Genomic DNA, 288,358 nt, shown 5'->3' on the forward strand with positions numbered 1-288,358 from the left:
TTATTCAACAAAACGCTGGCTTCTGTCGTGGTAGCACAGTGCCCGGCAACCCGAATGTCGCTGTTTCCATCCCGGACGTGGCGGTCGCGTTTTCTATGGAGAAGAAAATGCTGGAGGATAGAGGTGCATGTCAGGGAACCGCAGGTGGTCGAAACCTCGGGAGCTCTCTACTACGCCGTGCCTCATAATGCAATCGTCGTTTTGGCGCATCAGACCCCAGAAATTAATATTATCGCTATTACAAAAGCGTTGGTATAAGGGAATGCGACCGCTCCAGGGACCGAAGCAGTTTTCGTACTGCCTGTCACTTCAAAACGAAGCAAGTGGTGAGAGCCCGTACAAGGGTATGTGCCGCCTACTGATCTCAGTCCAGATAGCGCGAGATACCGCGTCCTTTTGACCAAAGCTCATAGTTGCTGCAGGAGTGGTGCACCATTCCCCTCCCCCCATCGGCGCCCTTTCATGCTCCTTCGCCCGACAGAGCCGGCCGGCGCGTTTCATCTCTACATGAGCCACCCCGTCTGCAGCCTCCACAAGCTTTCGCTCGCACAAAGAACATACGGTGCGACCGGCGATGTTATCGATTTTGACGTTATGGTGAACATGACGGCGACGGCAAAAATGCGCATCTAGTGTCCATATTACAGTTATCGCAACAAAAAGACACCGCAGAAGTGCGGCACGTTGGCCTAGTTCAGGGTTCTCCAACACGAGACCCGCAGACGTTTCGCTAACGGCCCGACCCGAACATGACTGCCTTCGTACCACATTCTTTTGATAAGTATGATCATGAGCCTTCAACTCGGAATGGACACCTCGGGCCAGCTACACAGATGTTACCAGTCTGAAGCATTTTTTTCGCGAGCCACCCAATGTGGTCAGCATGTGCTGAAACATCGCCGTGGAAGAACTCTATGTTTCAGAATGGGCGTCCAGGTTTGAGCCATTCTAGAGATCTGTATCGATATGTTTCTCGAATCCTGACACCAAAATGCACTTTGGAAATTACCCGTATGTGAGCTATGGGAAAGGTATTTTTTCAAATAGCAACGTTAGCTGACAGTTTAGAAGAACTTTTAGTTGGGCGTGTTGGTGCATGGTAACAAAAAAGGAATGCCCTACGGAAAGTTTTCTGCAATGCGTACAACTCAAGCATCAAGACTCTCCTTCTAACAGTTTATGATTCTGACCCCAAGATCCAGTGACTTCATACTCGTGGCCATCACCGTAATTTTAACATGGCACTGCGCGGTAATAGAATGCAAAATAATAATTGACAACCCACCAAATGTACGTCAATGGCACTCAAAAAACATCGTTGATCCCTCCGTCATAGGAATCGGAATAACACGAAATTAAAGCGTGCCCTTACAGAAGTAACTGAATGCTTACTGTACATTGATATAAGAGAGTTTGCACAATGTATACTCATGTCTGGCAGCTATGGCACCGTTTAACGTGTATGCGCCCACATTGATGATTGGTAGTACATCTCCATCCCGACGACTAACGTCCATGTTAAATGATTAAACCAACCCTTGTGGTGGCTGTTATAGTTAACGGTGAAAGCGTAATCAGAAAACGAGGTGTGATAGCCCGAAGAGCATCGCATATTGGACGCGGAACTTGGTCGCCATCCCGCGGCATGTTAAAATGTGATTAAACATCACGGCCGGACTCAAGGGAAACGCAAAGCCCGTCGTGCCGCCCCCCCCCCCCGTAGCCCGGCCGCAGTGAACGCGGTGTTACAGCCAGGTGAGGTAGGCGCGCGTCGCAGAGCTATTTTTGGTTTGGATTAGCGTGATGCTATTGTGACGTGGTCGTGACGTCGACGAAGACAACAGTCAGCACGTCCGAGATGAAACTGTTTATTTGGCCGAACTTGTGGCCGAGAAACTGAAAGTCGAACTACAGCAATACACTGATAGCGGCGAACAGAGCGTCGACCGTCGATCAACTGACAAGCGGTCAAGCGCCCAGCCTCGTCGCTTAGCAGTTAGTTAATTATTCTTGCATAATAAGCAATTAAGCTTAACGCAAAAATTAGTGTGACTTGCTCGGTGCAACAGCTAGCAACATGCATTCGGTCGCGTCGTCATAAAGTGCGTCAGCTTTTTGTAAACACTTCGGCATACGATTCCGTACGTGTCCGCTGACTTTTAACAGAGGAGCGGTTTAAGCCGACCGTTAGTCCGTGCAGAGCGAACGGGCACGCCCTCTCTTCGTCCTCTTCTTCATCTTCAGCAGATGTGCGCCGATTTGTCCGGCGTGAGAGACAATAACTCTGATGGGCGATAGAACGAGTACAGAGATAGAGAGAAAGGAAGAGAAAGAGAAACAAAGGGAAAGAATGGGAAGAAGGATAGAAAACATAGCAAGACAGAGAAAGAAATACACAAAGAGAGAGAGAGAAGGATATAGAAAGAAACAGACGCCAAAATAGATGGAAAAAAAGAGAGAGCAAAACAGAAAGAGAGGGAGAACCAAAGAAATAGAGAGAGAGAAGGGAATAGGAAAGAGAAAGATAGAAAGAGCGAGAAAGAGAGAGAGGGAAAGACAGAAATAGAAATGAATAGAGACAGAGAAGAGATATAAAGAACAGAGAGAAAGAAAAAATGAGAAAGAAAGAGAAGAAGCTTGAGTAATGCGGTCTGTAGGCGGTTTTCGCGCGGAGCCCCTAAGACACGGTACAGCCATCGACTGTTTGAAGCCTGTAGGTATGGATAGCGAAAGAATAATGAGCCGACAAGTAGTGCATCTCTTGGTAGTTCTCGTGTGACACGCAGCAGGACATACATGCTTATCACGAAGTAGATGCTGTTCGTTGCTTTGTTGAAGAATTATGGCAGCGTCGCGCTAGTGGTCTCAAGCCTGAAGGAACAGCGCAGCTGGGCAGCCTTCCTTGTTTTTCTTTATTTTCTTCTTTCTCTTTCTATATGTTTCTTGTATCTCTTTTTTGTACCTCGTTTATTCTATTTCTTTATTTCTATCTCTATCTATTTTTTTCTCTTTCTTGCTCCTTCTGTCTCGGTCTCAGTTTTTTCTCTTTTTTTCGTGTATGTTTCTTTTTCTCTCTTTCTGTCTTTTTATCTCTTTATTCCCTTTATTTCTCTCAATTTTTCTCTTTCTTTCCATCTCTTTCTTTCTCTCTCTCTCTCTCACGTGTTTTACGTGCTGTACTTCGCCGAGCAGCTTTTTCGTTTAACACTAGCACGAGCTGTACTCGGTAACGGGGCTTGCCCAATTCCTGTGGCACATACCCACCTGTGGAGATTTGCTCGACGGAGCACAAGTTACCGATAGCTTAACCAGGCTCGCTGTTAAAATCTCAAGCACTTTTTGACGGAAAGCGCCTTTAAACTACGCGCGCACGTTCGTGCGCCCTCCAGGAGGATCACGGCGTGATGATGAAACAAGAAGAGGCCCCGACTGGTTAGAAAATCGTTGGCACAAAACAAGGACGTGGACGAAGAAATAACACGGACAAGCGCACACTCGCAACTGACCTTTATTAAATCGATGCTCACTTCTGAAACCCTCGCGCATGCGTACAACACACACAACAACAAAAAATGCACACTGACCTATCATGACAACCTCTCAGATAGGAAGGCAAACTCGTTTTTAAAAAGCGACAAGGACGGCACGCTGATGCATTGGTCTCGAAAAGGCTTAATGTACATCGCCTCCGCCAGTTCACGTGCCACCTTGTCTTTGCTTCTTCGTAAGAAACTCGTGCTGTCCAGCGAAGGTTCACACGAGCACTCCTTGCAATGACGCGGTAAATGCGACCCTGTGCCATTCCTCATTGAGAGCGCAAGCTCCCTTAAGGCCCGAACACACGTACGCGTTGACGCGCTGCAACGCGTACGTGTGTTCGGGCCTTTAGGCGATCATTGATACACCGGCCCTACTGGCCGATGTACACCTTACCACAACTGAGCGGAATATTATAGACAGCGCCTACTGAACATTTCAAAAAACATTTTGTGTGCTTCTTCACGCACTCAGCACTTGGTGCGCCACTCGAACGAGCACAAATGCCTGAAAGCCTCCGAGGTGCCGGAAATACGACAGGGGCCTCAAAGCGAGAAGCCACGTTCTTTAGTGAATGAGCTACTCTGTGCACATACCATAGGCGTACCTACCGGGGGGGCAAGGGGGGCGCTAGCCCCCCACCCCCGCTTTCGACAGGGGTCACTCTCGGCTGCGCACTGGGAAACCAGAACTGAGGCGAAATTTCACTTCTGCACAGCAATCACTTAATTATATATCGAAATTTGCCCTGCGCTTCTACTGTGGAGAATGTCTCCCGTGTATCACGACCACGCACTGTAGGTTCTGTATATAGGGTGCGTGGTAGAGAACCTACGCACTGTAGGTTCTCTACACGTGCCTCAAACATTTTCACCTGCATCGAAAGTGCGGCCGCCGCAGCCGGGATTCACTCCCGCGACCTGTGTTTTCTGGATTAAAGGGACTGAAGTGACAGCCGGGCTAGCTGGTCTTGAGTCATCTCGAAGTTACTTCTACAAGGCAGAATACAACTCGGACAGCAAAGAAGCACACACACGTAGCGCTGTTTATTTCTCTCCCTCTCTCTCAGCAAGGATGACTTCACAGAGTTGCACAAGCGCACAAACAGCTCAACATCGTTATGCAATTCAAAATGTTTATTATACTCATATGAATACATCTCACCAGCTGCTATAAGTAGCCGCTGCCAATGTCATCGACGTGTAGCCTTCTTGAATTACATCAGCAGAACAGACTGTTGGGCTAGTTGGTTATCCATGAACTCTGAAAGAATAAGCGCTAAAATTGACGAGCACACAAAGAGGAGAACAGACTAAGGACTGGCGCTAACCTCCTTTGTCAGTCCTTTGTCTAAGCGCCAGTCCTTTGTCTGTTCTCCTCTTTGTGTGCTCGTCAATTTTAGCGCTTATTCTTTCAGAGTTCTTGAATTACATTCAGAATATGACACAGTCCGGCTATTCCAAAAAATGTTTAGGTGTTGTTCAGCATAGTAATGCGCTGTTTAGTGTGCGCACGTAATTTTAACATCGCGAGATTTCAGATTCGTGACGTCGCGTAACAAGCACGCGATTTTAAGGCACAGCGAACATTTTTGACGAACGGCGAGGAACCAATGACCATAAATATGCCGTATTGAAAATAGCCTACTTTGTTGCTTTTTATGTAGTCGTGCATGAGTGGTCATTACGCAATGGAAAATTTTGGGCTCATTTGTTGCATCACGTTACGAGCAGCTGCCGTGTGTATGACCTAGAAAATTTTGACCGATCATAAACAGCTAACGACCAATGCGGAAGGGAAAAAATGCGGGGTATTTTTACGTTGTTCTCACCCATATTTTTTCCAAAGCAAACTTGTGTTTACACGGTTTGCATAGGCATACTTTTAGAGGCCGCAGGGACTTCCAAGCAAAGTAGAAAACTGCGCAATACAATGAAATCAAAGACCAAACAGGACCAGCGCTGTTCAGCGCTGGTTTTTGTTTTGTCCAGTTTGGTCTTCCTTGTCTTTTTTTTTTGGGGGGGGGGGGCACGGGCCCACGCCACTGCATGGTATGTATGATAGCATATATTTTACTTCAATTCATTATGGTGGCTCTATTATCGCGCTATTTTCTACTCGAAGTTCGCACGCTCCAAGCAAAGTTGCAAATAGAAATACGATGAGTGTAAAGAAAGTACTGCGCCCTTATTACCACAAATTCTTACTTGAACTTGTGCTTGACATGTTAACAATAATAGTTATATAATAATAGTAATTACCAATGAGCCGGAAACACTACTTCGACTAGGAGCAAACACGGCAAAATATAAGATACGCAAACCTAAATATCTGCACAAAAGGTGTAGTACTAATTACGGAAAAGAAAATATGCAGTCATTGTTGCCTACATTAAAAAAACGTAATTATTGTTACGTGAGTGACGAGTCGCTTTTACAAGTCGCTATTCACAAGATATATTTGCAAGAGCGGCTGCAGCGCTGACCAGACCGGCTCCGACGAGCTCGAGCAGCTAGCGACCTTCGTCCTCTTCGTCGGGCACACACGCGCGTCGACCATATGAATTCCGGCAGCCTACATGTAGCATAACCCCCGGCGGCAAAGGCGCCGTCTCGGCGCATCTAGACGTCAACGTCATTGGGCGAGTGGTACTGCTTCAGGCGTGCGACGTGTACGATGTCGCTGGCATGCGGGGTGGATGAAGACGACGAGGCAGCAGGAGCGATTTCATAGGTGACGGGAGTCACCGCACGAAGCACTCGGTATGGCCCTGTGTACCGAGAGAGCAGTTTGTCGGACAGGCCAACGTGCCGGGTCGGAGACCACAGCAGAACCAAAGAACCGGGTGAAAAGTGTACGTCGCGGTGTCGTTGATCATACCGACGGCGTTGGTTCTCTTGGGAGGTCAGAAGGCGAGTACGAGCGGCTTCGCGTGCATGAGCGGCCCGGCTGATAGCGTCCAGGGCGTATTCAGTGGTCGGAGCTGCTGGCAACGGAATGACTGTATCGAGGGGCAATGTGGGTTCGCGGCCGAACAGCAGGAAAAATGGGGAGTAACCAGCCGTGTCATGGCGCGAGGAATTGTAGGCAAATGTCACGTACGGTAGAGCAAGGTCCCAGTCGGAGTGGTCTGAGGAGACATACTTTGAAAGCATGTCGGTTAGGGTTCGATTCAGACGCTCCGTGAGGCCATTCGTTTGCGGATGGTACGACGTAGTGAGCTTGTGCCGCGTTTCACATGAACGCAGGATGTCCGCTATGACTCTCGATAGAAATGCGCGGCCACGGTCCGTGAGCAGCTGGCGTGGAGCACCGTGTTGCAAGATCACGTCGCGCAGAAGGAAATCGGCGACATCTGTGGCGCAACTTGTTGGAAGAGCTCGTGTGATGGCGTAGCGTGTGGCGTAGTCTGTGGCCACAGCTATCCACCTGTTGCCAGCAGAAGACAGGGGAAAAGGGCCGAGTAGGTCCAAGCCGACGCGAAAGAAGGGTTCAGACGAAATGTCGAGGGGTTGAAGGCACCCAGCCGGAAGCGTCGATGGTGTTTTGCGGCGTTGACATTTCTCACACGCCGCGACGTATCGTCTGACGGAGTGCGCGAGACCTGGCCAATAGAAGCGACGGCGGATTCGGTCGTATGTGCGAGACACACCAAGGTGACCGGCAGTTGGAACGTCGTGAAGTTCGTGGAGTACAGCGGAGCGGAGGTGTTTGGGTACAACAAGCAGCAGGGATGGTCCGTCTGGATGAAAGTTGTGGCGGTATAGCGTACCATTCTGGAGTACGAACGAGCGATGAGATCGGTCCGAAGGTGAGGATTCGAGGCACTCGATGATAGCCCGTAAGGATGCATCACGGCGTTGCTCGTCGGCTATGTGGGTCAGTTGGGAAACGGTGCACACGCAAGCGTCCGTGTCAGGGACGGTGCGCGACTCGCCAACCGGATAGCGAGATAGGCAGTCGGCGTCCTGATGCAGGCGTCCAGACTTGTACGTCACTGCAAAAGTGTACTCTTGCAGTCGCAGAGCCCAGCGACCAAGTCGACCTGTGGGATCCCTTAATGATGAAAGCCAGCAGAGCGCGTGGTGGTCGGTGACTACGGAGAAGTGAGTGCCATATAAATATGGACGGAACTTGGAGACCGCCCACACAAGAGCAAGGCATTCTCGTTCGGTGATCGAATAGTTGCGCTCTGCAGGTGTAAGGAGGCGACTAGCGTAGGCGATAACGCGGTCGTGTCCCTGCTGACGTTGGGCGAGGACGGCTCCGATCCCGTGACCACTGGCATCAGTTCGGACCTCAGTCGGGGCGGATGGGTCAAAGTGGGCCAATATAGGTGGCGTCGTCAAAATTGTGATGAGGCGAGAGAAGGCGGCAGCTTGAGTGGACCCCCACGAAAATGGGACGTCTTTCTTCAGAAGATCAGTAAGTGGTCGAGCGATCGCTGCAAAGTCTTTCACGAACCGCCGGAAATAGGAACAGAGTCCCACAAAACTCCGAACATCTTTGGCGGATTGGGGTACTGGGAAACTGGTGACGGCACGAATTTTCTCAGGGTCCGGCCGCACACCAGAAGCATCAACGAGGTGGCCCAACACTGTAATCTGTTGGCGGCCGAAGTGACACTTCGACGAGTTCAACTGGAGGCCAGCATTGCGGAAGACGTCGAGAATAGCCGACAGACGCTCAAGGTGGGTCTCAAATGTAGGTGAAAATACGAGGACGTCGTCTAGGTAACAAAGGCATGTTGACCATTTGAACCCTTGTAGCAGAGAGTCCATCATGCGCTCGAACGTGGCTGGGGCGTTGCATAGCCCGAAGGGCATGACCTTGAATTGGTACAGGCCATCGGGAGTGACGAAGGCGGTCTTTTCTTGGTCTTTCTCGTCCACGGCAATCTGCCAATAACCGGAGCGAAGGTCTATGGATGAAAAGTAGCGTGCGCCATGGAGACAATCGAGAGCGTCATCAATGCGGGGCAAAGGATACACGTCCTTTTTCGTAATTCGATTTAGATGCCGGTAATCGATGCAGAAACGCCACGTGTTGTCTTTCTTTTTAACCAGGACGACGGGTGACGCCCAAGGGCTTGATGAGGGCTCAATAATGCCTTTAGCTAACATCTTGTTTACTTCTTCTTGAATAATCTGGCGCTCCGATACGGACACCCGATACGGTCGACGGTGAATGGGAACAGCATCACCTGTGTTGATACGGTGCTGCACAAGAGAAGTTTGGCCGAGTGGTCGATTGTCAAGGTCGAAGATCTCGCGGTAAGAAGCCAAAAGGCGGATGAGGGCGGCTGATTGCGCTGGGGGGAGGTCTGGGGCAATCATGGGGCGCAATGCCATGTCGAGGCTTGTGGCATCGGGTGGGCGACAAGGAAGATTGGAGCATACGTCTGCTGCAAAAGAGGTGACGTGGTCATCGGCTAAGGACCGCAACGTGGCGATTAAGATGCCTTGAGGGAGGACTTGCTTCGTGAAGCCGAAATTTATGACGGGGAGATGTACCCGGTTAGCGGCTATAGTAATGACGCAGTGAGGCACAGTGATGTCACGTGCCAGAAGTACATCAGTAATCGGCGTGACGACGTAGTGCCCATCCAACACGGATGAAGTCGTTGTGAATTCGGCGAATGTTAGGGCTTTAGGCGGTAGGCGGATGAAATCCGTGGTGCAGAGGCTGTGTGGAAGGTCGGGGTGAATATCTGGCTGAAGAGGAAGGTCCAAGCAAAGAGTACCAGCGGAACAGTCTATCAGGGCAGAATGGGTCGATAGGAAGTCCATCCCTAGGATGAGGTCATGAGGACAATTATGGAGCACCGTGAATAGGACAGGAACGTAACGGTCGGCGATGCTTATGCGAGCTGTACACATTCCAGTGACAGGAACAGTTCCGCCATCGGCGACGCGTACAGCTTTTGTAGTAGCAGGCGTGAGGACTTTTTTCAGTCGGCGACAAAGGCGAGCACTGATTATGGACACGTGAGCTCCAGTATCGACTAGAGCCGTCAAAGAAATACCGTCCACATGCACATCGATGAGGTTCTTGTTCGTAGGAAGCGTCAACGGAGGATTTGGTTCAGAAGGAGATGATGCAGCACTACCTCCAGGAGCTGCACGATCTAGTTTTCCGTCGGGTACGATGCAAAGTTGGGCGGCGAGGGGTGGCGGCGTGGTTGGGGCGACGGGGAACGACGGCGTTGAGGGGACGGTGAACGAGCAGGAGGGCGGCTGTTGGGTGTGTCACAAGTAGGGTCTGTACGGCTGGGAGGATACCGGCGAAGATCTTCATATGGGCGGGAAGGCGAGAAAAGTTGGGTCCTATAGGGCGGCGTCCAAGTGGCGCGGCAGTAGCGGGAGACATGACCAACGCGGTGGCACCGGAAGCAGATGGGTCTGTCGTCGGGAGTTCGCCATTCCGCTGGGTTGCGAGATCGTGGAGGAACGAATGGGTCACTTCGAGATGCATTCATGGGCATTGGTCGGGACGAGGGGCGAGAGACCGGGCAGGCGACAGGGAACCCGAGGTTGGCGAATTCTTGTCGTACGACCGCCTGAATAACGGAGACCGCGGGGGTTGGTTGTATAGTGGCATGGTCGAATGGAGAGGGCTGGAACGGCGCTGGACTTGCCGCTTCAAGTTCCCGTCGAACGATACGCGTTACACTCCGCTCAAAGGGCGGTGTAGCGGCGGAATCGGAGCAGGTGGACGTGGCAGCCGTGTTTGGCAACCGAGAAAATTGAGGGTGCACACGACGGCTTTTGGCCGTTTCGAAACGGCGGCATTCTTGAATGATGCGGTCGATAGTCGAGACGTTGGTGTAGACCAGCAAATGAAAAGCGTCGTCCGCGATGCCTTTCAAAACGTGACCCACTTTGTCAGCTTCGGGCATTGCCTCGTCCACTTTCCGGCAAAGAGCAAGCACTTCTTGTATGTAGGAGACATACGACTCAGTAGGCGACTGGACACGGGTAGCGAGCTCTTGTCGTGCAGCTGCGTGGCGACCGGTCGGGTTCCCAAAGATGTCACGTAGCTTCTCCTTGAATGTGTCCCAGCTGGTGAGCTCGGTCTCATGTGTTTCGTACCAGATGCGCGGGGTTCCGTCCAAGTAGAAGAGAACATTAGCGAGCATCATGGTAGGGTCCCACCGATGAGTTTGACTGACCCGTTCATACAGGCGAAGCCAGTAGTCGACGTCGAGGCCAGGTTGCGCGGAGAATGTCCCGGGATCGCGGGGGGTGGGGACCGCGACAAAGGTTGTCGTAGGAGCCGCAGATGGAGATGGGGACGGGTTGTCATTGGAAGCCATGGCGAGAGGCTGAATGACGCGGCCACTGCGGAGCTGCGTGGTGAGGACGGGGAACGTTCCACCTCCACCAAATATGTTACGTGAGTGACGAGTCGCTTTTACAAGTCGCTATTCACAAGATATATTTGCAAGAGCGGCTGCAGCGCTGACCAGACCGGCTCCGACGAGCTCGAGCAGCTAGCGACCTTCGTCCTCTTCGTCGGGCACACACGCGCGTCGACCATATGAATTCCGGCAGCCTACATGTAGCATTATTAGTGAGCAGCTTCTAGACGTTCTCGATGAGACAAGCACTGGCTCTGTGCTTGTCTCATTTATTCTTTTTGGTCCATTCTGGTTTGCACTGAAGTTTTCATCAAGCATAAAATTGTGTAGGTAATGTATAAAACGTGTTACTTCGAATACTATTACACGCAGAGCACGTATATATATGGTCGTCCCAGTGCATGCTACGTAGAACTGACTGTACTTTTTCGGTAATGATATTGAACACTACTAACCAAATTGTATCTCTGTATATGAAGAATCGCATCAAATTGAGTGCGAATGAAGTTCTCTCTCTCTCTATATATATATATATATATATCTATATATATATTTATATATATACAGATATATATATATATATATATATATATATATATATATATATATATATATATATATATATATATATATATATATATATATATATCTCCAGCACCCCCACTCGCGAACAAGTTGGTACGCCACGTATGCGGAATGACCATAGGGCGCTTCCTCTTAGTCGTTTTGCTTGTTTCTGTAGCACTGGTGACCTCACGACGAAATTTCCTCAATAAAGCTTCACACACCGAAGTCAACAAAAAAGAAGGAAAACCCTTGTTTTACGCTAACGATTTTCTAACCAGTTATGCACCAACTAGGCCGACAGAAAACGTTATTGAGAGGCCCTGACGCCGCGTGCCTTCGCCGCACACGATCGCATCGCATATGGAATCATACAGTAGGCATTTATTGCCTACATCCTTATTTGCCCAATTGGAGCAGCATCTATTTTTATAACATCTTTGGACTGACAGTCAATTTCTTTATGTTTTCTGTGATCATTTCTTAATGATGTCGTCTTTCAGACGTGACCACGCCGCCGCTGTAATGTCGTGGTCGTTATTTCATCGTCGCCGTACATTTATTGTAATGCCTGTTAATGGTGACGTTGATAGAGATTCACGTGGACGTACTGCGCGTGCTCATGTTCGAAATTTATCAAGTGCTGGTTGTCAGTACGCTATTCGCTTGAAATAAAATCAGTTGGAAGGTTATATTTTTAGCGCTCGTCCGTGCTTGTTGCCGTTTTTAGGGGCGAAGCTCCTTAAGGCGGCACCCGTTCGTCCCTCGTAGTCGTATTCGTAGTCCGTAACCAGTCTTACGCTTTGACCTCCAAGGTGGTGCCGGTGGGAGATTTTTCCTGTGCGTTGTTGAACAATAAAAAATTCGCAGCGGTAGCTAAAAGCCGACTTCTTCTGTCTCTCATTCCCACTAGCAGCCATTCTTTACCTCCAAGGTAGTGCCTGGTGAGATTTCTCCTGTGCGTGATTAATCAATAACAATTTTGTTCAAAACGCTGTTGATTGATGAAATAAACCAACGAAAGACGCCAGATGTTTTGTAAAAGCAAAACGGAAGAACGCCAGATGTTTCTAAAGCAAGAGGAAAAGACGCCAGCTGCTTAACGAAAGACGCCAGATGTTTTCTAAAGCAATGGTTTTCTAAACAATGAAAATTCACAGCGTACATGTAAAATTAAAGTGAGCTGCAAGTCGTCATAACTCATCGAACCTTTAGTATAAACGCGCCCTATCTCACGTCGGTGATGATGTACTAGGCAGAATTCACGGAAGATTCACGGTTTACCGATGAACCTCCGCAGCTTCGCCCACTCATCATCATTCACTCCGTGGAAATGCTGCGATTTTTTTTTTGTTTAAAAGCTTTTGCGCTTAGTATTATAGGTGTACGGCGCACAAACCCTGACGTTGTTATTAAATATCGCACTGGTTTTTGTTAATAAAGAGTTAGTGTAGGAAAATCTCGGTCTAAGTATGCGCAAATGCAATTAACGTGCTTACAAGTACAAATCAAGCTACAACGCGCAGTGGCGACGACGTCCACATACCGCAATAGTCGATGACTGCAGCTGTCACGGACAAAAACTGCAGCCGTGGCATTTACCGGAAGTCCAGCTACATTGTTGTGACTGATGGCACGATCACATTTTACAGCTAAGCTCCATATAGGTTATGGCGGATCGCGCTCGCGGACGGAAGGCGTGTAGAGCAACAGCAATTTCCGGCTGACCGATTAACTCGAATAATCCAGCGTTTTCGCGTCGAAAACAAGGACATTGCGTGAAAGTAAACATAAAGGTGAACGAAATGAAACAAGGTGCTGCGCAAAGTAAACACGAACAAGGAAGTGAACGAGGACGGGCGCAGTTCACTTCCTTGTCCGTGTTTGCTTTGCGCAGCACCTTGTTTCATGATGTACGACCGACTCGCCCAGCAACATGCATGATAAAGGTGAACGACTTCGCCGACATGGCAGAATTACATGAACAGTTTCGCCTCAAAGACAAGACTACTTGCACAAGAAACGAACGGCATGCCATTTCTGCACTGATTAGTCCAAAAATGCCATTGTGAAGGCAGCGAGCAAATATTGCATTTTTCTTATTTCACCCTGTATAGGGGATGCTCATACCGATTGTTGGCGGGCTAGTTGGTGCATCCTGAGCATAAAAAACAGCGCGTCGACAGGGGCCAGGGAAGGAAGGAAAACGGGAGAGAGGAAAGACAGGGATGTTAACAAGTTTGGCATAACTGGTATGCTACCCCGCACAGGGGGAAGGGATGGGGGAGATTGAAAGAAGAGTAACGAAAGAGAGAAAGAGAGGGCAACACCCACGCATACACATAACTTCACGCTAGAAACACTTCTTCAATGTCATCCTGATAAGTCATCGAGAATTCAAGCAACCAAGGCATCGCTCAAATTCCTAAGGACAACAGACTTACACGTGCGGCTGTAGACCTTTTAATGATGCCGCATACCGCACAACAGGGGCCACAGAGAACGAAAAGAAGCACGCATACAAAGCGCTGACTAACAACTGAGTTTATTATCACTTGAGAAGCAATAAGTATGAAAACATGTGTGGCATCACAGAAACGGCAAAACGAAACGCCCCCACTATCAGGTATGTTTTCTCGAGGGCTGAGTGCAAGTGTGCTGGACACTTCTCGGTTCGTGGCGTTGCAGTCGACCCTGTAAAGCCGAGACACAGACGTCAAGCAGCTGAAAGAGTGGCTGGAAACTGTCGGACAGAACAAGGTCAGCGAAGTACAGCAGCTGCGCTTGAAGACCGAAACACTACTCACAAGGCTTCATGTAGAAACACCACAGTATGCGGTCAGGCTGAGGAACCGCACTGCGATGAGGGAACAGAAGCCGGTCGACAAGAACAGGACAGCTGAGGGGGTTCGCCCACCACAGCCACGGCCACCGCTGCGCCAGAGGAATCTACCAGCCCGTCTCAGACCGGAAAACAAGCTGCTGACGCATCCAGTAGCAACAGAACGCACGAGACTAAAAAGCCACCTAAACATCGCCCAATGTTAGCGGTGTAAGCATGTTTCATGTTGGCTACCTTGTGCTGCCGAGCAAAACTAGCGCCGTCGTGTAGCCAAAAATTCCTTAGTCAAGTTGACGAGAGCAACGAGAGGCCGAGTTGAAACTTGAAGTTAGAAGGCACTTGACGGCGCGTCTTTTTTTAAAGATTTTGTGCAATGCTACAAGTGCTTCAAGATAGGACACGTCAAAGGTGTCTGTGGGAACAATGTTGTGTGCCCGCGGTGCGCTGAATCTCATTGAAAAGACGCCTGCGGTGCAACTGTGTTAAGGTGTCCCAACTGCCATGGCGCTCATGAAGCCTCATCCAAAGATTGCACCGCGCTTGAGGAACGAGCACGCGGTACTCAAGCGTATGGTGCGGGACAATTCAACGCACAGGGAGGCGGCCGCTACACTTCGGCGACGACGGCGTCGACACCGAAGAACATCACGAAAAGACTGCTCTGCCTATAGCGAGATGCCATCCTCCATCGAAGCGGCTGCCTTACGAACACCGAACTCCTCGAAGACGGACACTGCGAAATCAAAGGCAGGGACAGCAGTCGCACCTGCCGCAGAGTGGCCCTCGCTTGCACGAGCTCAACCTGCTACGGCGTCACATCGAATCCCACCGCCCTCAACGACCTCACGAACCACTGATGCGACGACTGGAGATCGACAAGTCGTAACCTTGCTGCAGTCGCTGATGAGCGGCATGCGCGTTCTACTGCGCAGAGAGCACTGCAGGTGCTGGACACCCTGAGTCCGGTGCTTGCAGCTTTAGGGTAAAACCACGGCTCGCGAGGTACCATCGTTTCGAGAGGAAGTCAAGAATGCATCTGTCTTTCAGTGGAACACCAGAGGTCTTAAGTGGCGCATGTCCGACTTTAGGCAGTTTTTACTTACGAACCAATTCCCCGTCATTGTGATTTGCGAGCCAAATCTGTCTGCTTCCGTCACATTGTCAGGCTATGAGTGCTTTATGTCCTCCACCCTCGGAGAGTGCAGCAAGGTTGTTGTGTTCATGCGCCGTGATCTGATTTATATAAATTCATCACCCTGTCCCGCCTGACGAAGAGAATCAATATGTTTGCCTTACTGTGAAGAAGAATTAGGTCACTTTCACAATTCTCGGAGCTTACGTATCTCCATCAAGCCGCCTAGATTGCGAGCACTTACGCGGTATTTTGACACCGACTCCACACCCGTGGGTGATCACTGGTGATTTTAATGCCCACCATTTCCTACGGGGAAGCTCCAGTCAACTCTAGAGGAAGAAAGTTGGCGTCCTTTGCCTCGGAACACGAACTCTGCGTTTCTAATGATGGAAGTCCTATATATCTACGTGAACCAGCCTACAGCAGCTCCCTGGACCTTACTCTCGTTTCACGCTCGTTCACGAGAAAAGTGCACTGGTTTTCAGATTTGGAAACGCGGGGTAGCGACCACATTACAACTTATGTGAGGATAGAAGGTTTGATCAGCTCCAAGTCCTCCAGAGCCCTCCAATGCACCGATTGGCCGAAATTCAAGATGATAATAGAAGACTGTTGTAGTGACGACTCATCCTATAACCTAGAGGCCGCGATAAAGAATGCCCTGCAGAACACCACGCATTCGCTGTTGACGATTTACACGAGTTACACATGCACCTATTTCGACATCGAATTTGAGAAGCTTCGTGCAATGCGCCGTCGCGCGGAACGAAGATATAGACGCACAAAGTGCAAGGATGATTTGAGACTGGCTAGACGCACTCAGAAGAAAATACAGCGTCACATGGATAAACTGGCTTCGCGACAACGGGCATCCTTCTGCGAATCGTTGGATCTGCGAAATCCTTTATCGCTTATCGGGAGAACAAAAGTCCCTAGATTTTTCCCTAAAATCTAGGGACTTTAGGGAGAACCGTCCGTGGCCTTTGCACAACCTTTGGTCAGCGACACCCGTTTAAATCTCTGGCACTTCACTTGCAGTGTAACGAGATTGACGTCGCAGAATCCTTGTGTAGAAGGATTGCCGGCGACTCCAATTTCACAGATACAAGGACGGTGGAGCTCGACCACCCATTTCTCTCACGTGATCACCGCATGGAGTGCCCGTTTTCTATGGATGAGCTAGAAGCTGCACTGGCATTGTGCAGAAGTTCTTCGGCGCCAGGACCTGACGGCATCACATATCGTGCTCTTTGTAACCTTGGAGACGAAGCTCGGAAGGCACTCCTGCACCTATACAACGACTCCTGGCAGACTGGTACAGTTCCCCAAGCATGGAAGTCAAGTCGCCTCATTCCGCTTCTCAAAGCTGGCAAGTCGCCTCTGGACATTTCCTCATACCGTCCTATCGCGCTCGCCAGTTGCGTTGGAAAAACAATGGAAAGAATTATTCTAACACGACTGAAATGGTACTTGGAGCACTACGAAATCTATCCAGATGCCATGGCCGGATCCAGGCACGGCCGATCGGCAACAGACAACGTTGTTGATCTGGTGACATATGTCGAACACCACAAGGCCTGTAAGAGACTGTGTGCTGCTCTGCTTCTAGACGTCAAAGGGGGCTTACGATAATGTCCCCCATGAAGCCATCCTGAGTGCATTAGAAACAGTAGGTCTTGGTGGCAAGATATATATGTGGGTGTGCAGGTACTTACAGAGAAGGTCGTTCTACGTGACCATGGAGTAGCCGAGGAGTCCCTCAAGGAGGAGTTCTAAGCCCTACGCTTTTCAATCTAACCCTCATTGGACTGGTCGAAAACCTACCAAGCACCGTAAAGCTTTCTACCTACGCTGACGACATCTGCATTTTGACTTCAGGTGTGACACGGCTTTAGCTTCGCGCCCGCCTTCAGAAGGCAGTCACAATGACGTCATGCTACCTTCGTAAACAAGGCCTCGAAGTGTCTTGCGGGCAATGTGCAGTAGTAGCACTCACGAGGAAGCCAATGTCTGCCTATGGTATATCAATTAACGGAGACCTTATATCATTCAGCAGAAGCCACAGGTTCTTGGGAGTCATAAATGACAGAAACCTGTCTTGGACTCCACACGTGAACTACGTGAAGAAGCGGCTGACTGCTATATGTCACATGTTCAGATTCCTTGCAGGAAGAAAATGGGGAGTGCCGATATCATCTATGCTACAACTGTACAGGGTTCTGTTTATTGGATTCCTACGGTACAGTTTACCTGCAATATCGAACACCGGCAAGACTAACCTGCGCACGATTCAGAGCATTCAAGCCCAAGCTCTTAAGATATGCCTTGGGTTACCCCGCACCGCGTCAACGGCTGAAACCATTGCCATCGCGCAAGACTACTCAATCACGACACACATTATCACCGAGACAATGCGTACGTACCTCAGGCATTATGCCAGGACCCCTTCCCACCATCTGGCGAGCCTCGCTGCTGAAAGGCCCCGCACGACATATAGTGCCACTGTCGGCAAACATCGCTCATCATTTACTGCGGGGTACGCACCTGCGTCAAAACCAGTGTTCCCTCCGTGGTGCTTGAGCCGCCAACGAGTTTAACTAACGGTTCCGGGAGTGCGGAGGAAGTCAGACCTACCGACACATGCACTGAAACAATTGAGCCTACTGCAGTAACCACGTCCACATCTATACGGATGGCTCGACTACGTCGTCCAGTTCTGGTGGTCTGCGTCTTAAAACTTCACATGCGACGACGTCTACGGCGGCAGAACTCGCGGCCCTGCGCAGCGCACTAGAATTTATTGATACTGAAAGACCAAGTAAATGGGCTGTGTTTTCTGACTCAAAACAGGCGTTACAGTGCCTACGGTCAGTTCTCCGACGAGGATGCCACGAACAGTTGACGTATGAAACCGTGAAACTTCACCACCACGTAATTCAAAAAGGCCACGATATTGACTTCCAGTGGTTACCTGGCCACTGTGGCATCAGTGGAAATGATTCCGCCGATCACGCTGCTCGCGCATCACATCAGGAAGCAAACATCGTCCCAATTCCGCTTTCAAGGACACACGCTGCAAGGCAAATTTGACAACTGGCCCGCAGTCTCACACTGACGGAGTGGAACACACCAAGCATAAGACATACCAGACTACATCAACTGAACCCTTCACTGCAACTCCAACCTCCATCCGGCCTTCGTCGACACGAAGCTTCGCTTCTCTATCGCCTTTGGTTAGGAGTTGCTTTTACGAAGGCATATACAACGTTAATCGGAATGACTGACAGCGCGGCATGCGATGTTTGCGGCACCGGAGAAAACATCGAACACTTGCTGTGCGAGTGCCCTCGTTTTGCCTCGGAGAGACAAGTACTGTCCAACGCAGTGCGGCGACTGGATGATCGGCCAATTTCCGTGCAGGTGCCACTACAGCACCGTCCACATCTCTCGATGGCCCACAAGGCAGTGAAAGCACTCTTGTGTTTTTAGGGGCGAAGCTCCTTATATCATCACCTGGTCGGTCATCACTTCGTCCGGCGTTCCCCCCGCCGTCGCGTCTCCCGTATCATTCAATAGATGGCGCTGTCCCATTGAGATGCATGCAAACTGCAGTTGAGTGACGATATACTAGATGGCGCTGTCCCATAGAGATGTGAGACAGGGATGTCCTTTGTCCCCGCTGTTATTCATGCTGTACATGGTAAGGATGGAAAAAGCGCTAGAAGGTAGCAACATTGGATTTAATTTGTCACACAAACAGGTCGGCACGATGGTTGAGCAGAAGCTTCCAGGTCTATTTTATGCTGATGATATTGTCTTATTTGCGGACAGTCAAGATGATATACAGCGACTGGCAGATATATGCGGAAGGGAATGTGAGGCTCTAGGACTAGGATTTAGTGCAACAAAATGTGGATTGGTGGTATTCAATCATCACGAAGACCATGCGGTCTTCATACAGGGCCAAAAAATACCGAGGGTAAGCGAGTACAAGTACCTCGGAGTATGGGTAAATGAGGGGGATAGATATATGGAGGTACAAGAGAAAGCATCGGTAGCAAAGGGAAAGAGGAATGCTGCAATTATGAAGCACGGAGCTTTATGGGGATACAATAGGTACGAGGTGCTTCGAGGGCTGTGGAAGGGTGTGATGGTCCCGGGGCTTACATTTGGGAACTCAGTGGTGTGCATGAAGTCAGAGGTACAATCAGGAATGGATGTAAATCAATGGACGGTGGGCCGCCTCGTGTTGGGCGCTCACGGGAAGACGAAAAACGAGGCTTAAAGGGTGATATGGGATGGACAGGCTTTGAGGTGAGGGAAGCTCAGAGCAAAATGAGATTCAAAGAGAGGCTCAGGAAAATGAAGAAGAGGAGATGGGCAGAGAAGGTTTTCAGGTATTTGTATAGAAAAAGCGTTGACACGCATTGGAGAAAAAGAACTAGGAGGCTCACCAGTAAATATACGGCTAGCAGTGCGGGCGATATGGCAACAAGGAGCATTAAGCGGAAGGTCAGAGAGGCGGAGAGGACTTATTGGATGACAGCGATGGAAAAGAAGCCGGCTCTGAGTAACTACCGAAAGGGAAAAAACGAAATAAGGAGGGAAAGGTTTTATGATAATTCAAGGGGAAGCGCTTTACTGTTTGAAGCAAGGTCGGGCTGCCTTAGAACGCGTAGTTATAAAGCGAGATTCAGTAACGAAGAAGAACAATGTACATGCTGCGGGGGAACTAAGGAAACGATGGAACATGTACTGATTGAATGTGGCGATATTCCCCCAGGTATACGTGTGGGCACGAGTCTACAAGAAGCCTTGGGTTTTAGGGACAACAATGGAAAGCTGAACACGTCCGCGATAGAAATAAGTAAGAGACGGTTAGAGTATTGGTGGCAGAAAAGTAGAGATAAAGTACAAAAATAAATAATGGGGAAAAAATAAGGTCATTCTGCCTTAAGAGGCAGAGAGATAGACCGTGAATTTATAATTTTTGGTATAATAACATAGATTTAATCAATGTAGATAAGGTATCGGGCCAGCATGAAACAAGGAAGTTTTTTTTTTTCTTCGAGCATGGTGGCAGACATGTCACCGCCCCGTTGTAAAGGGGACGCTCATAACATCCATACATCCATACATTCATCCATCCGTGTGCAATATGTGTGCAACAAAAAAAGAAAAAGGAAAGAAAAGGGGAAAAAGGAAAAGAAGAAAAAGAAAAAAAACATGGATGATCCCTCTGTCATGGGAATCGGTATAACACGAAAGTGAAACGTGTCTTCACAGACGTAGTTGAGCGTTTGTTGCGCATTCTTTCGCCCCATGGGCGATGGAATGAATGATACAGCAACAAATTGTAACGTCACGCGAAGAACGGCAAGCAGCTCGAAACTTGCAACGCGCTGCTCAAGCAGAAAGGACGCACGGAACGAACATACACAGGATGAGAGCGAACTAACTGTCACATTTGTAACTTATTTCTGCGTGAGCACCGCGCTCCTTTCGCAAAAGCAGCCGCTGCAGTGGGCCAACTGACCTTCGTGCTCTCAACGCGAGACGTACAAACCACCGCGATCACGCGATAAGCGCCCGAACAAGCGACCACGCCCTGTAGACGCGGTCGCTCGTCTACAGCGGCGACGACCTTTCGAGAGCGCTCTTCGAGCTCGTCGCGCCATCTCGCCAGTGATAACGAAAACACTGCAACACAGATCTCTGAGTACAGGCGACGACCTTTCAAGCGCGCTTTTCTACGCTCTTCGAGCCCGTCGCGCCATCTCGCTAGTGATAACGAAAACACTGTCACACAGATCTCTGAGTACCACCACTGGCAAATGATGTACATAAATAGCTCGCCGTTAGCACAGCAGGGAACATGCCGTCTGTGGCGGAGTCGTTTCGCGCTGCGCGCTGGCGATCCAGAGGTCGTAAGTTCGATTCCCGGTGACGGGACTTTTTCTTCTGGTTTTTTTCTTTGCCCACTGTTAGTCCTTATATTTTACAACGTCATATCCGTGACGGAAATACGTCAGCGGAGCCGTGGTGGACCCCGGCATAAAACACTTTCGTGTTAAAAATAATAAAAGCAGCGGCACACTGCACGCTAGATTGCGTTATAGGTGGCGCCGCTCTAAGATTGGCTGCTGCGCCCGTTAACTCTCATTCTCCTTGATCGTCGCCGTACGTGCAGCAGTGCGCTTGCCGGATCGTGCTGCTTGGCGGACCATGGACGACGAGGAGCGCCGGGTGCGGAAGGCCGCTGCGTCTCGTGCTCGTCGGCAGGATCCCGAGGTGCGAGCTCGAGAGGCTGCCGCCAAGCGAGCGCAGCAGTTATCAAAGCGGCGAATCGCTTTGAATACTGCTGGGCGAAACCACTGAACATTTCACGGTGTAACCATGATTGCTTCAGGAGCATCGCCCAAGCTCTTCATCATTCACCCGTGGATATGCTATAATCTTTTGAGAACGACGAGCTTGTGCGAATGCCTCTGACTTGTGGTGCAATCCCGCACGCTGTAGTGAATGCACTGCATCTCTTGTCTCTCTCTTTTTTTTTCTCTTCCCTCCTCTCTATTTCTCGTCTTTCTCTCCCCCTTCCCCGTTCCCCCAGTGTAGCCAACCGGAAGTGTTTCTGGTTAACCTCCCTGCCTTCTCCTTTTCTGTTTGCCTTCCTTCCTTGTGTATATGTGTCACGCTTTGTTGTGTTACCTCGCGAGTGTTCGCTTAGAAGTGACTGAGATTGCTAAGACTACCAGCAGCCTCAATTACGACGTCATCGACTCTGCGGTCAGTTTGGATGAATCGTGTGGCGTATCAGTGCTATCTTATCTTAAGGGAGCAGCGCGAAAGACAGGGACAGAAAAATCACAGCATATCCACGGAGTGAATGATGATGAGTGGGCGAAGCTGCGGAGGTTCATCGGTAAACCGTGAATCTTCCGTGAATTCTGCCCAGTACATCATCACCGACGTGAGATCGGGCGCGTTTATACTAAAGGTTCCATGAGTTATGACGACTTGCAGCGCACTTTAATTTTACATGTAAGCTGTGAATTTTCATTGTTTAGAAAACCATTGCTTAGAAAACATCTGGCGTCTTTCGTTAAGCAGCTGGCGTCTTTTCGTTTTGCTTTAGAAACATCTGGCGCTCTTTCGTTTTGCTTTTACAAAACATCTGGCGTCTTTTGTTGGTTTATTTCATCAATCAACGGCGTTTTGAACAAAATTTTTATTGTTTAATCACGCACAGGAGAAATCTCACCAGGCGCTACCTTGGAGGTAAAGAATGGCTGCTAATGGGAATGAGAGACAGAAGAAGTCGGCTTTTAGCTAACGCTGCGAATTTTTAATTGTTCAACAACGCACAGGAAAAATCTCCCACCGGCACCACCTTGCAGGTCAAAGCGTAAGACTGGTTACATACTACGCTACGAGGGACGAACGGGTGCCGCTATAAGGAGCTTCGCCCCTAAAAAGCACACATACAACCACATGTCCTGCGCTAAGTGTGGTTGAATGTGTGCCTTCTCTGTCCCTGTCATTCGCGCTTCTTCCTTAAGTTATGTTGAACCAACTAGCCAACAAGTTCACTCTTCAAAGTATCAATGGTGTTCCGATGTAAGCGCCTGCTATAACTCAGTGCGCTCCAAAATGAGGGATTTGCCTCGTTAAGCTTCACCGCTGCACAGTGGCGTTATGCGAAGAAAACTAAACGTCACGCTGTGAAGCTTCAGCCTTCGTTGCCGCGAAGGGTTTGCTGCCGCAAAGGGGTTGATAAAACTTTGACGGCTTCGAAGCACTTCGAAGGAATCAGTCATCTCATGGGACTGTCCGAGACGTGTGAATATTAAAGCTTACAGGCGTATTTTCCATTTGTAATAATGGATATATCCAACTATTTCGCGATCCCCTCCGAATCCGATGTATCCGACGGTGTGCGAAACTTCTCCTAAAGAAGTGCATATATTTCCTTGGCGTAAACAGACACTGGTCTTCGTATACCACCGACGAAGCTATTCGCAATAGTGTTCCATATCTCCTTGACACTGTACGCATGTGTAATGAGAGCCACGCATGCATACGCGACCATCCGGTTGAGGGCGGCCTAGATCTCTTATGATACATACGTACGGTCACCGCAGAAAAAGGCCGTTGGCCGGAATGGTTGCATGTGCTAATCTTTCTCTGCGGTGACTATACATCACCCAGAGGTGCTTAGTAGAGCTGTGCGCGGGCCGTATTTCCGAGCCCGAGCCCGGCCCGGGCCCGCTGACTTTGTCGAAGGCCCACCCGAGCCCGACGGCAAAGGGCTGCGAGCCCGCCCGGCCCGGCCCGACGTACGAAAACACAATCCCGGGCCCGGCCCGGCCCACCTTTTTGAAGGTTCGCTGCGAAAACAAAACATCGTTTTCCGGTAATTTGGCATTTTATTGAGCATACCAAATATGATCAAACGACACACGACCAACAGTCTCTATTACACAGATTACAAATTACAAGTAGACGGCCTCATGCCAGCAACAATGGAGTTCGCTCGCCAAAGCCGTCAACGTTTATGGGGTTGGCCATGCAAGCGTCAGCTTGCACGAAGGCGATCTACGTCGGGTCGCTCGTCGCTGTCGCGTGCATTTTCACTCATATGGGATTTGGCCTTAAATCTAACGCGAACAGTCGCGTGGCGCCGTCACTAGCTCAGGTGGTGTTACTTCTCTGTTTGTCGGAGTGCACAGAGGCAGTGCTTTACCTGCTCCCCTTTTGAAAAGTAGCGAATGAAAAGGAAAAGCGGTAAAGGGCAGTCACGGAAAAGGCGCTGTATGCGTGCTGGAAAACGATTCCCGCTCATTCTCTATATTTCGGGCTTGAGTCGGGCTTTGTGCAGGGCCCGAGCCCGGCCCGATAAAACTCCAAGTGGCCCGAGCCCGGTCCGGGCCCGAGATGAAAATACATTGGCCCGCCCGAGCCCGGCCCGCGGGCCGGGTCGGGCTCGGGCTTTCGGGCTACCCGGAGCCCGTGCACACCTCTAGTGCTTAGTAGGCAGCATGAGCTCTACTTAGACTGACCTGATGAGGAAATGAGCAATTTGCTTTTGCACCGCCGCGCCTTTTAGTACACGCAGTGCTGTGCAGTATCGAAGGTACATGTATCTTAGATACTATCTTAGATACTTGTTGGGTATCTTGTATCTGTATCGCGATATGTCTCGTAAGAGGTGTATCAGTATCTGTATTTCCGATACATTCAATAATGTATCGTGTATCTTAAGATACAAGATACTCCATCGGAACACCCCGCGCGAAACAATAAACGTTGGCTGAACTCAGCTTCTCAAGCTCATGCTGCCGCCACTGAGCCACATGAATAAAACAGTTACATTCACTGATCTTTCCGCCAGAGTTCTCTAGCGAAGGCAGCCGACGAGGTCTCCGCGTACCTATTGGTGAAGCAGAGTCACATGGTGGCACTCGCGCCGTCTCGACAAAAATCAAGCGCGCGGACGTCCACGTTTAACAAAACACGTTGTGGGGCTAGTTGGTGATGCATATTTTTCTTTTAAAAGAATTCTGCGCCAAACTTTAAACACAAGCACACAGAAAGACATGACGGGGCGGGCGCTGTACTCCAACTGAATTCATTGAAAATAGACATACGCTGCACACGATGCGGAAGATTCTGGGCGCGTACGCATTAAAGGCAGAAGATAAAAAAACGCAATCTGCTTATAATTGCCTATCTAGTAATCTGTATTAGCCTGCGCGCGCGAAAACAGAAGTGGTGCAGACACAGGTATCACCCCTTTGCTTCATAAAAAAAAGCTCCCGAAAGCTCACGAGCTAATCTGTCCTTACTTTTGGCTAGAATTAGCTCACGAGCTAATCTGTCCTTACTTTTGGCTAGAATTTTTATCTCCTGAAGTCATGGCTTACAATTTCCGCCGTGAACTTGGCAGGAGCGACAATGGGCGGGTAGGTTCATGAAGGAAAAGGAAAACGTCTACGTCATGTTGATTTTTGTTTTCATAATTTTTTCCTTTTTAGTAGTGACATTGCCGTGACGCTTGCTGTGCTGTGTACTCCTATGCGTGCTGCGTCTTTCGCACAAATTTTGGTGCCGCGGTAGATGGATGGATGGATGAATAAACTTTATTACGGTCCCTCGGAACACGCCCTAGCACGTTGCGGGCCGCTCCCACGTCGGAACAGAGAGACCAAGTCTCTCTGCTGCGTCGCGGGCCCGTTGGACTGCCCATAGCTGTGCTTCGAGTCCGGAGCTTGTAATAGCATCTTCCCATTTTGACGGCGTGATGACTTCGCCGCCGTGTAACGCGGGGCACTGCCATAGCATATGTTCGAGATTAGGATATCTGCGCATAATGAACATGCATTAGTTGGCTGTATTTCAGCATTGATCTTGTGCAATGGCACGGGGTTAGGGTACGCCCCGACCTGAAGTAGCCTGAGTGTCAGAGCCTGTGGTCTGCTTAATTTTCTATGTGGTGGAGGGTACTGTCTCCGCCCCAGGTTAAAATGTTTGGTGATTTCGTTATACGAGGTGGGAGGGTCCCGATTCTCCAAAACCTCAGCGCGCCCTCCGGTAGCTACGCAGTCTACTGGTCCTCGCGCAGCTATGTGGGCCGACTCATTGAGATTGGGCGGGGCTCCCTTGATCTGTCCCATGTGAGCTGGGAACCATACGAGTGTGTGTGGCTCGATGTTCTTGTCCCGGAGGACCCGCAAGGCCGGTTCCGAGATGGTGCCCTTGGCAAATGCTTTAATCGCTGATCTGGAGTCGCTCTAAATCGTGGACCTCTTGTTGTCCAGCAAGGCCAACGCAATCGCAGCTTGCTCCGCTATTTCGGCGGCTGTCGTCCGGACCGTCGTCGAGCTTGTGAATATCCCCTCGTGGTTGATGCTCACTGCCACATACGCCTTCCCCTCGGGATATCGGGCCGCGTCGACGAAGCAACAGTCCCCGGCCTGATCGTGGACAAAGGCCTTTGTCCTGGCCCGTCTCCTACCCTCGTTATGCTCGGGGTGGACGTTTCGCGGGATGGGGACAACGGTGATTCGTCCTCGCTGTTCACGAGAAATGCTGCAGAAGCGAGACTCGATTTCCGTCGCTGGAGTCCCTAACTCCCGCAGTATCTTCCTACCGGAACGCGTGGTTGACAGCCTGGCGAATTGCGCCCTCTCCTGAGCTTCCGCAATTTCTTGCAGCGTGTTGTGCATTCCGAGACGAAACAGTCTATCCGAGCTTGTGTACATAGGGAGCCCGAGAGCTCTCTTGATGGCCTTCCTGATTAACGTGTTGAGCTTGTCACGCTCCGCTCTCTGCCAGTTGTGCATGGCTGCAACGTAGGTAAAGTGGCACATTACAAAAACGTGCATCAGCCTTACGAGATTGTCTTCCACAAGTCCCTGTTGCCGGTTGGCAACCCTCCTTATAAGTCTGATGGCATTGTCTGTTTTTCTGGCGAGTCTCGTTACGGTCAGGTTATTAGAGCCGTTCGATTCTATAGTCATACCATAGTCCTTCAATACTTTTTCTGGTCACGAAACTTCTCCGTCACGCTATGGGGGAGCTTGATATGGCGCGGAAAACTGCCGCACCGCGACGCCACCGTCGCTTAGAGGCCACCCTTCTCCAGGTTGATCCCGCAGAGACCGCAGATGCGGCCGGCGCGAGCTGAAAGTGTGCACGTGTACTCTGTATTTGTGATTGCTTTTTGGATAAGGGCCAAGTTCAGGTATTGTGCAGTTGAAGCTGAACGTTCGCGTGACGATGCCGTTTAGGTACTGTGTACCGAGGTGCTGTTTCGGCTACACAAGGGCACTACTGAAAAGGTATCGCTATTTTCCCATGGCAAGTGTTCGTGCAGTTCGAGAACTGGAAGTGAGCCATAACGCGGCAAAAAACGAACAACTTCAGCATCGATTCGAAGCATGTGCGTGTGTGCGCGAGGCACTTTGATTCATCGGACGTCATCCATGTGGACTATTTCACGATAAATGGCCACGCCGTGCCGTCGCCGAGAGACAAGGCGCGCCTCAGGCCTCGTGCGTTCCATGGACTGCCAGCCTACTTTGCGAATCAGAAGTCGCGACTGCGGACAGTTTGAGCGCCACTGAAACCGCTGAAACGACCTCGAGAGCCATCGTGTGCAAGGGGGGTTTCTAGCCGTGACAAACGGGCCATTAGCTACTTATTGTAACAACAACAACAGGAAAAACACGATGCAAGATTTCTGTGTCAATACTCCTTTAAGATGTCTTCTGCGCTCTACACTATACCCCAGTTCTGCGTGAAGGCGAAAATTATCCGTTATTTCTCATAAGCATTTGTACGGCTTCATTTCCTTCAAAGAAAGATCGCGATTACGATTCTATTAAGCGTCCAATTGTTCGTCAAGGAAGTACGGCACTGAATGCAAACGTGCGTCAATCCTCGTCACCGTGCTCGCAAGAGGTAGATTAAGAAGCGCAATGCGAAGTGAGGGGCACGAATTAATCTATGCGGTTTTCATTAGAAATATTAACAACAAAATAACGTTAGAAAACTGTGTCGCACAACTGATACGCAGGAAAACTAGCAGAGCTTTCGAGGCCTGCAAACGACAACAGTTCCCGTTAAGCAAGCGCTTCACTGACGGCTATGATCTGCCGCTGTATCTGTTCCAAAAAGATTACCGACAAATGCAATCTCACGTCCTAGGACATTTTCTGTTACGTATGATTGGTCCGTAACCACTGCTGGTACAATACGCGTGCAATCGGAAATTCGGGAAATGACAGTGCACGACCTTGAGCTCAGGTTGTCATGCATTTAAACGCCCCTGTCTCATTCTCTGTACAGCGCATCACAGTAACGCCAAAGTTTTTTTTAGGCGTCTTGGCCATCTATATAGAGACAAATTTCGCAGTAACAAAAGGTCCATTCGCATCGACTGCTGGCACAATGGGCCGCCAGCTGAATTTGAGATTGTTTACTTTTTGTATGCGCCTCAAAAGCTCCAAGTTTAGTTCTTATAATTGCTACGACAAAATACAATGTAAATATTCTCTAAAAAAAGCGTGGCTTTCGGCCGCGACGTACCAGAGAAAAAAAATTCGGCAGATCCCACGTACAGCGGGAGTCGATGTTATGCGAAGCATGCGGCGGGAAGGGGACTGTGGCGTAATTTTTTTTACTGAGCGACACGTCACAAAATGACGCTAAAGATGTGTATAAATTTTATACGCACACATGTATGTTGAAGAGCCGAATATGTGTCATATAACCAGTTGTTTACGGTTGGGTAACGCTGCCAACGGCAACATGGGTATTATCAACACTAGAAGCGGTAAGCTGATATGTAGAGCTTATACCTGTCCTTTATGATGCACAATGCATGCACGTTCCACGAAACCGTGTGCATGTGTGGAAGAAGTTCTTGACAGTTCTTGACAAGGTCATCATCACCGTGATAAGTGAGCACCAGCAGCTGGTCATGACTTGATCGGATCCGGTCGTGATTGCGGTGCCGAGGGGTCCATGTGTAGTGAAGTATGTGGTATAGTAGAGCTGTTGGAATTCGTGGATGCCTCGGTCATTTCGTCGACAAATTGTGAGTCGGTAGAACCGGCGACATGTCGGAACCTGAAGACACCCTTCGCGTTGGTGAGGTATAGGCTGTCGAGGCTGGTAGGCCTAGATAGTGCAACGTAGACCAACATCAGTGGATGGCGCTTGTCGTATACGTAGACTACCTGGGCGTATGTAGCCTACGTTGCCTTGTCTACGAAGCGGCTGTCAATCAATCTGGCATCATCCTCGGTCAGTATGAGGCCATCGCTCAGCCTCGTAAGACATGAAGAGGACACTACGTCATTCTGGCGGACGAAGTGCACATTAAGGTGCGGTGATGTGGATATCATATGTAACTTTCGTTAATGTATTCCTCCGGGGTCGAGCAATGCTTCAACATAGCTTGCTGTATCAGAGGAATACAAAGGTAATGTTTATTAGGCTGCTATAAAAGCGGCGTCAACACTGGAACCACAGACGTTAATCTGATATGACGCCTGTATTGTAGGAATACACATCGTAGGAGTATCATGTAGTGCTCATTGCTTTCTTGTAAAATTAGATAGCAAGCACCACAAACGCAATTGACGTTGCACCGATATTACGCTTGCGTATGCTGTTTTTCCAAACCAGTTTGTAAACCTCGCGTGGCTCAGTGGTAGAATACCTTATTGCCACGCAGAATGCTTGGGTTCGATTCCTGCTGGGATCCTAATTTTCATTCTTTCCATCCGTCAAAAACGCTGCCGATGTTAGTTTTTCTTAACGCTCTCGCATTTAAGGTACCAATGTCTGTTCTCACCGTTCCTGGGTAGATATAAAATGTCAATCACCTGTGGCGCATACCCGTACACCGCGGCCCGTGGCAAACGGGTATGTGCCACACGTGTCTAGTGGAGAGGGCTTGACGACGTACGCGACAGGATTTTCACATTATTCATATCATGACCCGACAATCATATTCGTCAATTCCTCTTACCCTCCCATGCCAATTTTGGTCTACACTAGGTTAAGGAGGCGATCATGAGAGCATCCAGACGTAGGCGGCTAGATAGATAGATAGATAGATAGATAGATAGATAGATACGTAGATAGAAACGCTCAAAGTGCCAAAGGTTCGCTAAGAAATGCTTCGCATTTAAAAATACAAGCGTAGCCTACGGCGGCCGCTCCGCTGGGTGGCCTTTCTTTTACTGCGGCGCCCCTAGCGGCCGCCGCTAGCTCTATATTAAACTGAGGCGGCAGTTTCGTGACCAGAAAAGCTATTGAGGGACTATGGTCATACCCAGAACCCGGAGGGAGTCCACCCTGGAGATGAAGCAGCCCTCAACTGTCCTAAGAGTGATGCTGACGTCCTCTACTAGCTTCCAACCTTTCGGTTTGGGGCCCCTGCACTTGGGCCTGTACAGAAGGAGTTCTGATTTCCGCGACGAGCACCGAAGACCAGCCGGTTTTAGGTAGTTTTCCGTGACTTCAATAGCTTCCTGTAGCACCGCCTCTATTCGTCCATCGCTGCCTCAAATACACCATATGGTAATGTCGTCGGTATAGATCGTGTGGTTAATTCCGTGGACTTCGGGAAGTCTTTTAGACAGACCGATCATGGAGAGATTAAAGAGGGTCGGGGATAAGACTGACCCTTGTGGCGTCCCTCTGAATCCAAGCCTGACCGGGTCCGAAGCGAGGTCGCCCATAGAGTCGTTATAAAATTTTCTCTTGCGTAATGCTTCGTTCGATGTTTGGAGAATCCAAGAATGGGGTTTCTTTGCGTCTCGTGGTTTTCGCACATCAGCGATCTGAAGGATCTCGTGGATACAATTTTGACTTGCTATCTTTATTCAAATACTTTTTCAAATTAGTGATGCCTTCTTAGCTGTCCTTCTTTTGAATGACACTCATTACTTAGGTCTCCCCATTCTTTACCCTCTGTTCAAAGCAATATGTTTTTGAACTCTCGGCTTTATTCTTACTTTTAACTGTGTGCGACATTTCTGCTGCTGTTTGATTATTTCCATTCCACTCGAGTTTATTGCTATGTAAAGACGATGTTGAAGAAAGATATACAGGGGTGGCTGGAGTATAGAGTAACAAACATTCCACTTATACTTCATAAAACAGCGAAATTTAGTTTCAATTATAGTAACGGAAATCATTATGAACTCCTTCAATATGTTAGGAAGAAGATTCGAGAAGCATTGTTATACCAAATGCACCGTTTTTTTCATGAGCGTCACTGAAGCTGTTCTATGACATTTTCCATAGTCAATCAGTTTTGTAATGTCTGGCACGATAATTCGTGCCTAATTGTGATAGCCATTAGGTGTTCCGCCTGTGCCGTGTTTCTGTTATTATTCAATGTGATCGCAAGGTTCGACGCTTGGGCAAGTTGGCGCTCTTTACCTCTGTTGTCTCGTCCCTTCGTAATCGTTCTATGCGCTGTTAACATTTTGAAATCAATGTGATTGTCTGGTAACCGCCTTTCTATTTCACTTGGATATATATTTGTTTTTCTTTTTTAGGTCTCAATTTTTTTCTGCTAATATTCGCCATATGATGGGAGCTGTAAGTGGCAATAGTGTGAATAGCGGCGGTGTCCTGCGACGCTTTGTGCAACTATACAATACGTCTGAGACGTTTCTGGGCGGCGCATGTATGTTATGTCGTAGAAGAATGAATGTTAAAACATTGCACGTTAGTGAGTATGTCGCGAACGAGAATTTTACGCCAGCAGATAATTAGAGTATGAAAAGTCAGCGTAGCTTTACGTACTCTACGTATACACGATACGTCACAAAAATGTCACTACCAGCGTTGTTGCTGCTATACGTACATCTGTCCGGTGATCCGCTGTTGCGGATGTGGTAATGCTTTTACGGACAAAGTACAAAACATGAGGGACCTTAACAAAACACCGGTACTTTCGCCATCGTTCGGAGGCTTCTTATTAAAGTGATTTTAGTTAGATGGCAAACCCTAGCTTGGTCGGCAAGCAGAGCAGCGACTTCTGTCGATTACGAAAGCGACAAGCAGAAAGCACTGACAGCGCAGTGTATTAACAGCTGCCACGTTAAACACCTAAAACAACCCAAAATAAGTTGTTTCGGAATGAAACTATTTAGTTTGAGCAAGAAATGCAAAGCTTATGAGATACTAACAGACATTTCGTTCAAGTGACACAAAGATGATCGCAGTTAAAAAATTTGCAGTGCAAACATTTTTGTGAATAGACATTTGATGCTAAAATATAGATGGTGATCAGAATTAAGCTTTATGGTTTTCTTAGAATTCCCCACGGGGAGGTACGTGAAGACCACCTTTCCAAATGAGTTACTACACAAAGTGGGATAATAATTATCGCTGACACCCACTCACTTAACAATGTAAGATTGCACATTGACCCTTTTATTGCGATAACAATTATATGGACAGCCTCGGCTGGTTTTTGCCGTCACCGCCTTCATGCACCGTACATGTGTGATAAATATAAAAGCCACAAAGAAAAATAAGTGAGAAATACCTTCCGACGCGCGGAATCGAACGGCCGACCTCTCGCTCCGAAACGCGCGGCGCTAGACGGCTAGGCCGCGAAGAGTACCGCCTTTCAGCAAGCTAACGGCGAGCTATTTATATACACCATTTACTTCAGCGTGCTTTCTTACTCACCAGCAAGATCGCACGAAGTGCGCGAGGCGCGCTTTAAAGATCGTCGCTCCGCTCCTGCGAACGCCGATGCTCTTCGCCCTGCAGGGCTTTGTCGCCTTCGTGCGCTTATCTCGAGGAAAAAAAAGGGGATGGGCGGGTGGGTGGAGCGGGGGGTTGTATGTCTTGTGTTTCCCAATGGGCGCTGCTGGGATGAACGTGATCAAATCGCACGGCATAAATTGTGTCCCGCGCATATAGTGATAGCACGTCGTGGGACCAAATGCTCGAAAATGACATATTACATTCCAAGATTCATCGCATTGCAATGGTTGTCTAACAACCGCTTTATAAACTTCTAAAACTCCGTAGTAATCACCAGATCAAAGATCGACTGCTTAAGAGCAACTAACATTGATCGGTAGGTGGTCATATCGAGTTCGTTCGGTGAATTGGTTGTGGGTGTTTCTACGTAATACACCTGGGCCTGACTGCTCGGTGCACTGTGGTGGCTTGGCTAAGTCAAAGACATTTCTTCGATAAAAGGAGGAATGCTTAGGAGCTTGGCCAGACCCGGCTTACGTTGTCGGCTGTCACTATATAGTGTAAAGCTTGACCGGCTGCGGTGGAAGGGGGATAAGAACGTGGGCGCGTTGCCCACAGTGCACTTTTGTTTTCCGAAGCTTTATCATTTTTTCCTCCTGATCGTTTGTTTGGTATATATACAGCAAACAACTTATGTCACTAGGTAAAGTTGTTGCTCTACATCCGAATCAGCAAATTCGGTCGTTCGTTATGTACCACCGCTGATACACACCTCAAAATGTGCAATTTGGGTGTTGCGTGCAAAATCAATATGCCAGGTTGTTCATGTCTGTCTTTTCCAGTATTTAAAAATAATTTCTGAATAAATCTGACAACTTCGTTAGCGATAGAGAGAGCAAATTTATTTTAAAAATGTCCGGCAAGTTCTACAGGGATTTGGGGAGCAAAAATCTTTTGCAGATATTTTTGCAGGCTATCTGTGAATAGCTTAATGTGACCGATTTACACCGTGCTGCTAGCATACTGGTGATGTTTTAGGCTACAGTGTGTGTGGTACAAAGTACAAAACGAAGTGCTCGAACACAAGTAAAATTAAGGCACAACTATTCTGTCACACGAAACTAGAAGTTAATGAAATGCAGTCCTGAAAATGAAGAATCAGGGCATACATGAAAAGGCAACCCTTTCAGGGTAACACTGGAAGACAAAAGGTGTTAGCCACGCAACCTGTTAGTATTTCCTCAAGTTCATTTGAAGCGACTACCAGTACAAGATCCCTCTCCCCTTTTTTTCTTTATTAAATGTGTTTAAGGAGAGGTTGGTGCCTTTACATGGCTCCGGCTACTCATCTGCCCTTAATTATTCATTTGCGTCACAAACTTATAGATAAAAGTAGAGTATTGTAAAACTCACTCACGGCAATGTCCTTTTAAAAGGAATGTTCTCACGTCATGCATAATGTCCACGTGTCGACAGCAATGTTTACACACAAGACGTACAAAAAAATTCCCCCACCTCCCCGAAGGGAATCGTGAGGAAATGCGAATGCATTTCTTGCGCCGAGAGTACACGGCGTAGTAATTTTAATGGCGCAAAGCTGGACACATCGACGCGCTCAAGTGTCTCCCTTTTGGGCGCCTCTTTCAACGAACGCTTCCTACGTGCGTTCGTAATCACCTCAGGGATGTTGCCACCGCATTCAATGCAGCACAAACGCGTTTAGAACACGCTGTTTTCAGGCAGTGCCAAGGCAGCACAAACGCTACAAACGCGTTTCAAACACACTGCATTGAGGCGGTGGCGCAGGGAGGAGAGAAAGCGAACGGCGAGAGAAGGAGCGGCGAAGCACCTCACCTACCCTCTCCTACACTCTCTCCACACACGCGGGAGCTCCGCCGAGCTCTCGCGATGCGAGCGCCCTCACACGCCAGAGCGCGCTCCTCCTCTGCACTCACTCTCCGCTACTCCGCCCGCACCACCTGCTCCGGTTGCTAGGGGCGAGGATAAGCGCGCGCGCCCGCAGCTGTTGCTATGGGAGAGGGAGTGAGAGCGGAGAGGCGCGCGGACAACGCCGGACGCCTGACATAGCCCGACTAAGAAATGCATTCGCATTTAAAAACGTTCGCACTTTGCCGAAGAGTTCATTCCCTTCATAGTGAGCAATTCTACCGAAGTTGCCACCGACTTCAATGACTCGGAAACAGAGATGTACCTAACCGCAGGCGCTAAAGACCTCTTACAACATTCCTCAGGAGAAAGTCCTGTCGGCAGTTGAAGAAAGTATTGACTGTTATGGAAGCGTCAAGCTCTAGAGTGACTGTCACATAAGTGTCAGAGACTTCAACTTTTCAGACTGCTTGAAATTGTTTTCTGTTTGCTTACAAGGATACATTTAGACGCGGAAAGCCCGCATATGCATTGGGTCGAACGTTGCACCCGTTTTACCGAATATCTTTCTGGGAAAATAATGAGGGAAGGGAATTAAGCACCTAAAACAACCCAAATAAGTTGTTTCGGAATGAAACTATTTAGTTTGAGCAAGAAATACAAAGCTTATGAGATACTAACAGACATTTCGTTCAAGTGACACAAAGATGATCGCAGTTAAAAAATTTGCAGTGCAAACATTTTTGTGAATAGACATTTGATGCTAAAATATAGATGGTCATCATAATTAAGCTTTATGGTTTTCTTAGAATTCCCCACGGGGAGGTACGTGAAGACCACCTTTCCAAATGAGTTACGACACAAAGTGGGATAATAATTATCGCTGACACCCACCCACTTAACAATGTAAGATTGCACATTGACCCTTTTATTGCGATAGCAATTATATGGACAGCCTCGGCTGGTTTATTGCCGTCGCCGTCACCGCCTTCATGCGCCGTATATGTATATGTGTATATATAAATATAAAAGCCACAAAGAAAAATAAATCAGAAACACTTTCCGACGCGCGGAATCGAACGGCCGACCTCTCGCTCCGAAACGCGCGTCTTTCAGCATGCTAACGGCGAGCTATTTATATACACCATTTACTTCAGAGTGCTTTCTTACTCACCAGCGAGATGGCGCGAAGTGCGCGAGGCGCGCTTTAAAGGTCGTCGCCACGCTCCTGCGAACGCCGATGCTCTTCGCCCTACAGGGCGTGGTCGCCTTCGTGCGCTTATCAAGAGGAAAGAAGGGGGTGGAGGGGGGTGGAGCGGGGGGTTGCATGTCTTGTGCTTTCCCCGCGATGTCCACGCTGAAGTCAAAGAGCGTACGAAGGTCACTTCGCTCGCTGCAGCGGCCGCGTTTGCGAAAGGAGCGCTCTGTTCAAACAGAAATAAGTAACAACTGCGACATTTAGTTCGCTCTCGTCCTGTGTGTACCTGTTCGTTCGTTTCGTGCGTCCTGCTTTATGTTGCAGCAGTGCGCTTCATCAAGCTGTGACGCATGATAGTTCCCGCTCGTCCTGTGTGCGTTCTTTTCGTGCGTCCTTTGGGCTCGAGCGACGCACTGGCAATTTCGACCTGCTTTCCGTTATTCGCGTTACATTCCAATTAGTTGCTATCGTATTCATTGCTTCGCCGTTGCGGCGAAATTGTGACTTTTTTTACTGCAGCAAGTGGGCATGCATCTCTGCATTGAAAAGTTGAGTCAGTAGTGTTTTTACGCACTTCCACTTGCAAAAATTCTTCTAACATGTCCGTGCACCTAGATGTCCGGCCGCGAAGTTTAATTGCGGTTCACATGATTACGCACTCAAGTCTTTATATAGACTGGCGCAAAAAACGTTCCGAAGTCCTGCAGAAGTTTCTTGTGGCGTTTAGGAAAAGATGACGGTTATCCTTTAATTACCAGCGGGCGATATCAAGGAATGACTACGCGTCACATCACAGAGAAGCATGCATGCTTGATCATTAGAGCCGCAATTAAAGTTTCCAGCTGGATAATTGGGACCACGGAAATGCTAGAATTTTTTTCATGTTGATCTATGTAGAAAAGCGACTGCTTCTAACTTTTCCATACAAACATGCCCGCTTAGTGCAGCAAATAAAAAGTGCATCGTTGCATATTAACTGGGCGGCTTGCAGCGAAAATTACCCTCTCACTTTGAGTCCCCCTGACCACACAACTTATTTGCAAATGGGACATTGTAAGAAAATCATCAAGGGTAAATTTGATCACCCAGTATAGATCTATAATGGCAAATTTGCGAATGTATCGAAGTATCTTAAGATACAAATGCAAAGTATCGTATCGGATACAATTAATGCAGCAGTATCTTGTATCTGTATTTCAAATATTTCTTGCCCAAGTATCTTGTATCGTATCGTAATACAATTTCAAAGTATCTTTGCCCAGCCCTGACACGTATACCGTGTTCCACGTAGGGCGTCAGAGGCCGATTTCGCCGCGACGCTCAACCACAATTTGACAAATTCGCCCGCCTCTTACCGAAGTGCACGTACGCCGTTCAAGAAAGAGTGGCCCCCCTTTCTTCCCAAGGACAGCGGCAAATGTGCATCTTTAATACGTGCGCCCATGAACGCAAGCCACCAACATTTCCGTGGGTCTCGCACGCGCGTAGAGCCAGAGAGCCACGTGACTCGGCTAGGTACATCTCGTTCGAAATTTTCTAGGGACGGCACCAAAAAGTGATCAGGAAACACGGGCACGTTTCGGTGGCTTTTTAGTCGCTTCGGCAACAAAAACCTCGGCCAACGGAGAAAGAAGTATTTGAGGGGGAGAAACTTCTCGGCCGCCGCAGCGCGCCAGGGCTAAAGTCCAGGGCGGTGCAATAGCTTCACGCAGCAAATGCGGTTTTCGCCGCAGAACGAAAGATGACGCTTCTGGCGTGTTGCCATCGTTTACATGCTCTTCTATGGACGCGACGTATAAAAATCGTGATACCGCCTCGCACATTGTAAAATTTCTGAGATTTCTGTCTGTGACATCAATTGATAGGTGCGACAAATATTTTAGCTGCAGTTAATAATAAATACTTCCCGAATTATAGGCCGTACAGCGCTTGAAAAGATCTTCTAGTTGTGGCCCCTGAGTAGACGACGCCTGCCGCATTCATGGGCCCCTCGCTCCTCGCTCGCATGTTGCGTAGGTGGCCTTGGGAGGGAAAGTTCCCAATCCGTACGGGCAAGTTGTCGCGCATTCCTTGGCGATTTGCAGGTTTTCTGTCTCTTTAGCGCGCTCAGTGGCTTCCGTGTTGTGCCGGCGGCGCTGACTTCTCGAACTTTGCGCGCGCTCTTCACGCCGCAGCGAAGGCACGTAGAAAGAAGTATTGCTCCTTTAGGATGGGGCTGAAATGTGTCGTGCCGAGCTGCAACAGTGGGCAGGCATTGTGCAAGGAGTGGGTATATGCAACCTTCAATTTTCCTAGGGAGCCGGTGAGGTTGGAAGCGTGGGCTCGTGCCATACCAAGGAAAGATCGAGAGCTCACGCCTGGTGACTACGTTTGCGAGAAGCACTTCTCGGAGAGTAAGTGTTATGATTCGTATAAAAAACTCACAGGGTCCCTTATGCATTAGACTAAGACGACTCGAAGGCGAAAGGCAATGTTCTTTTTCTTCAGTCGATGTGTCTATCCTGCCCCACCCCCGTGCAAAACCATTCTGCGCCTCGCGAGGTTTTGCACTGCCTCAAGGATCAGAGGCATTGCAAGCTTTCTGCACCTCACCAGTTCTTGCACTGCCTCCGTGACCGGATCACCGATCACGGAGGCAATGCAAAGCGATGATGTCATGTGATGACGTCACAAATTTTGGCGATCTGCGACGTCATGATAACGTAATTTAGTGACGTCATCAGTGTATGATCCATGCCGGGGTCCACCAAGATTTTCATGACGTCAGGAGGGTTTCGACTCCTGACGTCATGCCACCACCTCGCGGTGTGTTAAATGAAATTGCACTTCTATTGGAATCTCGCCGAATGGGACGGTAGCAGCAACGGCGCGTTTTATTTTAGGGGCGTAGCTCCTCTTAGTCTAACCTTGTCACGTCTCCGTTGTCCGGCGTATCTCCCGGCAGCCGGCAGTAAACGGCAGTATCTGTCCGGTGGTGGTGGTGGTGGTGTGCGGCGTGACCACCCTTACTGCGCATGCGCATACCCTCTCCACACACCTCCTCTCCACTTCCTTTCACCATTCCCCTCCCCTTCCCGTCTCCCATACCCCTCTCCACTTCCCCTCTCCCCTCTCCCTTTCCACTCTTCCTCTGAAACGCGGGCTAGACATGCCGAAATTCTCTCCTGCGCAACGCCGCGATGAGCTCGAGCGCATGCGCGTCCCCTCCCCTTCTCTCTCCTCTCCTACGCTGCCCCCCTCTCGGCCGCCTGTCGACCGCGTTCCCCGCTCGCCCTGTGAGAATTAACGACCAGGCTAGATGGAAGATACGACGCGCGTAGCGTGGAACGCGAAGACGGTTAAATCATGATCGTGGGCGTTAGTCGTCGGTACGGAGATGTGCCACTAGGCGTCAACGTGAGTGCGTCCACATCAGGAGGTGCTACATCTGCCAAACAACAATAGACATTATACAAGCTCAAATACACCAATACACTAAAGCAATCAACTAATTCTGTGACGACACGTTTTACTTTCGTGTTATACCAATTCCTATGACAGAGGGATCAACCATCTTTGTTGCATCACTCATGCTGACGCCGCCGACGCGGGACACCGACGCCGACGGTCAATTTTTGCGTTTGATGAGGCATTTCATGCTTTCGCCTTAAAAACTGTACCTAACCTACCGAGTTCACGTTAGCAAAAGTTATATATTTCGCGTTCTACAAGATATCCCACTCAGGTAATTTTCCTGTGTGTGGAGCAGGCGAGAACGCACAAGAAACACACCCACTTGGGCGTAAAGCACGAACGTCGAATCGTCGCCGAATGGCCTTGAAGAGGCGAGCTTCGTCGGAGAGCGCGACGCGCGCGTTTTTCCCTCTCCGCTGGGCGCGTCAGTGCTGTGCCCGATTCCGTGACTTTATTAGGACGCCCGAGCGAGCGCAGTATCGCCTCCTCAGGAATTCTTGCTCCATGCACCGGCCACTGATACAGGCTGACAAGCAGTACTCTAGGTCGGAAACGCCGCTAAATGCGCAAGCGGTGCATTAACTGCCCGGCTGTAAGAAGTCTGCTAATGCATGCACAGACGTCATATCCATGGTGCCGAGCCAAGGAAAAACAACAGCGAAGAGCAGTACGGATACCCTAGAAAAAATTCCCAATAGAAAGCCAATAGCCTATTGGGTTACTGACACCTATTGGTCTATTGGTTCTGTATGGGTCTATTGGAACTGTATATGGCTATTGGTTCTGTATCAGCCTATTGCTCTATTGGTTCTGCATAGGTCTATCGGAATTGTATTTGGCTATTGGTTCTGTATCAGTCTATTGGAATTAAACTGGTGTATTGGTTCCCTATTAGCTAACTGGAACTATATTGGCCTATTGGTCCTGTATTTGCCTACTGGCATTGTACTGGTTCTGTATTTGCCTATTGGTAATGCATTAGTTTTGTATTTGCCTACTTCTCAGCCATTACCCCATTAGAATTAGCCTTGCATAAGTGTTTTACGGGTGTCTTGTCGTCATGCAGAAGGACCACAAAGTGGCAGCGCCCCTGCAATGATAATCACAGTGGATGAATGAGGCATATGTTCATATACATTTTCGTAGGTGGCAGCACCGTCGCCGCATTTGTGTGGATAGGCGGTCGGCGGTGCGTATACAAATGTACGCAGCGGTGCTTCGCCGTAGGAGGTTTGAGTCGATTGTCGGCAAATAAAGCGCGTTGACTGCAGCGTCATGGTGATGTATATGCCCTCCATTGCCACATTAATACACTAAACTGGCCTAACGTTCCTATTTCGTGTGAGAGATGCGCAATCTGCCAATCGATGGGGTACTGACCTTCGGTCACATTCGTGTTTTGCACTGTGCTTGATGTTTTAGCTTGCTTTATTTGCACGTGTTTAAATTGTGTTTTGCCTATACCAGAATATAAATGGTGTTGCGTGACTGAGCCAATTATTTATTTATTCTTGCTCTAGCGGCTACAAAAAAAGAGAGAGAGCCTGTATTTCTGCGTAATTAGATGAAGCAGAACTTTGTGCACTCTGTTCGCGTGAATACGCGTACTGCTACATAAATGCGTGGCTTCAGGTCTTTTTTACCTATAACCGGTCTCTGCAGACGCTAGTTGATGCTTGGCGGTGTCACAAGGATTTCCAAATCGCCAACGCTTCACGAGATGGTGTCGCTAAAATTCTGCATTCACACCTCGACATTTAGTACTTTTTATTGTTTGGGACGACGCCAAATGCACTATGTGATGTGCTTTAACGACAAAGTGGCACCCGCATTGAAATTATTTTGGCGAATGGACGGTACAATGGTTAGACCTAGCGCCATGCACTTACTTATTAGAGTGTATACAAGTCTCGTAAAACGAAATGCTTATGTACATTGTGTATGCATACGTACAAGCATATATGATACTTTGCTAGCACAACGGAATAAGCTGCAATCTGAGGACGTGCATGACGTACGCATGCATGCGAACATGGTGTGGTTAGCGGACGACGCAAGGAGCCATCCACACCACGGAGTTTCGTCCGCTCGCCGCTAGGTGCCGACTCTGCTCGATCTCGGGGCCAATACTTGAAGTTCTGATGTCCCGTTTCAGTACATGAGTACTGTCACTTCATGTGACTCCGCAGAATTACATCTACAGCGCAACCACGTAAAAAATAGGTATAAAAATAACAGCAGTGCGTTATAGATGCAAGTAGTGTGCAATGCAGAGCTCGTTCAGTTAAGGGATAGGCCGTGCGACCTGCATCATGTTTAAGCAATACAACACATCTCGAGATACGTGAAATAATAAATTCCTAAATCGAAACAGCGAGCGGATAGGCTGCATAAAGGCGAGACACGTATTCTCAATGGCGGGTAACTGACTATATTGCATAACTGACATATCTGTGTATTTGTCAAGGGGGGCAAGAAGGCACGCCCGTTCTTCAGCGCACGTCATGACCTTGAGCACTTCTTTTTTTTTCGTTGAACTCGCGGCTTACTTTCAGTGCGATCGCTAGAGGCCTCCCAAGCTCGGCCAGGGGGCGCTGCGTCGCACGCGTTTCGCCGCCTTTCTTGCAAAAACCGGTCGCTTCTCTCCCCGCATCTGCCTTTTGACAGCGCTTTCTCCGCACGTTCACGCACCCTGCATGCGCTGTTTTCTGCTCGCCGTGCACATGCAACTTCACGTGTCGCTTGCTCTGAAGGTTTAGAAAGATCCCAGAGATCGGGAAAACGTTTTCGCGGTGGGAATCTCACCAGAGGAGGGCGGTTGATCGACCAGCTTTTCGGGACCGAGCAGCTCGTCAAGGACGATGCTGTTTGTACGAGCGCTACGTGCGTGCCGATGCTGGACGGGCACATTTCTTTGACATGAATAGGGAGGTGACTGCGCGAGTTCTGTAATTATGTTACTGGTAAAACGCACATTCGTTGCGGCAGTCGTGTCTACTCGAAGCTGTCAGCAAACATCCACCACGCTTTCGCGTGCGTTTTCTATTGATAACTTTTCGATTGCTTGGATGCCAAGTTTGTCGTGAGGCTCTAAATTTATTATGACCTCAGTGTGAAGAGCATAAATTTACATCTGCCCTGTTGAGTCACTGGCTGCATCGCAATCCGCAGTGTTCAGTTTCGTGCAAATTTCGCTTTTGCCAAGGTTTGCATGGAATGATAATAACGTCGGATCGCAAGTTTAATGTCACCTTGGATTTTTAGAGCTCCCTTTGACAGCCCGGCCCGTAACGATTGCTCGTTCCCGGGACGCTCGGTCCTGGCCGCGTTCTTCCAGCCCGGCGACGTTCTCCAGCTCTCGAGCTTCGCGAGCGTCTCGCTCGCGCACACCGTCGTCGTCCTCTTTGGTTCCGTTTTCTACTTCGGTTGTGGGTTACAGTCTCTTACTACACTACAACCACTTGCAGTGCGGCTTCAAAAGGATTTTCAAGCTTGACTGGCACTTCCGAAAAGCGAACTTCATAAAATGAGAAAGGCTCGTCAATCACGTTAACGGTGAAGAGCAGACGATCGACGACAACCACGCCCGACTCAAAGGGAAATGCATTTCCCAAGTCGCGATTACACCGTGAATGACGTATACCTTGAGGTAAGTGTCATTCTGTCATGTTAAAGATGAATAATGGTAATAATGGTCCACATGCACTCCGAAATGAAGCCGTACACGCTATCGATGTTCTGCGGCGTGGACTACGAATCATATGATTGTCGTTTTGATATGGCATGCTTACAGTAGCAGCCGTGTACTTTCGTGAACAAACGTTTGCGGCGTGCGAAAAAAAAAGATTATACGGTCATGGCACTGCTTCCTGAGGTTAGAGTCAAGTCCTCCGTGCCGCTGGAGAATCACCCGCCGATTAAGACGCGAGGCAGCTAGCTGAGCTTCAACCACTGTGAAGCAAGATGAACTGCTCGCCTCGTTCTTTCGGCTCTCGCGTCATGCTTGCAGTCTCTTTTCATGATATCGACTTGACAGGCGTATAAAACCTGTTGCGTGAACGCGGCTAGAAAATCGCACAAAGTCAGAAGGTGGTTACTTCAAGGTTGCAATTGCAAAGCATGTATTAAGTGCCAGTTATATTTAGCGGCTTAAATATATATCACCCCAATAAAGTGACAAAAAAAAAGCAAACCTGCAGAACGATGTCAAAGCTTGCTGAAAATGCACAGACATCCGTTCCGGCGTGATAAAGCAGCCTTCCCGACGCGTGAAATGCAGGCGCCGAACTTCTGAAAATGTGCGGAGTTCAGTTGAATTCAACCAACCGCGCAACGCTAACGGTATAACGCGAAGGTGAACGTTCAACAACGACGGGTAGGTCTCACGAGCACGGGAAATCAAAACACAAAGTTGCTTCACCTACAACCATAACTGGACTTTAGCAATGCGAGAAGACAGCGAGTAATCATTACTGTAGTCGCTGCGTGCATGCGCCCCGTTACTTACCGATTCAGGTAGTCGGCACGAACGAAAGCGATGAACTCAGACAGCCAAAATAGAAGGCGAGACAGCGCTGTCAGCTATCCACGCTTGCCGCCTTTATTTATCGTGCGACACGCCCGGGAACCGATACAGTTTAACACGTGAATCGTGTGCCTTGTCTGCACTGTTGTGGCTGGCCACTAGACCGCAATACTTCGGACCACGCTTGCGCTTCCGCGGAGTCGCTTCTGCCATCGTGGAAATGCGCAGCTTCGCACAGCAAGCCTCTCGGTTCAACGTACCCAGCTGACGGCCTCCCAGTTACCCGCACCGAGAGAAGAACGCGTGCGCACGTGAGCTACCGCCACTACCGCTACCGTGAAAGGGGCTGAGTCGGCCGCGCGAAGGTTCAGAGCTTTCCGACAGAGCCGCAGCGCGGCTGGCGCGGCGCTGTCGTCGTGCCGCAAACTTGAGCTTGGGTTCCCTATACAATACCCACTAGGATCGCGCATGTTTATGATTATGCCGAGATTTGTGCCCGATGATAAGCGCGTCTGACTTCGCGAGTCCATCGAAAATTTAATTGCCGCCTTGGTTCTTTTTTCAGCTCGTTTCCAAAGCGGCAGCTGTATATTGCCCGCGGCTCACGCGCATGCAAGGCTATATATTGCGCGCCGAACGCATGACATTAGGGCGCCTACATGAACGCCTGTTCAGGTAGGCTCCCTACATGACAATATTGCGAGGCACGCCTGGTTGGGGACTTCGAATTTCGGCCACCTGGGGTTCTTCAACGTGTACGTAAATCTAAGTACGTTGGCGTTACTGCATTTCACTCCCACCGAAATGCAGCTGCCGTATGCGTGAATCGAACCCATGACCACGATCTTAGCAGCGCAACACTTCAGCCTGCTAAGCAATCACGGCATGTCGCATGCAAGGCCAATATAAACGCTCAGTGCAAACATGCAGCTTAATTCTGTTTACAGGGAGCCGCGACGGGAAATGTACCGCAATCAGCTGAATTAAACACTTAGTACTCACGGTACGTTAAACTGTGGTGTATTAAGCCCACATGCTCCGCTGCTGGCACATAAAAAATGGTTGACTCGGAGCCGGAGTATCCCATGCGAACCATTGTCACAGAAACAGGTTCCTGGCAGAAATTAGCCGGAAGGTTCCTAGAACGTTCCCTGAAGTCGCTGACCATTGATGATCCTTTTGGCATTGACAGTTCCAGGGAGGTGATTGATGTCTTGAAGTCGGCAAATATGACAACAAACTCGGCGTTCTCGGTGGACATATATAGGAACTTTATTACTCCGTTCTCCATCAAGAACTGTTTATGGCGGTTCAGGAACTTATTGAATGTAATGGGGAGACGGCCTTTCAAAGCAGTTGCGGCCTGTCTACGAACAACTTCATGGAACTTTTAATGTTTTATCTTCGGGCTACTATTGCGGGTTTCGAAGGCAAGTTATTCTTGCAGAAAAAGAGAGTGAGCATTGGTTCCTGCGTGGCGCCTATTCTATGTAACATATACCTTGCAAAATTTGACAACTCTGTGTGTACAATTTTAAATGATGGACGAGTCTCCCATATATTCAGATACGTAGATGATTTCCTTATTCTTTTAAATATTGGACCAAGTGACTGCCTCACTAGTGCCATCCGTGACATCTTGCAGGTGTTTCAGTCCTGTTCTACTAATCTATGTTTCACTCATGAAGAGCCACTTGATAATTCTATTGGGTTTTTAGATTTGTCACTAATTTTTTTGTCCCATCATCATATTTGCTGGATGTACAGTCCTAGGACTAAAAAGATGCTCCTTCCGTATGAGTCTTCCCATTCGAAGCTCGTAAAGCGAGCAATTGCCAACCTTTGCATTTCCAGTGCATTGGAAAAAAGTTGTACGCATCAAATGCTAACCGGTTTTCATCAGCAGGTGGAGAGGCTGGTGAATGCAGGCTACTCTCGGGTTATGATTGAGGCGGTAGCGGAATCTCTGCACATGAGAAAGAAACAGCTTTCTAGACAGCGTAAGGAATGTGAAGAGAAGAAGCAAGTAGTTGTTATGCCATACTTACATGGCGTATCGCACTATCTTAAGAAGGTGGCATTGAGAAACGCCGTCAAGCTCGTGTTTTCTGCGCCCTGCATTTTGGCCAGCATACGTAAGCGCGTTGCGCGGCATGGGGATAGTAAGTCCAAGTGTAATACGGCGCATGTCAACAGATTCAGCAGGTGTGATACATGCATTGTCCACAGTATTCCCTTGACCTGTGGCAAAGAATATATTGGGCAATCGGGCAGGTGTGATAGGATGCGCGAGCACGCAGATTTACTTCCTACGGGCACGGGTGGAAATCTACCGATTCACTGCAAAGTGTGCGGTTGCGCCTCTCTATTCAGCAACGTTTCGGTGACTGGGAGGGCTAAAACACAGAAAGAACGTGAAATTATTGAAGCGTTTCAGATTCACAAACTTGGTCCTGATAAGTGTGTGAGTGCGCCATCTGTGTTTTTGAATGACAAGGAGGTCCGGTTTCTTGACAGTGATCGGTGATAGGGTGCCTTTCAGTGATTCACAGTTGTTGTTGCGCATGCTCATATCGGTTTGCTGTTCGCGTCTTCATCGAATTAAAGTCAGTTGTTAGTCCAGCATCCTACCTGTTCCTGTCTCTTTTTTCTTGGCTCAGTTTCTTCTGCTTTCTTTTGGTGCTGCTGGCATTTCCTCACGAAGAGCAATCTCAAAACGTACAGCGGCTGTCTATTTGTTGGAGCTTCGGTTCACAAACGCACTTCCCTTTCAAATGAGCACGATCATCGCGTTTCTCCCCGTTCCTCGCACTGCTTGCATTGGAAACAGTAGAACTTGACGGGCAGTTTTCGGCTCTTCGTCATTTTTAAACTTTTGTGGGAGTTCACAATGCAGTAGGACTGCGCACCTGCTTTCGAGTACGACGAAGGAACGGCACCCATAGCGTGAAAAAATGCGAGATAAAAGCCCCGGGGAGCACGTTCTCCGCGCGCGCAGTGGGAAACCAAGCAAGAGCGACCCGTCCGAGCTACCGGAGCTTTCCCCTCTCTCCGCTGGGGCGGCGGACGGTACTGAGGGAACCAGCGCTCGAGTTTCCGCGGTGCGGGCAGCACCGCCCTGGTGGTCCAAGCGCGCATATCCCAGCCGCTCCCACAGACGAGAGCGGCGACTGGTAGAGGCGATGCGGGCGCGGATCGCAGAAAGAAAACAAAAGGATGCTGGCGCTACTGTTGCGTATCCAAGTGTCACAATACATAGAAATGAGGGAGGACATATTCTTTGTTCTTCCTTCTAGGCCACATGAATAAGAACGGAGGCGGCGTTGCATCCAGGCAAACAGTGCATGTTCTGCTTTTGCTCTCTTCTCAAGTGGCGTCGGACCGGTTTCTAAACCGAATTGCGCGTGTCTGCAAGATTTATTCAGTAGTGAAGACGGCTACCAGTGGAAACCAGGACCAAAGAGCAGAATTTAACCGGTGTTTTGCCGCAAATGAAACGAGCATATTAGGCAGCATACGGCATGTGTAAGAACTGTCTCATCTGACCACCACCACCAAGCTCATTCTCATGCCACTACGTGAAGTGAATGATACGATAGGCAAGTAGTCTGCATTATTTGCAAACAGGTACTTAGAAGGAAATCTGTCTTATCTACAAGATGCGTGCGGGTTCGCGTTCGCCTAAGCCGTTGAACTGTTAATACGCACACTATGGATACTCGATGCTGAGATGCCTCCGCTTAACTTCATTTGTACTACACACAAGGTATCTAATTGTTGAGGTTTAACGTCCCGAAACTATATGATTACGAGAGAAGCCGTAGAGGAGGGCTCCGGAAATTTCGACCACCTGGGGCTCTTTAACGTGCACCTAAATCTAAGTACACGGGCCTCAAGTATTTTCGCCTCCATCGAAAATGCGGCCGGGATTCGATCGCGCGCGACCTTCGGGTCAGCACTAGAGCACCATAACCATTACACCGTCGTGGCGGGTTGTGCTACAGAGAGGGTTCTTGTTAGGAATAAAGCAGCGGACTACTCGAAGCTTAACTTTCTGCAGTCAGCCGATGCGGTAAAGCTTCTTTCTGCACTGGCTGCCGTGGCGAAGTGACATCGGAATTAATGCCTCGCTAAAGAAGTGTCAGATGTCTTGGATTTCTACTCGCCGTTTATTCGCCTATCGTGCTCGTTTTTTTTTTTTTTTCTCGCTTACCTGTGCCTGCTTAGAATAAAGGTGTTTGATCAACATCGATAATGGCGAGAGTTTTACGTGCCAAATAAGGTATGATTATGAGGCACGCCGTTGGGTGGGAATCAGGATTAATTTTGACCGCTTGGGGTTCTTTAATGTGCACATAAATCTAAGTAAACGGGTGTTATTTGTATTTCGCCCCCATCGAAATGCTGCAGCCGCGGCGCCGGGATTTTGTCCCGCGCCCTCGAGCATAGCAGCCGGACACCATACATGCTGTCCTACCACGGTGCTTTGCTTGATCAACGTCCGCGTGCATACATACCGAGCACTGGGCATACATACCACGGCAGAAAAAAAAATGACGCAGCAACCCGTTGCCTCTCGTTTCTTTTTTTTTCCATTTTTACTGCAGAAGTGGGCAGTGTGGTATCGACTCAGCACGGACTTAACAATGGAACCTTGTCAGCTTGCACAGACTTGACACAAAGCCCAGCACGCAGCGAGAAAATGACGAGGGAGTCGCCATCGCGGCACAGCACTGTCTCTTCGACGCTGTATGCATAGACGTAGTCCGCTTTGTAGAGCGTCTCTCTGTTTTCCAGTGCTTTTGCTGTGAAAGTCGTCTTCAGACAAACATTTTTTTCTAAACCATAGTGCAGCATTACAGACGCAATGGCTATTCGATCTGTTCGCGCCAAAATCGCGGGAACGGCGAACGCGCGTGCGCTCACGGCGACGCACTGCAGCCCGCCGTCGGGGCGCGAGCGGCTTTGTTATATCGCGACTCCCCGCCAGGGGCACTTTTTCGGCGCGCCACCTATCCAGCGCTGGTCTCCCAGAGAGAGCGCGGGTACGTCGCGCCGTCCCGCCTCTGCTGTGAGGGGCGGAGGGGGGAGGATGACAAGGGGGCAAGAAGGTACGTCTGTTGAGCGCGCGTGCGTGATGACCTTGGGCACTTTTCTTTGAACTCGCGGCTTACTTTCGGTGCGATCGCTAGAGAGTGCGCGGGTACGTCGTGCCATCCCGCCGCGGCTGTGGTAACTATGCGGCTCGCGATGCTCAAATCAGCCAATGGCCGTGGACTTTGGGTTTACGGCATCAGTTGTCGAGAGAAGAGCGAGCGATTTCTAGCTAACTTTGAGAATTATTGCTAAATTTCAGGCCGCGTGCAGCGCTATAATCTTTGGCTCACAAGGGAGTGAACAGTTATCTCTCACTTAGACCACCACGCGCGCTGGATTTATAGGTATCGCCTCTTGCCTGGGATTGCGCAGATAAGTATTTGCGTCTACCTTCTTTTCCGCCGCTGTGCGATCTTTCAGTAGTTGGCGGCGTTTGTGGTGTCTTGACTTCTCTCTTGTGTCCGTGTTTACACGCCCTGTTTTTTTAAAGGGCCCCAGAACAGCCTCTGAAAATACAAACGTTATTCTCTGTTCGCGTTTCTTTTTGGCGGACTTCGTGACACCGGAACGGCGATTCAAGTGATGTCATTAGGGTACATAGTACTCTCGATTGGTCCATATACTAGAAATATCAGTTGTGAATTGTCTCCCACCCTGCTTTGCCATGCCGTATCCCACCTGTTCCTTGTCTCGCATGACTATCGTGCGCGATCAGCTCATTTCACTCCATTTTGTGTTTCCAACTGCGCAAGCGTGTATCCGACAAGCGTGAAATCCTGATAGGCTTAGTGCTGACGTACGTGTGCTTTATGAAGAAATAAGTGGCGAGGAGATATCGCCTGTAAGAAGGGTAGTGATGGCGAGAACGAAACCACTCCCTCGTCTTTGTACTCGGAGTGGTTTAGGGGCTCTTTAACAATGAAAAAGGCGCCCGATTACTTGATTCTTCTAAAGGACGAACTCTTTACAGCGGAGACGATGCAGCTATCCAGAAAAAAGGCGAGCCCGCTTCCGCGGTTTTTGCACATTTTTTTATTGCGCTAGCAATTATATGGACACTCAACGGGTTTGCGCCGACATGTTCCGCATAAAGTCCAAATCGATAACATCGCTTCGTGCATCGCATGTTCCACCCGCGAGTAAATGCTCACTAGCACTGGCGAAGAACACGGCTGAAGCATGAAACATGCTGGTCATCTCCGTCGCACGGGGGGCGCATGGGATAGCATCAACCCGCGTGCGAGGCCTGCCGTCGATTGCTCCTCAAGCAGAGAGGAAACGTCCCACCCGTCCTTCACGCGGCGAAGGGACGCCTAGGGGAGTGGGGGCTGCGAGACTCGAGCAGCAACTGTGAACTTTGACTATACGGGAGCGGTCGCGAGTGCTGGCGCGCGGTCTATCTCGGCAGACATCAGCAAACCGCTCGTATACCCTACTACGCGCTGTGACCACTGAGACGGCAGACTGCACGAAAACCGCTTGTCTCTCGTGAGCGGCCGTATTCCCACACACCAGCGTTTTATAGAGTTACGCGAGATTGGATCCAAAAGTTAGCTGCCAGCCTTGCTTCGTATAACATTACTTGTTGCTATCGCATTCACTGCTGCACCTTTTAGGCGAAACTGTTCATGTTTTCAGAATTCAAAGGACAAATTTTTGTCCCCACCGACTCTCCAAACTGCCCCCCCCTCCCCTCGTGCCACGCCGCCGCCGATCCGTTGAACCCCACACCGTTCGCGCGCCGCCGCCGGCGATTTCTGACCGGTGCACATGTCTAGTAGCGAATTGGTGTCGTGTAAGTAACGTACAATGTGATTCCATTGTCAAATAAACCCACGTGTTGAAAGTTAGCGCTCGTGTTGTGTTCTTCCTGTCCTGTTCCTTCAAGCGCTTCACTGTTATCAGTAGACGACTCGTACACCCTTGCAAGTGCTGTGCTCTCATCGCTTACACCGCGTTGAGACGTCAGACAGCACGAAAACTGTTTCGCTCCATTGAGCGGCCATATTTTTTCTTACACCAGCATTTTGTAGAGTTACACGAGATTGGATCCAAAAGAGCTAGCTGCTAACCTTACTTCATATAACACTCCAATTTGTTGCTATCGCACTTCAGTGATTCGTCCTTGCAGCGAAACTGTGATTTTTTAAAAATTATTAACGATAAAATTGGAATAAAGAAGGCATTGTACATTATACCAGCATTTGAACGCACAGTGCACTGATGTCATTCTAAAAAAATATGAAGATTTTTTAAATCTTCAAGAGACACATTCAAAAACTCCTTTCTTTCCTCAGAACAGCACGTCACTGAAATTAGAATGTACAACAGCTGGTTTATTTTTAATGCACTTCGTAGGCTACTTTAAGCTCGTACTAGTTTTTTATTAACGTGTCACTTTTTAACTTACTTTTGTTAAACATATATTTCAAGAGCTCCTGACGCAAAAATGCTTCCAAAACTCCTTGTATGTAAACAATGTAAACAGACCAGAGCAATGAGGCTTTCATTTTGTAAGCATTTAATTATGTCTATCGAGAGATCATTCAGAAGCGTTGCGAGAAGGTAGGTGGGCCAGACGGCTGGGTGGTACCACTGGTTGAGGTGAACGCCAACACTGGTGGCTGGGTGGGTGGCACACCGGAGCTTAGGCTACTCTGCAAAGAGATGAAACACGGTCAAGACTACATCACAAGGCAGCAAAAATCGCATTACCCCCGTAGCGAGCTCTTGTATGCACAGTCGCTTTCTCTGGTTTAATATATCACTTGTCACGGAGACACTTTAGGCAAGAGTTTTGTTCACAAACAGCATTCACTCTTGAAAATTACGCAAGGCACACATAGAATGTTTTGTCCATGTAGTTCCGCTAAATTAGCTAACTCTGCTATTGGCAATGTACCCTGTCGCAAACCACACGGTAACCTGTTCAGAATGAAGGAACGCTAAAAGCGCAAATCGGAGTAGGAAGAACATAAGAGCCCTAAACACTTACAGTTTCAAAGTATGCAAATCTCTGGATAATATTCTTTTGAAACACTCTTAAGAGCTGAACCTTGGCAATCCCAGAAGTATAAACATAGTACCATAGTTGGTTATATTATGCAAAAATAACAATAAGACATGTATAGTATAGTATAGCAAGGGGTAGGAAAGAAATGGAGGCAGCTTCGCACTAGCGGTGCCAAGCCTGAAGGAAGTATGGAGCTGGGCAGCCTTCTTTGTTTCTCTTCTGTTTCCTCTTTCTTTCTTTTTCTCTTTTACAGTTTTTTCTCTATTTATTTCTTCTTCTCTCTTTATCCATTTCTTTCTCTTTCTTGCTCTGTCCAATTTTCTTCCTATTTTTCCCTTTTCTTTCTCTATTTTTCGCTTGCCTCCTCTTTATTTATTTATTTATTTATTTATTTATTTATTTATTTATTTATTTATTTATTTATTTATCCGTCCGTCCGTCCGTCCGTCCGTCCGTCCATCCGTCCATCCATCCATCCATCCATCCATCCATCCATCCATCCATCCATCCATCCATCCATCCATCCATCCATCCATCCATCCATCCATCCATCCATCCATCTATTGAGGGCCGCTTTGTGACACGCGAAGAAGCCGCTGCTAAGTGCCCTCACGACAAACGGCTATATTATAGCAATGCAGAAGTCGACCGCTACAACGCACGTCCCCTCGACGCTGCGGACAACGTGTTATGTCATGCCGCATGCGATAACATAACTGGCTATAAGAACGAGCAGGTACACAGGGATGTCCTGACCAAGGTGGACAAGATGAACGCAAGCGACATGGTTGGCCTGCCGGCCTCAATTTACCTGAGCATTGGCAATCCGTACATGATCACAGCCAACATCGACGCAAGCGACGGCCTCGTTAATGGAAACATGGGCACCTTGCGGTACATCGAGCGTGACGAACTCGGCAACCTCTTGCGCATGTGGCTTGAATTTCCAACGCCCACAGTAGGCATTGTTCCAGCCAGGACGAAGCACATCACTACCGCACACCCTCAACAGAATTGAAATCAGTGCCCGTGGGACTGCGAAGCACCACAGCCACGACATACATCAGAAAAATATCTCGTGTAAGAGAGCAGTTTCATTTTTGTGGAAGCAAACGCCATAACTATATATAAGTCACAAAGCTCCACGGAGACCCAGGTAGTCTTCGGATACGATAAGCGCCATCCACTCAAGTTGGTCTACGTAGCACTTTCCAGGGCTACCAGCCTCGACGGCCTATACCTTATCAACGCAAAAGGTGACTTCAAGTTCCGACACGTCGCCGGCTCAATCGACACAGTCTGTCGACGACGTGACCCGGATAGCAAACAGGCCTCTAGACATTGTCTTGGACCGGACTACTACCTTCATTCGGTGCCGCAACCACAACAATCACCTCACGCTCGCCGCTCTCAACGTACCGTCTGTGCACACGCACGTGCACGACCTCAAAAAAGACGCTCCGCTCACAGAAATTTGACCTCGAGAGAGGCGCTCCGCTATCAGAAACCTGGAGCGATGAGCCCACTGCAATCACGGGATTGCAGTGTCTCATGCACAGCAAGCGTCTTCATTGCAGGTGCGGCGGCGTGGGCACATATAAGAACACAGCGATGCGCAACTTCAACGTAGGCTGCATCCAACTTCGCCGGCAGTCAGACACCGAACACACAGACAAGCAGCGGAATCGGCGAGGTCTGCGTTGCGCACAGCAATTACAATAACAAAGACATTACGTGAGAAGTATCAAGAACCCCTTCCACAGATGCACAGGGGTTCGTGAAACGTACGTGCGCTCTCCATCATAACGGACAAGTATAAGCACTACATATCGGTTTGCCGCGTCTGGTGTTGGTAATACCTATGTTGCTGTTGGCATCATTACGCAACTGTAAACAACTGGCTATATAACACATGTGCGACTCTTTAACATATGTGTGTGCGTATACCATTTGCGCCTATATTTAGCGTCATTTCGTAACGTCTCGATCACTGTGAAAAATTATGCCATAGTCAGGAAGCGGAAGAAGAGAGCGCGTGCCGGCGGAGTTATTGTGTTGCACACGCTAGAAAGGTAGAGGTCATTCATGATGATGATAGTTTTTGCGAACGCGTAACGAAAAGCATAAGAGCTCCGCTGCAAAATTTGGCATCAACTTGCGCGTACCATTCTCAAAGACGTGATAGCTGCCGGTGGATTGTAGTGTGCATGGACTATTTGACTTGTTAACAGGAAAACAGCAGAACTTTCATCTGCTACAGCAGCCTATGTCGATTTCTTTCTGCGCATAATTCCTATTGCGTCACGGTACTCAACAGGTTGTCACCAGTAACCGTAGATAGCAATTCGATTCTGACGTTGTTGAACTTACGTGGCTTTGTCGTTCGTATCGCCATCACACTCCTTACCACACGCAAACCAAAAACCTCAGTAAGCGGACAAATCGCACCCTAATCAACATCTCCTGTACATTAGCGCTAATCCCAAAAACTTGGATGCTTGCTCACCTTTCGTTACGAATGCATATCACACTACCAAGCACGAAGTTACTGAGTATGTGCTATTCTTTTTGCTTTATTCGTGCAACTCGTGTGAATTTTTCCGCACACTAAACTACCTTTCTCGCATCAAGAAGACCCTTCAATCGCACAGATATTGCGTTCTGCCAAAGAAGCGGTAAGACTCGCCCGTCTTAGAACATATCCTCACAAGGATAGAACACAAGGTCAGAACATTATCCTCACCGCAAGAGTTGCTACAATGATCGGTACATTTTCCCCCAGTCAATATACGTTTCAGTGTGGAAGCATATTAGCAAGAAAGGACTGCACCACAAGTTTCTCACCACCTACACTGGGCCGGTCGTTATACTTGCTCATCTAAGTGACGCAAACTATGTCCGTCGTTTGACAAGCTCACTTCCCGAAAACGGATTAAAGTACCGCGCCTCGTGCCGTGCCTTTTCTTTTCTGATGTGGCGCTCACAAAGTGTGGGCCAAGGATGGCGTTAACAGAAAGGTGAATGATGGAAGAACGCGTCAGCATTTTTGACTGCTACGCACAGTTTGTTACTTCTGTCCTTTGCACGAGAAACAGATGACAGCAATTGATAGCAGTAGCTGAATTACCTGGTTTGCCCAAAAAATACATCCTTGTTCAGCATCCTCTACAAAACTTGTGATCCGTTTCGAACGGATATCTTAATTAAATTAGAGCACCTGACGTACCGAAACCACGATATCATTTATAGTGCATGCTGCAGTGCGGAACACCGGATTCATTTTGGCCATCTGGGGTTATCTAACATGCACCTGAATCTAAGTACACTGGTGTTCTTGCATTCCACCCCCATTTAATCGCCACATTTAGATGGGGGTACAGCGCGGTTTCCCGGTGCTATGATTGGGGGTTGAATTTGCGACATCGAGTTTGGCATTGCAGCACCTTATCCTGCTATCTACAACGCTCGGCATGGATGATTTCTTCCCTCCAGTTCCATGAAAATTACTCAGTTCCTATTCAACTCAAAAACAATCGTTAAGTCCATATTGACATGTATACTTGTCTGAGGCAACGCCGTCTACCTAGCAGCAATACTGTGGCAACCACAAAAACCATCCCATTTGTCGTCACTAGGCCGCTACATCTAGTGATCTTGCCACAGTGGCAGCACTACACCATCCCAAAGTGTGACCGATGTGTTAGTTCGTAAATGAAAAACTAACAGCAGCAACTGATGGAGGTGCGGTTGCTGCTCATCGCATTACCAAAAATCCTACTCCTTCAATGATGATGTTTTGACAATTGTTTCAAAAACGTGGCATGAACACGGCCCACACCAGAAAGTGCATCAATGACAAAACTTCTTCAATGAAAAAGGCTCTGACGATGTGATATAACAGCAGTGGGAAAAGACGACGCAGCCGTGATTTGACGCGACCTCATTGCAATGCAAAAGCAAGAATTACCGACCTTGATGTGCTTACCGATGGATACACTGTCACTGCTCTGCCAAGTTGAGGAAAATAAAAGCTGCCTAGGAAGGTCCCGTAATCAGAACAACGGGACGTCAGTCACGTCACCTATTGTGCTGGCTGCAATCTGCACAGTAAGAGTAGCGATCACTAACCAAGGTGACCCGGTGAGCTTCATAATACTTCAGTATTACTCGTGAGATGTCATCCTTGCTATGGACTTCCAAAACCAACGCGACGCAGCCATGAACTTCACACTTGGATTACATCCTTGATTTGGCTCCAAACTTTGACAAACGCCTCCGACGCCTTGGAACAGTACTTCAGACGATCAGGTCATTTGGGCTAGCATCGAAATAAGCGCTGATTTGCATATGAAGAGCTCCTCTCATTAGGACATGTAATCGGCAAGCCCAGAGTCCGCCCCAGCCCAAAGATGTATAACTGCCACCTTCTCGCCACCCGTCGACAAGAAGGCAGTATGTCAATTTCTGTGTGTGCGCCTATCCTGCTGGTGCTTTGTGAGGGATTCTTTCCACACCGCCAAGCCGCTAAATTATCTCACTAACTGAGGCACAGAGTTTAAGAAGAAATGCCGGAAGTCGAAGCCTTTCAGGGACTAAGGTCATGCCTGCAGTCGCCGCCAATATTTGCACACTTTGACGAAGACGACCACGCCGAAATCCGCAGATGCAATCAGTATCAGACATGGCGCTGTGTTTGCACAGTGGGAAGATGTACTGGAAGTATAGCCAGTCACTGTCAAAGGACGAAGCAAAGTATTGCACGAAGGAAAAAGCGTGCCGATTATTTGGGCTACGCCCGAGTTTTGCACCTACCTATACAGCAGAACCTTTACCACTTTCGTGACCGCGCCTATTCACATCGATAGTATGTTAAAGATGACGGCAAATTCAATTTTTTGCGCTCTCTGAGCGCTTCTGGACCGCTAACGCCATTTAAAGGGTAAAAGAGGCAGTACACTCACAGATGTAGAGGGAGTACTGCGAGGGTAGAACGACTGTGTTACTCTCGCCAGAGTTCTTTAACGCCGTGGGGGAGTAGTGGAGAGTTAGCCGCGGAACTTGCTCTTTCCTTGAAGGCAGAGTAAAAGAGACCGCGAACTCTCTGCTACTCAGATAGAGTTCCCAATCCACGGAACTCCCGCCCCGACGTAGCGTGAACAGGGTCGGGAACTCCCTCCTAAGCAGACGGAGTACAAACTAGCGCTAGCTTCTGGCCGACGCCGCACAGCGATATATAACTGTCTCTTAACTATAATCCTCCGAGCGTAGACGCCACAGATGTCACTACAGAGGCATGTTTCGAAGCCTCGAACATCGGCAAATTCTAACGCATCGCCAACTTAGTTTACGACACAAACTAATTTCCACTGGAATAAGGTAGACACTAAAGCATTATTGCAATAAAAGAAGAGTCGTGAGAGAAAAAAAAAAAAAAAAAAAAAAACGTCCGGCAGGAGGAATCGAACCTGCCACCATAAGATTCTCAAGCCGAGGTCTCTACCACTACGCCACGCCCCAACGCAGCACTCTTGCCGTAAAAAGACTAGTCAAGACAGAGTTCACCGCTCGACTTCATCTTTACGGGTCGCATACTGAAGATACACGCGATCTTCCTTTTCAAATAAAATTCGCGTCTTCATAACACACAAAACAGCTGATGACCACGAATGACATTCAATAACCTGTATTTTCTCGCGCTATCGACGATACACCCGCACAGCGCCCGTGTCAATGTACTGATTTGCATCTGAATCGATAGGTGCAACGTTCGCCAAACACCAAATTGAACGTGCAAGAAAGTATGCCATCATGTTAGTTCAACAAGGCGTACTAATTGACAAGTCTGTGTCTGCGAAGTGCCGGCGAGTGCGCCCGGCGGCTTTCGGTGGCTGCCGGGGTGCGTTTGCTGAAAGCGGCGTCGTAACGATGCCCATCGCTTCTTGTACGAACACCGTACGCAAGAAAGAATGGTTCATTCAGGTTAACCGATACTAAAGCTCTACTGTACACTCATTTTTACACGTCGGAATTGCGTATCCTTAAACCCAGAAGCGCCGACAGCATGTACACACGGACTCGGCAGGTGCTCTTAAACACTTCGCAGCGCAGGAAAAACAGACACAAGAAGACGACACCAGACAACATACGAGCGCTAACTACCAACAAAAGTTTATTGAACATCACATGCGTATATATACCATGCTCACGCCCATGTGCGACGGTGTGTGAGCATCGTATATATACGCATGTGATGTTCAATAAACTTTTGTTGGTAGTTAGCGCTCGTATGTTGTCTGGTGTCGTATTCTTTGTGTCTGTTTTTCCTGCGCTGCGAAGTGTTTAAGATGATCAACCAACAGGCCCAATTCGCCACAATTCGGCAGGTGCGCTAGGCCTACCTTCGCTGGGAGTCGTACGGGTCATATTGAGTGCGACCGATCTCGGCGCAAGTGGCTGACGAAGGTTGAAGAATGCGCATTTTATCGTCGAAAGCTTTGAATGCATTAAAATGCAACCGAGGTTGAGCGAAAGTGCGAGAATCGCCAGAGATGCGCTTGCATTGTGGTGATGTTGACCGTCGTTGATTTTCTGGCGTATGTACGTGCCGCGCCTGCCGCGGCACCGCATGTCCGAGCGGACGCCAGATCGTAACGTCGTAAAGTATTCATCAGCCAGCCCTGGTAAAAGATCGCCGCAAGTGTATTTGTAAGCGCGTGACTACAACTCTCAGATTTGGGCATGAGCGGCTGTACGGCATTGAGCCGATATCATAGAGTCCCAGCTGATATTTGGAATTTGCGAATGAAAACAGTGTTGAATATTATACTGTTTTATGTAAAAGACCGATGTGCCAACAGTATCACAATAGATCATTCGATATTTACACGTGTTCCATGTATATTTGCTGTGTAAATACGCACAGCAGAGCTGTTGCCACTGGCACTGGAAGGGGGGCCAGACATCATGGATATATATACCGGTTACCGGGTGTACGGTTGTGTGCAGCGCCAGTAGTGCATATGTTCAGTGTTGCTGTGTTGTGTATGAATGAGTGTGCGGATGTGAGTTCTGTGTATGTGTGAGGTAAGCTTGAGGCATTTCAGCCAGGTTCACTGTTATATTGTAGAAAACGTACGAAGGATTTCTTTTTTTTTTCCTTTTTTTTAAACGTTAGTCCTAGCAGCAAGAGTGATTCTACTCTTGGAGGGAGTTCATGCACTCTAGCCCAACCAGCATTGTAAAACTCTGCGAGGGAGTAGCGCAATTCCAGCCGAGAGTCTATGTACTCCATTTCAAAAGCGTGACTTTACTCTGGCGAGGGAGCTTGTTCACTCTGGTTCAGCCAGAGTACCAGAACTCTGTCGAGAGAGCATGCCTACTCTGTGCAGCAGAGAGTTCCCAACACTCTCTTGCCGCTGTGAGTGTATTTGATCAGTTTTGCTACTGAGTTTTTTTTTTTTCCGCCGCGGGCGGAGGGGGGATTTTTAAAGCGCCTTCGCAGTCGGGCTGGCGAGCGCTCGTGGTTTCGGTTATGGCTTCGGCATCGCGCGAGGGTGCTCCACGAAAACGGCGAATTTCGACGGATTCCGATTAATCTGGGCGTCAATCTCTGGATGATGGTAGCAGCACAGACACGGAAGACGACTCCGATTCGTATGGAAGGACGGCTTCAGTCAGTGGCGTTGCCAGCGGGGGCACACCGGGCCCGTGCCCCCCCCCCCCCCCCCCCCGACATTTTTTTTCCTCATGGGATACAGAGCACAAAATGACAGTCGAACCCATTTATCTGTCCAGACCCAATGCTGGGTAAAGGAGGTGCGCCCCCCGAAAAAAATTTCTACCTACACCACTGGGCTTGAGTACGGACGGCGATAGTGCGTCAACTACCTCACAATATCTATCAGCAGGTATCCGCCGGTAAGTTTCGCTCTCCCCTCGGGCCGTTTTACTGCTGCCGTGCGTTGATGTAAACCTATCCGGTGCGTACTAAAGGTCACAGCTCTTACCTTCAAGGTGTCAACCTCTTTCGGGCGGGAGCGTTTGGAGACGGCTGCAGAAAGAGTGGAGTTCTCTCCGCGAAGACGGCGCGCACTGGGCCTTGACCTAGCGCTCCGGAGTGCCGCGCTGCGGCTTCTTCGTGTTGTCTTTCACCGCAGAAGTCGTCGGATAGATATGCAACCACACAAACAAGTGTCCGTAGATGCATATTTTCGAAAAGTCAACGCACAGTGAGAGGGACGGATTCTGGAGGGAGGTCACTGAGGAGGAGATGCGCATGTTCGTCGGAGTACTGGTGTACACGGGAATCGTCAAAGTCCCGCGCCTGCATTGCTACTGGAGTCGACCACACATATTTCCAGGCCTTCCTCCGTCAATGATGCTACTGAAATGGTTCAAGGCGTTGCTTGCCTTCTTGAGCGTCTCTGATCCGGACAAGACGACCGTCGCATGCCACAGGCAGTTTCGCCTCTAATCTTCTCTATTGCAACACATGAATGATTCGTCCGCGCTATTTTTTCCGCGGATGAGAAAATGGTGAAATCTAAAGGTCAGTCTGTTATTCGGCAGTACATGAGGGCCCAAGTTGTCCAATGGGGATACAAATTATGGGTTTGGGGAGATTCGGAAACGGGGTACACTGTTCATTTCAACGTATACACGGGAAGGCGCATGATGGTCCCCAGCACCAACCACAAAAAACTGAAAAATACGAGAACTGCATACTATGCTATGAAGAAAGGAAAGTTGAGCAGAAAAAAAGATGTTTTCTGCGAAACATATGCAGCCAAACTTTGTTTCACCGCGTCGAGAAACTGCTTCGCGCGGTGGCATGATAGGCAATAGTGCTTATATATCATAAAATTCCGAGCAAGCGCTCCTACCCGAGCAAGCGCCCCCTCCTTTTTTCAAGAGATTTGAAATATGCGCCAATGACAGAGCAAGCGCCCCGAACCTCCACCTCTACCCCTCCCGCCATTTTCACTGTTTTATTCACTGTTTTGGAAAAAATGAATGCATGCGTACTGAATAGAGCAATTCATTAGAAGCACGGGTGTGCACTTTTATTCTTCAGGGGCTCTTCCGCTGCCATGTTGAATTTGGTCCGCGACCAAGCAAGGCCCCCCTCCCAATCACCGTATAGGGAGGGGGGGGGCGCTTGCTCGGGATTTTAGGGTATGTATTGTTAATATAGTTTGTACTTAATAGCATATATTTGCAGCATTATTGTGTAATGGCTTTGTGTTCAAAACATATATTTCGATTCTTTTATGTTTACCCCGTGCAGAGTTGCATTGATGGTTTTATGATTTTTTGTAACATTTTTCTTTGTTTTGATAATTGTTTTTAAATATTCACAATAAGTCTGTTGTCTGAAATTAATACTGTTGGAAAGGCCAATTCTTCCTCTATCATTTAATACCATATACTTTAGCATCAATCAATTTCTGTGGCAGGAAAAAAATATTTCCTGGACTACCCAAAACAACCGATTTTTCCGCGGTCACGAAAGTGTTAATGTCACCAGCAGCCACCACACCTTGTGTTGGCTGGCAAACTTCAAGGGCTCTTCAGGCTGCTTTGCACGATGGAGTCTCTGACTTTTAGGAATTCAACTTCACTGAGATGTGCAAATCCGGACGAAAACACTTTACTGTGGACTGCTTGTCCCGCATCCGTATTGACCCACCGCCACAAGGTGGTCTTAATGGCTACACTTTCCTGGAAACGATAAGCGCAGATGACGTCATGGCACAGCAGTGTGCGAATCCGGAACTAAAACTCACAGGGCACCTTACGTACTCGCCTAAGACGACTGGAATGTAATGATCCTGCCCCGCCGCCTTCCGAAAGCTTTCTGCACCTGACATGATTTTGCACTGACTCCAGGATCTGAGGCACTGCAAGCTTTCTACACGTCACCTGGTTTTGCACTGTCTCCAAGATCGGCCCACTTTTACCAAGCGACGATATCACGTGATCACGTCATCATGCGGCGTGATGTTATGTGCAGTCATGATGGCGCCACGAATTACGGCCATCTGTGACGTCATCGCGTGATGATCTCTTGCATCATTCGTGTTGACGCCGACGGTACGCCGCTGAAGGTCAATTTTCGCGTTTGATGAGGCATCTAAGGCTTTCGCCTAAATGAGCGACCAATATATGGAAGGCAAGATCAACATGGTCCCTAACATATTGTTACGTGAAGAGACGAAGACTAGAGGCTGTAAACAAGTGTATTTACAGGAGAGTGCTCGGGCAAGGCAGCGGCACACAACAGTCTCCGAATCGTCGTCGTCGTCTTCGCCTAATCGTCTTTTGATGGCTGTCCGCAGCATGACCCCCGGCGGTAAAAGCGCCGTCCCGGAGCTTTTAAAGTTATGGGTCAGATGCGCTGGAGTAGGCCTTGAGTCGACTGACGTGCACGATGTCACTTGACACCGCGGCAGAGGGTGAAGGAGGACTGACCAGAGTAATCTCGTAGGTCACGGGTGTTACTTGGCGGATGACGCGGTAGGGTCCTGTGTATCTAGACAGGAGCTTCTCCGAAAGTCCAACATGACGGGAAGGCGACCAGAGCAGCACGAGCGCGCCAGGCGAGAACTGTGCGTCGCGGTGGCGGGCATCGTAGTAATGTCGCTGTGTATCTTGCGAGGCAGTCAGCCGAGTACGGGCAAGTTGGCGCGCATGATCGGCAAGTGCTATGGCATCACGTGCGTACTCGGTAGTTGGGGTGGCAGCCGAAGGAAGAACAGTATCAAGTGGCAGAGTGGGTTCACGACCGTACAATAGATAAAACGGCGAAAAACTTGCAGGATTGCAGATAGGCGCTCTAGATGACTCTCGAAAAAGGGGGAGAACACAATAACGTCGTCCAAGTAGCACAGACATGTGGACCACTTGAATCCTTGAAGGAGGGAGTCCATCATGCGTTCAAATGTGGCCGGTGCGTTACATAGTCCGAATGGCATCACCTTGAATTGATAAAGACCATCAGGTGTGACAAAAGCGGTTTTCTCGCGGTCCATATCATCCACAGCGATCTGCCAATAGCCAGAGCGTAGGTCAATAGACGAAAAGTAGCGAGCACCATGTAGGCAGTCAAGGGCGTCGTCAATACGAGGTAAGGGGTAAACGTCCTTTTTTGTTACTTTGTTGAGATGCCGGTAGTCCACGCAGAATCGCCACGAGCCATCTTTCTTTTTCACTAAGACAACGGGTGATGCCCATGGGCTGCATGATGGCTCGATGATTTTCTTGGTGAGCATCTTCTTGACTTCTGCCTGAATCACTTGACGCTCTGCGTGTGACACTCGATACGGACGCCTATGAACAGGAGCGGCATCGCCAGTATTTATGCGATGTTTCACGGTCGTAGTTTGTGCCAAAGGACGGTCATGAAGATCAAAAATATCGCGGTACGAAAAGAGAACCCGGTAGAGGTCGTCAGCATTCTTTGGGGGTAGATCTGGCGCAATCATTCTTTTCAGGTCGTCGAGAACAGATGCGGCGGACCGCGAGTGGTCGGTGTGCTCGGTAGTACCATCCTCCAACGTAACTGATGCTATCGAGGGATCGTCGAAGGCGCTGATATGTGCCAAGGATATCCCTCGTGGCAGCACTTGCATTGTCAAGCCAAAGTTGACCACTGGCAAACATGTGCGATTGGATGTAATAGATAATACAGAACGAGGCACTGTAATACCCTGGTAGAGAAGAACATCCTTGACAGGAGTCGCAATGTACTCCCCGTCGGGCACGGGTGAGGATGGTACCAAGTCAACGTAGGTCAGAGCTGTGGGTGGTAAGCGAACGAAGTCTGCGGCGGTTAGGCGAATGGGAGGCGGCGCAGGGTGATCTGGAAGAGGAAGGTCAAGGTGGAGAGTACCGGTAGAGCAGTCTATGAGCGCCGAATGAGCAGAAAGGAAGTCCAAGCCTAGAATGACGTCGTGGGGGCAGTGGGCGAGTACGGTGAAAACAACGATGGTAGAGCGATCGGCGATGTCGACTCGAGCTGTACACATGCCAATTGCACAAGCTGTTCCGCCGTCGGCGACACGGACAACTGGCTTCGCGGCTGGTGTGAGAACTTTCTTCAGGCGAGTCCGAAGACTAGCGCTCATCACAGATAAATGGGCTCCCGTGTCGATTAGAGCACGAACAGGAACACCGTCGATGTGGACTTCAATGAGGTTCATATTGGTCGAAAGGGTCAGTAGAGGATTTGGCAGCGTAGGGAGCAATGCAGCGGCACCTCCGGGCGCTGCATCATCTAGTTTTCCGGGTGGGAGCGTGCGTTGAAGCTTGGCGAATTGGAGCGACGAGGCTGAGGTGAGCGGGACTGCCGGCGTAGGGCGAAGGTGAGCGTGAGTACGGGCGGCTAGGAGCAACAGATTCAGTGGCAGCGTGATCGGCACGTGCTGTAGAGGGACGGTAAGAGCCATAGGCACGGTTGTAGCCAGTGTACGTGTGCTGTGCAGGAGAGTTCCAGCGATTGCGACAATGCCGAGAGATGTGTCCAATCCGGTGGCAGATGAAACAGATGGGCCTGTCGTCAGCAGTGCGCCATTCAGCGTTGCGGAAACGTGGTTGGAACTGGGTCGGTGAAGAGGGTGCAGTCGGAGGATACGGCCGAGAGTCCACGTGATTTACGGAGCAGACAGAGTGGAGTCCCATGCTTGCAATCTCCTGACGGACAACTGCCTGGATCATCGAAACCGGAACTGCAGGGGGAGAGCAGGTGCTGGGCTCGCAGGTAGCTGGATAAGCAGCTTCAATTTCTCGTCGCACAATTCGGGTAACGTTGGCATCGTTGCTTGTTGAACGGGGAACATCGGCACAGGACGACGTCGGCGCGGTGTTAGGCAAGCGAGCAAACTGCGGAAGAATGCGCTTGCTTTTAGCGAGTTCCAGGCGCCGGCATTCTTTGATGACCGCATCAACAGTGCACACGTTATTGAACACGAGCAGGTTGAACGCATCATCAGCGATACCCTTGAGAATGTGAGCAACCTTATCCTGTTCCGTCATGTGCGAGTCAACTGCACGGCAGAGAGCCAAGACGTCTTGGATGTACATGACGTACGGCTCTGTTGACGTCTGCGCGCGGGTCGACAACGCCTTCTTCGCAGCGAGCTGGTGACCGTCAGGGTTGCCGAACAACTCTCGTATCTTCTCTTTGAAGAGATCCCAACTTGTCAGCTCAGTATCATGCGTCTCATACCACACTCGCGGGGTGCCGTCGAGGTAGAATAGCACATTGGCAAGCATGAGAGTAGGGTCCCACCGGTTACCTGTGCTGACGCGTTCGTAAAGGCTGAGCCACTTGTCGACGTCTTGCCCATTGGCGCCAGAGAAAACACCAGGGTCACGAGGAGCGGTGACGTTGATGTACGTCGCGTTGGCGGCAGGTGTTGGAGCCGGAGTGGTCGGCGCATTTTCCAGAGCCATGTTCGAAGGCTCAAGGTGGCGTCCACTGCGAAGCTTCGTGACGAAGGGAGGTACCCAGCACGTCCACCAAAATGTTACGTGAAGAGACGAAGACTAGAGGCTGTAAACAAGTGTATTTACAGGAGAGTGCTCGGGCAAGGCAGCGGCACACAACAGTCTCCGAATCGTCGTCGTCGTCTTCGCCTAATCGTCTTTTGATGGCTGTCCGCAGCAATATTTTGCCGGTGACTTTATTTTCCTTGCAAGATGGCGTCCCTGTAAAGAAGTTCTTGAGAGCTCGTACCTGCTACCTTCTCGTGCCGTCAGTGCCACTACCGGAGGTAGTGGAAGCGCTGCACGATGATCCTACCGCTGGACACCTCGGATTTTGACAAACACCCAGTAGGATTGAGTAGTATTACTACGACAAAACATGTAAACGACGCAAGACACGGCCGACGAGGCCAACGGCATTCCTTCCGCGGATCAATCATCCTTGCCGACCATTCCAGCAGATTGGGATGGACATACTGGCGCCAGGGTTACCAATGGTGGCTACTTTTCGCCAAATTGGCGAATTTGAGAGGCCCATGGCGACCTAAAATTATAAATGACGACATGGCGAATTTTTGGCGAATTTCGGCTTAGGTCTCCACTGAGTTATGCATCCTGAGCCCAGTGTCTTTCCAGCGAATGAGCGGCAACATTCTCTGTATTTTTCTTGGTTTTAGACCCCTGAGTAGAATGTGCGCATTAAGCGTCATTCGGTATGTCCGTTCCGTAACTCGTGTGTATCTCCTCAATTCATCTAGATGCAGAAGGTACTGGAACGTCCCCCAGCGACATTCCAGCAAAATTTAGGTCAGCGACTGCCTTGCAAACCGCGAGGGGGCAGTGTATGACTATAAGTTTATGGCTATAGGTGCTTTAAGCTTGTCTAAAGTTCCGCTTCTGAAGGAGCTAGACGACGGGTTGGCCGCGTGCTCCGACCATTTGTTCCGCAAAAGCTCCAACTGTTCTGAATAGCTTGGCGACTTATTCACTGTTGCAGTACCCCCAATTCAGCTCGTAAAGGCTGTTTTGGAATAGCGAAGAGAGGCGGATACGCGGCTATTTGTGCAATAAACAAATACTTATTCAGGCATTTTCCACTGCTCTCGGTGACCGTGTGCAATGAAAACAATTGGTATATAACATTTTACATTGTCTATCTGTTCATTAATAGCGCATTGGATTGACACGTGTAGATATTATAAGTGACTATATGAAAAGGTCGGTGGCGTCCGGTATCATATTAGTTCACACGAAAAGGTGTAAGACTCACTAATGATCGGTTCCTGTAAGAATTCTCTCGAGTTACCTTCAATAAACCTTTTTAATCATTTTAATTCATATGAGGGTACGTAAAGCTGTCTACAAACAACACTTTCACGGATTTCGCTTAAGGTTTAGCACACTTTTACCCTTGAAACGAGCGGACAGGAATGGGATATCATGAGCGTTTCATTCCGTTTCATTCATTTACCCTTGCGCCACCACGCACATCTTGCGGCTAGTCGGGGAAGCAGCACCATGGACTGCCATGGTGAAGCGGGCGATACGAGTGGCATTGAGAAACGTCAATATAATTTAAGGGTCTTGGATGGTACTGTATTCTACGGTGCTATACGTGAGTGGAAATTTTTATTACTAGTTATGCCGCACATATCTAGAATGGCGACTTTTTTGGCGAAATCTGTAAAAAAGAATGGCGACCTTTGGCGACTTTTTGCTCGTCGTTTGGCGACATATACTCTAAAGTCAGTGGCAACCCTGACTGGCGCCCTTTCCAATGCCAACACCCGGCAATGAATGGATGGTCGTAGTCACTGCTTACTTCACCTGCTATGCTGAAACAAACACTACACCCAAAGGCACAGCGCAGCCGAAGTGGAGAAGCCCTGCCTGCGAATCGGCTGTACAAGAAACAACGCAGATGATGCTGTTCAAGCTGGTCTACGGAAGGAACCCCGCAACAACGCTTGGTGCTATAATACCAAATGTAGGCAACGAAGACTACCTCTACGTCACCACGTATCCGATACGCGCCAAAGAAGCAAGATCATTTGTCTATTTGCGCATGAAGAACCAGCAGCGAACCACCACCTGTCCATAGAAAAAATATACTATAGCAAAGAGTGGCCACTCGAGCCTTTTCGCGGCCGAGCAAGCAAGGGTCTGAACAGCAGCCAGATGGCGTACCTATTTCTCGCTTCCACTCGTTAGTCTTCGACATCGTGTCTTGCAGAGCACGTTTGATGCGCTACCACAAAAATCAGTAAAGTCTGCATAGAAAGTGTTGTCCTTCTACATTTGTTTTGCACAAGGGGTACAACGCATCCATATAGTTTATATGTACACGTATTCACTTTTTAATAAAGCATGAGGGCAAGGGTTCAAATCCCAGCACCGGAAAGAAAATTTTCTTGATTTATTTATGCCAATTACCGTCCCAAATCTCAGACGATATTATCGGTCTAACCAGCCACTCGTGGCTCTGAAAGCGGTGCAGTAGATCGGCCGCAGGGCCCTACGAAAGTGTCCGCTCTTTACGTAAGTATATTTATCTGTGACCTGTCCCTGAAACCTTCGACAACCCCAAGTGAATTACCACCCCGGCGACAGCGTTTGGGTTTGGACAATACGCCAATGCGGACCTAGTAAGAAGCTACTGTGACAATACAAAATTTCGATAATACGCACCTGCTGAGAACGCGAAGCAACGTCGATGAAAAACACACGGTGCGGCCTGCCGCGTCGCGGCGAGAGCGGGGAAGCGGAGTTGACAGTCGTCGCCGCATTTCGCTAGGAGGGCGCCAGTAGTAGGGGAGGGCTCTACGCGACGCGCGGGCGGGAAGGAGCGCGCGTTCAGCGGGTAGGTCGAGGTAGTGGTTGTTTTTCTCCACATGAATCGCTCGCACTGAGTGTCACTCAGGACAGTTTGCGCATGTGTGATATTTTATACGTTAGGCAAAATGCCGCGTATCTGTTGTGTGCCGTTGTGTTCCACGAATGCACGAATGCCTTCATACTGAGCTGCTTCCTTTATACAATCCCGTATCTCCGACTTCGACAAGAAGAAATAGCCACCCTGGATGCCATGCTTCGTAAAGCCTACAAGGTGGCCCTACACCTCCCCCCTAACACACAGACCACTAAGCTTCTTCAGCTTGGGCTCCATAACACCACACAGGAACTCATTGAGGCCCACAGACGAGCGCAATACACTCGTCTAGCTCAGTCTTTCACCGGACCCTCAATATTCACATACCAGCAGCCGACCCCACACTTCTACCAATCCCCCGACCCATACACACACAGCTCATAGTAAAACCTCTCCCAAGAAACACCCACGTTACCTACCAATCCAATCGGAACCGAAACCTACCAATCGGCCCACCGCAAGGCACGTGCAAAAGCTCTGCACAAATACTACGGTTCTGAAGAGGACGCCGTATGGGTGGATGCAGCTTGCACGGGCGACGACGCGGCAGTTGCAGTCGTTGATCGCACACTCCGACCCATCGCAACTCTCCACCTTCCTCCTGCGTCCACACCGGAACCCTCGGAAGAAGCGACGATCGCGCTTGCCCTCACACAGACTGACGCCCGGTACGTTCTTTCAGACTCGAAAACCGCGATCCTAAATTTCGCGCGAGGACGAGTCCACGAGACCGCTTTCCGAATTCTCAGCTCACCCACCAAAAACCCGGCCCGCCATGTGGAGCTGATCTGGGTGCCTGCACTCTGGGAATCCCGCCAACGAAGCCGCCAATGACCACGCCCGAGGTCTCATCAACCGGGCGGCGGCGGAATCGGAGTCGGGCTCTTCCAGGGAGCGCATGCATTCGTTCAACGAGATTACCCAGTCATATCGCGCCGAACGCCAGCTATACCCCCCACCCCACCGATCCCTGAAAAATTTTCACCAGATATTATGGCGCCGCCTTCAGACCCGCACCCTTCCCTCCCCCTATTTCTTTTCCCGCATTTACCCGGGAGCGTAGGCCCCGTCCTGTGCTCAATGCACTCACCCCCATGCTACCCTTACCCACATTCTCATGGAGTGCCCGGCGGACCCTGCCCGCGGGGCCCGGAGCCACTGACCACATGGTAGGAATGGGAGACCCTGCTGCGCTCGACGGACCCGGCCAAGCAGAAGATAGCCACTGACCGGGCCGCCCACGTCATGGAACTGCATGAATTCATGAACGCATAGCGCAGTGGGGTCGTGCGGGGACCCTGGGACGTACATGGCCAAATCCCTTAGCCAAATAAAGTTTTACCTCCTCCTCGAAGGACCCGCAAATACGCTACCACGAGTTTCCCAGTAACGCAGAACGCAGGGCAGCATGGCTGCAAAACATTTCCCGTGAAGGACCCGGCGGGAAGGGACCAGTATGGCAGCCTAATGACAGGTCCCTGGCGTGCGCCTTGCATTTTACGGAGCAGGACTACAAGAAGACCGAGAAGTTGAGGATACTTTTGCCAACGGCTGTGCCTACAGTGTTCCCCGGTTTTCCAAGCTACATGAGCACGAGGAGCACGCCTGCTCCGAGGAAGAAGCGGCCACGCTCCGAAATAGAAGACGATAATGCGCAGTCGCGTGCCGAGTGCTCGGGCAATGCTGCTCCAAAATAGCCGTTTTGTCATTAGCCAAAACGGCTCGTCAAGTGACAGCACTGAAGCCACCACGCCCAACAACTTTGAACTAGGGAGTGAAACGTGTGTGGAAATGGCGTCATTTTCAGATGCATCATGTCAAACTGCATTCGACCTTGTTATACTGACAGAAGAAGCTAAAAAAAAAAAACGCGCTGCTTCCAAGCGAAGATCGCTCGTAGGAAAGGAGCACTGCAGGCCCTTCAAGAAAAAGTGGATGAGGCTGAGGAGCGCACGCAGTTTTATGAAAATAACACAAACATTGCCTGTTTTATGAAGGTCCTCAATGGTGCTGCGCAAGGTGACAAGACTGCCGAGTTCGTTAGAAACCAAGTCCGCAGTTTCTCGACAAAGAAGCCCCACTACAGCGACGTCATTCTAAGGGAATGTGTAATCTGGAAGGCATGATTCAACAAGTTATGAGCATGCAAGGTCCAGAAATATCTTTCAGCTCCCTTGTCGCTCAACGCTCCAGAAATATGTAGGCCATTTAACAGGTGGAATCGGCATCACTTCGTTGATAAAGAAGCGGCTGTGCATCGAATTCAAGGGTCTCACTGTAGAGCAAGAAGCATTCTGCTCCCTGATCGTTGACGAGATGGCCATACAGCAGAGGGTCATATACGACCGACAAGTCGACAAACTTTTTGGTTTCGTTGACAGTGGTGAAGAAGAGCACTCAACAACGGTACCCCAAGTGGCAAACCGATTACTATGTTTTGTAATAAGAGGCTTGTCAACATCATATATTATTCCTGTCGGATATTTTTTCACGAGATGTCTGAAAGGCGACCAGCTGTTCTCTATGACCATGGAAGTGCTGAAAGTGGACTTGCGGGGCGGACGACCACGCCATGGAAGTTTGCAAAGTTTTCATCAGAAAGCTCTTACGAACGCTTCCTGCCAACTGGGCAGGAAATGTCAATATGTCTGTTGAGCGTCTCGTACGCTTGGCGCAAAAACCTCTGGCCATGAAGGTGCTGCGCCTGTGATTCCAATAACACAGTGATCCTTTTTTCACGCACGTGCAATAAGGCAATTACGACTCCCCTGATGTTCACAATGGTTTTGTTTCTAAGGTGTGAGCAACAGTCATTCCGGAAATACAACCGCACCTGTCAATCAGCGACTCTACTGTTGATAAAATAACTGTAGCACAAACATACATTATCGAGGGTGAACAGCGCAACAGCAACAAAAGAGAGAAAACATGAAGCAAGAAATCGCAACTCGCACGAGCAACCACTTCAGATAAAACTAACACTTGCTATATTTAGGTTGAAGCATCGCCGGCGCACATTCGGTAGGACGATTACCAATATAGTTAACGCTATAGCAAGTTTATTGTAACCCTTTAAAAACTAACAAGCGCATAGCAGCTGCGCTGTCAAGCCGCGATCCGCCGCAATAATTCCGGCGCTCTCACTTTCGGTCTCCCCAGAGGATCCCCCACTGGTGGCGCCGCGGCGGCAGACAGGAGCACTAGGCGCGCGACGCAGTATCCGCTCCACGAGGCAGGCCGCACCGTGTGTTTTTCATCGAGCGGCCATGCAACTACACACTAAATGGTAGTGCGCAGTTCCACCAAGTACAAATTTGCATCTCCTGACGTGCGCCGCCGCCGCTGCCAAACAATGAAATTGATGGAATTCCAGAGTAAACCTCGCCTACGGTACCCGCTGCAAGGCCTATTATTTTATTTTGCCAAAGGGCTGAAAAATTCTGGCCCACAACCCAGGGTTGTTCTCCCGCCGACCACGCTAGGAGAGGCGGATCTGAAGGACGTTGCCGCCGTGAAGAAAGCGTTCACCGACCACTTCGTTCACCCGCCGAATGAGCTGTACGAGTCAGCGCGCTTCCACTGCCGTAGTGCAGCAACCAGGTGAAACGGCCGACGCATTTTTTACTGCGCTCCGGACGATGGTCAAGTCCTGGTCACCTACTCGTCCGACGTCGCAGCGCGGCTTGTCCAAGACCGTTTTCTCGTGGGCTTGCATGACCGCAAGCTCTCGGACCAGCTATGTCGGAACCCGAGAATGGCGTCGCACGAAGCGCTCACGTACGTTCGCCAGTTTCTGTTGTACCCAAGTTTCTGCTGTACCCAGCACGTTTCCCGGCGTCCCCTCGATGCTTCAAGACCCCAAGAGCGAGTTGAAATGCCCTGGCAACAACATCCTGCCGGTCAGGCACTTACATCGCTACCCTTTCATGACATGGCAAGTCCACCAAGCAGCTGCTCTACACCCTGGCAACCAAGACGGTCCCGCTGCTGGGCTTCCCGGCAATTCAAGCCTTGGGCGTCTGCAATGTCTCGAGGATTCCACAGCCCTTGGGCGACTAGTCTCTATCCCAGCCTCTGGAGACTGTGGACGCTTCCGAGGACTGGGCATGCTCCCCGAAGCCTGCACTACCAGGCTGCAACACAACGCTACACCTTTCTCCTTGAGCGTACCCCGGCGCCTTCCACAGCCTCTCCGCGACGTCGTCAAGACTGAGCTAAACAAGCTAGAAGCAGAGGGCGTGATCCGTCGACTGGACACACCCACTGGCTGGTGCGCTGGACTGGTTGTCGTCCCCAAGGTCTCGGGCGGCTATCGGCTCTGCGTGGACTTGACTCGCCTCAATAAGGTGATTCTTCGAGAGCGTCACGTGCTCCCTACTGTGGAACAATGCCTCGGATTGCTGGGAGAGGCCACAGTTTTCTCCAAGTTAGACCGCCACGTCGAGCTTCCATCCAGGTCAAGCTGTCCCCCGAGTCCGAAGAGTTTACCACGTTTATAACCCCGCTCGGACGCTACTGTTTCCTCCGACTGTCGTTAGGGATCATGTCTGCACCGGAGTACTTCCAGCGACAGATATCCCGGATCCCAGAAGGTCAAGCGGGTGCTGTGAACATGATTGGGAAGACACGCTTCGAGCACGACCGCCGTCTCCGACAAGTCACGGACCGGCTAGCAAAGGCAGGAGTCACGCTTAACCAGGAGAAGTGCTCGTTCGCCACTTCCAGTGTCAAGTTCCTTGGCGTCGTGGTCAGCGCTGAAGGCATTTCTCCACACCCAGACAAGGTTGCTGCGAGCCAGGTATGCACCCGAAGATGTCGCAGGGGTCCGTCACCTGCTGGGCCTCTTGAGTCACTTCGGGCGTTTCGGAGGTGAGTGCGCCGATCGGAGCCTTGCAGCCCAAGAGCTCTGCCTGTACTTGGGGCCCTGTGCAGCAGTCTGCCTTTTCCGAGGTGAACAAGCTGCTGTGCTCAAAACTCTGCGCTCGCTACAACACCGCATACAGGAACACGGTCTCGGCCGCCGCCCGCTCCTACGGTCTCGGGGCAGTACTTCTACAGGAGCAGCCATCCCGTGAGCGTCGGGCCATTGCTTTCGCATCGCGTTCCCTCACACCCACGGAACGCCGTTACAGTCAAACGGAGAAAGAAGCTTTGGCGGCCAGCTGGGCGGTGCAAAGGTTCGAGGAATACGCCCGTGGACTTCAGTTCTTCCTCGAGACGGATTACCAACCTCTGGTGGCGCTCTTGAGTTCCATGGATGTTGACCTACTGCCACCACGGGTCCAGCGGTTCGCTTGAAGTTGATGCGTTTCCAGTACCAAGTACTCTACGTACCGGGGAAGTTGTTGGATACTGCCGATACTCTTTCACGCGCACCGCTGGAATTCCTCTCGATCCAACCGGGTGAAACAAGTAGAGCTATTTGCCCAAGAAGTCGTCCTCTCCTTCCCAGGCATCTTCTCGTCGCAGCTCGAGCACCTGCGCCGGGACCAAGCCAACGACGGCGAGTGCAGTCTGCTACTTCAGAACTGCGCCAGAGGCTGGCCCTGGCAGTGCCACTTGCATCTCCACGTGAAGAGGTACTGGCAGTACCAAGGGGACCTCAACGTCTGTGAGGGACAACTTCTGAAGGCGTCCTGCATTGTTCCTTCCGCGCTTCAGCGCCGCACGCTCGAGCTCCTCCATGACGGGCGTCAAGGCATCAACCGGTGCAAAGCATTAGCTCGGGAGTCAGTCTGGTGGCCGGGCATCTACAACCAGATAGATACACTGGTGTCTAATTGCCCCACGTGCGCCGAAACCAGGCTGCCGCGCTCGGAGCCCATGCTGCCGACCACTCCAACTCGGCCCTGGGAGGAAGTGGCCATCGATATTTTTCATCTGAACGGCCACGACTACGTCCTTCTGGTGGATTACCGGTCACGCTTTCCGAAAGTTATCAGCCTGCGCTCGAACACTGCACCTGCTGTCATCAACGGCATCCAGAGCGTTTTTGGACACCACGGGATCCCGAGATTGGTGCGCAGCGATAACGGTCCTCAGTTTGCTGCAAGAGAGTTCTCCGCCTTCGCCGAGTCCTACGGCTTCCGCCATGTCAGCAGTAGCCCCAATTTTTCACAGGCGAACGGGGTGATGGAACGGATGGTCAAAGATCTACTGCACAAGGCGGATGGTCCCTACTTGGGGCTTTTAGCATACCGAGACACCCTTGGGGTAAATGGAGGGAGTCCTGCTCAGCTGCTTGTGGGTAGGCGCCTACAGACCCTGGTGCTGAAGAACCCGCACCTGCAGTAGCCAGCCTGGCCCGCTTCGGTCCCATTCACTCAGCGTGACCAATGACATCCGGAGGCGCCAAACATCCGACTTAACCGAAGCCATGCGGTTCGCACACTGCGGCCTCTTAAGGCCGGCGAGCGGGTCTGGGTACGGGACGTCGACTCCCTGCGACAGTCTTGAAGCCAGCTGAATGCCCGCGCTACTACGTCGTGGAGACTCCGACGGGTGTACTCCAGCGCAACCGGATGCACCTGGAACCAACGACGGGACGTCTTGCGGAATGCACTACCAGCCCACCTAGAACTCCTGTGGCGGCTCAGACCGCCATGTCTACAACAACGCCTGGAGCTGATCAAGCAGCCCAAGGCTTCCGGAAAGCACCTCCACTGCAGAGGCACCTCGTGGTTCTACTTCTACGCCACGCGTGTCAAAGTTCGGCAGAAAGATCTGAAGGCTGCAAAGGCTCGACCTATGACTGTTGTTTCCTTTCGAACTAAGAGTTCCTGTGCTGGTTTTACCGACGGGAGGACGTAGTCTACAATACCACTGGATGGGAGCACAGCATCGATGTAGTGTACAGAAGTGCCACTGGATGCAGCATACAGCATGCACGAATATACAAGGTCTGTGAATAAACATGAAGGAGCTTGTCCACCCGGAGTATAGTGAACTAGCTCGAATCTCTCCCGCTCGACACACTCCACAAAAGCGTAGTCGGCAATACGTTGCACTGGTGCATTAGTCGGCAGCCGCTAATATTAATTGTTGGGCTTAAACGTCGCAAAACCAAGATATGATTATGAGAGACGCCGTAGTGGAAGGCTCCGGAAATTGCGACCACCTGGGGTTTTTAACGTGCACCTGAATCTAAGCTCACGGGCCTCGAGTATATTCACCTCCATCGAAAATTCGGCCGCCGCGGCTGGAATTCGATCCGGCGACCTTCAGGTCAGCACTCCAGCACCTTAACTACTAGACCTCCATGACGGGTTAGTTGGTAGCCGCTATCTCGCCTCCATCCTTCTCAGATGCTTGTCCGTAAAGGCATCGCTGCGATTGCACCGAAGTCGGCACTACGGATCGACCGGTCTCTGCACTTATCAAAACGGCAGAAGACCTTTTATGGCACATCGTGGCATCGGCCACACAGCCAGATTAATGGCGCAGTTAACCGTTACGCAAAATTAGGTTCCGACACTCGGACAGGTATTCGTTGCAGCTACGTTTTAACCATTATAACATTTAAAGCAGGTGAGCATTAACGAAGCTTTACATAACATAGTTTTGCAACTAGCGTTTCACTAACATCATTTTATTATTTTATCTCACATTTCAGTACTTACCATGGACTATTGCTGTTTTTAAGTGCAAGTGCACCTATGCAGGCTGCTACTGTCTATTACTTATGCATGTCGCACTTCAAAGAAAAAACCAAACATTGGAAGTTAGCGCTGTATCGTGTCGTAAAAAACTCCGTCCTGTGCGCTAAAAAAGTTATTACAACATCAAGACCAAAAGCCACTACGATCGGTAGAAAGCGATTGCTGACAAGGCAAGCGTTATTTGCTGGTACACACTCGCTCACCATGAGGATTATAATCGCATTTTACCACTAGCCTTATGAGGCTAAAGCGATCGGACCAGGCCGAATACAATTCTAAATGCCACGAGGGCCAAAACTGTCCAGAGTGCATGAAAGAATTTATTTTCAGATATGGGGTGTGCCTGTTACCTATCTGAGGATGAACAAAACGACCAAGCACATTCAAAACATTTTGTTTTGGTGCCCTAAACATAAAACAAAACGTTACAACGAAATGGGAAACACCAAACTAATGGATAAAAACAAACTTAATGTAAATTACTTTAAATTTCCACAAGCTTGCCTACTTAAAATCTAATTTTAACAAACACCCAAAATGAACGTTAGCAAATTGAAACTTAGTTCGTTACAATTTACTAAATTTAGGCTAAATTTTCGAGACGCACAAGTCTGCTGGCAACTTGCCAAACTGGTTGTGCGGCCATGTTGACGGCCATGCACGCTCACATCACACTGAACCAATACAGACATATTGCTCACACTTTTCTGTCTGCGATGTGCTTTAGTCAAAAGTCTAGCTGCATTGAAGCAGCTAGACCTTTGAAGATCTAGCTGCTTCAATCGGCGCGCGACTGCAGCGCTCATTGCATCGCGATGCTATGCGCTTCAAGTTTTTCCCGAAGTGTGAAACAGCCTGCTCACACTTGCCTTGGGCTCATGTTCTTACACATCAAAACGAACCTGTTCACATTCAGTCACTCGGATTCACGTTCACATTCCCGAGCATTTAAACATATCTACTCACCCAGACATTCACATTAATAATCACCTCCACTCCCTGGCCAGCATTTACTCACACATACTCAGAAACGCATGCTTGTTATCACGACTGTAGATGAAAAAACCAGCAAGGAACAAACGACACAGAAAAAAAAGGCGACCGGATGACGCTGGCACTAACAACTAAAATTTATTGCAGAAAACAAACCATTTAAAACTTCCGGCTATCCTCCGGTACATATGCACGGGAATCATCATGAAAGCGCAACCGAACAGGATGCAAAGGCAAAATCACACGCTAATCACCAGAAAATTAGCACTTTAGGAAGTGCGCTTCCTTGTCACTAAGGATTACTACAGAGATGGCACTTACGTCTGTAGGGCTCGGTGACAAGGAAGTACGCTTCCTAAAGAGCTCAATTTCTGGTGATTAAGTGTGCGATTTTGCTTTTGCGTCGTCCTTGGTTGAGCGTTGTCGGGGTGCTGGTTGTAGTATTGTTGTATTTTGTTATATTAATCCTAGGTGGCGTCACTTACCCTAACACATTGCTCACACAAACCAGGGAAAGGTTTTATGATAATTCAAGGGGAAGCGCTTTACTGTTTGAAGCTAGGTCGGGCTGCCTTAGAACGCGTAGTTATAAAGCGAGATTCAGTAACGAAGAAGAACATTGTACATGCTGCGGGGGAACTAAGGAAACGATGGAACATGTACTGATTGAATGTGGCGATATTCACCCAGGTATACATGGGTTGCACGTGACGTCACTTCCGACTTGCAAAGTGAGCGACCGCCATATTTAAGAACATCGAGTCGGGCTGCGCGTGTGGCTTACCGCCGCGTCGGAGCTTGTCGTCGTCGTTTGATTTATTTTGAGCGATATGGCGAAAGAAAACGTGCACGCGCTTTGCCCGTCGTGCTTTGAAGAACTCGTGGGACCAACTCGGGTACGTTACCGAGCTAAAATTGAAATGTGCGATGGCATCGATCCTTACGAACTGCGCATCGGTAAGGACGCTGCATCGGACGTCGATCTGCTGCCTGCCGTGACGCACGGCGACATTGTGAATTATTTGGTGCTTTCAACAAGTCACGTCACGCTGCAACAAATGAAGGCCTACAAGTCGCTGGATGGCCACAACTACTTCACCAGCGGATGGGTGAAGAGCATAGCAGCAAAGCAGCTTCCATCTCAGCGTGTCGTCGTTCTAAGCGAGGTTAATTAACGACGCTCTTTCACGTTACGGTCGAAGTAAAGCTTCGTGTTTGTCCAGACGCATGGGCGTCGACAGGATTTTGTCTTGAAGGGTGCAAACCAGTGTCCGGTCATAACGGCCGTGGCCCAGCAGTAGGCTCGGTGTCCAGTAGGGGTTCGTGTCATCCATTAAATTCACAGGTTTCCCGTGAAGAAGGTCACGTTCACATGTGTTGCACCATTGGGCCACATTTAACAATTCAGACGCGTTTATTCAAGGGGAAAAGCTCGTCTCTACGTCGCTGTGAATCTAGGCAGCATTCTGGAGAAGCGACGTAATCACGTCAGTAAACGTGTTAAACCTGTACACAACTCGAAAATACCCTTACCTATGACGAAGTGAAGACTGCAGACACGGATGTATTTCTCTTCAAGTCTCTTCGCTTTAATGCGCGCCCGCCAAGCGTTACGGCGCTTTGCGGACAACAGCCTCGTTCGCGCGCATTGATTCGTTATAATCGCGGGCAAACTAAACATTCTAACGCGTGGCTGTGCCTTGTCTTTAGAAGCAGAAGTTCCACTTCTTGTTCTGCATCCGAAAACAGCGCAAATAGTCATGGTCAAGCCGGTGGCGCGTACAGATCTCGCCGCTGCAAAGCTTCTGCCTACGCTTCCAGACAGCTGCAAGTGTTCTTAAACATGGCGGCTTTCGGTCCTGTCGTTCCCGGATGTGACGTCCGTGCAACCCATGTATACGTGTGGGCACGAGTCTACATGAAGCCTTGGGTTTTAGGGACAACAATGGAAAGCTAAACACGTCCGCGATAGAAATAAGTAAGAGACGGTTAGAGTATTGGTGGCAGAAAAATAGAGATAAAGTACAAAAATAAATAATGGGGGAAAATAAGGTCATTCTGCCTTAAGAGGCAGATAGATGGACCGTGAATTTATATTTTTTGGTATAATAACATAGATTTAATCAATGTAGATAAGGCATTAGGACAACATGAAACAAGGAAGCTTTTTTTCTTCTTTCTCTTTTTTTTTTCGCCTTCGAGCCTGGTGGCAGACATGTCACCGCCCCGTTATAAAGGGGACGCTCATAGCATCCATCCATCCATTAACAGACGGCGCCACTAAGGGGTTACAGGTGTATATATATAGTATCAATAAACATGGCCGGGCAGTTAGTCGCCGGCCCAGCCGAACGTCGCGTCGTCATATCTTTACTCTCGACGTGGTGTCAGAAGTGAGATCTGCATCATAGTAAAAATGCCTCTGGGCAAGAAGAACAAGGACAGCGAGCTACCTGCGGCGACCGGCGGGAAAGCCATGGTGGCCATGGTCGCTGGGCCCAACTTGCAACCGCCATCCCATTTCGACTTCGAGAACCCAGCGGCTTGGCAGAGGTGGCGTCAGCAGTTCGACGACTAGTTTTGCAACGGGTCTTCATGCGGCGGACGATGAAGCTAGCGTCAGAACGCTGCTATGCTGCATGGGCACCAGGTCACGGGACATTTTGTGTTCATTGCAAGTACGGGACGAAGACTATTCAAAGTACAGCGTCATCGTTGGTAAGCTGGACGGATACTTCTTACACCCCGCCAACGAGCTGTACGAGAGCGCACGGTTCCACCGACGTGTTCAACAGGCAGGCGAGACAGCTGACGCGTTCTTCACGGCACTGGGAAATATGGTGAAACGATGCAATTACTTTGCACGGGACAAAGAGGAGCGACCGGTCCGCGACCATTTTATCGTTGGCGTTCGTGACACGCAGTTATCAGATAAGCTCTGCCGCAATCCAAAGCTTACGTTAGATGAAGCGCGCATTTGTGTCCGTCAAGCAGAAGACGCAGAGAAGGAAAGGGCAAATCTTTCAGCATGTTCGCCAGCGGTGATAACGCATCACGAATCGATAAACGTGGACGCGGCGAAAGTCATGCAGAACCGCCCACAGCAGCGAGAGACGCGCAACGCAGCTGCCCCATGGATGCATGTTTCTTCGCCTTGTGGATTTTGTGGCCGGTCCTTACATTTGCGCTCAGAATGTCCCGCACGCCGAGCAACCTGCAACAAATGTGGAAAGAAGGGCCATTTCGCAGTGGTTTGCCGGGCTAGCAAGCAACTTTCCGTCGTGGAATTGGGTGCTGTCGGTTCGAACAGCGAAGAGCGGGCCAAGTTCGTGGATGTAAAAGTGGACGGAACGCCTCTACGCTTCAAAGTTGACAGCGGCGCCGAGGTCACAGTCGTCCCCAGTACATTTTCTGGAATTCTGCCATATCTTGAGCCGCCGGAAGGGGAACTTTCAGGACCGGCGGGACAACCGCTGGACGTGCTGGGCACGTTTACCGCCACTCTGCAATGGAAGAACAAGTCGGCAACGCAACGACTTTACGTGCTTCAGTCACAGGTCATGCCACCTCTGGTATTTCCTGCTATCCAAGAGCTGGGTGTGGTCAAGTTCGTGGATCCGGTGGTCGAGACGCAAGGCAACCAGGCGGCATCAGACACGCTGTTCTGTGGTTTGGGCGAGCTGCAAGAAGCGTACACTATACGCCTAAAACCAGATGCTGTCCCCTATTCGCTGCTGGTCCCAAGACGTGTGCCCACCCCTTTACACGGTGTCGTGAAGGCGGAGCTTGACAGGCTTGAAGCGGAGGGCGTGATCAGACGCGTGACAAAGCCTACTCCGTGGTGCGCCGGTATGGTCGTCGTACCGAAGCCATCCGGTTCATATCGCATCTGCGTCGACCTCACCAAGTTGAACCAGGTAGTGTTGCGTGAACGCCATATCTTGCCCACCGTAGACCAAGTTTTGGGACTACTGGGTAATGCTCAGGTGTTCTCGAAGCTTGACGCTACATCAAGTTTTCATCAAGTAAAACTGGCAGAAGAGTCTGAAGAATTAACAACATTCATAACGCCGTTTGGACGTTATTGCTACCGTCGACTGCCATTCGGGATAACGTCCGTCCCCGAATACTTTCAGCGCCAAATGAGTTACATTCTCGAAGGTCAAGAAGGCGGCGTAAACATGATCGACGACATTTTGGTTTTTGGCCGCGACCGTGCAGAACATGACAGCCGGCTCCAATCAGTGCTGGCTCGACTGAGAAACGCCGGGCTGACCCTGAGCAAGTCGAAATGTCAATTCGGCGTCACAAGCGTCAAGTTCCTCGGCGTAGTTATCTGCGGCAGCGGTATTTCGCCGGACCCAGACAAGCTTGCTGCTGTCAGGAGCATGGAACCTCCTGTCGACGTTGGTGGCGTCCGCAGACTAATGGGCATGGTAAACCACGTGGGACGGTTCTTACCCCATCTGTCAGAGGTGACGGCACCCATTCGAGGACTGCTCAACAAAAGAAGTGACTGGGCGTGGGGACTGGCCCAGCAGGTCGCCTTCCAAAAGTTGAAAGACATGATGTCGTCCAACATCTGCATGGCTAACTACCACCCACTGTACCCGACCATCGTATCCGCAGATTCCAGTTCGTTTGGCTTAGGTGCGGTTTTGCTACAAGACCAACCGAGAGGAGAGCACAGAGCCGTGGCCTACGCATCACGCTCCCTCACACCAACAGAGCAAAGGTACAGCCAAACGGAAAAGGAGGGCTTGGAAGCTGCATGGGCTGTCAAGCGGTTTGACGAGTATGTCCGGGGCTTACACTTCACCATCGAGACCGATCACTTACCGCTCACGTCCTTGCTTGATTCCATGGATGTCGATGCTTTACCACCAAGGATCCAAAGGATTCGACTGAAACTCATGAGGTACCAGTACACGGTATTGTACGTTCCAGGGGAGCTGCTGGCAACGGCTGATACCCTCTCAAGAGCACCCGTCACATCAGCTTCTCCAGCAGAAGGAAACCAAGTGGAGTTGTACGTCAGTGAGGTCGTCGGCAGCATCGCGGAAGGCGCACCAGTTAGCCTTAAAGTGGTTCGTCAGCACCAGTTGATGGATGGCGAGTGCGTTATCCTCGTGAAGTACTGAAGGCAAGGTTGGCCTCAGAGAAACAAAGTGCCATCAAACTTCTCGAAGTATTGGAGGTACCAAGCGGAGCTGACAGCGTGCAATGGACTGCTCCTTAAAGGAGGACGTCTGTTGATTCCGGAGGCTCTGCAGAAGGACGTCTTGGATTCACTTCACGAGGGAACCGATGCAAGGCACGTGCGCGTGATGCTGTTTGGTAGCCTCATATAGGCAAACATATCGTGTCTATGGTGGAATGATGTGAACGTTGTGCAACTACCAGGGTCCGGCGTGCCGAGCCTCTCCTGCCAACACCTTCAATGGAGTACCCATGGCCACAAGTGGGTGCAGATTTGTTCCACTTGGAGGGACAAAATTTTCTGGTGCTCGTGGACTACTATTCACGGTATCCAGAGGTTATCACGCTACGCAACACTTCCAGCCAAGCGGTGATATCGGCTATCAAGAGTGTCATGGCTCGATTCGGCATACCGGAAGTGCTTCGAAGTGATAATGACCCCCAGTTCTCGTCACACGAGTTCTCAAGTTTTGCCCAGAGCTATGGGTTTAGACACATCACTAGCAGTCCTGGTTATCCTCAATCGAATGGTGCGGTGGAACGGGCTGTTAAGACTGAAGGATCTTTTCCGCAAGAGCAACGTCCGGTTCCTGGTACTGCTGGCGTATCGTGACACGCCAGGGGTCACAGGGTACAGCCCGTCCCAACTTCTCATGGGGCGACGGTTACGGACACGCATTCCCAGGGACCCGGCCAAGCTGTCACCGGACCTACCACGACCAGACGTAGTCTTCCAAAAGGACGCCGCGGCTAAGGAAAGGCAAACTCGGGACTTCAACCGTCGGCATGGGGCGAGAGAGCTCCGGGACCTCTCTTCAGGAGACGAAGTGTGGGTAACTGACGCGGAGTGCCGGGCCAAAGTTCTTAGCCGGGGCCTGCGTCCCCGATCCTACATCGTGGAAACTCCCAGCGGAGTTATACAACAAAACTGACGGCATCTCGTGCCTTATTCCCCAGATCTCAGTGCGTCATCCCCAGTCTCCCGTCTGAGCTCGAGCCCAAACCAGGAGCTCAGACTCAGCCAGGAGGAACCATCACATGGCCAGCACGATACGAGTACCGGCGCAGACCCTGACAGCATACCCCACCAGGTTACCAGGTCCGGGAGGCATGTGGTCCCACCTAAAAGACTGAATTTGTAGATCTTGGAGAGATGTAGTGTTGTTGTATTTTGTTATATTAATCCTAGGTGGCGTCACTTACCCTAACACACTAACAGACGGCGCCACTAAGGGATTACAGGTGTATATATATAGTATCAATAAACATGGCCGGGCAGTTAGTCGCCGGCCCAGCCGAACGTCGCGTCGTCATATCGTTACTCTCGACACTGGTGGCAGCAAGGGAAAGAGAATGATGAGAATGAAGTCTGGGGTGTGCTCGGGCTTGGTGCGCTCGCGCTTGGCAGAACATTGGGCAGTCAGGGCCCGGGCCTTGGCCATTAAAGGTGGTTTCTCCTCTGGCTCTGCCTGGCTCCTTGTGCCCCTCCCACAATGGTGCCCAATGCGATCCTCCTGAGGTCGATGGATCCCGAGTGGACCCGACTGCTCGACGTCCTCAAACGGCTCGACACAGCCACTGACACTTTCCTCGAGGTCGGGGGAGTCCCAACCGGCCGGTCATGGCCGACAGAGCAACCATGCACAGGGCCGACGGGGCCGGCGCCTGGCGACGACCAGAAGGCGGAGGACGAGAACCACACAACGCTGCTGAGAGAGATTCCATGCCTGCCGAGACTGAGACTGCCGCGGAGGACGTCGAAAACGGGGATGGCGCAACTGACGCGGAGAAAAAGTGCGAAGGGGCAGCACCAGGGGACGACAGTGAGTGCGGTGACGAGGGTGCCGAGAACGTGAGTGGCGAGGAATACGCGGAAGTGATCGAGGAGAACCTCGAGGACAAGGCTAGAGACTGCCAAGACGGCGATGAAGGGGCCGATGGGTCTCACACTGCAAAGAACAGGTCGGGAAGTTGCAGAATGGTGATGAAGAGGCCAGGGAGTACCGGGATGATGAAGAGGAACTCGCTGAGGACGATGGAGATGAGAAGAACGAAGAAGGTGAAGACATCGTTGAAAACTGGGAAGGAGCAGCTGACGGTGACGCCGAGGACGAAGACGAGACCACGCAGGATGAAGGCGTCAGCGGCGAGAAAGCCGCAGATACGGAGCGTGACCCGAAGCAGGACAACATGAGGAATAGAGGTCGGGAAGAGAACATGGTGGACAATGAGAAGGACGTAGGCGTTGACGGAAGTGAGCGGGCCAAAGAAGATGATGAAGACAACAATTCCATTAATGAAGGTTTCGTCATGGAGTGAGAGGAGAACGGCGAGTGGCACATGTCAGCAATGAGGCAAGCGAGAAGGAAGCACAGGAGAAGGACACTGAAAGCGATGAAACTGGAAAAATGAAGACACTGAGGACCATCACTTCGGCTGCATCCTCCAGGCGACCCAGGGCTTGTCCAGGGCTGCTGGAAAGCGCCGGACGTGGCGCGAACCCCGGGAAACGGCCGTCAAGCGCAACGGCGATGACAATGGCGACGAGGAACAGCGGAAACAGCCGGCAGAGGACGACACGAACAACCAGAGAGAGGCAGAGGTGCCCAGGCTGCTCGGCAAAGATGGGCAAGACGAGGGAAGCCCTCGGAAGTCTCTGGGACACGCCGACAAATGACAAGGATCACATGGATAACAAGGATGATGCCAAGGATGCTGCTGCCATGGTAGAGTCAGAGTGCTCGACGTGTGCAAGCCAGCGGTATGACCATTGTCGGGGCCAAAGCTAGTGGGACACGGAATCCGACGCTTCCGGGTGTAAACAGCCGAACTCACCCGTGCGCTCACCTATCTTCGGAGGGAAAGGGGATAGTGTGGGGGCGCTGTGGGCGGCCAGGGCAACAGAGAAACGAAGAGAACGAAGCCTGGGGTGCGCTTGCGCTCGGCAGAACATTGAGCAGTCAGGACCCGGGGCTTGGCCATTAAAAAGGTGGATTCTGCTCTCACTCCGCCTGACTCCTTGCGCCCTTCCCACACCTTTTATGATGACCCCCACACAAGCGCCGGGTGATCGCCGTAAGCTTTAAATGGTTTGTGTCCTGCAATAAATTTTAGTTGTTAGTTCCAGCTTCGTCCGGTCCCCTTCTTTTTCTGTGTCCGTTGTTCCTTGCTGGCTTTTAACAGTGGAGCTGTTTAAGTTCGAGGTTGGTCCGCGAGGCGTTGGCAGAAAACGCCTAAGCGGGTATGCACCACAGAAAGCGGGTATGTGCCAAGCAGCTCCTAGCACAGCATAGCCACGCATCGTAACAGTATAGCAAAGGTGTGGGAAAGAGAAGTGAGGGTGAGGATTGATGTGAGAATGAGGAAGGAAAGGAGGATTGGAGAGGGTAAACCATGGCATAGCCTAGAGATAGGGGATGGCAAAGGGAAGTGAGGCTGAGGACTGATGTTAGGGTGCGAAGGATGGAAAAAGGAGATGAGAGGGTAAACCATAGCATAACCATGTACAGTATAGCCTAGCAAGATGTGGGAAAGAGAAGTGAGGGTGAGCACTGATGTTAGGGTTAGGAGGTGGCGGGAGGGCTATATAGAAAGAGACAAAGAAAAAAAAGATGAAAGAAAGAATAAAGAAATAGGAAGGAGGAAAAGTAGAAAAGATAAAGAAAGAAACACGAAAGAAAGAGGAACGAAGTAGAAGATAAAGAAAGATGAAGAACTCAATCTGCGTTCATCAGGTGGTGGCACTTGCTTGCCAGCTCAACTGCTTACTCATATTGCTCAGGCGTAGGACTGGCTTTTATTTTTCATCTACAATCAAGTACCAAGTCGCCAAACCATCGACACTGTTGGATGTAATCACATCCATTAAAACTTACTTACTTACGCCGTAGGGGGGGGGGCGCTTTCTCGGGATTTTACGGTAGTGGCTTAATGACATCCTGCAAGCCTGCTTTAATGCCTACAAACTACACTGCATTAACCAACTAAACTAAAGCCTTGGGATACATGCACACTTGCGAAGCCACGATAAAGCGAATAGGTCAAAGCGAGCAGGGATTCTTTTCCATTCTTGTCTATCTTCCATTCTCATCCCCACTTTGCTTTCTTTACCTACTGTTCGGCCATCAGAGGCAGTCAGTGCATGCCAGTGAGCATATCTCATGCAGTAATTATTCTGTAACTAATTTTAGCAATGAATACAGAAGTAGAGCCTGAAAGAGTTTTGACCTTTTCACCCTGTTGTGTTGTGGAGATGCACCAAAAGAAACTAAATAAGCGGACACCCTGTTGACGGTAATAGTGTTGTCCAACGCTGCAAAAGCCACAAACTTTCTGCTATCACTGTGAGGAAAAGGTCAGTCTGAGACCTATCAAGCTCACTGCCTGGTTTTCCACATGCTTGGGCAAACTGAGCACACCTTTGGATTTCTTTGCAGCTTTAGCCCCCCTTCGAGGCCAACTGTTAAGAGGCCTTTACTATAACGAAGCTTCATTATAATTACACACCGGGTAGGGGAGAAGAAGTGAGGAACCAGTAAGCTGATGCCACAGCACACCAGCAGATGACTGTGGAAGATTGTCCTCATGACAAGATGACAGCTTTCTCTCGTGCAGCTGTAAATGCTATTACAACTTTGCATGCGACCCCAAATAGTCATTTAACAGCATTTTGTGGTCCAAGTGGCACAATTTCTGTCAGCCAGTCATCATGAACAAGTACCAACTCGCCCAACTTTTTACCTTACTTAGCATACAAAACACCAACAGGGGCGCTTTAGTTGTGAAAAAGTGCTTCTGTATGTGCCATTTACGCAAGCAGGCTCATAAAATGCTGCTAAAGACTATTTGTGTTCATAAGCAAAGTTTGAATAGCATTTACAGCTGCACCAGAGAGAGCTGTCATCTAAGCCACGAAGACAATATTGCATAGTCATTTTGGCGGTGGCCTGTGGCATCAGCTCGGTGGTTCCTCACTGCCCCTTCCCTACCTCGTGGGCCATAACGAAGCTGTTTCATAGTAAGGCTTTACTGCTGTTGGTTAGTGTGAATGTCAAGAAACATACATTATAAACAGTCTACACTAGCACCCTGGCTACTAGGGTTTCCACTTTACCACTAGGAAAAAAAGGCTATATGGGAGGGGGGGGGCGTGAGGTTACTTATACAGGTAGTTTAAATAATGCCGAAAAAATTTGCCATGTTCAGTTTTTGACACGCACTGTCATGTATTGTAACATTATTTGCCTAGTCAGAAGTATCCATAATGTACATCTACAAAAAAGGGAAACAGCTTCCCAGCTATTCTGTGGGCATAAAAATAAATGCAAAGTATAGATATATGCCGTCCATTTGGGACATAAAGCCCCAGCAATTATTATTAATACATGTCCTTCACGGCCATGAGCCAGCTCTCGTCTCAGCTTGAGGTCTCCAGTCTTTCGTAACATACATAGATGTAATTTTCGCTGCTTCGAAGGCGCAGAACTTACGCTCATGATGCAAGCCCATAACCACTGATGTTCATTTTTTGCCTTAGTTAAATGATTGGCAGTTAAATGATCGGTATAACAGGAGAAATCAATTGCTTTGCATTTTTATGGGCACAAGATAGAAAGTGGTTCAAAATTGTGTGAGAGTTTTCGTGAATGGCGAAAAATATGTAGCATCTTCAAAGTTCCTGAATATACTCTTATAAAATGCCAAAAAAGAAATAATCACAATACAATGACCAATAAACCGGCCAATGGTGGCTGGTCTTAGGTGCAGACTGGCAACTGGACCACTGTCTAAAACACCTGCTGGGGCGGTCTAAAAATGGGCAGGTGGCAACCCTATTGGCTACAGACAATGGATGGCGTTGGCAAAGTTATGGAAATCAAAATAAAGAAAGCTCCTTTGCTGCATAAATTCTGTAAGGACATTATTGCGCTCATGGTAGTGCATGTGCTGTCATCAAAATTCACATAAGAAAACACAAACACTTTTTTTTTTTCATAAATAAAAAAAGCCCTTGTTAGAGTTTCCTGTGCTGACATAAATTGTGCCACTTGGTATGCTGTTCACACATCTCAATTTCACATGATGCTTAGCTCCTACCTGACCATGCACAGCTCAATAGGATATGATTACTAGTGTAAAGGGGACATGGACGAAAAGAAAGAACACAGGACATGCAGAGCACTGCTAGGACAGTGCACTTTTGCTACAGTTAAACTCTTATAACGGATGTCATAAGCCCAGCAAGGATATTAAGGGCTCCACCTAAAAAAATTAGATAACTTGCGACTGTCAGTTGCTCTTACATCTCGACATACTCAGCTGCTCTATGTATTCAGCACTGATCAGTTACATAGCATACGATTCAGTCTATATTGCACAGTTGTTTGATACTGCCTATGCATTTATATCATCTACAAACCTAACACAGAGTGCACTGCCATTATGCACATACCAAGATTACTTGTCACCGCACTAAATACTTTATTAAGAGTGCCAGGAAGAGTAGGTAAGAAGCTCAGCCTTCTTGGCAGTGGTTCGTCTGTTGCATCCCCCTCTGAGCAACACTATGCATTTGCTCGGTACATTCATTCAATTTATCATGGTTGCGGGATATCTCTCATGTGCAAAGTGAAAATGCTGGCCACTAAATTAGGATTCGCTTAGCATGCTTGAATGTGTCGGCTTCAAGTACCAATAATTTCTGCTTTACTATTTGATTCTGGTGAGTTGGTCCAAGTTCGTGGTGTGAATGCAGAACAAAGCTCCAAAGTGTAGGACAACAGGTGTATCAGTGGAAAGAGGCCTAAACAAGAACCAGCATATGTACCTCCTTATACTCGATTGCTTTATGCTGCATTCACACTAGCACAACATCTCGCTTGAAACACATTGAGCCTGAAGAAAGCAGCATGCAGTGATACCCCTGCCAACAGAGCAGGGGTACAACACTAGTGTTCAGAAACTGGTGCACAGCATGTAAGCACCACGAGACTTCCCACCATCTCAGCACTGTCAACGAGCATCTACTGCCTGTGTGCTCAAGCAATGGTTTGAAAACAAGACGATGTCAAAACACTATCACCACAGCTGCTAAGGCGGAGGCAGAACACTGTCACATAAGGACTGCACCTGAGTGGTTTCAAGAAGCGGGAGAGCAAGGCATTGGGGACTGGCTGGGAGGTGGAGGACTCTTACCTCAGGCTTCTTGAAACCATGATAATTTTTATTGTAACCTTGCATCTGAAGGGGAGGAGAAGAAGAAAAAACAATAAAAGTGGAGCTAACGAAAGGGCACAGGCTGCTGCACCAGAGCAACGTAAGACAAAGTTACTGCAGGCAGTGAGGGCCAACAGAAATAAAAAAAAGGGGTTGAGAAGAGCGTTGCCACCGTAAACTGTGTTTGCCGGTTGACGCAAACATCAAGCCGTTGAGAATGCCACTTACAACAAAACTTAGCACAGCAAAGGCTTGACAACTCTCTTCTCCACTGGCTCCTTTTTTTGAGTACTAACATGCTGCTGAAACCACACTTTTCAAATTGAATTCTACAACTGACCAGATGACCTTCCGGTACAAGGATCCAAGCCACAGGCACTACAACTGACGAAAGCTTTCATTTTAAGCCACTCTGATGCGACACAGTATAGTCGCGCTCACTACAAGAAGTTCACTGGAATGAGCACACAAATATAGCTTGGGAACCTGTGACTGCCTATTTCCAGAACACCTAACAAATTATTAAACACAACACACTGTATTTGTAGAGAGTACACTATGCTAGTCTGAGGGAGGACTTATGGTATATATGCAGAAAATTTTATGGTGCGGCAGGAGGTGCTACTTCATATACACATAAGTACAGACTCATAAGTTCAGAAACTGGGCGCAACAAAAGCTGTCATACACACTCAGTCCATCCCATTCCTTCCAGTATGGTGCTATGTGTGTTGATACTCTGTTCTTAGATGGCCAGCCTTGCTCACAATACCTCAAAACTAAACAACACCCTCCATCCTGATCTTGAAGACGATGGATATCATCATGTCAACTTGCAACTAGTGAAGGCAGATCCTCGAAGACTTCATCTACATAAATTTCCAAGCTGTTTACAACTTTCGAGGTTGGTAAATCACATGGTGCTCATAATAGTGTGCTGGTCATAGCCAAGAGCTTCCCAGCACTCTAAAGCATTCTAAACTTGTAAACATACAGAATAGTCATGTTGTGCTTGAAGCCCTTTCTATCCAAATTGTGTGTGTACAAAATGATTTTATGCATTTATTAAAAGTAGGTTAGCCTGGCATCACGGTAGGCATTGTTGCTGATTGCTTAAAGAAGTTCTTCATTTAATCAAGTCCGAATATGGTAGCAGGATGCAATAATAACAACAAAACAGTTGTAGGTAATCATCAGCAGACACTCATTAAACAGCACCTGAAGGCACCAGGAAAATATATTCCGTTTAACAGGAGTTCTGTTTACTGAGAGATGAACAGGGTTGCAGCATTCAAGTACAAAACCAATCGTATTAGAGGCAGTTGTTCATTTTAAGCAGCAATTCCATTTAAGAGATTTCCATTTGCTGAGAGTCTACTGTATACATCCATGCCTTATAACACAGGCGAAGGAAAGTAGAAAGCAGTTACAATATTAACTTCATTTTTTTTATGACTGCCAAAAAAGTTAGCGAAGATATGTGCCACTGTGCAGAAAAACAATGAGCAGGTAAAAGACAAAAGGTAGACATTCATTTCGTAATACATGCCCACAAATTTATAGACTGCCGTAATGGTGAGATATAAAAGATTTCTTTCAGCTGTGGGTGCTGCTACCTAAGGCAAATGAGCCATTGTGTTCATCAGAGAATAATGAAGCATAAAAGGTTGTTAACTGGAGGATTGTAAATGCACACCCAAATACAAAGACTGGGCCATTTTAAACAGACATGGGAACAGAGGAACGTGTCTAATGGTCATGGCTTGGCATATGAATTGTAGTGGAAGCACATACCAAAGCCAGCCTTCGATTAATTTGCACAGGGAAGAAATAAAATGCTTGAAACCTTATCTCCCATGTGGGCCTTGCACATTTGCTTGACAAGTGGTGCTACCATACCTGAGCATGTGCATAAAAACTTTGTGTCCATTTTCTTTTCAGTCGGAGTTTGTTCTGTCTAGAAGTTTCAATTTCTTGTCTCACTCTTCCTTTCAGCTAGCAGCGAAATTTCATTATATTAAAATAGCAGATAATCATGCTTCTCTATATTGGCGTAAAAACATATGGGGTCCTAAGAGATCAAGCTACAAAAAGCTGTACAGTTTATTATATTGAGAATTTGATTATACTGAAGCTCACTACATTAAAGTTTAGCTGTAACAGGTCTCTCATCTTGGAGGGCTGCATAATGAGCCCTATGTGTATGCATGGAGTTACAGTAGAATCTTGGTGATACGAATTTCAAGGGGAAGCGAAAATATTTGTAACACCCAAAATTTCATATCAACCAAAAAAACTAGCAAAATCTGTTTTCAAACCATGATATACACACAAAACCTTTATTTACGTAGAAAAAACTCGTGTATGTTTTTCTCAGACACACGCAAGCAGAAGAACAGCGTCTGTGGTTTCGTGCACAGCAGTTACGATGAACAATAGATATGTTTTAAATTTGTATGTGCTGGCTGCGCACATGCCTTCAAAAGTGTATGTCGTTGCTATCTATGATCGCGTCTACTGCAGTTTTGTCCACAGCGGTCGCAGCAAGTAGCATTGCTGTGACTCGGAGAGCATTGGATCCACGTGCATTATCGGAGTTTCGCCATGCCAGAAGTTTCGGAGTTTTGGCACTTTTGCCATACATGATCGTGTCAATTACGAATGCGGCTTTGTCCACAGCGGTTGTGGCAAACAACAAGCAGAGTTTTGACTCTGTGTGCACTGGCCACAACTGTACTTCCAAAGCTTCCGGAGCATGCTGCTGTCAACTGTCACTTGACGGCCTCGGTACCCAAGTTCATATCACCTTTTTGAGCCCAAATTTTGGCCCATTAGACGCAACGAAATTCGGCGTGGAAATTTTACGCATTCTTATCAGCTGAGTTTGTATCACTGAGATTCTACTGCATATAGGACAAAAAAAAGGACCTCGTTATAGTTGGCCCTGCACTATAAGCAGTTACATTATAAGTGGTGTAAGTTCTATCTGCATGTGCCCTCAAACAGAGACTGAGTTGGCTTATGACCATTGGCCACATATTGGGGGAGTGCAAATATTGAAATTTTTTTAGTACGAATTGAATACAAATAAGTGCACATTAAACCATTTGCTTCCACTTGCTGAGCACAATTTTCCTCCCTGTATTCTGCAATTATAAAATCCATAATAACTTGCACTACACACAACGTGCCCCGAAAACTTTACTGTCATTTTCATCTCAACACTGTTCTACATTACATGCAGTCAAAGGACTTATGAATGTGCAAAACATTTTTAAGCACGAGGGGACGTGAAAGGAAACTCACTGTTTGATAGTTAGCAGTATTAGCTTTATTGTCGCTGTCACTGTCGGCACTTTCACAAACCTTAAATGCCCAGTAAAAAATTGCCGTTCTCATCATGAGCACTTTCAGCACAACTGCCAAGAACAATTTCATCAATTTCCTCCTTCGGGAGACCTCAACTATGCTACGTCTCCAGTTTACAATTAAGGAAATGTGTCCGGGCTATAAGAACTTTTTTTTGCAGCGAGTTGCTTGACTTGTATAACTGTGAACATGTATTGGGTTTCAACAAAAAGAAAACCGCTTGCAGTGTGTTGCCACCTATAAAAATGTACAAAAACAGGCACTTTCTAGGTAGCTGGCGCAGCACCAGCAGTGGAAATAAATGGTTTAAAGAGCTTCAAAACAGGAGGTAACAATAGAATTTATAACACTAAAGGGAGACTCTGCTCTAAACTATTTTTTTAATTCTCGATCAATTTTGATTAAGGTTATGGAGTTTATGTATGTTTATGTCCTGATTTCAAATATGCAGTTATTTTTCTAGTATAATGTGTAGTTCTTAAAATATTTCACCTGCCTTTTGTAGAGCAAGATTTTTCCTAAACTGAGTTACAAAGTAAATCAGTAAATTACAATAATCTGGAGTCAGAAGTGTATGCAGTACAATAAAAATAGATGTTCTAAGGCCATTTGCACAAAAGTTATGGTATGTTGAACATTCATGAAGTCAATGTCAAGCTGTGGTTGCACTCACAACTGTTCAACATACCATAGCTCTTGTTCAAATGGGTCTAGAAGATCCATTTTTGTTTTACTGCATGCAGTTCTGATTCCAAATTATTGTGATATGTTGATTTACTTAGTAATTAACCTGTTCTTAAGAAAAATCTTGCTCCCCAAAAAGCACATGAAATATTTTATAATTTAAAAAACTACATGATACAGCACTACAAAAATAATTGCACATTTGAAATCAGCACACAAACATACAAAACTTCCGTAAGTTTCATAAAAATCGATAAAAAAGTAAACAAAACCTTTGAAGTGCCATGTCATCCCCTAATATACTTAAATGAAACTGTATTTCACCAGGCTGCAGCAGCTTCAAGAGACTTCTCATTATGCACTTATTCCAAATTATTGTGCGGAAAAATTGACAACTCAATGCAAATGGTCTTTACACGCCTTGGCAACACTTTCACGAGAGGATGAGGTCCTTAAATTTGGAACATTGAAGCATATACAGTTAAACCCATTTCTAATTAACTCAAAAGTTCCTCAAAAAGTTGTTGTTATACCAGTACTGTTAAGAAAACAGTGCGAAGGAGAGAGACGAAAAGACTGGAACCACACAAACACAAGTGCCGCTGTGTTCAGCGCTGCTTTCTTAATAATGCATCCATGCCAACTCGCCCAACTGTCAGTTATATCAGTAGCTCATTGCATATGGACTAGCCCTTCAAAATATGCACAAATTAGCGACAAAGATGTTTCTATTTTATTCGCGCAGTTTTTTTATAAAGCATCAACAACCCCTCTGGTGACAAGTTAGGGCTTTTTCTTTGTGAAGTGCTGCTCTCTGTGTGCTTACAAGAGAATTAAACTGCCTTTGTAATGAGTTGAATCTGCCACTACCAGTAGAGTGCCCAATTCCCAGTGCAAAATTCTCTCAGATGTCTTCAAAATCTCCATTCGTCATAATGAATTTTATAACTAGCATCAGCCATGCCAGGCTGAGCACACCAGGCACTGTGTCACTTCAGCTGGAGAAGTACGATGTTTCAGAGGGAGAATGTCATCATGATTTGTTATCAGCAACTGTGCAAACCAAGTGTTGAAGGACTGTGATCTTGTTGAAGGACTGTGAGCAGCTTAGCAGCTTTGACAACATGCAGTGTCACGTTCATGCCAACAAGGACTCAATGAAGATCAACAATAACACCTGAGCGCCAGTTAGTGCGAAGAACCCATTTACTGGGTCAGGAACATACAATGGCTGATAGAACACACGGACACACGTTATTGGCTTGTCATGTGCATGTATGCATGTGTGTGCATCTGTGCACACATGCACACGGCAAGCTGAGCAAAAACAGACACCATTTCATTGTAACACAGCACTGCTGTGTGAGGCTGATCATCCCTAGGAAGCTGTGTGCAGCGCATCACCTACTCGGCTCACGCAAGCACTGCCAAGCCGCTTGTTGTACCATACATGCACGTTTGCCGTGGGCGTGTTCTTCACACTTGCTCCTGTCCAGACCATGCACGGGTGTGGCGAGTAGCCTGTTGGGTCAAAGCAATGATGACGAGCTTCATGCAAGCAAAGCGCACTTTACATTTCCACAATGCTCTCGCAGTCCTGCATGACGAGGCGCAGCGCCTTTGGGTCGTTGCCCAATAAAAGCGTGCAGTATGCTTGCTGTCGGTGCAGCAAAGTTTCTCAGTGCCTGCACCGCTCAACTCGGCAACAACGAGCTGCTCTTGTTTCTACAGAGTGATGCGCACTTGAAAGTCGTCTCGCACAATGTGCCGATGGCAAAGTTGCAAATGGAAGCATGGTGAACTTAGGTTGTCATTTAAGGGGGCCCTGCAACACTTTTTCAGCATGGTCAGAAAACGCTGCTGATCGGCAGTCAAGGCTTCCCAAAGTCAGCTAGAAATCATTCCCTCTTCTCTCGACAAATGATGCAAGCGTAACGGATCTCTGGGTCGGTGCCCTCTTTTGGGAGAAATAAAGTTTTGATCATCATCATCAACCTAAATGACTGCGCCCTAAACGTAAAGTCCATGGCCACTGGCTCATCTGAGTACCTTGAGCTGCACAATTATCGCAGCCACCGTGGGCTGCCACCACGTGCCAGCACGCACACTCGCAGTCACATTGAAAGTAAGCCTACCATTAGAAGAAAAAAAAAAGAAGTGAAAGTACTCAAGCTCATGACGCCCGCTGACGAACGAATGCATCTTCTTGCCCCCTTAACATCCACCCCCAACCCAGTGCTTAGCTCTTAGTGTGCTCGCTGGTATGAAAGGAGAAAGAAAGTGCCTGAAGTGTGCGACAAATGCTTGCAACTCCGCTCGTACTTGAGGGATAATAAAAATTTTTGCAGCAGTGGATTCGTCAGGCAATAAGCTCTTTCGCTGAAGTCATACGATGATTTCTTGGAAAAGTGTTGCAGGGCCTCCTTAAAGGGGCCCTGCAACACATAGTGACGAGCGCGCTAAACGCTAAGCAGAGAGGGATGGCACGGGGGAAAGAAGTTACATCACCCACGTGTCATGACATTGAGCACTTTTTCTTTTTTTGTATTTTCCTTTGCATGCACGGCTTACTTTCAATGTGATGTGAGCGCACGTGCTGTCATGTGGCGGCCTCTCGCGGCGTTCGCAGTAAATGCAGCTCACGATGCTCAAATCAACCAATGGCCGTAAATATGGGTATAGGGCGCAGTCATTTGGGTGTATGGCATCATTTGTAGAAAGAAGAGGGAATATTTTCTAGCTGACTTTGAGAATTAATAGTAAATTCCAGGACGCGTGCTGTGCTATAATGTTTGGGTTGCGTGTTCTCAGGAGCCTTGACTACCAATCAGCAGCATTTTCTAACCATGCTAAAAAGTGTTGCAGGGCCCCTTTAAGTGTGCAGTGCTCTAGGAATAGTGCTACACCACACACGCAGCCATGCAGATAGCCGAAGATGCTTTTACGATAGGGTTGTCGCCGATAAGTCATACTGGCACAATTGTTGTTGGCCACCATGAGGCCTTCGTATTTTTCTGATGCTTATCTGTAGAGGCATTGCCGCAACAGTACGGAAGTCAGAATCATTGATTCACTAGTCTCTGCCCTTACTGAAAATAAAGAACTTTTGTGGCAGATTGTGGAATTGACGAATTGAGAGGCACAGATAAATATTATGTGACTATCGTGGTACACGTAATTAGTAGGCAGAGGTTTCTTTAAGATATCTCTGTTCCGATTTAAGTGGAGCGGGGCACGCACGCAGATGAGCCTCTCTCATGCTTTAGACAGGCCGGCCTGTCTTTAATCTTTTTTTGCACTTCATTTTAACAATATCTTTGTCATGACTGTGTCTGAAGTGTCTGTTGTATATGTAGAAGGCTTTGAAAAATGTTCGCTATATCTGGAGGAAGGAAAATCGCAAGCACGCCGAAATATGGTCGTAATAACCAATAGATTGTTACACCGAGGATCGATACAAGTGGGTTCAACTGTACGTACTATATTAATGAAGTTTTACTGCAAATATAAGAATGCATAACACAAGTAATACATTATATGCTCAAATATTCTAAATTCATAAGAATATTCAGCACTTTTACTGATGTTTGACCATAGCAGAATATTTGAAAATTTCCAGATATCCATTTCTGAAATGCATATCTCGTTTAAGGAAAATATTTTATTAGTGTACATAATTTTGAATATTCATGCATGCTACAACACATTTAGAAGCCCCATGAAATGGAACAAAATTCAAAGGTCGAACAGTGTTTCTGTTGTTCTATTGTCTCGCAGTGCTAGTGACAATGATTGTGATAGTGATTAGAGTTCTACGGCACGAGGGCCACGTATGGTCAAAAGGGCGCCAAACAGTGGCAAGGGCCCTATATGCAATAGTCTGGTAAGTTAAAGTTAGTTAAGAATGCCAAAGACTAGTAGTTAGTAGTGTTTCAAGTATTAAAGTAGCATTTACAGACAAAGAGCACGAATTACAACAGGTAAGACTGATGTGCAAAATACATAGTAAGTGTGAAGCAGCTTACTTGGAAATTAATTTTAGTGCTTCCATAGATGTACTTGTGATGAGGTTTCCAAAATGAGCACCTGCAGTACTACGAGGGCCTTTAGGGCTTGGCTCTCTAAGCTCATTGCAGCAGGATGCCTATTTTTCGAGGCAGTGTCAGTCTATTCGACTCTGTATACTAATTAAAGCCGGCCAGAGTTACCAGATGCTGCCAAGCTAACAAGCAAATATTCATACAAAAATAAGCCCCAAAAAGAAAAAGCAGTGCGACTTTTGCAAAGAAGCCCACAAGAAGTGAAAGTGCAATAAAATTTTCTATTGCTGAAAATATTTTTTAATTGTACTAAAAAGGTTGCTCAGATATGAATGGAAGGTAAAAAAATAACTTTAATTATCCTGTTTGGTGGAAATATGCATAACTATTAACAAAAGCATATATTTACTTTTTAACATAATCTCCAGGGTAGCGTCCACTCTGTTCAATGTACGTTTGCCAGTGCATAAGTAACTTTATTTGTCGACTCCCCTAACGTATGTTTGATTTCAACGCTCAACTACACAAAGTCATTGACAAACGCACTCAGGTAAACGACACACTTGCTATTAGTGAACATGGCAAGCACTAAGATATTTGCAGGAAAAGTGCACAGAAGCCCTAAAAGCGTGACAAGTGACTGGGAAATTCTACAAGTGACTCGATGAAGAAAGAAGCCCAAATCCGTTTATTATAAGTGGAACTGGCAACTCTGAAGCCAACATTCTTTAGGTAAAGCATGGCTGCTGTATCTGGAAACATTGCTTCATCACTAAGGAAGAATGCAAGACATATTGGGAATGCTTGTTTATACAGTGATGAGAAGTGCATGTTCGTATATAATAATATGTATTGCACAACTTGCATTCCATAGTATATGAGTTACTGTTAATATATCTCCACATACAGTAAAACCCTGCTGATACGTTTTTGAAGGGACCGTAGGAAATGAACGTAGGAGACGGGAAACGCAAGAGCCGAAAAACAGGAAAAACGTCAAAATATTTAGTGGTACAGAATTTTATTTCAATGCTTAACGTGAAAAAACCGTGTAATGTTGCCTGGTGCTTTTACTCATGTCCGAGTAGCACGAAAAGTTTTTCGAGCACCTGCAGTCTCACATCCTTTTCATAAATCTAGTGCCACCACGGCCGACACCTGACAAGCAATCGCTTATGGCGATACCTTCGCGAGATTGTCGCCGGTTGCGCCGGTGTCGCCGAGCGATACTGTAGGACCATTGGCATAGTGTCGGACCACCGTGGCTTCTAGTAAACGGTCGAACGCCTCGCGAAAGTAGAATGGCTCCACCAACTCCTAAATTTCGTCACTGGTGCACAAATTGGCGCACTCAGCCATGGTCTAGTCGACGGATAGAAACGCGGAGCTGGGGACGGCGTCATCCGTGATTTTTTTAGCACCAACAGCTGTAGGCGTGAAAGAACTAAGCACACGCAAGCACGACCAGTGCGGCGAGTCCAACAGCGAACCGCGGGCACAACCACGTGAACTCCAACCAGCTCGAACAACTCCAACCATGACTCCGACAAATAAACGGCAATGCGATGAACGCGATGGCAGAAGTAAATGCCTATCTCGGAGGCCTTGCTTTCGCAAGTAATTACGTCATAGACGCCATGTTTGCAATACAAATCTCAGAGGCTATGCTTTTGTTATAAGTGAATGCCAATCTCAAAGGCCTTGCTTTCACGAGCACTTACGTCACAGACGCCATATTTGCAATATGGATCTCGAAGGCTATGCTTTTGTTTGTGTCAACCGAAAGTATCTGTCGCTTGCAACTCTCATGCGGCTAATGTTACGGTCAAACCAGGCCAAGCTGCGTGAAAAGTCACCATGGCCGCTCTCTTAGGTACTCACTCGGTTGGCTCGGAGTGCACTTCACGACGTATCATACGGGAACGGTCTCACAGTTACGACGTAACAGCGGGGTTCCCAATACATTGCACCCTATGGGAGCTGTGCTGGGACCGGCGGAAAAGGACGTAACAGCCGGGAAAATGCATCAGAAAGGAACGTAACAGCGGGGTTCTACTGTAGATGGCATTTGGGAGGGTCACCCTTTGACGGAAGACACGAGTGTATACCATAGGTGTGGCCAATGCATATTCTGCGTAAAGAGACCTCTTGTCTTGTGAAAAAGTGTGATCTTAGAAGACGTTCAACTGTATGTAATTTGTTTGCTGCTTGCTTGTCCCAGCTTTGTTGCCATAACGCCCATAATTTCTGCCTAATGTAGGGCTTAACCCTTTGACACGATATGTACACAATTGTGTACACCACTAGTTTTTGTTTGTTTTTGCTATTTGTATCAACTAGGGGCTAAGAAAGAGCAAGCTATATTGAGCTTTGGGTGAACTGAATCTCCTGCATAATAAGTTTGTCTTCATTTAACTTCATTTTGCAGTGTACTATTGCACATCATCACTTTGCTCAAGGCACTACCACATTCGACGAGTCATTCGATGTGCAGCTTCCTGCGAGTCATGTGAGAAGTATAATTCTTTTTGCTCAAAATAGACACAACCAAAAATGAACTCGCACTATATTTCTAGCCTGAGGTTTCATTCTATTTATGCCAAAACATTGCATCAATGACCTCAGAATAAATAGATATTTATTCACAAGTTAATCAGGTTTAAAACAGAAAACTGAGCTAGTTCGTATGGATTCATGCTTAGGACTGTGCAGCGCTCACAAAAAGGACAAAGGACGGAAGAAGTGCACACAACATGCGCTGACTCACAACTGCATTTTTATTAAGAAAAACACAAAAAAAAGTAAACTAGAAAAGTCATCGAGTCACGTGACATGTGCTCCAAACAAAAATAGCTTTCCTGGCATGTTGCTCCTTAGCTAAACATGCACTGCACAGTCAGTCCTAAGCATGAACTTATAGGATTAGTTACTATAACACATATAAATTAACTAGGCTTGTGCGAATATTCGAGCACTTCGAATAGTCGAACGAATATTACAGTATTCGAATTCGCATCGATTCTAATTTAAATCATTGGAAATTTCGAAGTATTCGAAATGTACGAATAGGTGTATTTAGTCCGCATGTAACATCACTGTAAAGGTGGTTTCACTGCAGTGGAGGGGTGCTATGCCGTGAATACACCTTTCCAGGCAAACTATGCACTGCCGCGAAGCCCCACTTCAAGGTTAAATGAACATATTACCCTCACATCGATTCATCAATTTTTAAGTTTGAAAACTTGTTATACTGGCTCATCTGCTCTAAGTGTAGTAAATTTTAAAACGTAATATATTTTACAGGTTATCACTTGCATTCTACCGAAAGTCAAATCCTGCTACTATTCAAAGTTGATTCCCCTTCCTTTGAACCAAAAAGAATGACATTCGCGCATGTCTTGTGTCAATTTAAAAAAAAAATATTGTGCAGGTTAGTTCAGTCGTGACAAATATGCTCAATTTTTCTTTATAATAAGCTATATATACCACTCAAGTTCGATTCAAAATTATTCTAACAAATCACTATTCGCTTCGAACCTATAATTTACTATTCGCACAAGCCTAAAATAACGTATCATGACATTATTCTTGTTGCAATAGACTATTGAGTGCCTTGAAATAACGTTGTATCGATTTGACACATTTACAGACAGTTCCTCATAGGTGGCATCTGAAAGGGTTCAGATCTGAGTGGGAGACCAATGATTGACATCACTCCACGCGTACTGCACCGACATCACCATTTTACCAGCCTCTTCATTCCCTATTATGCCACAGTGTCTGGGAACCCCAACACACCATTACTTTCATGCCTGCTTCACACAGAGACGAAATCAGCTAACTGGGGGTAGGATTCCTACTTTTCATACCAGATGAGAGTCCTTGAACTACATTAAGAGGGTCTGTATAAATTACAGCTTTTAGTTCAATTTATGTGCCCGACAGCACTGAGAAGGGTATGTGCCTCAGCACTAGATGTGCTATCCTCTTTACTTATCATTCGTGAAGCTGATGATTCAGGGTCTATATTGCTGTCAGACACAGCGTCCAGAGTTGTACAAATGTCAGTATAAAACAATGAGCACTGATGCTTTGAACGGAGGAAGAACAATTGTATCGTAACTTCTTGCACTGTGGCCCTTTCCGACACATCTGTGAGTGAAATATTAAGAGTGAGCACTGTGGAGCTGCCACCAAGAGGGCTTAATGGTCGGACATCATTAAGCGGCAGTGAGATATTCACACTTTCGTAGAGGTTTTTGACATGAAGAACAAATGGCTTCCAAATCATTTTCAAGTTTGTCAAGAGCAGCACACGAGATGCGTCGTTTAATGTGGCATGAAATGGATTATCTTTGGTTTAAGTGTACTTTAAGTAGGACTGAGGAAACAGCTTTGCAGATGCAGACTCCATTGGTTAGATTCCACATGCAGGCTGTACACGCAGGGCTAGTCCAGAACGCACTGGTTGCAAGTTGGAGCTCTAAATGATGCACTAGGTCCAAAATTGTTAGTGTTGTCTGTAATGCAGATTAGTACACGACAAGACCGTAATCCATGTGGGGTAATACTAACTTTGGTTTATTCGTGAGGCAATACTTCCTATCCGTCCCCCACAATTTATGAGAAAAAAATCTTTAGCACTGTCACGATTTTTAAACATTAGCAGTTTAAATATGTCATGTAAAGTGAATGCTAGTTTGGAATCTAACATGAAGGCTAGAAAGTTGCACTGTCTTTTTTACCTGGCAGTTTTGCCCGCAAAGCGTGATTGCGGGCTCAAAGCCTCTTTTCCAGAAAACAAAATGTTTGTGAGTCTTGTTTGGGCTAAGCTTAAAAATCATTCCCACTAGCTATACTGGACACCTTATCTGCTGTGAGCTGTTTTTCACAAAATTCAAGATTGCAGGACTTAAGATCTATTTAGATTTTGTCTACATATATAGACCAAAACATGTTCGGTGTTATTGCAGTTCGTAGGAAATTCTTTCTGACAATAAATGGGATGCAGCATAAGACAACCCCCTGAGGCATTGGCGCAGCTATGGGGGGAGGGAGACTGGGGGGTTCAAACACCTCCTGCACCCCCCCCCCCCCACAATTTTTTTTTTTTTCGATTTTGCATGTGTATATATACACGCACAGATACAAACACATGCACAAACTTACATAAAGAGTAATTAAACCGCCACCCCGCCCCACCCCTACACAGACAGGCGGTCAGGGAACCATCTCATGTTCGACATGTCATTGTCATCTTTGTTCTTTTCAGTTCGCTTTGGTGCGTAGTAGCACACTACATACCAATATAATAACCTACCGAGTACAAAGATAAACAGCATCTGTTGCTTGCTTTACTGAAAGCATACTATCAACATTGCTTGTCTGACCGATTTTTGTTGGCTACCCCACTTTGCTCTTTTGCACCAACCTTTGCAAACCCAGAGAGTTGACCATGGTAGCTTGCTTAGTGCATTTCAATGATGCCCATCTCCCAACAACAGAGCAGGTGCCATGCAGAAGGAGCAGCCTTACCTGATTGGCTGCTGTCGTTGTAGGCGGTGCCATCCGTACTCGCTTCGCACTAGGACCATGGTTGTTGTTGTCTTGGGTGCCCCCTTGGTTGTTTGCAGCTGCCGTCTGAAAAAGTGAGGCCACTTCCTGTAACTTTGTTATAGATGATGGCATTAGTTATTAATGTCGGCTAACGTTGCAAGGTGGGGGGCCTGGCAATGTGCCTGACCCCATAGAGATGTACTATGAATAGGAATGTAGTTCATGCCTTACAGCTATAAATTATGTCTGATGTCACTTTAAAAATTACCATGTAGCTGGTTTCCATTATTCTTTAACTTTTTTACTCTTTCTGTGTTTGTGATCGCTTGCTCAGCATCCACATAACCTACACTTAAAGTTTCATACAACTAAGTCAACAAAATAGACATAGCAAGACAAAATCAGGAGACATAATAAAATGCAGCTTGTTCATTTCTGTTTGATTCATGGAAAAAAGAATCTCTTTGGCGTTGCCATGGGGAACAGCACACATGGTTCAAAGGTTCCGTTTTTGCCGAACTGCGCTTCGTCTGGCGCCCGCCCTGCTTCGCTAACACGGTCGCATCTCAGTGGTACTTTCGGTATCGCGTACTGCCGTGTGTGTTTTTCGCGCTCGTGAAAGTTCGACAAAATGCCGCATGCATGTGATGTTGCTGGATGACCGAATGGTGCATGCTGCCGGTGCACACCGCCGCACAGTAAAGGAGGGCAACGTTGGGCACGGCAACAGTGATGTGAGAAAGACCGCTTTCAGGCGGGTGATTTGAAGTGCGCTAACACGATGCGGACCACTAAAACGTGATTTTATTTAAAAATAAGCACTTCCAGTGGTGGGAATGCCTTCCAGCATTTTGTAGCAGCCATTGGAGCAGGAGAAATCTGCTTTTGGAGCAGCCCCCCCTGTGTTTGGAGCAGGCACAGGCTTTAATTTAGTTTAAAGTTACCACAATTTACGTAATCATTTCTACATGAAACCCACAAAACAAGCACAAAAAATAAACAAAAGTAGGATTATGTACAAAAGTGGTGACACAAAATAGTGAAGGATATTGCACCAACATGCTGGCTGCAGCATGAAAATTGTTCATAGCAATGCAGTGAACGCACAAATATATCGGGTGTCCCAGCTAACTTGCGCCAAGGGGCTAAAAAATGCAATATTAGAGGCAGGCGAGTGAAATCAGTTGCGTACTGTTGACCGCCACCTTGTGCACTACAGACAATTTTTGTTTTTGTAATTAGTTTGTTAATTAGGATAATTAAACTATAATGCTAAATATTGACTTTAGGCAAGAAATGGGATTGCAAAGTTCGAGAGCGTCTTCAGAAACTCCCACTGCATTATTTGCGATAAAGAAAGTTTCACGTGTACCATTTTTTCCAAGCTGCAAGAAAGCCCGCGAAATACAAAAAAATGCCCCCACCTCCCCGAAGGGAATCGTGAGGAAATGCGAATGCATTTCTTGCGCCGAGAGTACACGGCGTAGTAATTTTAATGGCGTAAAGCTGGACACATCGACGCGCTCAAGTGTCTCCCTTTTGGGCGCCTCTTTCAACGAACGCTTCCTACGTGCGTTCGTAATCACCTCAGGGATGTTGCCACCGCCTTCAATGCAGCACAAACGCGTTTAGAACGCGCTGTTTTCAGGCTGTGCCAAGGCAGTACAAGCGCTACAAACGCGTTTCAAACGCACTGCATTGAGGCGGTGGCGCAGGGAGGAGAGAGAGCGAACGGCGAGAGAAGGAGCGGCGAAGCACTGCACCTACCCTGTCCTACACTCTCTCCACACACGCGGGAGCTCCGCCGAGCTCCCGCGATGCAAGCGCCCTCACACGCCAGAGCACGCTCCTCCTCTCCACTCACTCTCCGCTACTCTGCCCGCACCACCTGCCCCGGTTGCTAGGGGCGAGGATAAGCGCGCGCGCTCGCAGCTGTTGCTATGGGAGAGGGAGTGAGAGTGGAGAGGCGCGCGGACACCGACCGACGCCTGACATAGCCCAACTAAGAAATGCATTCGCATTTAAAACACGTGGCTAATGCATTGACGCGGCGCGATCATGCTGCTCTCAGCAGTGGTTTGAGCGAACGAAATCAGTTGAGGCTGCGACTACTTATCGGCCTACCGCATCGACGGAGCTGAAAAGTCCCGTGCTATGCCTTTGCAGGTACGCATAGAGAAAGAACAAATGCGACGTGATGGCCACCGACGAACACGCCGGTATGACTTATCGATGACAACCTTATCGCAATAAGCATCTTCAGCCGCGTTCTCGGGCACGCGTGTCACGTAGCGCTACTTCAAGCCTACTGCACGCTTTAAGCCGCCGATCGCTGTTGCCGCGTGCGGGACCGCGTTCAAGCGCACACCGCTTTGTAGAAACGAAAGCAGCTCGCTGTTGCGGAGCTGAGCGTTGCGGGTCGTGCACCTAGAAACCTTTTAAATGTGAACATATTCGACAGAGATCTGTCTGGCTGGGTGAAAACTGATACAAAAAAAAATGCAAACTCTCCAGCCACTTATAGTGCAAAGTTGCTAAAGTTAAAACTTAAAAACTATAACCTTGCTGGATTGACGCTATTACGATAAACACACGCACACGGCCCAGCAAGCGTAGCGCTGTTGTAACCATAATGTACGTTTTTATGAGGCGACAACCCAAACTCACCTTCGTCCACGGCCAGGACATGCTATGCATCGCTTGCAGAAAGCTAACGTTGCGGCGTGGTTGCGGCGTTGCAACTGATATTGAATTGGACCGATTGGACTGCGTCGGCTGTCACAACGGCTGGGGCTCTAGTGGCACCATTAACAAATGCAGCAGTGCAAATGTACAAGATGGCGACCATGACGTGCTTCTGCTCACGAAGCGCGCTGCCCGCGAAACATTATTTTTGGCTACAAAACCACATTGTGGCGCAGCAATGGCGCAAATAAGGCAAAAAAGACCCTTTTGGAGCATTGTGGAGCAGCAATGGCCACTTGGCGCAGATTGGCGCAATTGGCGCAGGTTTCCCACCACTGCACTTCCTTGGCACAAAAGTAGCACTATGAGGTTTCTGGACCGTTATTTCAACAATCAACGTGGACTTAATATTTGCCTTTAGTGTCCCTTTAACTTGGGGTAGACCAAAATTGCCATGGGAGGGTAAGAGGATTTGACAAATATGACTACCGGGTTATGACATGAATAACATGAAAATCCCGTCGCGTATGTCGTCAAACCCTTTCCTCCAGACATGTGCACATACCCGTTTACCACAGGCTGCAGTGTACGGGTATGCGCCACAGGTGATTGACAGTTTTATCTATCCAGGAACAGAGAGAATAGACATTGATAATTTGAATGCGAGAGCATTAAGAGAAACCGACATCGGCAGCGTTGAGCCAACGAAGGGACAGAATAAAAATTAGGATCTCAGCAGGAATGAAACTGAAGCATTTTGCATGGTGGCAATCAGGTATTCTACCACAGAGCCACGCCAGGTCTATAAACTGGTTTGGAAAAACAGCCTATGCAGGCGTAATGTCGGTGCAACGTCAATGGTGGTTGTGGTGCTGGCTATCTAAATTTTACAAGAAAGCAATAAACGCTACATATGTACTCCTACGATGCAGGCGTCATATTGGATTAACATCTGTGGTTCCAGTGTTGGGTTTGCTTTTATAGCAGTCTAATAAATACTATATTTGTATTCCTATGAATCAGCAAGCTATATTGATGCATTGCTCGACCCCGGAGGAATACATTAACAAAAGTTACATATGATATTCACATAATTGCACCATAAAGTGCACTTAGTTTCGACAATACTGACGTATGTACTCTAACGTGAAAGCTGATGTTAGATCGCGCCATAAGTTACCCTTTAAATGCCAGTGTAGTCGACGTGCCTGGTAAGCCCACAATGTGCACACAGCTACTACACATACAAAAACACGTCGATCCACCTCGTAACGCATGGCTCAAAGCCATGAAATACAGCATGGAAGTACTCGCTAACTACTTTGCATGAAACCGATTCCCACAATGCCTGGGATCTGCCAATGTTTTTCCTTGCAGTCATGGTCTTTTGACACGTTCTGCACTTTTGCATGGTCCCACTTTCACTCTCTGTATTTGCATTGCTGATCTTGAGGACTTGGCCTTTCTACCTTTTTTTCTCTGGTGTGCTCGATGTCATACTACTGCAGCGCCACAACGCAATGCCAAAGCAGGCGCTGCCGCGTGAGCACACTCCACCAGCCAGTGTCTCCATTTTTTGCCGATATATTTTTTGTCTACATATCAACGTGAGCCACCCAGAATACCCCCCCTTAGGAATGCATGGGCTAGAGGTAAACGGCTTCACTTTAAAAATCATTCTTATAAAGCAACAGTTTCTTATAAATGAACAAACAAACCTTTAAAAATGATTATCATTTTGTGCCACTTAGGTCAGAATCTAGGGCTGCTGTAAGCTTACCACATGCAGCAGTCCATGCAGGCTACCTGACAATGCGTTAAACTGCCTAGTTGGCTGCCGTACCACTTTGACCAATCATGCCTCAGGTTGTGTACCTGCTATGCTGCACAGCGGACCACACGATTTACAGCAAGAACAATGCTTCACTATACATGACGCCGTATCTGATCACGTTCCCAGATTAAATGTTTACTCTCTTTGAGATTTATTTATTCTTGCATTAGATTTACTATGCAAAACAACATCCTGCCATTAGAGCCAGGGCGGGCCCCTCAAGCTCAGATTGTGATACTCTCTGTGATCCCTTATCGCGATGCTGTTTTGCAGCACCCTCTCCTCAAAGAAGACTGATGTTCACACTGGTACTACAGTGGCAAAGACGATAAAATTGCATTGACAGTTGCATCAGCACAAGCGGTCATATGCTTGGCCATGAAAACTGCTCTGTGCATTCACATGGGTCATGTTGACTACATGGGTGGGCCAATGGTTATAACAAATTACTGTCAGATTAAACTTTGACATAGCCAGCATTGCAGGCACTCCAGTGCCACATGGCATGCGAAGCAGAATTGACTAAGAGCACGAAGAAATGTGCTCACCTTGCTGGCATCAGATTTGTCTTCCTGCTCCTCATCCGTAAGGAAGTCCCGCTTTGGATAAGGTATGGGCACACCAGCAAACACGCTGCAATGCCAACAGAGTCCACTCAACCACTTCACCCGCACAACTATTGCGATGCAACAATTTCACGATCAAACTTTCCTTGCTGAGGGTCATTTCTTGCTGCTGCACATTATGTACTCAATGGGCAACACCAGACAAACAGCAATATGCAATGAAGTATGGACACAGAAAGGCACAATCTTTCTATGCTCTGACCAGAAATATAAGCAGCTTTGCTGTGACCAGAAATAACAACACCAAACAGTGAGGAGTCAAGAAGTACACCAATCAAGCTGATATCATTTGCCTGAAGTAAGTTGCCCACACAGAGTTTCTGCTTCTTACAAACACAGTTAAGATAGGGCACATGCAAATGCAGCCTGGACCAGGAAACACCATAACCCATACGATTGGCTGCCAAAATTTTGTTCAAACAAGACATGTAAGGTCAACACCATTCAGTCCACAGGCCTGTCACAAAGAGCCCTTACGCTGCCTCTACAGGCTTTTCTATGCCATCTGTACTGAATTGTGTTCCTTGTAAGTACTGCTGCGCCCATCCTCAGAAACCATACCTTGTTTCAAGGCTTGGCTTATTTGGCTTACTTCATGCTCACAAAACTACAACAAAGCACCTTTCACATTACGGCAAAATTGCGCTGCTCGGCTTGCCACAAACACTCGGTCAATCAAGAAATTCCTGCATATGGGTGCTTGTTATGACTTGAAAGACCCGTCCTTGGCTTCCTAAAAGCAAAGTAGAAAATGAATTTGAATATAGATAAGTCTAGCATTGCCAATGAGTGCTGCGGAATCCCGCAAGGTGGCGGTAGGGTTAAGAAAGGAAAATAGACAACCACCCGTTCGTAGCATGAAGCCACAAGAAAATCTATAAGGATTTCTCAGAAAGAAAGCTTCTTAGTTGCCGAAAAATTCGTCCTGGTCCGGGGTTCAAAGCCCGGACCAGGCGTTGTCTCGGGTTTGAACCCCGGACCAGGACGAATTTTTCGGCAACTAAGAAGCTTTCTTTCTGAGAAATCCTTATAGATTTTCTTGTGGCTTCATGCTACGAACGGGTGGTTGTCTATTTTCCTTTCTTAACCCTACCGCCACCTTGTGGGATTCTGCAGCACTCACTTGCAATACTATGTGTCCATGTGCTTCGAGTTGTCGATGAATTCGCCCTCGCGCTGCCAATTGCTGGCTTCCTGGTTAGCTCAATTGGTAGAGCGACCGCCCCGGAAAGGTGTTGGTCCCGGGTTCGAACCCCAGACCAGACGAATTTTTCTGCAACTAAGAAGCTTTCTTTCTGAGAAATCCGTATAGATTTCCTTGTGGCTTCGTGTGCTACGATCAGGTGGTTGTCTATTTTCCTTTCTTAACAGATAAGTCTATCTATGTGTACTTTACTCTCTAATGCGTAATATTCCAAGTAAAAAATTCATTAATATTATGGCGTGCTACTGTTGGGCAATTTCTATTGGAATGCCCATGTGGACCACATAGTTGCCAAAGCCACTGTTCACTTGAATTATATTCAAAGAAATTTAAAATGCCACTTCCAACCTAAGAAGAATGGCGTACTTAACATGTATGTACTATAACCCCTAAATTGGGATATGCTCGTACACTTTGGGACCCACCTCAAGTATGCCTGATGAATAAGCTAGAAAAAATTTAAAACAGAGCACTCAGCTTCTCTTGGGTAGGTATGGAAGGAAGTAGTATTAAAATGAAAAATAAAGTAGGCTTGTGTGAATATTCAAGCACCTGCAATATTTGAATTCACTTCGACATGAATTGAATTTGAAAGAACAATGAATGCCAGCCTTGAAGGACACGTACACAAGAGGAGCAAATCGCACACACGCACACGTTGGAATTGGCCAAGCGTGCGAGTGTTCATGCAATTTCCTTCTCCCGTGTCCGCATCCGTCAAGGCTGGGTGTCGTCGTTCTTTCAAACTATGCACCAACAGGCCCAGCTTCTATGGTATGAACTGAAACTTATCTTTGCACAGCGCACAAAATTGACAAGGCACACAAGAGAAGAGGACAGGACAAGCAAAGATGGATAAGTTCCAACTCGCCCACCTATCAGTCCTACTACATGAACTGAAACTTTTCGCACTTTGAAAGTATTATAAATGAACAAATAAACATATTTTACTGCATGCACCACGCATGAAAAGGCGGTTTCCCTGCAGCGTGGGACCACCATACCATCAACAGACTTTTGAGGAGAAATCCGCAGTGCCACAAAGCCATACTTCAAGGTTAAGTGTGGATTTACATGTACCCAAATTACTCTTTCCTTATTTAGAAGCGCATTGTAAGGTTGTATATGCATTAAGTATGCCAAATTTTAAAACGTAACGTATCTGACCACTTATAGCTTGCACCCTTCAAATCCTGCCACTACTCAAATTCACTTCAAAAATTATTCAATACTAATTATTAGAGGCTGGATTTTTAGGCACTAAAAAAGTGCGTTTTAGGCGCCAAAAATAGGCAGGCAATACACCATATTAGGCCTCCAAAATCGTAAATATAGGCACAATAACTTTTTACATAAATTCATATAATTTCAATCAAAGATGTGCCCGACCTGTATGTACGACAGGAAAGCCAGAAATAATGTTGTTTATGATGGCACAAAGGCGCCAACGGTTCAGCATAGCCATGCAATTGTCCCTTTACCCGCACGGCTCGCAGAACATGGTCTCTCCTTTTATTGTCTAGCATGGTGAGTCAAGTGCCCACCACTGAATCAACACTCTCCTGGGTCTCCTTCTTTTCGGCGTGGCTGAGAAAGGCAGCACAGGTGCAGATACCCAGACCGCTAAAAGACCAGAAGGGAGAGATGCCTCGTAATGGCCGGGGCTAATCGCGTAGGGTCAATTTCTCCTCTGCTGGTGAACACCCCAAAGGGCCCCTCACCATGTTTGAGCATTTCGAGCTGACAAGTGTAATTTATGCACTGGGCGCTCACGATCACATCTGCCAAGGTTTACAACGCTACGCGCCGCGGAAAGATGTGAAATTTGAAACCGAACGCCGTTGCCCTTCTTCTCGTAGGCGCGTGCCCCAAGATCGAAGGGCTGATGTACAACGAGTGGTCCTGCGTCGTGCAGGGAGTTGCTCGGTGGATTTCGTGGAGGACGGACGTGTCGCCCACGATGCCTTACGGACTAGTCCTCGTGCCTCTCGCCGTCGACGCCCTGTGACGGTTGCCTCGACCGCTATGCCGTGCGCCTCTCATCGGCGGGGCCTTCGCCACCTCGTCGCCGACGCGTACCGTGCCTCTAGCTGCATCGTGGTCCCATCTCTCAACCTCCTGTGACCATCTCCATCTCTCCTGTCTTCTCTTCTCTTCAACGACCCTGTCGACGTCCCATCACTTCTCTATTTTCTTCCACTTTTCTTTTATTCCCTCCTTAGCCCCCCCCCCCCCAAAGGCGCTGAGCCGTGCTCCCGCGAGGATTGCAGAAAATAGTGCCTTATTCCTTTCCTTCAACCACACAGTCAGTTGTGCAGGAAGGGCTGACGTTCAACAATGAGTGGTCCTGTGCTCTTGCGTCGCTGACCTACGTAGACATTGATGCTCCGAGTCTCTGACGTCATCAGCAATAGCATATGACGCTGCGAGAAGTATTCGAGACATGTGTAATTTGTTTAATCTGTTGCTTGAATGAATGACCGAAAGCTGAGAGAAATAATAAAACAGAAACGGAGTTTGTGCGAATTCTAACAGCGAAGCTGTTAAGGCTAGTCGTAATGTGTGCGGCCTACCAGAAAACGGATATGTGCCACGGCCTATCAGAAATCTCTCACCGTCATAAACGGGTATGTGCCACAGAAATTGGGTGAATCCCACTACGCACCACTGGTCTACCAAAAGCTAAGAAGCAAACTGTCGTCATCAAACGGGTATGTTCCACTGTGTGACCTCTCAGAAAGCAATCATCATCATAAACGGGTATGTGTCACAGAGATTGGGTAAATCTCACTACGCACCACTGGTCAACTAAAGATGAAGGCAACATTTAGCCCAACAAATGGCTGAGGCAGCGAGCCAAAGAGCCCGAGTACGTACAACCAGAGAATACTAGCCCTTTGAGGCGCTTTGTACACAATTGTGTACACAACTTGCTTTGGCTAGTTGCGTCTACTAGGGGCTAAGAAAGAACAAGATACATTCCGGTTTGGATGAATTGAACCCCCCACAAAATAAATGTGTCTTCATTTAACCTCGTTTTGCACTGTACTGTTGCAAATGATCACTTTCCTGAATGCCAGGGGTGAGACGGCTGAAATCGATTTGGGAGCAGTTTTGGGAGCAGCAAAATTTCAATTTGGGAGCAGGAGAACCTTGTTTGGGAGCAGTTAGCGGCATTTATTATGTCGTTTTTGGAGCTTGAAAAAACAAATTTGTAGTAACTTGGAGGAACAAGCACATATTTTAATCGGCTTAGAATACACATAACATTCAAAGAGCCTTTGGAGAAAGCTTTTTTTAACAGATTATTGCCAGGTATGAACTACACTACCTTTTTACAAACCACGCAATTTATATAACCTTGGTAACAACATATGGAATAGATAAAGAAAAGCTTTTCCAAGTAGGTTCACTTTACATTTGAAAATAAGAAAAGAAAAAACATCACACTTCTCAAATAATAAAAAAAGTCACAGTTTCACCGCAAGGGCGAAACAATGAATGCGATAGCAACAAATTGTAGTGTTACACGAAGTAAGGCTGGCAGCTAACTGTTTTGTATCCGATCTCGCGTAACTATAAAACGATGGTGTAAGAAAATACGGCCGCTCCAGGGAGCCATGTTCTCCGCATAGTCACTTTGCTTTGAGAGCGCAGCACGTACCCGCCCCGCTGTGATGGCTTTAGAGATAGCGCGCGCGCCAGTGATCGCGACCGCGCAAAGTTCAAAGTTGCTCCTCGCGCGACACTCCCCCCCACCCCTCGCGTCTTCGTGTCTTTTAAGGCTTGTTAAAAACGGGCGGGGCGTTTCCTGTCTGCTTCGACGGCAAGCCTTCCGAGCGGGGTGATGTTATCGCATGCAGCCTCCGAGCGACGGCAATGGGACGGCTCGTTTGCTTCGGCCGCGTACGTCGCCTCTGCTCGCGTGCTTTTACCTGCTGTAGAACATACAATTCGCGGGGGGATCTTATCAATTTGGACTTCATACCGAAGGACATGACGGCGACGGCAAGAACGGCAAGAACCCCTCGAGACTGTCCATATAATTGCTATCGCAATAAAAACTGATTGCACAAGAATTGTATAGTCACATAGCAGTACGTCTTTTAACGGTCAATGAATGATTCCGACTAGCACGCGAACGCGCCAGTATGACCACCCCCATAGGCGTGCGCACGAAGGGGGGGGGGGTCAAAGTCGATACCGCCCATACTTTGACTTAATCGGAAGGAGGGGCGCTGCGATTAATATTTGCCCTCCCTGAAGGGCGAACCCTCGGGAAGCTTTCGAATAGCGTACGCAAAGCTTTGCGTTGGCTTTTCGCACAACTGCGCATGCGTCGTACGCTAACCGCTTGCGGGCTCCCGTTAAGTGACGGAAATAGCGGGCCGCAAACGCTAACGCTAACTTAACGTACGCTATTCGAAAACTGCCTAAAATAAAGCGCCTTCAGCTATCTGCTCGGCTGCGCGGGTGGCGTAGCGCCAAGTGTACCGCACGCTTTTAATAGGTGATAACAAAAGCGCGCTGCGCCACCGTTCGCTGCCACCTCGTGAGGGACAGCCTTCAAAAATGCGTCGCGAGCGCCGAGAAACCTTACCCCTCGGACACTACGTCGTTACCGCTCGGACACTACACATATTTACAACCGCTCAGAGGAGATTACCACAGCACTATGGAAGCCTCTATTACAAAGGCGCGTAGAAGGACACGCTTGGGCGCGTTAACGTGTTCTGCGAACGTATACCTGGCGCTGCTTCTAAAGTTATGTTTTTCCACGCTGAAAGTGACGCGGGCTTGAAAACTCTTGATTGTGGGGCCGTTTCGGCGCAGTTCGGCGCAATTTTTGCAATTTTTATGCTTTTGGAGCAGCTTGGCGCAGGAAAACGGAATCGTATCAAAAATGCGCAATATGCGCAGCTGTCTCACCCCTGTGAATGCACTACCGTGTTCGACAAGTCTTTCAACGTGCCGCTTTCCGCGAGCCAAAACAAAAGTACACTTTTTCTTTGTTCGAAACGATTATATACGAAAACCAAATTGCACAGTATTACTAGCATAAAATTTGATTTTATTTATGCATAAACAGAAGCTGAAGGTCTTCAGTATAAATAGATATTTAATTACAACTTAATTATGATTATTTACTATAAAATACCTAAATCAATGTATTATGAGATTATTTTTGTTGCAATAAAATACTGAGTGCCTTGAAAAAACATTGTGTGAGTTTGAAGCATTTACAGACAGTTCTTCATAGGTGGCGCCTGAAAGGGCTAGGGAATAGAGTCACTGGAAAAATTTCAGAGTATCGCATCTGTTTTCCGCGCGCCGCCGCCGATGCGATTGGCTTACTCGCATCACGTGACCTTTCGCCGCCATATCCCTTCCAAGCGCTTTGGGTGGAGGCGCGTTCAATGCAGAGCGTGCCGGACATTCAGCAGTACCACGGTCCCCAGAAGTACTTCGTCGCTTTTTTAAACGCGTCATACAGACAGGCGCGTAAGCAGACATTTTTTTCGGGGGGGGGGGGGCACTTCCTTCATCTGAAGTGGGGGCCTGGCAGGCAGATGTAATCGAGTGTCATTTCGTGCTATGTATGCCACGGGAAAATTTCAGGGGGGGGGGAGGGGCCATGGGCCCGGTGTGCCACCCCCTGGCTACGCCACTGCATGCAGATGCCAGAAGAGAGTAGCTCACCATCAATCGAACGTTACTGGTGAGCTACTCTGGGAATCTCGTTTGCCGTGTGGGAAAAATTAATGTCAAAGAGCGCCGTTCTACGTGGTTGCATAGTTGGACTGAACGAATTCGCCCCCCTCGAATAACACTCCTCCCTGCAGTGAACTACACTAACTTTGCTGGAAAAGATCTTATGCGACAGGATACTTCACCTTTTCGGTTCGCTATGGTCAGCGATATTGAAAACTACATACCTTTCTATTTGCTCGGCTGTTTATATGTCGATCTGTTGAACAGATTACGCATGCTATCCGAGTTATAAGCGTGTCACGCATGAGAGCGAAATCGAAGATTTATTAAAATAATAACTGTTTACTGGTATACCTTGAAGGCAATTGTGGCATGATCTTTGGCACTGCACAAAACAGAAGCGTGGAACTCTGTTGATAAACTTGGTATAAGGCAATGTTATCAAGCGTATTTTTAAATTTGTTGCAAAAAATGCTGCTAAGGCTGCATTGCACCGAACGTACCCTTAAAATGCTGTATAGTTGGTGAGAAATGGTCACAGCAAAAAAAAAAAAAAAAGAAAAAGCAGATCCCACGCAGTGAGGGAGTCGATTTTATGCGAGCCCTAGGTCTATATACATACTGTGTTGCAGTAGCATGCGCTTTAAAAATTCCGGGATGTGCTATTTCTGATCAAAAGAACATAAAGCACCGTGCCGAGGAAGTTTCGATAAGAGTGCATTATGCAAAAAGAAAAGTGCTGCAGTGCAGAAACTGAACGCCAGCTGTTTACGCGCTGGCAACGCCAAAAAAAAACAAAAAACGAACTGTTTGTCGGAACACAGCAAAATATTTGCAAATGCATTGCAACGTTGGGAATGTTAAGGAGACAAGAAATAGCAAATGTAACAATTAAGCAGTGATGTCAATCATTTTTGATGGCCTATTTTCTACGTATCGCAAGATAAGATGCACCTTATCTACCGCACGCCGATTCGCCCGCGCGTTCGGCTGCTGGCGTTCCGAATCAAGATGTCGCGCACAACTTCCAATTACCGCACACGCACAACTTCTATTACACATATCAACCAGTTGAACAGTAAGCACGGTGCGCAAGCAAGCTATGCGTCAGCGATCAGTCTAAGGACGCAATGTTGAATGTTCTCGGTGTTGGTCGATAACGTTCTCGAGTGCAGTGAACCTGAACACCGACTGCAAAGCTAGCGCAAAGTCAAGATTCACCAAATGTCGAAGTAAATGGCATCTCGCGCGATGTCACTGCGCTAATGCAACTATGTTTACAGCTCTGGACTTAGCGAATACGCCCGGGCGTGACACGAAAAGAGACCGATGAAGCCATGAAGAGAGTTCGCGAGCACATGGCAACATTCGCCGTACGTTTCATTAGTTACACCGCTAACCACGCAGTCGATCCATACCTGTCGATGACTCGAAATCACTTCTAATATCCTCTTGAAGAAACACACACACGTAATGCCGTTCTGCCGATCGTAACGCGGCACTGAGGCTAAAAGATCGGTCACTACTCAACACACGCTAGCAACGCGCCGGACGGTCTGGAAGGGACATGGCCGCCGCCACCCAATGTTGCCCGCGTGCAGCCTACCTTTGAGGTACTCTGATTTTCCAGTGACTCTACTAGGGAACGGAAAAGGCAACGGCGGCTTCGAGAAGACCCCGAAGCTATGGAAGGCCTACGTCAACGACGACGTGCCCGTAGATCCATGAGGTGCGAACGCTTCGTTTCAGCGCGAGGTTCTGTCTCGGGAGTTTGGACATCCGTGTCGTGTCTGTGACTGTCTGGTTTAACTCGAACCTCTCTACGCTGAGTATCAACGTATAAATAACCTGCATCACCTAGCTAAGGCCTAGAAACAACCGAAGCGACCAGATGAGTCTTCAGAATCGTCCAGTTTCGCTGTTTCGAGCTTTGCACGGCTTAGTGTAACCTTCGCCAATTGTTTTTCTTTTTCTTTTTGACTTCTAATCACAGCGAGATTCCAGACTAATCTGCCTGCGTTCGTGCGACGCATGCGTTCGTGTTCTCGCCATTCCCGCATGGGACTGACTACGGTGACGGGGCCCGTCAGCGCAGTACCGTCGTAAAAGTGACGGGGCCCGTCACCGTAGTGCGAATTGTAATAGTGACGGGGCCCGTCATAATAGTGAAGTACTTATAGTGACGGGCCCCGTCGTCGTAAAGCGGTGACTACGGTGACAGGGCCCGTCAGCGCAGTACCGCCGTAAAAGTGACGGGGCCCCTTTACCGTAGATTTTTGGTCGTTTTAGACGCCCACGTCGTGTGATGTTCATGGCGTAGTTGGTTGGCACGCTCTCCATAGTGTTATGGCTGCAGGTCGTCAGTTCGATTGCTCCCGCTTTTCCTTCCTTTTTTTTTTCAGGTTATGCATCAACATCAACGTTACTGCTCTGACGGAGTCGTAACTTTTTCCTTCATGTCTGCGGCGGTTAGACAGCCCTAGCGTTCGGATGATGCGTTGTTCCTAGGCTTGTGCGAATATTCGAGCAGTTCGAATATTCGAACGAACATTACAGTATTCGAATTCGCTTCGAAACGAATTTAAATTCTAGGAAATTTCGAAGTATTCGAAATGAACGAATAGACATATATATAAAACCGCATGTAACTCTCTGTAAAGGTGGTTTCACTGCAGTAGAGGTGTGCTTTACCGTGAACACACCTTTTCAGTAGAAATCCGCACTGCCGCGAAGCCCCACTTCAATGTTAAATGAACATGCAGTAAAACCTTGTTAATTCAGAGTCACTGGGACTGTGACAAATTTAATTAAGCGGGTTTTCGAATTAACCAAACATACAAAAGGCGAGATGCAAGGAACATTGTATTACTGGAAAGTAATCAGAGGTGGTCGTTTGTTGTGCCTGCTAGTTTGCGGCTACAAGGGTTTTTTCCAGCAATACTTGGTCCGAATTTTGCCGCTAAACCGGGGAAACGGCGGGCTTCGCTGAGGCCAATGCAAGAAAAAAAAGAAAGAGGAAAAAAAAACGGTCTCGTGGTCAACTGAAATGCGCGCCTGTGAAAAAGACGTGCTTCGCTGCAACACAGTGGTGACACACGGGCAGCATGCCACCTGCTCCTCGCAGCGTCAGTGCGTCATGATGCGGCCACTCGCCCATTCTTTCTGGTAAAATAAAGAATGTAATAATGACCAGTGTGACGGAATTCGCGATGTGTTCTGGGTGGAAAAAGAGGATCATTGAAGCTTTCAAACTGAGTTTTCGAAGTAGGCGTTGCGGGCAAGTACTCCGCCAGCAGTGCAAGTGCGCAAATTGCCGGAGCAACCGCCAATCGGAGGTTCACACACGTCGCGAATTCCGTCAGACCGCCCTTTATTAATTTCTCTATTTTGCCTGAAAGAATGGTTAAATCATGACGCACTGACGTTGAGAGAAGCATTCGTCATGCTGCCCGCGTGTCACCGCTGTGTTGCAGTGAAGCACGTTTTCTTTTCCGCAGGCGTACATTACAGTTGGCACGAGACCGCCTTTCGTTTTGTTTTTTTCTTGCGCTGGCAGCAGCGAGGCTGGGATGCTTCACTTGTCACTCATTAGTATCGCTACATTGCATTGCCTTGTAGCTCCTAAGGGCCATCGTTTCTGCGGATTTGCGGCTAAATCGGGATCGGGAATTGGCACATGGCACCCAAAGTTTTTGAATTAACCGGGGTGGTACTCACTGCCGCTTCAAATTATCCACTCAGATTTACATTGAAAAATACAGGGCCATAGAAATCCTTCTAATTATGCGGGATTTCGAAATAAAATTTCGAATTGATGAGGTTTTACTGTATTACCCTCACATCGATTCATCATTCTTTAAGTTTAAAAGCTTATTGTTATACCGGTTTATATGCTCTAATTATAGTAAATTTTAATTAACATATTTTACAGGTTATCACTTGCATTTCACCGAAAGTCAAATCCTGCTACTACTCAAAGTTGCTTCGAATTCGCTTCGGACCTAAAATTTACTATTCGCACAAGTTGTTCCTATGCGACCTCGGTTCTAATCGCGCTGAATAAGAAAATGTTTCCTTTTTTTTTTCTTTTTTCAGTATTGTTTCACAATACCGTCCCGAGCTTCCGGCTAGTCAACAATAGTTACTCATTCGTGGTGACACGGCTCAGCGTGGGAGAGCGGAGCCCGTTAATCAGCATGTCGCTGCACCGCTGACGGTCATGCGATGCCATGATGGGCACAGCGAGGACAGCCAGTCAAATCAGCAATGTTCCCTCCGAGATCTCTTTCGACCATGGAAAGCAATTCTAGAAAAAATCCAAGAAGACTTCAGGCGCAGGTGGCTGTTTTGGTCGGCGGTGCACGTCAGTACGAAAACATTTCGGGGGGGGGGGGGGGGGGGGGAGCAGCGACGCAGTGACATTGGCGGCATGCTGATATGCAGCGTCAGCGGCACAGCGACATGCTGATTAACGGGCTCTGCTCTCCCACGCTAAGTCCGTGCTACCACGAAGGAGTAACTAGTGTTGACTAGCTGGAAGCTCAGGACGGAATTGTGAAACAATGTTGAAAAAAGAAAAAAAAAAAGACACAAAAAAATTTCTTATTCAGCGCGATTAGAACCGAGGTCGCATAGGAACAACGCATCATCCGAACGCTAGGGCTGTCTAACCGACGCAGACATGAAGGAAAAAGTTACGACTCCGTCAGAGCAGTAACGTTGATGTTGACGCATAACCTGAAAAAAAAAAAGGAAGGAAAAGCGGGAGCAATCGAACTGACGACCTGCAGCCATAACACTATGGAGAGCGCGCCAACCAACTATACGGTCCCTACCAACTACGCCATGAACATCACACGACGTGGACGTCTAAAACGACCAAAAATCTACGGTAAAGGGGCCCCGTCACTTTTACGGCGGTACTGCGCTGACGGGCCCTGTCACCGTAGTCACCGCTTTACGACGACGGGGCCCGTCACTATAAGTACTTCGCTATTATAACGGGCCCCGTCACTATTACAATTCGCACTACGGTGACGGGCCCCGTCACTTTTACGACGGTACTGCGCTGACGGGCCCCGTCACCGTAGCACCGTAGTCAGTGCCTTCCCGCATCGTCCCGATGCCAGCCCCGACAACACTTGGCGCCTTTTTGGTGCATTGTCCCTTACAACAGTTCTAGCTGTGCAACGCGGTGTATCGCGGTAACGGTGCATGATCCGAGCCAGCCTCTCCAAACGTGCGTGCACCGAGGGGTCCATCCCACAGAAAGGAACGCCGAAACGACACAACAGCGATCGTGTTCACGAGCTGGCCCTGGCACGTCATGTGCACGTTACCTTGCGTGCGCATGACATGTTGATGCGTCTACGTCATGTGATCCTACGGCTCTGATACTGAAGAGGGCAGGAAAGGGACTTGGCTTGCGAAGGCTAAACGGGTCTAGTGGCAAGGGTTTCAAGATCGCCTTCTTGCATCACGGTTTCTCGGCTTATAATGAACCAATTTGAAACATTCTTGTGGTGAAACGCTTTTCATTGGGCATGCAACAACTCCCAGTGTCTAACTACAATTGCTTATGTCACCTCGTGAGCTGTTTTTTCAGAAGTAAATTACAAAGAAAACAAGAGGCACGTGCGCACCACATTTTTTAATTTATTTTGATCTAAACCCTCCTTTCCCCTGACGGCACTCCACGGTTTCGCATTCGTTCTCCACCTTCCCGTGGCTGCACAGAAGGACCTTTGAGGCAATTTGAGGTTAAATAGTGCTCGTATAGGTGGCGTTTTTAAAAATAGGCATTTATAGGCACTTTAGTGATTTAGGCACGAACCCCAAAAATAGGCATTTATAGGCACTATAAAAACACCATAAAATCCCTTCTTAACCTCTAATTCATGCTCATATATCAAAGTGGCACGATAGGAATGCAAGGAACAAAATAGGCATTTGCCTAAAATCCGGTCTCTACTAATTATCATTTCCTCTGGTTTTGATTCAGACTTAAAAAGTGATAGTATTCGCACAAGCCTAAAAAAAGAGTTGAACTGAGAGTCGCTCTGGTCTCTCGAGCAGGGACCGACAAGTAGCCAGAACGTGTGATTAGATCCTAATGGAAATCAAAAGACCGTGAATCATAGTGCCAGATTCAAGCAACGCTTTCTCGATCTCAATAGAATTTATATTTTCAAATCGCGTTTAAAAGTCACAAAAACCTGTCACATCGCGTAGCCTAGCGGAACAGCCTTGAAGCTGGATTACAGAGTTGTTCACTTTGCTGTACGCAGTCTGACGCTTTTATGTGCACCATAATTAGTGCTCGAAATTAGAGTACGTATATTATTTCCGCCCCCGCTGTATTCTGTGCTGCTCACGAGGTAAAAAAAGTTGCACACTGAGAAGCAGTGCTGCCTTTGCGGCAACTAGTGGACATGTCGAGCAGTGGCGCATGCTTGCACTCTGCACGCATGCGCAGCAAACCTCCGCGCACAAACACGAACCACTCTCGCACTCACCTCTCACTGTTTGCAGCACGTGCTGCATGTATACGACTTCATATTTCGCAGATAAAAAAGAAATTGAGTATAAATGTTTTACGGCGTTTTATTCACCATTCCGGGAATAAACACTCTGACCGGCAAGCTTTCCATTAGGCTAAAGAATACAGGCACCAATAAGATTGGTTGCACATCCCTTTAAAGCTTTTGCATCAAATATTTAATAAAAACTGGAATTGGTAGCGAAAGTTAACTGCCAAATTATATATCGGGACGGAATGACCAAAAGGGCAAAATTATGGAATACCAAGCCATGATGAGTCTGTACTCAAATTTTTGTTTTGTAAAACTATCACTCAGTGGAGCTGACTGTCATAAGCAAGTGTCCAGTGTCAATGAAGATGTATTTACTTCAAGCTTGTAACCCTCCTGCTGTTTGTAACCTTCCGCTCTTGCTGACTTCAATATCAAAGTCAGCAATACCACTGCACTCTTGCCAATTGAGTGTTACACTGAAGTGAAACACTCAATCAATTTAGACTGGTAAGGTATTATTTGAGAACTTTAACATCCTTAATTTCACGATCATGGGTACATTATTAAAAGAGAAAAATGTCAAAGCCTCATTTTTTAATTTCATGCCAGATATCCCCTACCTGAATGCCAGCATTATGTCACTGATCCCAAAGTCTCTTTTTGTATTTTGGCATCATCAGTTTAACAAAATACTAAGCTGAAACTTGCCATGTTTTGTCTGGCTCCATTGGAACACAATTTAATCCTTGTTTACTGATAAAAAATTACATACGCCCCATCAGACGCCACCAAAATTCATGATGAAACAGTGAGCAAGTGCGGGAACTGAAAGGCACAGTAACTAGTACCTGAATTTTCTATTTGCACATTTTCTGGTTCACCAGGCACCTTCTTGCAAAACTCGTGCGTCTTGATAACGTGGAAGAGAAATTCACGAGTGAAATAATTTTGACTTTTAGTGTTGCTGAAGTAATTGTGGCCTGCTTTACGATCAATTAATGTATGTGCCCAGAAGAAAATGAGGCTGCAGATAACTGTATGATATACTTGTTCTGATTAGGTTGCTGATAAACAGCTAGTAATGAGATTGAAAATGCAGAGTTGTGAAGCTTCATTGATAACAATTAAGCGTGTCAGAACTATGACGTGATGTTATCCACACATTTCTTAAGGAATAGACAGCGACGCTGCCACCTGTTTTTGCCCATAAAGAAATGACCATGAAATCCATCTATTATGATTTCAGTTAAGGCATTAGCCATATTACTGACCAAGATCACGATCAAAAGAACCCAATTCAAAAGCTTGCAAGTACTCCCAATATTCACATGCACTGATGTTGCAGGAAGCATTGCACAGAGTGTTGCGCAGACTCAGAAAGTCTCTGAAGTGAAAACTCTGAAGCCACAACAGAAAAAAAAAAGGGCCAGGATTATGACACACTCAAATCTGATGTGAATAAAGTACAGTTAGCGCAGTCAACTTCCTGCTGTCAAGGTAAATGTGACTGTGCTGTGGAGCTCACGCTACAGCTGCTTGAGGTTGACCATTAAGACATCCTCCCAGCAAACCACCATTCTGGGATGTCGAAAAACTGAAACTGCAAAATATGTTGTAAAGACTGCAAAGTCGAGCGAGAACATTTCACACCTGTGCTTCCTAAAAATCAGGAAATGCAGGACCGCACGGCACAAGTGACTGCAGTGTAATGCCTTTATAGCAATATATCCTTGGTAATGATGAAATTATTGAGCTTTCTGAATATTCCCATTGCCCATACATAAATATAAACCACATTTAACGATACAATTAGCAGCAACATATTGGATAGGATAGAATTTTGGCCACCCAGAAAGTGCTTACCCTAAAAAGTTGTCTGAAAGTATGAAAAAAAAATAAAATACCGTATTTACCCGCATTTGCACCCTCACATAATTTGCACACCCCAAATATTTAGCCAGCTTTACTAAAAAATATTTACTCGCATATTTTCCGCTTCCCGTCCTGTCCACGCACGGAGAGACTGCATGGCCGCGCCCCTCGCCGAGCAGGCAAGTGCAGTCATACACAAGGCGGGCTGTGAGTGCGAAGTGCCCCCCTTCTTCTGATTACTTCGTTCTATTCTCCGGAAACACCCCAACTACGGTCTAGAATATTATATTCTAGGGACCATACCCGAACACCGAAACCTATTCACGGGTTGTCGGAACTGCTCAAGCGCTCTCCCATCGTGAGAATGCATGCACGCGACACGGCACAGACTATTTTCTGCATCGGAGGCGTGTGAGGCGTGCCAACTTCTTCCCTCGCTGCCCCTCGTTCTCTGCATCTGCGCGATGTCCGTGCTGCAGCCTTGGCTGATTTTGGAACTTCAGGCTTTGCCACTAGCCAGTCGCACTTTCACTGTTCTCTTGTTCTGGGCTAGAATAACTATACGACAAAATTCAAGCTCACTGTTATATTTGCCGAAGAAAACAGGAACCGTGCCACCGCCAAGCACTTCAGTGTGAATGAGAGTCGCTCTCGGTACTGGATAAAGCAGAAGAGTTCACAACACCGGGAGGGAGAGCGTTCCGACGACCAAAGCAAGGAAAGTTTCCTGCCGTTGAAGAATACCTTTTCAAATGAGTGCGAGAGCTTAGGTCCACCGGTATTGTCGTGTCATGGGACCTCGCTTCTCCCAGCATTGTCGAGAAGAGCTTCAAGAAGACGAGGCTGTCGAACACGCTCGATGGAACCGAGGGCAAAGCGCTTTGGGAGGGCAGTGACAGTGGCCGCGACGATGATTCCCAGTCGGACTTCTCAACCAGTGATTCTGACTAGACCGTGCATGACCGGATCTGGCTGGTTAAAGTACATGCTAATTCTGTTAAATAAACAAGTACACTTCTCTTGTGCTATAATTTATTTTCTTTTTTAATGTATGCACCGGGCGCATTAGGACTGTATATTGCGCGTTATTTCAGATGTATATTCGCAAAATCTCCACATAATTTGTGCACCCCCTCTTCGGAGCTCCAAATTCACGAAAGAAAGTGCACAAATTATGCGAGTAAATATGTTGTAGTGGGTCGATGCGACGATGGACCGATTTGGTGGGAACAGGGGGGAGACAAAGAAGAAGAATAAAGAGATCGTGTTTTGGATCTGTGCACGGCAGTCGTGGAATGTTACATTGGCGCAGCCGACAGGATACAAGCCACTATTATGTGGATAACGCTGAGCGTATCGAGAGACCGAAACGGTCAGTCATATTTTTCAACCTGTGAAGTGGATGAAGATATCCAATATGATTTACCTGAAAGCATCACGACTCCCAAGCTTCGCGAGTTCATCGCCGAGAAGGCTGGAAAGACGCTGCAGGAGATTGATGGCCAAGCATCAGTGAAGATACCATTGAAGCATTCCGAATTTCATGAATATATCATGGCGCCGCTGGTGCAGCTGAAGACAAGGACTTCACCTAGCAAAGCCGACTCTTCCATGGACTCGTGCCTGCTAGAAATGCTTCACTTGCAGCAGCAGCACGCCGAGCGACAGCAGCAATTCATGGAAAATCTTCTGACAGTTATTCAAGCCCAACAGCGACAACACAAGCAGGTGGTAAAGCCCGACATCTTCGACGGAGAAGATTCAAACCCAGAGACTTGGATACAGTTCTACGAACTAGCGTGTGAGGAGAACTCCTGGAATGAACCCTACGAGCGCATCAAGAACATGCGTCAGTTTCTCAGCGGACTTGCCAAGAAGTGGTACGACATCCACGACGCTGGACATATAACGGACACGTGGGACGAGTGGAGAGCGAGCTTTTTGGCAGCCTTTGACGAAAACCCGGTTGAAAGGTGGGACCGAGCTATTTTTTATAGATATCGTTCAGGGAAGCCACTAGAATACTTTTACGAGAAAAGGCGGCTTCTTCACATGGCAAATGCAAAATTACCCGAGTCCGCAGTAGTGCCACTGATTGTTCACGGCTTACCTAAGGAACTGCAGAGGCAGGTGCAAGTAAAGTCGCCTAAAACCATCGAAGAGCTATTGGGAAGTTTCCAAAACATTTGCACCGATTTTGCACCACAGAATGTGCGTCGTACTGATCAGACTTTTGAAAGGGCACCATGGAGGTCTCGCGAGCTCGAAAGTCATCATAGCAAGAATCGAGTCGTCAACCTGATGTCTGATACCCGCAATGACACAGAACAAGCCGCCTCGAATTCAGAGGAAGCGGAACCAAAAAACTAATTAAAGAGGGTGTCCAGTCCCACCTGCTGACAAAAATTGAGACTGTTTTTCTAACGGCCCTTAACCTTGTTTATATTAAACTCAATGTCAATGGTGACGACGTTGATGCATTGGTTGACAGTGGTGCATCAGTCTCTGTAATAAATCAGGCCCTTGTCAAATGTGACGAAATAATCAGAGGGAGACCGGTCCAGGTACAGAGTTTTGATGGGACAAGACAAATATATGATGAATGGGTGAAAGCAAATGTTTCTTATCAGGGCCGGCGGGTTAATATCGACGCCCTTGTCGTGAAGGGATGCGATTATAAATTCCTGCTTTCGAGACCCGATATGAAAACACTGAAGTTAAATCTTTATTGGAACGATGAAGTAACCGTGGCGCAAGAGACGTGCGCGTCCTTGAACATTGCAGACCATCTTGTTAAGTGTGAAAAGGAAGTTCGTGAAAAATTTCCTGAACTTGTCTGCCTAGGAAACTATCCACCGGCTACAACAAAATTTACTGTTCCCTTTAAGCTGAGAGATGTTACGCCGGTCAGAAAAAAGCCTTACAGCATGTCCCGTGAAAAAAAACTGTGGTTGAAAACTGAAATCCAAAATATGTTAGATGCTGGAATAATACGGCCATCGGTGTCTACATTCGCCTCGCCTATTACTTTGGCGCCGAAAGAAGACGGATCTTGCGACTGTGCACTGATTACCGGATTTTAAATAACCAAACAGACCTATTTCCTTTTCCAATGCCAAGGATTGACGAAATAATTGAAGAAACCGGAGGTTGCAAGATATTTTCTCGTATAGACCTCTGCAAAGGATTTTGGCAGATTCCACTGGAAGAGAAATATAAGATGTACACAGCCTTCGTCACACCATTTGACGTTTACGAATACAATCGTTTACCTTTCGGATGGAAAAATAGTGCGGCTTGGTTCCAGAAGATGATGAATAGCGTTCTCAAGCCATTCCTCGGATTATTCTGCAATGTGTATGTGGACGACATCATAGTCTACTCCAAGGATGAAACATCACACGCTGAGCACTTGACATCTGTTTTGATGGCATTACGTGACGCCAAACTGAAAGTGAACTTTAAGAAAAGTGAATTTTTTAAGCACAAGATTACATTTCTCGGACGCATTTTGGACGGATTCACAAAGAGCACGAAAGAAGAGTCCGTAGAACGTGTACGACGGATGAAGAAGCCAGACAATGTGCACGCAATCAGAGTTTTTCTTGGCCTCGCAGGACATTTTAGAAGTTACATAAAGGATTTTGCAGCACGAGCGAAGCCGTTGAACAACTTGCTCCGTAAAGACACAGATTTCATATGGACTGAAGAATGTGAGAAGGCGTATAAAGATTTGGTATTAGCCATATCCTCGGACCCAATACTCACGCTACCGGACTTCACTGTTCCATTTGAACTTACAACGGATGCATCGAACTACGGCGCAGGTGCTGTCCTGTACCAACGAAGAGGCACAAGAGGAAGCGAAAGAGAAAGACACGTAGTTGGATATTACTCCTATACTTTCACGAAGGCAGAACAAAACTACAGCACGACTGAAAAGGAGGCATTGGCTGTTGTGCTAGCAATTAGGTATTTTCGATCGTACCTAGAAGGCGCGAAATTCAAGCTGTTCACTGACCATCTGGCACTTACTCATTTGCTCAATGGTTCTCAACCTAAAGGCCGAGTTGCTCGATGGATAAGTGAAATTCAACAGTTTGATTTTGAGGTGGCACACAGAAGCGGACAAGATTTGTCAGACGCTGATGCTCTTTCTCGACTTCCCATTGCCAGTAACTGTGAAAACGACGAGACAGTGAACTCACTTACAATGTGGGAAGGCACAGAAGAGCTGATGTATGCAGACGGAAGGTTTTACGTACCAGATACTCTGAGAACAAGACTTCTCGGACTTTATCACGACAGTCCCGAGTCAGGAGGGCATGACGGCTTCTGGCGAACATACAACAAAATGAGGAGAAGATTTACGTGGCCTGGCATGAAGAAATATATTAACGACTACATTAGTTCTTGTCCACAATGTCAAATGAACAAAGCGAAATACAAGCAGAAGACAGACAGCATGATTTTTCCACCTTACTCAGAGATCCCATTCGAAACTGTTCATGTTGATTTCGCCGAACTGAAGAAAAAAAGCGAAGGAGTGAAGAAAACGCAATCCTTTTTGGTGTGCATTGATGAATGCTCACGGATGCTAGCAGCCAAGCCAGGAAAAGAAAATGCTGCTGCTGTCATATCGCTCTTGAGCAGAGACATGTTTAAAGCAGTGAAATGTGTTGTATCCGATAATGGACCCGCATTCAAGAGCCAGGCATTCGCAAAGTGGGCAAAAGAAAGAACATTACCCTGAAGTTTACAGCCCCTTACCATCCATCAGCTAACGGACTAGCAGAGCGTGTCATCCGAGACGTAAAACAATACATAAGCATGTACCCAAGATTCCCAGGAGGGTGGAAGTGTTGCCTTCAAGCAGCTGTGTCCCACCACAACAGATCGCATACAAGCACTCTTGGATGCAGCCCTCAATACGCCGCCTTCGGGGAGCCTGCCTATTTACCTGCGGACGACATACTTGGCATATCAGAGAAGCTTCACCTCAAGGAAACGAAGAAAGGTGTAGAACAGCAAAAGAAGCACAGGGAAGCGATGAAGAGAGCTTTTGACAAACGTCATAACACAAATATTCCCGCAATAGCGCTAGGTGATATGGTCCTGGTGCGGAAAGGTTACGGCGGTCCGAACACAAAACTTATGGGGCCGTTTAAAGTGGTAAAATTGGCCACAAAAGAAGGAGTGCTGAAGACCATCGGCTACACGACGGAAAACGGTGCGATGGAGATAGCAGCCATTGCCAACGTCATCCCTTATTTGGAGCGGAGGGGTGAAACAAAGCCCGGGAGAGTGTAGTGGGTCGATGCGACGATGGACCGATTTGGTGGGAACAGGGGGGAGACGAAGAAGAATAAAGAGATCGTGTTTTGGATCTGTGCACGGCAGTCGTGGAATGTTACATATGTTAATTTGAAGAGAACAACACGAAACTCTTCACAAGTGCCACAAACAAAATGGCATGGAGAAGTCTGCGAGGGGCACTGCACGTGGCCCAAAGAACTGAGTGCTAACATCATCGATATTGCAAAGGGAGGAGAGGACAAGCTTGCTTGGTTGCAGCCGCACCACACCTGGCAAGACTTCCTTACACTGGCTTCCGCTCATTTGCGTCTTCGTGAAAGATGGCGCTAGGTGATACCTCTTGATGAGAAGCAGGAAATTCATTGAGGTTTCTGGCAGGGTTTCAAGGAGGATGCACTGGTCCGGGCTGTCGCTCGAGTGCATCAAGGTCTGAACATTTGCCAGTTACTCTTCGCCCAAACCAGAGCCCACTGCCCGTGAGCTCTGAGTAATGTGCACACATTTGTACCAAGAACGCCACACTTTAATCGAAATGATAATTCTGAGTAAAGGAAGTTTGCTGTAACAACGACCTATTCTAGCCCCCACATCTTTATTGCACTGTAACACTACAGTGATGGAAGAGACATTTTGATTTTTGGAGCACATTCTGGAGCAGAAAAACAGCTGCTTTGGAGCAGCCGTAAGTGTTTTTGGAGCATAACAAATGCCAGTTTGGAGCAGCTATTGGCGTTTTGGAGGAGTTGGAAAAATATTACAAACGACTCCTGGAGTTTAAAGCATCACTTAAACCCCCCAATAAATGTTAATATTTATTGTTAAACATATTGCGATACAATAACCACTGCAAATTACAAGAAACAAATAGTTAAGCCGATGGATGGTCAATGAACACCAAGTAAGACGAGCTATATATATTTAAAATACCACTACTTGTGGCAGAAATGATATAAAAGCAATAAAGCTGAGCACCAAATTATACAAGCAATATGTGTCACTAAAGCAGCAGTTTATAATCGGTATGAGATGAAAGTAATCTGTTATTTTCATATTTCACCAAGATAGCCTGCATTGAAAATTAAAAAAAAAGCAGCTAAATGAGCTACACACTTAAATGTCAGTTCTTGTAGCATAAATGAGGTCAAAGATGATAAGCGAATAAATGTAATCAGTGACCGATCACAGTTGTCAAATGCAGCAGTTAGTAGTCAGTGTGATATCAAACCAATCTCACACACATTTCACCAAAATACTCTGCTTGTCAGGTACAAGTATACAGCTAAATCAGATATATGTCGGACAATACCAGTACATCTAGCATTGTCAATAGCTAGTGTGCAGCTAGTATACAAGCTGCATACTAGATGATAGTATACAGCTTGGTTTTTGCTTTTGTTTAGGCTTGCTGGATGGTCAGATGGTTAAAGTCCACATGTTTTGAGTTTCCCAGAGCCATTTCGGAGCAGGTTCATAGCAGTACTAACAAATATTACACTTTGGAGCAGCATGGAGCAGCAGTTCTCTTTTGGAGCGGTTGGAAACAGCACTTTCCATCACATATACGAAAAACACCTTGGAAATCATCAAACAAATTCTAAGTGCCAATGGCCTAACTTGGAGCAGCTTGTGTTCAAAGACTTGCATCCAGTTGTGGCATCTACCCACACAGCAAGGTGTGAAGACAACGTGAAAGAAGACGGGAGAAGCACACATGTCCACACAGCATTCACTGCCACATGTCTGTTTTGTACGATGAAGCCTGCTCCTTCTTTGGAAAGGGCCCTCATAACAAGCAAATAAGAGCAAGCATGCTTACTCTTGGGTGGGTACGGGGTCCTCCAAGAAGTAAGGGTCCTGCATGGCCTGCTCCGAGGTAATTCGCTTGGTTGGGTCCATAAGCAACAGCTTCTGTAGCTGCACGGGGCAAGGAAGAGGGGACCATCACTCTCAGTGTGCCAAAAGAAGACCCAAGTTATGCAATAACGGGTGCATAAACATACTCCACTGGAATCTGAAAGACATGCAAAGTTGAACCATGTGCCACTGTGCGTGTCACATCACTATCACCTCTCACTAGTTGCTCTGTCAAGCAGGCTGCCAGTACGTTTTGAGTCCCGCCAATCTGATACTATTGAAGAAATGAAAGTGAAAGGGGGCATACACTCTGACACACTAGTCTTGCTTTATATCAAAGTAAGTAGGGGGCGAGCAGGCACTTCATGTAGACCAGCCCTTTGCTAGCTCCCCTGCAGCTGAGAGCATAGGCAGCCCCCATACTTGCCATTTATCTGTGGCGGGCGCAAAGGCTGGGCTAGGGTGCCTTGATGCCCGCACGCTCCGCTGAGGGTGAGGACAGGCGCGTCGTCTGCTACGACGGCCGCCATTGCGAATCCTGCCGCAGCTCGGCAGCATGCGAAATGCGCTACACAAAGCGCTTGCGGTGCGCGGATACGTCCGGAAATAAGTGCACGTTAGTGAGCTTTCTCTTTTTCTTTTCTTTTTTGAAGCTCGGGCAGCTTTTATTGCTGTGTTGCCTAAATGTTTATTAAGGAAGCATGTAATTCGTGTAAGCTGACGGCCTGTGCATGTGTTATACACTAGAGGTAGACGTACCCTCTGTTATGTTGAAAACGAATCCTCTTCCTTATGCTGGAAACGACAAAGTCTAAAGCCTTACTTAATTTTCTCGTAAGCTCTGCATTCCATATACACAAATAATCGTTTAAAGTATTTGTATACATGTCAGCACACAATTTAGTGTTGCGAAGCTACCTAAGCGCAATTAAGCTGGCTCATTTTGCTAAGTTTGCAGACAATTTATCTTATTATAAATGGCATCATACATATTGTACACAGAATAAAGGGCCGAGGGGCAGTACGGTGCGAATATCCTGCTAAAATGAAACAAAGGTTCTTTATATTTATTTATTGCTGACATTTCTTGCTCACAATCTGTAATCTGTAGCCGCTACTGTATCGGCACTCGAGTGCACCTTGAGTCCTTATCAAAACGATGAATACGTTGTTGAGTAGTATGCCGTAAAACTTTGCATGCGCATAGTATCAGTGCGTTTTTTCCCTCTTTTTGTATCTGCAGTTTCTTTTTCTGTATCTGCAGGTTTTCTCGCATGCCAATTGCATGCACATTTTATTGAGTCTTTCCAATACTGTTTTACACTTTGTGCGGCAGATGCAGGGCGTCGTTTATTTGTCTCTTTTATTAATATAATATCTGGGGTTTTACTTGCCAGAACCATGATATGATTATGAGGCACGCTGCAGTGGAGGGCTCCATGAATTTTGACCATCTGGTGTTCTTTACCTGCACTGACCGCACGTACACGGGCTTCTAGCATTTCGCCTCCACCTACCGTATTTACGCGCGTAATGATCGCACTCGCGTAATGATCGCCCTCGCGTAATGATCGCACCCCTAAATTTTGTCGTCTAAATTCGATTTTTCTTTTTCCCCGCGTAATGATCGCACCCGAACTTGCCGCATCGATATGTCGTGTGCCAAGTCTAGCCGATGATCATCGCGTTTATCATCTGTCGAATGTTGCGTTAATAACTCTCCAAACTCGCCAAGTGAACTGCACGCACCAAACTATTTCGTAATGTGCCCACCGTTGGCGGAAACATGCCATTTAGGATTGCAGTAAAGGCAATGCCGCAGTTTTCACTGAATGCCCGCCATGTGTTTTATGTCTGGGCAGCTGAACGTGCCCATCTTTGTTTCTGTGATTTGAAAGCAGGCATCACTAGGCTAATGCCGTAAATTTACTGATTTAATGAAAGCATTCCTTATTTAGACAGAAGAGACTGTTTTGACGCGCGTGACGTACTCACAACCACCGTGACTGACGAAAAGAAGAAAAAAATGCGGTCTCTTCGCTCTGTGGGCCGCCATGTTTGTTTTGCTATCCCGCCTGTTACAGCGGCGGCCGCCTGTTGGTCGACCTGTTTCATCCCGCAGCAACAAGCTGCCGACGCATTCCCATAATTCCTGAAAAGCCGTGTCGCCGCCATCCCAGCCCCCGTCACGGCGTCACCTGACACCACGTTTTTTGGCTGTGCTTTGTGATCGTCTGTTAAAGCGCCGTTTCACCATGGGGCGGTATGCGAGCTTTACTGCCGCGTTCAAGCTGAAGGCGCTTGATTACGCGCTAGAGCACGGAAACCGCGTTGCCGGCAGACATTTCGGCGTCGACGAAATCCGGATCCGATATTGGAAAAACAGCGCGAGAAGCTCATGGCTACGAACAGCACGCGCCGGGCTTTCCGCGGACCCAAAACGGGCAAGTTCCCTGACATCGAAAAGGCAGTCCTCGAATACGTGAGGGACATGCGCAAAGACGTTGTGCCGTGTCGTTAGACATGGTATGGACGCAGGCGCGCACAGTTTCCCGGAGGCTGGGAATAGCCACAAAGGACTTCCGCGCCAGTTCCGGCTGGACGACACGCTTCATGCGGCGGAATGGACTGTCGCTGAGGCGGCAGACGTCGTTGTGCCAGCGACTTCCATCCGCGTACGAAGACAAAGTGATCGATTTTCACAGGTTCGTCACGAGGATACGCCAGAAGAACAGTTTCCTGCTGTCACAGATAGGCAACGCCGACCAAATGCCGTTGACGTTTGACATGCCTCGAAGCACTACTGTGAACGAGAAAGGTGCTCGAAGTGTGCTCGTGAAAACGTGTGGCGCGGAGAAGCAGCGGTGCACCGTGATGCTCGCAGTGACGGCAGACGGGCGGAAGCTGCCGCCGTATGTGATTCTGAAGCGGAAAACAATTCCGAAGGGAAACTTTCCCCGTGGCATCCACATCCGCGCTCAAGCAAAAGGGTGGATGACGGCAGACCTCATGGTCGATTGGATCAAGACGGTTGGGGGCGAAGAGCAGGAGCGCTTCTGCTTCCTTCACTTCTTGTGCTGGACAGCTTTCGGGGCCATCTCGTTGACAGTGTCCGTACCGAGCTGAAGGAGCGGCGCACGGAAATCGCAGTGATCCCTGGGGGTCTAACTGCGCTACAGCCTCTGGACGTGTCACTGAACACAACCGTTCAAGGACAACATCCGGAGGCTGTACGCAGAGTGGATGGCGGCGGGCGACCACGATTTCACGCCAAGTGGCAAAATCAGGAGACCATCCGTGGAAGTCCTCTGCTCATGGATTCTCGAAGCGTGGAGTACCATTTCCGACGAGGTGGTCGTCAAGAGCTTTAAAACTGGCATTTCCAACGCGCTCGACGGGACAGAAGATGACCGTCTGTGGGACAGTGAAGACACTGCCGATTCCGACAGGGAATCGTGCGGCGACGACACTGACGCCAGTGACGCTTCGGACTCGGAATGAACGTTAGGGGGTCAGAGAGTTCAAAAATAAAAGGGCAGTGTTCCATGCATGTAGCTCCTGCGTAATGCAGCATTTTATTACAAAGGTAAGCCTTACTCTACTTTTATTTTTGGTTATGTTCATGATAGCTATCGTAAGAATCAGATTAGCGACTTCTTTGCGTTTTCGGTGCTCAGAATATTGTTTCACGGAAAATTTACCCCGCGTAATGATCGCACCCCGAAGTTGGCGTCAATTTTTTGAGAAAAAAAAAGTGCGATCATTATGCGAGTATATACGGTAAGTGCGACCGCCGCGGCCGGGTTCGAACCAGTGACTTTCGGGTCAGCAGCCGAGCTCCGTCACCACTATACCATCGTGGCGGACGTATTTTTTAAGACGAAAGCCTTAAATGCCTCATCAAACGCGAAATTTGACCGTCAGCGTCCCGCATCTACGGTGCCAGCGTACCACGACGTCGGGGACGAGGGATGCAAAAAGTCATTGTCACGTGATGACGTCACCATATGACGTCATCATGGCTTCACAAATTTTGGCGCGACGTCATATGATGCCGTTAACACATGACATCGTAGCTTGGTCAAAAGTGGGCAGATCACGAAGGCAGTGCAAAACCAGGTGAGGTGCCTCCAATCTTGGAGGCATGCAAAACCGCGCTAGGTGCGCGAAAAACTAAGAAGATGGCTTTCGCTTTCGAGCCGTCTCAAGCGAACACATAAGGGACCCTGTGAGTTTTATTTCATTAACCGGTTTTCATGACGTACTCATTGTACAACTTGACTTTGTTTCTTGTATTTTTTTACTGACATAGCGTGTCTACTGTACACAATGCTTCCCCGTCTTATTGTTTTCATGTGTCTTCTTTGTATAGACGCTTCGCGAGAACTGTTTGTATGCGCATTCCTGTATGAGCCTTCAGGGCTTACATTATTAATAAATAAATAAATTACGCTTGCCCAAAGAAATAACAATAAATATGTGTGTGTGTGTGTGTGTGGTGTGTGTGTGTGCGCGCGCGTGTGTGTGTGTGCGTGCGTGCGTGCACGCGCGCGCTTTAATATCCGGTGTACAGGCCATTTATTTGTACGCATTAATGCTGCGCTGACAGAAGCAATTACACAAATAAAACGCAAATTACACAATAAAACACAACTGCACTAGTCGATTCACAGTGATCGTAAATGATTAAATATACAGGAACTGCGTAATTATTTAAGAGAGGACGAAAATGTAACCTTGAGACACACAAACAGGGAAAAGGCATTTAACTTCACACGTACATACATGGGCATCAGACCAGCACAGAAGGCGGACTTGAAACACGGAAAGGAATATAAAAAAACAAGAACCCGCCGTGGTTTTAGTTATGGTGCTTGACTGGTGACCCGAAGGTTGCGGGATCGATCCCGGCCGCAGCGGCCCATTTCAATGAAGGTGAAATGAAAGAGGCCCGCGTACTTAGATATAGGTGCACGTTAAAGAACAACACATGGTCAAAATTTCGGGAGCCTTTCACTATATAAGGCTCCTCATAATCATATCAGGGTTCTTGGGACACAAATTCTCACAAATAATTATTATTAGGAAAAAAGAAGGATTTGATCTGCAGACAAACACGCATAGTATATTCCATGATACATTTCAAATCACAAAAATAGCGAAAGCAAAAATCAAAGGCACATACAAGGACCAACCAAATGCAGTAAAGAATGTTTGCGAAGAAAAATGCAGGATTCATGCACACGTGAACCAAAGCATTTTAAGCATGTAGCTGATATCACTGTGTCCATTTATTACGCAAGGTTAACACCGGCAGAAGTTATCCTTGCATGTGCATTCGAAATACCGTTCAGAAACTTACGCTGCAAGTGCATAATGTATTCTTCGGATGCCGCTTGTCCCGTTTGATTTTTACTGTCCAAAGAAACCTCGTATCTTCTAAAACGATACAGCTCCCAGCGTTTCTGGAATGATTGGTGCACTGTGGCACGCAACACCCGGCCATGGTGACGGTAGCGAGCGCCTAAAACTGGAGAGAAACGAGCGCCGACCTAAAAAAAGCACACGCGCCACGCACAAGAGACCAGGCGCTGCCGCCAAGGCCGAGGAGGCGGCACCTGCCCTTTCAAAAGCTGACACCACTCTAAGCGGGGGCGCGTGCATCGAGGCACTCTAGGCTGGGCAAGATAGCCGGTTGCTTTACATGCAACTTTATTCTTGCACACACCTGCTCTTGGAGGTTGCGTAATCGAGAGTTTCAGGAGCACATCAGGTATGAACAGCTGGGCTGCTTGTGTTGCCTCGTGTCAAGTGCCGCAGAATCAGTCAGCAAACAGTTGGCAATTCTTTCGACCACAGGTAAGTTCGCTTTTTTATGATTTCACATGTTTTGATGATATACTAGAATTTCAGGTGACACGAACACTTTATGATACTCCATGAGATACGTGTCACCAAGGCTTTACTGTAGTACTTACGTGAGAGTGCCTGTGTGTTTTGTGCACTGTATAAGGATATCCAATGTTTTTTCAAGTAAGTTTGGGTCAAATTTTGTAGCACATACTGTTGAAGAAAGATAAGGCTCCTACAAAAGCTTTGCCCCCAGTGGCAAAACATTAAGGTATGCATATGCACATTGTGGGAATGCATTGTGGGTATAAGGACACCAACAAAAAGAAGCGAACAATGAAGTGGACATGTGTGATGCGTGGTGCATCGTGTGGGTGGCAACTCAGCCTTGAGGCTGGTGGACGCTGCTGGGTGTGGCAGGCATAACTGTCCTGGACTGACAGCTGAGGCCGACACTGTGGAGTGCAGCCGTATCCCATACCAGTGCCTACAACGTGGGGCCCTACTGCATTCTAGGAAAGACAGCGTTCACAGGGGAGCATAGACCCTCATCCTACACCATGTGAGCTGAGTGAAGCAGACCTAAAGTTGTATGTTGATGTCCGCCACCAGCTATGTGAGCTGGTGAGTTCTACCACTAACACACAAGCAGAGACAAGTGGCTGCATCGGCTCTCTAACAGTTTGCACAGAAAAAGCCTTGTGTTCTACTGACAGGCAGCTGACGTCGTGACACAGCAGACCAACAAGGTCACATCTCGGCCCAAGAGAAGGGTGCCAGTGAAACCAAGACAAGAAATTCTCTGCAGAAGCAGGGTTCTACCACGGTGTCTGAAGATGGCGACGGAAAATGGCTTGGAAGGCAGAGAACTACGATATGGGTGACAAGTATGAGAATGAAGCTTGCGACAATGACAGGGTGATGGAGACAATGACAATGCCGTTACCAGCTAGAAAATCAAGAACATCGGTGTGTTTTTGCAGTTGCTGTTTCCGATGTCCCAATGTGGCTTCCGGCACTGCCATGGGGAGTATTCTTAAGTGCCTCCACAACCCTCCATATCCTGTGCACTTGAAGTGGTTAGCAGACATTACAACAATCATGTGCCCGTGAGAAAGCAGCTGCACCCATTGGCTACCAGTGAGGTGCACTCTTCCGAGTGAGGTCAGGGAGGGTGGCCAGGTGGATGTCTCAACTCGGGGATGGTTCGGGACCTGCAGGATCCTGGAAGACTTAAAATGTGGATTCATAGCAGGGAACAGCGCAGATGCACGAGGACAAGAGAGACTGACAGTTGCACCCTTTTAAAATGTGGAGCTGCAGTACCTAATCTGCTGCATCTTCCCCAGGTACGCACGAGAAACCTGCCGCTCCTGCAAGACCTCGACGTCTCAGGCAGTGAAGTGATGCTTTGCTTGATGACGGGATGTCCAAGAATATCAATTTCTAAAACTCCAAACTGACATTTGCCAGGATGATGATGAGAACGTAATTATGCGGACAAGCAAGCAGTTGACGGAGATGTGCTTTGCACATTTTGGTATCCTTACTAGCAATGAGGCAAAGCAAAAACGATGAAGCCCTGGCAAATTCATCCATAAAATGGTGGTATGTTTGGGCCATGTTACGTACAATGAAAGGCACCGTATTTTCAAAGGGGTTCAAGGTTTGCATAAGGTGCATTGTTCTTCGTTTTACCAAGATGGTAGACGGAAACCTGGATGCTCTTCAGGCCAGAGTCGTTCCATGTCAGCAGAATAACTTGGCTTATTTGCGCTACAGCAAGCCAGTAAAAAAGCAGAGAAACAGTTTTCTGTGATAGAGCAAGATTTGAAGTTGAGGGAGTGAGAGAATAAGCAGACTGTCTCTTAAATGGTGTTTGATTTAGTCCCTAGCTTCTACCAGAAAAAAGTGCAAAGTCATCTTCCTTTGATCAGGCATTCTGTTGTAGAGGATCCCAGCTCCATTCGAGTGGCCGCACATACATGTACACCTTTGCCGGTGTGCTCAAACAGAAAAGGGACACAGACACAGCACACAAACGCTGGTGGCCCCAATATCTGAATGGACAGTTCCTTGGCTCCAATGCTTGTCAAAAGTTCCTTCTCCAAGATGGTTGTTATGAGCCACTTGTAGCTGAAATATTTTTTCTACATGACGACTTCTTTCAGAGCTGCCCATATCTTGCTGTGGTTTCCAATGAAGGTCGCCACGGACTACCGCTTGAAGATCACGCACGCTGACGGTTTATGCTTTCTGCAGGGGTGGCAGTGGGCTTCAGTCTATGTAGCAGCTGAGAGAGCAGCAATAACGCTGCTTTGAAGCGGTAAAAGGGGAGTTTTAGAGCAGCTTCGGAGCACCAACATTTGTGTTTTGGAGCAGTGCAAGTTAGTTTTGGAGCAGATTTCTAGGGTCAAACATCATCGTTAACTGAACTATTTTATTTCTGGTAAACAAAAAATTCCAAGGTTTCTTAATAAACGTTCCATACTGACGAACCTACCAGACTTATTGCAAATTATATATAAATATAAGGCTTAAATGCGGAAGAGTAACTTCGGTTGCCGCAAGGTTATAAGTATATAAGTATATGCGCGTTCATAGAAACAACTGTTTATTTTGTCTATGTTTCGACGGGAGCCCCGTCTTCTTCAGGACATAACAATATTTACAGCGTGTGTGTGTCCTCTTATAACATGTTGGGAGTGGAGGGGAAAGGACAGAAAGGAAGGGAAAGAGAAACGTAAAAGGAACGGAGCAAAAAAGGGGGGGGGACCACGACAACAACAACAACAAAAAAAATGAAAAGTCAGGAAGGCCAGTAAGAAGGGTTTTGCTTGACGCAGACATTGTGTTAGTTTAGGAAGCGACAACAATAGAGCCTCCGCGCACCCACCTTCCCCTAAACGGACAATGTAATGACCCCGCGCTTCTGACGTCCTTCTTCGTCGTTTACCGTGTTAAAGTAATGGTGGGGTAGAGACTGAGGGCTTTCAGCGTATGCTTTTACGTGTCGGCCTGGGTGTAAGATCAGAAGTGGCCGGTAGTGTTGCCGCGTCGTCAATATTTATTAAGCGCATCGCTCTTTTTGGGAGAGGAAAAGATGTAGAAAAAGGGAAGGGTTGTAAAGGAAAAAAGACAAACTAAAAGCTTGTTAGTGTAATGACAGTTTAATAATGGCAGTGCTGTATGACGTACACTACACTGTACGACGTCCGGGACCACTTATCTGTGCATGCCGGCTGTGACTGAAGTGGCAGATAAATCCTGGTTAGTGAGATACGTAAGCTCACAGCTGCACGAGAAGCGCTATCATTCAAAACATTACTATGCTCGCAATGGGCGGCAAGGGGCCGGGGACTGGTTAGAGAATGGCGTATTCTCTTACACCAACGTTTTGTAGAGTTACGCGAGATCGGATACAAAAGAGTTTGCTGCCAGCCTCACTTCGCATAGCATTACAATTTGTTGCTATTGCATTCATTGCTTCGTCCTTCCGGTGTGAAACTGACTTTTTTCTTTTCTTTCGCGGGGGGTTAGGGTTAGGGTCTGCGTGTCTGTATTGGATGACAATGCCCACACTGCAGATGACCAACGCGGCCTCCATTTCTCGCTCAAATTTGCACAACTGAGAAAATTTTAAGCTGGGGCATTTTGGCGCAGCGTGGTGCAATTTTAAAAATTTCATGGTTCTGGCTCAGCTTGGCGCAAAAATAAGGAATTGTATCAAATTGGTGCAATTGGCGCAGCTGTTGCATCCCTGCCATTGGCAGCGAACCCCCACCCCCCCCCCCCCCCAGGCCAAGCTCGTCACACAGCAATCGCTTGGAGCACCGGCGGAAGCCGCTTGCAGTTTTGCACGTTCGCACCCCAAAATGCAAGACCAAGCACGCTGCATGCCGATTTATCGTTGTTATAGTTATTTTTCACCTTATAAACAGTTATATTTGTTTTCCGGAAGTTCAAAAACTTCAAATAGTAAAATTCCGGTGCGAATCGAATCGAATAGCAAACACTATTTGAAAAATATTAAGTTTGAATATTCGCACACCCCTACTTAAAGTGGTCTGGACTGCACAGGGTATGAGTTACGACTCCATGTGAAGGGTCCTCGTGCAAACTCTGTCTGTTAACTTCTTTTTCAACTCATAGCAGCTCTTACCAAGAGGAAAGCCTTGCTATCAGGCTTGACCTTGTGCTTCTCCATGTACTTCACCAGGGAACAGCTGGCATAACTGCAACACAACAGTAATTGTAAAAGCAGGAAGCCATTTGGCAATGCCATAAAGTGAAAGTTTGGCTGTCAGGTTAGTTGGCAGATAACTAGATGTAGTTTTAGGTGCAAAACAAGACAAGGACTAAGAAACACACAAACAAGCAAACGAAGGCTTATTAAGGTCTCTCTAATAGGCATGAGCAAATGTTCAAGCACTTGAATATTCGCACTAATGTTACAGTATTCAAATTCGCTTTGATACGACTTTAGATTATTCGAAATGAACAAATAGACGCATATTTGACTTCAAGCAACCCCCTATAAATGTGGCTTCACTGCAGTGTGGGGGTGCTATGCCATGAAACCATGTAGCCAGGGAAATCCGCACTGACGCGAAGTCCCACTTCAAGCTTGTTAAATGTACATGTTACCTATACCTCGACAATAGACCATTTTCATAATCCGCAAGTGCGCTTCTCTGCGCTGCATATTTGAACAACTAATGGCGGCACCTCTCTTGCAGTGGAGACGAGGTCCTAGTTGCACGTGCTGAGGCTTGTCTATATGCATATTTATGTCAAGAGAGCCGAGTCTACATTTTCCACGTCATAGCGTAAGCAAAATGCGCTAGAACACGCCGTTTGCAGTAAGTGACTAGCCGCCATTACTTGGGCAAACTGCATGGCAGGAAAGCTAGCTTTACAATTATGAAAAGGGTCTGTTATTTGAAGTTTCAAAGCTTGACACATGGGTGTGATGATGGGGATTGTGGCAGCGACGAAGCAAAGAGAAAACAACAGTTCTGCTCTTCGCTATGTGCTTCCGAATGGAGGAAGACGAAAAAGAAGAGCGAGTACGGTGTGCGGCTCGAGCAGATGGAGCGTGACACGATCGAACAGCAGCTTGCTAATCGGCGGTTTGGGTCGCGGCGTTCTTCAACCAGGCGTCCTGCAGCCATGCGGACCTGGTGAGCCTGATGTCTCACTGTGAGCTGCTTCCCTCAACTGGGCGACCTGCAGCTATGCAGACCTGAGTGCTGAACCGGATGTGAGGACCTGTGGTCTGGGTGTTCGTGGTCTGGCACAAGAGTTTGTGCCTGCGACCGGCGATTGAGCTGTACTGCAGTGGCCTGGTGTCCTGCCGTCCTGCAGTTCGACCACTACTCCGTCACAGCCTGGTCAAGCCATCTTGGAGCGCTGGACGTCCGACTGCCTCGTGGAGGGTCCACGATGACGAACCCCACCACAACGACGACTACATACCGGCGAGTAGGATGGTTGATTTGTGTCTAGGCACGTAGGACTTTCAGACATTGCAACGTATGGTTGTTAATGTTGTCATGTTTGTCGAGCGTTAAACTTAGCATCTACTGTAATATACAGTAAAACCTCGGTAATTTGTACTCGGTTAATTGGGAATCCCGGATAATTTGTATTATTTGCGCGGTCCCAAATTTTTACATGTAAATTTAACCGGATAATTGGTGCGGCCAGTCTGCGACTTCCCGGTTAATTGGCACACTTGGCCGCGACTTCCAAGATATGCAAAGGGTGTTGCGAATCTCGGAGGCTGTAACTAAAACATGCATTTTTTTTTTGATGTACGGATCTCGAAGGCCATTTTTTTTTACCGGAAATACGTCGTAGACGCCATGTTTTAGCAATTGCCAGGCGGCGATGCGTGCGGTTGCGATCATGATCATCATCATCTCAACAGCGATGTAGCCACTCTAGCGAAGTGAATGTTTTGTGGAGTCTTTGTGCCATTTGGATGTCGGCTGGCGAGCATTGTGCGATTCGGTGCGACTGCTCCATTTGTCTCCTGTCTCCGCTTGAGTGTTTCCCTGTGAATTAGTTGATTGAGGTGTGCTTGGAAGGAAGATGCCGAAGTACAAGAGCTTGTCCCTGCACGAAAAGGTGTGCTTAATTGAAGAGGCCAGCAAGTCGACGGCATCGAAAACGGCTCTCGCCGAAAAGCACCACGTGCCTCTGTCAACGCTGTGCAACATCATCAAGAATAAGGAGAAAATTCTCGATGCTTACAGCAAGACGCACTCGTCAAAGCGTACACGAGTACGCCCGCCTACGTACGCCGACGTTGAAGCAGCTCTGATCGACTGGCTGCAGAAAGCCAACGCAGCACACCTTCCTGTGAATGGGACCATATTGCGTGAGAAGGCCAACCAGCTGGCGCTGCAACTTGGACATTCTGAGTTTAAATGCAGCAATGGATGGTTTTGCCGATTTAAGGAGCGCAACAACCTGACATTCGTGACTGTTTGTGGCGAGAGTGGCAGCGCGGATCAGTCTGTTGTCGACGGCTGGAAGCAGCACACCTTGGCTCCACTACTCGCCAAGTACGAAGCAGCAGATGTTTACAACCTTGATGAAGCTGCTCTGTTCTACAAAATGTTGCCTACGAAGACGTTCGCTTTGAAGGAGGCAGACATTAAGGGGCGGAAACAGAACAAAGATAGAATCACTGTTTTGTTTGGTGCAAGCATGTGCGGTGAGCACAAGCTGCCACTGCTTGTTATTGGGAAGACAGAAAAGCCTCGTTGTTTCAAAAATGCACGACTGCCATCCAAGGATGACCTGATCTATAAAAACAACAAGAAAGCTTGGATGACGGCTGCACTCTTTGAAGAATACGTGCGGCACCTTGACCGCAAGTTTGCGGCCGCAGGGCGCAGCGTTTTGTTCGTCGTCGATATTTGCCCAGCTCACAGCGACATTCAGAACCTGCAGGCAATCAGGCTGGTCTTTCTACCCCCGAACACGACGTCGCTATCGCAGCCGATGGACCAGGGCGTCATACACCATACCAGGAAAATATATCGCTACAATCTGTTGAAGCGAATGTTCCTTTGCTATGACAACGGAAAGGAGTATAACACTGACCTCCTCGGTGGTATTTGCCTCATTGTTTACGCATGGAGGCAGGTGGAGGCCACCGTTATTCGACGGTGTTTTGAGCACGCCGGTTTTGTGAAAGAAGAGGCAACCTCCGCTGAGTTTGCTGTCACTGCTGTCACTTGCCCGTTTGATGAAGAAGGGGAGACTCTCTGCGCTCGATATGAGGCTTTGCACGCGGACGAGGAGTGCACTCCAATCGGATTCTCCGAGTACGCAAATGTCGAGTGCACAGTGCAGACGTGTTACGCCGACATCGACAGCGAGATAGCTGCGAGATCGACCGATTCGGCCTCTAATGTTGACAGCGATGACGAGCCCTCCCGAGCACCCCCTTTGGCGGATGTCATCGATGCCTTGAGTGTTGTGCGCAGCTTCGTCGAGTGCAACGGCGGCGAGGCTGAGATGCTGCGCCTCATTGACAGGCTGGAAAATATGACTTTCAGTGCTGGGAACTACCGAACGCGTCAGTCACGCATGGAGGAATTTTTCTCCAAGTAGGCTGACTTGCCACAATAAACGTGTGACTTCCGTACATCACGTTTTCTGGCTGATTTCTTTGATTTCGCGTTGTTTCGGATAATTGGGAATCCCGCTTAATTGGGATATTTTCTCGGTCCCGAGGCCTTCGAATTAACGAGGTTTTACTGTAGTCTGTGTGTGTGCAAAAACACCTGACTGACATGTCATTTCTTACAGATCCTCAGCCCACATTCATTCACTTATCACAATGGGCTTATATGCGCTAAGTTTAGTAAATTTTAAAACAATATATTTTACCACTTATAATTTGCACCCTACTGCCATTCAATCTCGCTACCATTCAAAGTTGCTTCCACTTCACTTCGAACCAAAGTAGTGACATTTGCACATGCCTAGTTTCAATTCTTCAAATAGTGTGCAAATTAGTTGGGTCATGACAAAAATGCTCATTTTGATTTATAATATGCTATATATATTATTGAAACTATTTGATTCAAAATTATTTGGCCAAATCACTGTTTGCTTCGAATTAGCTACAAACCTCAAATTTACTATTCACCCATCCCGTCTTTCTGATGCCCGTCTTATTTTAAGAAGTTGAAATACCTCCAGCCACAAATTCTTGGAGGAAACCCGACGTTTCGAGACCGGCTTGGTCTCTTCTTCAGGGGTGACTGTGCTGATCAGGGGGGCTTCGTCGCAGCTTGTTTTTGGCTCTGCCTTCTCTTTTCCCTCACATGCCGAGGCCGTGCACGGGATCGGAGGATTGTCCGAGGGACCGGTTCAATTCGCAGGGTGTTCTATGGGCCACACGCGAGTAAGCCTCCTTCCCAGATTCCTTTCCGTTTCTATGATGGAAGCGCCCTCGAAGTCAATTTTTGTGGTCGTGCTTCTCAATGCTCTGCAGGGCACTGCTTGCATTTCCATCTTTCTGACGTCGTTTTTGTGTTGGCGCATTCTTTCCAGGAAGCACTTACTCTCGCCTATGTAGCTCGCTGGACAGTCAGCACATGACACTTTGTAGACCACGCCCTGGTGTGCTCCCGGGATGGTCGATCTTTCGGCCGCGGTAGTAAGCGAGCGAGCTTTGAGGCCGGCTTGTGAACCACCGTGACCCAACTTTTCCGAGAACCCTGGCGAGCTGTTCGCTAGTTCCCGGAACATACGGGATGACGACTCGTTGGGCTGGTTTCTTCGATACCATTGTATCCGGTGGGGTGGCCAGCGTGGGGGGGGGTCGCGTTTGTCGTTCGCAGGTGCGTCTCCGCGGTGGGGAAGCTGATCTCTCGGCATGCGGCGTGCCACACGGCGGATGAAAGCTGTCGTGTATCCGTTCTTTCTTAACTCGGCCACGATCCTCTCTTCTTCTCCAGTAGAAACACTTCGCCGCGGTTCCATACAAATATGGTAAAGACCCTTAAGAAGGCCAAGGGACAAAGATAGCAGGCACATAGCAATGACAGAGTGACCAGAATAATGCCACTTGCAGATGATGAAGACGAGGAAAACATCTACATGATGGTGCCTGCATGTTGTCGTACAAGACACCAGTTTGACGAGTACCATGAGACTGTTAGAAGTGCTGCCTGATGACCTCTTATGGGAGCTGCTCATCCAGCTAGGACATATCGTTGCCCATTACACAGTGCTTCAGTCCTCAATTTCTGCTCCGAAGCTCATCTCTCGTGAATGAAGCCTATTCCAGGCACTGCCCACATCTACCAGTGGCTAACGCCATAACAGTAGGTAGACTTGAAACACACAGCTTTCAATGCAGCCAATGTGGCAATGACTGGAATGCTAAATGTGATGCTTTAGCATTTTTTATTCCCCAGGAGGTCTTACAAATGTTCAATACAGACCCTATACAGTAGAACCTCATTGATCCGTTCCCGCTTAGTACGATTTCCGGGATCCTACGCTCGAAATCACGAAAATTAAAATAACCCAATACAGCTGTGTATAATGTCCCGTTAATACGTTCCCGGAAAATATGATTATTCGGCAGCAACGTTTAGCAACGCGGAAAACTGCGGTCGTGTGATACGTTTTGTACTCAGAAACTCCCATTCAGGCGCGCAAAAAGGGCCCTCTCGTGTACTTGTGAAGCGTGAAGTGGCAGACAGCTGCCGCGCGGCGGCGGCGGCGGCGGCTTTTCCGCAGTGCCTTTCCCCCCTCCGCGTTTTCTCTGCTTTGCTCAATTGTCCCTTCCGTCTCTTCTGAATTGCTCGATCGTCCCCTCTGTGTCTTCTCTGAATTGCTCGATCGCCGCCCTCTGTCAACCACACTCCGACCCCAAGGCAGGCGGCGACGCTGGCCATCAAAATCTTCAAACGGCTTTCAAAAAAAAAAAAAAGGTTTATTCTGTAGCACGTGGCACGATTTTGCTGAGCACTGCAAATCCTTCATCCACACAACACATAGATGCACACTCGTTCCGCACACTTTTCTTTGGACCCCAAGGCTACAACAACAGCCGGGGAACTAACAATGCGGCCCAAAGAATGGAGGCTGTCGCTCGTCCAGTCCGCCACGGTCCGGTACAAGGCCTACGGAAACGCACATGCCATTGCCACATCGCCGCCTCTGCACAACACGCCACGACACGTAACCATAGCAACGCCGCCACTGTGCCCAGTGAATATGGCTGACAATTTCCCCCGCACTTTTCTCCCGGAGCGTGTTCGTTTTCGGGTCACTCCGCCCATCGCACGGCGCAATTCCAGTCGGCGTTCGTTTTTCTCTGGCTGGACAATTCTGCCCACCAGCGGGTCGTCAGAAGCTGCCAGAAAAAATTTGTTCTGGAAGATATCTGGGAGGTTTCTGGTGATCAGGAGAGACGATGCGTGCTCGCCGCCATCTTTGTGAGGACTCGAAGGATTGCAATGCAGGTGCTTGGGGACTTCACCTTCGGTTGCCATTATGGCAGGCATTATCTTTTAAAGCCTGTTCCGCCGTGCGAGATGGTGCGATTACGAGTGGCGGCGAACATACCAGCGCATGTCTCAAGTTAAGACAGAATGCAAACTGATCAGCGCGAGTGCGACGTAGTCAATGTAGTATGCGATAGCCGCGAGCAGCTGTCGCTTTCGGGACGCTTATCACTTTCACGAGATTTCGTATATCGTGTTGTACCGCGACTGTTACGTGCACTGCGCAAAGTTGAGCTTGTTAAGCCTTTAGCGGGGTGGCAATTTTCTTCACGGACGGGGCGAGTCGTGCGTGATCTTGCAAACGTACGTGATCGTATGCCAAATGCGCATGCTTGAGATTATAACTCCCGCTCTTCGGCAAACCTAGCCTCATATTTCCAAGCGGCAATGCAGAAAGAACCGACGCTCATGCGGCGCAAAGTTTCGTCTGCTGACACGGCGGTAGTGTTTCTATACGTTTACGCTGCTTGTCCCAGAGTTCGATTTTGCAATATTCGGGTTGTCTTGTGATTTCAACACACGTGACCACGACGTTATTTCCAGTGAGGACCGGAACTAGCTGGCTGACCTCTGGCTGCCAGCGAGATGCCAGGTGTTCGAAAATCGAAGAGTCCCTCCATATTTTCTGAGAAATAAATGTTTTTTGCCCATGCACTTCTATATGGGCTTGTCAGCCTCAATTTTACTGGATTCGGATCGTATGTTTTCCCGGATCATACGTTTATTTTCCGCCTTTTTTTGGAAACGTATCAACGAGGTTTACTGTATATCTGGAGTTTGATGTTAACAAGATGGTCGAATAAAACAAGCCATATGCATCACTTGGTCTGCCTGTCTATTTGACTTCATCTGTACACGTTTATAACGTTTGTTTTTTCTGCACATCCACGGACTATTGGGGGCAAGGAGCAAAGCAGAGCTGCCACAGCTCACCTTGAGCGTTTGAAGTCTTTCATCAGGGTATGGTGCTCGGGCATTTTCTTGATGTCCTCCCAGTCCTTTTCTGTTGGCAAGAAAAAAAAAAGGCAGCACGTTAGCAGAGCAACCAAAACCAGTTATGTGGTAAGCACAAATATATCTGACTTCTCGGCAGTCCGGCGGTCCAGTCTCAGCAGTCCTGCAGTCTCTGCAGTCCAGCAGCAGTCGAAGCTTCCAGCTTTTGGTCACCACTTACCTCTTTCAAGCGTGTGTTTAAGTGTGATTTGATCATTGTTTGTCTGTTCATACTGAGCACACATTGCCGTTGATACTATGCCAATGCGCTTCAATGTGCTTACAACATTGTGTACAAGTTATTCAGAGGTCGAGGACAAAAACCCAGCAATGCTGCTGGCCGAAGCAGCCTAGCTTTTGACAGTGCGTCGGAGGATAAGGCCTTTGACAGCATTAAAAGGACATTAAAGGCAAATATTAGGTCGACGTTGATTGTTGAAATAGTGTTCCAGAAACTTCGTAGTGCTTTTTTCATGCCAAGGAAATGCTTATTTTGAAAGAAAATCACATTTTAGAGGTCCGCACGAAGTTAGCACACTTCAAGTCACCCGCCTGAGCGGGCCTTCTGACGTAGCATTTGCCGTGCCCAACGTTGCCCACCTTTACTGCCTGGCCGCCAGCGCTATGGTTTCTTGCGCAAGAGAGGCCATCAACATTGCCAAGACAAAGCCACGGGCCACAGTTCACTGTAACGGAGCTTAGCTTGGCCAGCAGTAGCAGTAGAGTATCATCAGTGCGAAAATAGCGAGAGGGGAGGGTATATGTTTCGCTGAATGATTGTTAGTGGAAGCAAGCACATGGCACTTTAACAATAGTAGGTTCGAAATTCCCAGAAGGGCTTAACTCTCATTGGTTTTCATTGTGTATATACCATACCGAATAAATTCAAGGGGCCCCTTAGAAACGTTAATACCTGCTGGCTGGAGTGAATTGAACTTGTGAATAAGGTATGACCTTTGTATATTTTCTGCCCTTGGGGACTGGAAGTTTGACTGAAGTATGTAAAGTTTGAGATCGTCGAAGTTGTGACCTGCTACATTAAAATGCTGTGCCACTGCTTTGGGTAACTTCTTCGCCGTGTACGCGTGATGTCTAACATTAACAGGCTGCCCTGTTTCGCCAATGTACTGTTTTTGACAATACGAACATTCAATCATGTAGATAATGTTTGAACTAGTGCAGGTAAAACTAGATTTTATATGATGGACGTAATCACTTCCGGTGCTTTTAACTATAACGTCCCCGTGAAGGTGTTTACAAGTCTTACATCTTGGATGAGAACAAGGTGTTATGTGGGCAGTAGTATGAGGGTTTACTTATGCATGCACTAACATGTCCTTAAAATTCCTATTGCGGCGATACACGACCTTTGGTACTCCGGGAAACGCTTTTCTAAGGTGGTCGTTGCCTGCCAGTATTGTGTAACACTTACGGAGGATATTATTTATGTTTGGGAGCACATTTGAGTATTTGGTTATAAATAGCTGTGCAAACAGCAAAATTTTGGGTGCGAAGCGAATTTGAATATTGAAGTGTGAGTGCGAATCAAATCGAATATTTTCGAATATTTCTCCGAATATTTCTAGAATATTTCTTGAATACTTCGCAGCGAAATTGCAGAAAAGTTGGACAGGATTTCTAAGCATATTCTTATGAGATAGCAACGTGAAAGTGTTTCCTCTTGCTTGGTTGATGAAGCGCTGGTGGGGTGGTGTTTCATAGTTTTCTTATCAAAAATGAGGCAATGTAGAAGAGGCCGTATTGTACTTATGTACATGATTTGATGCAACCAAAGTGTTGCCGGCAACACTTTACACGTGATAGGCAAAGATGCCATTTCATCAGCCTCTCCTTCTCTTTCAACTTCTGTAGAAGCCCAAATGATGTGGTCGACAAGAGTGTGCTCCCTTCAAGTCCGGAGTTGCAAATCTGCCTCGTGGACATCGATATTGTTGCGACTATATTTATAACTTATTTACAGTGTAGGATGGTCCAGCAGTCAAGATGGCGGTTGTTACTTCGAGCACACCGACACGTCGTCTGCCTCTTCCTCGCACACCTCACCCTAGTGACAGCTGCAACCCCGCTACATCGACCTCCGGCGGCGAAAAGCGCCGACTCGGCGCCTGTTAGCAGGTGGTGGGCGAAAGGTACAGCTTCAGGCGAGCGACATGGACGACTTTTGAAGACGTAGAGGGCGCCGTAGGGTCCAGAGGGGCGATGTCATAGGTAACCAGTCACTGTCGCAGCACACGGTAGGGGCCGGAGTATTTGGCAGAAGTTAGTTTTCGGCCAGGCCAACATGCCGAGACGGAGACCACAGGAGAACGAGGTCACCCGGATTGAAGCGCACGTTCCGGTGGCAAACTGTCGTATCTATGTTTCTGGCTGAGTTGCGAGTCCGAAAGGCATTGATGGGCGATCTGACGGGCCTTTTCGGCTGTGCTGATAGCATGGCGAGCATATTCGGTGGAGATGTTGGTCAGGGATGGGTACGAGCGGTCGAACAGCAAGGTCGGTTCTCTTCCATAGAAAGGTAAAATGGAGAATATCCAGCAGTGTCGTGGCGCGAGCTGTTGTAAGCGAAATTGCCAAAGGGTAGAGTCAATGTCCCCAGTCGCGATGATCAGTCGAGACATACATGGCGAGCATGTCAGTGATCGTGCGATTCAAACGTTCTGTGAGTCCGTTCGTTTGGGGATGATAGGCCGTTGTAAGCTTGTGCTTGGTTGCACAAGAGCGAAGTAGGTCCTCGATTACCTTGGATAAAAAGTAGCGGCCTCGGTCTGTGATGAGTTGACGAGGAGCGCCGTGATGTAAGATGACGTCTTGTATCAAAAAGTCGGCGACGTCTGTAGCGCAGCTGCTCGGGAGAGGTCTCGTAATGGCAAAACGGGTAGAATAATCCGTAGCGACGGCGACCCATCTGTTACCGTTGTGAGAAAGTGGGAAAGGTCCCAGAAGGTCGAGGCCGACACGAAAAAAAGGCTCAGCAGGTATGTCTATGGGTTGAAGGAGCCCGGCGGGGTGTACAGCTGGCCTTTTCCGGCGTTGGCACGACTCGCAAGAAGCGACATAACGATGTACGGAACGGTAGAGGCCGGGCCAGAAAAAGCGTCGGCGGACACGGTCGTACGTTCTGGCAACACAAGGTGGCCGGCCGTTAGTACATCATGTAGTTGCCTGAAGTACGGTCGAGCGGAGATGAGTGGGTACTACAACTAGTAGTTCCTGTCCCACTGGGCGCATGTTCGGCGGTATAAGATACCGTCTATGATGACGAACATTCGAGGCGAACTGTACGTCGAGTCAGTATTCAGGCGGGTGATTAAATCTCGTAGGGACCGCGTCACGCTGTTGCTCGTCACCGATGTTGCCGAAAGCAGAGAGCGAGGAGATACAGATGGACGTGTCATCCGTTTACGTGGTCTGGATCCTCACGGGTGTACCGAGAAAGGCAGTCGGCGTCTTGATGTAGACGGCCGACTTGTAGACCACTGTGTACGTGAATTCCTGGAGGCGCAGAGCCCAACGAGCTAGGCGCCCTGTTGGATCTTTGAGTGCTGAAAGCCAGCATAGAGCGTGGTGGTCTGTGGTAACGGTTTGAAAGGTCGACCATATAAATAGGGGCGGAATTTGCCAACTGCCCATACAAGCGCCAGGCGCTCGCGCTCAGTAATAGAGTAATTGCGTTCGGCAGGGGAGAGGAGCCGGCTGGCATACGCAAGAACTCTATCATGACCGGATTGACGCTGGGCTAACACTGCGCCAATGCCGTAACCACTAGCGTCTGTGCGGACCTCGGTTTGCGCAGACGGGTCGAGTGGGCGAGGATCGGCGGTGTGGTGCGCAGCGTAAGGAGGCGGGAAAAAGCACTGGCTTGGTCAGGACCCCACCAAAATGGCACATCTTTCTTGAGAAGATCAGTGAGGGGGCGGGCAATATCTGCGAAGTTTCTGACGAATCGTCGGAAATATGAGCATAGGCCCACAAACTTCGAACGTCTTTGCACAAGTTGGTACGGGAAAATCGAGGACAGCGCGAACTTTGTCGGGATCGGGTCGGATGCCAGATGGTCAACGAGATGCCGAGAATAGCAACTTGGCGATGGCCAAAGTGGCATTTCAATGAATTAGTTGTAGCCCAGCCGCACGAAACACTGAAAGAATGGACGAAAGTCGGTCGAGATGAGACTCAAAGGTGGGGGCAAATACAATGACGTCGTCCAGGTAACCCAGGCAGATAGACCATTTAAAGCTGCGCAAAAGCGTGTCCATCATCCGCTCGAACGTGGCCGGCGCATTGCACAAGCCGAACGGCATGACTCTGTATTGGTAGAGACCGTCAGGCGTTACAAATGCAGTGTTCTCACGGTCGAGGTCGTCTACGGCGATTTGCCAGTAACCAGAGCGTAGGTCTATCGAAGAAAAATAGGTAGCACCATGAAGGCAGTCCAGGGCATCATCAATACGAGGAAGCGGGTAGACATCCTTTTTGGTGATCTTGTTTAAATGCCGATAATCCACGCAGAAACGCCAGGTGTTGTCTTTCTTTTTAACTAAGACTACAGGGGAAGCCCACGGACTCGAAGAAGGCTCAATAATGCCTTTTGTGAGCATCTTGTCGACCTCCTGTTGAATAACTTGGCGCTCTGATGGTGAAACTCGGTAAGGACGCCTGTGAATTGGAGCTGCATCACAGGTATCTATGCGGTGCTTGACTTGCGAGGTTTGACCTATGGGCCTACCGTCGAAGTCAAATATGTCAGAGTAGATCATAAGGAGATCACTGAGGTCTTTAACTTGAGACGGCAAAAGTTCTGAGGCAATCATCTGGTGATGTTGTGCAGTGTAGAAGAGGTGACTGCGTCGACTCTATGCGGGTTCGGAGAGACGACAACGGACAGTCAGGTGACACCGATGAGATCTGGCACTCGTGCGACGGTGACAGAGTAGCAAGAGCAATGCCTTGTGGTAGGACTTGAGGGCTGAATCCGAAGTTCAGAAGAGGAAGGCACGTCTTGTTCGCTGTAAAGTTACAACTGTGTACGGAGAGGAGACGCTGCGGGCCAGTAGAACACTGGGAGAAGGAGAAACCACGTAATCACCATCCAGTACACTGGGATATGGTTCAACAGCGACGCAAGTTAGGGCTTGTGGTGGCAGACGAACAGCCTCAGCACACGAAAGTTTCGTCTGAACCACCTCCGACACGTCGGCGGACGCAGGCAAGTCAAGTTGTACAACACCGGCCGAGCAGTCAATGACAGCAGAGTGGTCAGACAAGAAATCGAGTCCGAGGATGACATCATGAGGACAATGAGCGAGAACATGAAACAGAACGGACGTCTGGCGGTCAGAGAACCTCACACGTGCCGTGCACATTCCGAGTACAGCCGGAGTTCCCCCACTAGCGACACGTACAAATAGGGACTCGGGCGGCGTAAGGACGTTATTTAATCGTGCACGGAGATCAGAGCTCATAATAGAAATATGTGCGCCGGTATCAATGAGGGCAGTAACAGGTAGGCCATCCACTTCCACAGCAAGCAGGTTCTGGACCGTAGTGAGGGTCAGCAGAGGGTTTTCAGGTCGGGGGTCGAATGCAGCGTCACCTCCGGGAGCTGCATTGCTCAGTTTTCCGAGTATGGGCGTCCAGTAGGGCGGGGCGACGAATGGCGACGGGGCTGAGGTGACCGGGAGCGACGATCGCTTGGGGACGGCGAACGGCTGGAGCGCGGACCGATGTCGCAGGAGCCTCAGCGTATGGTCCACCGTCACGAGCGGGAAACTGCAGGGGCCGGTGGTTGTCGTCACGTCGATAGCCAGAAAACGAGCGAGATGGAAAGGTGCGAGAACGACAGTAGCGAGAAATATGTCCTACACCGTGGCAACGAAAGCAGATCGGCTTGTCGTCCTGCGTTCTCCACTGGGCAGGGTCACGATAGCGGCGAAACATTTCCGGTGCACGAGGAGGCGTTATGGAACTGACACGAGGTTCCGTCAACGAACACACCGGCTGCAGTCCGACATTTGCAAGCTCTTCCCTCACAACCTGCTGGATCAACGAGATCGTTGGTCGAGGATCATCAGATGGCCGCATCAGGAAAGATGGTGGCGACGCCGCCTCGATTTCTCGGCGCACGATGCGAACTACGCTCTCGTTGGTAGGCGGTTGACCGCATGGCGGCTGAAGGTCCTCGCAAGATGATGTAGCGGCCGTGTTCGGAAGTCGCACGAAATGCTGGGCAATGCGGCGACTCTTCAGTTCTTCGAACCGGCGGCACTCTTTGATGATGTCGTCCACGGTGGAGCAGTCTTTAGACACTAGTAAATTGAAAGCATCATCCGCAATTCCCTTGAGCAAGTGGCTTACTTTGTCACCCTCTGACATGTTGGTGTCGACACGTCGGCAAAGGGCCAGGACGTCAAGGATGTAGGAGACATACGATTCGGTCGAAGATTGTGCCCGACAGGAGAGTTCTTTAGAAGCGGCCCGCTGGCGTCCGATGGCTCTACCAAATAGGTCACGAAGCTTCTGTTTACAGGCATCCCAACTGGTTATGTCAGCTTCATGAGCCTGAAACCACGTACCTGCTGTTCCGCAGAGATAGAAGTCAACGTTGGCAAGCATCATTGTAGGGTCCCACCGGTAGACCGCTGCAAACCGCTCATACTTCGCGATCCAGTCATCGACGTCAACGTGGTCGGTGCCACAGAAGTTACCGGGATCGCGGGGTTGAGTCAATACAACCGGCTGTACCGGCTGTACCGGAGGCGCGGTCGAAGCGGCAGCAGCAGAGTTGCTTTCTGTTGACATATTGCGGCTGTCCAGGATACGTGCGCTGCGGAGTTCCGTCTTGCGTAGTACCCAGCACCACCACCAAAATGTTGCGAATATATTTATAACTTATTTACAGTGTAGGATGGTCCAGCAGTCAAGATGGCGGTTGTTACTTCGAGCACACCGACACGTCGTCTGCCTCTTCTTCGCACACCTCACCATAGTCATAGCTGCAACCCCGCTACAATATATAAGAACATCTGAAATTTTGGATGTTAAAAAGCTTCGGCGTCCGATTTTTCGGATTTCCTGCCCAAATTTCAGGTCCAAAACAGCATTAATAAAGCCCCCCAACTCTGCCACATCTTTTATCTCCGTGTTGGAACCAGCATTTTTTTTTAGTTAATACATTTGCGACCGTAGCGGAGCTTGAAAGGCAGCTTTGCCACATTACGTGGGTGTGATGAGGTGCAGCATATTGGAAATATAGGAACCACTTTCAATGGGACGTTGACTGTCTCTTGGCTAAGTTCGACCGTTACGGAGCTTGAAAGGCAGCTTTGCCACAATATGGGGTTGTAATGAGGTGAAGCATATCGAAAATCTAGGGACCACTTTCAATCGGACGTTGACTGCGTCTTGGCCAAGTTCGACCGTAACGGAGTTCGAAAGGCAGCTTTGCCGCAGTACGAGAGTGCAATGAGGTGAAGCATATTGAAAATCTGAAGAGGTGACTTTCAATCGGACGTTGACTGTATTTGTCTTTGGGAAGTTCGAATAGTAAAATTCCAGTGCGAATCAAATCGAACAGCAAGCACTATCCGAAAAATATTCGAAATTTCGAATATTCGCGCACCCCTAGTTATAAATGCTGGCGGCTGCCTGGGCTGTGCTACGGGGCCCTTTGAGCTAGCAATGATTTCCTATGTAGTTGATATGCTTCGTTGTAGACCTTGTTTACAGCATCTTGCGGGTAGTTTCTTTTAACTAATGTTTCCTTAAAGGAAACATTAGTTGAAAGAAACTACCCGCAAGATGCTCTAATTTTGGTGCTCCTGGATAATTTGCTCCAATGATATTTGACCTTTCTTGGATTTCACGAAGCAATATCAGTTTTCTTTATCCTCTTCAGAGATGTCACTATACTTGGGCATCAGTGTGACTTGCTTCCTCCTCTTACCAAAGAGTGCACAACCGCATGCGAACCACACCTGCATATCATTGAGGCACCAGTGCCTGACATGGGAGCAAATTATTTATTTGATGCTCTCACGCAGCAAATCAAGCCTGTTCCTTTCCTAGTCTGTAGTTGAGCTAACTGGCATTGAAGTATATTTCATGTTTGTGCTACCGTGCATCAGAACTGCTTTGTTCCCAAGAACCCCTGAATCTGGCAAGCAAGCCCCTGACAACACTGCGGCTGCATTAGTCCGACACCACTCTAAGTGACATTCCGGACTAAACACGCAACTAAAGCACCCAAATGCGACGCTAAACTGAAAGCACTACAGCTTCTCTCTGCAAACTCTGAACAAGCTGGATCCTCATATTTTGCTCCACAAGGCCACTGACCATGGGGGAATCCCATGACGTTGAAGATGCGGTCCAGCTGGTCATGGTGGTATGGATTGCTGGTCTTAATGTCCTCCTGCCGGCAGTGAAAGATGGGTTCCGAGGTCAGCAGCTCAGCAAAGATGCACCCAATGGCCCAGATGTCTGCGTGCAAAGGTCAAGCATCGCCAGCTTCATGCACATAGTACTTAGAAGGAATCAAACAGAAATTAATACACAGATGGATTATGTATGAGCAATTTTATTAGTTGAACACAACATGATAATTATGTTGCTACAGTCAAATCCCGCAACAATGAAAGCTAAAGGCAACAAAATTCTCACCCAAACGAAATACATTCAGATCCTTGGAAAACACCCATGGGATTCAACACATTTTTGATAGAATATGGCGCACACACAAACACAGACACTAGAAAAAAGACAGAAAAAACACAGGCTCTGTCTAGTGTCCGTGTTTGTGTGTGCGCCATATTCTGTCAAAAATGAACAAGGACCAACTAGCCCAATTATCCGTGCTACTGCGATTCAATACATTTTATGTACGTGAACAACGAAAAGTCGCCAAACTACATTCTCGCATGAACGAAATTTGCTGGAATGTTGCTCCCCGACAATCTACCTGCGTGATCCTAACAGAGGCGAAAAAGCGCTCAAATACATTTTCTTCTTTTTTTATTTAAAGTGTGCAAAAAAACCACCACAGCATTCTTGCATGGGCATCACCATTTTATACACATCATGGTTACCATTTCGCTTGCTGACAGCTCATGTTAAATGGCATGGCTGCACCGCCATTAACCTGAACTTGGGGAATGCGTAACACGACAATTTTGAGCCCATCATAAAAATATAGGTGAGAAAGTGCATGTGACAGGCAAGCACTAGTCTCCATAGTTGCTTTGCTTAAAGGGATACTGAACAAAAATAGGAATAAAACGATGAAAACACTGAAATTCTACTTGGAAGAAGCGACTATTCCAATGAACAGAGTTTATTTCACATATTCTTGAACAGTTGGCTGTATTTTTGGAGGATTGTTAGCGCGCTAGGAGCTGCGCATCGACAGCCATGAAGTCAAGGAAGCAGGGTGCACGCTTTCCTGCCCTGCTACTTCCCTTTCTCCAGCTCTCCTTTATGTCCCACTCTCCCCTTCTGCAAAGGTGTCCAGATGAGCCTCACCCGAGAGCACTGTTCCCTGCCAGTGCCGTTCGTACAGGTTCTAGGAACCGTAGTGGGAGCAGGGCGAGTTGAAAGATGCAGGTGACGGCTGGCATGGTTGGCACGCCCACTTCTGGAGACAATAAACGACACCTCCTCTTGTTAACGGTGCGGCCGCTAGACGTGGAAGTTTGTGAAAAACATGTTAAATTCATTATTTTCCGCTAGTTTCTGCCTAAAATGAAGGCTGTGTGGCTGAAAAATCTCGGCGGCAAAAATTTTGTACAGTATCCCGTTAAAGCCATTGAAGACATCAGGGTGGTGTGGTGCCACATTTTGAAACTTGCCACAGTCCTCCTTTCCTGTGTACTCCATCCGTGTTCATCCCTCCTGTTAGCCTAACGTCGTCGTGTGGTTTTGCAAGTTTTCTTCCTGTAAGTCTTTTGCTTCCGCCACTATCGCAGTGCCTAACATCTCACGTAGCGCACGCAGGCACCCCATTCCAAACTTCCTTTGTGCTTGTCCAGTACCGTGCCCCGCCACGGTGGTCTAGTGGTTATGGCGCTTGACTGCTGTGGGTCACGGGATTAAATCGCGGCCGCGGCACCACATTCGCGGTACATTGTGTGTGTTATGTTTCCTGTGTATTGTATTGGCATTGTATGAGGTTACTTAGCATGTTACTAGTCATGTATTAGATTCAGTTGGCGAGCTCATCATTTGTAAAAGCAGGTTAATAAGGGTACATGTGTTTCTTTTGCACGACAGCGACTACTGTGTTCGTGTGTTCCATGAGCACGGCTCATCTACGGACCTCACAAGTCATAAGTGGTAAGATACGCTATGTCTTAAAATTTGCCATACTTAGCCCATATACAACCATATAACATGATTTTGAGCTATAAAAGAAATAATCAGGGCAAGGGTGATATGCTCAACTTTCCTTTGCGGCAGGGCGGACTTCCCCAGAATAAACTGGTTCACGGCACAGTGCACCCACACTGCTGTGAAACCACTTTTTCAGATGGACTATGTGCAATGAAATACCACCACATGTTCATTTAGAATTATTCATAAGTACGAATACTAAGAATTCGAAAGTCGAATCCAATTATTTGATTATGTATAATATAAGTTCAATCAAAAACTCAAATTTTCGCACACCCCTACTCATGACCAGTGGCTATGCTACAGCAGTTCATGCTGAGGGAATCAATGCCTGCAACCGTGTATTGCATCTAATTTAAAACCACATTGGGCAAGAAGGTTTGCATGAAAGGAAATGCACCAGGAAGAGAGAGTTGGTCATCACAAAAAAAAAATGTCCGGACATTTACTCTCGGAAGTAAAGCACAATCAGATATGATACACTTCTTTTACATTTGGGAAGGTACCACAGCGAATGTTCAATTCACAGAGCAGCACAGAAAAAAAACTGCAATATCTTAGCAAGGTGCGTGTTTGGGCTAGTTGGTACTGCATTTGAACAGTTAAGTAGCGCAAACTTCAGAGGACGAAAGACAGGAGAATGCGACACACACAAGCGCTAACTTCCAACTGAATTTATTAAAGAAAACACGTGAATATAAAGGGTAACGCCGCGCCTGTGCAGCTTCACATCCACGTAACCACATTCACCCCTAAGTGATATGATTCATCTCTCTAAAGGACCAACACCAGTTACATTGAACAAATAAAAGTTAATAAATCACATGTCACTATCTTGCAATACGCCCAAAAAACATAGTTCCTTTGCTGACAGAGCAATGGAAGGCACGCTGATGCAATGCCTAACATCCTTGGCCATCTCTGCTGCTTCTACTAGCTCTCGCGTTTTTTGGTCGTCATGAGTGAACAGCACTACACATTTTTCAAATTCCGGCATACAACCACAGCTTCGGCAATGCGTCGCCACGTGACCTTGCAGACCTCCCCAGACATTGTACGCATGCTCCCCGAGACGGTCGTTTAAAGGCCAACTCCGGCGATTTTTTGGCCACGTCAAAGTAGTGGTGCTTTTATGTTCCTGAGACGCTCCTGTTACGGGCCCGATAGCAGAAATACTCGGCGAATTGGAGAATAATTTTAAGTAAGCAAAAAAGCGCAACACCGAAACCGAAACCCAACCGAGTGTACTGTCTACGTATGACGTAGACGTTGTTACTAACGAACCGGAAGCAGGCGTGCCGCCGCGGAGCTGGGACGAGCAGGCGCACAGTGGAGAGGTGAGCACGCCGCGCATCAGCTGTAATGTCTGCAAGTGACAGTGTCGCGTCTGATAATGACAGTGCCTCGGCCAGCACAGCAGACGCTCGCTGTAGCGGCCGAAGTTAGCGGTGCCCTCGGCTGCGTCACTTCCGCCGCCTTACCAATACTGACGTCACAGACGCAATGTTGCCAATAATTGTGGGAAGCCAAGAGGGTGCTTGCAGACAATCTTTAAAATTCATTTGCAAACAATCTGTGTATGTCTCAAGCCTGTAATTTGGCATAAATGACGGAAACGTGCAAAGGAACGTACCCAGCGAATTTCATTGAGATCCATTGACCTCGAAAAATCGCCGGAGTTGGCCTTTAAGAAGCGCCCAGTTTGTCCCACATATCTGCTGCCACATGTTAAAGGAAAGGAGTAAACCACTGCTTCTTTACATTCTGCAAAGCGTACACGATGCTTCGTAGAACACATGCGCTTTTCTTTGGCCGTTGGGCATGTCATTTTGCAAAGGCTTGACAATTTTTTTGGTGTTGACATGACAACCTTGACATCTGCGTGTTGCCCCACCTTCTTTATATTATGGGAGACACGGTGGATGTACGGAATTACGGCAAACCTTTTCTTTTGACTTTGCATAGTTTCTGCGGTGGTTTGTCTTTGCTCTGGCCTGGCGCCACCTCTTACATTCTTTATCTTGCGATGCAAGACTTCTGACACCGCTGTAATTACTTGTTGTGGGTATCCAGCAGCATCAAGCCTCTTAATTTGCAATCGGAAACTTTCTTCGATCAGACGCGGGCATGATTTCTTCAAGCGCTTCCAAGACATGATTCAACGATAGCCCTTTTGACTAATTTAGTGTGTGCGGATTGGTAGGACAGGAGCGGCTTCAAACCTCTAGGTTCGTACAACCAACAAACCTCATCCTCAAATCTAGAAACTTGATTTCGTTGTTCTGCGGCAACTCGTGGGTTATGACAGGGGGCTGTAAACCTTTGGAAAAAATAGATAAGATGCAGGAAACACTTGCATCACTTGCAAGTGTTCGAACTGCAATAACAACAAAATTCAATGCAGGATATCCTCGAGGAGTTTTCTAAGTGATGTGTTTTATTGAGTTTTATTGTAGTTCTATTGAGTTGATAGAGTTTTATTGTAGGTTGCAGCTTTCCCTAGATTACTGTTTTCAGGCAGCACTAGCATGACTTCTGTCTAGCATTTGTCAACATCTTGAGTGGCCCCTTGGACGGAACCTCCCGCAACCACCAAAATGCAGGTTTGGCATCCAACTTTTGCAAACTCGTAATTTTCCTGTTGTGTATTCTCCCCATTTGTTTCACATCTTGTCCTGCAGAGGGCTTTTATTCCACTACACAGAATTCAACAAAGCCTTCGCAGAAAGTGTTCTCTTTCTACATTTGTTTTGGATCACTGGTACAATGTATTCATATGCTTCAGCTGTATCCACGCTCTGCAAGCGTTGGTACAAGCCCAGTGGTTAAGAGAGAGAGAGAAAGAACTTTTATTTGTGGAGGCTTCAAGGATTATCCTCATTGGGTGGAGCCCTTAGTTCATGGCCCCATTGGCTCGCGCCACACAACGTGCCCGCTGGATCAGCCGACGCTGCTCCTGCGGCTCTGAGCTGGTCAGCGCAGTCTCCCAAGAGGATTGTGAGGGTGAAGGAATAGGGCGGCAGCCCGGTGGTTGTGGACATTCCCAGGTGCAGTGATACACCGTGGGCTTCGCTCCGCAATAGGGACAGTATGAGGGATATTGTGTGGGGTGGAAGAGATGAAGGATGTAAAGGCAGGGGAATGAATTAGTCTGAAGCTACCACCAGGCAACAGTGTCTTCTCGGCTGAGTGATTTGTGTGGTGGTGGGAAGTACATGTGGCTTTGTCGGTAGTGTTTTAGCGTTTCAGTGTAGTTGAGTGGAGCTGTTGGTGCATCGTCTGGGTTGGACAGCTCTTCCGATGGCGCCCGGTTTGTGAGCTCTCGAGCTACCGCATTAGCCACTCGCCTAAGGAGGACAGGGAGCCCAAACCCAGCCTCATCAAGAGAATTTATTTTGCTTTGTTTGTTTGCTTGTTTATGGCCTGTCCCTCGGTCTGGCCCCTGTCTTACGTGACAGAGAGACAGACAGTTTTCTCGCCGAGTCAGCAGCTTGTGCATTTAAAAAAAAATCTATTTTGTTGAACCTGAGAACTGGTGACCACATTTATGGTTTGATGTTGCACCAACAAAGCCCACATCACAGCAGCAGCACAGTGCATGGAAAGCCAAAAAAACTCAGACAATAGCAATCAGTGCAATTGAAAGTACTATCACTCACACTCCACCATTGCGCTTCACCATCAAAACCACAGGTATTACTCAAACTACGATGACACCATAGGTCAGCAAAAATGTGGAGCTGACTCAGACTCGCTGATAAAATATATTTTGCCCTTAGGGCTCACATGGACTCAAACTCACCAAAATATTACTCACCCAGACTCATTCAGACTCAGACTCACGGCTTGATCTGGGTCTGCGTGAGTCGACTCATGAGTGAGTTTGCCAACTTGTGAATGAGACTACTGTCTACTCAATCTAACAAATGCACAAATGCTGAAAGTCATTGCACAACCAGAACAAAAGCCTGCGTTTCTGTTTAAAATTGCATGAAAGCAATGAAACGACCTCAATTAAACACTTGTTCATGGTGAACGCATTTTACATTTTGCTACCTTGCACGCGTGCACTATGTCCAAATAGTTCAGCAAGATCTGGTATGGCATTTGAAATTTTGGTCATAGTCACATGTTGATCCAAAAGAAGCCTTGCAAGTCACTTTTATCACAGAACATCCAGATATTTTTACAGAGTGCAGCTAAAAAATGTCCCTCGCCTATTTAAAATGTGTTGCTACAGAGCACTCATAGAAATAACATTTATTTCGGGCCAAAGCGCCTGCTCTAATCAATGCCAGCAGCTGACTGCATGCTGTTTTTCTCGTCTGATCCAGAGGCAAGGAGGAGAGCATTAAAGTGTACCCTTAACCCTCAGCTGGTGCTGCAACACATGCTGATCCACTTGGCAGCCTCTTTGCGTCACATGTATGTGACGCAAAGAGTCCTGCGCGGTAAACATTCAAACTCTGAACGCTCCAACTGATCATGCAAGAACATGCGAGAGCTATTGGACGAGAGGATCGAGAAGTGACAGCAAGCAGCTACGTCTACAAAAAGCACATGCACAGTGGAATGCTCAATAGAGATAATACAATGCTAAGCTCACACATCCTCAACCAGCCGAAGTTCTGGAGGCTCCTTGGAGCGGTACCTTGCGTTTTTTAGGAAATTTAACCTGACTTGTGCCCAGCAAAGAAACCAAGAACCTGTTGGGAGATCCCTGAAATTACCTATAAAAGTAGCGCCAAACAAGCAAAGGTGGAGAGTACTGCGAGAGCACTCTTACGAGCCGGAAGTCCACGGCAAACATAGTGACAAACTCCAAACTGCTCCAAACTTCTAAGTAAGCTGCATCCAGAATGAGGTGTGCCTCTCAGCTTTTCGTATCCGTTTGTTGTGGCTCAACACTGAAGAATCATTATCACAAAGCTCCCGAACAAAACACTTGCCAGAAGAGCTTGGACACGTGAGAATTAGTTTTTTTTGTATTAATATATATACTCAAACCTCATTATAACAAAGTCACATATGCCACGAAAATAACTTCGTTATATCCGAAAATTCGTTATAAACTTTTATTCATAACACTATATTTCTGACAAGACTATTCCTCATTTACTTCGTTATACAGTTGAAACCCGCAATAACGAAATCGGCGGGGAAAGCACAAAACTTCGCTCTTGCGAGAATTTCGTTGGCGCGAGAATGTGGCAGAAAAGACATGGAATTTACAAAAAACACATTTTATTTCCAAAAGTCAGTAAGTTTGCTTTGGCGGGCCTTACCATGCAGCAATTTCATGCCTTTCGATCGGGAATATCATTTGCCACGGCACAAAGTTCGCCCCATGCACTGGTCAGTGACGGCGGCACTGCACTGTCACCAGTACCGTCATTAAGTGCGCCTACAGGCGAACCTTCTTCCGGCTCCACTGGATCAGCGCAGATCAGCGCAGAATCGAGGACAGCGAGCTACACGCAACGCCGAATTCTTCGGCGATGTCAATTTTTTCCCTGCCCTTTTCCACCTCACTGATGATTGCAGCCTTATCTTCCAGCGTGATGAACTTTCGCTTTTTCGTTGGAGGCGGCATTTTCGGAGGCAGTGAAATCGGACGAAGCAGTCGCAACACACAGTTCACGTTGCACCAAGCGACCAAGCAAACGCTCCACAAATAGCTCCACACACGCGACCACGTGCGCGCAATGCCGACAAAGCCAAGCACAGAGCCAAGCCAACGAACGAAACTCCGTGAGGAATGTGGATTTGGCTACATAGTCCACGATAACGAGCAGGTGTTTCGGCAAGCTATCATCATCATCATCATCATTGTCGCCAGCTTATGTTTTTTTGTAAACAATGATAACGGCTGCTTCTCAAACGCGCTGTAGCGATAGTTTTGCACAATTTAAGTGTAGCATGAATGCATGTCAGCCGTTTTCGAATGTAGGTATTGTTGCGAGAGTAGATTATTTGCGCACTCGTGGTTCAAAAATTTCGTTAATGAGGGACTGCGGTATGAATATCTTTCGTAGTCGCGAGTTACAAAATGCATTGACTCCTATGGGCGTTCGCCAGTGCTCCGAAAATATTTCGTTGCGGTGAGAATTTCGTTCCCTCGGGATTTCGTTATCGCGGGTTTCGATTGTAACCGATAATTCGTTATATCAGTGTTCGTTATATCGAGGTTTGAGTGTATATATATGTAATAAACTCTTTTGTTCGCGTTTCTGCAGGCAGGCTCCGCTGCATTTTTTTTGTCATTAGCGCATATTGTACGACATTTTCACTAACATCATGTGTTTCCTGAAGCATGCAAAGGTGAAAGAATTAAAGCGAACCGCTCCAGCGATTGTGGGCAGCTTCGTGAAATCATCGCAGTCAGTTGATCTCTCTCCCACAGCCCTCCGGTTAGCTTAGCCAAAGCACGTCACAATGTTTGCCATCTCGTTTAGCGACGGGCTTCGTGTTTAGCCAGTTATACTCTGATATCGTCACCTAATTCAAAGGCAGTGCTCAAGCACCAAGCAGCAGTGCGCAAGCAGACGACAAGAGCGGGCTCCACGTTTCCCGCGTCTGCCACTGCGGCGTGGCAGTTCGGCCGCAGTTCTGTAGGTGGCACTGTCACGACGTCCGCCGCCACTCTCCGGCGTGACACTATGACGGCGCGGAAAGCAACCGAGTTTCCCCTCCTGTCTGGATAGGCTCATACTATGAACACACACTGCTTTCACATCCAGCATGAAGGAAAATTTTTTAAGTAAATTTTCTTTTTAAAAAGGTGTGCATAAAAAATTAGTAAATATGTATTCATTCACTGTAATCGTAACCTTGCGTTCACTTCTATGTCTGAAAAAGGGAGGACGTTTTTTGAGAGACACAACGAATCTTGAAAGCATTAACTGCTCACCCCCAAGACAGACATTTAATTTTTGTTCTAATTTTTGGTTCAAAATACCGATAGCTTTGGCCAATAAAAATGTATGGCCACAATAAGCCATAAATCCCAATATAGTCTATTCAGTGGAAGTAGACACAGCATAGCCAGAGCTAAAACAGCTTAAAAGAAACACAGCTCACCAATGGCCTTAGTGTAGTGTCGGGCCCCAAGAAGAAGCTCTGGTGCCCTGTACCAGAATGTCACCACCACCGGATCCAGGTCAGCCAGTGGTTTCAGGGGCGAGTTGAAAAGTCGCGCAAAGCCCATGTCCGCTGAAATAGTCATCATCATCATTAGTGCTCTTCACATAAAAACCAATTCAAGATGAAATTATTTTTCAAAATATATCTCTAACATCAATTAGTTACCTGCATTGTATAGGCAGCTGCTAAACTTTATGTGAAAGAAATTACTTGAACAACAGTGTTTTTCTTCTATCCCCAAAGAAGCAATACCACTCACCAATCTTCACTCTGCCTCGCTCTGGACCTTCACCCATTACAAGTATGTTGGCTGGTTTCTGCAGAAGAATGCCAGGTAAGCAGGTTTACACACACTGCCCAGGGTTTTGTACAGTGCACACGTTAGATACGAGAACTTTAGAGGGCGCATCATTTGGAATGTTCCCACAGGTAATCAGACGTACCAAATCCCTGTGCAGGACCCAGTTGGAGTGCAGGTAGTGGATTCCATCCAAAATTTGGTAGAGCAAAGACTTGACCATTCCACGTGGCACCAGAACCTGCTTCTTGTTGGCCTTGGCCGTCCGGTGGAACTTGATTATGTGCTGCACAAGCAACCACACTCGCTCCATTAGCATTCCCTCGTTTTCGGCTGGCACAGATATCAGAAGAAGGCATGAAAAACTGGCGCTAACAAGAAAGAGTGCCCACTTACAGCTAGTGTTCTCAAATGCTTGACATTTTAAATACAAATTGAATAGTTATTGCATAAAAGCTTATGGACGATCGCGTCTCGCACCATAAGCTTTTGTTAAAATTGAAACCCATATTACAAAATAATTCACTGCTGTCATGGACAGAGGCCTACTTATCTTCAAGGAATCAATGCATATCAATTGGTAGCTCGTGTTCAAGCCCAGCACCCGTCAGATCCGGCATTCCCCAAGGGTCGGTTCTCGACCCATTCTTCTTTTTAATATGTATAAATGACATTGTAAAAGAAATACCTGTAAAAATCAAATTGTTCGCAGACGATTGCATCCTTTGCCAGAAGGTAAACACTCCTGCTGACCAGGCATTAATAAGTACTGCTCTGGACAAACTACATATTTGGTGTGAAAGATGGCAGATGAGCATCAATACTCAAAAAACCTGTTTCAATGATGATTTCAAGAAAAAAGGCACCATTGACTCTCCAGTATTCAATTAATGGTCACTGTCTTACTGCTGTAAATCGTTATAAATACTTAGGCATAATAATCACTTCAGATCTCCGGTGGAATGAACACATCTCTTTTATAGAAAAGAAAGCCATGAAGAAGCTTGGATACATTAGGAGATCATTACGACAGTCAACGCAAGAAATAAAACTATTAGCTTATAAAACTTACATTTGTCCACTTTTGGAATATGCCTGTGTCGTTTGGGACCCACACACTAAGAAAAATATTGATAAACTAGACAACGTACAACGAAAATCTGCTCGATTTATCTTTCACTCGTACGATCGCCTTATGTCAGTTAGTGCTCTGCTTCAAACAGTGACTTGGAACCCCTACATCTGCGGCGATACCACGAAAGATTAAAATATATGTACTTGTTCTATCACGAAAGCTTGGCATTGAATCAAGTGCGTTCATTGAAAAATCGAGCGACGGCCCACACGGGCATATCATTAAAGAAAACTAAAGGAATTTTCTTGTAGGACTAACTATACATGGGCTCTTTTCCTCCACGAACTGTACGCGAGTGGAATCGCCTCCCTGGTGATGTTATGGATGCAGCAACAGTGCCCTCATTTTTAGCGGAGCCAAAGAACCTGTAGCATGTCTTCCCACCATATGTATTCTCTGTGTTTATGACATTGGCGCGGTTTTTCTTTTTGTTTGTTTTCATGTGATGTTATTTTGCATTTATATAAGTGTTAAGCTTTGTGCAATTACAAGCCATGCATTGTATTTTTTTAGGGGTGTGCGAGTATTCAAAATTTCGAATATTTTTCGAATAGTGTTTGCTATTCGATTCGATTCGCACTGAAATTTTACTATTCGAACTATTCGAACTTCCCAAAAACAAATACAGTCAATGTCCGATTGAAAGTGACCCCTTCAGATTTTCAATATGCCTCACCTCATTACACTCTCGTATTGCGGCAAAGCTGGCTTTCAAGCTCCATTACGGTCGAACTTTGCCAAGACAGTCAACGTCCGATTGGAAGTGGTCCCTAGATTTTCAATATGCTTCACCTCCTCACACCTCGGTATTGCGGCAAAGCTGCCTTTCAAGCTCCGTTACGGTCGAACTTTGCCAAGAGACAGTCAACGTCCGATTGGAAGTGGTCCCTAGATTTTCAATATGCTTCACCTCATAACACCCACTTATTGTGGCAAAGCTGCCTTTCAAGCTCTGCTACGGTCGCAAATGTACTAACTCAAGAAACGCTGGTTCCAACATGGAGATGAAAGATGTGGCAGTGGTCGGGGCTCAATTAATGCTGTTTTGGACCTGAAATTTGGGCAGTAAATCTGCAACATCGGAAGCCGAAGCTTTTTAGCATCCAGAATTTCAGATGTTCTTATATATCGACGTCTATGAGGCAGCTTTGGAACTCCGAACTTGAAGGGAGCACGCCGTTGTCCACCACATCAGTTGGTCTTTCACAGAAGTTGAAAGAGGTGGAGAGGCTGAGGAAATGGCATCTTTGCCTATGATGTGTAAAGTGTTGTCGGCAACACTTCGGTTGCACCAAATCATGTACATAAATAGAATTTGGCATCTACATTGCCTCATTCTAGATAAGACAACTATGAAACACCACCCCGCCAGTGCTTCATCAACCTAGCGAAAAGAAACTTTCATGTTGCTTTCTCAAAAGAATATGCTTAGGAATGCTCTCTAACTGCAATTTCGCTTCGAAATATTCGAAAAATATTCTAGAAATATTCGAGAAATATTCGAAAAATATTCGATTCGATTTGCACTCACACTTAAATATTCGAATTCGCTTCGCACCCAAAATTTTGCTATTGGCACAGCTCTAATTTTTTTAAAATGTTTAGACATTCCAAATTGTGTGTTCATAGTATTTTTTACATTCGTAATTTATTGTGCAAATTTTGAGTGTACTATATTTATTCATATGTTACCCACTCCTGCTTATAGCTTCATTTGAAGCCAGCAGAAACCCTGTAAATAAAATTTTTTTTAAATTTTGTTTCGGTTCAAGAACTAACTATTCAAAGTTTCTAAATATAGACTGCACCAATTGCCGAGCAGGGGAACTAACAGGTTTGTTTTCTCATTGCACAAGACATTAACCCTTCGTGGTCCAAAATCCTTTCCCTTCTGGTACGAAACTAATAGACTGAAACCTCAAGTAAAAGAAGTTTACTTATACTTACTCTTTTACAGATGGTGCATAATGTAGCGAGAAAACGCGCGCGAATCAACCGCGAAAGAACTTGTCCAGCAGTGCCCGACCACGGACCACTGCGGTCGTGTTGCGATGTCAGCCAGGGGCCGACAACAGACCGCAAAGGGTTAACGGTGCGAAAACATTAAACAAAGGACAAAATGAGGGGACACAGGCAGTGATGTCTTGTGCAATGGAGTACAGTAGAACCCCGCTGTTACGTTCCTCACTGCTGCGTTTTCCCGGCTGTTACGTCGTTTTCCGCCGGTCCCGGCATAGCTCCCATAGGATACAATGTATTGGGAACCCCGCTGTTACGTCGTAACTGTCGGACCGTTCCCGTATGATACGCCGCGAAGTGCGCCCGGAGCCGACCGAGTGACTACCAAAGAGAGCGGCCATGGTGCATTTTCACGCAGCTTGGCCTCGTTTGACCGTAATATTAGCCGCGTGAGAGGCGCAAGCAACAGAATCTTTCAATTGATGCAAACAAAAGCATGGCCTTCGAGATTCAAATTGCAAAGATGGCGTCTATGACGTAACTGCTCGCAAAAGCAAGGCCTTCGAGATTGGCATTTACTATTGACAAAAGCATAGCCTCTGAGATTTGCATTGCACAAACATGGCGTGTATGACGTAATTGCTTGCGAAAGCAAGGCCTTCGAGATTGGCATTCACTTCTGCCATCGCGTTGGCGTAGACTCATCATCATCGTTATTCATCTTTGTGGAACAGCGCTCACGAGACGACGACGAAGAAAGAAGGCACAGGACAGGCGCTGACTCGCAACTAAAGTTTATTAGGAAAGACATGCATATATATAGGTGATGTGCAACAACAAAACAACAACTAAAAAACACCAAAAACGAAAAAGACCCAAACAAGTCTCAGGCAAGTAAAAGCAAACAAAGCAGGTATCATACTCTGCAGGTGCTGCAAAGGTATGAAAATTCTGAGTCACTCAGCGAAATCGATGGCACGCTAACACACATATCTCCTTTTCTTCTAATGTGGAACGCCTCGATCACTTCCCTTGCTACCTGTTCTTTATGATGCGATAAAATCATTGTGTCACAGAAGAAGGGTGCGCAGCCGCATTCGTGGCAATGAGCGGCGAGAGAAAATGGCTTTGTTTCTGTCAATGATCGTTCGTGTTCACGAAGACGAACGTTAACGCATCTTCCGCTTTGGCCAATGTAAGTTTTTCCGCATGATAACGGTATTTGGTACACTATGGCCTCCTTGCAATCTGTATAGTGGTAGGTGTGGTTAATTGCACAGTTGCCAGGAACACTTTCCCTGTCGTTCCTCTGCCTGTCAATGCTTTGCTGTACCTTTGCGCAAATGGACACCAGCTTATGAGGAGATGAGAAAACTACGTCAACGCCATATCTTTTGGCCACGTTTTTTAAACCGTGTGCCACTCGGTGAGTGTACGGTTGCCTGAGACTTGTTTGGGTCTTTTTCGCTTTTGGTGTTTTTTAGTTGTTGTTTTGTTGTTGCACATCACCTATATATATGCGTGTCTTTCCTAATAAACTTTAGTTGCGAGTCAGCGCCTGTCCTGTGCCTTCTTTCTTCGTCGTCGTCTCGTGAGCGCTGTTCCACAAAGATGAACGCATACCAACTCGCTCAAGTTTCCATTCTTATGCAGTTTATCATCGTTATTTGTCGGAGAACGGGAGGAGTTCGAGCTGGTTGGAGCTCGCATGGTCGTGCGTGTGGTTCGCGGTCGGACTCGCCGCGCCGGTCGTGATTGCGTGTGCTTAGTTCTTTCATGCCTACAGCTGTTGGTGTTAAAAAAATCACATACGTTGATTACATTTCTGTGGATAAGGCCGTCCTAAGCTCCGCGTTTCTATCCATCGACTAGATCACGGCTGAGCGCGCCAATTTTCGTGCTGCTCGTAAGAATTGAAATAAAATTCTGTACCACTAAATATTTTGCCGTTTTTCCTGTTTTTTGGCTCTTACGTTTCCCGTCTCTTACGTTTATTTCCTACGGTCCCTTCAAAAACGTATCAGCGGGGTTCTACTGTACCAACTTGCCCAAACCTTCACGTTAATTGTCTTCCCAATTTAGATATTTGGACAAGCTGACGACGCTTACATCCTCATTAGATAGCATACAATCCTCTTTCACACTGCAAGTACCTGGTGCGGTGTCATAGCAATGTGCATCTGATATGGCCTCTCAATTGTCTCTCATTTATAGACACGTCACATAAATGTACATCCAGTTCTCAACAACACCACATATGTCGAATGACGCAAATGTGCCCTCTTACAAAAATTTTACCAATAATTTTTAACGTGTTACTGAAGACATCCACTGCAGAAAAATCTTGTAAATTGCCAATGCACCACATAGTACAGTGAGCTTTTCAATGTCAAAAAATACAGATAGAAAGAAATGTCTATGACGATGATTCATAGGTATTTATGGCGCAAGAGCCAGTGATGGCCAAAGAACGCCAAGAAATTATATGAGGTATCTGACAGTGTGTTCAGCAACTGGATGATATAGTGTGGCTGCATAGTGGCCTAAATAGAGTCCTAATATATTGTCAGGTGATTGTGACCGTGAAGAATGCAGCAACTAAACCTGTAAAGACTGAACTCTTTAATGGGTGAACCTGTGCCCGGTAAAGCAAATGACACTCACAGAACAATAGCAACAAGCAAGGTCACCAGTCATCAATAATCTGATCTTCGATGAAATGCGTCAACTTTTATACGTGTGTCATTGTGCATTCCTGCATTTTAGCTGGTGCTTGCGTAAATTTCAGAGTATACTTGACTATGCATGCAACACAGGCAATTTGTGTAGGATATTCAGAAACATTCGAGACACTACCCATACATTCAGGCATGGCCTGCAATGTGTGATAACACACGAGTTTAGACTGTGAAATCTGGTAAACAAGTAGGCGTGTCAATATATAACAATCGTACTGATGAGAATAACAAGTGCGACGTGTTATAACAATAAACTGTGTGTTGCTATAATGTGATATAAAACTCGCTGGTGCTAGTAGCACTGCCACCTAGCACCTGAATGTAAGGCCCAGGAGGCGTGGCTTCCACAAAAGCAGAACCGCAGCCTCCTGAAAGAATGTGCTATGGATTGCATGGATGTAGTAATTCAACCTCATATTCAAAACTTAAGATTGATTCATTGTAATAAAGTGTGTCATTTCCGAGGAACATTGCTGGCTGAAGTTGGATGCACTGATAGTATGGTAAAAAAAAATGATGTTGCCAATGAACTTCTAAATGTCATTTGCATAAATCCAACATATAAAAAGTCCAAGGATGGTGTAGGGGGAATTATTTGTAGTTTTAACTGAAGCACGCTAATTCAGATAAAGGGAATGAAGGCGAACAAAAAAAAAAAAACAACCTTCAACCAGTAGGCTTGCAACCTTCGCATTACATGTGCAATGTAATATCAGTGGTGCTATGCCAGCAGCCATTATTTCATCAACTTTCTTGAGTATTTACGTATGTGAACTCCTGAGAGTGTTAGCCAGCACCACTCAAATGTGAAGGTTGAGAGATTGGTCCCCAGTAGTGTCAAGTTGTTTTTCATCCACTTGTGTTCCCCTTTATCCCATAACTGCTACGCTTACGACTAAAAACTACAAATAACCACCACTGTGCTATCCTCGGCTTCCTGTGGTTGTGTCTAACAAAAAGAAAAAGGCCTCTCGATCAATTCCCTTTTCCAGTTTCCATTTGAGCAACATGTGCAGTGTGGCTCCCATCAGATTTACTACTACTACCGTATTTACTCGCATAATGATCGCACTTTTTTTTTTTAAAATTGACGCAAATTTCGGGGTGCGATCATTACGCGGGGTAAATTTTCCGCGAAATATTTTGAGCACCGAAAACGCGAACAAGTCGCATATCGGAATTCTTACGATAGCTATCATGAACATAACCAAAAATAAAAGTAGAGTCTTTGTAATAAATGCACACATTACGCAGGAACTACATGCATTGCATATTGCCCTTTATTTTTTTTATTCACTGACCCCCTAACTTTCATTCAGAGTTTGAAGCGTCACTGGCGTCAGTGCCGTCGCCGCTCGATTCCCTGTCGGAACCGGCAGTGTCATCACAGTCGCACAGAAGGTTATCTTCCGTTCTGTCGAGCGCGTTAGATACGCCTGTCTTCTTGAAGCTGTTGGCAACAGTTTTGCTCTTGCCAGTTTTGGTTTCGCGGAAAGCCCGGCGCGTGCTGGTGGTAGCCATGAGCTTCTCACGCTGATTTTTCCAATACCTAATTCTGATTTCGTCGACACCGAAATGCCTGCCGGCAGCGCGGTTGCCGTGCTCAAGCGCGCAATCAACCGCCTTCAACTTAAACACGGCAGTGAAACTCGCGTATCGCCCCATCGTGAACCGGCACTCAAACAAGCCCACGAGGCACATCTCGACAACGTTTCCTCTTGCTGTCATGAAACGTTTAAGAAAAGCCGCAGCGCCTCACATCGCTGCTTCACAAGGAGAAGGGCTACCTCACACGACGACGATGTTGACATTGCAGCAAGCTACCACAAATGCATCAAGCTACCACCGAAACATCAAAACGAACCGTCGATCAAAATTAACGACAAAATACGGCCGCTGCCTCGCTCTCCGCGTGAGATGGGGCCGTAAAGAAGGTAGTCTATAACTTGCATTCCTTGTTGAAATACGCGCCAATTGGAAGCATCAAGAGCAAATTGCAACCGAAGCGAGGATCGGTGATGCTGCCATGTTGCCGAAAATCGTCACACTCACTTCCGGGCGACAAGCGATTTTTTTGGTTTCCCAAAAACCTGCGACGCGACAAGCGACGGCGATGGATGGCCCTCCACGACAGCAAATCCCTGTCACTCGTCTCCGTCGCTCGAAAATCGCGTGCATGCGGTTGGGCCTTAACACTGCGGGATATCAAAACCACGTGATCAAAGCAAACATGGCGGCTGGCGGAGCTAAGCGAACGCCTTTTTTCTCGTAAGTCATGGAGGTCGTGAGTGCGTCATGCGGGCCAAAACAGTTTCTTCTGTCGAAATAATGAATTATTTCGTTTAAATTGGTAAATTTGCGGCAACAGCATAGCCATGTTTAAAGGACAGAAACAGAGATGGGCGTGTTCAGCTGCCACAGACGTAGAAACACATGGCGGGCATGTGGTGAAAACTACGGCATTTGTCTTTACTGCTATCCTAATACCGCATGCTTCCGCCAAGGGTGGGCAAAAATTAGGAATCTGTTTGGTGCATGCAGTTCACTTGGTGAGTCTTGAAGAGCCACTTACGTAACGTTCGACAGATGGTAAACATGATGATCATCAGCTAGACTTGGCACACGACATATCGCTGCAGCAAGTTCGGGGTGCGATCATTACGCGGGGAAAAAAAATCGAATTTTGACGACAAAATTTAGGGGTGCGATCATTACGCGAGTGCGATCATTATGTGAGTAAATACGGTACTCACCACCAGCCGGCGGCAAAGAAAGTGTGCTACTTTATATAGAAGGCCTACTCTGTCAGTATGTCGTCCCTTTGTCGCTGATTTCCTCATTTCCATTTAACAACATGGAACACAATAAGGGTTACCTGTCCCATATAAATTGCCAACAGCTCCCGATTCCTGTGAGGGAATACCTTCAAATCTTAGTCAAGCACAGCTACAGGAGAACTCCTAGGTGTAGCAGCCCTGGTCGACAAGCACCCATAGTATCACCATGTGTTGGGATGTATAAATATGGAATCGAATTGACTAAAACTGAGTGACTCCAGGGCTTCTCCTCTTTTGTAGACAAAGTGATGATTTGACTACGCTTGACAAGTCTGTAAACATGGCTTTTTCAAGATTTGATCGTTTAATACCCTACATCACTGCCATTAGTGCATAGGCCTCTGTTGTAAATAATACTTTTAATACATAGTAATATGTCCCAATGCTTTTGTCAATGGAGAATGTCAGATTAGAAGAAGATGGCCTAAATGCTTTATAGGGAAAGTCAGCATGTGATTTGGATGCATCTATTACGTAAAATTTGGGACAAGAACATTCAAAGTGCAGTTTGTTTGCAAGCGGCTTTCATTTCCAGGCTCAAAATTGCTTCTCAATGTGAAATTTAGGAGTTAGCAACAAAATTGCAGGTCACTTGTGCCAAAACACAGTCAAGGTATAATTGGCTGAGTTGAAAACTGTGCAGTACATCAATGTTGCATTTTGAAATGCACTGGACTCTATTTCGTCTCCACTGTGAACAGTGTGCAAGAACCAAAATGTAAGTACAAAGTACACAGATCCATGACAGGGCTTAAAGCAAGCCTTCATGGGTGCTCCTCCCGAGGATTAGTTGGGATCACATCGGACTTGCCTGAATACTGTCAAGTGGTAAACACACACAACGGCTATCAACATAGCTCACCCATAGATCATGCTCCGCAAAGTCAAAAAGGAGGTAGACTTTTCGGTCGTTGTGCGAGAGGAACACTCGCTGTAGACTAATGACATTAGTGTGCTTCAGCTCCCGCAGCAACTGCAACAAATACAAGAAGCAGTGTCAACCAAGAGTACACAAACATTTTGACAAACTGCATTGCAAGACAGCACACAAATAAAGAAGAGTTTCAAAATGTGTAGCTCAGTAGTAAAACACGTGCCAATATCCACATGTATTTCGTATTGTATATATTTTCATATTAGCCTTACCTTTTTCATTTAAAAGCTAGATGTCACTGGTTTAACGCTATTTAAAAGCACTTCCATGTTTACAATGACCTGTCCCTCTTCTTTCCTTGGGCCCAGTCTAACCATGCAGTTCATGAAAACATGCATTCATACCACCTCCCCCAGCCATCGAATGCTCAACTAGTACAGTAGGCTCTCGAGTATTCAAACTCAAAATGTGAATAATCAGAAGTTTCCATAAATATGACTTGGGGCAGCATATCGACTTGTGCTGTATAGAAACATTCACATGTACAGTGGGGATGGAAACAAACGCGAACAGTGTCGCATCTACATTCTCTGCTGTTTCACATTTCTTTTCAAGTGGTTTCAGCCTGAATGGTAATAAAAAGCCACCAGAGTCATCCATGATACAATCAAGGACCATTCTAGCATGTTTTTATTGCCACCAAGGTCCGAGTGTGATGAAAACAGTGCGCCGCACTGTTCACATTTCTTTCCATCCCCCCTTCGTTAGCTTTTTTTTTTTTTATCCACTCGTTTGCAGTTCAGGTGAGCTTGCTTACTTCTTCCCTCGACGCTTTACCTGCAACTTCTATTGCTGCTTAAAAATCTGTCTAGTTATGGCTCCGATCACTCCTGATATGTTGTCATTTTTTGTTCTAGTTACACACAAAAACAACATTGCATATGAAGCATACAAAGCAACACAGCATATCAAAACAATAAGCAGCATTCGGAAGAACAGAGGCAAAACTTACCGCAATCTCTCTGCAGGCTGACATGGAAATTCCCGTGCCTTCAATTTGCTTCAGTGCATAATCCCTACTGTCACTCCTGTAATAACAGAGTGACCATGACCAGAAGATTAAAAAAACGTTTTTTTTTTAGTGAAACTTTTTTCTCTTTCACTTTCACCCATCTGTAGATAATGGGCTCTCACAGGCTCCGTAGCACTGATGACTATCCTAGAGTACGGTCCCTTTTGACTACGGTTAGTGACCTGTGCTTTCCTCTCATTGAACAAGATCCGGAAACTTGCGAATGAGAGCTACCCTCGAAAGCTAAGACCTATGGAATGAAAACTCAGTAACAAAGAAAGATGAGAGGCTAAGTCGTGGATGACCAGGGTATGCAGCAAGGAAAACAATCATCCAACCTATAGCACAGCCTACCATCAGGCTTGGTTTATGCTTGCACGTAATAAGACTTTGATATGCCATTTCTTCTCACCTCGCAGGTCTGCTGGAAAGCCTCAACTCAAAAGACCAAAATATTAACATTGTAAACGACTACCAAATATTGTTTTCAAGTGAAAGTAGTGGCAATCATAACTCACTTGTATTACAAAAAACACAAAGTAGACTGGTAAAGCTGAACAGGCCTGAAGTGCCTATACCGATTAACTTGTTCTTCATTTTCAGCGTGACCGGCTACACCCGTCACAGTACCTACAAGCGTCACGTGTTCTCACTCGGCACAAGCCACACCTGAGTGTATCAGAGGCTTCTAGAATGTTTTCAATTGTTCTAATCGCATCGTGTGCACAACATGAATAGTAGAGCATGTCCTGGAACGCATGTCAGCCTCAGCAATCGTGTCGGAATGTGCTATGACTCGCATATAAAGGGCCAACACATAAGATTTCAATGAGAGACAACAATACTCGCCACTATCATTTTTTATGTTACTTTCCCTTGCTCAGTTACTTATTGTAACTAACACTTCAAACAGTCACGTTATCCACAATCACAAGAACATGACAATATCATGCAGCCACACGCCTGCACTAGCACAACAACTACCTCGGTACAGGCACTACCACAAGACAAAGTCGGCTAGGGATAAATTTTCTTCACCGAAGTACCAAGAGAAATGCACAATTCCAAAATTTTTCTCCCCAACCTTCCCAAGTACGAGAACAAAGACAATTGCCAGAACTGCGAGAAGCAAATGAGCGGAAAGTCTCGGTAAGACATGCCGTGCAACTATGCGGTTGCGGCGACAACTGTGGAACATCCAAGCAGCAGAACAATGATAGTGGGGCACAGATCTTGTCTGGTTGGATGCAAGCACACAACTCCAGGGCAGCGCATAACCTCAGAGTTTGGGCAACTGCACGATTTGGCAATCTCAAATGCTACACACCAAACACTATATTTCATGAAGCCGTCAAGGCCGCAGTGCCGTCAGAATGCCATTTATTGGTGTTGTGTCTGAAAAAAATTATTGGAAAAGGCTTCAACTGGCACACCACCATCTCCATCATTGTTGAGGCAGAGAGGCACCGGTCAATGCCACAGCTCATCGTGCCTGAAAATACCTCCCATTTGGTGGTTTGCTCTTCATAAAAAGTCAGTTTCACCACAAGGGCGAAGCAAAGAATGCAATAGCAAGAAATTGGAACGTCACACAAAGAACAACAAGCAGCTCAAAACTTGCAGCGTGCCGCTGAAGCACAAAGAAGTACGCTCGAAAAGAATGCACAGGTATACATAGGACAAGCGTAAACTAACAACTGTCACAGTTGTTACGTCTTTGCGTTTGAGCAGCACACTGCAATTGTCGACTATGCAGAACCCGACGCTCTTACATATTTCTTTGTCTTTTAAACTGCGGTGCGTGCAGTGCACTCTCTTCGTCTCTGGTCATGCGGTGGCATCTGACGTAAGGTGTGCCCGGCGGGTGTTTTTTTTTTTCCACATCGCAAGTGGACACAGAAAGGGGCCACTTTTTCGTGCGCATCTCAAGGGCAGTTTTCAAATTGAAAGAAAATGTAGAAGTGTTGCGTGATAGAGAACACGCTCAAGCTCCTCCGAGATCTGAGTACCACCAGCGGTAAATGGTGCATATAAATAGCTCACCGTTACTGTGCCGGCACATGCATGGCACGTGGTAGAGTTGTTTAACATGGCGTGCTGCGGAATGAGGGGTTGCTAGTTTGAGACCCCGGTCGGGTGCTTCAGATTTTTTTCTCCCGATTTATTTTTCTTCGTGCCTTTGTTATGTATATACATGCATATACATATACAGGACATGACGGCGACGGCCAAAATCTGCCGAAAATGTCCATATAATTGCTATTGTAATAGTAAGCGGAGCCCACTGCCCGCATAATTCAAGTAATCTATTTAAAAATGCACAAATTTGCGCTGCGACCAAATCATGCTTCAATAAAAGTGATAATTCGAATAAAGTAATTTCACTGCAGCAGTACACACATCGTAAGCGTACTTGCACTTCGAGCTTCCATCTTAACAATAACATTCAGCGCCAGCAATGCTGACTGTCGTCATACAGCAAAAAGCTTTTCGATGAAAACGCCGCAAAAATGCACCCATACGATATGCATGGCAAATGTTGGCAAGCCCAAAGTGACAATTTTGATTATGCTCTCTTTAGTCTTTCAGACCAACAATTACAGAGTGTTTGGCTGGCAGAAGGCCTTCAAGAAAGCTTTGTGATTTATTATCACAACTGAGAAAAGACTGTGATAGAGCTTAATTGAAACACTGATGGAGTTCCGAAACAAGTCACCTCTATGTTATGCTTCCTGCAAGAGAGAAATGTACGGAAGGTCCTGAATTGAAGAAATGCAAACATTGTGAGACGAGGTGAATAATATATGCCAGTCATTCTTAACCTTTTGACACGCATTTGTGTAGACGTGTTTTCACTAGTTGTCTCGACTAGTGGCTATGGCTAAGTGCAAGATGCATCGATGTTTGGGTGAAAACCTCCTGTATAGTAAATGCGTCTTCATTTAACTTTATCTTGCAGTGTACTGCTGCATATGATAACTTTGCTGAAGGCACTAACATGTTCGACAAGCCCCTTTCCATCAGCCACGTCAAAAGCATAATTTTTCTTTGCTACAAATGAACATAACCAAAAACAAAATTGCACTACATTTCTAGCCTGAGATTTTATTCTATATGTGCAAAAACAGAACATGAATGACTTTGGGATAAATAGATAATTAACTACAGTTTAATTAAGATCAATGACTATAAAAAACATAAATCAATGCATTATGTAGGTTTGTACGCATAGTAAATTTTAGGCTCAAAGTGAATTCGAAGCGAATAGTGATTCGGTTTAATAATTTCAAATCAAATTCGAATAGTATATATCACATATTAGAAAGAAAAATGAGCATATTTGTCATGACCCCACTAACCAGCACAATATTTTTTTTTTAAATTGAAACAAGGCATGTGCAAATGTCACCTTTCTTTGAACCTTTTTGGTTCAAAGAAAATGGAAGCAACTTTGAATAGTAGCAGGAACTTACTTTCGGTAGAATGCTCGTGATAACCTCTAAATATGTTACGTTTTAAAATTTACTTCACTTAGAGCATATAAGTTAGTATAAAAAGCTTTTAAACTTAAAAAATTATGAATCGATGTTTAAGTCCATTTAACCTTAAAGGAGGGCTTCGCGGCTGTGCGGATTTCCCGTGGAAAGGTGTATTCATGGTAGAGCACCCCTCCACTGCAGCGAAACCACCTTTACAGAGGTGTTACATGCGGACTAATATACACCTCTTTGTTCCATTTCGAATACTTCGAAATTTCCAATAATTTAAATTTGAATCGAAGTGAATTCGAATACTGTAACATTCGTTCGAATATTCGAAGTGCTCGAATATGCACACACCTAGTACTATGACATTATTTTTGTTGCATTAGAACATAGCGTACCCTGAAATAATGTTGCGTAAATTTGATGCCTTTACAGACAGTTCTGCATAGGTCACATCTGAAAGGGTGAATGAATGACTTTCAATTATTAAGCAGAAGCCAGTTGCCTTATGTGCGACAGGAAGTGCTGTTTTTACACAACAGAGTGTAATGGAATCATTCAGAACTCAAAGGGACGTTTCCCTCGAGACTCCAGTAAGTGCTTCTACACCTTGAACCTTGAATAGCAAAATGTCAAATCAAATAGGAGCAATCATTCAATTTGAATCAGAAATTTCAACTATTTGCACACCACTGTATAAACTGAACCTGACAAAATGGCCACATAACTGGCACCAAGTCACTCTACTCAATGCCTTATCACTGTGCAAGCCTGCTTTTAGCACCTAATCCAAAGCCACCGTGAACAAACTGCACGAAATGATCTGGTAAGCAAACGTACCCGTCCTTGCGACGAGCCTTGTAAACGTGTCCATATGTGCCTCGGCCCACTTTGCAGCCCTCGAACTCAAAAATGTCCTCCACCTTTGCACGCACACTAGCGGTCTTGACTTTGAAGTCATAATCCATGTCTTGGCAGGGTCACCTGGAAATGAAAACAAGTGAAACACCTTTGCCCACAATATGGCAGCCATTGCTACTTGCTTTAGTTGTCATCATCAGTGCTGAGAGAGAGCAAAGTTGTCAGAAAAATGAAAAACACTAAATCCACACGAGGAATTCATTCACTGAACATGCTGCTGAGTGAAAGCAGTCGAGCAATAAAATGAAAGCGAACACATCAGCTCTCATTAAACAGAATCTGAAGAGACCAGGAAAATATGTTCCATTTAACAGGAGTTCCGTTTACTGAGATATGAACAGAGGTGCAGTATTCAGGTACGAAACCAATCATATCAAATGCAGTTGTTCTATTTAAGCAGCAGTTCTGTTTAAGAGATTTCCATTTACTGGGAGTCTCTGTATGTGGCACAGCCAACATTATTGTGTAGGCCTCTGTCACGAAGACATGCAAGGCCTTGGTTTCTTAAAGCAATGGATCGAGCTGTGCAAGAGACACCGGCATGTGACCGTGATGCATACGTATAAAAGAAATCTTTCCCGAATGTCAGTGCATGAGCAAAAAACATCTCACTTGAAGGCTGCAAAAGACTGTCACAAGACGAGGGAAAGCAAGGCAGTCAGCGACGGTGTGCAAGGAGGCATTACGGCATTGCTCGTTGGCAATGTGCAGCAGTTCAAAAATGAAGAAGATGCGAACGTTAGTGTCAATGTCGGGGTAGCAATTCACCTACGTGATAAAGTGACAGTCTGTACCTTAAAGCACATATGGAAGAAAGCAGACGCTGCTGTGAATAGCTCAGCCAAATCTTGCAGTCGTGCACAGCAAGGAAACACAAGCAGAGCAAAGTACACAAGCAGAGTGCAAAGTTGCCACTTTCTCAAGTGCCCTCTCTTCATAGAGAGGCTCACATTCATTCACTCGTGAGGGCCATCATACAGCAGGAAAATCTGCCATCTGATAGGTGACATAAACCAGAATCAGATCAGACGTGCACCAGAATTACGTTGGAGGAGAGCGATCAAGTTCCATGACGCGCTCAAGGTCATGACACGCACCGATGTAGCTTCTTTCCCCCTTATTAGCCCCATCTGTGTAGCTTCCAGCACACTCGTCACGAGAGAAGAGATAAAGCACACGACAAATCCCTGTAACTCTGCTCCTTCTTGACAGGTTCGAAAAATTTCACAGTAATCAATTCGTGGGGCCATAAATTCAGATACTGAGATCATTCCATGATTACTTAGAAAAGTCGTTCAGGTGAACCAACTTGTACATCGCTGCACAGGTAGATTCTTGTAGCTGCAGAAACAGGGCTAGCCGGTAGTGTCCTTGAGGGTTGAAAGCCTGCAGAGTGCACGATGGTCTGTGACTTCAGAGAAGTGCGTTCCATATACATACGGGCAGAATTCAGAAAGTGGCCAGATGAGAGCAAGGCATTCGCACTCTGTAATCGAGTAGTTAAGCTCCATGGCTATGAGGAGGCACCTGACATAGGAAATACAGCAGACTCTCAGTAAACGGAAATCTCTTAACCGAAATTGCTGTTTAAATGGAACAACTGCCTCTAATATTATTGGTCTCGTACCTGAATTCTGCGACCCTGTTGACCTCCCAGTAAATGGAACTCCTGTTAAACAGAGCATATTTTCCTCGTCTCTTCAGGTTCCGTTTCACAAGAGTCTACTATAATGTAGTCCCATTCATGTTGAAGTAAAACAGCTCCGATCTTGTGACCACTGGCATCTAGTACAAGCGGGTCAAAGAGGGCCAGTGTAGGTGGCAGGGTTGGAATAGTGATGAGGTGGCAAAAAAGCAACAGTTTCGGTGGGCCCCTGCAGGACGCGTGTCTTTCTCCAAAGGGTTGGACAGCAATTTGTGAAGAGGTCATGAACTGTCCGATGTAACCATAAAGTTCCCACAAAACTCCGGATGTTTCTGGCTGGCTGGGGTACGGGAAAAGACAAGAGAGCAGAAATTTTCTCTGGGTCCAGCTGCATACCATAAGCATCGACAAGATTTCCCAGCAGGACAAAAGTTCAGTCGTCTGTGTTCCTCCTTTCGTCCCGTCTCTTAGTGCTGTTTTCTGCTCATAATGTAAGAACACCCGTGTACTGTGATTTAGGCTAAAGAACCCCAGGTGGTCAAAATTTGTCCAGAGTCCTCCCCCCTATAGCGTGTCTCATAATTACAGCATAGTTTTGGCACATGAAACCGCAGAATTTTTTTAAGTGCAGCTGTAACACTCCCGTTCGTGGGTTTCACGTCGTATGTTGTAACCTAGCATACATTCAGCACAGGGGAGAATTAAATAAGGTGAATGCAGTGAGCAGCTCAAATGCACAGTGCAGGCACAGTTCTAGTACACTCCAGTGTGGGACACTTGCATTGCTATGGCCTCCCAGTAAGGTATTTTCAACCCTTTCCACTCTTGCAAGTGCCACCTCCTTGCACCTTCACCCATTCAACCTTTGCAAGGTGCAGTTGGCAGAACTTAGTGCATTGGCGCAGTTTGGATGCGACCAGTGGAAGTACTATGTCTGCCACTGCGATCTAACTTCACATTATGGAGTATTGTAAACCTCAGCGATTCCTTTTTTTTTTTTCTCTGGTGCCTGAAAAAGGAATGAAACTAACGACACCATGGCAGAAAGCGATGTGCGAGTCAGGGAGTGACCATGGTCCTCTTCAATTATCATTCTCCTGGGCTGCCCAAAGTGGTGCATTCAGTCAATGAGTGTCTCGTACGTAATGTCGCTGACAGCCAGGCTGGGATATGAAAGATGTGCCATGTGGCCTTTGTGCAGCTGCAAAGTATCTTTGCCTAACGACGATGATGTTTATTTCAACTGCATTGTTCTTGCGCATTTTCAACGGACTATGTAACAAAATAACCACATTAAAGTGCCTAGGGCTGTTGAATGTCGTGCTGCTTAGACAACCCTGGGATAGTGGGGATAAACATAATACCCCCATGCTAGTATGTGCGCCAGTTGAAAAGCATAAAGCCAGGTAAGAAATGCGATCTCATACAGTCTAAAAATAATTCGGCAATCGCTAAATGTGTCCAAAACTTAACTCCTGCATGCCAACACAACAGAAATGTCACCGGTAACCATGCTGACAAACGCGGGATTTGCAGTTCTCCCTTTCACAAAGTTCTGACAAATCGGATGAATGTCCTCCGCTTTTGTTTTCCTCAGACACGATAATATCACATTTGACAGCATGCTGCTCCGCGTAAGTGATGTAGTTTCTCCGAAAAAGAATGCTTACTAATTGACCTCAAAGGGCCTCTTATGAAAGAGCAGTCGTATCTCGCAAATGCCGTCATAAAGTGAGTACCGTTCATTAGGAAACACGTTTTCGCTTTTCCAGTAATCGGGCGGTGCAACAACCGCTGCTCGACGATTAACATCGCGGGAACCTGCCGAGCTGAGGCCGAACTACCGGCACATGTCACGCACCGCTTCTGAAGCTCTCCTCGCACGCTCACCTCGTCAGCAGTGCGCGATAACCAGCCTGCCAGTGGTCGTCTTCGCGCAATCGAAGGGAACCGCATTTGATTGCACTCAGGACAACGAGCGGGTTTTGCGCGGTGCAGCGCTTGCCTCCGGCCCAGCAGACGCGGCGTGAAAACCGTCGCGATGCTGCATTGGCTGCATCGGAGCACACGCAACACAACAAAACTTTCACAGAAAACGAAAACAAGAGTAGCGGTGGCGTTGTAAACTAATGCATACGATCGAGAGATGGCACTGTTAAAACAAAAAGAAAACAACCATCATCATCAGTAACAAATATTTAATGAGCACCTAATTAAATATATTAAAAAAGATAAAAACTGCTTTTAATAAAAGCATCAGAAAATAATTAGAAAAATTTTGACACAGATCTACCACAATTTTGTTAACTAATGCCCGAGGGGCCGCTGTTATCGGTAGCGATAATCCTGCGGCGTTTATCTACCATATACAGTGCTGAAAAAATTCACAATATTTCTTGTTAACATCATACATAGAGTTAATATACTGACTGAGTCAGTACATTAACTCTATGACATCATATGCCCATGTGTTGTAACATGCGCACCACCTCTCATTGCAAATTGACTCCAACAACGCGAGGTGTGTGGCTTTATCGACGGCGTCGATAAGATAATTACCTGCTAGGATAATTACTTACTGGGGCACAAGAAAAGGTGTGCCTAAATACGGAACTAAGAATATATGCTGGCTTTTTTTCAGAGGCGAGGGAGCCGGGCGGCCAGGTGAAAGTTGATACTTGATCGCGTGCGGCTCGCGCACGTGAAACCTGAAGAGACACTTCCGACCTACTCACCGGTGCCAACACATCGCATGCACCTTGAAACTGATGCACAGAGACCGAAGGAGCCGCATATGCTCGCCTTATTAGTTCCAGTCGGCCCGGGGCGCATTTCCCCGATTGGTTCACGATATATCGATATAAATTCTCGTTTGCCGTTGCATGGCTGTTCCGGTCAACGAGTGATTGGAGGAAAAAATGCTGTTTTTAGAATTGGGCTTCTTAGCTTTATTGGTGCTTTTTAGCTTTGAATATAGTTCGATCATGCATTCGTTAGGTTGCCTTTCTTTTTGACCGAAATCTCTGTTCTAAAATGAAGCTTACAAGTAAGGAAAATTATGCGCACCTTGCAACAAGGAAATCGCTAAATAAGACGCGGTCACCTAGCTGAAGTGTAGCAGAACACAAACGCCCCCAAGCACATCGCTACCGACGCCAGCGGCCCTGAAATGCTGCCCTATCAGCTATATCTGAAACTCGGAGGCAAAATACGAGCTCCTGTTAGCTATAATTCACATTCTTTACCATTTGGGACTCCTAATTTTACCTTTAGATTTGTAAATCTTTAAATTATTTAAAGCAAATGCTTTAAAAAAAATGCGCGGGTGTTTTTCCGCAGGACGTGACGCAAAACCAACTGACTTCCGGCGTCGTCTGCTCTGTTGCTGGTACAGTGTTCTAGAAGTTTATAGTGCGCTCACTGAGCGGCGGAGCGTGACGCACTTCATGTCGCCGCCGACAGGCGGCGCGGCTCACAGCGTCACCTGAAACTTTCCGGCGGGTTGCAGGGCGCGGATAGCGCGCGTTGTTGTTTTGCGCGCAAGAAAAGTCAATCTTACGGTGCGCAACTCACGGAAGTTCTTTTGATGCAAGTTTTCTGTGTGTTGTGAAATAAATTACTGTCGTTGTGACTGATTTACGGAGGGCGAGCGATGTTTTAAGCGGCTATTGCATAAATGAATGCCCTCCACGCAGCCGCTGCAATAACAGGGTGTGTAATTGGGGGCGTTCGGTTTTTTTTTTTTGTCCGGCTGATCGATACGATTTTCAATGCACTTTCGCCACTGTAGCTGTCATAGCGACTTCACTCCCGCCTTTCGAGCCCCACTATGCCGAATATAAACAACGCCTCATTTAAAAAAATTTTTCGCGTATATATGATCTAGCTGGTCTGTGTAACTAACCCACTTAATATTCTTTTTTTTTTCGCGAATCAATAATGGGCGGAATCACTCGGCTTCGTAATAAATGTATCCGCACCGTACGCTTAAAAATTTTTTTATTTACAGACGTAGATCGTACAAGGTTACCAAAACTGCAGTTGGACTCGTATACCCAATAAAAAAATATTTATACATAGTTAATATGAGTACATAACAAGTAACATGTATCACGTGCGTACACATTTTTATTGCACCTTGGAATTGCACCAGCGCGGATAAAACAGGACACGAAGAAACACTCGACAGTGTCACGCACTGACATACTGATTTTATATACACAAAACCCTGCCTATATATATATGCGCAAATGTTTGCCATATCACAATATGAATTATCAATGCCGAAAATGTCACTCGTGGTCGAACAATAAACAGATGCAACAAACGTGTATGAACATCTGCTAGTCGACTACGAAAATGAAAAATAAAGGACAGCAAGAAACGCCGGCGATGTTTGCAGTCGACAGCCGACGACAACGTCGACCTACCTGCAACTGGGGCATCCCAAAGAGAGCCCAATCCCTTTGGACCTCCCCCGCTTCCTAATGAGAGCTACTTCAGCCCCCATCTACATCTCCTTTTTCTGTACGTCACTATCCAGCCCGTTTCATCCGTCAGTATAGTTCTGTGCTTAGGACTTCGATAGCGAAACAAGCAACGACGTACCAGCATTCTTTATTATTTTTTTAGAAGTACCCTTAACCCCCCCCCCCCCTCTTTCTTTAATAAAGCACGAGTATGGTTTTGTTGTCACCACCCTCGCGCGTTTTCTTGCTTTTATTGCTTTCACACTTGACTCTGCGGTCACTCCTAGCTTCGTTGGGTCCAGCTGTTTTTTGTTGTCAAACGCAGCCCCAGAAATTTCTCTGCACGTACGCTGCATGCTCTATGTGCACGACCGCCTGAGGCTGTAAAAAAGCGCGTCCCTCCCGTCCAGATGCAGCGGCGGGCCGTCTTTGAGACAGTTGCGATTTGCGGATAGACACAGATGCCGATCCTTCAGAAAAACAAGCATATATAAGTGCAGTAAAGCGGCACGCGGGGTGCCCACAAAGGTCCTTCAAGCGAATGAACGGAGTGAACATGCGCTGCAGGGCACACATAAATGGAAACAGTAGCTTCAACTACTTGGATCAGTTTAAAAAAAAAAGAATAAAATGCTCGACTCCCTCCCCTCCTCATTTTTTTTGTGATCTCTTTTTGTGTCATTGTGGTGGCCCTCTCCCCGCCACCAACCCCGCGTTTGTTGATACCCCCGCAACTACAGCGTAACCAGCCTAACCCCCACCGACCAAGGGGACGCGCTCCACACCCCGCAAGAGTTTTCAGGAGAAACTGGCGGCAGCGCCCCTGGCGGGCGCTCAAGCTGTCGACGCGGAGAGGGCCGCGGCGGCGCGGCGCAGGGATACGGCAGTGAGCCCACTGCCCCATTCTAGTACACTGTAGTTGCTGGCCATTGGAGCTTGCGCACTTGCAGCCGTGCCGTCCGTACGCTCGTCCTTGCATCTCGCCCATCATTCGCGCCTCAGCTGCCTCAGCGGCAACGTGTTCTCTCGTCGTGAGACCGTCGCACGCCTCAAGCTGTCGAAATGGATGTGCAGAGCAATTACTCCGACTTTTTTGAAGGAACTGAGAAATTACTAGAGGTGTGGTTCAGCCGCAGCGACGGAAAAGATGACAACTGCGACCTCCGCAGGATTTCCAGGTAAGCCGATTTTGTGGACTTTCTCTCGTTGCGGTATTGAGCGCGTCTATAATCTCGGTTAACTCGAGATTCTTCGAGTACCTGCGTGCATGCATAGGCCTACGCCCCGTGGCCATGCAGCGAAGTCTACAGGCGCGCGCATTCATATTGGCCTTTTACAAACACCTGCAGACTAGGTGGTGCGTGTGCTTTTCTAATTGAAGCATAACACGTGGTTAATTGCCGCCTACGGCAGCGCCCACTTCCGTCCACATGCGAGGTATTTCGGGAACCTTATCTCGAAGCACGAACGTTATCAACTGCACACGCACCTTGCCGGTTGAATCGATCGCCGCGGCTCGTGATAGGCGTGCTACTTTCACCAGTGCGCCTCCTTCACATTGCTTCGGCACGTTAATCGCCGACCGAACTGCCGATGACGTCATGCGTAGAAATATCGCTCAGCAAATTTTTTTCTGAAGAATTCATAGCGACATCTCGGAGCGTGACCGACTTTTCGAGGCCTGCATCCCCCTCCCCAATTTTTTTTTCTTTAATCTGCTGTTTCGCATGGAATAGAGACAGCAAGGTTCCATTGGAGAAACTCAACTACTATGATAAGAAATCATCGAACAGTCACCGAAGCCTACATTTTGACAAAGGGATCTTGTCTTATCTGGGGCAACAGCTGCTTTTCTTTGCAGTTTTTCTTTACGCCTCGATAAGTGATATATCCTTACAAGTGGTTTCACGCATGCCCTGCTCTCTCTCTCCACAATGAGCAAGCCGTACATAAAAATCTTGCTAAGGACAGCAGTTGGTGCCCTGATGAAGACAAGTCCCCTTGGCTTCACGTTGGCTCCTGCGACTCTTCGATCATTTATCACCACTTACAGCCTCTATCTTCCCCAGAATTTGTCTTGCTTGGCTATCAACAATGAGTGGCCTACTGATTGCGAGAGCAGCTATCAGTACTCCAAGTTGATAAGGGACCATTATCCCACACTGCACTGAACGAAAGTGCTGCATTTTCTTCCCATTGATGCACATGGTGCAGATCCAAATTATTATTAGTGGAGGTAAAATATTCCGACACACTCCAACCCCGTTCCAGTGAGATGTGCGCAAACCTTTCCTGAAGTTCGCAAACGTCTTCCTGCCCCGTGCTAGAAGCCTCTACGATTGATTCAGTGTTGTCCTAACAGAGTGCCTCGGAAGGTTGGCTGAGGCCATCGTAAATGTGCTCGGTCTGACATTGGTTGGGTTTACGTGAGCGAATGTTACACTGTACGCACAAGCTACACACATGTGTACACAAGTGTATGCAAAAAAGCAACAAAATTCCAATAAAGAAGGGTGTAAGGCAGGGAGACACGATCTTCCCAATGCTATTCACCGCGTGCTTACAGGAGGTTTTCAGGGCCCTAGATTGGGAAGAATTAGGGATAGGAGTTAATGGAGAGTATATCAGTAACCTACAGTTCGATGATGACATTGCCTTGGTAACTCGAGGTACAAATTGCATGTCATGATGACTGAGCTGGACAGGGAAAGCAGCACTGTAGTTTGGAAAATTGATATGCAGAAAACTGAAGTTCAACTGTCTAGGAAGTGGTAAAGGAATACGTGTCCTTAGGACAGGTAGTGAACACAGAGCCAAACTATGAAACTGAAGTAACTAGAAGAATAAGAATGGGGTGGAGTACATTTGGCAGGCATTCTCAAATCATGAATGGTAGTTTACCACTATCCCTCAAGAGGAAGGTATATAACAGCTGCATCTTGCCTGTACTTACCTACCCGGAGGCTTGCGAAAAGGGTTCAGCTTAAATTGAGGGTGATGGAGCGAGCCATGGAAAGGAAAAGAGTAGGGGTAACCTATCCTACATAATGTATATTATATATGATATACATGATAGGTGTAAGGGACATGAAGAATGTGGGTCAGGGAACAAACGGGTCTTCAGGACATCTTAATAGAAATCAAAAAGAAATGGGCAGGGCATCTAGTGCATACGCAGGATAACCGCTGGTCATTAAGAGTAACCGACTGGATTCCAAGAGAAGGCAAGTGCACGAGGGGTAGGCAGAAGGTTAAGTGGGCCGCCAATAGATGACGCCAAAAATGCGCATGCTTCCTCTTGTTGGTGCTCTAAGCAGCCACCACAGAGGCCATGCACTTGTGTGTTCCCTTGTAAACGGCTACCCTGCACAGTGTACACATGAATGTGACAGCGTGCACCTACTAATACACCCAATGCTGTCCGTGGCCGTGCACTGTGTACACTTTTTTTTAGCTGGACTACTGCCTGCTGTTGCCAATGAGCTGGTCTTATTGAAGCCTCTACTGATCTAGAATGTGGTATTCTAGTTCACTGGAGATGAATTTGCAAGCTTGGAACCACTGGAATGGAAGAGAAAGTAATATGGATAAGCGTGTAGCTCTGTAGCTTCAATTGTTTCTTTAAACAGAACGATGCGGAATCTGAACGCTAGGAAGCTTTTTAAAGAGTACCATAAGGCTCTGTCTCAGTTGCAAACTTATTTTTAATATGTGGCAATGACAGGCATCATGTTAAACCGTACGTACCAGCATGAGTATTTGCATATGACTTGCACACATGTCAGTTCAAATAGAGGTGGATGAGCTTTACCCATGTTCACTCAGCACTGGCAAATGCTGCAAGGAATGGGGCATGGAAATAAGCGTGACTAAGACACTGGGCATGTCACTAGTGCGGCAGAGAAAACACCATCACTTACAAACCCGTGGGATCGTTTATTGCATACGAATATTGCTTACGAACACTTAAGTGTAACATTAACAAGCACGTTAAAATGGCACACACGCATCAATCGTACATGCCAAGAGGCATTCAGACAACTAGGGTTTTCACAAGGAAAGCTTGCAACAGCACCTCCAAATGTCAGCTATCATCGTGTGAATATCTCATCTCTTCAGTCCACGTGTGTTGTCTGTAACCCGTACCAAGTGTTTTGTATTAGCAAGTTAGAAGCAGTCCTAAGCAATGCTCCTCGCTTCATTCTATGTATTCTCAGAATGGCGAAGTAACTCTACTGCAAAATCATGCTGCCATGTAGATACCTGGAAACAGGTGGTGCCTTGCCGTCTGGAAATTTGTATATCCATAGTATCATGGTAGCACTCCTACAAGAAAGAAAGGCTATCTAAACCACCCTATCAGCACTCACCAAATCAAGTCGTATCTCCTGATCAGCAATGAGAAAGAGATGACAAAAACTGCATCTTTTTCCTGCTGATATGTTAAACTTATCATATCAACAAGGAAATGTCTCCACTGACACTGCTGTGATGATTCACACGAGCTTTGCTGCACCAATGTTTGTAAGCAGTGTTGTTTGTGGTTTTGTTCAAGCTGTTCTGATTTGAAGAGTTAGTTTTTTTTTTAATCAGTATCACACTGCCCATTCATCTTTTGCCCACGATGGCTGTTCACTCTTTCATGGTCGAATATATAATTTTTCAGCGGTGCAATTAGATTTCAAGGGATCATCGGTACATTTAAAAAACCGGGCCATTTTTAAATGCTTGGTTGCTCTCCATGGAGATGTACGGATGTATTCTTTATTGTAGCCAACACTTCGACAGGCTTGCATTCAATGTGCATGCACTTGAGAACTTCCTGCTGGGCAAGTTGGTGCATGTCTGTGTTAGGAAAAACTGCGCATACAACTGGGTGATCACAGCAAAGTAAAGTAGATGAAAAGAGCACTATCACCTGGTATTATTAGTCTAGAGGCTGCATATATATTCACTGTGCACATGTCCCATAAAAAAAGGAAGGCGGAGGAGGGGTGTAGGCAGATCAGGCCCTCCTCAAGTCAACAAGAGCTGCGCCGAAAATTGTTTCCCACCTAATGCAAAGTAGCACAAGTGTCACCTATGCAGTCATCGTTCATTTCCTCAATGTGAAAAACCTTCTGACAGAAAAAGAGCAAATTTGCTTGCTCATTGCAATACATGAGTAGGATGTGAGCCTTTGTTCAGAAGCATCAAAATTCCAGTCAAGAGCAAGAACACAGTAGTAGGGCATAGTACAAGGCAGTGTGGGGCAGTCAAACGTCGGCACTACCCTGAACAGTGGCATTGCGGCACCCTAAGGACGGAAGACACAAATGTCCACGTCAAAGACCTGGATGGATTCATTGATTTCACTTTAATTATTTGGGCATTTCACAAATGCCCACGAAGGGGGCAAAAGGACCTGGCCAACATTTCTGAGGCACTTCAGGCAGATACAGAGAAATGAGCACTATATACAAACAAATAAACAAGAAACACTACAGCAATAGATGCATATAAAGAGGTGCAAGCAAACTGTTCCCCACAAAATACAGTGAAATTGTCAAAACTTAACAGATACTCAAATACAAGCAAGTAAACTTGTAATATGGAAAGCATTAGTTTAATACACCCAACACCTGTGAGGCAGAATTGCATTAATTTATTGCGTTGACTGTTTGTTTCCTAAAGTTTCTAAAGTTTGTGGTCTCCCTAGCTCATTCAATTATTTAAGTGTCTTGCTACACAATGAAATGATTTATGAATCAACTCTATGCCATATCAAAACGGCAAGTTGGGCGAGTTGGTAGTTAAACATCGTTTGCTGAGGGCAGCGCGACCCGGACTGAGGACTGAGAGACACGTACACAAACTTCGCGCACCGAAGTCAGCCAGACTTCGATTGCTCTGCATGATAAAGAAGTGCAGTTTTTGAAACATGTAATCAAATGAATCCCTATCACGACAGACACGTGCCACGTGATCATTTTTTTGTGTGTACTTATTTACTGCATGTGTGATGAAATAAATCAGTTGTCAGACAGCGCTTGTTTGTGTACGTGTCTCTCGGTCCTCAGTCCGGGTCGCGCTGCCCTCAGCAAACGATGTCTATGCCATAATTAGTCCGAGACATCGGGCTGACCAGTGCAACAGTAAGCAAGTTATATAAGACATCTCTGCTTAAATATGTGTCTGCAAATATTTGAAAGATTTCTCTAAATATTAACATGGCTAGTTGGAGGCTATAGCACTCTGGGAATAAGTGGTAACCTGCTCCTTCAGCTAATCAATCTGGAGATGTGAATAGGCAAACTGGATGCGGTAGCAAGATCCCATGGGAGCATGCAGTCTGCAGTAGATATGTGCTGGTGCATGACGAAACCCATGATAAATTAGTTAGAATGGTAATAGATTAAGTGTTGTTCGAGTTGATCTAGAATAGTTACTACTGAATTTAGCATGGAAAAAATTGAGGCGGTCACGAGAATAAAACGGACAAGGATGAGTGCTAACCATATTCCATTTATTTCACTCGACACCCTCTGATATACGAATATGAAGTGATTCATGCACATCTGTCGGCCCTCTTTCTCAAACGTGCTGCAATACTGTTAAGGATTTTTTTTTCGTTTTACATTTCGTTTTCGCCTTCACGTGAAAAAGGGAGTGTGACAGGTGTGGGTGAATCACTTTATGAGGGGGATGGCGATTGAAAGAAACGGTTGGTACTCGTCCCCATCTGTCATATATTCTCTTTATGCCCACTTCAATTTTCTTGATGCTGAATCTGACATAACTGAGGAATTCCAAGCTAGAGGAGCGATCACGAGGACATCACCTTGCCTGTTCATAGAAATGAGGAAAAACCTGCATCGAGAGGGAACACAGCGTAGTGAAATTAAGCAACAAACGGAGAGCTGTGACAGCAGCAAGCTTTGCAAAGAATATTTAAAGAAAACACAAGGACTGGGAAAGAACATGATGTTGACACGAATTACGTTACAGAGGGGAGTGTTCGTTGGAAAGAAATAAGGAAACCATGTTAATGGTGCTATAGTACAATCAAGGAGGCAATTGAGGAAAGACGCAGAGCATTCAGAGAGGGTGAAAAAAAAAAAGCAAAACTTTCCACAAGAGGAAACAAACGGAAAATGGAAAGTGTACCGAAGCAAGAAAGGAGTGGTACAGGTTCTAGTTCAGGAAGAAGTCGCTCGAGCAGTCGCTGGAACGCATGAAGAAAAAAGTGAGGTGCCTTGAAGCTATTTTGGTGACACGTGTAGTGTATTCGGAGAAAGAATGAAGCAGCCTACGACATTGATGACTTAGATGGAAAGCCTCTACAGGGGCAAGACTCGCTATTCTGCGAAATAATAGAGGAAACCGAGGCCTTCAATAGCCCTAACAAAATGAGCAGCTGTGGAAGGGTGAATGGAAAAAAAAATGTTCGATACAAAAGAGGAAGTACAGCTGGAGCTGCTAAACTAGAAAAAGACGTTAGAAAAGAAGCCCGTCAGCACTGTTGACGTGACTGGATGGAATACTTTTGAGACTCGGGGTGCTGGAATCAAATACCAAAGAAGCACTGTTTGGATCGTTAGAAAAAGTCATGAGAGACAAATTCTTAGCAGTTATTGAAGTAGAATGAATCTACAGGAAACAGCGATAGAACCGACATTAACATCTGCAGACTGCATGCATTGTCGTCGTTTACGTACGGAATAGCAGCGGAACTATTAGAATGAATCCTCAAATATGGATAGAAGAAAACCTAGTTTTAGGGGGATTGCGCAACTGGTTTAGAGCTATCCACCAAGTATGGCCCGTTGATGGTAGTCAGGAGAACAGACCATTATTTGTAGATTTTCTAGATATGCATATAACTGTGCATATAACTGTGCATATAACGTGTGCATATAACGTACTGTGCTAACTGTGCATATAACGACATAAATAAGGAAATCTTGTTGGCCTTTTCTTAGAGGTCTCCGAGAAGCAAGCTTCAGTTACTGTTGATGTTTAAAAGGAAGGGATTGTCCAGTCACCATATGGGGAAATGATACCAAGAGTAGATTGTCTAGGAATATACATCTAAGAAGAAAATATATACTTTGAAACAACATGAAAGAGAAATCAAAGTGAAAGGTTAAAGTAAACGTGGTCTTTATGAAGCATAGCACTGTGGGGATAAAATAAGCGTGAAACAGTACTAGTGGTATGAAAAGGCGTTCCCAGGCCAACACTTGCCAACTCAGTGCTGTGCTTGAGGTCAGAGATAAAGTGCAATCGAGGCTAGAGATAAATCTAAGGGCAGTTGGGGGGCTCTCACTGGGTGCTCATGGAAAAATCGCAAATGCAGCAGTACAGGATGGCAGTACAGGATGACATCTTTTGAAGTGCTGGAGGCTCAGTATAAAATCCACTTCAAAATACGACTGAGGTGTATGAATGAAAATAGGTGGGAAGCGAGAGGTATCTGTAGAGGAAAAATGGGGGACACATGGTAAAGAAAAAGAACCAGCTAGATCACCCGCAAATATTTCAAGGCGGTGGTTGACAATGGCATAAGGTGCTAAGTGTCATGAACTCGGATCCAGAAATGGCATACTGGATGGCAGCGATGGAAAAAAAACTAGCAGTGCAGCCGTAGGGGACAGCAAAGAGTGATACAAAGAGAGAAAAGATTTGTGATACTTCAAATGGGAATTTCATGCTGCTTGAAACTAGATGAAGGTGTCTGAGAATCCATGCACAGCTTTGAAAAGAAATCCTAAATGAACATTATTTGTGCTTGGTGTGTGGGAAGGGCTCTGAAACTATCCAGCATATTGTAGTCAAATGTCAAATGCCAAAGGAATGTCAACGAAAACACTCAAGTCTGTTTGAAAAGTCAAGTTTTTGAAGGATAAAAAGACTGCTCCTTTACGCTGTAGTTCTGCTTCATACATTGCCGCCTTCTTTCGTGCACCTTGTGTCATGCTGAGTGATCACTTTTCTGTGCACAGTGCTCGAATAAGTAACTGAGAACTTGTGGCACATTTCATAAGACATCATACCACACTCAATCGGATGACTCAACAGCAATTGCATTGCACACTAACGGGTGTGGTATTTTAAATATCACATCTATCAAAAGCCTCCTCCCGAAATATCCCTATTAAGTTGCGCCTCTGCAAGTATGTCCGAAGAGCTTTGTCTCGAGGCTTGACAAATGTCAGCGACATGCTCAGTTTAATATAGAAGTCTGTTGGCAAGATTGCAAGCATTGTTACAATAGCTCTCGTCATGACATTTTCTATTAAAAAATGTACAAGAAAAAACACAAGAAACACCCGGTATCTATCGACAATAACGTCTTTCATCAACAATAAACTATTGCAACGACTCTGTCTATAGCTAGGATCACGGAAAATTTTTGTGTCTGTTGACAGAAAACACACAGACACAATAAGTTCACCATCACTGGCGAATCACGAGCGGACGCACGACGTCCTTCTCCATGGCAATGTGTGGTGTTGCCGCGCTTCCCTGCTACGTGGCCACTTGCGCACCTGTAGCTTTAGAAAAGGCACTCCTTTCGCTCACTCTATCAAGAGTGTTCCATGTCTAGGCCATGCGCGGTTACGTTAACTTATATCCCCTTCAGGTGTGAATGTGATCGACTGTCTGTAAATGTGTCAAATTTACAGTACTTTACTTCAAGGCACTTATTGTTATATTGCAAGAAAGAGAAGGTGGTAATATGTTGATTTGGGCATTTTTCAGTAATTTTTTAGTTAGTGTGTAATCAAATACCTATTTATTCTGGTTTCAGCCACATTCTACTTTTGTATAAAAGTAATCGACTCTCAATCTCGAAATACATGGGCAACCTGTTATCACTTTTATCCATTACGAGCAAACAAAAATTATAATTTTCATGTGGCTCCCGGAATAGGGTGCGTCAAACACCTCATAAAACACGGGAGTATCTTTGGCAAAGTGATTCTATGCAACGATATGCAGCACAACGAAGTTAAACTAATGCTGCACAGGAAGTGTGTACAAATCTGTGCACTGCATTTCAAGGCAGTTGAAGTAACACGCTGTATGTGGCAAGCCTCTAGCTTTTATGTGAACAATGTTACACAGTGCCGCTGAAGGTTTATATAAGTATCTCCAGCTTTACTGACCAATCACCTTCACAGGATGGATTGGCAATACATTAGTGAAAACAGCATTGCGTGTGTAGTGCTTGACATCTTCATTTCATCGCTAAGTAAAGACAAACACACGAGACAACAGGACAAGTGCTACTAACAACTTGTTTATTGCAATGGGTTGCAATGAAATGTATAGCATAGTGATGCACAGACAAACCGAGCGCATATCTACACAAGACCACTTATCAGGATGACCATGTTGCATTAAAAAAAGAAACCTTATCTCGCTCTTGTAATGGGAGATGCACGTGTTGCTGACACAATCAGTTCCTTTTTCCTTTACATGGTACGCCTCCCAGATTTCATGGGTGGATTTGTTCCAGCTTCCACCTAGAATCTTGGCTTCATGAAATATCTGCTCACATGCGCATTTTCTGCAGTGGAAGGAAAGATGGTCACTGTCAACTTTCTTTAAATTTTGCACATGCTCCCTTAACCAGTCAGGCAGCAGCCTGTTTGTCCTTTGTACGACGTTCCGCAAGCCAGCGGTATGTTGTATACTACTTCTTTCATACACCATAGAAAGGGCAAGGCATGCTTCTTTGTACCTTATGCCTTCTTGTCCCCCCCCCCCCTTAATCTTTTTCTTTTACTGGAAGTGATGTGCGATTTGTTTAGGCTAACTTGTCCCACAGCTGCACTTTATGTCGTGGGTTCGATTGCCAGCAACAATGGCTGGCCGCATTTCAGAGGGAGCGGTATCAATTAACACCTGTGTGCTTTGCTTTAGGTGGCCCGTTAAGAACCTCAGGTTGTGAAAATTAGTTCAGAGTTCCCCGATGTAGCATGCCTCATAATCAGATTGTGGTTTTGGCACATAATACTGTGGAAATTGTGTGCGACATTTCTTTCTTAGCAATGTACTCGGCATATGTCGAAGCCTTGACCTTTTTCGCTTTCATTGTTCCTTTAAAGCATTAGCTTATTTAACACAATGCGCTTCCTATTCATACCTATGTACTAATTTACGGTTGACAGTGCATATATTTGGTGCTTTCCATCGTATTTTTTTGAATGGTGCGAAGGACTGATATGTAAATATAATTCTTATTTTTCTGTGCCTTGTGAGTCATTGTTGCAGTTTTTTTCTGCGAGACCCAGTGAGAGGCTACTTTCTCCTTTAGTCTTGGCTTACAGGCCATGTAGTGCCAGAAGAAGTCAACAAATTTTCGTTCTTCTGAAAAAAAAAATTCTCTTGCGAATATCAGCAGCCTTGCAGGAGTTAATAACAATATGCAGAGTGTCTTTGCTGCTTTACATGCACTGATCATTCTTCCCATTCCTCATGCCAGGGAACACTGGGAGTCACTGCTGCAAGTGGTCAAGTGTGTGATCATCAGCTTTAAGAGGAATGAACACCTCGACTCCTATGTGCTCAGGTATGTCCCACTATGTTGAAGGCCATTAAGTGTTTTTTATGGCCAGTACTGTGAGCGCGTTCATCACGTAGCAAACGGGTTCTTGAAAACCCCTGAAATTTAAAAGTATGTTTTCAAGGTCCTTGGAAGTCCTGGAGAATTTTTCTTTCCTTCGAAACCCTCGAATTTCTTGAGAATTTCAGTCTAAGACCGACTATGCTTTTTGGTTTCTGTGGTAGATAAGTGTTGACCATGGCAAACTGTCCATTTTAGAAATGATGTGCCAGCACAAGTTTACTTACATTGTTCGTTTCACTTCCTCGGCTTTCTCTCTCTCCTAACTTACCTCCCGACAACTTGACTCCTCCTGCTGCAATTATGCTGCTTTCTTTCTTCTCTTTCTTTCTCGGTGCACAATGCAAAGCAGACAAACTTCTGATGCTCGCTTCATATCTGGCAGCTTAATGAGTATCTGCTGTCCCCATACTTCCAGAGTTGAAATAAATAAAAATATACTTTGTGGGAGCCAGATATCAGTAGTCAGTTCTATCATTATCTAAAAGCGCAAAAAGGACGAGAAACTTTTCAAGGCACACATGAGAGGACCAAGCACTGGCTATCAACACCACTACGTCTTGTGTGCCTTAGTAAGTTTTTCTCGTCCTTTCCGCACTTTTACATAGTGAATACCAACTAGCCCGGTTTACTGTACTCCTAAAGTCAGTTCTAATTAAAATGCGTGACGTCACTGCTGTAGCTATGTGATTGGCTCCCTTGCAATATCTTCTCTTTTGCATACAGAGACACTGAATGAGCTGACAGTCGATATCCGCTGAGCTGCTGTCTATATATTGGTGCGAGTTCAATCCGTATTGAAGCAGAAAAACAGGAGAATCCTGAGGTCTCGTCTTTTTTTTTATTTAGATGCGAAGACTTGGGTGGGTAAAAAAGTGTTTAAGGCTGAAATTGTCAGTGAGAGTAACAATAGAAACTCAAAGCAGCCGTTGCCATTTTGACTGCTTCATCAGATCACTGTGAAAAAAGCGGAAGCATCATGCAACATCACCTTCATAGTGAGGTTTAAGAGCTTGCGAAAAATAAGATGGCAGATCTTTCTAGTTTGAACTTTGTGCTGCAAGAATATTTCACTATAAGATTGGTACTCAGTAGTTGGCACTAATTTCAAATTACTTGTATTGTATTGGGAGCAGGGTAGGGTCACTTACTTGTAATTCTACGGCACACACACCACAAACCTTGCCTGCCAAATATTTTTTCCTCTGCATTGTGCCATTGGTTGAAATTGATTGAAATTGGCATGCCATCAAACGAAGCTCAGTGTCTCCTCCATTACATCTGAACGCTGTTCGCCAGCAATTCAGTACGCACAGGACAGTTGCATAGGTTGGCAAAAGTGCCAACTTTTGCTGTGAGGTATTTTTAAATTTCGGGTCACCCTAGGTTTTTAATGTTTACACGGCGTGAATGTTGGATGCAAAAGGAATATACGCCCTCTGCTGGTGTAGCTATGGCTTGTCACGTAGTATTATGATGTAATGCTGTTTTCCATACATCACTGCTACATTGTCAGTGCATAGGTGACTGAATGTTGCATCATATTCCAGTGAAAGCAGCATGTTTGTGTCCAAGAGGTGCTTCATTCTCAAGACCTGTGGCTCGACCACCTTGCTGAATGCAGTCCAGCCTTTGCTCTACATCGTCCAAGAGCTGACTGGCTTCAATGAAGTACTGGTCAGTATGCTGTCTGTTTTCTGTAGCTTCGCCACTTTTTAAATTTGCATCCAATTCGGGGCAGTTTTTTGGTATTTTTAGTTCTCCCCAAAATTTCGTGCTTTCTGGCTTCGGTATTATTTGAGGGCTCGGCAGGCTTGCTAAGCCTTTCACAGAGCACCCCCATTGGCTCGTGAGAATATGCTCTTCACTGAGAATATGCTCATTCGCTTGCACTGCTCTTTGCAATAACAAAATCATAATAAATGCCTTGAATGGACCATAAGAAAGTGTTTGCATAGGCTAACAGATACACGATTCATACGTATTTGTCTACATGGATTGTCTGCAGCGTTAGTTTCAGTGAGCTGCTACTTAGTCAAGTTTGTTGTCGTCAAACTCTTGCAGGATATCTTCTACTCACGCAAGAACTTCATGAGACCAGAACTGCAAAACAAGCCACACACCAGCTTTGAGGATGAGGTGAGACTCGTGGAGAAAAATCTGTTGCCTAGACACCTGTGTATTAAGGTTTTTAACACTGTTCTCTTTTTCATGACAGGTTGAGGTTTTGGACAGCCTTTTCCAAGGTGAGCTTATTTTGCTCTGTCTCTTGAATCTGCTGTGAATCTTGTAGCTGTGACTAACGGGATGACTTCCTTGATGCAGATGGTGCAGCCTACTGTATGGGCAGGATAAACCACGACTGCTGGTAAGTGACACGAGTATTTTGCTCGGCAACACACTTTGTCACACCCCTGAGCAGCTTGTCATCTCATCCCTATAATTGAGCCAATGATTTCTAAACTGCTCTTCTGTTTTTCACACTTTTTGAAAACTGTTTTTCAACAGTTTTCTGAAAACTCAAAACATTGTGCTATAGAGCTTATTCATTTGACGTCATCCACGAGAAGCAATAGCGTCGTCCAACATACACCATCTTGACAGTCGTGACTTCAGGCGCTCGCGGTGTTTTAAGCTGCTGTCAGAATGTATGTGCCATACGCCCTTTGCACTTGAGGCATAGTCTCCTTCTGCTCTCAGTAGATGGCTACGCACTTAAGGCGGGACTTGGCTTGTGAAGTTATTTTGCTGTATTTTATGTCCAAACCTGATGAATCTAAAGAGACTAGTTTTCCATGCTCAAATATACAATAATTTTTCTTGTTCGTCAATTAGTTTGAGATATACAAGTTTCTGGAGACAATATGAAAAACACTGTTCAGGAGAAAGTGAATATTAGCAGATAGCTAGATACTATAATATCCAATAAGTGCAATGCTGCAAACAATTTTCAAATAAAATGATAACTAGTCATTATGCAAATGATCAAAGTTCAGTGTTTGTACCATGACTACCATAAATAAAAAACAATCAAATTTTAAAAATATATGTGCGGAAGATGAGAATTCTGCTCTCAGCACTTTGTGATACTAATACAGTTTGTGGTCTATGTTAAAAAAAGAATTACAGTTCTAGCTGTTCCATATGAGATATCATTCTGACGAGCTAAATAAAGGACCTAAAAATATTTGATTCAGCTTGTGCTCGTCACTTAGATTTAAACTACCGATGAAGTACTGATCTTATGAGACTTAATTTAGGCTTTACATGTGGAAGAATAGCTGTAGGTTTTGGTAATGTAATAAAAAAGAGTTTTTTTTCTTTGATGATTTATTGGCCTCTACAAGCCATGTCCCCCTGGTATGGTTGTGTGAACCTGACAGATCAATGTTATGAAAAAAAGAACATGGCATTGGCTCCCTCTAACATAAAGATGGCTAGCTTCAGGATGATGTTGCGAGGCTTCATTGCATGTATCTCGCCAACACCAAAATTGACTGAGCACAAGAGGCTTCTTGTCACGTGACCAATCTGAACTTTATAAATAGTACATGAAGGGTAATCTGATGAGTGACTGGGTGCTGTGTGTCATAGTTCACCTAGACATCGCTATTGTTGGAAATGTGTGTTATTCATTTATAAACTTTGTGCGGGCCACATATATGCACAGTAATCAGTGTAGGGACGGTGGGGGGTCACAAGATTGTTTTGCAACAGCTTTTCTGCACATGGGAACAACATACAACTTGATGTTGTGCATATGTTTAGCAGAACTAGCACTGCAGTCTTTCATGCTGCTGGCTAGAGATGCACTGAACATCTATGAACTATTTTTACTGTAAAAACTGGAACATGTTTCAACCCCCCCACTTAGAAGTGCTGTAAATCGAAAAGGAAGAACACAAAGGATCAGAAGGTACCCTTATCTTGAAATAAATGCTGGACTGTGACAATCCCGTTTATTTTTTTCACGCTGGTCTCACATGCCAGGAGGTCAAAACAAGGGCTCAGGTTTTATCATAACTCATCTCTGCCATATCCAAATTGTGCCCTCGTGTATCCAAAGGCAAGCAATATCTCAACAGCTTTAATTCTAGTGCACTTGGAGGTCGCTAGTAGAGACCTTGAATACAGCTGTTGGGTAAACCCCACAACCTCTGTCTCCAGCTCTGGATACATTGCGATCCAGACTGGAAAAGAAGCTTTCTTCTGATGGCTACATTCCATGATGCGTCCATTCTGGGTGTGCCAGTTGCGATGCTTTTCTCACACTCCGAACTCGCATGATGCTGCCAAATTTGCGCGAGCCTTCGGAAACTCACTTGATTGCTTTTTTTCTGAATGCTTTGCTGTGTCTTGTTTCTGCCCATTTTCATAAAAAAGTAGAAAAAGAAGCGGTGCGGAGCTCATGTAGATTCACAAGGAAACAACAAAAATACAAAATGGGGCCACCCCATGGCACAAGGCTAGTTACAAGGTGACGCTGATGACAGTGATGATGATGCCTTTAGCTACATCCTTTTAAAGCACGAAATTGGTGGTCAGTGCCATATCAGGCCAAAAACAAAGGGATAAACTTGCAAAAGTATTCGCAATATCTATGTAATTGACTTCCGCTGCCTGTAGTTGCCTGCACCCCCACACTAAAAAAGAAATTGTCCTATTTTTCGGTTTGTTACTTGCCACTGCTGTTATACAGTTTCTATTATACGTACTTTCTTGTGCATAACCTGCACCTCCAACACTGATTTGCATAAATTTTTCTAAAAATGATCCCCGCGTATTGACACGAAGCTACCTTCCTTGCAAAGCTCTGAAGCACTGCTGTGAAGGCACCTTTGCAGACCGGAATTCACGTTTTTCATCTTGACTTTAGCTCCAAACTTAAAACCTTTTGTGCCGGTCTATGTGCTGCCGGCACAGTTTCCTGTCTTTGATGTTGGAGCATGTTGGGTATCACAAAGAACCCAGTCTGAGTGACATTCTAAGGCTTCTTTCTTGTGTGGGTGCTACAGTGAAAAACAGTGCAGTTCATCGTAACATTGTAACTTTCCTGACGTATGGCCACTGCATGCAGATACAGTAAAACCCCGGTAATACGAATCTCGCGGGGTTACCAAAAATATTCGTATCATCCAAAATTCGTATCACCGGAAAACATGGAAAATTAGTATGCAACAAAAGAAAGTAGGCATACGTTTTGATTCAGTATTTCTCAGGGCCGCGGCGACGTAATGAACATCTCTGAATGATTGCCAGTAAAGTTTTTAGACGTCAACGATCATTCTTGTAATCGTAAATATACGGTGCATGCGCGCGTCTGTAATTAATGAACCAGATGTGTTGTGCCCCGTAACCTCTAGTAGCCCCTTCCTAATCTTACTACGCTTTTCTGCATGACACCAAAGTACTGCAGTGAAAGTGACTTAAGAAGCGTTTTGCACACGATAGAGGCCAAGCTCCTTCGCCAAGACCATTAGACCATTCGCTTCGTCTCTTGGGGTCTTCGGCCACCTTTAATAGGACTTCATGACGGACCCGTAGCCCAAGTTTCAGCCTTGTTTCATGGAACGTCTGATTGCGGGGACATGGCTTGCATCGGCGTGGCAGGCACGTGTTAACACAGTACAAAGACGCTGCTGCCTCGAGCACAGGAGCACGCTTCAACGCGTCGGAAGAAAAAAAAAAACGCGACGTCAGCGTCATCTGTAATCTAAACGCGAAGGCGCCTAAAGGCCTCGAATATGCGCGTGCACTATCTCGGTCGCGCAGTGCGCATGCCCGCGAGCCCAGTGGTGCAGCGCGCATGTCCGCGACAGCGCGGGCAGCACCTGTTCGTACCTGTGCGCTAGCGTACGTTCGTATCAAACGTCGCGGGGTGCAAATCGGTTCGCAACAACCCTGCTCCAATACATTGCAGGCTAATGGGCCTTGGCCGGGACCACATAAAAATTCGTATCACCCCGAAATTTGTACGAGCCGTGATCGTATCACCGATGTTTAACTGTACACTGTTCTGCTAAATTACTCGCTGCACTGCGCGTGAGGTGCTGCTGTGTGTGTGTTAAAATTTGAGCTTGTTCGTATGTTGAGACTTTGACTAGTGCTAAACAACGGGATACGAAGGACAACACATCAGCATAGCAGTACTTCAGCTCTGGGCACAGGCTTGAAGGACTAGCATGGGCTGTTCACATGAGTTTGCAGTATCTATGCCAACTCTGTCTGAATGGCACACCAACAAAATGGTGGCCTCGCAACGCTGTCGCCACCTCGTGGATCAGGATTGAGGGTATACAGTCCTCAAATCACCTAGTCATTATTTCATTTCGGTACTTGAATCAAATAGTCACTTTGTGACAGCTCAACGAACCCAGCCACAGCACCATTGTGCATTGCAGTGTTGAGTAGTGTCGCATCCTTCCACTGATGGCACTCGTTAGGGTAAGCCTCATGCAAACGTGTCTTCACAACATTGAGCCATTGAAACTTAATTTGTTCCAAAGGTGCATTGCCCACTTAGTTCATCATCAGGTCACTTAAATTCAACAATCTCTCTCCACCGGTGCACTGCCAGCCTTTGTTCTTGCCACAAATTTGCTGCTAATCGACATTTTATATTGCATTTTTTTTTTGCAAATTGTACGAGACCTGAAGCAAGGTTTGCTACTACAGATTGTTCCTTCATGCCATTCTGGCTTTGCTGCAGTTATGTTGCATGACCAACTTATTAGTAGCAACATTTTTGTGTATCTTCACACCTTTTGACAGGACTTCTTTAAGGAAAATTAGCTTGCATGACTGGACCTTGCAGCAGAGGCAGAAACGCTGCTGTGCTAAAGTGTGATAACTCATTATCAGACTCAAGATATTTACTCAATTTGAAGGAGAAAAGAATCAAATACTATGTCTCTCAATGTATTGAAGAAAAAAAGGCCACATGAAGTTTTGCTACCTGAAAACCAATCAATGGTAGAAGCTTCATTCCACATACTTTTTTTTCCTTAACATCGATGTACTGGTATCTTTCGTTTTCCATCTCGTGACGAGATAGGCTGCATTGTGCAGATGAAATGTGTCGCGAGTGTTGTTGTTGCTGTGCAGGTACTTGTACACATTGAACACTCCTCTGGGCTACCGTGGATTTCAAGTGGCCGACCAGACCCTGGAGGTGATCATGCAGGACTTGGATCAGAAGGTGATGCGGATCTTCACCCAGGAGGGCTCCTCCAGTGCCAGGGATGCGACGCAGAAGTCGGGCATTGACCAGCTCTACCCAACAGCCACCCTGGACGAGTATCTGTTCACTCCATGTGGATACTCGGTCAATGGTATCCTCAAGGGGGTAAGCTGAAACCTTGTTTCTAGGAAGACTGGTCACCCCAGTCCTGATGTATAAGTCATTTAAAACTTGGAACGATCTGTTGAACTTAGTGCATGTGTCATGTGCTGTCAGTATAGTTAGCTGATAGGACGAGTCCGCTTCAGAGATGCTAAGCATGGCTACAGTTTGAATGCATAGTCTTAAATCTGAAAGACTTCGATGTACGATGAACTGGGCTTAAAGGGACACTAAAGAGCAAAACAATTTTTCTCATATTAGTAAAGTATTCTTTCACGATACCAAAAACACCACGCTTGCTGCGAGAAGACGCTTAGTGAGAAAACGCGCAAAAACAAAATGTGTGTGGCAACGTCGCCTTGAAGTTTCCACACTATTCGCCGTGACGTCACATGTTTTGACGGCTCCTACTGTAGACTACGTAGTTCCTAATCGGTAAAAATGAAGTAGTACATTGTCCTCTGAGGGGGCCATAGACTTAACATGGCAAGTTTGGGGTAATTTTGTTGAGCCAATGGCGCCAAAATACGATAAATACACCTTGAAATTCGTGACGTCACGTGGGGAGATTTCGGCGCAAAATTTAGAAATGCAACTTTGAACTTGATTTTCTCCTCCACCAATAAACCTATGATGGCGAAATTAACAACATCAGAGTTCTCAGAGCACAATTTATCGATCTGAACCGATTTACTGTTTCTCTTTAGTGTCCCTTTAAAGTACAATGGACAATATGCTTGCAGAGCCTAGAGCAGGGTCTCCGTATGCTGCTCTTTATTCCAGCAAGAAGACAAAACTCTCGTGCCATGTGCCCACCATTGCTGCACTTCGTTTTTCTTCATTTTGCTTCCTCTTTTGTGCGAGCTGTATCTCTGACCTTACAAACACATGCCATGGCGGTGCGTCCCATTTACACTTGTGACACTTTCTGGTCGAAAGTAAGTCTGCTGCTGTTCTGTGTCGTACTGTATGCTCTCACAGTTGAATATTGAAACTAGACCATGCACAGTGAAACATCAATATAACGAAGTCCGTAAAATCGGTGATTTAGTTTGTTATATTGAATTTTTTATATTCAAGTTCAACAATTTATCTTTCACTTATTTATATTTATGTATTCATTCACTTACTACCCTCAAGGCCAAAAGTACTACAGAGGGAAGTGAGTAAAAACTAAAAACGAAATACAGTGAATAAAAGTAACGATGAACAAAGTTCCAACAGGCTAGTATTTATAGAATGTAGGTTAGTGCCTTGTGAAAATGTTGATTATCACCGATTAGTGCTATGTCAGCAAGAAAGTGGTTGCACTCAGTTGCTATATGATAGAAAAGATTGGGAAAATGTTTTGGTTTGACAAATTGGAACACCTACCTTATGGCAGTGATCAATGCAAGGAGACATGTATCGCAGTGATGAAATAAATCACCACAATAGTATGCAGTTGCTCACTAATTTTAACGCGATAGCGGTAAAGAGCTAGTTTTGCTGAAATTCTGGTGTTGCCTTCATTGGTTGTGAGCGAAAAATCGTCTTGTCCGTGAGCGAAAAATCGAGAAAGATGCAAATAAAATAAATAATAAAAAAAATGTTCGGTTCGAGTGAGAATGGAACCCAGGCCGTTTGCGCAGCAAGTAGGTGTTCTACCACAGAGTGATGCTATTGCTTGAAACTGCTTTGGGAAAAAAAACGCTATATGAATGTCATGTAGTGGAAGGAGTCTCCTTAATGCATGTAATATTGCGTGGCAGAAGCGTAAAATCGCGCCAGGTGTCAAAACAAGTGAATTGCACGAGTGGGTGTTTTAAAGGCCCACCCCTTTACAAAGCGCTAAGACATACTCGGGGGTGCAACAGCCGAAATAGACTTTTGAGCAATTTTTGGAACAGCGAAATGTTGCTATTGGAGCACGAAAATCCAAATTTTGAGCAGATTATGGGAAAAAGAACATCAATTTTCTAGCCCGAAATGTCAAATTTAGAGCAGTATAACAAAAAAGGCTTACTTTTAGAAAAGAAAGCAAAGATATGTACAAGCCATTCAACATCGACTAACTTGTGCACAGTGCACGTGAGCACTGCTATTTCAATAAAAGCAGTGTGTTGAACCACGCCACAGTGCAAACAATGAAGAAGTCCACATTAGCATTTGCAGCGCCTGTGAAATCATTTGACAGGTGCTGCAAATGCTAATGTGGACCTGCCAACCTGGCGACCTCGAAATTCGGGACATTCATAAAACAGGAGAAAGTGGGGGTAGTGAAAAAAAAAACGGTTCATTTCCGTTCAGAGGTCGCATGCAATACCATCACCCCGCTCAGGAGGCCTGCCATCGAAAAAGAGAGGAAACTTCCCACCCATCTTGAACGAGCATGAAAAGATGTGAGGGGGCGGGGGTGTTTGCTCGAGCAGCTACTTTGAACCTTGATTCCAAGGGCGTGGTCGCTATCGCTGGCGCGCGCGCTATCAGCATGCTGCTTGTATACCCCCGTCTACGTGCTGCACTCACAACGCAAAGAGGCTGTGCGGAAAGAGCATCTCTCCCTGGAGCGGCCGTGTTCTTTTACACCAGCGTTTTGTAGAGTTACGCGAGATTGCATCCAAAAGAGTTAGCTGCCAGCCAACATTACAATTTGTTGCTATCGCATTGATTGCTTCGCCATTGTGGTGAAACCTTTTTGCTTCCGCGGTGGGGTAAGGGTTAGAATATGGATTGGATTGAATTGGATGATGATGCCCAAACTGCAGGGGACCAACGCGACTTCCATTTCCCGCTAAAGTTAGTGCAGTTGAGAAAATTTTGAAGCTGGTCCGGCATTTTGGCGCAGCGTGGCGAAATTTCAACAAATTTCACGGTTTTGGCTCAGCTTGGCACAGAAATACGGAATTGTATCAAACTGGCGCAATTGGTGCAGCTGTTGCACCCTTGCATACTTGATCATAATCAGCTGCAAAAGCATCAACAAAGTGAGCAGCTGCGTAGGTTCGCGTGTTGCCTTACGGACGCGTAGTGGGCCCTTCGCTGATTCGCAAAAGGAATATTAATTATGGTGTAGTGGGCACTTAACAACTGTACTTGTAGAAGGCATTCTAGGATACTTTGAAACGGTCAATGTTACATGCACAGTCGTTCGTTTCCTTACGGCACTGTTCAGGCATGCACCAAGAACCGAAGCGAGGTTTGCAATTGAGAAGCCGATGCGCACAGGGCCTGATTACGCTATCATGTTCTATTTTTGAGGGCGAAGCTCAAGCGTCAAGTTTTTTTTTTTTTTGACACAGAACATACCACGAAAATGTTTCAGTACAAAGCATAATACAAAAATATAAACTGATATCAATAACATTGAAAAATGAATTTTGGTGACCACTACTCGATGCAATGCTGGCGAAGTTCACTTCACATTGGCTGTATTTCGAACATCACTGTGGTAATCTGTGCAAGTGAAGCTGTTGGCGCTCTTCTGTCTCTTCTGTCTCTTTCCTCCGGCCCTTTTTCATGTTCCTAGCTTCGCGCCACTTACGATATGTTCAGCAAACCTGTTGCACAGATTTTGTCGTCACAGCTTGCCATTAAACTTTGGACTGTTTCCCAGAGTAGTAAGACACCGATGCCATATATACATGTCCACCAAACTAACCCTTTACTTTCTGCTCAGTCTAATGGTCGCACAATATCAAAAACAGCCCCATGCCACATAAACAGGAACTGCTATTTAAAGTCGCGTAAAAGCAAACCAACATTCAGAATTATGGCAACTTTATGGCGGCCACATTGCCTGTTTTGCTACATTGTGGGCATCCAATGTGTCCAAAGAATCAAGAAACTCGGTATGGCAGTGCGAATTTTGGTAATCTCTATGTATTGGCTCGCAGCAGAAGTTTTATCGGTTAGTGTTGTCACACCTAGAACACTAATATAATTTTATAGAGCTCGTAGCAGTGGTGAATAACTGCCAGTGGCTCCAAAAGCTTGGCCGGCTACTCAAAACTTCTTGCAGCAGTACGCTCACTGAGGAAGAAAACTTTAATTTCTGGTAAAAGTGCTGGTTGGTTGCAGTTGCTAGTGCCGGAAATTCTCTGTTCTTCAGGTAGTCTACCATAACTTCTTTCAACTTATCATCATAGCGAATGAGTTCTTAGATATCTCAAAATGAGAGGCAACCTCCTTTTTCTTGCCAATCAAGATTGGTCAAGAGGTTTTAAAGGTAAATAAATAGTTAAAAGCTAAATTTTTAAAAGTTACCTCAAGATGTACCTGATTTGAAGGAAACCAGACTGTCATGTGATGCGTATAAGTGAAGACGACAACGAAGTCGCCAGAACGCTCTTGAGACACCGTAAATACAAACGGGGAAAAAAAAGAAGAGTGACACGAGAAACCCTCGTGGCGCAAGCATCTGGGAAGAAAAAGAAGCGCAGGAGCAGCGCAAGGAAGCCGGAGCGGCACGCAAGAAGAAAAGGAACTGCGGAAGAAGCAGCCATGAAGACGAGAAATCCTGGTTCCTGCCGATGCCTGATGTCCTTGAGCCTATGGCTATAAACAGTTGGCGCATGTCTTGGGCAGTCAAGCACTACACTTACTCCAGTCTTCCTGCGGTGCAGCGATGGCTGCCATTCGTGACACGCAGCCTCTCCACCGGACTCTCAAAGGTCGAGCACAGCATCCACGACTCTGGAATTCATTTCGGAACGTTCCTCATGACCAGCCGCGGATCAGGGTGATGTGTGCCTATCAACTTTTCCTCCTTTTATGTGGACCATGAAGTGCATAGATAGCACCTTTTTATTGCATTGTGTATAACACGAGTGCTTTGAGAATTTATAAATGTGTGTGTGTTCAGCAGAAAACGCTTGCTTCGTCTTGATTTCTTGCATGTAATTCACGTCTGGTAACGTGCCATTGTGGGTATACTGTACACCCTGACACAGACACAACGGAAATGCACCTTTGTCCCTCATACTACAGTCGGCTTGTTACATTTATTGCTTTTTTTTTTTCAGGGTTATTACTTCACGATCCACATCACACCTGAGCCAGATTACTCCTATGTGAGCTTTGAGACCAATGCTCCGCAGGTGAGTTTTTTGGAAACTACCAAGCATAAAACTTTGGCTTATGAATTTTTCTAATGACATCCGTCCTACTACCCAAATGAAGAATAATTCTGTTCACATAGGTTGGTAGCGCCTTGGAAAGTCTTGTTACTGGTCGTAACCATCTGGCGGTCTTTGCTTCACAATCAGCTCAGATCTTCCTCCAGCCCAATCAAATGCATTGCTTGCTGTTCTGATGAAACACAAAGCTGCTTTTGATGTTTGTTCATGAGCTTTGTGACCATCTTCATTAATCACTCACCGAATTAAGAGAGATTAATGAAGTTATACGTAGTCTCCCTTACTACGTATCATCGGACTTGAAACAAGTTACTGCACACAATTTCATGTGATCTTCTGTAAGCCCTTGGATCATAAAGCATTGTCCTCCTGAAGAGAAAGGATGGATCTATACCCAGAGTGACATCTCAAAAGCGTGCGTGGCGAGACGATGCTGACTGGATCAAAAGTGGCTTTTATTCCTCAGTGTTTCCACTTAACGCCACTTCGAGCACTTATTTTTGTTCATCTGTGAACTACACAGACGTTTATTTGCACGCATAATTTTTCAAGTCTTATAGGTTTTTTTTTTAGAGCGTAGCTCTTAGGTGCTCATTCCTGTGTTCAGCGGCATCGCTGTCAGTGGTGTAACTGATAGACGTGAAAAGGTAACCGATAGATATAAAAAAATAAAATGGCAAAGAAATGCCCAGGATCGAGTGGGATTTGAACCCCTGGGCCCTCTGCGTGGCAGTAGAGTTTTGTACCACTGAGTCACGCTGGTGCTTGAAACCAATTTCCAAGAAGACCCTATACAGGCATCATGTCGGGCAAGGAATCTCATTAACCTATGTAATATAGTATGGAAGAAGAGTAAAATAACAACCGTTCATCACACAATGCTAATTGCACATCGAGTGTGTGGTTTAATGCTTCCCACCCACTGAAAAGTGCTCAGCCATAGTTCGTCATCAGTCACATGCAGCATCAACAAAGTGCACCTAATACCTTACAGATGTATAGCGGGAACGTCGCTTATCAGCAATTAGACAAAAAATGGCGTAGTGGGTCCTACTTCACAAAAATTATGATTTAAGGCAATACCTTGCGGAAAGCCAAAATTTCAAACGCAGTTGGCCTTGCCCTAACACAATGCTGCGCTCAGAATTCGCATAGGCAGTATCATAATCGTCGATGAATTTTTTAAGAATTTATCTTGCTGCTACTCACGACCTAAGCCATGTGTATGTAACAACCCAAATGACTTTTTGTCACTTTACGGTCACCCAAAAAAAATTTGGATAATTTTTTTCTTAAAATAGATTCGTCTGAAGAACTTAATTCAGCAATTTAAAAAATACACATTTTTTGGGATGTGAAAAACATCAACCCTCCAAGGGTTAAATAAAACCCCAGGTAGCCAAAATTTTATGGAGCCCTCCACTATGGCATCTGTTACAGCCTGGGTCGGTATGGGATGTTAAACCCAATCATTCAGCTAACAAGCGAGCAAGGCTGACGATGACAGACGCTTTGTTCTTGTCAGCCTTGTATCAATGTAATTAGTGCTGAATGAACATGTGATAATGTAAGCCCAACTAGCTGAACAGTCAGTCCTGCAGATTGCAAAATATGTGTAAGCCATTGATAGTCGTTGTTGCAAAGTGGTACTGATAAAGCATTGTAATTTCTTTCAGGACAACTACCATGACTTGGTTACTACTCTGCTGAAGATGTTTCTCCCAGGCAAGTTTGTGATGACACTGTTCGCGAACAAGGTAAGCTGACGCAGAAGCAATACCGTAAACGTCAGTAACCTGGTTGCCTCTGTGGGAGTAATTTGTAAAAAAAAAAGATTTGAAAACCAGTCTTGTTGCCCATAGGCAATGGCATGCCCTGTGAAAGGATGGTGTTAAAAAAGAGCTGAAGCTGGGATACAAGTTTTTTGTTTTAAAATGGGCAACGTATGAGCTGCGCCTTTAAAGCAATGTAACTTCAGATAGTGTGAAAAATCCGCAGGGCATCCTTTACTTATTCTTTTTAACCTCTTATGCCATCCATACGAACCAGCAATTATGAGCACATTACCAGCAAAGAGTAACCATTAGTACAGTTACATGGAGTAGAAAAGTGACTGTTGCAGTAATAACAAGTTACAACAAAGTAAGTTGCTGCAGTTACTGCTGAGAAATAATTGTTTTTCTATTACTGCAAGAGCAGTAATCAGTGGTTCTTTCTTCATTGGTTTATTTAGGACAATATTGAAATTTTCCTAGGGGACACGGCTAAAGGCAAGCATTGCCCGACTGCACCGTGCCATCCATACAGCAGCATCTGCAGAATGACTACATTCACAAAACATAAAAGCGCACATGAAAATCAGTCAGTGCACTTGTTTTAGACAGATGACAAGCAAAACTCATGAAAATTTAAGGCAACAGAAAAACAAAACATCAATGTTACACAGTTTGCCAAGCACTTGCTAAGCACTTCAAAAGTTGAAGCCCAGACATACAAAATATTACACGTAGTTCATGAAGAAAAAAATAATTGCACCATCTCCCACTAAAAGGAGCCATGTCTGGATGCAAAGCAGCAGGGAGATGGTTCGCTTGAGCGGGAGATGGTGTAATTTTTTTTTTTAGGAGCTGGCTCACCAGGTTCTTAAGCTGGGGCGAAGTCCCGTGCCGTAAGCTGCATCCATCCATTCAAAGTGTCATGGAACGCGAAGAGGAACGCTAAGCGCGGCGTTTCTTCCCTCTAGCCTGGCCGTTAATTCTCACAGGGCGAATGGGGAACGCGGTCGACAGGCGCATGAGAGGGGGCGAGGGGACACGCATGCGCTGGCGCTCATTGCGGCATTGCGCAGGAGAGAATGAGGCGTGCTAGAGTGGGGGGAGCGTAGTAGAGGAGGAGGAGGGGGAGGAGGATGCACATGTGCAGAAGGATGGTCACGCCGCGCACCACCACCATTGGATTGAACTCCGCCATAAGCTGCTTCGCATCTAAAAAACTAATGAAAGGCAATCAAAAAGAATCCTATAAAGCTTGCACATCATTTGCAGCCAAAAGAACACAGGTGCAAAATAATATCTCTGGTAGTTTAACTTTTAGTCTTCCGATAGTAATAATTCCCGTACGGTTTTCTAATGTTTGCTTAGAAATTTTAGAATTTAGGTCTGTAGCTAAGGGATACCGTAAAATGCCGAGCAAGCACCCCCACCCTAGCAAGCGCCCCCCTCCCTTTTTCGGAAGAATCTAAATAGGCGCCAGTGACTGAGCAAGCGCACCCCTCCCCCTCCTCCCCTGCAGCCACTTTTTTTCAACACGAGCATCGCTTGTGTAAAAAGAACCACAAGAACAAGTACATTGAATGCGTATGTAATGTTTATGAAATTCCGTTGTCATGTGGCCGGTCGTATAATGGTCAAACCAGTCGCTGCTTCAATGGTTGAAAGTGACGAGGGGGGCATAAAAACAGTAAATAAAGCATTTCATTAGAAACATACATTGGCAATTTTATTTTTAGTGGCTCTCCCGTCGCTATCTTGAATTTCAGTCCGGGACCGAGCAAGCGCGCCCCCCCCTTCAAATCTGGTCGGATTATCCTTCACCGTAGGGGAGGCGCTTGCTTGGCATTTTCCGGTAGTCTATAAGATCAGGAACTTGCACAGTTTTTGTTCATACATATTTTGTTCTGCTATGTGGTATATATATCAAACTATTACCGAAGTTCTAGCCTGTTGTTTATGCATAGTATTTGGAAAGAATGTTTGTGTATCCGAAATTGCTGCAATATTTCGAGGAATAGTTTATACGTGTGAAGTTTGGGCACTGTTAATATTTTACAGTTGCAATAGTGTTGACCACATGCCCTAAGTTTCCTATTGCACGTAGTGCGTAGTTTTGAAGTGATGTTAAATCAGATTGAGTAGCGGTCAGCCAAATTAGGAGACATTTTGTTAGTCGGGAATGTATTAACGCATTATAAATATAGTTTCATGCTTGTTGGCAACAAATACCACAACCTGTTTAGCGCACCTACAGCGTGGGCAATACTTATCAGCATAACTTGCATAGATTCAGATAAGGCTTATCTTGTGACACTCTCCTGCTCCAGTTTACAACAGAATTGCGCGTGAATAACAAAGTTCAAACTGATCGTATTTTCATTTTTCGAAAGCACTGATCATGTCACTCATTGTCACCTCATCTCAACATTATTCGCACTTTGACTGGATTCGGCAACTTTAGCATGACTCTGGAACTTTCTATTCTTGTGACATCCCATGGCTCTTTATTATTATAAGATGACCCTGAGTTCAGACTAATGTGAGGTTATGTCTTTCCCTCAAACATTCAAACCCTAACTTTTGTTATGTCGTAAGTGATTCCATTGTCCCTCTCATGTCGTCCTTTAAGCACTTGGCAGGTAATCTTTCCTGGAGTACACGCATCACAGCTATCTTCACAAATACTTCAAAAACTCTGGTTTGTCTCAGACTGAACTTGCACAAAAGCCTTTTTACAGTTCATAAATTGGCATGTCGGATACACATCTGGAATTTTTTAGTCACCCCAAGTTATAAATTGCATCTTAAGCTTGTTCTCCATGTCCGAGTTATTTAGTATGTATGCTTACGCTAGAAGCAATTATTTAATATAAGATCAATTATTCAATATCAATATTCAATATAGAGCAGCGTGCTTCACCACGAGCTTGCTACAATGGGACACTTGGTGAGCGAGAAAAAGTGCAAAAAGAAAATATGGGTGGCGACACCACCATGAAGTTCCCACACCAGTCGCTGTGACATCATAGATTTTGACAGCGTCTACTAGGGATTACGTAAGTGCCTATTGGGTAAAAATGAAGTACCTTGTTTTCTGAGGGAGCCAGGGGCTGAACATACCAAGTTTCAGAAAATTTTCATTGAGCTGTTGTGGCCAAAATATGAAAAAAACACTTTGAAATTCGTGATGTCGCCATTGGAGATTTTGGCAGGAAAGTTTAAAAGTGAAAGTCTTGACATTGATTTTCTCATCTAGCAATAAATCTGTCAGTGAAGTTAACAGCATTAGTTTTTGTGGTATAATTTATCAGTCTAAACTAACTTATTGTTTCACGTTAGTGTGCCTTTAATGATAGCCCTAGCTTCATGCACATCTTTGGCAGTACATTGTCATTCAACGCACCAGCACTGCTTTGTGTCACAACAGTACGGAATACTCTTCCTGATAACATTGCATGCTTAGCAAGTTTTGTTGCCTTTTGTGAAGAATTGCAAATCTTATAATTATATTGCACCTACTGTATATAGACGTTCTTGATTTGCTTTCTTGCTTTGTTCTTCTTGTATTATTGTATCATTGGTGCCATACCAATAGTGTATTATTGTGCTTATGTGGTCTAAAGTTTACGCTGGGACAACACTTCTTTATTTCATTGTTGTACTTTTTTTACACTGGCTGTGTTGAGATTTTTATTGATTATTCCTGCTGAAATAAATTGTATTCCCCTTGCTGAATGTCCACAGATGGGCCTGCGAGGTACTTTAGGTAAACAAAGAAAAAATCAGATTGGTCAACAATGCTTAGGTACAGGAAGTCAGGATGTCGCATAAGCCATATGTCAATTTGGATTCCTGTCAGAGAAATATATATAGCCTTTTTGGGACGAATATCTGCCACCATTTGTTAAGATTTTTTTTTCATCACTGAAACGTCATTTTTAGATGCAACCATATGAGTTCCAGTAGTAGTAACAAAATAGCATTGCCATTGCCATGTAAAAAGTAAGTGCTACAGCTACAAGTTACTTGAGAGAAAACAAAAACTAGTTAGTTTGAAGTAACCATTAGTGGTAACTTGTTCCTGGTTACTAGTTATTGCGAATTAGCGCAGTCTTGTTGGCAAAAAGCAAGATGGGGAGAGAAATTTAGCAAGGAAAGAACTCTCTAGAAATCCTGTTGCAGAGTGTAATTTTTCTGTCCAGAGATTGTTGTTGGCAGAACGATGTACAGGGTATACTCTGTGCTCTTTTCAGCTCTCTGTGGCTGCCAAAGGGATGAAAGAGAGCTGCAACACAGAGTTCCACAACTACAACCGCAAGGAGCTGCAGGTGTGCCGCTTCAATGCCTATGACCTGACGTACGCGCTTTTTGCCAAGGCCCCTAGTTGAGGCCCATTGAGCCGCCTTGTCTGGACATGCCTCTGAACTGCCTAATATTGGCAGCCTGTCACCACAGCACATGGGTGGTGACACCCTCTCCCAGCTGTGGTTGACCACGGGCGTTCCTCACCCAGATTTTGGACGCCACAATTCAAGGACAGGGCGGGCCTTGGACAGGCTCCTGCCTTTTTTTTTTCTCAGATTTACTTTTTCAGTCATTCCATCTACGTGGCATGGATGTTCTTGCCCAGTCATTCGTAGTTTTACCTGTGATGCAGCGCAGAGCCACTTGTCACAAGTCCCCGTTGCGGGAGTTTTAAAAGAAGCTTTAGTGGCTTCCGTTTTTTTTTCTTTTCTTTACATTTTATTTACCTCTTTTTTTGGCGGGGTTTTTTCCCCATTCACCAAAGATAGCAGGCAGCGAAGGCGACAATTGTGCGGCTGCAGTCAGCATCAACGTCACAACATGACGCACGTTTTGTGAACACCCGTGCAAGTATTCTAGGGATGCCACTGGTGCTCATTGGACAGATTAACTGTGGAAAACATCAGACAAGTGCTTTTTGTGCCGTCACTTTAAATGTTCTAGAATTGGTCGGTGTGTTTCGTTGAGGTTTCTTAACGGATTTTAAATTGGCTACATTGACGGGTCCGTCCACGCAGTGACAGCATTCAGCAAGCTACTAACGATGCAAACCAGTAGAGGATGTTGACCACTGCGGAACTGTCTAAGCACCTCTTTTTTGTGATAAAATTGTCACAGCTGTTCCTTGGTGTCGCATCTCGATGCTGGCTGTGCCCACATTCCTGCAGAGACTTCTCAAAAAATCTTTGTTCCTAGCTTGTGTGTTTGTCTTCTCGATGTGAGTGTTCTGAATGCGAGGCATGTCCAGACGAGGTGATAAGGCATTTTTGGGTAGCTTTGGGTTCTACTCGTTCTTAACGTGGTGTCTTCTAGTGATAGTGCGTTGTGACCTGTACATTCATAACGCGTGGATACCACTGTAACCTAAGTGTTCTCCATGGTGCTTGTGTTTCAATAAATGACAAAAGCAACTGTGTGCAAGTTTTCAGTCTACAGTCCTACATTAAGGGCTTCAATCGCATTGTAATACTATCACAGTACAATGCAATTTTCTATTTAGTAATAGTATAGTATTAGAAAATTGCAGGTTGGTTTCACTAAGGATCTCTTGGTAGCGTCATGGAGCTATTAAATGTGACACTGCATGTTGTCTCACTGGTTCCATGGGTACAGATGGTGCCACATACCGTTCTGCGAAAGGTAGTGTGCTGAGAAGTTTCGGGCAGCAATGGTGTGGAGGTCTCTTTTGTTTGTTTGTGCAATTCCAATGAGTTGGATAAGTATAAAAACACTGCTGGACCTACTAGGACTTGTGGTATACATCGCTAATGATCTTGGGCGCCATTTCTGGACTCTCATAATGGAGACCTTTCATGTGTCCAGCAATCCTCGAGCAGCGATGCTTGCACAGCATGCTCTTGCGGCCTTTCAGACATCTCGAATAAAGATATGTTAAGTTCTTGCCACAAAAACTTGGTACATGTACTCGACTGAGGTTGTGCCTTGCAAACATTTTATAGTGCCTATAGTCCAGAATTATTTAGCCTTGTCAGCTGGGTGGTTGGGGTTTCTTTTCTGCGGTTTCGCATCCAACATTTGTATGCCGAATATTGTGCTTCAGACGCATACAAAGCACTAAAGACTGTATGAAAGTAATTAATCCGTACTGCTGCGGAGGTTAGATAGGCTCTACAAGGCATGTCCCATGGAAAAGTGGCTGGAGAAGATCCCATTGGACCAAAGACAGATTTTATTTGTCAAAAAATTTTCATATTTCTGCTACACTCTACACATCCTCTTAAAAGGGGGGGTGTAGACAGAATACTTTGGGGGAGGGAGGGTGCAACGACCCTTTATGTTTGCGAGTGTGCTTGTATGTGTGTATATACATGCACATACGAAATTGCGATACTTCGGGAGTGGGGTTTTAACCCCCCACGGCTGCCTCAATGCTTCAAATGTACTATAGAGATGAACAAATGCCAATGTTTTTAAAGCGGAGCTGTTTAAGCTTTTCTGTCTGCTGGTTGGCGTGATTAGCAGAAAGCGGGTATGTGCCACGCAGCTTCTAGCATATAGCATAGCCGTGCAGGGGTGTAGGCAGAAATTTTTTTTTTTTGGGGGGGGGGGGGGGGCAGGGGCACGAGCCCACGCACAGGCATGGATAGTATTGGGCGCGAGGACATACCGTGGCACCGCCATGCGGAGGCGTCCGTGTGACTTGCAAGGTTGGATTACTTCGCCTGCCCTCTCTCTCAGCATGCAGCCACTTTCGAGTCTTCTTTATTATTATTGTTGTACTTCACTTTCACAAAATTAGTAAAATACTGTTGTGGCTTCGTCACTGACTGCGAAATGCGGCAAAACTGCTCCGAAATAAATATTACGTTCCTCAAAATGACTGACACCACCTTGACTGCCGGCGTCGTCTGCTACGGCCACCGATGTGGAAGCCACGAGGGCCGAGCGCGCTGCTTTTGTAAAAGGTAAACAACCATTTTGTGTCGAAACTAAGCCTCTAATGGGCTTTAGCGTTTGCTTGAGACAAATAAACATATTTTCGCTGCATGAAATGCGTGAAACGTGGCCACCGTGTAACTTCATTCCATGTGGGTTTGCATCTAAAGACGGGTCGCGGTTGGTACGAGAAAGAAAATGGCATGAACAAATTCCTGTTTGCGAGCGGTTTGTCCGCTTTGTGGGAAGCAAGCCAACATGCTTGCTTCTGCATGCAACCGCAACCTTTCTAAAGAAACGCCCCAAGAAACTGTGGACATTCTTTAAGACAAACAGCAGATATCGATTCCGGCCCTTGATAGCAACGGCACCACCATCCATAATTATGTTGAAAAAGCTGAATGCTTTATCTCGTTTTTCAGTTCAGAGTACACCCCTCGGGTTAACATGACTGACACTTATTTGTACGGCCCACTGAAGGGGTGGCGGAACAAATGAGCGATATTGTGATTGACCAGCATGGAATACAGACTATTATCAAATCCATGAATGCCTCTAAAGCCACTGGGCCCGATGGTTTGTCACCTGCATTGCTCTCTTTGTGGCCGCGCCAACAATCTAAATACTTGTGCGTTATTTTCACTAAGTCTTTAGAAGAATCTTCATTACCCGATGAGTGCAGACTTGCTAACGTAGTGCCTGCTCACAAGAGTGGACCACGAAGTAGTCTTTTCACTTCACTTACAAGTGTTGCATGCAAAATACTTGAACATGTTCTATTTACCAATGTTATGACTCATATAAACACGCATTCCTTACTTAATCCTCAGCAGCACGCCTTTCTTAGTCGTCTTTCCTGTACAACACAATTACTTGAATTGACACACGACTTATCCTGTGCTTTAGATAAGGACTTCTCTGTTGGCTGCTTGTTCCTAGATTTTAAGAAAGCCTTTGACGTTGTACCCCACTCTTCATTAATTGAAAAACTAAAAATGTGTAATGTGAACGATACGGTTGTGAACTGGATGAACGAGTATTTAAATTTGAGAAGGCAAAAGGTCGTCATCAATGCATGGTAAGACATCCCGGGAAGTTGTCCTCTGGCGGTCTTGGGTCGATCCGCTATTGTTCATCTACATAAATGACATTTGTTCCGGTATTTCATCACATATCAAACTATTTGCCGATGACTGTGTTTTGTACAGAATTATACATAGCTCCCATGATTGCACTACTCTTCAAAATGACCTCGACAGGGTATCAGAATGGTGTGATCAGTGGCGTATGTTTATTAATGAAGAAAAAAACAGTGCAAAAACAGTACATCATCACCGACGTGAGATAGGGCGCGTTTATACTAAAGGTTCGATAAGTTATGACGACTTGCAGCTCACTTTAATTTTACATGTACGCTGTGAATTTTCATTGTTTAGAAAACCATTGCTTTAGAAAACATCTGGCGTCTTTCGTTAAGCAGCTGGCGTCTTTTCCTCTTGCTTTAGAAACATCTGGCGTTCTTCCGTTTTGCTTTTACAAAACATCTGGCGTCTTTCGTTGGTTTATTTCATCAATCAACAGCGTTTTGAACAAAATTGTTATTGATTAATCACGCACAGGAGAAATCTCACCAGGCACTACCTTGGAGGTAAAGAATGGCTGCTAATGGGAATGAGAGACAGAAGAAGTCGGCTTTTAGCTACCGCTGCGAATTTTTTATTGTTCAACAACGCACAGGAAAAATCTCCCACCGGCACCACCTTGGAGGTCAAAGAGTAAGACTGGTTACGGACTACGACTACGACTACGAGGGACGAACGGGTGCCGCCTTAAGGAGCTTCGCCCCTAAAACAGGTAGGCTTATGCCACAGGAGCTAAAGAAAGACACGCCTGAACCATAATCGATGCCAGCAAGGAACGTGAGCCGTGGCTTCACGTGCCACAGCCTAGCGCCTTATTTTCTTCTCTCGCCATCGCGCGCTCTCCTGTTTGCGCGCCGCTTGACCGAGGGCGCTACAGGTGGTCTGACCGCGTCGTGGCGCACGAAAACATGTGTTGCAGTGGCCAGATCAGGGTGGACGAATATGGTCTTGTGTTCGGAAGGTCTGGGTGGAGTGGGCCGGAGGCGTTGTAGGAATTGTTGTGGCTGGTCTGGTAGCTTCGTTGACGTGAAGAAGTCTCCCGGAAGCCGTAGAGAAGTGCTATGCACCTAGCTCTGCTGTTGTGCACTGCAGGTCTGCCCGGATGACAGCTCGTAAACCTAAGAGCACCAGTGGCAAGGCATCAAACCCAGGTTGCTTTATTGAGGCAGGGAGTCAAGGCGGTTTTCAGTTGTCGATGAAGGCGTTCCACCATGCCGTTGGCGCAGTGATGATAAGCCGTGGTACGGCAATGTCTGGCTCCGAGAATGCCATTAAGGCAAGTAAACAGCGAGGACTCAAATTGACGTGCACGGTCTGTTGTCACGGTGTCAGGACAGCCAAAACGGGATACCCACGTAGAAATGAAAGCGCGGGCAACTGTCTTGGCAGTCATATCTTGAATTGGAACAGCCTCTGGCCAGCGTGTAAAACGATCGACCATGGTCAGTATATAACGGTACCCCTGAGACACTGGTAGAGGGCCCACAATGTCTAGATGAACATGGTCGAAACGACGGCCGGGTGGAAGGAAAGGTCGGGAAGGCGTCTTTGTATGACGGCAGACCTTTGTCATCTGGCCAGGGGCGTAGCCAAGGGGGGGGGGGGTTCAACCCCCCCCCCCGAAATTTTTCAGTTTTGCTTGCGTATATATGCACGCACACATACAAACGCACGCACGAACATACATAAAGAATGGTTGAACCCCCCCCCCCCCCCCGAAAAAATTTCTGGCTACGTCCCTGCATCTGGCAGGGCAGGCACAGGCGCTTCCAAGCGCGCACATCACCGTTGATTCCGGGCCAGACATAGCGCTGGGTGAGAAGACGCTGAGTAGCCCGAATGCCGGGGTGACAGATGTCGTGTAAGGAGTGGAAAACGGTGCGTCGTAATGAAGCGGGAACGAAAGGGCGGGAAGGTCAGCTGAGACATCGCACCACAAGGGCTCAGTTGATAATAGATGAGGCACCAGGCACCAGTCGGAGAGAACGAGGGTTCTCCCGAAAAGCGGCAAGCTCTCGGAAGCGCGAAAAACACAGGACGAAGCAGAGATACACACAGGACAAGTGTTTGTCCTGTGTGTCTCTGCTTCGTCCCTGTGTTTTTTTTTTTTTCGCGCTTCATTAAGCATCAACTGATTCCAGCTAAATCAGATAGCTGTGTTCGCACTTTTATGTGTCAGTGAAAATACCTGTGTACAGCATTTACAACTTAATTCATAAGCAGTATGACACTTCGTGGCTGCTGTTAGAAGGTGAATCAATGCATGAGGCCCGTGTACTTGAATTTAGGTTACACGCACGGGCCTCAAGCTCAATTTCGACTCCATAGAGGTGTTCAATATTTCCGGAGCTTTCCACTACGGCGTTCATCACAATCATATCGCAGTTTTGGCACGTCAAACCCCAACAATTGTAGAAGGTGAATCAGTGTTTGAAGCTAGCCATGTTGTCGCCTGTAGCGCAACAACAAAAAAATCACAGCATATCCACGGAGTGAATGATGATGAGTGGGCGAAGCTGCGGAGGTTCATCGGTAAACCGTGAATCTTCCGTGAATTCTGTCCAGTACATCATCACCGACGTGAGATCGGGCGCGTTTATACTAAAGGTTCGATGAGTTATGACGACTTGCAGCTCACTTTAATTTTACATGTACGCTGTGAATTTTCATTGTTTAGAAAACCATTGCTTTAGAAAACACCTTGCGTCTTTCGTTAAGCAGCTGGCGTCTTTTTCGTTTTGCTTTAGAAACATCTGGCGTTCTTTCGTTTTGTTTTTACAAAACATCTGGCGTCTTTCGTTGGTTTATTTCATCAATCAACGGCGTTTTGAACAAAATTTTTATTGTTTAATCACGCACAGGAGAAATCTCACCAGGCACTACCTTGGGGCTGCTAATGGGAATGAGAGACAGAAGAAGTCGGCTTTTAGCTAACACTTACACTTCTACAGAGACAGAAAAATTCGGCTTTTAGTTAACGCGCACGCTGCGAATTTTTTATTGTTCAACAACGCACAGGAGAAATCTCCCACCGGCACCACCTTGGAGGTCAAAGGGTAAGACTTGTTACTCACTACTACGAGCACGACGAGGGACGAACGGGTGCCGCCTTAAGGAGCTTCGCCCCTAAAAAAAAATCACAGCATATCCACGTGGTGAATGATGATGAGTGGGGCGAAGCGAACTCGCGCTGCAGCACGGCGATGGCATTGGCGCGAGCGTGGTCCTTATGGGAGATATTGTAGCGCGCGTTCTGGTATGCAGTAGAAGAAGAAGAAGACGACGTTGACGATCGATGTGAGACTCTCGTGCGTGTTCGCCTGTGTGGCATTCTTTCTTCTTTACTGCGCGCGTTCTGGTATGCAGTGGAAGAAAAAGACGACGTTCACGAGTGACAGCACGCACGAGAGTCTCACTCATCAACGTCGTCTTCTTCTCTACTGCATACCAGAACGCGCGCTTCTCACGAGCTAGAGGTGGCCCCAACTAGGTGGTTACAAACCGGTCACACAGGAAGGACAGACCCACGGCTTTAGGAGCTTCGCCCCTAAAACAAGTCACACTGGATGGGCTCATTCTACAGACATCCTCTATAAGCAAGTAACCCCATGAGCTGGAAATAATAATGAAGGAATGTCAGGTGAAAGCGGAATCACGCTCTTGCAAAGGAAGGTAACGGTGAAAGTGAAAGCTCGCACTGTGACACGGAGCAGTTAAAGTACCATGCCGCCGATAACTCTGACTGCACTTTCCTACATTGTGTAGGTGTCCGCACACATGAAGTGAGAGCAAAACAACGCTGTTCAAAGCGGAAAACACCAGAAATCGCGGTTAAAAGCAACGCGTTCAACCGCCCGCTTCCCTTCGCCGGAGCAACGTGAGATCACGTGAGCCAACCCTGCACGTGACAACGATCGCAGCGCCCGCATCTCCAGTGGTGGGCTTCGCGCCCAATAATATACTAGGCTGTGCTACCCTCTGCTGGCGTGCCTGGATAGCCGAGCGGATACGACGTTCGCCTTCGAATCGTGGGAACGCGGGTTCGAATGTGACCTCGCCAAGAAATTTTTTCTCCAAGAATTTCTCTATCTCTTTCTTTCTTTCTTTCTTTCTTTCTTTCTTTCTTTCTTTGTCACTGCACTCGTTCTCTTGCCCATCAGAGTTATTGCATCACACGGCGGACAAATCAGCGCACGTGTTCTGGAAGCGAAGCAGAAAAGGAAGAGGACGAAGACAGTGCGTGCTGGTTCATGATGATGATATTTTTTTATCTACGACTCACGGCAAACCTCTATAGCATGACAGCTCTGCTGTAAAAAATTCACAGCATATCCACGGGTGAATGATGAAGAGCTTGGGCGAAGCTCCTGAAGCAATCATGGTTACACCGTGAAATGTTCAGTGATTTCGCCCAGCAGTAATCAAAGCGATAGCCCAGTTCATCATCAAAGACGTGACAAACACTGTATATATTTATACAAGAAATTTTATTAATCGTAAGTGGTAGCTAGACGTTGCTTCCGTTCCCCCTTCATTATAACGACTCTATGGTCGGTGAAGTAATGGATCGGTGATGGGTCGTAGTGGGATGTTTGCAAAGACGAAGTAGTGGGCAGTTTGCAAAGGTGGCTTCCGTTCCCCCTTCATTATAACGGCTTTATGGTTGGTGAAGTAATGGATCGGTGATGGATCATAGGGGGATATGTTTGCAAAGACGAAGTAGTGGGCAGTTTGCAAAGGATCGGTGATGGGAGATACTGTTCGGGAGATACTGCCGGTTACGCCTGAAACGTTAGACCAAGAGGAGCTTCGCCCCTAAAAAAATTCTCTTTATCCGGAAACTCCACCATCCACGCGATCAAATATTGTGGGAAATTATGGCTGTGTAGGTTATTCAGTAAAATTCAATCCTCAACGTTGTCGTATGCTTTAGCTATGTGTCGTTTCAGTAGAGCATTATTATGCCTTTTTTTTTTAGCAAACGGCTCTCTAAATCGGCATGGGCACTCCATATTCAGCAATTGAATCTGAAGCCTATTTGGTTTGGACTTTAATGAGTATCGGCACGAATTCTAGAAGTTTTCGTGTTGCGGTGTCGACAACCCTAAAAAAAAGTATCGTGGTGCCTCTGAAAGCATTGAATAAATTTATATATAAAAAACACTTTCGGTACCGTTATCGAGGGCTCGGTTTCTCAGCGACGTGTCAACACAGTCACGGGGAGACAGCAACTCGCGACGTATAAGCACAGCAGCTCCGTCACCTGCTGTCGATTGTCGTCCGGTTATTTCGACAGTGTTTTCGCCCGCGTGCAGGACTCAGAATTCGCACACACAGCGAACTTTGTTGTTTCTTCATAACAATGTCCATTGCGGCCTAGGACTGGCTTGTGGATGCTAGGCGCGACAACCTGACATCAAACTAAAATATTTTGCGCGTGTTTCCTGGCTCCTCCATGTGAAAAGCGTTAACACTGCGTGCCAACACAGCGAAAAATGTCCCTTTTGCGATGCCTCAAAATCCTGTCAGTACTCCTTTAATTTGTAATGGCAGAACTTTGCGATATCTCAAATACATCCCAGAATCAGAATCAGTTTATTTGAAGTCAAACAAAGCGATAAATACATGATAAGTATATACAGAAGGAGGCCCCGTAGTTACAAACTGAAATGGGACCTCCTGTGCATGATAAGAGTGAATAGTACAAGCAAAATGGCAATACGTAGACTTAATAATGACAAAAGCTAATCGGATTCAATGAAGGAACTAATCTAAAAACAGAATTATCAAAAGAGTAAGAAAGGGAGGGGGAGGAGACATTTTCAAAAAGAACGAACAGTAATGCAGTATACACAAAATAAGAAAGCACAAACAAAGAAACAAAATGCAATAAGCAAATAAGGTAAATCATATAGAAGAAGGATACAAAAATGCGCGAAGAAAATAGACGAAAAGCTGACGAAAAAAAAATCCACGCATATCCACAAAGTGAATGATGATGAGTGGGCGAAGCACTGGGGATCGTTCGGTAACCGTTGTGGGAACCACGCCCACCGGCTATCGCGAGATAGCGCCACGTGCTGCGCAGAGGCGGGGTGCGTGGCCCAGCTGCGCGGATTAAAAGGGGCAGCCTGCGCGTGGCCCAGGGAGAGGTGCCTTGGCTGCCAGGAAGGACGGATGCTGCCACCCGCGCTGGCCGATTGCTGCTGCCGCCGATCATGGTCGCCGCCTCATCGTCTCGTGTCCCTGGACCGGCCCTGCCGTATGCAGCGTAGTTAAATAAATTATTGTTGTTTGTTGTGAGTTGAAGACTCCGTCGTTTCTTTAACTACGGACTGGACGCAGCAAGCCCAGTACCCACAGTTGGCGCCCAACGTGGTTTTTGCTCCCGCCCGTAGGAATGACACGGTGGACGTAGGTCCGGTCCCTTGTCTGGTTCGTCGATTCTCCGTGTAGCGCACTCTCGTGCGTGTTGCTTCGTGACGCGGTTTTTTTCCCCTCTTCATGGCGCAGGCAGACGGAAAGCACCTCCTGTCCGGGACGATCTTGCCTACCGGCGGCGAGCAGGACTCTTCGTACGAGCATGGTGACCAGCTGCTGGCACAGCAGCTGAACACATTTCAGCGTGTCGCTGAATTGTGCAACGCGGTCATGGACCGCGTGGACACTCGGGCCAGCGAACCACAGCTCCTACCTCCGGCCACGCTACCCACGTACACGGGTTACGACGACCCGAAATCAGTGGCTGACTTCCTAGAGGAAATAGACAGGTATGTCAGGGCGACCGGTGCCTCGGAAGCGCATGTGATGGCTCTAATCCTGCCGTTGGCTTTACGGGATGCCGCAGGACGGTGGTGGAGGCTACAAACGCCTTTCACCACATGGGCAGAATTTGAACAGCGCTTCCGAGAAGAATTTCTGCCCCCTGGGTACGAGCTGCGAGTCCAGCGTGAGCTCGAACTGAGAACCCAGCATCCGGACGAAAGTTTGCTCGAGTGCGTCCGGACGATGCAGGAACTGCATCGCCGAGCAGCACCGACTGCCTCGGAAAGGGACCAAGTACTAGCTCGGGTGATTCGACAGAGTCATCCCAGATTCAGGCCATTTCTTTATGGGCGCACATTCGAAACCCTTGAGCACCTCGCACGGGAGGCCCGCGGTGTGCAAGACGCCCTGTTAGCTGAGAGCACTTACGTGCCACCGCCAGCGCCGCAATCTGCTCTTGAGCCGTCACTGGCTTGGCGCGCCCCCGTAGCCAGTCCCTCATGCGACCTGACGAGCCCAGGCGCATTCACGGCTATCTCCTCCCGCGCCCTGGACCCCTTCGCACATGAGCAAGGGAGCCGCGGGGCCCCATTGAATACCGTATCAGGGGTAAGCTGTCCCTGCTACGGCATTCAATTCAAGCTGTCCAGGCTCTCGTACATGCTGACAGATTGCTTAATTAATCAAGCGTGTGGCCCTATTCATGTCTCAGATCTGAAACCATTTTATGCACGGCAAGACGCAGCAGCTGGTGATCCAGATATACCTCACCAGGGCTTGGCCACCCAGTCATCCACACCACCAAGCAAGTGTTACAACCTGCGTCCCCGGTGACGGACAAGAGGGGTTTGCGAAAATGGCTGATACCCTGTACATGTACTTGTATTTTTTCCCGTTCCGTTTTTCCACGAATTTTGGAGGGAGGAGGAAGCATGCGTAGGCCTTCCCAAAGTACTCTATAGAGTTGCGTTGTTATGCGTTGAATGGCACATACTTTTGTTGGTGGCGAGAAGAAAATGTTTACTGGTTTTCATTGTCCTCGCTATACTAGGGTTCCCGCAGCCAGACCTTCCGGACCATCCTCCGGTCCCCACCACGTCATTCTGGGGGGGGGGGGGGGGGACGTGTGGGAACCACGCCCACCGGCTATCGCGAGATAGCGCCACGTGCTGCGCAGAGGCGGTGCGCGTGGCCCAACTGCGCGGCTTAAAAGGGGCAGCCTGCGCGCGGCCCAGGGAGAGGTGCCTGGGCTGCCAGGAAGGACGGATGCTGCCACCCGCGCTGGCCGATTGCTGCTGCCGCAGATCATGGTCGCCGCCTCGTCGTCTCGTGTCCCTGGACCGACCCTGCCGTATGCAGCGTAGAGTTAAATAAATTATTGTTGTTTGTTGTGAGTTGAAGCCTCCGTCGTCCTTGCTTTAACTACGGACGGGACGCAGCAAGCCCAGTACCCACACCGTGAATCTCCCGTTTGGCGCTTTTGCCGTTTTGCCGCCGCTTCCCGACCCCTCGCCTCCGTAGTAGTAGCTTGTCGTCGGCGTTCCCGTCGAGCGGCCGCATGCCGCGCCTTACATTCGCTTTCATTAGGGGTGTGCGAATATTCGAAAGTTTCGAATATTCGCCGAATATTACATTGGAAATATTCGTATTCGATTCGGAAATCGTGTATTCGAAAAGTTTCGAATAATCGATAACTTCGAATATTCAAAAAATTCGAATATGCGATTCGATTATCATGCATAAAATAACTCGTCTTCCACATTCCTGCTGCGTTTGTATAGCTAAAAACGTTGCCGAGAGGAGCGATAAACATCTTAAGTACACGGAGGCACGATATCTGCCTGCGACGAGCGCCCCAATACGTATGATGTATTGCTGGCGCATCTCCTACGTGCAGCGCTGTTGGCGATCATGTAACCGTACATTTTCAATATTATGCGGCCGTAACGTGCCGCACTACCACTCGTTCACTATGCGGGACCACTTTTGAAGAAAGACAGTGACCCATGTGACTGGTGGCGGACTGTAGGAACCTTCAGATACCCCTGTCTGGCAAAGCTTTGCCCCATGTAACTCCCTATAGGGGGTATGCACCTGACGTCATCCGCAAGGAGCGCTAGCGTCGTTCCAGGATGTCGCCATTTTGGCGGTCTCGGTGGTTCGATGCGCTCACGGTGGCACTGTGGAACTATCTGTTTTTTCGCTTTTCTTGGTGCACCCATGGCCTGCAATGGATTTAAGCGCATACGCACGTGGGTTAGATAAACCTGCGCGATTTCGCTACCTGGAGAAAGGTCGTCTGTGCGGCGGCGTAGACCCACTCGAACTCGAAGACGCTGAACTTCAACCCGATGTTGCCCTGCTGCCGCGGGTCGACTTCACAGACATAAAGGACTACCTTGTTTATGAGACAAGTTTTGTGTCGCGTGAGCAACTGAAAGCTTATAAATCCATGCACGGTCACAACTACTCCATCAGCGGATGGGTTCAACAGCCGGGTGTCAAGGTTCTCAAAGACAGCACGATAGTTGTAGTTGGAAAGGTAAACAGGCTTCCCTCGTCCACTTGTAATCGCGTTTATTGTGCCGTGCGAGCGCTCTGCCGATACTGTAAACCCAGTAACGGGATGTAATGGCAGGGAAGAGATCACAGCAATTACTGCAGTGCTGTTTTCAAATGGTTTTTGCTTCTCAACAACCGCTGCGTGCGGTGCTAATGTGTAGTCGATTTATCGCAGCTTTTTAGTGCAGGCGTCGAAGTTCTGCCGTACAGCACAATCGCTGTTGTCAGAAAAGGAAGCCGGCTTCCCCGTTTATTTCTAATCGCGTTTGTTCTATCGTGCTAGCGCCGTGTGAAACCCGTAAACACGGTAACGGGACGTCAGGGCAGGAAGGGATTACAGCACTTGCCAGTGGCTGTTTCTAAATGGTTTTCGCATTTCAACAACCGCTGATTGCCTTGCTCGTGTGTAGCTGAGTTATCGCAAGCGTTAAGCGACAGTTCTAGCTAGGGCGACGCGCAGCTTCCTCCAATCCGCGATCTAACTCCATTCCGCGTTAAACACTATCGCCAGAATTTAAGAATCCGCGTTGCGTCGATCACTTACGTCGTGCAAATCAGCGTTGACGTTGCTTTATTCAGACATTTCTTAGTATTCCAACGTTGCAGCTACGATAGCTTTCTAATTTATGTTTAGGTCACATCACTGAGGTTGTCTGTTTGTACTCCCAGGTTTGTCATTCAGTCATTTAATGAAAAGCTCCTTACGCCGTGGCTTCTCATCAAAGAAGACGGTGAGGCACAAGCTGCTCACTGCACCTGCAAAGCTGGCCTTTGGTATGAAAAAGAAACCTACAGAGCCAGCATTCCGATCCACGGGCTTCTTTTTCGCGTGGTTGTTACAACCAAACACGGCGCAGTTCACCATTGTCGCAGCCGGCTGACGTGCAACCACGGCACGTACCGTCTGTCCGCACACGCAAATAAATTCGTTCAAAGATTTTCACGTAATAAATACGCACGCGCACGAGACACTGCTGTGTGTGGGCTAAGCAGAACGCATACAGAACGTAGCCCGATACTGCCGGTACTGCTACCTGCTTCTGCGCTCACGAACGGCCGTACCGCCAAAATGGCGTCGCTGCCCGGCGATGCTATCGCCACCTCGCGGATCAAGGTACAGTGCATACCCCCTATACCAGCCACTTCTGTACCAAGCGAGCGTGCCTTTTCAGTGGCAAGGGAGGGAGGGGTTATCTCTGTTAGAAGGGAGTGCTTGCTGCCTGATCATGTGGAGCAACTCATATTTCTTCATGATAACATCTAGTCATTACTTTCATTGTGCCGTGATATTTGCTTGTGTTGTGATGTGCATTGTGCTAGCCTGGACATTGTGTTCTGGAGATAGCAGTGTATGTTATGTTGCCGGTCAGGCTGTTAATGTTTTTTTTTTCAAATAGCTACATGTTAAATAAAATATTGTTGCTGTGGAGGCATTTTTCCTTTGATATTCGATATTCGATTCGATATTCGAAGGTGGATCCCAGACAACGCAATGGCGTCCTTTGGATACACCTAGGATGCGCTGCTTAGGATGTGTGGGAAGTTCTAAGGATGTCCCAAATAATTCCCGGAAACCTCCTGGAAGCCTCCAAAATGAGACAAAAAACTGGATCCATAGGACTTCCTCCCCATAGGACATCTCGGGATTATATTGGGATTAGATTTGGATGTTGCACATTCCATTATCAGTACATGCAGCATTTAAAGGGCACATGCTAGTTAATAGAAAGAACTGCTTTTTTGAAAGTCTTACATTTCTTTCAATGTTTTTAAAACCCCTGCACGTACTCTTGCAGCAATGCAATTCACTCCTGCTTTTTCATGTGACTGTAGGCCTATAATATGTTGAGTGGTTCTGTTGCTTTCTTCTTTGCTTATTTTCCAAATCTTGAAAACACTGCAAACACTGCTGCAAGGGCAGAACCCCACACATCTGCCTACAGAGCACTTTTGCATGTAGAAGTTCCCAATGTAAAATAGAAGAACAACGGATCTTGCCCTATGTGTTTCAATTTCAAGCCAGAGAAAGAACAGCTTGAAGATGCTTTCAAGCACAGGTAAAGGAGCCAATGATAAAAGCTCTGAATTCCATGATCCTGTAACAGTTCTAGAACAGAGATGAGTACAAAAAAACCGTGGGACAAGTACAACACATCTCGTACTTTTCTGAAGATGGCTAAAGTTAGGCGTGTTCAGTGGGAAAAATGAATTTTTAAAATACTCGTAGTATTTCTGGATCTTGTAAATGTATTACACTAGTTTAATGTCACACTATAACTTAGACAATATATAGTTCATGCAAATAGAAGTTTGAATTCTTTATTTTACTGCACATTTGCCATGCATAAAGGGCATGCATATGTATAAGGAAACATTCTCCTCACTGGAACTGTTAATACAAAGCTTAAAGTAATCATTTTCTTTCTCTGTTGTTCCCTTAGCCTAACTGAAATTTTGATTTCCTGAAACACAATATCTTTACTAGCACACTCAACTCGCCTAATTCTCATCTACTAGTGCAGAATTCAGGGTTGTATTTGCTTGCTCGGATGCTTTTGCGATTACTGCAGGGGCACCTTTTGAACAATGCACTATGTAGTGGACCTGATTTTAGCATTATACTATTGGTGCTGTTAATTACTCTTTGCTCTTAAATCTACAGGCAGCGTGCAAGTAAGAAAATTAGGTTTTAGGAAACAAAAAGTTCAGTTCAGCACAGGAAACAATGCACCAGAAAAATGATGGCACTCAATATGGCGTACATAAACAAGAAACAACAAAGAAGGAATGAAACAGTGGTGAAAAAAAAACAAATTTTAATACACGCAATGCAGAGAACTTGCAACAAATAACTGACCTTCAGGATTATCTTATTAGTTCAAAAAAAAGAAAAACTATTTTTGTTGCGCGGCAAGCCGCTCAGCAGTATGACGGAACCAGGTCATCGCGGCCTTCTCCACATCCTTCAGGGTCGCATTCGGGTTTCGGATGCCATTAGTCAACACGCCTGCATGCATAGAAGCAAAGTTATCGTTCCTATAAGTTTTGCACACCACACAAAACTTGGGCCGGTATGGCACTCTTCTAGAAATTAAGGCAGCTTCGCATGTATGGTGACAAGCCTGAAGGAAGTGCGGAGCTGGGCAGCCTTCTTTGTTTCTCTTCAGTTTTCTCTTTCTTTCCGCCTCTCTTTTTTTACTACTTTTCCGTCTTGCTGTCTTTTCTTCTCGTTTTGTTTTTATTTATTCCTTCCTCTCTCTTTATTTCTTTCTCTTTCTAATTTTCTTTCTACCTCTTCCTGTTCTTTCTCTGTCTATTTCTCGCCTGGTTCCTCTTTTTTCTATTTTTTTACATGGCTCTGCCTGCGTAATGCCAAGCAACGGCAGGCTATGACAGCCCGGGCCCCTAATGTGCTCCACACTTAATATCATCATCAAGGCGCTCGAAGAACAAGAAGAAGACCTCCTTGGTGCGAGCACGCGCTCATTACGCTACAGATGGCTATGCTGTACGTGGTTTTGCCTGCATTATGCCAAGCGATGACAGCATACGGCAGCCCGGGCCCCAAAAGTACTACACCCTTAAAAACTGAAAGTAAATACCAGGACTAATTGCAGCAAAGTATAAATAGACAACCTAGCTATATTGAGTATACTGCTTGACAGAAGATTTCACAAAAAAACCAAGTTATATCAAGCTTGCTACACCTGACTCACCGCACATCAGCTTGCAGAGGTGCAGTTCGCAGAATTTCTTTCTCCTGGTGCCAAACCAACTGAAGCCCACTGCAGCATTCCAGCTGAGGAGGGACTGCAGTACACATGTTCTTTTCTGTTTCGTCGAATCTCCCCCTTCTACCATGTGCTTTTTCTGTTAAAAGGAAACAAGAAGATATACAGCCAGAAAGATACATTGTGATCCAGTTTACTTTGAATGTTGTGCAACCTAAATAATCTTGTGGTAATAAAGAAATACAAGCTGGCTTCTAGCTTTACTTAAATTCTTTAGAACTATCATATGCAGCTAGCTATGTAAAAATTCAACAGTACGTCATTCATCAGACTGTCATAAGTAATATTCACGTGAATTTATAAATGCCTTGTCACTCCAGCATGCTGTAGTTACAAGACAGGCAACATTATACTGAGCTTAGGCCATGAAGCAGAGAAATTACCATTTGATCATGAGCTTGGCTGTCTGTCTCGAACTTCTCCTCATATGCAAGAACATCCGCCACATTCGAGAAAGGCAGGTGTGGGAGGCCATGAGGGTGCGGAGCTGCACTGTCAACATTACTTAGCAGCTCGTTGAAATATTGCGAATGGGCTTGCTGGGCGTGCTTCATGCTATTTAACACTTGTAGTATTCTTTCCATGAAGGCTGAAAAAGAAGTGATGGCATCAGTGTTATGAAAGTTTTCAGTTCAGCACTATGTCTAAGATGAAAAACTACCGCAATGATTCGAACATAGCCAGGCTAGCTATAGATCAGCCTACAGCTTTAAAACTTTTCAGTGAATTATATGGCAACACATGTAAAAAGAACGGTCATGAACATTGCTGAGAGTTACTCGTAGGAGCGCTAACAGCAAAGCATGAGTCTTCTTTGCAATAACAATTGTTAGGGTTTTACGTTACAAACCACATGATTATGGTAGCCAAAATTTTTGACCACGTGGAGTTCTTTAACATGCACTGAAATCTACGTACAGCCTTCTTTGCAGTTTTTGCGACACTGGCTTGGTGATAACAGTGTAAGTGAGGATCTACGATTTGATTGATGCTGCAGCAGCACCACGAGCACATATGTTTTATAAGTCACCGCTTGCACACTAGCAACCATCGTTGCTCAAATGATGAAGCATGCTCCCCCCCCCCCCTAAAGAAGAACGAAGGGATAAACTGCGCCACTGACTTATGGTTAGAATGACAGAAAGCTGAGCTAGTTTGTAGGTACTCATATTAAAGAGACAGGGCGTGCGAACACGGACACAAGAGAGAAGCCAAGATGTCAAGGCGTTTGTGGTGTCTTCAGTTCCCTCTTGTGTTCATGTTTGCACGCCTGTCTCTTCAACATGACTCATGGTAGTGTGTCACTGTGCCACAACGACAATGGGAAAGTATGTTATGCCAGCAGCAACATACAATTTTTTTTCGTTTGTGCTACGTGGCTGCGACATAGGGGAGGGTAATGAATGCCCACACTAACACTATTATCATGAAACCAGAGCAAGGTGAGGCACACTGTGCAGAAGCTATGCAGTTTGTGTTTCTATTTATGCTGATACATAGCATATATGAAGAAAATAGGACACTGCCCAGATACACGAGCTCAAGAGATGGAGGTGGAGCAATACAGCAGGCTGTTACATTGCTTGAACACAAGTCGTATTACTGGTGACAGTCATTGTAAGATGGGTTGTGCCATAATTTTTTCCATCATGAAGCCAGCAACCCAACTAAACTCTAAGCTGATTTAGTGCTAAGAATATCACCTTCCGTTTCCAACACGTTACAATAAAGAACAATACTCGTGGAATTAATTTCACTCTTCTGGGCATGCATTATTACATATGTGAATAGTACATCTACAGTACAAAGGAAACATTTGCCTCAAGTAAACATGAAGCAAGAAAACACATAAACAAGACTGGAATTTTTCCCTTAGTATTAATAAGACCCAAGGACACTGAACAGTATGGACTGTAACCATTAAAGAAGGTGAATGACATACCGAGCACTTGTGGGTCTGTTTGTGACCTTGTAGCCCCGGTCAGATATGCGGGTCCTGGACTGCACGGTGAATCTGAACATAACTGACACCACAAGTTAACATCTAGAGTTACACAGACAGGCAGACAGAAATAAAATAGATACAGAGACAGACGGGCAGGCTCAAAACACCTGAGGTGGGCAAAGAATTCTCAATTTAACGAGTAAATGTAAATAAACTACAGCAACATGCAATAAGACATCAGAATGACATACCAAGCATGCTCGGTTCCATGTGTGGCCATGCAGCCGCAGCAAAAGTTGAAGATACTGGTATGTGCGATGAGCCTGAACATAAAACAGACTACAGGCATTTGGCCATAGCACAATGATTGCACAACAAAACAAGGTAAAAACTGGAAACATTGCATAACAGCAACATAATGATGTATACCGCATAAATGACATACCATGGGATTGCAGTTCCGTAAAAGAGTTGACAGCTTCCAACATGTGCAAAGCACCTAAAACATAGAAACCATAGTTTGCACTCCACCTTACCGCACAATGCAAAAAAGCAAACACCCAACCTCAGCAAGATAAAACATTGCTATGTGAAACTGCAGAATGACATACCAAGCATGCGTGGTTCCGTGTATGGCCTTGAAGCCGCAGCAAGAGTTGAGGATACTGGTACGTGCGATGAGCCTGAACATAAAACAGACCACAGGCATTGGGCACATGGTAAACATGTCTGAGAGCAGATTGAAGCCCTTCACGTAAACCAAAATGACAATAATGTCCAAAATCCAGCAGTAGTGTGACATTCGCCACTCTTGGGGTGGACATAAGCGCCCTGGCGCTACTTGGTAGCTCACGCATGCAAGAATACGAGCGAAGAACCTTTAACAGATTTGTGACGGCATCGTGAGGCACACTTCACTCTAAGCTCCATTGTCACAGGTCTTCTCTCAACGATGCGATATACTGTTCTTTCAATATGCTTGAGTTAGGATCCGTTGCAGTGTCCTGCTGTGTAGGGCATCTGTGGCAGCCGTCGGACACGTTATCGGGTTCCACGGGAACGCTGTGCATGTTGACACCAGTATGGTGCTCCTAGTCGCAAGATTCCAGCATGCCGCCATAAATGCCGGCACTCGCAACTTGGCCGCGCGAACGGTTCAAAGGTGGTTCGGGAACTTCTGGCTGATTGGAGGTAAAAGCGACACGTGAAAGATCCTCCTCCGCGTTAAAACATTCGCCAGCAGCTACCAATATTGCGCGCACATAGCATCGCACTGCACATAAAAGGCAGATGAACACAGCCAACATGGAATAATGATAAGTGCAACGATAGCTTACTCTCGTATTCGCTTTCCATGGCGCGCTCTTCCCGCCAAGCGTATGCAAGCTTTAAAGATAAAAAACAAGGCCAACACACGAGTATCTTCACGTTTGACAGGTCAAAAAACAGTAGGAAAACAACACTTACCTTCGATTACAACGAGCTCCGCGAACCCAAATTTCAGAGTGCGCGCGAATTGTACTGTTATAACCGCACGCACCGCACGCAGAGAACACGCTTCAAATGCGGAACTATAGAAACAGACTGCAGCCACAGCCGCGTTGTCGTAATGCCGTAATGCTGTCGTACATATAATGAGCATAAAATAAAAGAAAAAGTTAAGAAACTACAGCGCACTTCAAATACGAATTACAAATCTTTTGTTTTCGTAATTTTTCGGCTGCCCACTTAAGAGCAGTGTACATGTAAAACGATACATTCAAAGAACTGAAACCGAAACTGATCACCGCTTCTCGGACGGAGCACACAGGAGGGTTAGTTTTACATGAGACGGTTTTCAATCCCGATTAACGTTTAACTATATTGGACTTCTTCGTGTATTATCGGAGCTAAGTACTTTGGAACAGTTTAGTGAGCAAAGTTGATCGCATGCATGAATGTGGTTCCGAATAAACGAGCAACGCGCAGCACATATCAGCACATCACGCAATATATGTCGTTGCTCAAGGCGGACATGCTTTAATTCATTAAGGCCTGCATGAAAGAATAATTAGTATGCAAAGCTCCAGCAAACCAGAGCCCTTATGTGTTCTCGCCTGTTTAATTAATACATGTTAATTATTTGTGAAGGGTTGCGCAAGTTCCATATATGTATTGGTGCGATTTTAAACAATGATTGCTGGAAATGTACATAATTAATTCATGAAGACAACATGCATATATGTGTGCTAATATGAGTAAGTAGATTAAAAACGCGTGTGTTGATATGAGGCATGCAAGCATCCACCCATTCATGTCCTCTTCTGGGATGTTTAATGGGCATCCGTTCGCTGAAGTCTACGGGACACCCATATGACTTCCTTTATTGGATGTGGGACTTAGATACTTGTTTGGGGCATCCTTAGGACTTTTCGTGTTGTCTGGGGATATTCGTATTCGATTCGTATTCGAAAAATTTGATATTCGCACACCCCTAGTTTTCATCCAAGGCAGAAAGAGAATGTGTCGTCTGGAACGCGCTTACATACGCATTTGCACCGCAGCGTCCTCTCGTGTATTTTCACTCCAGCGTGCATTGTGTTGTCATATGATTGATTGATGGGCGCTTAATGTCGGTATTTTTACGGCGTTTTGACCTTTTTATTTTGTGGCAGAAAGAGAATGTGTGATATGGAACGCACCTCCACGAAGTGAATGATGACGAGTGGGCGAAGCTAGGTCCTAAGGTCCGTAATGTCTGCGTTGTAGTCGCCGACTAGTATAAAAGGGTTTGTGCTTGTAGGAGTTTTATATTGTTCTGTCACGATTTTGATCGATATTAGTGTACTGTTCAACCTTTGTTTTTGCTCTGTTACCCGAACGTCGCCCCATATAATCAGTTTCTCTCTCTTATTTCTACGCTCTCCTCCCTCTCCTTTTATCCTTTTTCGCGCTAACGATAGCAGGCTTTGTTAGCGCGCGCATGGGAACTGGGCGACACAGAAAGAGCACTTGAATCACGCAAGCATTTCTTTAACAAAGATCATAAAGACGCTCCCAAAGGCAAAATCAACAGGGTGAAAAGGTGACGTACGAAAAATGAACAAGGGTGTAACAAAATCACGCCATCTCCCGCTAAAGGGGACCATGAGGCGATCCGAAGCAGCGTTTTGGCATGTCGAGCCCGCGTATCAGAGGGGGAGAGGTAATGGAGAGGGGTAGTGGAGAGAGGGAACGGGAGTGTAGAGGGGGAGGAGAGAGGAGGTGTGTGGAGAGGGTTTGCGCATGGGCAGTAAGAGTGGTCACGCAGCCCATCACCGGTTTGAACTCCGCCATAAGATGCTTCGCATCTAAAAAGCTGGCCAGCATAAATGAATAGGAATGAAAAACAAATGCGGCTAAGCAATGGAGGTCGTCAAAAGTTAAAACGGTATAAAAACAGAAGTCGTAAGAAGGTAAAACAGTATAAAAAGTAAAAGTCCTCTTTTTTATATTTTTTATACTGTTTTACCTTCTTAATTTTTATACCGTTTAAAACGGTATAAAAACAGAAGTCGTAAAAAGGTAAAACAGTATGAATGGTAAAAGTCCTCTTTTTATACTTTTTATACCGTTTTACTTTTTTAGTTTTTATACTGTTTTACCTTTTGACGGCCTCCATTGTTTAGCCGCATTTGTTTTTCATTCCTGTTCATTTATGCTGGCCAGCTTTTGTTACACCCTTGTTCATTTTTCGTACGTCACTTTTTCACCCTGTTGATTTTGCCTTGGGGAGCGTCTTTATGATCTTTGTTAAAGAAATGCTTGCGTGATTCAAGTGCTCTTTTAAGTGCGAATGCACTTTATAAGCGACCCTGAATCCGCCGTCCCATAGCAACGGCGCGAGGAGCGGAGAGGAGCGTCTGTAGCAACGGCGCAGCGACGTCACGCCCCACGTGACTGCACGCGCTCCGCCCTCCGCTCCGTGGCTGCGCGCGCCCCGCGCATTGCCTGCGGTGATGAAGGCCGGCGGCGAGACGCCGAACGAAAGCGTGCGAAGCGAGCCGAGCACCCTGAAGCCTATCTGGCCCGGGCCCTCGAATTCGATCGGCCGGACGCGCGCTTCAAGCGAGACTTCCTGGACTGCAGCTTTGGATATAGCTGCGCGGTGTGCGATCGACTGTGGTTCAACAACAACCTGAGCCCCATCTCGGGCGTGCGCAACGCCGCCAACAAGTTGAACGCGTTGCGGGTTCTTTGGAACGAGTTCGGAAGACAGATCATCATCATCAGTAAAAGTGCTTTGCACTTAAAAACGGCCAGACCTCCGTGGGTCGGCTGGCGCGTGCTCTCTCGCTGCCGTCTCCTTCGCTCGGCTCTGCAGTTTAGTCGCGCGCGCCCCCTCATAGCATCACCCCGTGCTTCGCACTTCCTCATACTCCCCTTCGGGGAAATGCGGGTTTTTTTGTGTCGCCCAGTTCCCATGCGCGCGCTAACAAAGCCTGCTATCGTTAGCGCGAAAAAGGATAAAAGGAGAGGGAGGAGAGCGTAGAAATAAGAGAAACATGCGCAGTTACCATTTCAAGAGTAAAGGGACTACATATATGGCGTTTTTCTGTCGCAATAAATATCAGGTGGAAGTAGCGCTCTGCGTGTCGTCCTCTTGTTCCCGTCTCCGTGCGCTTAACGTTCGGTATCATAATGTCAATGTACCAACTAGCTCGGACCCAGCCTCTGATTCTGTATGTGTTACCCCATCATTCAATGTTGCAGTTAATCATGAGAATGAACGAAAGCACAATAAAGCAATATTAAAGTAGAAAAGCATAAATGAAATCGAGCTTCAATAAGAACGCGTATACCGTAAGTCATTTTCTTTTTTACGTTGGATATGTGAAGATGAAATTTAACATGGCGATCAAGTTCCACGCCTAAAAATGTACAATGATCAATTGGAGAGATTATGTTATTGCCGACAGAAATTGCACGAGAAAGGTAAGATGAATTCGCTTATGCGAGGTAAATATGAAGAAATTGGTCTTGTTATGGTTAATTAACTGCTTGTTATGTTCACACCATTGCAGGTTTTCAAAAAATCTTCATTTAGCTTACTTGTTAACGTAAATAGGCAGTGGTTAGAATTAAATATCGTGGTGTCGTCAGCATATAGAATACATTTATATGAGAAGAGGATAGACGGCAAGTCATTAAAGGGACTGTCTACCGTCCTTCATCGCTTTTCTGTTTTGTACCGTAATAGAAAGCGTACTGTCTGAAGTGTCCGACCTCGCAGCGGTTTCTCTGGAAAGTGAGTAGAAGTTTTTAAACAGAATTTTTCGATCTGCGTTCGGTCTTCTTCCATTGGCGTGAAACATGCTCACAACGTTGGTTGGTGGACGCGATGAGGCTTGTAAAGTTGGTAAAATTTAAAACCGAAAGCACAAGTGATTTCCGTAGGATTACTTTATTTTCGCTGAACACTAATGTAATGAATATAACAGTCGTTTTCAGCGCGCTAGCTGTTAAATGAAGCCTTAATATACAATTACAGAACACTTGTTCTGCAGTAATCGCAGTCTATGAGTTTACTTGAGCACTGCTGCCGCAATCAAAGCCAAGTTGATTCATCAAAAAGAGACGATGAGTGTATGCATTCACAGCGCAGCACATGTGAGACATCCTAATAACAATACAACGGCACAGTACGACCAGCGCCGAGGGCCGCATGACATAGCGCATGAATTTAAGCAGACGAAATCGAAGACGGCAGCGCCACCGGGCGCCTTTTTGGATGCATGAGAAAAAAAAAAGAGCAACAAATTTACTCTCTGACGCAACTTAAATCTGCCTCAAATGCATAAAATACAATTTCAAGTTATACATGTTTGTTTTTAAGCAAAATGAGTCTGCCTGCGAGGACTTCATGTCCTAGCAGTCGATTGACCACATTAGAGTGCCTCGATGTCCTCCTCCCCCACCGCTCCGTAGGGAGTGGAGACAACCGCGTCGTCTGCTACGGCGTCCGCCATTTTCACGCCGGCTCCGATCTAGGGGCGCATTGGCGGCGCGCGTGTGAGCTGTTTGCAGGCTGTACGGAGGCTTTGCGTAGACTATAATACTCCGGAAATGCATTAATGTGTTATCATGGTTTATTAAATCTTATTTTTGATAGTTTACTGTCTAACAGCACTATGAAATTCGCCGCTTCACGCGATAATATGCTGCTGCCTGAAACCACCTTTAAACGCCCTGTGACCGCTTGTTGGCGTGATAGTTTATTTATTTTAAAACAAAAACGGCGTCGTTTAACACCGGTTGATCTTGCTCTGCGGGTGTAAAATAACGCGTCGCTTAGGCTTTAGTGTAAAGCAATGGGTAATTGCGGTTCGAATCACCATATTACTTGGCATTTCCGCTCTTCAGGAAGATTTGCTCGGCGAAGCTGTGCTGGTTCAAAACAGTCATTATGCAGCAATGATAAAGTTACTTGAGGAAATGTCTACAGTAAAGGTAACCAATTATTAAATGACCAATGAATACGTGATTGCTGTCAGTATTTTGATTCAATTTCATATCTCTGTTATCTATTATCATTTAATTGTCACACGTATTTGGTAGAACTCCTCAGGCTAAAGATAACAAGCTAGCGAAATGACAATAATAAATTTCAACAGGTAAAATAGCCATATTCCTCTCCGGCTCTACTTGACAAGTGAAAAAAAAAAAAAACAGAATATACATCACAAAGAGAAACGAAAATGTCTCATTTGTGCCTAATACACCAACACACGATTTCAATGTTCACTGCAGGCTCACTCCTACACATGTCTTGCTTGCATGCCTATTAGCTCCCTTCGCCGCGACTTGACGCAGGTGCACGCGCAGCCTCAGCCTCGCGGAGTTTGAAATTAGCAGCTTTTCCACAGCTTCTTCGTGTCGCTGACAGCATCCTGCCAACTTCGGCTGCGGAACCTTGTTTAGGTATGCAGTCACAACCTTCAGGGGTGATTTCATCGAAAATACGCTCTCGGTCCAACCGGTAACACATTACTATAACTAGAGAAGACAGCGCGCAGCATGCCGTCCCAGCCTCTTGGCGTACGAAAAGAAACAGCTTCGGTAGTCTTCCACGTCACGTGCAAGGTTGCGTGCGCTGAGTGCGAATTAGGATTCCAAACTCTACTTCTAAAACAGGTACAGACAAGCGCAGAACTTTACAATGGGATTTGTTTTCTGAATGCTTTACACTCACAGCTAAGAGTTAGCGTAACTTGTAAATTACTTCGTACGCTGTCTCTCATCAAGAAACATCCTCCCGAACGCGATGTATAAGGGAAGATCTTTCAGTCACCACCCTCGTGGCTACAAAAATACTCCAGAACAAACAAATATTTTGAGAGAATTGCGTAATACTCACAATTCACAGGGACGAGGTGTTTGTAGGCTGCCGATTGTCGCGCTTGATTTTAGCCACCGAGACAGTTCTCCTTTTTGGTACCTCGGAAAGTAGTGGTTTGAGCACAGTGGCACCCAGCCAGTGACGTAGGCAGAAATGTTTTTCGGGGGGGGGGGGGGGGCACTTTTTTGATGCGATATTGGGTCTGTGCAGATAAGTGGGGTAGAGTTTCATATTGTGTTCTGTATCGCAAGGGAAAAATATTCTTGGGGGGGGGGGACGAGCCCGGTGAGCCCCCTCCCCTCTGGCTACGCCACTGCACAAGGGAGCCAGGCAATTCGCGTGAAAGCGCTCAAAGAACGCCGTAGTTAAATCCGCATCACATTCCTGCCGACTGCCGCCACGTTGTAGCCGCGTCTCGACACGCACGCTCGGCGTGAAAATGGCGGGCAGCACTACGAAAACTGGTTTTGACGACAGGAGCTCAGTCAAAGGATGTCTCCACTCTCTACGGAGGGGCGGGCGAGGAGGACATCGAGGCACTCTAGACCACATCGCTGTTGGGTGACCCTAGCGGGCATTCTTTCGCGATTTTGAACATCAAATTAAAAATATAATTCCCTTTTTTATGGGGCAAAAGCATGCTCGATGCCGCCGATGTGACGAATGATCTTCTCATTTTCACCACAATCATAAAAAGTTTTCTGAGCAGTAGACAGTCCCTTTAATACAGGGTGATTCATTTAGAACGGACCTATTTCATTGGGCTGTAGTTTTTTGCAAAGCATTCGAGTTTAATGCAGTTTGCGTCGAAACATTCAGAGAGGACGAAAATTCAATGTCCCGCCCCATTCTTTTTATATGAAGTGAGGAAAAAAACAATAAATAAGAAATAACGAAAACCGCGATATTCCGCGATATTCCATACAATGAGGGACTGCATACTGTTAAAGTCAGAACAGTTTGGCGTTTCGGGTGGTCATTTCAACATCTGCAGTAGGGTCAGTGATTATAAACCACTATAACTTTTAGAAACCTCTACTAGTCACGTTTGGCATGCCACAAGGCAGTCAGACTTTTTAACATTTGATAGGCGCGTCATCCCTCCTTGTATAAAATTCCGCGGTTATCGTTATTTCTTATTTAACCTTGTTTCCATGCGTTGCACACAAAAAAAGGATAGGTCATTGAATTTCCATTCGTCCTAAAGATTTTGCCTCAAAGCGCATTAAAATCGGATACTTTGTAACAAAACTACAGCCCAATAAAGTAGGTCAGTTCTAAAAGAATCACCCTGGACCCCTGCGATACACCTATGTTAGTGGTTGCTTCTTTAGAGTAAGATCCAGATTAGGGATGGTAAAATCGATGAACGATTAATCGATTAATCGATTAAAGGTCCACAATTAATCGATTAATCGTCATCAATTTCAGCCTTTCGATTAATCGAATTAATCGATTAAAGCTATTCGATTAATCGATTACGGCACCCCCCACTCCTGCTGCCAACCTCCCCCCTTGGCCGGAGCGCATGACTTCGAGGCGCGCTATTCTGAGACGCAGATGCCGTGCACATCGCCTCTCTTTCACTGCTTTCACTACAGCGCACATTTCTGCGCTAGCAGAACGAGCCCGGAGCTGGCGGCGGCCATACCCATAGAGAAAGATATGAACTCGCCCTGAACTCCAAGCACTCCCCAATGCTTCAAGCCCGGACAGGAGGTGGCTCCACCCCATCGAGGCAGAAATCGGCTCACAGTCTACTGCGGCTACTGCCTTCACTGCCTTCACCTCCTCTCCCTTAAGCTGGTTGAGCGTCGCCTGAGTATACGTGGGTCTTGCGTTGCTTTGGTGTTATATTGTGTAATTATTACACATTGGTGGTTATACCGTTACCTTTGGGATGTCATAATGCCGGGCAATTGGAAGAGGAGCGCAGTGTGGTCGTTGTTCGCTGAAGATGAGGAAACAAAGACTTCAAGGTGTAATAAATGTGGCATGCACCAAAGAGCCACCTCCCAAAGAAAGGGGGTAACGACGAAGCTGACAGTGTTGAAGAACCCTATCCTGACGACACCAATCCGCCTCTTCAGGTAAGTTATCAGTATCTCGCTATTTAGCCAACAGCCATCTCCCGACGACGGGCCCCTTGTGTACAGTGTGCGAAAGTGGGAATTTTCGCACACTGGACACAAGAGGCCCGTCGTTGACACTTTCGAAAGCGGGAATTTTCGATCGTCAGCACCACTGATAAAATGATTCGGGTCCATATAAAGCACGAACGATGCCTCTCAAACAAAGAGATATCGGTTTTAAAGCACCCACAAAAAATGTCGATTAATCGATTAATCGATTAAAACTTTCCACCGAAAGCAAATAATCGATTAAGGGCTAAATCGGTTAACGATTAACGATTAATCGATTAAAAATTTTAATCGACCATCCCTAATCCAGATATATAGACGATTTGTTTCCTATCCTGTAAATAACTGCTGAGGAGGAGCAAATGTGGGCCGGTTATTCCAAATGCTCCGAGTTTGGCGAGAAGAATGAGGTGATTAATAGTGTCGAAGGCCTTAGATCGGTCTATGAATATGGATGCTGCAAATTCACCTTGATCAATCGCCTTTTTAAGGTATTCGGTAAGTGTTATAAGAGCTAGATATGTTGAAAAGCCGGAGCGAAAGCCAAAGTGAAGAAAGAAAAGAATACTGAATTTATTTAAATATTTTGTAACCCGCTTTTCGATAGTTTTTTCGACAATTTAATTAGGAAATGGGAGAACGCGGATCGGTATATAATTCTGTAATAGTCATGACGCGACCACGTTTGAGTTCACGAGGAAAAACACCAGATTTAAAAACGAGGCTGATGATAGATGACAGAACGTGAGCAATATCTGCTTCAATGATTTTATTATGGTGAGCTTTTCTGTAATCATTTTAATATGGTGAGCTTTAACATTGTGAAGGCTTGCACTCGCGGCTTTAAGGACCTTAATTGCCGGAATGACTTCATCAGGAGTAGTTGGAAAAAGGAAAAATGATTGAGGTAGACATTTTAGAGCATGAAGCTGAGCTGGAGGCATTATTAAAGCAGGCATCACAAAAGGCATTAGCAATATCTAGCGGATTACTGTATATCATGTTGTTCTGAAATATTCTCGATATAGCGTACCGGTTGCTGCGGTTAAGACACGTGTTCGATTTCCCATTTGTTCTTACAATTATTACCGCAATCAGAAATCTTCACTTCGTTATAATTCCTCTTCTCACTCCTCAGCTGAGCGGAAAGCGAGTTGGAAAATTTCTTATAACGGTTAGGTAATTTAGTATTTAAAGTTTTTTGTTGTTTTATGCATGTTTTCCGTAGACCGCATAGCTTTCAGAAGGCTATCTGTAAGCCAAGGGTATTGCGGCGATGCTATCTTTTTTCCGCATTTTTGTTTGTGAGTGTGCGAGCTGAAATACGATGAGAGCGTAGCTAAAAATTCTGAGAAAACTTGTTGGGGGTAATTGCATGATAGAACTTCCGACCAGTCAGTTTTGGATAGGCTATCAAATATAAATCTGTAATAAGCAGCATTCCTTAAAGGTGACTTATTTGGGAAGCGTAGAAGGACAGGGTAATGATCGGCAATATAAATATTGTTACGCCCACAGTAAGGGTTTGGGGTTTATTTACAGAAGGCTTGGATGGCAAGACCGCACAGGACGAAGCTGCCGAGATATCTTCTTCTTCCAACCTCCACACACTTCTTCCTCTTCTCAGTCCGGCACATACACGGCGTAATATTTCCCCCTTTGCAGACGAAGCGCACCGCGCGTTTTAGGCATCGTCCCGCTGACTAAAAGGTTTCAGGCGAGCCAGATGGGTGACCTCAGTCTTTGTAGATTGTCTCCCACTAGCTGTCAGGCGTGCTATTCTATAGTCCACTGCACTGAGGCGCTCGAGGACAACGAATGGGCCGGCGTAGTTGGCGAGAAGTTTCTGGCACAAGCCACGCTTGCGCAAAGGTTTCCATACGAGCACAAGGTCTCCCGGTTCATAAGTGACATGCCGGTGCTTGCTGTCGTAGCGGAGCTTCGATCGGTCTTGTGATGCTATGGTACGCAGACGGGCAAGACGGCGGGCTTCTTCAGCGAGACAGAGAGTTTCGGCTAAAGAAGGATCGTCATTATCAGAGAACGAAAAGATAGTATCGAGGGTATAACGAGGGGGTCGAACATAAAGAAGAAAGAAAGGGCTGTGGCCGGTGGTCTCGTGTTGGGAAGTATTGAAGGCATACGTGATGAACGGTAAAACATCGTCCCAGTTCTTATGGTTGGACGCCACGTACATTGACAACATATTCACCAGTGTCCGGTTTGTTCGTTCGGTAAGGCCGTAATAATATTAACAATTCCGGCATCCGGTTCGTCAGTCAAGTTTGATAATGCATGATAAATCAAGGTCCCAACATTATTGGCAGGACAGGGCGTAGGAAGAGTAATCGAACATTCGTGCCCATAGCTTTGAAAGGTACTAGAGTAATTAGCAGAATTAGATGAAGTAGTATCCAAAAGGTTAATGTTGATATCTCCCAATATTATTACGTTGCACTTAGCATGCGATATTTTTTCCATGGCTTGATCAAGAGCATGACAGAACTCAGAAACCGATGAAGAGGGCGAGCGGTAAACAGCCGACCAATAAATTCTTGCTGTCAATGTTGAGAACAGGTGAATCAAACTCGATATATACCGATGTTTAGCTCAAGGTCATGGCGACGTTTGTACGGAAAATTAGGTGAAACAGAAATAGCCACACAACCGTGGGTATACTCATCTCTCTGTAGGAGTATTCAGAAAAGTACGAGTTAAAGGAGTATAGGCCCTTGTCATCATAACTAAGCCACGCTTCGGAGACACATATTATTGAAAAAGCGCTGTTAAGTGTAGAAGAAAGGTTCGGAATGTGATCGCAATGCTTGCGAAGACTTCGAGCATTAATGCGAATGACTGAATGATAGTCACGTGACATGAACTTATTCAGCGCAGATGGTGTCAGATAAAAAGCCATGGTGGACGTAAATGGAATTTATATGTCGTAATAGAAGCTGTGCAAAACAGAAATGTCAGACTCATCAGCAATGCGACAAACACGGCTCTCACTTGTTTTTCTGGCCTTAATCAGGCAATAATCAGTCTACAGATGCTTCCAGCTGTTAGCTTTGTTTTAGTGTCAGTGCCCTGGAAAGTAGTGCCTTATTCTGAGATGTCAAGTGGTCATTAACAAAAATAGTGAAGTTAGCGCCAGATATGCCGATGTCATTCAGGCAGAGCCTTGCTCTTCGTGCCTTGCTGATGAAATCGTTCTTCTTTGCCCGAGAACGACATCTCGCTAAGTTCTTCTTCCCCTTATCTTTAGTAGAAACTCGATGAACAACGTCGAGATCAGAGAGAGTGACTGGACATCCAATTTTCTTGGCCACTATTTCCAATTAAGCCACGCATTCTTCACCCTGCTGGGGATACCCCTTATTTCGACGTTGTTCATGCGTGAGTACTGCTCGAGCTCTGAGACCTTGCCAGGCAACGAACAATTTTCATTTTTAAGGGCTCTGTTTTCCGCTACAAGTGAGGCCTTTTCACTGTGCAGCTTGTCAACCAGATCATCCAGGAATTTGAAACTGGACTCGAGGCTGTCCACGTGCTTCTTTAGCTTTTGCACGTCAACCCCAGAGGTTTTCATTTTCACAACGTTTCGATGGAGACGAAAATGCTTGAGGAACGTGCACTTAGATTTTGGTGCACGTTAAAGAACCCCACGTGCACGTTGAAACTTGAGCACGTTGAGCACTCCACTACGGCATACCTCATAATCATATCGTGATTTTGGGACGTTAAACCCCAACAATTATTATTATTCAGTTTTACAACAATCTTGTCAACGATGCGCTTGGTCATACGATCAGATTCGTTGAGAAGCCTCGACTCCAGTTCATCAATTCTTTTAACAAATTCAGCACAGGTGGGCACTTTAGCAGCACAAAATTACACAAGGCACTATAGATACAAAGCATGGACACATGTAGCTAAAAACAAGCAAGAAAAACACGCAAGCCAGTGCGGAAGCACTACTGCCGCTGCTGCCAAGACTTCCTTCTTTTTGAGTTTCGAAAGGAAATCGTATTGTTTTCTGTGGCAGTCTTCTTTAGCTTGAGTGACGGTGCGCTTAAATGCACAGGCAATAATTCCTAGCTGCCTTTTGTCGTTGGTGATATCCTGTTGATTCTGCATTACACCATCGACTACAAGGAGTTTCCGTGACTGATGAAATAGTAAATTAAGTTTTTTGTATGTTGTTATGATGGAACGCAACTCCTTCTTTTTTTCTGTGTTCTAAATGTTTTTTTTTTAATATAAGTAATTTGTTCCATTCATCCTATCAAAAGTGCGCTTGCCCGGTCAGCTGACGAGCCATATATGGCAGGATTCCCATTTCGGTAGTAAGAATTGTTGCTGCATATTAAAGCTGGTATTCTGGATTATTCATTTTCAGGACAGGTTGGCTATCATTGTAAATTAGTACACGATGCGTCGGCCGCTACAGGCCATATCGTGCTTGGCGCTGCGCCCATGGATTGCGCTGTTGCACTAAACGAAAGAAATGAAAGACGAAGAAAGAAATGGTTAAACAAGACGTTATATTCGGCAAGATAGTGCATAGCTTTTGGAAACATTAAAGCGCCAAAACAGACATTCAAGTAAATTGAGAAACACAGGACAGACACTATAATACAGGCGTAGCGCCGCTACTGTGTTTCTCGACCTATGTGTGTGGCTTTTTTCGCGCTTTAATGTTCTCAAAAGAAATGAAACGAAAGCAAATAAGTATAGAATTTTTCTTAACCTTTCCAGACCACTTTTAGATAAGATTTTCCTTACTCTATTGAACGCATTTTCAAAGCGCTCATTACTCTTTTGTAGATTTCAAGCTTATTTGAGTAGATTTCAAGACCCGGTAGTCATGATGTTTTGCGATACTCGCAGCTATCGACGTAGCGCCTTTGCGATGGTTGCGGTTGAAATCGACGTGAATATAGATTGACACCGGGAGCTTGTGTGTATTCCTCGCAAGCGCAGATGACAGAGCGTTTTCAAAGTATGCATGAAGGCCTTGGCTGATTGCATGGAAAACAGTGCATTGTTATGGCTAGAATTAAGGTGGAACCACTCAGAGAAGAAATATTCGTACGCTGCACAGTTTTGCGTAGTGGCGTGAGACGTGGTCTGTTTGCCTAGGGGGCGTGTCTCATGGGCGTGGTCGGCAAAGCCGGTAGACACGAACCGCCAGTCGGTTCCGCTGTGCAGACCTGGAACTGCGCCACTGGACAATGTGGGGCTCAAGTAAGGCGGTCTTTCTTAACGCACAAATCAGATGACACAGTAACACTAAATTATATACTTGCTCGCACATTCTGCGGTCACTAGAAAAAAAAAAGCCTAAAAGAGAGAGCTCTCTACTAAATGTCAAAGAGTAGGCGAACGAAACAGGATTTGGGCAGAAGTCAAGATATCCTCAAGGAAATTTCAGCTCGCCAAGCCGTTGTGCAATAGTTAGCTGATGCTCTTCGCTAACTGTCGATTCATGTGAAACCTTGGTTGTATTTAAGATAACGCATTGTTAACTCATCTTGTTCTGTACACCGAAGATGTTGTGAAGAAGCAGTGCATACATTTTTAACGCTCTGGCGTTAAAATGCTCATGTCGCAGAAATTCCTAGCGGCGTTGGTTGCGAGTGAAAAACCACGATAAAGAGTTCAAGGAGGAATCGAACCCAGGCCTTCTGCGTGGCAGTCAAGTGTTATGCCAGAGAGCCATGCTAATTTTTTTTTTCATTTATCCTGGTAATTTAAAGAATGCGTATCGAAAAATAGCGCGCACAATATTGCACAGAGTTACAATGTTACAATCACATAGCGACCGTAACCGTGCAAGCACTACTAAAAAAAATATTAAAGGCTAGCTTGAAGTGCCCTGTTCAAGGAAGATTAATGAGAACTAACAGACAATAATGCCAAGGAAAGTATAGGGGGTGTTATTTGTAGTAATTAGAATATAAATGCGAAGAAAGTAAAGTGGACGAAAAGTGTTAGTCAGCGCTGATCGCAGCCATGGCGGCGAGTGTGGAACACTCGCCGCCATGGCTGCGAGTGTTGGGCTGCGAGATGCATTAAGAACTGCAAAAGTACGCAAAACACGTTACCAAGGTCGAGGGATAGTAGCTTGGTGACATATCTCGTGCAGTATACAACCACCCTAGCAGGGGCGTAGCCAGAAATTTTTTACGGGGGGGGGGGGTTCAACCGTACATTATGTATGTTCGTGCGTGCGTTTGTATGTGTGCGTGTATATATACCCAAGCAAAACTGAAAAATTTCGGGGGGGGGGGGGTTGACCCCCCCCCCCCCTTGGCTACGCCCTTGCACCCTAGTAATTCCCATAGGGGCAGTTCTCCAGCTACCTATATTATTTGCATGGTCAGCATGTTTGAACGAATGGTGACGTTTTAATATTGTTTACGCTTAAATGTGTTAATGCTAAAACGACGACATAGCGTATTCTTGTGCTGACAAAAGTAGTGTTCACGAAGACTATGCAATTTTGCCACGTGTCTGGAGCGGTCGTGAATATGGAGAAAACAAAGATTTAGTTAATGGGCAACAAAACCCTCTAGATCTGCTGGTATTAGTTGCAACAGTACACCGCTCGGGTAGCTTGTTCCTTTGCATCGAATATGGAACACTGAGCCGCACTCCTCGTCAGCCCTCACGCTTGTCAAGCGCGCCTCGCAAGCATGGATGGGGTGAGGAGAACTTTCTGTCTTCGCCTGTGCGCAGGTATGCAATGTCTTCCTTGTCACAAAAGTTATTTACGTGTGTCAGGTAATAAACTGAATCGTGAGATAAAGATCAGGCTGTGCATAGAGTATTCGCCACGTTCGTGTGGGGGGCTGTATTGAAAAAGGGTGAAGGGGTGGGGGTGGGGGAGTATGAGGTGAGACGGCGCCAAAGCTAGTATACGAAAGCTTGCAGTGAACACAAGCATCGCGCCAGCGTCAATACGCATCACAATTTAGAGAAGCGCTTTTTCGAATATGCATCCGAGTCGCCGACGGCGACAGAAGCAAAAAAGTCACAGTTTCGCCGCAACGGCGAAGCAATAAATGCGATAGCAACAAATTGGAATGTAACACGAAGAACGGAAGGCAGCTCGAAATTTCCAGCGCGTCGATCAAGCGTAAAGGACGCACGGAAAGAACGCACACAGGACGAGCGCGTACTATCAAGTGTCACAGCACGACACTTAAAGCGCGCTGCTCAAACATGAAGAAGGACGCACGAAACGAACGCAGAGGTACACACAGGACCAGCGCGAACAGTTGTAACAGTTATTACTTCCTTCTGTTTGACGAGTGCGCTCCTTTCGCAAACGCGGCCGCTGCAGCGAGAGAAGTGACCTTCGCACGCTCTGTAACTTTGGCGCGGACGTCGCGCTGGCAGCACATGACACACAAACCACCCTACTCACGAGGTAAGCGCGCCGCCGGCGACCACGCCCTGTAGGGCAAAGTGCAGCTCGCGCCTCTCGCTTAACAGGAGCGATGACCTTTAAAGCGTGCCTAGTTCACTCACCTAGTTCACCTAGTTCGTCACGGCGGCCTCTTCCCTCCACCCCCACTCTCGCAATTTCCCTCTCCCTTGTAAAGAGGGGGCACGAAGCATATACACACGAGCGCTAAGGAAATCAGTGCCAGCCTTGAAGAAGACAAGTCCACTTGTCGAAACGTCGGCTCGAGCACCCACCCTCTGTTTACGGACTTTTTCATCAAGAGGTGTGTAGTCCTCCTTTATTAGCTTCACGAAGAAGCCTCCTTGCCTTTCCTCCTCTATTATTTCTTCTCTCTGGCCTGGTGCAGTAAGTGTTTCTAAAGGTTTGCCTTAACAAAAGAGAATCAGGAGGTGCTCCAGAAATTAAAAAAAAAATGCGGCTCCACAAGCACCGGCACGCGCGCAGCCCTTGACAAAATTGCCGTAAAATAAATCTCAGATTGCGCACTGTGCACCTGTTGTACGGCTGCATGTAGTTCTCTATCTTTCCGTACGACTGCGCGTAACGTATTCTTGCATGTACCGAGCCGATCAAAAGAAATGTGAACAGCGCGGCGCCAGCGTGCTATGCTGTTCGCTTTTTTTTTTTAAACACGAAAGTGTTTTATGCCGGCGCCCACCAAGACCTTTATGGCGTATTTCCGTCACGGAAATAGGTCAGCAAAATGAACGCCATCAGATGGCAAAAAAAAAAGAACCATAAGAAAAAGTTTCGTTGTCAGTAGTCGAACCCACGACCTCTCTGTCCGCGACGATCGCTGGCGGGCGTTTAGCCCGCTGAGCTACCGCCATGAACTTTTTAAATGCGAAGCATTTCTTAGCGAACTTCTGCGACTTTGACCGTATCTATCTATCTATCTATCTATCTATCTATCTATCTATCTATCTATCTATCTATCTATCTATCTATCTATCTATCTATCTATCTATCTATCTATCTATCTATCTATCTAGCCGCCTACGACTTCGTGCTCTCCTGGTCGCTTGGTTAATCGAATGTGCAACAAAATTGGTATGGCGTAACATGACTGTCTGACGAACATAAATGACAAGTCATAACATGAAAATCATGACACGAATGTCATGTACAGCATGATTTACATGCTACGCTCATGGTGCGCTGGCGGCCGTTTCGCTAGCTTGATATACACCAAAATTGGTATCTTGCGACGTGACTGTGTGACGAACATAAATAACACGAGTTAACGTGAAAATCATGACACGCATGTCATGTGCAGCATGACCTACGTGCCACGCTCATGGTGCGCTGGCGGCCGTTTCGCTAGCTTTATATACACCAAAATTGGCATCTTCCGACGTGACCGTGGGGCGAACATAAATAACACGAGTTATCATGAAAATCATGACACGCATGTCATGTACAGCATGACTTACGTGCCACGCTCATGGGGTGCTGACGGCCGTTTCGCTAGATTGATATACACCAATATTGATCTCTTCCGACGTGACCGTGTGACGAACATAAATAACACGAGTTATCATGAAAATCATGACACGCATGTCATGTACAGCATGACTTGTATACGTGCCACGCTCATGGAGCGCTGGCGGCCGTTTCGCTAGATTGATATGCACCGAAATTGGTATCTTGCGACGTGACCGTGTAACGAACATAAATAACACGAGTTATCATGAAAATCATGACACGCATGTCATGTACAGCATGACTTACGTGCCACGCTCATGGTGCGCTGGCGGCCGTTTCGCTAGCTTGATATACACCAATATTGGTCTCTTCTGACGTGACCGTGTGACGAACATAAATAACACGAGTTATCATGAAAATCATGACACGCATGTCATGTACAGCATGACTTACGTGCCACGCTCATGGGGCGCTGGCGGCCGTTTCGCTAGATTGATATACACCAAAATTGGTATCTTGCGACGTGACCGTGTGACGAACATAAATAACACGAGTTATCATAAAAATCATGACACGCATGTCATGTGCAGCATGACTTACGTGCCACGCTCATGGTGCGCTGGCGGCCGTTTCGCTAGCTTGATATACACCAAAATTGGTATCTTGCGACGTGACTGTGTGACGAACATAAATAACACGAGTTAACATGAAAGTCATGACACACATGTCATGTACAGCATGACTTACGTGCCACGCTCATGGTGCCCTGGCGGCCGTTTCTCTAAGTTCATCGACCCCCAAGTTGGTATTGGGCGACGTTACTGTGTGACGAACATAAATAATAGGAGTTAACATGAAAACAATGACACGCATTTTCCTCAATGACATACAAGACGATGTATGCAGCTCTTTGCTGGCTGCTTCGCATTACATCGATTCCCACAATGCGTGGGATCTGCCGGCTTTTTTTATTGGAGCTATCGCCATGAACACATAACGGAGGCTACATGAACGCGTCTTTTATCTTTCACACTTTCCTCTCACAATGCTATTGGATGGATCGATGGGGAAGGCCTGAAGTGATTGGTAGATAGCCTGAGTTGTGATTATCCATTGAAACGTGTTGTTCATGGTTATCTAGATAGTCTGCAATCCAACAAGTTATGCTATCTCGAAGTTTAATGCTTCCTGGTTTTAGAATTAATTTTTCGTGAATCACTTTATCGAGAGAGAGAGCGAGAATTTATGAGAAGGCAGAGAGGTCGGACTGAGCTAGTGCGCTCTAGCCTGCTAGAGTAGCTGTTTGTGCTTGTTGGTTGATGAGCCTGCTACTCTGCACAGGGGGAAAGGGAAACAGGAAAAAAGGAGTGATGAGGGGGAGAGGAACGCTAGAGTCTGGTGTCCAGTCCTGTGCTCTTAAGAGAATCTATAACAGCCCCGATAGCAGTTGGTGACATTGTCTGGTCGCACAATATACCAGTCTCACTTAGTGTTGCCACACCGATTCCTGCCAACGTTGAAGCGAGCTTATCACGTTGCGACACGTAAAGTGGTCAGTCACAAAATAAATGTGCTGTTTTAGGGGCGAAGCTCCTTCAAGCGGCACCCGTTCGTCCCTCGTAGTCGTAGTGCGTAACCAGTCGTAACGCTAGTACCAGATCTTGACCTCCAAGGTGGTGCCGGTGGGAGGTTTTTCTGTGCGTTGTTGAACAATAAAAAATTCGCAGCGTGCGCGTTAACTAAAAGCCGAATTCTTCTGTCTCTCATTCCCCATTAGCAGCCATTGGCATGTTCTAGTAGGAAACGTTAGTTTAAGTAGAAGTGTAAGTGCTAGTTAAAAGCCTACTTCTTCTGTCTCTCATTCCCATTAGCAGCCATTGTTTACCTCCAAGGTAGTGCCTGGTTAGATTTCTCTTGTGCGTGATTAAACAATAAAAATTTTGTTCAAAACGCCGTTGATTGATGAAATAAACCAACGAAAGACGCCAGATGTTTTCTAAAAGCAAAACGAAAGAACGCCAGATGTTTCTAAAGGAAAACGAAAAGACGCCAGCTGCTTAACGAAAGACGCCAGATGTTTTCTAAAGCAATGGTTTTCTAAACAATCAAAATTCACAGCGTACATGTAAAATTAAAGTGAGCTGCAAGTCGTCATAACTCTCATCGAACCTTTAGTATAAACGCGCCCGATCTCACGTCGGTGATGATGTACTGGACAGAATTCACGGAAGATTCACGGTTTACCGATGAACCTCCGCAGCTTCGCCCACTCATCATCATTCACTCCGTGGATATGCTGTGATTTTTTTCATGCACTTGGCAGCGTTCACAGTTCTGGCTGTCCGCACGGCGGATGACGTGTGCATAGCGGCGAGTGAATGCAACTCCCAGACGAATCCGGTGCAGCAAACTGGCGTTGCCTCGGTTCGTTCTATCCGGGAGGCGAAAAGTCATTTCCGGACCTATTTCCCACAGACGCTTGTATCGATGGTCTGGCTGAGACCAATAGGTCGTTGTGCACTCTCGCATGAGCAATCTCAATAAAGAGTTCAAGTCACCTCGCGTATACGGTACTCTATCGAAAGCTTTACTGAAGTCTATGAACACAGCATCGATTTGACCGTTAGCGTCTTCCCTCTTCGTTAGCGTCTTGCCTCTTCATAAACAATTGGAAGGGCTCTAAATTTCTTTAAATAGATATTTTTGTGCCGTAAAAACCGGAAATTTTCCGTCCGGAAAGACTATGAGACTATGACACGTACGTGTCAGGGTTCCTCGAAACATAACTGCGGCATAATTCTGATGCCAAGGTTAACAGGCACATCAAATTTCTGAAGTGCATAGAACCCACACAAGGAGATCTTACTGAAGATGAGGTTGCTGAACTCGATGCGATAAATATGCCGAGTACAAGGAGAAGATTCTGTACGCAATTTCTGAGTGGCTTATCGTGTCATCGTGTTATGTGTAGCATTCCACTCGAATGATACACGGTGTCCATTTTTGATTTTTCGTAGCAATGCCAAGAAGCACTGCAATTTCTATAGACAAAGCATGATACGGGCCTGGTCTCATGATGCAATCGATGGATTGAAGAGCAGCTTTTACATCGCAGAATGTCGTCCATCTGCGAGCGGGCTCTGCGGAAATGAATCGTATTGCCTCCCGAATAGCAGCAAGTTCCGCGGCAGTTGATGTGGTCTTGTGATCTAACTTGAAGTCGAGCGATGGTCATCTGCGGGATGACAAAGGCTGCGGCGAAAATACATGACGTGGTAGATCCATAGGTGTATACGTGTGCCGCGCCGCCGTACATTGTATAAATGTGCAGGAGGGTAAGTTGCTTTAGGCCGATAGATGGTACAAGGGACTTCTTCGTAATCCCAGGTATCTGGAGCCTAACAAGCGGTCTAGGCAGAACCCACGGAGGTGTCCCAGGAACACATGGGGGAGAGGATCTTGATGGTATAATGTACTCGTGCCGCGATATAGCTCTTGAATAACTGCCATCTGGGTGGGTGGCAGGGAGTGCTGGTAGGGGGTGTTGACTGTGTCGGGTCAACAGGTGAAGATGGACTCAAAGGGGCTCGCAGAGCATATATACATTGATAGGACCAGCGCGAGCTTCGGTGATAGTTCCAATGGCTGATGTGCAGCGTGGTAGGCCAAATCATGTGCGCAACCCTTGAGCTTGGATGCTTTTCAGCGTGCTCACTCAACTAGGTTTCATGTTTGAGAGCACGGGCATGCTTTATCGTAAGTATCCTACGAATAAAGATTGGCACAGTTGCAGAAGAGCTGCCTCCGACGCGCCCTATCTTGCTCCTGCCACGACCCGAAGAACGTGGACAAAACTCTTCAGCTTTGACTTCAGTGCAGCGACGTGTTTTGACCACGATAGATTCCGGTCGATGATCACACCAGGAAAATTGTGTTGAGCTACAGCAGGAATCTTTGTTCAATTCACAATTATTAACGCGATAGCGTTAAAGAGCTCGCATCACAGAAATTCCGCCGTCGGCGTCGGCGCCGTTGGTTGTGAGCGAAAAACCATCATCTTGTCCGTGACCGAAAAATCGAAAAAGCTGCAAATAAAATAAATAATAAAAATGTTGGGTCCGAGTGAGAATCGAACCCAGGCCGTCTGCGTGGCAAGCAGGTGTTCTACCACACAGCCACGCCTCTTTTTTTTTATTACCGGTTTCATAACACGGCACAGGAATAACAGCAGAAAATACAATAGACACAACTGAAGCAATGTCAAAGCAGTGCACACCTATGGTTAGTTACATGCCTAAAGTTCCTTTAGGTAAGCCAGGGGCTCAACCCTGGAAAGCCAGTCAGGGACAAAGTCTTGTTGTTTGAGTACATCAACATATTGACAAATGCTTTCGCGAAAAAGCACGCGTGCAGGTCTCCTGTCAGGGTCGCAGTGGAAACCGGCCATCCTAGCCCGCCATAGACAATGGAGGCCAAGAAGCATTATTAGATCGAAAGGCAGTCCATCCTCATTTTCTATTGGCAAAAATCTTATTCCAAGTGAATGCAAGGGAAGTTCTTTTTTGAGCGTTCTCTGTAAAACGTCCCAGAAATAAACCCCTTCCCAACAATGCAAAAATACATGATCTATTGTTTCTGGCTTTCTGCAGATAAAACAATCGGAACCCCACGGCATATAAACACCTCTCTCTTCTAAGAAGGTCCGAACCGGCAGGGTGCCCGAATGTAACTTAAAGAAAAAGGTTTTTGCGCTCGCCTGAATTTGCATTTTCCTAACACGTTTGAGAACATCGTTACCCTTGCCCCCACTATTTATTACCCTATACATAGGTACCGGAAAAATCATGTCGCATATGTCTTTATGCAGTTTCTTTCGACCGACTGAAAACAGGTATTCACTTGAAAACCTAACTGATAAAAAAATTCGGCAGATCCCACGTACCGTGGGAGTCGATGTTATGCGAAGCGTGCGGCGGGTAGGTGACTGTGGCGTAACTTTTTTTACTGAGCGACACGTTACAAAATGACGCTAAAGATTTGTATATATTTTATACGCACACATATATATGTTGAAGAGCTGCATATGTGTTATATAAGCAATTGTTTACGGTTGGGTAACGCTGCCAATGACAACGTGGGTATTACCAACACCAGAAGCGGTAAGCTGATATGTAGTGCTTATACGTGTCCCGAGAACGCACGTGCGTTTCACGAACCCGTGTGCATGTGTGCAAGAAGTTATTGATAGTTCTTGAACAAGGGCATCATCACCGTGATCAGTGAGCACCAGCAGCTGGTCATGACTTGTTATAGAAACCGGTCGTGACCGTGGTGAAGAGGGGTCCATATGTACTGAAGTATGTGGTATAGTATAGCTGTTGGAATTCGTGGATGCCTCGGTCATTTCGTCGACAAATTGTCTGTCGACAGAGCCGGCGACATGTCGGAACCTGAAGCCACCTTCCGCGTTGGTGAGGCATAGGCCGTCGAGTCTGGTAGGCCTGGATAGTGCTACGTAGACCAACATCAGTGGATGGTGTTTTTCCTATTCGTACACTACCTGGGCGTATGTGGCCTACGTAGCCTAGTCTACAAATGGCTGTCAATCAATCTGACATCATCCTCGGTCAGCATGAGGCCATCGCCCAGCCTCTTAAGAAATGAAGAAGACACTTCGTCGTTCTGGTGGACGAAGTGCACTTTACGATGTAAGAATGGCAGATTGGGCTTGTTGGTTTAACATATTTGAAGTTTAAGTCGCGAATAAGGCGCTCCATGTGTGCGTTCCCATTCTTCGTCCGTGTCTTATTCGCGCCTTAGACTTGAAATATGCACTTTACGATGCGGTGATGTGGATATCATATTGCCGCATGGTTTTGTGAGCACCAACGGGTAGAAGAGGACAAAGAAGTTCGCACTGAGCCGCTTCTTGGCCTAACCAGCCCAACGCGCAGAACAACACAAGGTTCTCGTCATAAGTGTGACAAGATTGGTGGAGGAGCTGGGTACGACGACTCACGACTCACCCCATGCACAAGACCCCGCCCGGTAGCCGGAACACAAGCCCTGTGCCCGTGAACACTCCAGTTCACAGAGCAAGCCGCCGCCAACGAGGCTTACCACCGGAGGCACCGGAACAGCCTACTGACACAGTGACTATGACTTCACCTCAAGCCGCCATGGAAGTTCCTACGTCTTCTACGCCGATCTACTGCACCGTTCAGAATCCGCTGATGCCTAGTCCCTTTCACGGAGAGCTGTTTGAAGATGTGGATGACTGGCTGAGTGAGTTTGAACGTGTCGCAGCAATCAATTACTGGGATGACGCCGCAAAGCTCCGCAACGTCTATTCCTGCTTAAAGGACGGCGCCCGAACATGGTTCTTGAACAGAGATGACGTCTTGACATCCTGGCGCGAGTTCCAGCATCGCCTCTTGGAGACCTACAGGAGCCCCGACCGCCGCGAACGTGCTGAACGTGCGCTGCAAGCACGCATTCAGATGCCAAACGAGACCGTCACGATGTACGTGGAGGACATGACACGGCTTTTCAAGCGAGCGGATCCTGCAATGCCAGAAGAAAAAAAGTTGCGCTATCTTATGCGAGGGGTGAAGGAGCAGCTTTTTGCTGGTCTGGTGCGGAGTCCTCCAAAGAGTGTAGCCGAGTTTCTAACTGAAGCCGCAACGATGGAGAAAGTACTTCATCAGCGGTCTGCCCTATTCGACCGGCAAGTGAATACCGCATCGTCTCCCGAATTCAGCGCCACGCTTGGGAGCAATAGCATCGAATGGATTCGCGAAATCGTTCGCTCTGTCGTCCGCGAAGAAATTCAGAAGCTGTACGGGCCGAGACAACCAGAGGTAGGCTCCATCGCCAGTGTTATCCGGGACGAGGTCCAGCAGGTGCTGCACAACCGGCACTATCAAACGATGCCTACCAATGTGGAACCGGCTCCTGTGTCCACTGATATTCGGAGCCGTACGTATGCCGAAGCCTTGCGCATGCCGGTCTCTTCCTTGCCGGGCGCCAGCCCCGCAGTCCCGATCCAGATGATGCCGCCAGTTGCGATTCAATCAGCACACGCTGGTTTGGACATCGACGGTCGCCGTGCACCTACGCGGAAGTCTGATCTCTGGCGTACGTCGGACAGAAGACGCCTTGGACTGGAACACGTATTCGCACAGCTGGAGGACATGTTGTTACACCGTTGGGTCGCTGTACCGCAAGAGTGAAAATCCGTGCGTCAACATTTGTGGTGACCTGCCTCGTCCTCCGCGACTGTTCTCGTCAGCTCATCCTCGGCATGGACTTCCTTCGCGAGAACGGCGCGATTATCAATCTCCGCGAACGAATGGTGACCTTCTCGACGCAACGCGCAACAGATCGAGACGCCGATAGCTGTTGGAGACATGCGCTGCGTGTTGCTGACGAAAGCGTGACGCTGCCACCACGAGCGACTGCTTTCATAGAGGTCACTTGTGAAGATCTCCGAGACGGTGACGCGGTCGCCGAGAGCAACCTATCACTCTTGCTGCTTCAAGGTGTGTGTGCAGCCCGAAGTCTTGTGCGTGTTCGTGAAGGACGGTCACAGATACTTGTGACGAATTTCAACTTCGAGCACCGGCATCTTTTCCGCGGCACCACCGTGGCCTATGGAGACCCTGTAGCTGACGTCACGGAGTGCTTCGCGTCCGAGGAAATCAATGATGGTGACAGGTTTCTGAACCACATCGACGTCAATTCGAAGCTTTCGGACGAGAGGAAGGCCGCACTTCACAACCTTTTGAAGGAATTTCAATCTTGCTTCGCCTCCTCGTCTCGAGTCGGTCAAACGCCCCTCACGAAGCACCGAATTATTACCGACGATGACGTTCGCCCAATCAGACAGCAACCTTACCGTGTTTCTGCTAAAGAACACGAAGCTATACAGACACAGGTAAAGGAGATGCTCGACGATGGTGTTATTCAGCCGTCCAGCAGCCCGTGGTCCTCGCCAGTCGTTTTAGTTAAGAAGAAAGACGGAACGCTCCGATTCTGCATTGATTACAGGAAACTCAATAGCGTCACAAAGAAAGACGTTTACCCGCTTCCACGAGTCGACGACTCTCTCGACAGGTTGCGACACGCCAAGTATTTTTCATCGATCGATTTAAAGAGCGGCTATTGGCAGATAGAGGTTGATGAGCGAGACCGAGAAAAGACAGCGTTTGTAACTCCAGATGGGCTTTATGAATTCAGAGTTCTTCCTTTCGGCCTCTGTTCTGCTCCAGCCACTTTCCAGCGGATGATGGATACCGTTCTCGCTGGCTTGAAGTGGCAAAGCTGCCTTGTATACCTCGACGATGTGGTCATCTTCTCTGAGAGCTTCGAAGAACATCTCAAGCGCCTAAGAATGGTTCTGGAAGCCATTCGTTCTGCTGAACTCACGCTAAAACCCCAGAAGTGCCATTTCGGGTATGAAGAGCTGAAATTCCTGGGACATGTCGTGAGTGCGGATGGAGTTCGGCCCGATCCAGAGAAAACTGCAGCCGTCGCCGCCTTCCCTGTTCCGTCAGACAAGAAAGCAGTGCGACGTTTCCTCGGCTTGTGCGCGTATTATCGTCGGTTCATTGCCAACTTCTCGAAGATAGCCGAACCGCTCACGCGACTCACCCGAGATGATGTACCCTTTGCCTGGACTACAGAACAAGAGGCCGCTTTCGCAGAGTTACGACAGCGAATGCAAACAGCGCCTGTTCTAGCCCATTTTGACGAGGACGCTGCTACTGAAGTACACACGGATGCCAGCAACGTCGGACTTGGCGCCGTCCTTGTACAACGACACGGCGGCGCTGAGTATGTCATCGCTTACGCCAGTCGTACACTCTCCCGAGCCGAGGACAACTACTCTACTTCAGAAAAGGAATGCCTCGCAGTCGTGTGGGCGACGGCAAAGTTCCGACCTTACCTTTACGGCCGTCCCTTCAAAGTGGTGACTGATCACCACTCGCTGTGCTGGCTGGCCAACCTCAGAGATCCGTCTGGCCGACTCGCTCGATGGAGCTTGCGCTTGCAGGAGTTCGACATCACGATTGTGTACATGTCTGGGCGCAAACACGAAGATGCTGACGCGCTTTCTCGAGCACCTGTGGGGCATCCCGATATGGACTTAGAGGAGGCCGATGCTTTTCTCGGAGCAGTCAGTGATTCTGACTTCATGTCAAGACAGCGAGCAGATCAAGAATTGCGCCCTGTTATCGATTCCTTAGAAGGCCGAAACTCCCACGTTCCTCGACACATTGCGCGCGGGCTGTCATCATTTTGTCTTAGAAGGGGCATCCTTTACAAGAAAAACGCGCGAGGTAGCGACAAAGCCTTTCTCCTCGTTGTCCCAGCCGACATGCGTGATGACGTCCTCCTTGCGTGCCACGACGAGCCCACGTCAGGACACTTGGGCTACTCGCGGACTCTCGCCAGGGTGCGCCAGCAGTACTACTGGCCACGACTATCGGCTAGCGTACACCGCTACGTGCAAGGCTGCCGCGAGTGCCAGCGTCGCAAGACGCCCCCTGTGAAACCCGCCGGCCTTCTCCACCCGATTACACCACCGCGGACTCCATTCGACCTTGTGGGAATGGACCTTCTAGGACCCTTCCCTTTGTCGTTCACCGGAAACAAATGGATTATAGTGGCGACTGATTACTTGACCCGTTATGCCGAGACAAAGGCGTTACCCCGCGGCACGGCGTCTGAAGTCGCGAAGTTCTTCGTGCACCACATCATCCTGCGGCATGGCGCGCCGTCATGTGTGATTACGGACAGAGGGACGTCATTTACGGCACAAATGATGGAAGACATTTTTAAACTGAGCTGCACAAGTCACCGAAAAACAACAGCTTACCATCCACAAACAAATGGACTGACGGAAAGACTTAACAAGACCATAGCAGACATGCTCTCAATGTACGTGGACGTACACCACAAAACCTGGGACGAGATTTTGCCATACATCACGTTTGCGTATAATACGGCAACGCAGGAAACAACGCGATTTTCACCCTTCCGCCTTGTTTACGGACGCAACGTGCAAACCATGCTCGATGCTATGCTTCCGTGCGATAACAGCGATGAACTTGCCCCAGACGCCGAGCAATACACCCAGTACGCTGAAGAAGCTCGTCAAGTGGCTCGCGTAAACATCAGTCACCAGCAAGACGCAGATGCGCGACGTTACAACCTTCGCCGTCGAAACGTCGCGTACCACCCTGGCGACCGAGTGTGGGTGTGGACACCTGTCTGACGACCAGGCTTGTCTGAAAAACTTCTGAGCCGCTATTTCGGACCATACAAGGTTCTCCGACGTGTCAGTGACCTCACCTATGAAGTATTTCCGGACGGCGCAGTGTCTTCACGTCGACAACTTCGGCCCGAAACCGTGCACGTCGTACGACTCAAGCCGTACTACACACAGTAGCCCTTGTGCTTTCGCGCTACTTCTGCTACCATGTGACTCCTGTGGTTGTTTTCTTTGTATTTTCCTGTTTGCACATGGCGCAAGTGTCGGTGCGTCATCTTATTTTCCCTGCGGTTACTGGTACTCAGGATCTGGTTCTCTGCGTCTGCGCGTGTTGTAGTTATTCTTTTTCTTTTACAAGCATCGAGTCGATGCTTTTCAAAGGGGGGACTAATGCCGCATGGTTTTGTGAGCACCAACGGGTAGAAGAGGACAAAGAAGTTCGCACTGAGCCGCTTCTTGGCCTAACCAGCCCAACGCGCAGAACAACACAAGGTTCTCGTCATAAGTGTGACAATATGTAACTTTCGTTAATGTATTCCTCCGGGGTCGAGCAATGCTTCAATATAGCTTGCTGAATCATTGGAATACAAACGTAATGTTTATTAGACTGCTATAAGAGCGGAGCCAACACTGGAACTTCAGACGTCAATCTGATATGACGCCCGTATCGTACGAGTACACATCGTAGGAGTATCATGTAGTGCTTATTGCTTTCTTGTAAAATTAGATAGCCAGCACCACAACCACAATTGACGTTGCACCGATATTACGCCTGCGTAGGCTGTTTTTCCAAACCAATTTATAGACCTGGCGTGGCTCAGTGGTAGAATACCTCATTGCCACGCAGAATTCTTGGGTTCGATTCCTGCTGGGATCCTAATTTTCATTATTTCCATTCGTTGTGTCAAGGCTGCCGATGTTGGTTTTACTTAACTCTCTAGCATTTAAGTTACCAATGTCTGTTCTCGCCGTTCCTGGGTAGACATAAACTGTCAATCACCTGTGGCGCATACCCGTACACCGCGGTCCGTGGTAAACGGGTATGTGCCGCACGTGTCTAGTGGAAAGGGTTTGACGACGTACGCGACAGGATTTTAACGTTATTTATGTCATGACCCGGCAGTCATATTCGTCAAATCCCCTTACCCTCCCATGCAAATTTTGGTCTATACCAAGTTAAGGAGGCGATCATGAGAGTGCCCAGACGTAGGCGGCTAGATAGATAGATAGATAGATAGATAGATACGTAGATAGAAACGCTCAAAGTGCCAGAGGTTCGCTAAGAAATGCTTCGCATTTAAAAGCGAGTTGTGGACAGTGCACACAGCCACGCCTCTGCTGGGAGCTGCACTGAGCGTAACTTTCATGCTTCCCAAAAATACGCGTCTTGTATACAGGTGTCACAGTACGAGATGTAATATCGCAGTAATATTGCGTGGTACAACAGTACAATGCCATCGGGCGTCACACGATGTCAATATCATAACGACTTGGTGGTTTAAAGACAGCCACCCACTACAAAAGGCACACACATTACTGCGCGCATTCCCTTAAGACCACGTAGTGGGTGCATCGCAACTTCGAAAAAAGTTTCTCCCACATAATTGCTCCTGGTTTAAAGCATGCAACCCATTACATAAGGTACATACCTTAGTGCGCGCATTCTGTTAAACACTCGTAGTGTTCGAAGTGCGCACTATAGGGGCAGGATATCGCTATCGCGTTCAGCTCCTAAAGGCGAAGCTTAAGCGTCCCCCAATTTTTTTGAGTACCTTGTCATTTGCTCGCGCGTAAATGCAAGCAGTGCGCATTTATCAGTTGAAAGTGTGAGACCCTGACGTCGTAGGTACTTTGCTGTGATGGTCACTGCACGTTGCAGGCGAGCGCGCAATTGGAGACATTCAGCTCCAGACGCGCATATGCAGATGTCGTCAGTGTATGTGCTAACCTCCATCTTGCCAAGAATATTGCCACGTGCGTTTCTTTATCACTTTTGCTGTAGTCGGTTTTCGGCCACAAAGACTGTCAGCAACGCTCAGCGCGAACCGCGCCTCGTTGTTCAAGAACCTTCGCGATCATTGTAGATCGTTTTGTTAAGATTGCGCGCATGACGCGCACACTCGAGCTTATTCTAGAATTTGCACGACAGCCAGCGATAACGCTGGAATATTCGACGGCACATGTTTAAATGCCGACGCGCTTCACCGCTGGTCAGTTGATCGACGGACGACGCCCTGTTCGCCGCTATCATTGTACAGCGTGCATTGCTGTAGTTCTAGTTCTCATTTTCCGGCCACAAGTTCGGCCAAATAAACAGTTTCATCCTACAAACGCCGACTGCTGTGTTCGTCGACGTCACGACCACGTGACTTCTGGTGGAGGTGCTGCTTCTTCCATGATCCGGACGCCCCCGCGAAGCGCTGACCCAAGCCCAAGCCGCGAGGAGGACGACGGCAAAGAAAACCCGGACCGTCGAACAAGCCGCAGGCAGAAGGGACTGCAGCCAGAGTACAGGCTCCTTCCCGAAAACACCAGGCAGCCCCAGGTCCCAACACCGACCGCAGCGACGATGACCGACCCCGTGCAGCCTGCGCCGATACTTCTCCGGCAGCCCAAGGAGCCGCCAACTTTCCGCGGGTCGTGATTCGAGGACCCGGAAGCCTGGCTCGAGACCTTCGAAAGGGTCTCAGCGTTCAACAACTGGGACTCCGAGGACAAGCTGCGCCACGTCTACTTTTACCTGGAAGATGCAGCAAGGACCTGGTTCGAGAATCGGGAGTCCACTCTTCGAACCTGGAACGCCTTTCGCAGCGCTTTCCTGGAGACGTTCACAAGCGTCGTCCGAAAGGAAAGGGCCGCAGCCTTGCTGGAGACACGGGTCCAACTTCCAAATGAAAGCGTGGCCATCTTTGCAGAGGAAATGACCCGGCTATTTCGCCACGCTGACCCTGCCATGCCCGAGGACAAGAAAGTCCGCTTCCTCATGCGAGGGGTAAAGCAAGAGCTCTTCGCTGGGCTGATGCGGAACCCACCTTCGACAGTCCAAGAATTCGTCTCAGAAGCGACGACGATTGAGAAGACGATGGAAATACGAACCCGCCAGTACAATCGCCGTACGATTGAAGACAGCCCAGCTGTTCATGCCCTCGCCTCCGACGACCTGCGCGAAACGATCCGAGCGATCGTTCGGGAGGAACTGCGCAAGCTATTACCCTCACCACAGCCTCAAGTGGAGTCGATCGCAGAGGTCGTTCGATTAGAAATCCAGCAGTCGCTGGGCAACCTTGAACCACCACTGCCCCAGCCGCAAGCCATGAACTACGCTGCTGCAGCCCGACCCAACGCCCCCCCCCCCCCTCCTCGCCCACGTCAAGACGCCGCGCCGCCCCAGCAGTCCCGCCGTCAGGCACCACCGCCGCCGCCACCGACGTCATACCGCCCACCAGCAGGCTAGCGATACACGCTAAGGAAGACCGACGTTTGGCGCGCCCCTGACAACCGCCCGCTCTGCTACCACTGCGGGGAGGCCGGCCACACGTACCACCGCTGTCAGTACCGACAGATGGGACTTCGAGGATTCGCCGTCAACGCGCCGCGCCCATAGCCAGACGAACGGCCTCGCGACATCGACGACTACCTCACCGGAACACAGTGGCAAGAACGACGACCTTCTCGCTCGCCTTCGCCGGGCCGCTACATGTCACCGCACCGCCGGCAATACACTGGCCCAAATCGGGGCCGGTCGCCTAGCCCGTATCCGGGAAACTAAGGGCAGCAATCGATGGAGGTGCGGTTGCTGTACGACGAACTACCGAAGATCCTCCGCCGCCGACGACCGAACGAAGCCCTAACGTCGAAACTTCACGGCCTGAGGAAGACCTGACGACGCCACGTCGAAGCAGCGGAACAAACCGACGCAGCCGTGACCCGACGCCGCGACCCAACTGCAACGCAAGACGACGAACTAGCGACCTCGACGTTCTCATTGACGGCCACAACGTCACCGCTCTCGTCGACACTGTAGCCGATCTATTGCGTCATCAGTGGGCCTTTCGCCACGAAGTTGAAGAAAGTTAAGATTGCTTGGGAAGGCCCTGAAATCCGTACCGCTGGAGGCCATAACGCCGTCTGGAGTCTGCACAGCAAGAGTAACAATCAATAATCGCACGTATCCTGCGAGTTCCGTAATCTTGCAACACTGCTCCAGGGACGTCATACTTGGCATGGATTTCTTAAACCATCATGGCGCCGTCATTGACTTAAGAACCAAGTCGATAACCCTATCGTCGGACAAAACGACACCGCCGGATACGAATCCATGTCACCATGCCCTGAACGTGCTCGAGGATCAAGTTACCATCCCGCCTCGCTCCAGCGTCATAATTCCCGTCAGCACCGAAAAAGCTGAAGACATCGAAGGTGTCATCGAGAGCGATCAGCGTTTGCTACTAGACCGTGACATCTGCGTTGCAAGGGGCATTGCTCGGTTGCACGAAGGAAAAGGAAGCGTGATGCTAACGAACTTCAGCCAAGAATACAGACACCTGAGCAGGGGCACGACGATTGCATACATCGAAGAAATCTTGGCCGTCAGTGATGCATTTGCCTTTTCGGATTACGACGAAGCTACGACGACTACCCCAACAGCTGAGCCACCCTTCGACGTAAACCCAAATCTTCCCGCTCGCCAACAGCAACAGCTTCGATTCCTTCTGCAGAAAAACAAGGACTGTTTCTCGTCGTCATCGCGGGTCCGACAAACGCCCCTTGCTAAGCACCGCATTTTAACAGAAGAAAATGCTCGACCACTCCGTCAGAGTCCCTACCGGGTTTCGACGCGGGAACGGGACGCCGTGAAGAAACAGGTCGACGAAATGCTACGCGACGACATCATTCAGCCGTCGAAGAGTCCGTGGGCATCCCCCGTGGTGCTAGTGAAGAAGAAGGATGGGACTCTCCGTTTTTGCGTCGATTATCGTCGCCTGAACAAAGTCACGAAGAAGGACGTGTATTCCCTTCCCCGGATTGACGACACCCTGGATCGATTACACAACGCAAAGTACCTTTCGTCGATGGACCTCAAGACCGGTTACTGGCAAATAGAAGTCGACGAGAGAGACCGAGAAAAGACTGCCTTTATAACGCCAGACGGCCTGTTTGAGTTCAAGGTCATGCCTTTTGGTCTTTGCTCGGCACCTGCGACTTTTCAACGGGTTATGGATACAGTACTGGCCGGCTTGAAGTGGCAGACGTGCCTCGTGTACTTGGACGACGTCGTTGTGTTTTCCTCAAACTTCGACTACACCTTCGGCGCCTTGAAGCTGTACTTCAAGGAATCAAGACCTCCGGACTCACTTTGAAGCCTGAAAAGTAACGCTTCGCGTACGAGGAGCTCTTGTTCTTGGGTCATGTTATCAGCAAGGATGGTGTTCGCCCGGACCCGCGGAAAACAGCTGCCATCGCTGACTTCCCGACGCCCACCGACAAGAAGGCCGTACGCCGTTTACTCGGCTTGTGCGCCTATTACAGACGTTTCGTCAAGGAATTTTCACGGATCGCCGAGCCACTGACGCAACTCACGAAGGCCGACGTCGAATTCAGGTGGGAAACGTCGCAAGTTCAGGCATTTCAAGAATTGAAACGACGACTGCAGACGCCTCCGATACTTGCGCATTTCGACGAGCACGCCGATAGGGAAATCCACACCGGCGCAAGCAGCGTAGGACTCGGCGCCGTCCTTGTGCAGAAGACCGATGGATTGGAAAGGGTCATCAGTTATGCTAGGCAGTCGCTATCAAAGGCAGAAATCAACTATTCCACAACAGAAAAGGAGTGTCTGGCCATCATCTGGGCTACATCAAAGTTTCGCCCCTACATCTACGGCCGGCCCTTCAAAGTTGTGAGCGACCACCCTTGTGTTGGCTAGCCAACTTGAAGGACCCTTCAGGTCGCCTCGCACGGTGGAGCCTAAGACTTCAAGAATTCGACGTTACAGTCGTTTACAAGTCCGGAAGAAAACACTCCGACGCCGACTGCTTGTCTCGTGCCCCCGTCGACGCACCGCCGCAGGACGACCACGATGATCACTGCTTCTTGGGAACCATAAGTGCCGACGACTTCGCTGAACGACAGCAAGCCGACCCGGAACTCAGGGGCCTTGTGGAATACCTCAAGGGCAGGACCACCGTTGCTCCAAAAGTATTCAGGCGGGGATTGGCGTCATTTCTCTTGAAAAACGACGTCCTCGTAAAGAAGAACTTCTCTCCGGCTCGGGCCGACTACCTCATCGTTGTACCTTAGGCACTGCGACCAGAGGTTCTGCAGGCCCTGCACGACGACCCGGCGGCGGGCCACCTCGGCTTTTCCCGCACGCTCGCGAAGATACAGGAAAAATACTACTGGCCACGCCTTCCTGCCGACATCGCCCACTACGTTAAGACTTGCCGAGATTGCCAGCGACAGAAGACACCGCCGACTAGGCCAGCGGGGCATCTGCAGCCAATCGAACCACCTCACCGGCCGTTCCAGCAAATCGGGATGGACCTACTGGGGCCGTTCCCGACGTCGACTTCCGGCAACAAGTGGATCGTCGTAGCAACTGACTACCTCACCCGTTACGCCGAGACAAAGGCCTTGCCCAAAGGCAGTGCCGCCGAGGTAGCCAAGTTCTTCGTGGAGCACATCGTCTTGCGTCATGGCGCCCCAGAGGTCCTCATAACAGACAGAGGTACCGCCTTTACGGCGGACCTAACTCAAGCGATCTTCAAATACAGCGAGACGAGCCACCGCCGCACCACCGCCTACCACCCACAGACCAATGGCCTCACCGAGCGTCTAAATAAGACCATCGCCGACATGCTGGCCATGTACGTCGACGCTGAGCACAAGACGTGGGACGCCATCCTTCCGTACGTGACCTTCGCTTACAACACGGCCGTCCAAGAAACGACGCAGATGACGCCGTACAAGTTGGTCTACGGAAGAAGCCCGGCGACGACGCTCGACGCCATGCTACCCAACGTCACCGACGAAGAAAATCTCGACGCCACCGCTTACTTACAGCGCGCCGAAGAAGCACGACAGCTCGCCCGCCTACGGATCAAGAACCAGCAGACGACTGAGAGCCGCCGCTACAACCTTCGACGACGCCACACGGAACACTCCCGGTGTTCCATGTGGCGTCGGTGACCGTGTATGGGTATGGACGCCAATACGCCGACGGGGACTCAGTGAGAAGCTTCTTCGACGATACTTCGGACCGTACAGGGTACTTCGACGCCTCGGCGCACTCGACTACGAGGTTGTCCCTGATGGCATTACGAACTCTCAGCGGCGCCGTTGTTATGCCAGGGCTCCCAACCCAAACTTCCTTGCTTCGACAAGGAATTCAAGCTGGTAAAACGTCTGACGCAACCAGCGTCGACACCCGCTGATGCAACGAAGCGGGAGTCTTACGCAATCCCCGGCAACTCCGGCGATGAGGCTGACTCAACCAGCGTCAACACCAGCTGATGCAACGAGGCGGGAGCCTTACGCAATCCCCGGCAACTCCGGCGCTGCGCCTGACGCAACCGACGGAAATCTCTCCCGCAACGTGCGGCAAGCCCTCCTCCCCGCGGATCCGGTTCGAGCCAGCGACCAACGGCGGTTCCTGATTGGAGGCTTCGCACTACTGGCTGATGCAAGCGATCGCCCAGGGCTATAAAAGAACCAAGCTGCGCGGAGACAGCGAGACAGCGCACGAAGAAATCGCGGGTCGTCGTCGCACCGCTGTGCGAGCCCAATAAGCTGTCGGCCCCAGCGCCGAATATGTAACGCCTCTGTATATATGTATATTGTTGAGGCGTTTATTGACGGCGGGATTGACGGCGACGATGCACAACGACAGAGCGCAGACTCGCAGAGTCTCACGAGCACGAGCACGAGGGGCGTGCTCTCCGACAAGAGGCGAAGAGGGCGACCCACTAGAAGGCGCTGGAGAGGACGGCCCATTACAACGTTCCAATTCTTCTCTACAATTACCCCGGGTACGAAAAGGGAGCCGTCTGGCGACCTAGCAGCTGGTCACTACGAGCGGGTCATGGTAGGGCTTGAGGCGCTCCACGTTGACAATGTCGCGCCCTCGACGGCGCATGTCGGAAGATGGGTCGATGGGTTCAATCAGGTAGTTGACCGGGGATGTGCGTTCGACGACACGGTAGGGGCCTTCGTATTTGGGCAGCAGTTTGGAAGAGAGGCCAATTGCAGTGGTAGGGATCGAGAGCCATACGAGTGCTCCGGGTAGGAACGTGGGTGCAGAAGTGTTGGTCTCACCGCGGATGCTTTTCTGCCGCTCTTGGTCCTGCGTAGTAAAGGTCTTCGCAAGCTCGCGACACTCCTCAGCAAGTCTGGCTGTGGCAGAAATAGGCGCACACTCAGATCGATCCGGCTTGTATGGAAGGATTGTGTCGATTGTGTGCGACGGGTGCCTGCCGTACAATAGGAAAAATGGTGAGAAACCAGTGGTGCTTTGAGGGGCGGTATTGTAGGCGTAGGTGACGAAAGGTAGAATGGAATCCCAATTTGTGTGATCGGCGGCGACATACATCGAGAGCATGTCGCCGAGCGTGCGGTTAAAGCGTTCCGTGAGCCCATTCGTCTGCGGGTGGTAAGCAGTAGTTTTGCGGTGAACAACGTTGCACTCTTTGAGGATGGCTTCGACGACTTCCGACAGGAAGACACGGCCTCGATCGCTGAGCAGCTCCTGGGGTGGACCGTGGCGCAGCATGAACCGGCGGAGCAGAAAGGAGGCTACATCGCGCGCTGTAGCCGCTGGGAGGGCAGCAGTTTCGGCGTATCGCGTAAGGTGGTCTACAGCGACGATGGCCCAGCGGTTACCAGCCGAAGTCAGAGGGAGTGGCCCATACAAATCGATGCCAACGCGCCCAAACGGCCGATCAGGGCAAGGTAAAGGTTGCAGACCTGCTGGTGACTGGTGCGTTGAAGTTTTGCGGCGCTGACAATCGATGCAGGAGCGAACGAACTTCTGCACGTAGCGGTACATGCCTCGCCAAAAGTACCGTTGGCGAATGCGGTGGTATGTTTTCGATACCCCAGAGTGCGCACACTGCGGATCAGCGTGGAACGATTCGCATATTTCAGAACGCAGACTGCGGGGTATTACTAGTAGCCACTGGCGGCCGTCGGCGTTGTAATTGCGTCGGTGGAGGAGGTCGTCGCGAATGGCGAAATGGTGGGCTTGACGACGCAACGCGCGAGTGGATGGTGTTGCCGAAGGATCAGTCAGCAAGTCTAGCAGTGAAGCGATCCATTGATCCTTGCGCTGTTCGGTAGCGATAGTGTGAACGTCGATGGAAGAAAGGGCATTGTGAGACATTGAGCTGTGGGTGTTGTCGTCAGGCAAGGGGGAGCGCGAGAGTGCGTCGGCGTCAGCATGCTGGCGTCCGTTGCGGTACAGCACGCGGATATCGTAGTCCTGTAGGCGAAGTGCCCAGCGGGCGAGGCGGCCTGATGGATCCTTCAATGATGACAACCAGCAGAGGGCATGGTGGTCGGTGATGACATCAAATGGGCGACCATACAAATAAGGTCGGAACTTCGTAAGGGCCCAGATGATCGCTAGGCATTCCTTTTCGGTGACGGTGTAATTGGTCTCGGCTTTGGTGAGCGTACGACTTGCATACGCCACGACATATTCAGGGAACCCTGGTTTGCGCTGCGCAAGGACAGCGCCAAGGCCAACACCGCTGGCGTCTGTGTGTACCTCTGTAGGGGCCGTAGGGTCGTAGTGGCGTAGTATGGGAGGCGACGTCAACAGACGACGGAGCTTCGCGAAAGCGTCGTCGCACTCTGACGACCATGAACTGAGGGACCCGTTACTTCCGAGGAGCTTCGTCAGCGGCGATATGACGGTCGCGAAGTTTCGAATGAAGCGCCGAAAGTAGGAACACAGTCCTACGAAACTGCGCAGTTCTTTGACGGACGTAGGTTTGGGGAACTCGGTCACGGCCCGAAGCTTGGCTGGATCGGGAAGAATACCGTCCTTGGACACGACGTAACCGAGTATTGTCAGCTGCCGTGCTGCAAATCGGCACTTCTTTAGATTCAGTTGTAGACCGGCGTCGCTCAAACGCGTCAAAACATGCCGCAGGCGTTGAAGATGTGTGGAGAAGTCCGGAGCGAAAACAACGACGTCGTCGAGGTAGCACAAGCATGTGTGCCATTTCAGGTTGCGCAGAACGGTATCCATCATGCGCTCAAAGGTGGCGGGCGCATTACACAGCCCAAACGGCATGACGTTGAATTCGTACAAGCCGTCGGGCGTGACAAAGGCGGTCTTCGGTCGAGCGTCATCAGCCATGGGTACTTGCCAGTACCCTGAGCGCAAATCGAGAGATGAAAAGAATTCTGCTCCTTGCAGGCTGTCAATCGCGTCGTCTATTCGCGGTAGTGGATACACGTCCTTACGAGTGATCTTGTTGAGTCGTCGGTAGTCTACACAGAACCGCACAGAACCGTCCTTCTTCGCAACAAGTACGACAGGAGACGCCCAGGGGCTGTTAGATGGTCGAATAACATCGCGTCGCAGCATGTCGTCGACTTGCTCGTTGATTACACGGCGTTCTGTGGGAGATACGCGATATGGACGTTGCCGCAGTGGCGGCTGGGCGCCAGTGTCGATGCGATGCGTAACGGCGGAAGTGCGGCCGAGAGAAGTTTGAGCGACATCGAAAGAAGAGCGAAATTCGTCCAACAGGCCCAGAAGCTGGGAACGCTGGACCGGTGTAAGGTCGTCAGCAATGGAGGAACCAAAGACATCAGCGGGTGATGAACCAGATGTCGAAACAGCGCTGAGCGTACTGGAACTGTGGCAGTGCATTTCATCTGGTTCGTCCATAACTTGTGCGTCTTCGAGGGGTTCCACGCTGCCGAGACATTCCCCTCGGACCAACATAACACTGTACGGAGATGGGTTGATAACAAAAATTGACGTACTGCCCTCAGTGACTTGCACGGTCGCGAAAGGCACCAGCATGCCTTTCCTCGTGCAAACACGGTCAGATGGCGAGAGAAGTGCAACGGTGTCGGAGAGACTGGCGCAGTACACTGACACCGCCGTCGACGAGTTTGCAGGCACCTTGGTGTCGTCTTTGACAAGTACCTTGCCCGCAGCCGATGGACTGTCTGCCGGCGCCAATTCAGAGAATGGTGAGAGCTCTATTTCGGCTGGTGCGCAATGAATGACGGCGTCGTGGCGGGAGAGAAAATCCCACCCTAGGATGACGTCGTGAGAGCAGGCAGGAATTATGATCAATTCGACGGCGTACAGAGCATCCTGAATAATGACGCGAGCTGTGCAGACCGCTGTTGGGTGGATACTTTGGGCACTGGCTGTACGGAGGGAGAGCCCCGAAAGCGGCGTCGTCACTTTTCGCAGTAGTCGGCTAAACTTGGCGTCCATAACGGATACGGCGGCTCCAGTGTCGATAAGGGCGGATGCGCGAACACTGTCCACAAACACGTCAATCACGTTCGAGGGGCTTCGCTGAGGGCTTTCGCAGTTCGATAGCGTCGCAGCCCTTGCCTCGTGGACTGCGACGACTAGTTTTCCTGGTCGCGTGAGCCCGGACGTGGCCGCATCGGCGACAGTGAGCGACGTCGTGGAGACGGTGAACGGCGGGTAGATGGTGCGGGGCGGGACGTCGGTGACATTGGCGGCGCTTGGTCATAATAAGGGCTGCTTGATGAGCTGGTCAGGGTTGATGCGACCCGAGGCGGCTGCACGCGATTGCAGTAGCGTGCGACGTGACCGGCGCAACCGCACGCAAAGCAAATGGGGCGGTTGTCGGAAGTGCGCCAGCGGTTCGCGGGTCCCATCCATGTCGCAGAACGCGATGGACGAGGCGGCTGCTGAAATGAGTGCATTGTGGGCAGCTGTCGGGGCCTGGGGGCGACGTCGACGTATGTAGGCGGGACAGCCACGTCGAAGGCCTGTGGTCCGACGACGGCTTCGGCGTAACTCCGCGGGCAAGCCACAGGAATCGCTGGGGGCGGCCTGGCTACAGCTTGCGCGTAGCTTAGTGGTGCAGGCACTAGAGGCGGCTGGTGGTATTCGGGAATGACCTCCGCGATTTCTTGCTGAATCGCTCGGCGGAGAGGAGGCAGAAGTGTAGTTGGCGGCTGGTCAACATGCTGCGGTGGAGTGAAAGCCAGTAGAGAGACCTGGCGGGCAATTTCCTCACGCACGAACGACTTGATTTCGGCGAGCAAAGTGGAGTGGTCAGGAATTGCCGACAAGCCTGCGAGATCAGCATCGCGTGATGGCGGTCGACGGGTCATCAAGCGCTGCCGGCGCAGCTCTTCGTAGCTTTGGCACAGGGTAATGACCTCTGCCACTGTGCGAGGGTTTTTGGCCAGCAGCATAGTGAAGGCGTCGTCGTCGATGCCTTTCAGAACATTCCTGATTCTGTCAGACTCCGACATGCTCGCGTCGGCTTTCTTGCACAGGTCAAGGATGTCTTCGATGTAGCTCGTGAACGATTCCCCTGCCTGCTGAGCTCGTTCACGTAAGCGCTGTTCGGCTTGAAGCTTACGAACGGCAGGGCGGCCAAACACGTTGACGATGGCGGTCTTGAAATCGGACCACGTGGGGAAATCGGATGCATGGTTGTTGTACCACATGCCTGCCACACCCGCAAGGTAGAAAACCAAGTTGGTCAGCTTGCCTGCTTCGTCCCATTTATTGGGAACACTCACCCGTTCGTAAATCGCGAGCCAGTCCTCCACGTCAGTGCCATCCGCGCCGGTGAAGACAGGAGGGTCGCGGATACGGGGGACACCGGGACAAGCGGTCGGAGCAGGAGGCGGCGTTTGCTGAGCGGCGTCTTGCGGCATGGTAGATGGCACGGTACGGGATCGAAGCTCCAGGGGCATCGAATGGAGACTGAAGTTGCGGTGACGGTACAGCACTCTCCACCACTTTGTTGAGGCGTTTATTGACGGCGGGATTGACGGCGACGATGCACAACGACAGAGCGCAGACTCGCAGAGTCTCACGAGCACGAGCACGAGGGGCGTGCTCTCCGACAAGAGGCGAAGAGGGCGACCCACTAGAAGGCGCTGGAGAGGACGGCCCATTACAACGTTCCAATTCTTCTCTACAATATAAATTTGCCTTAACTCACCGTCGCCTTGATCGCTCCGTCTATCAGCTCTGCGCAGAAGCAGTCGCAAGCTGAGACACCTGTTACCCAACAGTGGATGGCAGCTGCGGGATCGGCCGGCGTCAGCTACCTCGATGCGGTGAGTGCCTGATGTTTTCCCTTCAGTTCACCAGACTTCTCTAGCACAGGTTATCGTAGTTTAGAGAAGGTTGTGTGAAGCATTGGAGTGAGCTTTGATTGTTTCGAGCCAAGTCGGAGCGCTTTGAAACCAAAGTTAATGCGGAGGGCGTAAACACGGCAGGTTGAGAATTGCTTGCGTGTCTTTCTGGTAGACTTATAGGGGATACGGCAAGTAGATTCTAACGAGGGCAAATAGCAAGAGGCTAGTGTGAACGATGGAGAACCTTAAAGTGAAGGAACTCATCGAAATTTGTGAAGAACTCGGCCTTACTCTGGGCCGTGCGAAGCGAAAGCAAGCGATCCTTGAGATCATGCAGAAGGAGGGAGTAACGGCTGAGGAAGTCGATGAGGCCTGGGCGGATATCAAAGAACGCCGCGAGGAGGCCGAAAGACGAGAACGAGAACTTCGTGAGCGTGAAGAGGCGGAAAGGCAAGAACGCCGCGAGCGCGAGGAGGCCGAGAGACGAGAACTTCGTGAGCGTGAAGAGGCGGAAAGGCGAGAACGCCGTGAGCGCGAGGAAGCCGAAAGACAAGAACGCCGCGAGCGTGAGGAACGCGAAGAGCGCCTCGAGATGAAAAGAATGGAATTGGCACTCCGTCAGTGTTCGCAAGCGCCTAACGTAGCTTCTGCGACGGTTCAGGCTAGTGGACATAGAATTCGGGACCAACTGCCACCGTTCGTAGTGGGCGAGGACATGGCGAAGTATCTCGTAAAGTTCGAACATGTCTGCGATAGAAATGGCATCGAGCGGTCTCTTTGGGCACAGAACCTGTTAGCTCTGCTTCCCGGAGAAGTATCCGACGTGATAACGTGTTTGTCGAGGGAGGCGTTTGAGAGCTATGACGAGGTTAAGGAGGCCCTGTTGAGAAGATATAAATGGTCACCCGAGGCTTTCCGGCAAAGGTTCCGGTATGCAAAAAGGGGGAATGAGTCACACGTTGACTTCGCGTTTCGTCTTAAAGCCGATTTAATTGAATGGCTCAAGGGCGAAGATGTCTATGACGATCGCGATAAAGTGGTAGAGTGCATAGCATTGGAGCAATTCTACCGCTGTATCGAAGATGATGTCAAGCTTTGGCTGCAGGATAAGCTTGGAGAAGTACAGCTAAACAAGGCAGCAGAGTTACCTGAAGAGTACTACACTCGTAGAAACTTGCACAGTAGGGCCGTGCGTGTTGAAAATGCTGAGAGAAAAGAGGGCTTTTCAAAAAAACCTGATGACCGAAAACCTGCTCCGCACCGTAATTTCAGAAAAGACCCATCTTTTACGACGGAGACTGTGAGAGAAGGGCAGACGGAAGCGCACAAGTCGAGTGAGCTTCCCAAACAGCGCACTGATACTACACGGGCGTTTGAGTCACGGAAGCCGCTAATCTGTTACAATTGCAAAAAAGAAGGGCACATCGCGGTAAATTGTAAAGAAAAGGTTGCTTTCGCAACGATCCGTGAATCAGAAAAGAACATGCGGTTGTTAGAACCGTATATTCAGGAGATTAGTGTCAATGGGAAAACGTGTCGAGCACTTCGAGACTCAGCGGCAACTATGGACGTTGTCCATCCTGCATTAGTGTCTCCGAACGACTTGACAGGAGAATGCGCATGGATCAGGCAAGTCGCCGAGGAGCAGAGCACTTGCTTACCGATCGCTACGGTGATCATTGAAGGCTCTTTCGGTAAGCTTCACACCGAAGCAGCTGTGTCTGCTGCTCTCCCAGATTGTTTTCCTTATCTTTTTTCGAACAACTCAGAGCAGCTTCTCAAAGAGCAGGGTAAATCGTTCTTTCCCAGCGTTGCGTACATGGCCCTCACGCGATCGCAAGCGCGGAAGCTTTCACGGGAACTTGATCTCGTTCCATGTAGTACACCACCACCGGCAAAAGCGGGCGAGATGCGTGACCTTGGCAGCGAGTCGAGCGAGCCTCGGACAGAAAACTCTCGGGATGGGTTACTCGAGCCGCCTGCAGCTGAAGCGGGTAGCGTCGTCTCCGTCGGCGGAGAAACCGAAGTGGCGCCGTTGGGCGAGGCGGGCAATACGCTCAAGCCTGTAGCTGAAAGTTGGTGTGAGCTGTCGAGGGTTGATCGAGCGACGCTCATTCGAGAGCAGCGTGAAGACATCTCGATAAAAATGGAAAGCGTAAAATTGGGAGTAAAGAAAAAGAATGCTTCAGAGGAGGAAGGAGCAGAAATTCTGACTTCTAGCGATGTAAGCGAAAGGGGTTCAGAGGTGATGTTGGAACAGTTGAACCTGGAGCCAAGGTTAAGTCAAGTCCAGAAGGAGGACTTGAGGAGGATTGTTTCTGAGTTTAAAGACGTGTTTTCCAGCCGTCCCGGAAAAACGACGGTTATTAAGCACGACATCGAGCTGACACGTGAGGAACCAATCCGTAGTAAGCCATATCGATGTTCCCCTGTGCAGAAGCAGATCATGAAGGAGGAAATCGATAGAATGCTTGAGTTGGGAGTCATAGTACCGGGTGAGAGTGACTATACATCTCCTCTAATATTGGTTCAAGTGCCGGGAAAGGATCCTAGGCCATGCATCGATTATCGGCGCCTTAACGCCATAACTCGAGACCAGACCTATCCGATACCAAATCTAGAGGAAAGGGTGGAAACAGTGTCAAAGTCAAACTACATTTCCACGCTAGACCTCGTGCGAGGTTATAGGCTCTGTTATACTCCGACGTCCGACGCGAGCGCCCGCGAGGACGTTGCGTTTCGTCACGCCGAGCTGGCGACGCTACGCCAGGCGCAAATCAGTCTCTTCTACAGTCGAGCTGGCTCCAACGCGCCGGTGCGATCACATCTAGAGGAGCGCATGCGCAGTAAAGAGAAGAACGCCCGCGCCACCTGTCAGGAACCGACGAAACAGCCCGCGAAGCAGGTTCCTGTACATGCGAGTCTGGCGCGTCTGGCGCGAAATGCAGCAGGATCTATTCTGCGCCGAGCGACGCCCGAGCGCGCCAGCAGCCGTCAGCCGCGTCGGCGGTGAGCCGACGCCGGACTATAGAGAGCTGTTTTTTGCTGACGTAACGTCGCCGTGACGCGCGCGCTCGCTCGTCGACGTTACGCTGGAGTATATCAGAGCCTTATTGGCAGGTCCCTCTTACCGAGCGTGCTAGCCGTTACGCCGCGTTCGTTTCTCCATTCGGAACGTATCGTCCCCTTATGCTGAGTTTTGGACTGAAAACTGTGCCTTATTGCTTTTCGGGTCTAATGGACCGCGTTCTTAATGGCCTGTCCGAGTTCGCACTGCCATATCTCGACGACGTTGCCGTCTTCTCGAACAGCTGGGACGAACATGTCGAACATTTACGAGTCGTGCTGAACAAGTTGAAAGAAGCGGGTCTTACAGTGAAACCTGCTAAATGTCACCTAGGATGCGGCGAGGTGTCTTACCTGGGACACGTTGTGGGGCGTGGCCGGCGTCGACCTTCAGAGATCAAGGTAGTCGCCGTCGTGAACTATCCACGACCAACCACCAAGTCTGAGATAAGGGCTTTCTTAGGACTAGCGGGATACTATCATCATTATGTGCAAAACTACTCTACCATTGCCAGCCCTCTAACTGACGCACTTCGAAAGGCGGAGCCAGTTAAAGTGACATGGGACTCGGAGAAAGAGAATGCGTTTTGCAAGCTTAAACAAGCCTTAAGCGAAAAACCCGTTCTCTTGGCGCCTGACTTTTCCAAGGGCTTTATCATTCAGTGCGACGCGAGTGATCGCGGAATGGGAGCTATATTGTGCCAGGAAGATGACACTGGTCACGAAAGACCAGTTTTGTATTTAAGCCGAAAACTGAGCTGCAGGGAAGAGGCATATAGTACCTCTGAAAAGGAATGTGCCTGCCTCGTGTGGGCCGTTCAAAAGCTGGCCTGTTATGTCTCCGGTTCCAAGTTTGTGGTCGAAACGGACCACTGTCCTCTAACCTGGTTGAATAACATGTCGTCAAAAAGTGGCCGGGTATTAAGGTGGAGTATGATACTCCAACAGCACAACTTGAACGTTCGTTACAAGAAAGGAAAGCTAAACGCGAACGCAGACGCACTGAGTCGCGCGTTCTAATCAGTGCCGTCTTCGGCTATCCTTTCGGTTTTTCGCAGGCAAATTGGGGCAAAATTTTGTCCTCATTGCGGCCTCAGCTGAGCGCTTCCGTCCTGAGTGATCTCAAGGGGCCAACATTATTTTGAATTCTGTTTCATTGCGTTTGTTACACGTGTAATATTTTGAGTTCTGCTTTTAAGAGTTTTGGTGTCCCACATGTGCCTCTTGATATAGAGGGAACAAAATTTCGACATAAAGGTAGCTAGGAATATATTATTCTATTTAGGTCTGGTGTTCTGTGGGGTGACCGAGGGCACTTGCTTGTGTCGTGTGTTGTCTGTTGTCGGACCGTTCTTGACAAGTTGCAGAACGATCAACAAGTGCTGATACGAAAGATCGTCAGAAGAGACGAGCAAAGCAAGTCGACACATCTTGGCGACAAGCCACTGGAGCCGGGATCCGGCCTGGCGACTGGGATCTGTTCACGGAACGAAGCGTGGAGCCAAATGTCCCCATGGCCCTGGAGGTGAACCTGGATGGACCTGGCGAACGAGCGCGCCCGGCATCCGAGCCACGTGGAAGCAGCTCGTCTTTCCGGCGCATTGTCTGGCGGCGGGGGTGCTGTTATGCCAGGGCTCCCAACCCAAACTTCCTTGCTTCGACAAGGAATTCAAGCTGGTAAAACGTCTGACGCAACCAGCGTCGACACCCGCTGATGCAACGAAGCGGGAGTCTTACGCAATTTCCGGCAACTCCGGCGATGAGGCTGACTCAACCAGCGTCAACACCAGCTGATGCAACGAGGCGGGAGCCTTACGCAATCCCCGGCAACTCCGGCGCTGCGCCTGACGCAACCGACGGAAATCTCTCCCGCAACGTGCGGCAAGCCCTCCTCCCCGCGGATCCGGTTCGAGCCAGCGACCAACGGCGGTTCCTGATTGGAGGCTTCGCACTACTGGCTGATGCAAGCGATCGCCCAGGGCTATAAAAGAACCAAGCTGCGCGGAGACAGCGAGACAGCGCACGAAGAAATCGCGGGTCGTCGTCGCACCGCTGTGCGAGCCCAATAAGCTGTCGGCCCCAGCGCCGAATATGTAACGCCTCTGTATATATGTATATAAATTTGCCTTAACTCACCGTCGCCTTGATCGCTCCGTCTATCAGCTCTGCGCAGAAGCAGTCGCAAGCTGAGACACCCGTTTCCCAACACCGTGCACGACCTGAAGTCGTCCATGTCGTGCGCCTCAAACCATATTACGCACGTTAGCGAATCTGAGGACTGTCATGTTGCTTTATTATTGTGCTTTCTTTGTTGTGCTTATTGTTTATTGTACTTTTTTACTTTATTCTTGTTATTTATTGTTGCATGCATTGGCCTGTTCTGTTTTAAGCATCGGGACGATGCTTTTTCAGAGGGGGGCATTGCCACGTGCGTTTCTTTATCACTTTTGCTGTATTCGGTTTTCGGCCACAAAGACTGTCGGCAACGCTCAGCGCGAACCGCGCCTCGTTGTTCAAGAACCTTCGCGATCATTGTAGATCGTTTTGTTAAGATTCGCGCATGACGCGCACACTCGAGCTTATTCTAGAATTTGCACGACAGCCAGCGATAACGCTGGAATATTCGACGGCACATGTTTAAATGCCGACGCGCTTCACCGCTGGTCAGTTGATCGACGGACGACGCCCTGTTAGCCGCTATCATTGTACAGCGTGCATTGCTGTAGTTCTAGTTCTCATTTTCCGGCCACAAGTTCGGCCAAATAAACAGTTTCAGCCTACAAACGCCGACTGCTGTGTTCGTCGACATCACGACCACGTGACAATATATATATATATATATATATATATATATATATATATATATATATATATATATATATATATATATATATATATATATATATATATATATCCTTCAGATCAGTGGCACCGATGGGCACGAAAATGGCCCCCAACTTTGCGAGCACCTTTATGGCATCTCTTCAAATCTCATTTATTGCGGAGCGTGCCTGGAACCCTTGTAATATAGAAGATTCTTGGACGACATACTTATTATATCGAACCACGATGAGGGGGACCTCCTCCGGTTTATATGGAATTTCAACGAGCTCCACCCATCGATTAAGTTCACGCATAGCATTTCTAAAACTACCATCAACTTCTTGGACGTCACTGTTTCGGTCAAAAATGAACGCTTGTTAACAAACCTTTACAAAAAGTCTACAGACAGGCAAATGTGCCTACATTTCAACAGCAGCCATCCAAGACATCCCTGTCAAAATAAATTCAAGTGGTCCAATTGCAAAAATACCAATTGGCACCAACTGGTTTTCGACCAATTGGAAATTCACCACCCATTGGAACGTACCAATTACATCCCATTGGTAAACCAGTTTATATTATATCCAATTGGTAAACCATTTGGGTAGAGCTAGTGGTAATTGGTTGACCAGTTGATATAGATTGGGGTCCAATTGGTCAACCACTTGAACACGCATGGTCATCCAGTTGAAGCTAACTGGTGCCCAAATGGGTAACCAGTTAAAGTGAACTGGTGTTCAACTGGTAATCCAGTTAATCGTAAATGGTCACCCAATTGAAACTAGGTGGTGTTTAATTGGTTATCCAGTTGAATAGATGTGGTCATCCAGTTGAAGCTAGTTGGTGCACAAATGGGTAACCAGTTGAAGAGAACTGGTGTCAAAATGGGTAACCAGTTAAAGTGAACTGGTGTTCAACTGGCAATCCAGTTAATCGTAAATGGTCACCCAATTGAAACTAGGTGGTGTTTAGTTGGTTGACCAATTGAATAGATGTGGTCATCCAATTGAAGCTTGTTCGCGCACAAATGGGTAACCAGTTGAAGAGAATTGGTGTCCAACTGGTCAGCCAGTTGAAGGTAGGTGGTGTTCAATTGGTTAACCAATTGAATAGATGTGGTAATCCAATTGAAGCTAACTGGTGTCTGAATAAGTAACGAGTTAAAGTGAACTGGTGTTCAACTGGCAATCCAGTTAATCGTAAATGGTCACCCAATTGAAACTAGGTGTTGTTCAACGCGAAGAGCCTTTATTACACAACAGTTGTTCGGTGAAAACATCTCATATAGAGGGGGCCTCATAGTACAGCTCTACAATTCCTGCTACCAAGGGTATTCGTTGTCAAACTGTTGCCCATTCTGCTTCAGCTTCAGGAAACGAGGTCGTGGATGTATTCTCGTTGCTTAGGGTTCTTTGTTCCGCGTTGCGTCAGCAATCACACATGCTGCGTTAAAGAAAAATATGACAAGACTGAGGAAAATGAGCTACATGGCTGTAGTACAGAGGTTAACACACTTGTCTAACATGCTGTAACGGCCCGCTCCAGCACGCGCAGTTTGAGATAGCCCACGCTCGAGCATTCACCCTAAGCAGTCATGCACGCAAACGTCGTCAGTGCAGTCCAAAAGGCGCCGTTCGAGTGTTCTAGACCAGTGTGTTCACCTCTGCACGAAGGATGAAAATGTTCAGTAAGGTGGTATGCTGAGCCAGTTGGTGCAACATATTGTAGATTGTATGAGCGGAAAACAGCAGGAATAGAAGGAAAAAAACTTGACAGGACAGACGCTCAATTTCCAACTGCAGTTTATTGGAAATTTTTCTAACAAGTGCAGCCACCTTACCACAAGAAAGAAAAGGCCAACAGGAAAGTTACTTATCCGAACTGCCGCTCTTTAACTATTTAGAAAGCGTATTTCTTTATCATTCAGCGCTACCGAGGGAGCACTGATGCACGTGGTTGAGTTTGCTTTAATCTGTACAGCTTCCATGATCTCGGTGGTCAGTCTGTGTTTTGATTTGCTAAGAGCATTAGTGCTCGTAAACTGCCGACTGCACCCGCAATCTCTGCAGTGCATAGAGAGGTGCGTGCCACATGCGAGAACCTTCCATGACGATGCATGTTCTCTGAGTCTGTCACTTAGACATCGGCCCGTCTGGGCAATGTACACTTTTCGGCAGCTCAACGAAACTCTGTACACAACCTCATCGGTACAGGGAACAAAGTGCATGGCACGTGTTTTTGTGCAACCTATCTGGTTCGCATTTCCCTTCCTATGATTTTTAACCATGGAGCACAGCTTGGCCAGTTTGCAGGTGGCTGTGAGCACGACGTCAACCCGTGCTTGCGACCAATCTTCTTCAAATTGTGCTACACAGAATGCACATACAACATGACCACAGTTTTTCTCTTTTATTGCGGTAGCAATTATATGGACAGTCTCGGCTGGAAAATGTCCGTCCCCGTCGCCGTCATTCACCGTATATGTATAAGTATGTATATATATAGAAAGGCCACAAAGAAAAATAATTAAGGAATTCTTTCCGACGCGCGGAATCGAACGGGCGACCTCTCGCTTTGCAGCCCGCCGCGTTAGACGTTAGGTCACGACAGCACCGTCTCTCAGCCTGCTAACGGCGAGCTATTTATATGCACCATGCAATTCAGCATGCTTTCTTAGTGGCCACATAGATGGCGCGACGTGCGCGCGTGTTGCGCGCTTTAAAGATCGTCGCCCCGCCCCTGCGAACGCCGTTGCTGTTCGCTCTACAGGGCGTCGTCACTTTCGTGCGCTTATCTCAAGGAAAGAGAGCTCGCCGACGACTTTTAAATGCGCCTGTCGCGCTCCTAACGCCATCTCGCTGGTAATGAAGAAACGCCTATAAGCGTAGCCGTCTCTGAGTCCGTCCAGCGGTAAAGGGTGTGTATATAACGCTCGCCGTTACGTACGTGGAGGATCTGCGTTTCGTGGCGTAGTGGCTAGCGCCACTCGCTGCGGAGGAAGAGGTCCCTGGTTCGATTCCGCGCTTCGGAAGCATTTTTCTGAATTATCTTTCTTTGGGGCTTTTATATATACATACATACTTATACATATGCGGTGCATGACGGCGGCGATGGCGACGGCAAAATCCAGCCGAGACTGTCCATATAATTGCTATCGCAATAAAAACACGTGCCATGCACTTTGTTCCTTGTAACGATGAGGTCGTGTACAGAGTTTCGTTGAGCTGCCGAAAAGTGTACATCGCCCAGACGGGCCGGTGTCTAAATGACAGACTCAGAGAACATGCATCGTCATGGAAGGTTCTCGCAGGTGGCATGCACCTATCTCTGCACTGCAGAGATTGCGGGTGCAATCGGCAGTTTACGTGCACTAATGCTCTTAGCAAATCAAAACACAGACTGACCACCGAGATCACGGAAGCTGTACAGATTAAAGCAAACTCGACCACGTGCATCAGTGCTACAGTGTACTAGAAGGGGGCAGTGGAACGAACGAAGCGGCCGCGCCGCATCTCGGGTGATGCTCTGACGGGCGATCGTAGCGGCGGCGCTGTAGTCACTTTGTACTGAAGCTGTGGAAAGCGTCTGCATATGGCGCGCGCGCGTCGCAGCCTACGAAAGCGTGTAATTGCGCGTTTTGAGCGCGTTTAATACATTACTGAGCTTTAATCGGTGTCTCAACGCGTGTACGCGCCGTGGTGCACGAGTGAATATGCAGGCGGGCCAAAACTGCTCCGAGACATTCCCTGTTTTTGGAGCCTGCCAGCCCCCAAAAGGTGTGACAATCGGATTTTTCACCTGGCTGCTCACTGATTGCTGTGCGGTTTGCAAGCAACACTTCGAGCCGCGCTACACTATAAGTGACTACGAAGAAATTAAGAAACCAGCGACGAAAGCCTACCAATCTTCTGCCGGCAGTCTCTACGATATCCAGGGCATTGATCCTTAATGAGCTCTAATGCGCTTGACTGTTTCATGAGTAACCTGAGTACAAATAACTCTATCACAACATTTATAGTAGTGACGGCTGAGTTCTGCCAGTTTTGCTCTCTTTCTTTAATGCCGAAAGGCTTCGCCTCCCCCCCCCCTGAAGGGGGGGGGGAGGCGAAGTCGGGCGAATGTTCGTCGCAGCGCCCCCCCCCCATCTCTATTAAGTCAATGTATGGGGCAGACTTTGCGCCCCCCCCCCTCTTAGGCGACCACGGGAGCGGCCGCCCCCCTGCCCCCCCCCTGCCCCCCTTGCGCACGCCTACGCTTCCACGGTTACAGTGCATCGGTTACGCGACCTCTGAGTGATTAAAATACCAGGAAGCCGAGCCAGCTGCAGGAGCCGAGCCAGCTGCAGGAGCCGAGCCGAAGGCGCGCTCCGAGGCACAAACTTCATGCATCAGGGTTTATCTCAAGCATCTTAAAATGCGCAGATGTAAACATAGCCCGTCGGTTATTCTGCCTAAATGCACTACAACCAGTTCTATTTTTCCATGGACAGCTTATATTGCACTTTTCCTGACCTATC

General features: G+C 47.3%; 2 protein-coding genes and 1 long non-coding RNA gene across 4 annotated transcripts; 1 reads left to right on the plus strand and 2 right to left on the minus strand.

Moving 5' to 3' along the window:
* Positions 1 to 51,348: 51,348 nt before the first annotated feature.
* On the minus strand, positions 51,349 to 184,632 carry LOC119395676 (cyclin-dependent kinase 8). Of its 2 annotated transcripts, XM_037662667.2 has the most exons (15): positions 184,408 to 184,632; positions 180,792 to 180,935; positions 176,407 to 176,482; positions 175,383 to 175,493; positions 165,997 to 166,137; positions 165,813 to 165,870; positions 165,491 to 165,622; positions 156,362 to 156,505; positions 147,947 to 148,016; positions 140,632 to 140,704; positions 130,582 to 130,679; positions 108,051 to 108,135; positions 102,963 to 103,067; positions 89,314 to 89,358; positions 51,349 to 51,499 (listed from the first exon to the last, which is right to left on the minus strand). In XM_037662667.2, exons 2-15 carry the CDS (start codon positions 180,917 to 180,919, stop codon positions 51,389 to 51,391), a joined length of 1,377 nt encoding a protein of 458 aa, XP_037518595.1. In that variant the 5' UTR covers positions 180,920 to 180,935; positions 184,408 to 184,632; the 3' UTR covers positions 51,349 to 51,388. The 2 variants fall into 2 exon arrangements, with proteins under 2 accessions (XP_037518595.1, XP_037518598.1); XM_037662670.2 differs by lacking the exon at positions 89,314 to 89,358.
* A 3,285-nt stretch (positions 184,633 to 187,917) lies between these two features.
* On the plus strand, positions 187,918 to 218,243 carry LOC119395677 (S-adenosylmethionine decarboxylase proenzyme). Its single transcript, XM_037662671.2, has 10 exons — positions 187,918 to 188,164; positions 198,460 to 198,546; positions 200,151 to 200,277; positions 200,665 to 200,739; positions 200,819 to 200,846; positions 200,926 to 200,968; positions 205,705 to 205,945; positions 210,946 to 211,020; positions 212,736 to 212,816; positions 217,085 to 218,243. The coding sequence occupies exons 1-10, from the start codon at positions 188,049 to 188,051 to the stop codon at positions 217,217 to 217,219; spliced, it is 1,008 nt and encodes a 335-aa protein (XP_037518599.1). The 5' UTR covers positions 187,918 to 188,048; the 3' UTR covers positions 217,220 to 218,243.
* Positions 218,244 to 234,242: 15,999 nt separating this feature from the next.
* Positions 234,243 to 236,734, minus strand: LOC119397803 (uncharacterized). The gene is made up of 4 exons (XR_005184600.2): positions 236,569 to 236,734; positions 236,209 to 236,456; positions 235,955 to 236,026; positions 234,243 to 234,601 (listed from the first exon to the last, which is right to left on the minus strand). It is a non-coding gene; the product is annotated as an uncharacterized LOC119397803 (long non-coding RNA).
* Between the last annotated feature and the right edge of the window lie 51,624 nt (positions 236,735 to 288,358).

The sequence above is a fragment of the Rhipicephalus sanguineus genome, chromosome 6, assembly GCF_013339695.2.
Source record: "Rhipicephalus sanguineus isolate Rsan-2018 chromosome 6, BIME_Rsan_1.4, whole genome shotgun sequence".
Classification (NCBI taxonomy): domain Eukaryota; kingdom Metazoa; phylum Arthropoda; class Arachnida; order Ixodida; family Ixodidae; genus Rhipicephalus; species Rhipicephalus sanguineus.

What these genes read in the sequence shown, in the direction of transcription:
- LOC119395676 (XM_037662667.2), bottom strand. Translation starts at nt 180,919, where the DNA reads ATGGATTATGACTTCAAAGTCAAGACCGCTAGTGTGCGTGCAAAGGTG. An exon ending in GGGTCCTGCACAGGGATTTG is followed by an intron (nt 165,871 to 165,996) that starts GTACGTCTGATT and finishes ATTCTTCTGCAG; the next exon opens with AAACCAGCCAACATACTTGT. An exon ending in CAACGACAGCAGCCAATCAG is followed by an intron (nt 89,359 to 102,962) that starts GTAAGGCTGCTC and finishes CCTCCCCTTCAG; the next exon opens with ATGCAAGGTTACAATAAAAA.
- LOC119395677 (XM_037662671.2), top strand. Translation starts at nt 188,049, where the DNA reads ATGGATGTGCAGAGCAATTACTCCGACTTTTTTGAAGGAACTGAGAAA. An exon ending in CTGGCTTCAATGAAGTACTG is followed by an intron (nt 200,278 to 200,664) that starts GTCAGTATGCTG and finishes AAACTCTTGCAG; the next exon opens with GATATCTTCTACTCACGCAA. An exon ending in TTGAGACCAATGCTCCGCAG is followed by an intron (nt 211,021 to 212,735) that starts GTGAGTTTTTTG and finishes AATTTCTTTCAG; the next exon opens with GACAACTACCATGACTTGGT.